At 36.8% G+C, this 252151-nt stretch overlaps 1 protein-coding gene across 2 annotated transcripts; it reads left to right on the plus strand.

The window, feature by feature from the left end:
* The first annotated feature begins 83771 nt into the window (after positions 1-83771).
* LOC128866739 (protein dead ringer) lies at positions 83772-240876 on the plus strand. Of its 2 annotated transcripts, none has more exons than XM_054107700.1 (11): positions 83772-83864; positions 143365-143648; positions 143764-143914; positions 147087-147495; positions 147723-147823; positions 187691-187763; positions 209877-210060; positions 236751-236898; positions 236963-237717; positions 237880-238562; positions 239462-240876. In XM_054107700.1, the coding sequence occupies exons 1-11, from the start codon at positions 83787-83789 to the stop codon at positions 239791-239793; spliced, it is 3198 nt and encodes a 1065-aa protein (XP_053963675.1). In that variant the 5' UTR covers positions 83772-83786; the 3' UTR covers positions 239794-240876. The 2 variants fall into 2 exon arrangements, with proteins under 2 accessions (XP_053963675.1, XP_053963676.1); XM_054107701.1 differs by having other exon boundaries at positions 239428-239616.
* Positions 240877-252151: the final 11275 nt, after the last annotated feature.

Below are 252151 nucleotides of genomic sequence, written 5' to 3' on the forward strand. Positions count from 1 at the left end.
GACGTATTTTCAAAAATACATTTTGCAGTAGTCAGCATATCTCAGCGTAGAATCATCTGAAATCAAAAAAATCGAATAATTTAGTTAAAGTATGAGTTAAACTCCCCCCCAACGTTTATTTTGACGATTTATTTTCATTTTCAGCCATTTGGTAGTCGTTTGAAGTAAAAAGTGATTTTTGACGAAAAAATGCCGCCATTTTGTAGGTGTAAATTCACCTTAATATAAAAAAAAAATGGCGAAAAAAAAACGTTGGGGGGAGGTTTTTTATATGTAAAATATGTGTGCAAAATTTCAAAAGGATCGGTTGAGTAGTTTTCAAATGCCAATGACTACGCACTTTAAAAAAAAAGGTTCGAGAAAACCGCGTTTAAAGTTTGTAACGGACTACGCGCGCAACTGCTGCGTCTCGGCAGATGTTTGAGGCGGCTCGGCTTTATGCTCTATAACTTAAAAAGTTTTGCTCGGATTGACTTAAAATTTTAACACGGTATTTTTGAAATGTTTTACTACAATAACATGCAAAAAAAAAAAAAATCGATCTGTCAGCATCCAAGGGTTCATCAAGGGTTTGACTTGCGTATTCATCCAAAAAGTGCTCAACTATCTTCGAATTTTTTCGGTGCCCCTTCGCGATCTTTATCACTCACGTCGAAATCGCCACTTTGGAAGCGTCGAAACCACTCTTTACCGTAAATATTGATCAAGACACGACACGTTTCAGCTGCATTTTTCTTTAAAAGGCAATCATGAAGCATGACTTCCCGCAAATGCTGTTTTTTCGGGACGAACGTAAACACTTTGACGTCAGATAATAGAGGATCTTTACGCTTCAAACGAATGTCAACTACTGCGATCGAGGCTCCACATATATACCTTCAAATCACCAGTGTATTACTAGAGCCAACACAAAAATAGTAAACCAGAAGTTTTATTAACGTGGGATTATGATGCTGCCTGAAAGATGGCAAAATTGTCTTTGATTTTATGAAAAAAATCCGCAATTACTTAGTTGCCAACCCAATAATTACTTGTTTTGTTTACCGCAATTTTCACTGACGAAATTTCCTGCAGAATTGGCAAAATGGGAATTGCCTCGTAACTTTTTTAGACAAAGTTTCCATTTCTATGCATCTGAGTAATTTTTCTTTAGAATTTGCTCTGAAATAAAAAGTAGCACAGCACTGATTTATTTACCTAGTTCATAGCTCAAAATGGCCGATACAGGGTGAACATAAGACATTTTACCATATAGTACATCACGTTAACACTTTGCGGTTGAAGTGTAGGCTTTCGCACGTTGTCGTAAAAGCTGGCGGCAAAATGTCATTAAGAGGAGCGAAAAAAATTTCGCGAACAAAGCTTGCAAATCATTGAATTTTATTATAAAAATGCGTGTTCTGTTAAGAAAGTTTAAGATCCACTTTTTTATCGAAAAATTGTGTTTAGCGACGAAGTTCATTTTTGGATCAATGGGTACATAAATAAGCAGAATTGTCAATTTTGGAGTGAAGATCAGCCAGAAGAATTGCAAGAGCTGCCTATGTATCCAGAAAAGGTCACAGTTTGGTGCGGTTTATGGGCTGGAGGAATCATTGGACCGTACTTCTTCAAAGATGCTGCGAATCGTAACGTAACTGTGAATGGTGAGCGCTACCGTGAAATGATATCCAACTTTTTTTTGCCTAAAATGCAAGAACTCGACTTGCATGACATGTGGTTTCAGCAAGACGGTGCCACATGCCACACAGTACGCGTAGCAATGGAGCTGTTCAGAGGCGAGTTCGGTGAACATTTTATTTCACGTTCGGGACCTGTCAATTGGCCACCCAGATCGTGCGATATAACGCCTTTAGAATATTTTTTGTGGGGCTATGTTAAAGCTCATGTCTATTCAGACAAGCCTGCTTGAATTAACGTATTGGAAGACAACATTAAAGCATTTATATGTGAGATACCGGCCGAAACATTGGAAAGAGTATGCCGAAATTGAACTAAGCGGATGAACCATTTGAAGCGCAGCCGCGGTCAACATTTGCATGAAATAATCTTCAAACATTAAATTATATGGACTGTACTATCAATTTAAATACAAATTTCATGCATTTTTCTGAATTTTATGTGTGTTTTTTTTTGAAAAACTTTTCTATAGCTCTTAAAAAATCACCCTTTAGTAGATGTGTATGAAAAATGTGCTGAATGCGCAATTAGAAGAATATTCAACATGCCTAACCCTTTGTTTACCGCAAAACAAAACTTGCGTTTGGAAGGTAGTTCAGCTAGAAAATTTGTTTTGGGAATACCAGTTATATAAAATAACAGTATTAGTGGATTATTACAGAGCACATAGAAATAAGCAAAATTAAATAGTTATAGAGTTTAGACGCAACAGATATTGAAATGACAAAGGGCTAAGCGCTCGTGCGCACATACACACGCACTCAATGGTAAAAGCTCTTGCTTGCTTGTCTTCGCTTTACGATTGCTAAAAACATACCATTAAGCACTAGCGGCTTAGTATTCGTACTTACTATAATTTTTGCATCGTTTGTGGCAGCTACAACATACTTTTGTTTCAGTAATGAATTACTAAAAATTGCTGGGAGCCCAAATTTAGCTAACGCCAATGGTTAAAAAGGAAAAATTGAGTGAAAAGTCAAAATACAACCACAACAAAAATTAAAAAAGAAAAAACAGCGGAAATTGTGTATGCAAATTGAAAATACCATTTTTACTGCATTTTTAGTGTGTGTATTTTTTTTGCACCTTTGCTGTTGTTGTCTTACACACATGCATACATACATATGTATATATTGTACATATATGTATGTATTTATTTTCCTGTGTTTCCTTTTTTAGGCTTTCGTTTTGTTTATTCACCAGTCCCCACTCGAATTGTCATCAAATTTAATTTTGTTTGCCTAATTTGCTATTCGATTTGGCCAGACTTGTCACAGATTCGTAAAGCATCAAATGTAAAAAAAGGAAATAGGTAGACAAAAAACAAAAAAGCACACACACTTCTATGCAAGTGGAAGAAAAAAAAAACAACGATACACGTCGCGGAAAACACCATAACCACTGGGCGCGCGATAATGCTTTCGAGCGAAAATAAATATTGATTTTTGGTGTAAATGACCGATGAGCCATAAACAACAGTTAAATGGTAAGTATTGTATTTATTTCGCCACGGTTCCACGGTTGGGATGACGAATTTCCACACATGGCAGAACCCAAACAAGCATACTCACACACACGTTTGGGCCCACAAATGCCCTGCAGAGAGAAGTTGATGTGTTGTTAGTGAGATAATATAACGTTTTCTAGTGAAGAAGTGAATTCAAATAATAAATGCTTCCATACAGTAGTCATTCCATAAAAGAAACTAATGATTACAGACCCTCATGCGCATTATTGAAATGTTCGTATTATTTGATTGTTGTCATTAAAGATGTGAAGCTATCGATAAAAGGCCCGCACAATAGTTGCGTATACATATATGCTTTCCATTTCAATTCAACCGGGCTATTCGGGTCATGTTCTTCGATTTCGATGTAACTCAAATATGTTGCTCTCTGGTCAAAATAATGAGACACGTATTTTTTTGTTCGCCCGAAAAAAATTTTTTTCAAGAGTTTTCGCAATTTTGTTTTTCGGCTCAAATTCGATTTTTTGTAATTATATAAGAAAATTTTTTTTTAAATGCCCATAACTTAGTCAAAAATGAACCGATTTTAATAATTCTGGGTTCAAAATGATCGTCATTACTTACACGAGCGACTTAATGTAGAAACAATTGCAGAAAAGTAGTTGAAAATTTTTTTTTTAGCAAAAAAGAAAAAAAATTTAAATTTTTTCGAAATTCAATATTTCAAAAAGTGTATTTTTTTTTATAACTTTTTCCAAATCAAAAGGACACCTCAAACTTCAATTAAGCTGAATGCCCAGTAGCTAAAATAAGTTGTTTTTGAGTAATGAATTTTTGAGTAAAAACCTGTTTCGCACTTTTTGTTTTTTGCAAAATAAAAAAATTTCAACTACTTTTTTGCAACTGTTTCTACATGAAATCGCTTGTGTAAGTAATGACGATCATTTTGAATTATTAAAATCGGTTCGTTTTTGACTAAGTTATGAGCATTTAAAAAAAAACTTTCTTATATTATTAAAAAAAAATCGATTTCGAGCCGAAAAACAAAATTGTCGATAAAGCTTGAAAAACAATTTTTTCGGGCGAACAAAAAAATACGTGTCTCATATTTTGACCAGAGAGCAACATATTTGAGTTACATCGAAATAGAAGAACATGACTCGAATAGCCCGGTTGAATTGAAATGGAAAGCATCTATAGCATTTGAAGTGCAAACGGTAAAGTATCGACAGTTGTCGGTTCTTTCGGCAAATTACAACAAAGGAAATAATAAAAGACTAGTCGGCCGAAATCTTTCGAATGCAGTACCGTGCATTTCAGTGAAAAGCCAGTATTGCTGTGTGGAATTTCATTTAAATTTTGGAGAAAAACGCTAATAAAACTTAGAAAGAAGAGAAAAACATGCCATTTCCATCGCATGCCGAAAGTTTGATGTCTTCAATATGACTGAGAAGTTGTTAAAAATGATTCACATCGGAGTCTCCTTTCCATACCAAAAACGGACGAGAATAAACAAAAGTTTGGTAACCTGATTCAGTCAGTTGGTTGGGAGTTAGAGAATAGAAAAAATGACGTCTTGCGAAAATTGCTACTTTATTGCTGACGGATGTGAAAATTGAGTAACGTTAGTAAAGAATTATTTATTTATTATATATTTTTGTGTGCAAATGCATACAGATGCACGACTAATTCTATATTCCTGCCTTTCCACTTTCTTTTTCTTCTTTTTATTTATTTATTTTCTGTACTGACGTCACGGCACTAGGGAAGACACAATGTTGTATTCTACCATTCATGGATTAGGATGTGGACGTACAAGTAACCAGGCATGTACCAAGTCAACGTAGGAAAAACACCGTCAAGATTAAGGGAAAGTTCTGGGTGCTAATGCGGATGTTCTAGGAATATGCGGCTGATATCCAATTTGGAGAGCTCCTCAAGCGTAGTTAAAAAGTCAAAGCTAAAATGGCGTATGCTGAGATGGTTCCTCCTCATCATCCCGCACCCAACTTTCGCTTAATTGTCGCAAAACTATAATGTGCGGCTAGGATTCTTACGACTAATGAGAGGTGTGACATTGCTAAGTTTTAAAATACTCCTCGACCAATTTCGATCAACCTGCAATAATGTTTTAGTTTTACGCCCAGCTCTCGCTGAATTGACTCGAATTCCACTGTCCAATCGCAAAACAAAACTCCAAGCATCTTTGAGGATGGAAAAGCCACCTAAGAAATTTACTTGTCTTGCCAGTTTATCGACCATACAGAGACTTTTAACGTCAGTGTGGTCTAGCATTCCTATAAGCTTTATTACCAAGTACCCGGATGGCAACAAAAGGGACTGTTTTCATTTCCGACCATAGCAACGACTCACTTGGAAAATGCTGTAGTGATTTGGAAACCTAACTTTACACTAAACTGAGGGTTCCTTACAGAAGAATCCCCCGCCAACTTTCTCATCCAACTTGGAACCTTCAGTGAACAGAATAATTGAATATTGCTTCTAGATGCCGCAGGCCGCTAGTATCTCTTTACCTAGAGAGAATGTGGGGGAGAAGGATCCGGTTAGACATATCTTGGGTATGCACTGGTCAATCTTAGCGGAATCGAATAGAAGATTTTTGAGAATATTCGGAAGTCCGTAGTTTTGACCAAACTTGTATGTAATGACAGCTTTTACTGCTTGCATAACCGCTCTGAATCCAATGACGACAGCACATTGCACCCTCTCCAGCTGCTCAACTAACGTACGTTCAGTGAGTTCTACTAGATAAGGGCTCCATGTAACAATATTGGTTTTACAATAGTTTCATAAAGTCAGTGAATTGGATTAGACGATGAACCTATCTATGAAATGCTAATTTACGCCTACCACTAAAAAAGACAGCTGTTGCTTTTTTTATGCCTTGCTCAATATTGGATCTCCGTGACAGCTTTATATATAGGATCGGGCCAAAAAGTAACCGATGGCAGCCTTTCTACAAAATATTCGTTGGAGAACTTGCATATTGGACTTTGAACATCGCAATAGTTCCATTATAGGCCTAACTTTTGAATAAAGTTACCCTTTAAGCAGCCATTCGAAAGTAAATTAAAGCATCCGTGAGCATCCTGTAAGTCACAATTTGTGTCGTTTGTCAAGCTGAAAATGGTAATTCTAAATAAGGAATTCATAGTACGAAGCTAGCGATAAAGTAATGCCAACTAGATCTACTATTTTGTAAGAAACGGAGCTATCAAAAAAGGTATGAGTCAGAGAAACAACTGACACTTCCTAGACCATAACCGTTTGAACAGTAGAGGTCTTTATAGAATGAAAAGAAATGCCCAGTACAGATGCAATGGATATCCCTGCAGGGCAACTATATGAGTGTGCAAACATATACTCTAATGCACACATACATTTATATATATAATTCGAGTATAAAACTGAGTATTTAGTTACCTTGTTTGTATGTACATATTTAGGTAAATTTGCTTCGATTTGCCTATTTTCCTAAAAATGTCAAATTGTACGCTTTCGGTTAAATTTACATAAATTCTCCATAGAAAAGAAAAAAAAACATGAAGACATCAGAATTGCAATTACAAAAAAATATGCAGAACTTTTTGTTCTCAAATTCATTTTTATGGGCCATAATTGCCATGGTTAAATCCACTAACCGATCACTTGACCCGTAAGTGGATGAGACTTTTCGGTCATAGTGTAATATTTTGCATGCATACATATGTACATATCTAATGAATTACCAAACCCGTATGTCTTATCGCCTGATATAATCGAGCTTTTCAAAACAAATTAATTTTTTGTTTTCCAAAATTTTGTATCTTTTGTTCTCAGAAAACTCACACACGTTACATCTTTCTCTAGTAAGTTTTTAAGGCGCATCTTTCTACTACTAAATTATTAATATTGGAAAGGTGATCACTTGAAAATTAGCAAGGGCTTCTATCCCTAAACCCTAAGAGACTAATTGGGAATCACATTTGATACTGGTAGCACATCTTAAAAAAAATCCATTTGTTTTAAACAACAGTGGGTACAAGTCATCCCGGCCCACAGTGCACCGAACGTAGAAAAATACAAATATCGGAAGTCTTGTATCATTTAAAATTTAAAATTTAAGTTAGGAAAAGTTTCTAACCTATTTTGTGATAAAATAGACCTTAAATCTTAAACATCACCTCAAATCACAGGTAATTTGTAGATACCATTTCATTTTCACGCTTGACATATAAAAGTAGTTGTGGTATAATATTTGTTAAAAATACATTTTTATAATTTATTATTATTATATAATTATTTTTAGATAATTATGGAGCTCATCAAAAATATATGCCTCATAAAAAAAATTAGAAACCAAAACTGTTTTTCAAGTATTAAGTAAATCCGTGTTGAAGATGCAAAACCCCCAGAATTAAGAAAATTTAGAGACATAAAAAAAGTTCTTAAATTTTTTAATATTTTCTTTGCAAGAAATCGTTGACATTTTAAAAATATATGCGTGATGTGCAGAATGTGTTCGGTTCACGCGATTGCAGGATTGACGAAACCACTCAACCACTTGCAGTTGTAGGTAGGTAGGTAGGTAGGGTGGTTGTCGTAAGACACACTTAGACCTTCAGCAGGTCCATTGTGATACCACTGGAGCTTATCCTTACTCTACGTGTTCCCTTTCAAACCATCCGGTTGCTTTAATAAACGAGCAGAGCTTCGTTAGTTTTAGATGGGCTATATCCGCTACATCGGTTAGAAATGCTGTATCGAGGGTGCGCAGCCTTCTCCTAGCTAGGCTTTCACACTCACATAAAAGGTGTCTGACTGTTTCCTCTTCTTTTGTATTTAGACAGCTTCTACAGAAATCGAAGTAAGGTAATCCTAACCTTCTAGCGTGGCTGCCTATTAAACAATGACCTCTTAATACACCTATAATTTTTCTTATAGATTCTCTGTTGAATCTCAGCAAGATCTTCGATCGGCCGCTGTTCCAGTTCGGCCATGTCTGTCTGCTTAGTTCGCATGTTGTGAGGTTTTGCCAGATTGTATTTACCTTTTTGATGGTTTCCCTGTCTATAAGTAATTTACAAGTGGCTATGGGCATGGGTATCAGCGCCTTATCCGGTTCGAGATCGAGCGTTGTACCGGTTCTTGCAAGTTCATCCGCCTTACAATTTCCTGCAATGTTCTTGCAGTTGTTACATGCTCAGTACTCGTATAGTTCGATAAGAAAGTGAAACCGGTACTCAATGATTATTTTTTGTTCAAAAAGTATATATATATATATAATTGCCGCGTACACCCTTTTGGTTGTTTGGCCGAGCTCCTCCTTCTATTTGTGGGGTGCGTCTTGATGTTGTTCCACAAATCGAGGGACCTACAGTTTCAAGTCAGCTCCGAACGGCAGATATTTTTATGAGGAGCTTTTTCTTGACAGAAATACACTCGGAGGTTTGCCATTACCTGCCGTTTCTTTTTGGCACAGAAGCTTGGACGATGGCAATATCCGAGGAGGCGTCCCTTGGAATGTTTGGAAGAAAGATTCTGTGCAAGGTTTTGGGACTTCTTGAGGTGCGTCCCCTATTAGATATAACAGTTTCTATCATTTTGGTAGTTCATGCACGGAGATTCGAATCTACTCACTTCCGACTGGTAGTCACGCACACACAAATTCGGCTACGTAAACCTTATATACAGCGTCCGGCACTCGAAGTATAACCAATTAAAAAGGTTATACATTTAGTTTGGAAATTACTTTTATTCAATTCAAAGTAAAAAATGTGTGAAAAAAAATACAAATTTAAAATCAATTTATTTTTGTTCGATATGACCACCTTTTGCCTTGACTATGGCTTTGAGACGGTCCAGAAACGAATGACACGCTACCCTAATGTGTAAGCTGAATTTGAGAGCCATTGTGTAGACGTTATGAACGTTGTGTTTTTAGCCCTTCTTAGTTCGCTCGAACTTTGTGAGACGGTGCCGAGTCCGGTTGAAACGTCCATGGTCTGCCACCGAAATGCTTATCTGCCCACGGCTTCAAAGCAACCTCCGGAATACTTTCCCTCGATGAAAACGATTGGAGACCGCCCATCTGCGATTACAGCGGCCAAAACCATTACCTGTGGCGGGTGCTGCCCCCTGGTGGTCAATCGATGACTCAAATTCTCGTACGAACGCGCGGTCAAATAAACCCTTTCGTTTTGGGAGTTTACGATTTTTCTCGTCAGAAAACACAATGTTCGGATATTGACCGCTTTCGGCCAAGCGAAGTAACTACTTCGCTCTCTCAAGTCTGATTTGTTGCTGCTTTGGTGTGAGATTATGCACCTTTTGAATCTTGTGAGGCTTGACTTTCAGATCATTTTTCAGTATGCGGCGGATGCTACGGTCAGATATTTTCAGTTCTTTCGCCATTTGATTGGCACTTCATCGGGTATTTCGCTCAAGTCACTTCTTCATTTTTTGAATGAATTCACGTGACGTTGCAGTCTTTTGATGACCACCTCCATGACGTTTCGCGATGATATTTACCAGTATCATTGTAACGAGTAATGATGCGATAATCAAAAACTTTATTTACTTTAAGGTGCTCGAGATCACGAAAATCGCTGGTTGTGATTTTCCAGCCCAATATAATTGAATCACACTTTTACGTTTGAAATCCATTACTGATTTCCTCTTTTCGCGTTTACTCTCGGCAAAATGCTTCCGCGCGCTTGTAAACAATACTGTAGGACAGCGGTGTGAAGTTGGTTACACTTTGGGTGCCGGACCCTGTATATTTATACATATATATACTACTATATAATTGATGTTGAGTGTTTCGCGGAGCTCTTCCTACAATTTGTGGATGTTTTCCATAAATGGGGGGACCTACACTTTGAGGTTTAATTACCAGCTACCACTATTAGAAAAAAAATGTTTCTCATCATTTGGAGTGCCAAACTCGCGAACTACCGAATGGTAGTCCCTCACCTTGCATATATTTCATTTCAGCTGTTGACTGCAGCACAAATTTAAAGCAATGCCCAGCTACAACTATAAACTCTCTTACAAATTGCTAAGAACCAAAAATATACACTCTTTATAAAACAACAACACATTCAAACAAACCAGTCGACTCGATGCAATTCAATTTACACTCTTTGATTGATTGCTTTCTTAAAATTCATGGCATTTTAAACATTTTAAAAATGGCCAAATGCAACTTTTGAAATTTTCTAAAATACTGATATGAAAAGCAGTTCACGTGAGAATCGGGATGTCAAAACGAAACAATAAAAGTGTCACTTTAGTAAAATGGAAATGAAATAAAAAAGAAATACATTGAATTACGAGTACAAATTGAAGGAGAACTCATAAATGTGCGTCCGATTATGAAGAAAATTATTTTAGTTCAGTCAAATGCCACAGACACAGCGCCCATCGCACTTTTCCCATTATTAATCAAAGGCAATATGGAAAACACATGTTCGGGCACACACTGAACCGAAGCACTAACCCATGCGTACATTTTCCATATCGCACGAAAATTGCTTAAATCGCGATAGACTACAACAATAAAATGTACAGACATATAGAGCGGATAAGTTAGAGAAAAGTAGGGAAATAAAGGAGCACAACTGACTAAGTATGAAAGTGGTAGGGTCGTCAGCAGACCCGGTCACAACTACAGCCATAAGATACACTCACAGTCATCTCACTGCACACGCATTCATCTACTTGGACTCTTATTAATGTACCGTATTTGATATGCTCGTACATATTTTCTTGTATTGGTAATATTTTTAGAAACGTCATTTGAAGCAGTACTCGTACACTCACTATCCCGAAGGGAAGCTGTCAGTGTCAGATTCGGTGAAAGCGTTGATTGACGTATTCAAATTAAAAAATGTTGATGTTGATGTTAATGCAATTGTTGTTATTGTTGTTGTTATTGTGGATGATGGTGATGATGATGAAATTCAAAATCATTTAAGTAAATGTGTATTGAAAATTTATTTGTAAATCATATGACAACTAAAAATAAATAATTCGAATGTAATTTGGGCACGCAAAATGGCATGCCGATGCTGATGTTTATGAGTATATTTTAGAATACTCTGTCGCTAAGGTAAAACTCGGAAACTGTTTAAAGTGAAGGCTGTTTTCTGATTTACTGAAAATGTTTGATATTATTTATTTCTGCTGGAAATTTGAAAGCTGGAACTTTGTTGATAATCTAAAACCAAGCTAATGAGAATGAGGTGAAAATGCTCTTAGAGCTGCTGTGCGTCAGAGCAGATGGGCCACCTGAGCCACCTCCATTAAAAAAAGTGTTCAGAGACCTTACTTTGCATTATATCAATAAACGAGTTCACCTCGAAACTTGAATTCCTCTCACAACTCTTAGTAAGCCGATCCTCACCAACTGGACGGCTAGAAGCTGCACTCGTTCTCGTTCGCCTGAAAATCAGGTGCGTTACCGAATCGGCTTAGATATACATACGAGGTGTGTTCAAAAAGTAATGCGAATTTTGAATTTTCGCAGGTTATGTTTATTCGAATTTCGATATTTTTGTGGCGATATGTTGGTACTCATGTCTCTCACTAATACCAACGAGTTCGCCCATTTTGATTGTTCAGTTAATTGTTGACAGCTGCTTTGCTTGCACGTGTTCAGCTCGTCTTCGATTTTTATCTATTCAAAAAGATGGATCAAAGAACTTTGGATACAATTTTGTGTAAAAAACGGAATTAAGTGCGCGGATGCATTCCGAATGTTGACTGTGTCATACGGAGAAGCTACTGTGGACCAAAGCAACATTTATCGGTGGTACGAAATGTTCTCAGAAGGCCGAGAAGATGTGAACGACGAAAAGCGTGCCGGACTTCAACAACAGACGAAAAAATTGATGAAGTGAAGAAAATGGTATTGGCCAATCGTCGAATCAATCGAAAGCAGCATCGCATGAACGTTGCTAATGAGATGTGGGACCCTGTCCGCGACGACCCAAATTTTCTCCAGATGATCAAAACTGCTAACGAATCGTGGGTTTATGGTTATGACGTGGAAACGAAAGCTCAGTCATCTCAATGGAAGCTGCCGCACGAAGCAAGACCGAAAAAAGTGCGCCAAGTTCGGTTGAATGTAAAAATTTTGCTTGCCGTTTTCTTCGATTGCAGGGGCCTTGTGCATCATGAGTTCTTGCCACGGGGTAAAACGGTCAATGAAGAATATTACGTGCAAGTTAAGCGCAATTCGCGCGAAGCAATCCACCAGAAACGCCCGGATTTGTGGAAGAACAAAAATTGGCTCTTGCATCACGATAACGCCCCTGCTCACACATCGTTGCTTGTGCGCGACTTTTTGGCCAAAAACAACACACTAATGATGCCACAGCCACCGTATTCCACAGATCTGGCCCCCTGTGACTTTTTCTTGTTCCCGAAACTGAAGGGGCTCATAAAGGACGACGCTATGCTACGATTGACGAGATAAAGACGGCATCGAAGGAGAAGCTGAACAAGAAAAAAAAAATGATTTTTTGCAGTGCTTCGAAGATTGGAAAAAACGTTGGCATAAGTGCATAATATCTTATGGGGATTACTTTGAAGGGGGCAAAATAGATATTAATGAATAAATATATAATTTTTGAAAAAACACAAAATGCGCGATACTTTTTGAACACACCTCGTATAAACACTTTTACTTCTGCAGGATTTCGTAAAGATTATAGGAAATATTTTTATACTAGGTTCATCAAAGATGTGTGTGGCCTAGCGTTGTCCTGATGGAAGGCGACGCCCTTTCTGCTGATCAGTTCTGGCCGTTTTTTTTTCGATTGCTTGCTTCAATCTCATCAGTTGTTGACAGTAAAGTGTAGAATCAATCGTTCGAGCAGGGTGGAGCAGCTCATAGTGGATGATTCCTTTCCAATCCCACCAAACACACAGCATAACCTTTCGAGGCGTCATCCCTGGCTTTGTTGAGCTACAGTGCCTTGGCGATGTCATGTCAGCTTATGTGACAGTCCTGGTCAATCTTTTCCATAATTTCATCGACTTTTTCAACGATAGGTGGACCGGAGCGAGGTGTATCTTTCACATCGAAATTTCCAGAACGGAAGCGAGCGAACCATTGTTGTGCTACACGAACTGATACAGCATCGTCTCCGTAAACAAATTTCATTGGTGGCTTGCGTGGCATTCTTCCCTTTTTTATACAAAAATTTCAAAATACAGCGAATTTCTTCATTATTTTCATTCATTTTTGAACAGCTATAACTTTTTTTTAACTTCTCCGAATTTAATTTTTTTTGGTTAAGGGGGTGGTAGGGTTTAGCGCTAAAAAAAAAACACTTTTTTTTTGAATTTTTTACAGAAATATGGCTTAAGATACTTTAATAAAATCAGTTGCATGTTATTGTACATCTTTTCAATAAGTTTTTAAAAAATATTAATAAAAAAATATTGACAAATAAGCCCGTGACAGAGTTTTTTTGGAGATATGTTTTTCGAGAGGTGCTCTGCGGTACCAATCGGCATTCGTCGTAGAATCATCTGAAACTAAAAAAGTCGAATTTTTCAGTTAAAGTATGACGTTTTTCATTTTTGTAGTTTTGGTGGCAAAAAAACGTAAAACGAGCGTTTTTGGAGAAAAATTTCGCCTTATTTGTAAGTGAAAAACAACCTTAAAAAAAAAAATAAAAAAAAAAACAGTGGGGGGGGGGGGGGAGGTATTTTTGATTTAGAAAACTTGTGCCAAATTGGAAAAGAATCGGTTGAATAGTTTCGGAGTTGTGATTGGCACCGACTTTTAAGAAGTCGTTTCGGGAAAAACGCGTTTGAAAAAATGACTCTGAGAAATTATCGATGCTCCGCATTCGAGGTAGAGTGCCTACAAAGGCTATAACTTTGAGAGTTCTGCTCCGATCCACTTAAAATTTTGACACAACATTCTTGAAATGATTTACTATAAGATGAGTGAAGAAAAAAAATTTCGATTTTGTGACCCTACCCCCCCTTAAATGAAGCTTAAAATGTCACCTTTCTAACATCATATGATATGACACAATGTGATTGGTAGCACTGGAGATAGATGACTCTAACGACATCTATTGACAAAATACGAAAAGACTTTTTCGACTACCCAATATAACATGGAACAATTTTCTTATGAAATAATTCAGAGAGCCCTTTAGAATATTAAAACTCATTGGGTTAATTTTGCATCACCTTGCATGGATATTCAAATTATGTATATTAGCTATTACTCTCAAGAGCACCGCTAATGCTTCGCTAAGCCAATACTCCGTTATTGCCTAAGCCGGCATGTTTAGATTCCTACAGAATAGTAAAGACAGAAGGTTAAGACCGCTTGTGGCACTAACTGAGAATAGCAGCTTGTTTAGTCTGAGACTATTCCGACTCATGCCTTACCTGAACAAGATTGTGGCTTCACAAGCTTGCCTGTATATCTACTTAATTGCAAAAGGTAGAGCAGGGGTCGAAGCTTCTCATCCGTACACCGATCAATATCAATTGGTGTGATACGCCAACATAAGCTAAATCGAATTGAAACCAATGAATGCAAATGGATCGTAACTTATTTTCAATTCACATAAGTTTTCAAGTTCCACAGTGCTTCGAATCGTATTTTTACATCACAATGACGGGGAACTGCCAAAACTGTTGTAAAATTTAATAAATTCAAATAAAATATAATCACTCCCAAGCACAGCGCAATATGTAAATGGTTAGTTATTTTAGCTAATTTAAGAGGACCGATACCTTTAAAATTTGGAAAAAAAAAATTTTTTTCATAAAATGTTAATATAATCCCTTAAGAATATGTCAAAAAAAATTTAGAACGTAAATTTAAGTATTTCTTATATTATAGATCGTCAACCGTGAGGACTCTATTCTTTGCGTTTGAGCGCTGGGAGAGGAATTTTCATGTATTCAAACTTTACGGGCGTTTTTCTCAAAACTAATATATATTTTTCGAGTTGCTGTACACGATATCTCGAAAAGTATTGACCGATCTCCCTGAAATTTTGCACACATCTTTTTTATGCTATTACTTTCTATTTGAATTTTGAAAAAAAAAATAACTTTTCAAAAAAATAATTCTTTCGAAGCAAAAATAGTAGGAAAATTCGCCTCCAAATTCATTTTTTTTGAAGTATTTTATTCCCCGAATTTTTTTTTTCATTTGTTTTTAATTCATATTGAAATAATGACACTAATAGACAAAAAAATTTTTGGTTTTCTGTATTCAGGTCACTGACGCCGATGCTATAATGCCCGCCGATTGAGAAGTCCCGCTGCGACCTTCCTGGAAGAATTGAGTCATTTTAAATGATTAAAATAAAAAAAAAATTTATATTATTTTAATGTAATATATAAATGAACTGTATACCAATTTTGAAAAAAATATATTGACTTCTGCATTTTAAATAATTTTAATGAAAATAAGGGAAAATATGGCCGTTTACAGGTATCAGTCCCCTTAAAAACGTTTCACTGCAGATACCTGAAACGATTTCGCCTGTCCAAAAATGCCTTTGAATTCGTTCTACAGAAAATAAGTTTTACAAAATCAGATGCCAAAGCGTTGTCTTCAGAGCTACAGGTTGCAGCTACACTTTCACTTATTATTAGCGGTGGGTACCAGCCAACCAGTGTTGGCAGCGACTATTTCATCAGTATGGGCTAGAGCACTGTTTCGAAGTTCTTTCCTGAAAGAAATGGAAACGACGTTAGGCCTGCAGTTAATACGGTTTGCGCCAGAAGATTCAGATCACGCAAGGAGTGATTTGTCTATTTGCGGTACCTTTACCTTGTGCGGCATTCGGCAGTTTATTTTTTGCCAAGCTAGGGTTGTTAGCCATATACTCCGCCATGACATCTTTTTGGGTGGGGTTGAGCTTATTAAAGTTCGTCTTTCAAGTTTTTACAAAAATTATGTTTAATTACATATTTTTACAATTTATTTACATTTTTGGTTAAATTCGATCTTTACGAGCGGCTGTCGGTGCTCAAATGACAGTACCCGTTCACATATCTCATAGTACAAAATAGGCATTTTTGAATGGTACGCAATGGTATTCGAAACTGATGTGATGATTCGAGCCCAGTTTTTTGCATTGATTTTTCTTTGCTTCGCTGCACGTATTTCAGTATATCTCGAAAATTTATGTGAATCCCACCAAGAAACTGTCGAGGATTTTATTGAGCATAGTCTCAAAGGTGAATGAAAAATTAAGAAAAATCTAAGTATTGCCAAAAGTTAAAAAGGAATAACTTTTTAAAAAGTATATTTTATCCCAAAAAATTAAAAAAAAATTATAAAAATACAAAAAGAAACGAAGATATTTCACTTCACTTCATTTCCACACATTCTACACCAAAGCTTTCGACATTGAATAAATTTTAATATTCTCAGGATTTTCAAATTTTTTTATTATTCCATTCCGTGTATTACCAATAAATAAATTTTCAGAAAAATTTACCGTAACGGCCATTATATATCTGTACCATTCACATCTGTGATGTTTTCGCAAGATTTCGTAAGAAACATCAGTCGAACGTTTGTAGTCTTTCCTTTTCAGTGCTGTGCAGTTGTAAATAATGCACTTTTTTCTTCTTCACATCTTCAGCTATGACAATGACAGTAAGAAAAAAGATTTTAGTTGGCTCTAAGGCCAAGAATCTCTTATCATAAGAGGGACAAGTAAGCCTATCGATTTCACGTAACGAACGGTTGGTTCCACACTTCACAACTATTCGGATCATATGACTCTTTATATAAGTGGCGCAAAATTAATCACTTTATCCCCAATCAATTTCAACACTTATGAACTAGACAACTGCAGTATACAAACAGGCAAGCAATGGAGCGGGGATAAAGATCAAAATAAAGATTTCTATCATTCAAAATACTTTTCTTCTATTTAGTAAAAGTTATTCAAAAACAAAATTCGATTATTAGTTTTGCGCCACCTTGTATTTAGTTTTAAGGTCGTCATTGGTATACCCATTATGGTACTTCCGTGGATGCTTTCGGATCCAATTCCTCAGCTTAATAGATTATTTTAATGACTTGGTGATCAGGAACCCTTGTGAATTGAACGCTACAAAGGTCGGCCTTCTCATTTAAAGATTCACGACATTCAGTAATTGTGCCATCGCATAAGTCTAAAGCTTTCAAGGCAGCTTCATAGTCTAAAGAAATATATCGTATACCTGCTTTTTCTCATTAGATCTTTAATCTAAAGGGTAACGGCGATGCCCAATATATCCAACTGGTATGAACAAAAAGTTCGAACCATCTCCAAATAAGTTCATCGAATTAAGGTTCCAAATATTAAGTCTCTCTTCCAGCGATAAGTGTCATCCAAAATCCCTTAGAAGCCGAGAAAGACGCACTCTGCTCCTTACTGGCCAAGTTGAGTTCAAATTACCTACATGAATCATATCTGAGACAATTTCAAAACTGAAGCCTTTTTATAAAACAGTAATTTTAACTATATTCATGCAGCTACAAACATCATACGGATGGTAGTTTTGCCAAAGGAGAATTAATTGTGGTTACGAATGATTCAGTAAAATAACTAAAACAAAAGTCGGAAAAACAATGAAATATGTTAGCTCACCTGTCAGAAGCACTCTGGATGCGCTCACGGAATATATGGTTTCACAAGCGTACAAGCATGCCAGAAACGGCTCTAAAGCTTAATACTTTCTAATGTTTTCAAAAACAATGCAAATTTCAAATTGCGCGTGGGAATTTTTACTGGCGCACCTACCAATACAACTAAGTAAGTAAACAACTAAGAAACTAAGGCAATTAAGGATCAAAGATTAATCAGCGATGCAAGAACAATTTAAGAGCAACAAAATCAGCCTCCTATTAAAATAGTTTCACCAACGCCTGGTGGGAACATTACACATAAAACTGCAAATAAATGCTAAAGAAACTTGGTCATACCTGAAAAGCCCACAAAAAGCACAAAGTAATCAGTTTCACTTTTTCACACCACTTCACTACAACCACCACCACACCCGTATATGGTGAGTACAAGAACAATTGTCTATACGTTGACTAAATATTGCTTACTTTAAGTTGTGCCTTTGGATAATTTGATGTTTCTGGTGTTTTCTGTTGCTTTTGTTGTTACTGCTGTTACTATTGTTGGTTCCGGTGCTACAATGGCACATTAGCAGACCGTAGCTGGAAAAAGATCAGTGCCAATGACAATAATGTTGATGGCAAGAAAGTGAACTCCCAATTGGAAATGTGGATAAGTTCGTATGTATAAGTAACGGGTGTTTTTTTTAAATATAAAAATATATTTGTCAAATGAAGTGCCCAAAAATTGTTTCGCTTTTGATATTAATTTCTAGGATGTTTTGCGTGTTGGTGAGGAGAAAATGGAAGAGTTCAAAGTGGTATTCGAAATCTAACGATCGTTAATCGCGGCTGGAGAAATACGTCGTGCTAATAAGAAAGTACTAGGAAGACTAATATCTAAGCCTGAGCGCTCCTCTGGCATTGATAAAAATGGGAGCCAGGAAGTCTGAATATTAATCACACGCAAGAGGAAGAAAGTTTAGTCTCAATACCGGGGTTATTTCTCTTAATATTCATCCTCTAACCGCAGAAAAGACATCATGTTATGTTTGGTCTCGCCGCTTGGACTCTTCTCAGGTAGTGTACGGGTTGCGCCGAGGGTAGCTCTAGAGTCCAAAAGCAAACCACACTTTGCACTGCCAGTTCGTCACACACACTCAATTCAATGCCCCTCTGAATTTATACCAAATTAAGCTTAGTCGTAAGGTATTCAGAGACAAATAAGGGTAAGACACGAAAGAGAAGTCCGGCATTCATGACTAATTTCGAATTCACCGTCAGTTAGCCTATGACACATGCCGAATGCTAATAAGAATATAAATGCTTAGATTCTCAAAGTGTATTACACTGGTCAGCAGCTAAGTGACGACTTCTTTAATGGTGGCTGCCGGCTACCTCCGCCCGAATAGCTCTGCTGAGATCCGAAAAGCTAAATTTACATTTAAAGTGGAGTTCTTGAAAGTGTTACTACCTCAAATACCGATACTTGCTCTGCACCCACGATTTACCAGTCATTCAGGAAACTATCGTCGGAAAGTTTACAGATGACACCGCTGTTCTCGCTATTGACTCTAACCCCCAGAAGGCTTCACTTAAACTCTAAATAGAATTTAATATTTTTGACTTCAACGACTTGACTTCAATGGATAAAAGATTGGCGAATAAAATCCAATGACACAAAATCAGTTCAAATAATGTTTACACTCAATCGAGGCATTTGCCCTCTCGTGAAACTCAATAATGCAATCATAACCCAAAATAGTGTTACGAAATATCTTTGTATACACATCAACAGCAAGCTTACATGGAAAACACATATTTTCACTAAACGTAAAGCACTTGGAATCAAATTCTGAAATCTATAAGTATACTGGTTACTAAATCAAAATTCTGAGGTTTCTGTCAAGAGCCAGCTCTCACTCGGCAGTGCCATATTAAAAGCGATATGGACCTACGGCACACAGCTCTGTGGAATTGCAGCCAATTTTAACATCGAAACACTCTAAGATTCCAATCAAAATAACTTAGAATGATTACAAACGCACCATTTTATTTCACGAATGCCCAAATCCATCGTGATCTCAAATTTCCCAAAAAACCTTAAGAAAAAAAAGCTTGCCACATCACACCGTAAAAGATTCCAATCGTACCCAAACCCTTTAATTGCAGAAATAACTCTCAATCCCATCTCCTTTAACAGTATTGTTAAATGTTAAAAAACAGATTGCAATAAATAAAAGGATAATAAAAAAATTTTAAGTTCTTGGTTTGCCCAGTTTTCATTCGTCAAGCGAATGAGAGAGGAGAACGATCAACTTGGACCCAATGTAAGTAAGAGTTGTTCAGTCCCATCAGCAATGAACTGAGTGGTTTTATTTGAAACTTACGCGTGCACACACGTCGTACAGTGCCAATCTGACAGCACCTCGACCAAATTACTTACGCTTAATCGTCTGCCTGAACAGCTTATTGTACGCTCACTCTTGTTCACTCACGAATAAACAAAAAAATGGAAGATTAGACCAACACTCATATAGGATCCAAATGGTGCAACAATTCAAGTCATTCGATCATCGTTTGAGTTCCACGTTCGGTGAAGAGGGTAACAATTAACGCCAGGTAGCAGAAAATTTTAATTTATAGCTGAATTAGGGAAATTAGTACATATTTGGGTTTCGAATCATCTCACGAGAATATAAAAAAGACGTCGTTCCTAGCGCACATGGCGGAGGCATTATTTGTTCAGAATGTTTTGAAACTTAAAATGAAGCTAATATTATCGTCACTTTTGAGCACCACAGCCAAATTGTTCACAACTCTTTGGATCACCACTAATCGTTCAAGTCTAAACGAATCCAGAAAATAGTACAATATGCCGTTCAGCATATGTAGTCATCACTTCATTAACCTCAACTCTTGGTAATTGAATCAACTCTTGAAATTTGTGTGTCAATTCGCCGCCTGCACCAAGTGAGTTAACTTGTTTGGCTCACCTGTTGAAAGCTTGTGAGAATCCTTTGCCTATTCTATTTGGAGAATTGTAAGCCAAAATTCAGAGTGTTCGGACCAGAGCTAACGTCGGTTATGCTGGAGAAAGTCCCGCAAAATCAGATCGACCTTAGTGGCATCACACGACGCAGTTTTTTATTTTTACAAAAAAAAAAACAAAATTCTAGACCTCAAAAAACACCCGTTTTATTATGTCAAAGCTTAACCTATTGTTACTTTATTTTATTATGTGAATATTTTACATACCTACATACATATTTTTACTGACGTTTGAGTGTTGAGCGATTCTGCTACTTGCAACTTATTAAAAAGTAATGACATTTACGCCGAAGAAAAAAATCATAAAATCTAAAGCGTTCCCAACACCTTTTGGTTCTTTTTTATTGCCTCTTTTTTATTTATCATATTTCTAATTTTGTTTTGTACCCCTAACTTATGGTGACTATAGAGTCAATCATGAACACGTCGTCTATCTAAGTAGAACGAATCACTGATGGTATACTTTTATTATTGTGTCCAATTTTGCCAACAACTTTGTCTTCCATATTGACTCTTCTAGGCTATAATTTTGTCTGTAGATAACACATGTGGGTACATATGTAAGCGGAAAAGTTAAAAATTTTCATGGTAAGGTTGTATCTTATTAGTTATTGATCGTTTTCGCACTAATTTTACTCTTCTCGATTCAAACCTTCACATTGAAATGTAGCGCGAAATGCTGAAAAAGACGCCAAAATGTCGATTCGTCGTCGTTACCAACTTGTTGTCCTCTGTATTTCGAATACGTACAAGAATTACGTAAACATCTTGGCTATGCCCTTATAAAATTCAGCTCTTGTAAGTATTGAAGTCAAATGACCATCGATTGCGTGCCATTTTTGCTGATTGGGCTCATTTAGATTTGGCATTCAGATTTATTGGAAAGAGTAGTAAAAAATTGGGCCATGTACTCGTAAGCGCCACAGAATGCGGAATGAGTTTTTGCATAGAAAATAAATTTACAATGCAACAGAAAATAATTTTACAATTTATTTATACGAGTAGTGAGTTGCGCGATTAACGTCGATTTACTGTTATCTCTGCTTTGCAATGATCACTTTCATTTTACTATTCAATGAAAAATTTTCGCTTTATTGAGCTTCAAATTGAAATATAGTTTGAGGGTAGAAAGGGGGCAGATTAGAGCAAAAGCATGCAGGAAGGGTCTAAAACTAAAACTACTGGACGTGCAGAGCGCTTGTTGCTCCGAAAATTAGATCAAAAACCCGAGAATTTCCTTGAGGAGGAGTCTGGAGTAACGAGGAGTCTGGTATTGTTGTCTCTCATCAATCAGTGCGTCAAGCCATACTACATTACAAATATCAGATCGATATCAGCGCGAAAGAAACCCGAAATGTACAAAATATAGGAAAATGCCTCTTTTGAAGAAGAGTCGCTAAAATACCTCGAAAGAATGCAGCAGCATTAAAAACTTCAATAATGGAGGAAAGGCAGAATATACCGAACGTATACGATATAAACAAATTGATCCATTCTATGAAAAAGCGCCTACAAAATGTTAAATATTAAATTAAACATAAAATGACGTATTCACATTATGTATGTATGTTGATAAAAAAGCCGGTATGAAAGTTTGTAAAAACAGTTCACTGACAGTGTCGAAATAGTTTTGTTGCTTCAGTTGTTGTTTATTTTATTAATTCCCTTTAAATGCTGTGAATAAATATTCATCAGTACAAAAAAGAAGTCAAAGCAGTCGAAAAATTGAATTTATTTTCTACAAGCGGACCCGACATACTTCGTTTTGTCAAATAGATTTTGAATGTAGCAGTTTACATTTAGGCCTTAAGACTTTTTACTCTGCTGACCCTCACACACCGCCCTATCATCATGGTGACAGTTCTGTTCAGGATAATTAAAGAAAAAGGTCAGCTCGGGTGACCTAAGTATCTTCGCATCCACGAACTTTGGCCACCCTTTTGGGACCCACTAAAAACCCCGACTGGGATGTTGCCAGAGGGCTTCAAACTAAGAGGGGAACTTAAAGTTCAAACCTGATTGAAAAATAAGCTAAAGGGATAGTGGGAACCTAAAGGTGACAAATATTTATAAAGTGGGTGCTTCAATGGCAAAACTTAGAGGTAATTCATTATTTATTATTATAATTATTAACATAGAGTTAATAACCGATATAATAAAGAATAATGAAATAAAACTTATTTAAGTATTTTCAGTAATCGCTTTATTGTAAATCAAATAAATCATAATTATTAACAAAAATCTGTTTTTTTTTATAGTAGTGCTGGTAAATATACAAAAAAATCTGATGGTTTTCCAATACTGGAACAGGCAACATTCCATGTGAGAAACATGGTTTTTCTAGATTAATTCATAAAGGTCATCTTTTGCTATTCTTAAAATATGTTTGGATTTGTTCAGCCCTGCATGATTATTCTTAGAATTTACTTAACTAGTTTTATTTATTATTTGTGAATATAATCATTCCTTAACTCGTTCTGAAAGTAAAACAAAAGAAAGAATATTGCGAGGCCAATCAAATCTATAGCTCTTACATTTTTTGATTTTCCAATTTGGTCGGGTTCACGATATTATCACTTTTGTGTGAACGCATTAGACCCTCCAACACGAACACGAACACGCACACACACACACGAACGCGCAATATTTGTATGGAAAAAAGAAAAGGGCTGTTTTAGGGGTTTCCCGGAGATTATTTGAATTTTTCTCGCCGTAAAAACCATCCTTGGACTTCAAGGAACATCTTAAAATAAGAATTGTTAAGATTGGTTCATGCGTTGTTGAGTTATGCGCTTACCAACACAGTTTGCAATTAATTTTTATATCATAGATGACAAAATTCCCTCCTAAATGTATGCCGGATATCATATTAAAAAAAAAAATGCCATGAAATTATCTACCAGATTATATATATACCCGATATTATACACGTAATGAGCTGTTGTAGACTTACCTCGCAAGCTACATGCATACATATTTACGTACTATGCCTACATATGAAATGAATCACAGAAATCTTTAGTAAAACTTTTCAAATTCATCTTCGTGCTGACCGAAATGCGTTGAAAGAGATGCGTGTGACAAAATCGTTGTTTCTTTGAATAAATCATTACTTTCAAATTACGATCACTTTTCAAAAAAATTCTCTTCAATTATATATTCATTTGTATGAATGTGTGAGTGTGCAACGTCAATGGAAAGCTAAATAATTGACATATTCATCACCGTCACAAATTCATAATAATCTCACCTTTTTCTCTCGAACAAACAAGCAAACAAGCATACATACATACGTACGTACATATTTTTAACACAATTTAAATTCATTTTGGTATTTTTTTGCCACATCAACTAAGCGGTGTAGTTGTGGTCGGTCAACAGCGACACAACACCCCAACACACAATACTAACAACAACGTTATTCACACCATATCACTCCCGCGATTGCAACAATACAATCTTTTGTGTAACAATATGAAATCTTAATAACAATTACAAACTACAGTATAATGAGCATCTATCAGCATTGTCATTTAAGCCACACATCGCATCGTCGTATTTATGATGAGATGAAAGGTAGAGCTCAGAGGTTTCCACCGAGACCCAGTTAAGCAGATGCTCTGACATTTATCATGACGATGTATTCATATCAATCAGACAAAGCGAATGAGTATATCGCAGATGGAATTTCAACATGCACAAATATGTTTTGTAGGTATGCCTGTATGATATGTATGTGTGTATGCGTGTATGAATAAATATACTAAATATGTACACTTACATTAACACATATTTTTTCATCCACATGCATACAAATGCCCACAAAAGCTTACTAATTTCACGCGTGTAATCCTGCCTAGTGCTACGTGATCGCAATCAATGAGATTTGTGTCCGAACATTTCATTTTGTCATTTGTTAATTGTGAATGAGTATGTTCGTAGCCGCGTAGATATACGGGTATGCTCGTATATACATATGTATGTGTGTATGCGCAGAATGAGTACTCGTAATATACTTACTGATATTTATATTGGTATAATTGACATTAAAGATTCTTCGGTGGAAGCTTTTAAAACTACTTAATAAAGCTAGAGATGCCTTTACCTCAGGTATTCGAAAGAGTGTGAATGCAGAGTTGCATTTTAGAAGGAAGAGTACTTAACAAACCTAGTTTGACCTTTATCTAAGAAACAATGCACAAATATGTTTATTTAAAACTACGGCAAGAAAATTTGCTTCAAGGTGCTAGAAAATTACAAATTGAAGATGACTTTCGCTTCTATAAAGATAGCACAAGTCACAAATAGTACAAACATGGCTAATATTGAGTTGGGGAAAAAGATCATAGCGTTTTTATATTTTCTTTTATTTTATAACGATTTGTTTGCTGTTTGGCACAGGGAAGTATTCATTCGATAGGACTCTTTCTGCTCCACAAAACTATGTTAATTGTAAAGGATGGTTAAATTTCAAGGGCCGATGTTGAATGTGAACCACACCTAAACGTCAAGTTTCTTTCTGCATTTCATTTGACATTTTCCAATTTCAGACTAACTCAATTTGAACTATGGAAAGATACACAATCGAGCAACGCGTTAAAGTTATTCAGGCTTATTATGAAAACGGGCGTTCAAATCAAAATGCATATCGCGCACTTCGAGATTTTTTCGGCCAATTTAATCGTCCAAATGTGCGTACAATCGGAAAAATTGTGCAAAAGTTTGAGCAAACCGGGTATGTAGGAGATGTGAAAACACCTGTGCATGCTGGTACAGCTCGTACTGCAGAAAATATTCCTGCTGTTCGCGATAGTGTGGTTGAAGAGCCGTCCACCTCAACTCGTCGTTGTGCCCAACAATTGCACCTCTTCGTTGATGAACATTATGAAAAAGACTTGCATTTACACGCTTACGAGGTGCAATTGACTCAAGAACTAAAGCCTCTTGACTATTTCAAGCGTCGTCAATGGTCAGAATGGTGGCAGGAAATGGTAACAGTGAATGGCCAATTTTCGAAGAAAATCATCTTCAGTGATGAGGCACATTTTCACCTCAGTGTGGGCGAATGGTAATCCAAGAGTGATTGCCGAAAAACCAATGCACCCACAAAGAGTTACTGTTTGGTGCGGTTTATGGGCTGGCGGCATCATTGGGCCGTATTTTTTTTCCAAAATAAGGCCGGCAGTTACTGTCTGATTGTCTGACTTAGACGTCAATAACATAACAAAGCACTTAAATCTGTGCGGTTAGATATAGTCATATAGTTGGACTGGATATAGTCATACTGCAAATGACCGTTAAACATGTTGGTAGTGAAGATGTGGCAATAAAAAAGTGCGGAAGCGGTAGCTGGATTCTGGATGAATCACCACTTCAACCAACCAACCAACTGCATTAGGGAGATGGAAAATTCCAATTTATTAAATGTGTTTTTTATGTAACTATTAAGTCACTCTGGTAAATAATTATACCGAAAACATACTAAACTGAGTTATAATCAAACAGTCATCGTTATGTGGTCGGGCTTCTTTCATAAGAGCTCCTTGAAGGCGAAGCGTTGGATATATAATTTAATAATTTTGTTTTATTTATTGAGTACTTACAGTAAAATACGGCACACATCTTACAGCAGTACCTACTAAATTACTCCATTCTTAATTTCTTGATTTCATTGAGCATAAAATCTATTAAGCTGTTTGCAATTTCAGAACTTACCAAATGCCATCGATACACCGAAAGCTTTTAATTTAAAACCACCACAGATAGACGTGTTAATCCCTAATCCTATATGAATGGTATTCACACAAATCAAGTGTAATAGTAGGAACACAAAGAATAATGCGAATAACGAAGCAGAAAAAAAAGTAAACCCGAAGGTATCACAAAGAAATCTGTTTTCAAACGAAAGGAAATAATCAATATTAGTGCAGGAGTAAATTGAAAAGAAGACAAACGGTTAGGACATAAAATTAAGTGCTCTAATACGAAACCACAGAGTTGAGGGATTTATAATAGTCAAAGGACGCAAAGCTGGAAGGACGCCAAGTTGGTTGGTAATTCACTCCTACGTTTGAAGAAGCCGTACAAAGTCTGAAGAACCGAACAAATGTGATACATATTTATGATATCTGGTATGCAATCGACATGTGTGGAGTAGTAAAGACCTAGCAGAAAGTATAAAAACAAAGAAACTATAATATAACAAATTCAGAAGGGAGAATTTAAACCCATAATTGTTGGAGACACGACAGGGATAATGTTGTAATATCAAAAAGATAATAAGTAGACAAATGAAGGGGAGTTATTATTACAATAAGTAAAATATTTACAAATTATCACCGAAGCCAAGGAATGACTTCGATCAGACAGAAATGTAACCCGATAATTGAATATTTGTAAAGCAAATATGAGCAATATTAATACGTCTACCGGACAAAAAGGGAAGTCATGTTCATACATACATACATACATATGTATTGAAGCAGAAAAATTATAAACAGTCGTTAAACAGGAAAAATGTAGCTACCTTCGGTGGCTCAAATTGTCTTTATTACACACAAGCCGCCGCTCATACATGCAGGCATGCAAGTACTAAGTACAAAAACATCACATCCCTGTAAGGAAGTCCACTGGCAACGAAGTGGTGCACCTCTAATAAATTTAGAGCGCTTGCTGAATTTTATATCGTGACATAGCAGACATCATGCCTCAAAAATTCAACGATTTGCGGTCGAATTTAGTAAGAACAGGATCAGGTGAAACTTTAAACACATTTGTTTGATTTTTTCACATAAACCGATTTTTATGTTTTTCACATTTTTATAAAGTTTAACGCCTTCTTAATTTTTGTCAAAATTTCACGTAAATCAATGTAAAACTGAGGGAGATATAGAACTTTGACTGAAGGAATTTATGATAGTAAGGGAAACTTAGAACTACTGCCATTTTATTAGCCTCAGGTGTTACTGAAAAAGAGCAGATCATAGTTTAATAGCAGGTAATCATTCTCAAGCTACACAAGGATTATTTTTTATAGTATTATTAGTTTTTTTTTTTACTATTCTACCATCCTATGAATCTATTGAAGCACTTTTATAAATTGCTGATTCAATTTGAATCTGCCTTTTTTATAGCTGCATTTAAGCATATTTGACCAATTTCGATAGTTCTGAGCCTGCGACCTTAGCGACCGTTCTGTAGAGCCCACAATTCGTCGTTTCATACATAAATTTGAGAATGGTGTCTGACGAAGTATTGCCTTTATGTTGCAGAAATGCAGGGTCGTTGGGGAATATTGGTGAAGTTCGGCACAGTGTTTGGTGAACAGAGCACTGATTTTGATGGGATCATTAAAATCATGTAGCATTGCATGGATTATTGTCAAGAGTTGGTAAGTATTCTGGCTAAAATTAAGAGCTTCAAACCAGATAGTCACTTTACACTGTTAAAGTTCGAGCGCTCTCAATGGAAAACACTTTACATATGTACACATACACATCTATGAGAAATCGTTGTCATAGTAGTCTCTCCGTAGATATACCATAAATACATAGGTACCATTCAAGAGAACCTAAGCTCGTTTCTTTACGCAGCTAAAAACAGTTTCAAATATGAAATTTTCAATTAAAAATTAAATATAATCATTATTTTTTAAAAGCTTGTATTTGAATTTATAAATTTGATAACTCATCCTAAACGAACCAATGCCGCCATATAAGTGGCCTGACAATGTTACTTACTGAATCCAGTGCCGAGTATATGCAGGAATTATCATTTTAGTATTTTTGTATTATATTAAGGTTGTATTATATTTACGATTAGCGGGTTAAGCATTTCCAAGTCACTTCTGTAAATTTGATTTCGAATTGTCATTTTTGTACTGTAATCTTTTGCCGTTTTGTCTACACCAAGCACCGTGAAATGTTGAAAAAGGCGACTACATGAAGCACTCCACATTATTCGCAGTAGAATAAAGAAAGGCCGCCTGGAATGTTTGTATCAAAAATTTTCGAACAGACGAGAAACGAGATTTTTGGTGTGTTTTCTCTCTCAAGCCAGAGAAAGGTATATATCCGAAGCGCATCATTCCCTAAAAGGATATAAAATACTGTAAATATGTAATACCGACTGTGTCAGAAGATATTTATTTAAAATTTGTTTACATAAAAGTATGTACAGAACTACCAGTCGCGAATTCGCAATAAACCGAGTAGTCTTCATCGTCGTCGAGTACAGCCTGGCATCTTCTTCATACTTTGAACCAGCTTTTCTGCGTAGCTCGTCGACAAACAGGACTTGATTTTGCGAACTTGAGGCACGAGTTGCTTTAAAGCATGGACTGCCCTCCCGATGCGTGTTCATAGTTCCCCACACATCTTCAATGAGGTTGGAGTGTGGGTACTGGGAAGGCCAGTACTGTTCTGTTGTTTTTCAATGCATTTTTCTGAGAGCAGTGGATATGTTCGCCCCTTTCAGTCGACGTTCGATGGTGTCAATACTCACTACGCAAGAATTGATTGTGCTTGGCGCAATCACAAAGAAGGGTCCCGCTTAAAATGTTGGACGATCTTTTCATCCTGCTTTTTTGTCGACACTCGCTTCAAGCCGCGCTCGGAAAAGTTATCAACGTTTTTGTACACCTTATACCGCTGATTCCATATCACAACAAACTTTTTTGATTTTGTAATCACTTTTGCAGCTTCGGCATAAGATAATTTCGGCCCTTTCAAATACGTGCATAAAAATACCGGCTCAAAAGCCTTCGCGTACTTCTCACTCATTTTTGTTTGGTTGCGTTTACATGAAAGCTTCGAACGATACTAACCTGAATTAGCACTGGCGTCGTAGCCCTTGAGTGGGAGTATTACGCAGCAAAAAGCAGAACGAAATATATCTTGAAGTTACAAGAAAAAAACCGTTTCTTTTCTTCTTCTGCGTGTATTTCTGCCATGAAAAAGCTCCTCATAAAAATATCTGCCGTTCGGAGTCGGCCACAAATAGGAGGAGGAGCTCGGCCAAACACCTATCAGAAGTGTACGCGCCAATTATTTATTTTTTTTTATTTTTTCTTCTTCTATTCATCAGATACTTTACTTGCAACTTGCTTCTTCGTCGTAAATTATATTTTATTTTTCCTGCAGGGATACCCACTGATATCCTTGCTTGCGCAACTGCTTATCATCACAACGCAGTCATTCACCACTCTGAAATGTATATGTGATTGTGTAAATTGCTGGCATTGGGGTCAGCTTTGAAGGTCACATTTCGACAGTTGTCACAACAACATATCCCCCGTTTAATAAATTTTATACAAGTATAGCACACGGATGTCTGAATTTATCAGTCTGCATGCATTTACTAAATGTATAAGTGTGTGTACAAGTATGCCTAGAAGATTATCACCAGCTTATGGCTTCAATTCTACACACACACACATAAATTGAGTAATGTCGATTTGGTCAATATTCAACTGAGGAAATCGATATTGCACACACAAATTGAAAAAATTATATTTATTCAAAATTAGTTACTTCAATTACTACCAGTGCAATAAAATCACGTACTTGTTGCGGTGAAATAATTTATAGCCATTCCAAATGGATTGAACGTGATAACCGCTGGTGTAGAGCAATTAGAATATCATCTCAATGTTTGGTGTGTGTATGGAATAGTTTTAATACGATTTTCTGATTCGTATGAATGGAGTACAGTCAATAGTGGATAGGGCCCGGTCAGCAAAGTTAACAAACAGTTGCGTATATGCCTTGGCGCAATGAAAAGATAAAACTATATTTTTAATTACTAGGGGTGCCCTTTATTTGGCAGGATTTGGCAACCCTGGTGTTGCAATCTGGCAACTGACAGCTGTATCGCAAAGTTTGACATTTTTTGGCTTTTACGTACTCAGAACGTTTTGAAATACCAGCGCTATTTGTGTTGTTTCCAGTAACTTAAAAGATTCATCTCGGTCCAAAAATGCAATTAAATCGTGAACATTTTCGTGCGACTATTTTTTACAACTTTCGATGTGGATTAACTCAGCAATATTGCATGGATGAACTTAATTCATTTTTTGGCGATGAAGCTCCATCAGGACCAGTGTTTATCGATGGTATGGTGAATTCAATCGTGGTCGTAGTTCACTCCAAGACGAATTTCGTGAAGGTCGTCCAAAATCAGTTGTTGTTCCAAAAACCATTGACGCTGTGCGCGAAGTGATATTGCAAGATCGTCATGTGACCTATCGTGAGATTAAGACAATATTAGGCATTTCGAAGGAAATGCTCAAAAAATACGATCGCGGGGCTTCGAAACACGTCTATGACATCGTGACAGGTGATGAATCATGGATTTACGCGTATGAGCCCGAAAGTAAACAGCAGTCGACTGTATGGGTGTTTCAAGATGAGCGAAATCGAACAAAAGTTGTTCGCGCACGAAGCACTTCCAAGCAAATGGTCGCCTTTTTTTTCGGAAAAACTGGACATGTCGCAACCGTATCACTAGAACAGCGCAGAACAGTAAATTCTGAGTGGTACACAACCATTTGTTTGCCAGTTGTCTTCCAAGAAATTAGGAAAACCAATCGCTAAAGACGGATCACTCTTCACCAGGACAATTCGAGCTCTCACACATCGGCTCAAACAACTGCATTTTTGAGCACCCAAAACATCGAATTAATGGGTCATCCGCCGTATAGTCCTGACTTGGCACCGAATGACCCATACGTAAAAAACAAACTGAGAGGTCAACGTTTTTTGACACCTGAAGAAGCGGTTGCGGCATTCAGAATGCATGTTACCTCAGGTACCTCATTCAGAGTGGCAAAAGTACTTCGACAATTGATTCAAACGCATGCAAAAGTGTATAGATCTTCATGGAGAATATTTTGAAAAACAATAAAGTGACTTTCGATGATTAAAATTTGTTTTTGTTCTCTAATCCCGAAATATAAAAGGCACCCCTCGTATTTATTCATTTTTTTTTTTTATTCCTTGCAATTACATACTTTCAGATTACATTTTTAGGCAGAACTTTCTATATAAAAAATCTATCTTTCTGCACGTATTATCGCTCTTAGTGGGAGCATACAGCGGAAACAAAGGCTCTCCAATGATTTCTGTCAAGCGCTATATGTCTAATTTCGTTCCAGGTTGCGGTGGAAGAGCTCTCATTTAGGGTTGTGCGCATCCAAGTGTGTAATGGGCTTCCTTTGCAACGGCTTTGGTGGGTCTTCTTTACGGAGAGTAGGTCCAATCCAGTTCCATTTTCGCCTTTTAATTTCTAGATTGATTGGGTAGCTATCAGTGAGCGAAAGAAAGTCAGCATTGCAGCCTGTTCTTGGTCAAAAAATGCGGCATAAAATTCTACCGCCGTAGCTGAATGTACGGAGTACGTAGGTTTTAGATCAATATAGGAGGATCGATTGGTGGATTATTGGTGCCTTCCGGGTTAATAGAGGCAGCCCCCAACGCGGTGTACTGTCTCTACTTTACATGATAGAAAATGCGTTAAAATTATTGAGACTTATTGTAAAAATGGTTGATATTTAAGAACAACATATCACAAAATTCATGATTTTTTGGTATAAAAATAATCGTCCGAATGAGTGGACAATTCAAAGGTTGGTGAAAAACTTCAAGCAACTGATTTTGTTGAGGATGGAAGAAGAACTGGTATTCACTGTTTTACCTTAGCGGTCGGCGTACTTATGTTGGATATTTAAATTATTTCGTTTTTCATAATAATTGTTAAGAGCCGTATTTTAAATAAAAATAGTGAAGAATGTACATTTTTACATGTTTTATTTTAAAATGACATCAGCGCGTCTTGACCTAAAAATGTATACCGCCTGCGAACGGCAGATAGTTATGGATCGTTTTTACGGCAGAAATTTACTTAGGGCTTATCGAGGTGACCGCTTTTCTATCATTTAAAGTTTCATGCCGACTTTGTGTTTTCAACCCAAGGCAAACGAATGGCCGTCAAGCACGACGCAGAATAGCTTACAATAGCCAAAAAATACGATTTTTTGCCAATATTTAATTTTTATTTTAGGTATTTTAAAGGTCGTAGAGCTATAACTGAAAGCTCTACGACCTTTAAATAAAATAAAAATTAAATATTGGCAAAAAATCGTATTTTTGTTTTTTACTATTTTAAGCTATTCTGCGTCGTGCTGTGAAGTTCGTTATTTAGCTCTTGGTTCTTCAAAACGTTTTATTTTTTAATTTATTAATTTGATTGTATACTAAGCAGTATAACATTTTATACTTATATATATATATATATATATGTATAACATTTTGCCTCAATGTCTTGTGTGTCAAAAGTTTGATTATTTTTATGAGGAAAACATATATTTAAATAATTTAGTTCCTTCTCTCTACTTAACATATTGTACCTTAACTAATTATGAGGCCTCAAACGCCATGAAATTTATTGCTTTAGAATCCATAATCACTCTACTAAACTTTCGAGAAATACAATTTATTACATTGAAAGTGCAAAGCCAAGTTGAATTGTACAATAAAATATTTCCTCCTCAAGGTATTTAGTATAGACAACAACTTGTTTCACGCCCACATTCTATGTCAACACGCATCACAATTTACAACATTTTTTAATCTATGGGTGTAAAACGAAAAGCTTCCAAAAAAAGAACGAAACACCTCAGCACTAACAACAACTACCATTACTAAATACATCAGAACAGTTGCTGCTGTCCATTTGCTTATAAAAAAAATTGGGAAAATAAAGAATCAAATCGTGTTGTTCTTAATCGACAACGCGCATTGTGACAAATTAAATGAACAGTGGCGTTCAGGAATTGATGCAATTTAAACTTTAGTTATTTATAAAGCAGCAGCAGTTGTAGCTGCCTATACGGAAATAATGAAGGGTATTTCAAAAGACGCGCCTAAATGATATTTAAAAAAAATTTGTAACATTTAGATTTTAGGTTTCACTATTTTTATTCCAAGTACGGCTTTTAACAATTATATAGGAAAACTCACATAATTTGAATGTCCACCATGAGTCTACAGGGGAGGTAAAATCCGCCAAACAGTCGATTTATAAATGCCTAATTGTTGACAGCGTCGAGATATCGATGTTGAATGTTGTTCAGCAATACCTTGCGCTACAGCAGCCATGTTATCAACAGAACTTTCAGTTTTTTGTCTACCAGTCCTTCTTCTTTTCTCGACAGAACCAGTTTCTTGAAATATGTTCACCTACCTGTGAATTGTCGACTCATTCGGATGAGTATTTCAACCAAAAAAATCACAAATTTTGCGATATGTTCTTCTTAAAGAATGTAAATTTTTCCATTTCATATTAAGTTTCAATAATTTTAACACACTTTTCTATAGTGTAAAATTGTATATCTGTTTACTTGACAAATGTCAAAGATGACATACAAAAACGGTACCGTTTAGGAATTGTTTACTACTGCTATCTAGGCGTGACTATTGCAATACCCTTTATAAGCGGGCACCGGCGCACAAAGTATCAAAATTGTGCAAAGTTTATTTTCTTTAAGCATTTTTTTAGTTTTTCTGATTAGATGACGATTTCTGTTTTTTTTTTTTTTGAGTTCTCGTACCAGAAATATCCCATTGTAAAGTAATAATATACTTATACATACATTCTGATGAAAAAAGTGAGATTAAAAAAGTGGTCTGATAGATATTAAGAATAGTTGCCACTATAAACTCATACTCCTACGATTTTTGTTTATAAACACCCCGTTGCAAAATGATAAATCAGCTACTATATTTTTTTACAAATGCAATTCGTACTGCAACAAAAACCATATAACGCAAACTTTTATCAAGACCCTCAACTTTGTATAAAAAATTTTACAAATTTTCTGGATGTACAGTTTTATGTAAGTATGACCCCTATTATGAGTTGTATTCGATCTTCGATGTTCGCTGGTTGTCGAAGATCGAGTGTCAATTTAGTATTATGAGCGGAAAATTTCGTTGTTATCAAATTGAGAGTCGAATGCAATTTTGCTTTCGATTGTCTAGCGTATTGTGGGAAAATTTGTTAAAATGTAAGTTGTTTGCGATTATTTATTGTTTTATAGTAACCAAATAATAAACATAGACTAATTTTGTTCATTTTATGCAGTTCGAAAGTCGTGAGTATCAAACAGCAATTATAGGGTTTTTCGATAAGGGCGAGTAGAGTGTGAGTTATTGACAAAATTATTTTTTTATTTGAAAGGCGCATACATGCCATTAAGTGTGGAATATGATATCATTCAAATACCCCCCTCGGCTCCTTACGGTGGAACGGATCCGAGTGGTCCAATTTTCAATGACTCTTCCTCATAGATCCGGCTGAATTTGAGCGATGGCCTGTGTTATGTTCTCCTTTAGAGCATCGGTCGATTGTATATTAGTTTATTTGCATAGACCTGAGACTTCAAAAAACCCCACAAGAAAAAGTCTAGCGGGGTCAAATCGTATGACCTTGGTGGCCAATTCACGTCACCCCTTACCCACAAATCGTTCATGCAGAATGCCAATCTTGGCGTTTGCTGTATGGTACGTAGCGCCGTCCTGCTGGAACCACATGTCGTCTAGGTCCATATGGTTCAATATGGGCCATAAGAAATTGGTTATCATCGTTATGTAGCGCTCGCTGTTGACGGTGAACGCCTCTCTAACGTCGTTTTCAAAAAAGTACGGACGCCGCCGGCCCAAAATCCACACCAAACGGTAACTTTTTGAGGATGCATTATCACCTGATGAACCTCGTGTGGATTGGTGTCGTCCCATATATGGCAATTTTGTTTGTTAACACAGCCATTCATCCAAAAATGCGCCTCGTCACTAAAGATGATTTTTCGCCCAAAACTGGGGTTATCTTCCAAACGATTCGAAGCCCAGTCAGCGAACAAACGGCGTTGTCTATGGTCATCAACTTTGAGCTCCTGAGTCAGTTGGCCCAAGTCTCGACGCAAAATTCGCCAAGTTGAAGCGAAAGGTCAAGTTCTTGTGCACGGCAGGAATAGACTTCCTCGGGTTCTGCTGTACACTTTCACGGACCGCGGCAATGTTCTCGGCTGATCTTGCGTTCCTTGAACGTATGGGTGTTGGCTGATTGTTTACTGACCCGATCGTCTCAAATTTGACCACCAAACGTTGAAGAGTCGACTTTGAAGGGACACCACGTCTACCGAAAAATGGGCGCAATCCGCTAATGAACACTCATTTTGATAATAAAGTTTTATCATTTGATAGTGCTGTTCAATCGTGTAACTTGCCATGATGATTTGGCATAAACAACTGAATAATAAACAAAAGATTTGGCAGATGTCACCAAAACAAAATGGCTGTCACAGGGCGCCAAAATCGACCCGCGCCAATTGTTAAACCCTTTAGAAAGGCTGGTTGCATTAATGGAAGAGAATCCACAATTCGCAAAAGGGATTTGCACCAGAGTTCAAGCAGCAAAAAAATGGGAGCAGCTTACAACGGAGTTGAATTGCTTGGGACCACCAGTTAGAATACAAATGCTGAACTTCTTTCCTGGAAGCGACAATTTTAATATGCGTGCCATCAACGCAACCAATTATTCCTGGAATCCGGCATTTGCTATAAAAATGTGCTTTTGTTTGTTGCAGATCAGTCTCTGTACTACTAAATTGTATCCATCTTTGGCAAATATAATTTTCCAGGACATCTATTACTTCCGATAGCACAACAGACATTGTGGGTTGAGCAAGTCCTAGCATACCTTCATTACCAATGCTCAATTCGTACGATCCCTGAGCACAAAATCGCATAACTGTTGCTAGCTTTAAAATATTTGGAATGGATTTGGCTCGGGTGCACTGCTGCGACTGGTTTTCTGTACTGGACAATAGGTTCCTCTTTAGATAATCTAAAGTTCTCTAAAAATCTGTAAGGAAATTTCTGTAATACTAAGTACGTCAACACATTTTAAAAATTCTAAACTTACTTAGTGGAAACCATTTCTAGGGGGCTGGATGCGTCCTTCAACCGTTTTTCACTTTAAGCTAATTCGACTAATCTTTTATCGTCCGATGAATCGTCGAACGACAACTCCGGTTTTACTCTTTCACAAAAAATACTTTTTTTTAACTTTTAAAAATGTTGTTAACCAAGAATTTCAATACAGTCGCTTTTTCTTTTATTTTGATTGGATGTAATCAGCTGAGAAAAAATTTTCTATTGTAAATTCGTCGAGCGATCGAAATTCACAATAGTCCTATTCTTCAGCGAATGAGCTCCATAATACCAAATGAAAATTCGTTCGATCAGCACTTTTGACTACAGTCGAAGATTGAATGTTGCTCATAATGAAGGCCTATATATACATTCTGTCCAAAAAGTAACGGGAATTATTCAATAAAACGGAAAATAATTGTTTAATCACCGAAAATATATTTTGTTGCCTTCAAAATAGGCTCCGTTCGAAGCAAAACACATACATAAGCTAACGATTAGTTCAGTCATCAAAGCACCTTTTAAACGCGTTTGAAGAGATCTTCCTCAGCTCCTTCAGCGAATTGTCCTTAATGGCCTCTATCGACTCAAAGCGGCATCCGCGGAGTGGCTATTTAAGTTTTGGGAAAAGAAAAAAGTCTCAGGAGACTAAATCCGGTGGTTGTTCGATGATATTTGTCGAGTGTTTGGTCAAAAAAGTGTTCACAAAATGAGCCTTGTGAGACGGTGCGTTGTCATGGTGCAAGATCCATGAGTTTTATTTCCACAAATTTGGCCGTTTCGTACGCACATTCTCTCTCAAACGTCACATAGCTTTCAAGTAATATTCAAAATATTTACCGTATAACCATTTGGAACGAGTCCCGAGTGTACAACAGCATGATAATCAAAGAAATCGAGTAGCATGACTTTCACTTTTGACCGATTTTGAGGTGGTTTTTTTTTGGGTTTCGGTTCATGTGGTTTCAAAAAGTTGTTTTGAATTCAGCCTCCTGTAGACTGGTTTGCACGTTAAACTCATATACCCACGTTTTATCACCTGTTATGATGCACTGGATGAACGTTGGGTCCGAACTCACTTGCTCAAGCATGTCTTCAGCAACCTTCTTCCGATGAATTTTTTTAAAGAAATTCAACTCTCTCAACTCTCTTGAGGTCACGAGCTACCTCCCTCAAACTTAAATGATGGTTTTCCAGCACCATTTCCTTGACTTTATCAACGATTTCATCCATTGAGAAATATATGAGCAGTGATGGTTGTTAAAATTCGGCTAAAAAAAAAACTAACACTTGAAAGAACCTTTATCTACATTATCATGTGTGTAGCCTCTGGAAGAGACAACGGTTTTTAATAAAATGCAGCGGCAAAGCACTTAAAAACTTAACTCCAGGTGCTTTGAAATAGAAGTTTCTAAAAAATTTGAATTTCTTTATGGTCACTTTTTTACGTGTACTCTGCCTCTTTATGTGGGTACCAAGGAACTCTTTCTGTTCTTTACAAGGCGAGGAAAACGCAAATAATCTTTATCATTATTGCTTTCGATTTCCGTGCTTTTTTCTCATTTTATTGTTTTGTACAATATTAAATTGCTAAAGAAACTCGCTTCGATTTATTTGCTTCGATTATATGTGAATTAGTCATAATATAAATGTGCCTTGGGGCTTATTCCCCCTCCTAAAATATATTTTCACAAAACTCTTTCTGCTTCTACAGCTAACAGTCAGTCCAATTGGTGAACGCCGCATTCCGCACCGCTGATGTTGATTTTCTTAAAAGCTCCATTGAAAATGTATAAAATTCGCTTTTGATATCTCAAATAAACAACATTTCGATTAATTTATTTGGCACAATAATCTGTTATATCTTTTGTGTTCACCATATACTACTTTAGACTAATGTTGTTATTGTTGCTTTGCGTTGAGTGTGTTGCAGTGTACAGTATGTAGCTATTGTTGCTGTTGTTGTCGTTACGAGATTCAACTAATGCCACCACTAAGAAAATAAACAATCTTGTCACAAGACAGCCACACAAAGGTAGCGGCGTAGGGGCAACACATTCACACACACACACATATGTACATAAGCAATGGAAGAGATTGAAGTGAGGTGGCGAGGGCTTCAATTCAAACGGTACTATTGCGTCAGGCGCCACGACGTTTGTGCGTCAAGCAATTCATTACTAAGTATTCGATTTAAATGCTATAAATAAAATTAGAAAAAAAAGGAAATTGCGTTAGATTATCTAACAGCTATGCTTGATGGAGATTATAGTTTTGTGGTTAATCGAACTGAGAATTATATAAATTGCGAAAATATATGTATGTACATATATACATGCACGTATAAGATACTCGACAAACACCAAATAAAGGGTGTTGTTGTTGAGGTGGTTGAACATTTCCACTGAAATGCTCCTAATTAGTGACCAGCACCGTTTTACTACCACTATCTCGTGTGATAATGTTTTGTTTTTTTTCTTCCAAGTCAGATCCATTTAATGAGGTCCAAGTATAGCAGCAAATCCTTTATCTCGATGTCTGAGATCTCCTTAATTTGCTGTAGGAAAGGATTACCGAAGGATCGGAGTCGTACCCTGGCTAGTCCCGGACATTCACATAAATAGTGGAAAAGACTTTCCTTCGCCCCTTCCGCTTGACAGCTTCTACAGACAGGATTGAAGGGTAGATTGAGTCTAGCTGCATGTTCCCCTACTTCTCAATGTCCTGTAAGGGTTGCAGTGATACGTGAAATGTTTGGCCGAGAACATCCTAGCTGGTCATTCGTCCTTTGGATTTTGTATGACGGCCATGTGTTTTTTGTTGTAATACATGTAGGTATTTGCTTCCATCTTCTTTCGGCTAAAGCATGATAGTGTAAAGCAATGGATGCTTTTAATGTGTTCAGTGGGGTGGAGACTGCCACCGCCTCTGCTATGGCTAGTGTCGAACTTTTTCTTGCTAACTCATCCGCTATCTCATTGCCCCGTATGTTCCTATGACCGGGAACCCATATCAGAGTAATTTCAAGCCAATGGCTGAGCAGTTTCAGCTCCTCTCTACACTGTAGGAGCAGTTTGGATGAAATGTAGTTGGAGTCTAAGGCCTTAATAGCTGCTTGACTGTCTGCGAAAATAGCTACTCTTGCACCAACTTCCTTGTAGAGTTCTAGGGATTTGCATGCTTCTCTGATTGCTAAAAGTTCTGCCTGGAACACGGTAGCATAATCAGGAAGACGAATTTATTGAGATAGGTTGAGTGGCTCCGAATGGAAGCCAGCTTCCACACCCCAGTTCATCTTAGAACCATCGGTATAAATTTCGATATCGTGTCTTCCAATCACCTCTCCTTTGCTCCACTCGGTTCTCGGTGGAAAACGTACCGTAAAGCCTTTCTTGAAGTTGAGGTCGGGGACTGTGTAGTCTGATCCGTTTTTGAGCAGCGAGGGTCCCTGTAGGAGGATCTTACTATGACCGTACGACCTTGTTGTCCAGCTTCCTATGTCTCTGAGTCTCACCGCGCTACAAGTAGCTATTGTTCTTTGTATCTTGTTCAGCTTAGTTTTGTTGTATTTCCTTTCTGTTGCAGGCCACCAAACTAATGCCGCATATGTTAGTATAGGCCTTACAATGGCTGTGTAGGACCAGTTGGATAGTTTTGGTTGGAGCCCCCATTTTTCCCCAACATTCTCTTACACGTGTAAAGTGCTATATTCGCTTTCTTTACCCTGTACTCTACGTTGGAGTTCCAGCTGAGTTTAGGGTCCAGGATAACCCCTAGGTGTTTTGCCTGTTTGGTTAGCGTGAGGCTGACGCCGTTTAGTTTTTTGAGATTAAAGTTTGGTTTGGGCACCTTGGTTTTCTTGGTGAATAGCATCAGTTCAGTTTTTCTCGGGTTTACACTTAAACCACAGTCCGTGGCCCAATTGCTGAGTAATACCAGAGCTCCTTCCATAATCTCACTGATTGTGGTTGGAAACATTCCTGAAACCATAAGCACTATGTCGTCCGCGTACGCCACTACTTTAATTCCCTTTAGGTTGAATTTGGTAAGGATATTGTTGGCGACTAGTAACCACAGCAGAGGGGATAAGACTCCTCCCTGAGGGGTTCCTCTGTTGACAGAGCGTTTTATCGTGCTGCTGCCTACCTCACCGATGATTATTCTAGTTTTGAGCATGTTCTCTATCCATTCGTTGAGACCTATGTCTGTGCCTAACATGTTAAGAGCCTAAATTATAGATATTGTGGTAACATTGTTGAAGGCCCCCTCTATGTCGAGAAAAGCGACTAGTGAGTATTGCTTGTATTCTATGCTCCTCTCAATCGCACTTACAACCTCATGAAGAGCTGTCTCTGTGGATTTTCCTTTGAGATAGGCATGTTGAGATGGTGAAACCGTTGTGTCTGTAATCTTTTCGCTAAGATATACATCCAACAATCGCTCGAGAGTTTTGAGGATGAAGGAGGATAGGCTGATGGGTCTGAAATCTTTCGCTGTATCATGACCGCGTCTACCAGCTTTAGGGATAAAGATCACCTTAACCCTCCTCCAGCTCTTTGGTATATGCCCTAGCAAAAGGCTTTTTCTGAAAAAAAACCTCCAGCCAAGGAATCGTCGTTCCACAGCATGGCTGGGAATATCCCATCTGGACCGGTTCAAAGTTTTTTATCGCCCATAATATTCTATCTTGGGATACGATGTGGTTGATTATAATGGGTGATAGTTTGGATGTTTGAACACTGTCAGTATTGTTCTCAATATATTCCGTGTTGCCTGGAAAGTGTGTATTTACATGATGTTCTAGTGTGTTGGCCGAGGATTTTGTCCACTCTCCGTTATCTTTCTTCAAGAAGGAAGGGCAGGAGTGTTCTTTGGCAAATAAAGGGTGTAAGCGCCAATTGTAAAAATGTACATATGCACGTACATATGTAGAAAATATTTTCATCAAAAATATATACTTCAACGGGCATTTAAAGGATTTACTAAGTATACAATTTCGTCACATTAAAGTTTCGTTTCTCTTACAACTACAAACATACACGTATACGAAAAATATTTTTATGCGCGTATATGTACATATATTTATACATTACACGCCCAGCAATACCCGCCACTGGCATTTAATACTTTTCCACAGTATTTACATTTTTTTTTCTACTTGTAGTCTTGCATTACCTTGCCTCTACCATTGGCCGTGTATTGATGCACGTAACTATGGTCTGTTGCCACTTTTACTACTGCTGGCAACTCTACTACGTTTTGGTTAACTAACTATTGTACTAACCAACAACAGTTTTATTGACGTAAATTTATCAGGTGCAACGGCAGTAAACTGAAGAAATGCGAAAAAATGGAGAAAAGTTCAACCGTGGAAATTCGTTCCACTTGTCGAAGAAGTTAGCAGAAACAAACAAAAAGCTAGATAAGGTTTCAAAAGGTAAGTACAATAGTTAAAATGAACTTGTGCATATGCATACATACATACATACATGCATATATATTTTTAAAATACATTGAAATGCATAATTTTGCTTGCAATAAATATAGTGACACCAAATTTTATTTGCATAAATGTGTAGCAGTATGGGTGCTATCGTTAAAAAAAAAGAGTGGTTTTAATGTAGGTATGGCTACTAAGTTTTCAACAAATCGATTTATTTTTTTACAGATTATTATTCTTTATAGTTTTAGGCGTATTTCTGTGGAAGTCGATTGTAAAAATTCTCCATAGATACAAAGTTATGGTAGGAAATGTCACTGTCTGACGAGAGTTTGATGCGCACAGGTAGCTGTCCTTCGTTTGCGGCGCGCGACCTCGAGCGAAATGCACTTGAAAGCTTAAGAGGGGAGCCTGGTTTATAAGGTCAAAAATATCAATTTTTTTTTTTTTCGTTTTAAGCGATTCCTAATATATTTCAGAATATTCACACAAAGTTACAGAGCCTAATTCTCAATATTTCCGTAGATACAAAGCCAAAGGTAGGCGAGCGTTAGGTAGTTACGCTGTGACCGGACAGCTATAGAACAAACTTTATCATCTTTTCTCGTCTTTTAATTTTTATGATTTCTCTGAAATGGCGTACATGAATGAAAAAAAACGAATGAACCTTTTGAAATGAATCATAGCTTGTTCCTTTCAGCATTAAATTCTCTTCTACTTGAACTACAATAACAAAATAGATAAAAAAAATTTCAAGATTTTTATACCAAGTTGAAGTGAATTTTTTTTATAGAAAGGCAATTTTTTCTTTAAAACCTCCAAAAAGTTGAAATTTTGGAATTTCTCTCAGTTTTCTTGGTTCATCTAGAATAAAAAATTATGATAATTAGAAATCCATTTGAATTTTTTGCTTTAGATAATAATTACGAGCTGTATCTTGTACGCCAGTTGGAAACTCCAGCGTTGCAGCGCTCTACTAATTTCTATGTTAAACATTTTTTTAAACTTATTTTAACCAGTACAAAAATTGTTTATACTTTTTAAATGTTCATTAAAAGATAGAAAAAACTTTGCAGTGCTAAATTAATTTTTTCCTTAAAAGAGATGCAAAGAGATGCAATTTTAGACCTCTTAAACCAGGCTCCCCCCTTAAACCCGTTTTTCTCGAAACTACTTTTTCCGGCACGGTCTGCATGATAACTCATACAGTTTTTAATATTTTTTGATATTTTGATTTAAATATTTCAAAATGTTTTCTCTATAGTCTGTCGAGCCCAATTTTTGATATTTTATTACAAAATTTTATAAACATAATAAAAGTCTGACATTTATGACGTAAAACGCATACTTTTTTTTAAAATGCTGTAAATTGCAAAATTTTTCGAAATTCAAAAATCCGGCGCGACAGACTATAACTACAACTTTATTTCACAAGATTTTTTTTTTACTTTTTACAGATCCATCCACATTTCAAGGAGAAATGCTGCAGATCGTGAATCAACTTTTTTTTCATTTTACTTTGGGTCACGTAATTTTTTATATACTACTTTTTGTAAAGAAAAATTAAAATCAATTTTTTCATACAGTTAAAGTACTAATAAACAAAGCATCAAATTTTTTTATATTTATTTCTATTGTTATCCCTTCTAAAAACAGTTTTTCGTTTAGCACATTTTTAAATGTTTGGTGCTGCTGGACGTATGTAAACCCTCAAATAATGAGGAAACATTTTATTAAAAAAAAAAAAAAAACATATTTTGATAAACACGCAGAAATTACCACTAGTTTTTTTTTTACATTATATAAAAAATTCATGGCGATATAAATTAACTGCATCTAATTATTATTATTTTTTCTTTTTTTATTCCTTAATAATTAATTAATTAATTTAGAGATATCGGATTTTAAATTGCAATAGAGCAAGGAAAATTCAAAATGATTGGGCAATATTTATTACTTTTGTATAAAACCAATCATGATATTTATTTAATGATTTATGTATTTATTAAAAACTAGCAAACCCGGCCCGCTTCGCTGGGCACACTAAAATAGAATAGATATGGTTTAGAACAGAAAAGATATGGTTTTCATATTATTTATTTCTTTATTCTCATACTATTTATTTATTTATTCAATACCACGTTTTGGTCTCTATCTCGAGACCCTAGTCACGGAGCGGCATGAAAAATACTCTGAACTAAAGCATTCACCAACAGCTTCGAATTGATATCCATATTGTACAAACACATTCTAGGGTCCACGTGTTGGTCTCTATCTCGAGGCCCTAGTCTCGGAGCGGCATGAAAAATACTCTGTACTAAAGCATTCACCAACAGCTTCAATTTGATATTCATATTGTACAAACACATTCTAGGGTCCACGTTTTGGTCTCTATCTCGAGACCCTAGTCACGGAGCGGCATGAAAAATACTCTGAACTAAAGCATTCACCAACAGCTTTCATTTGATACCCATATTGTATATACACATCCGAAGGTTACCCGGGTCCACGTTTTGACCATTTTCCCGGCAATTATTCGAATTTTTCTCACCTTTTAAACCTTCCCTAGACCTCCACGAATAATTCAAGACCAAGATAAGATAAATTCGTTCAGCCATTCCCGAGTTATAAGCGAACATAGGGACAGATTTTCACATTTATATATATAGATAATCCCTTTCAAATATTGGCCGCAACTGCGCCGTAATTCGGTTAACCGTGAACACCAATTTTGAATGACTCACTGGAGAACTTCGGTCGGTATCTCGTGAATAACTTTAGTAATATTGGCTGCCAACTCCTCAATCAAAGCTGATTTATCCACAAAGCATTTAGACTTTACATACCTCCACAAATAAAAGTCCAAAGGTGTGATATCAGACAATTTTAGTGGCCAAAGCACTGGCCCGAGACGAGAGATGCATTACACATTGCAATGACGATGCATTTTTTCACGGGCTGTATGGCAAGTAGCGCCGTCTTGTTGGAACCAAATGTTTTGGAGATCACGGGCCTGAATTTCCGGCGTCAAAAGGCGCGATAGCGTTCGCCATTCACTGTTACATTGCCGCCAGTCTCATCTTTGAAGAAATATGGGCCGATAATTTCTCCAACTCAAATGCCGCATCAAACGATTGCTTTTAATGGATGTATGGCCTCTTTGCCATACACTGTAAGTTGGCCTGAGCGCGCCAATTGTACGGTTTGTAAACGTTGTTGAGATGTAAGTTTTTCCATGATGAAATGTCAATGAATACTGAAAAAAAAATGTATTTAGTTTGACAGTGATCACGCGGGATGTGTCAAAAAACCCTATTGGAAAAAGTATATGCAATCTGATCACCCTTTTCATACTTTTAGATGCCATCTTATTAGGTAAAAATAACTGCGGCTTCACCAAATTGAAAACGTCGAAATAGTTTTGCTCAACATTAGGGGGTTTTGACACTCTTGAGGGCAAATAAGCAATATGAATCTACTTCAATACACACACTTTTTTATCCCAACAAAACTGCATGAAAATCATACCTTGTTTCAAACAGTGCTGAAAGTCTTCTGCTGGCAGCTACTATAGGACGTGTGTCGATTGCTCTTTCGCAGCCTCAAAGCCAAAAGGAGTCAAATATTGTACCTTTCAATGTAGATTTCATCTTAGGAAGCAGATAGAAATCGCACGATGCAAATTCCGGAAAATAAGATGGATGGTCTAACACTAGTAGCTATGCTTGGCTAAAAAACTCTTAATCAGATAGTGCGGAACGAGTCTACGACTTGCTTAATATTATACTTATGAATATTCAAGTACACATTAAGCCAGATATGGGGCTCATCGCTAAATTTGGTTTGCCGTTCAATTTCCAATTGAACTTCAGCTCCTTGGTCGAAAGTAGTGTCGCTAATGATGGTGCGCTGGCTGCAATTTAAGCGCCAGAGAGAAGAAATGATGGCTGTCAAAGGCTTGCATTTGCTCAAGCAGTGGATTGTGCTAGAAATTTTTTTCAATGCCCTATTTTATAAATCTAATTTTTATAATTCCTTCCTTTAAGCGATTTCAATCGGGTATAGAAACGCCAAGTGACGAGTCGTTCATAGAGTGCATTAGAAAATAGAAAAATTCCGCGATTTTATTAAAAATGATTAGTAACCATCTGAGCATAGTATTTGAACCGATTTTCTTATTCTTCATACGCCTAAATATCTAAAAAATTGACAGTTGATCAGTTTTGCAGGATAAGTGAGCATTTTATCAAGAGTCATGAGTGGAATTCATGAGCTGAGAGTGAACTTCTGACAAAAATTAAAATTATTTCGTTGCATCACTCATCTTTCTTACCTAATTTGGCACCCTTTAGGGATAAAGGGAAAGTGTTATGAAGTGGTTGTAATCATCATCAGCGCAATAGGAGGTGGATATGTTGATTTACTTATAAACTTTTTTTTTTTCAAAATACACACTTTGTAAACAGTTTTATTCAAGAAATAGGGCGTACCTGTAGCAACAATAGAATATCCAAGCTCAACGAGTGCTTTTTGGTGCAACAGTTTCCCTTTAACACATCAGATTTTGCTTGGAACGAGTTCCAATGTTCCTCACCCATCATCACTCACCCAAATAGTTTGCAAAATTCTTCTTAAATAGGCAATGCAAGCTGAAGCTCAATAGATTGTTTCAATAAGTCGTACAGATAAAGATAAAGAATGTTCGCTATTGGCCTGTCAAATTTGCTTTCAAAGCTAAATTTTGTGGGACTCTCAGCACCTCCATAGGCTCATAGCAATCGCGACATTGAGGGTAACTGTAGAGCCGATGAACTAGCAAGACTCGGCACTAAATTGTCTGACGAGCACATAGATAATGACATAGGGATACCCTTATAAACATGGAAGCTACTCATCCTTAAAGAAATTGTAAAGAAAGCAAACGAAAGATGGCGCAATGAAGCCACCTGCAAAATCGCCCGTCAACTGTGGCCGACTCTAAATGCTAAACGCACAGTCTTAGCACATTGATCTCAGTCATACGCGGGGCACAGCCTAATAGGTAGGCACGCCCAAAGGATGGGTGTGCAAACACATGACTTCTGTAGAACGACTGTAGAGGACAAGGAAGAGACAAACTCGCACCTATTGTGCCACTGTCCTGCTCTATCCAGACGCAGGTTTACTATTCTGGGTGAAGAATTTTTTGATGATTTGGAAGATCTCCGTTTTACAGAAATCAGAGATATTTAAAAATTTTTGAAAAGCACACACTGGTTTTAGGAGAGATAGGGAAAAGCTCCCCACGCGGCATCACAGTGGGCTATGAGCCTGAGTGTGTCCCACAGGACAAACGCTTCAACCTAACCTAACCTCAGCACCTCCGCTCACCGAAAGTCCGACTACGACTATGGTTGAGAAGGCAAGTTTCTGAATACATATGAAAATTAATTCATGATTAATACAAAATTTCATGAACTCCCTCTGTTTGACGTATTTATGTACTGTACTATATTACATGCATGTAGGTGTCATGAGGCTCAAACCACCATGCGCTTGAGCGCCATAATTAAGTCAAATGTTGACAAGTTAAATTCTTTGTTTTATACACTTATTTTTCAACTCATTTAATTGGGCACATATTTTATTAATATATATATGTGAATGTGCAAATAATTCGCTTAACTAAATATGTAGTAGTTGAAAAAATAAATATTTATTTAAAAAAAAAATATATATCTAAAAACAGCAACTTATATTCTCTTAAATATCGCACACTAAGCCAGTACGTTTGGTAGATTTCATAAATTATTTCTTAGTACGCATGAAAAAAATCAACTAATTTATTTAGATGTCACCAAGCATTCCAAGTTCAACGCGAAACAAATTAATCAATCTTTTAAAGAGATTTGTGGATTTTCGTCAATTCCGTTGCCAACACCGTAAAATGTAGTTGGATAATATTATTATTCGAAATTTGTATGCTATTTTATAATATGAATTTTTATCTAAAAATGCTCACATGTACATACTGCATACTTGCATACATACACTCTTAATATTCGAAATTTTCAATACAAATTCAAGGCATTATCGAAAGAGTTGAATAATCACCTCATCCTGCGTATGTTCCCAACAAAAATACTCAAGGCTAATCTACCTCACGACTGAAGGGAACATTGCCTATAGCTTAGATGAACTGCCACTAAAGTCACACATGCATACACACATACATATAACTAAATAAATACGAAGAATAGCTATAAAGGAGCGCGTGAGGTGCTGCTGCTGCGAGCGATGGCCAAATAAAAGATATTTGGTGGTGGTGAGGGCGTCGGATTAATTAATCAAAGTGTGTGTGTGTGCATTTGTCTCCTCAAAATGATTTCGTCCGCATTGTTTTTCATTCCAACATCGATCAGTCATTGCAGTTGCTGTTGTTGTAGGTGTTGGTGTTCTTGCAGTTGTTGGTCGTAATGTTAGTTTGTATAATAAATAAATTTCAGATCAACCTTTCCGCGCCTGAAGACCTCTTTCGCGTTCCTTCTCTCGCTCTCGCGCGCTCTCGGTTGGCTAATTTCAAATGGACGCGAACAACTGCGTTTGTTATTTTAAAGATTTAATTTTCTATTTCTATTTTTTCTACACTTGATCTCGTTTATCGTCTTATTATTGTGCTTGCATTTTTGGTTGGTTCTTTTTTTCTTTTGTATGTGCCTTTGTATCAAATTAATAAAGATTTTCATCCTTCTCGCTTAGGTTAACCCAAAATTCGAGGAGTAAATAGATTTCTATAAACAAAAACAAAACACAAAAAAATGGTACGAAATTTATATTCTGAGCAACAAAATTGTCGCAACGCCAAATACAAACATTTATATTCTTCTAAGTAACATTGTTGTTGCCGATTGCTGGTTGTAGATGTTGGTGTTGCTATTGCTATTGTTTGTAATGCTTTGCTCCACATTCTCCCGTTCAAGTTGCACAAAACTTTCTCCATTCGGCGGTTTGAGGTAATGAATTGCCGAGAGGATGGTTTGTGGTGTTTCATTTAATCACACCGGATACATGGATACATGGACGTCAATTAGCTTAAGTTTATTGTATAATTGTCTATGATATTTTGTGGCCCAAGTACAATTACGATATTTTGAGTAAAATATAATTATAAATATAAGTGAATCAAATCTACAGCTTAGATTCGCTTAGTTGGCACGTAGGGTCCTCCCTGATACAGATATGTATGAGAAATCGTTTGCACGAAGTGTCGAATTTTCATGATTAACCTATTTGGAGGCAGTGAAATTTCTGAAAAGGGAAATGAAAAAATAGTTATTTTATTTTATTTTTTTAATATAAAAAACAAAAATGTTGCTTCCATACGGGGAGCATACGGGGAGCCCTTTGGCATCAGTCTTTTCCGTTGCAGCGCATACTTATATGTTAGAGTATATGTACAAGGTGGCACAAAACTAATCATTCAATTTTATTTTTCAATTCTTATATTGTACTTTCTTACTAAATAAAAAAAATTATACTGAATGATAGAAATCTGTATTTCGACCTTGACTAGCTCCATTGTTAGTCGGTTTGTATACGGCAGCTGTCTAATTCACAAGTGTTAAACATAATTGACGTATGGTGCCATTAGCAAGAATTATAAATATTCCGATTGGGTGAGTAATTGTGCGCTATCTTTGGAATCGCAGATATTCACGACGCTGATAGTTTCCCAGATTCCGATGGAAGCAAAAATGAAGGTGATGTGCTTTCCACTACTTATATAGCTGATGCTGCAAATGAGGTTAAGCAAGAGGAAGCAACAAATTGTTTAGAGAAATGATTGACCTATTCAATATCAAATAATGTTGAACTCTAATAACTTTTGGTACTTAGGGATTTGCAAGAAATCGGAGTGCAGAAAAGCTGGGAAACTGACACGAAAGCAGATACGAATTGAAGACTTTTTCCGTAAAAAATAAATAGAAAGTTAAATTTTTGTTGTCGTTGAACTAAAAACTACATAAACTTTTTTAAATTTATGCAGTTGAAAAATGTTGTTTTTCCAAAGTTTTTTTAACAAGAAAATATAACTGATTTTTCGAAATTTTATTTTTTATGTAGTATTAAATATGAAAAAAAAAGTTAAGAGTGCTGAAAAAAGCGAGCAAATAAATTATATTTTTTAACTTTGAATAAAATAATAAAAAAATGTCTCTAAAAATTGTTTGTAAATATGATAGTATATATATTTTAGCACAACAAAAATAAAAAAATATGCACAAGCTAAAAAGTCCAGCAACAAACATTTTGAATAAAATAAATAACAAAAAGAATGTTTCCACTAATTTTTTATATTATATATATATAGGTAGATAAAGGTTATTTTATGCTAAAACTTTGAAAACAAAAAAATTTAAAAAGAAACCAATAAATAAAATAAAAAAAAATGTTCTCTAATAATTTTTTATAATCAGTATATTTTATCCCTAAAAAATAAAAACATATAAAAATTTAAAAACAAACCGACCAAAAATGTCTTTAGTAACTTTTCACTAATTAATATTATTATTATTTGTGTAATAGTAAATAAAAAACAAAAATGTATTTTTTAATTCTGAATAAAATAAGAGAAAAATGTTCTCTAAGAATTTTTCATGGTTGTATAGGGGTTTTCAGTAAGAGCGCTTCAACTTTTGAACTTTTTTGAATAAAACACAAACGGTTTGACTTTTTTAACTAATTTTTGTTTTATTATCGAGTTTGAACATATACATTTAAGTATGAAATTCGGTTTCTTTTGCATGACCACCGCGTGCACGTTTTACGAAGTCCAATCGTTGAACCCAATTTTCGACCACTCTTTTGCATAAATCGGCCGAAATTCCAGCAATTTCGCGTTCAATATTGGCTCTGAGCTCACAAATCGTCGCCGGCTTGTTACTGTAGACCAATGACTTCACATAACCCCAAAACGGGACGGCTTGTTAAATGGGCCGTAAAATGGCCGTAATGCTCTTAAAGTAGCAGCAACAGAACGATTATTTTCATAAAAAATTTGCAATCGGTGCTCAAGTGTGTAGCGTTCCAGATGAAATGTATACTAATGAAGTTTACAAATGACAAGCGAAAAATAAAAAATATTGCGTCGTTCGCCCTCCCAGCGGAAAAAAGTTGAAGCGCACGTATTGAAGAACCCCATAGTTAGTATGTTTTATCTTAAAAAGAAAATATAAAAATTAAAAGCAAGCCGACCCAACAGCATTGTTATGTTTTTAATTTTGAATACAATAATAAAAAAAAATATTTTAGCATTTTTTTAAAAAGTAAGTTTCATCCTAAAAAAAAAGGAATTATGAAAACAAAAATACAAGCTCACCAAAAAAATTTTATTTTGAATAAAATAATAAAAAATATCTCCACTAAGTTTTTATATTTTTTATTGAAAGTATAAAAATTTGAAAAGAAAATTACCAAACAAAATTTTTATTTTTCATATTTAGAATAAGATAGTAAAAAAATTGCCTCTATTGATTTTTAAATAGAAAAAATAATAAATAATTGTAATACAAAAATTGCCTCTAATAATTATTTAAAAAGTATATTTGTACTAAAAATAATAAAAAAATATTAAAAAATATTAAGTTTGAATACAGGGTAGCAAAAAATAACTGTATACAAACTTCTCTGTGCAATTAGATGAATGTGAAATTTTTTTAGCGGATGCTCTTATTTTGTGTTTGTTGTGTGTGTTCTGAAGTACAAAAAAAAGTATTCGTTTCTGTTCCAGCTCTTTTTAATTACTTTGTGTAACGATGTCAAGTAGTCGCTCAGCTATTATTAGCCCTGCATCAGCTAGGAGCACGCAACTGCGAGATAGCACGGAAGCTTGGAATTGCACGTCCATTGGTTTCTCGTACACGCAAACGATTTAAGGAGCTTGGTAATGAAGGTGACCGTCCAGGAAGAGGAAGAAAACGAACTGTTAACACTTCCAACAACCGACAAATCATCAAAAAAAGAGTTCAACGAAAATCTATGGTCTCGATGAGAAAAATTGCTAGTGAGACAGGCATCAATCGTGAATCATTTCGCCCTATAGCAAAAAAAGAACTTGAACTTAAGCTTTATAAACTACAAAAATGCCAGCTGCTCACGGAGGAAAACAAGAAAGTAAGACTCGAAAGACGCGCCAACGTCGGGCCGAAGGTACGGGCTGGGAAAAAATCGTCTTTGCGGATGAGAAGCTGTTTACCGTTGAACAAGCTCACAATCAGACGGAAATTGGTCTACAGAAGCCCCTGGACCTTCGTCCATTGCTGAACAGCGTCAAAATCCGCGATCTGTCATGGTATGGGGTGGAATTTGCGCCAATGGCAAGACTTCTCTGATTTTCATAGACCAAGGAGTCAAAATCAATAAAAAAGCTTACCGTCAAGACATAATAGAAGGTAGGGGTTTCAGCGGAAAAAACACTATTTTTGGGAATTTTTTTCTTAAATACGGGTTGAGCAAATTAAAATTAAATTAAAACCTTTTGTACATTATTAAGCATACTTTTAACAATATTCTGTAATTTTTTCATGCGGAAATACTTAAAAATAAGCCGGTGACAGACCATGTCCTGGAACGTCTGGAAAAAAAAACCTTTTGCAGTGATCACTGTATCTCGGTCGGAAATTATGTGAAACGAAACCAATTCAAATTTAGTCAAAGTATCATTAAATTTTCCCCACAAAGTTGTTCGCTTACTTTTTTCTAAATTTAAATGCTTTTGGCGGCGGTCTAAAGAGAAAACTTCTATTTTCAACGAAAATTTACGCCATTTTGTGCGCGGGAAACCCCCTTCATGCCAAAAAAACAATACAAACTAAACTTTGGAGGAGGGCATTTTATATGAAAAAAATGTGTGCCAAATTTGGAATGAATCGGTCAAGTAGTTTTTAAATGGCAGTGATCACCGACTTTGAAAAAGTAGTTTTGAGAAAAACGCGTTTAAAAGTTAAAGTTAAAAAAAGCTAAGGCACGAAACTAATTGGACAATAACTCCAAAAGTTTTGCTCAGATCGGCTTAAAATTTTGGGAATACATTCTTGAAATGTTAAACAATAAGATAAGGCAAAACAAATCGATTTTTTGAGAGTGCAAACCCTTACCACCCCTGAATATAATGTTACTCAAACATTGTCTACTAAAATTTCACAATTTGTTTTGAGCTACTATCAATGATAAATTTTTTTCATTAAAGAATGTTGTTTACACTTATTTTTTGTCACCCTGTAAACTATGAAAAAAAAAATGTTCTCTACTAATTCTTTTATATTTTATTCCAAAAAAATTTAAAATGTAAGAATTTGAAAAAAGAGCCAAAAATATTGCACTTCGAAAAACTCGGTACCATAATTTTCGACTTAGCAAAATATATTTATTTGTTTTTTTTTCAGAGTTTTTGTTGATATGTAAAACAAATTTTTAGAAAAATTTCCGACCATTACCAAAATTCTTGAATCACTTGATATGCTTACTCGTATATGGGTGCCTAGTGTAATGTCATAAAGCGCATAAAAGTGAAAACAATCTAAGGGTGTATTCTAGTGTAGAGGCATGCATTTGAGGGGTTTTTGCGTGTTTGTTATAAATATAAAACGAAAAATATTTTTACCATCAATTTTTTTACCAGATATTTATTAATCTTTTAACAATATATCAGACATTATGTCAAACGTTTTGCAAAATGTAGTTTTGAGAAAAACGCGTTCAAAGTTTTCAGACAAGACCGATCGGTACCGATGCCATGTCACCAAAAAGACTATAACTCATAATAGGAATTTAAAATTTAATAATACGAATTAAAAAAAATTCTCTTAATGACATACTCTTAAATTCCTAAACTTTGAAAATATGCAAAAAAAATTTAGATTTTTTCAATATTCTACGCTGGAATACCTCCTTAACTCTTTGTAATTATCTACCCCTGTAATACTCACCGCAGGATGTCTATTTCCAAGTATATTTAAACTTAAAGTCGTATATCGAGTCCCACATTTTATGCTCCCCAATAAAATTATATGTCTGCATTTTATTTTTTGACCCCATCAACCGCCTACTAGCGTAGCGTTCCACCCTGACCCCAGCCGCAGCAAATAGTATTGAGCTGAGTATGCCAATTGATTTTGTAATTTTAGAATTATTAAAGTGGATTATTTTTCATTGCAATACAATGAAAGAAACCACCTAAGTGCACAGAAAAAGACTACTTAGTGTATTTTTCATAACAAACATAACATAACATACATACCTACACATGTATGCACATATACTCGTATACACCTATAAAGCATACACATAAATGTCAATAGTATTATTTTTATACACTGTTCGGCATTTAACTTAAATACTTTCGTATGTTCACAACTGTCAACAGAATGACAATATAATACTGTATTTATTGTATTTTTATTTTATTGCATTATAAGTGTGTATGTGTGCACTGTATGTGCATACATATGTACATACAACAAGTGCTATGACAACCTGTACTTGCAGTGCACTCGTGCGATTGGGGCGCTATAATGTTTTAGTATTTGCTATTTAGTTTTCTTGATTTTTGTTTTTTGCACTTTTCTACTTTATGTTTTTTTTCCGAATGTGAAATGATATTACGCAAATGCGATACCTCAATGTCATTATTTGTGTCATGTGGCAGCTACAAGCACCCATCTACATTTGTAGGTACATTAGTAGATAAGTGTACTTGTGCATGTACATACACATACATACATGCATGCATGCAAATAGGTTTGTATGCGCAGAGGTAAAATGTAGTCGCAAGTATGAAAATATACAATAGTAATTATTTGTAGTTATGAATAACGACATTTTTAGATTTAATTTAATTTAGTAGTTGCAGTATTTCGTTCAACACGTGTACCATATAAATTAATTAAAAAAACAATGAATTAATGGGCTAATAACATGAATACATATAACATAACATATATTATACATAGTTACATATATATACAGCTGTTGATAGCTAATTAGAAACGACACTCATTTCAAAATAAATATTCCATTTTCCTTTTAAACACATATTTTCATAACTTTTTGCCAATTTTATTTAAACATATGATAAACTTAAAAACTAGTGGAAAACAATTTAATCGCAATTCTTTATTAAATATATTTATATTTTTTTAAAGCATGTGAAATGCACGATTTGGATAGCGCAACTAATTAGAAACAGTAATGTATTATATTATCAGATCAACATAAAGATTATGTTAGTATTCGGTTCCATAACCCTTTTGCTTTAACACTGCCTCACATCGATTGCGCATTGATGTAATGAGATTCTGACAGCGCGCCACAGGTATTGCTTGCCATGCCGTTTTTACTTCGGCAAAAAGGACATCCATATTTGGGATATTTTTGGCACTCACGGCTTTTTTAACGTCACCCCAGAGATGCTCTATTGGGTTTAAGTCCGGACTGGATGATGGCCATTCCAAAACATTGATGGAATTTTCGTCGAAAAACTGTTTCGTCAACTTTGCCGTGTGCTTTGGATCATGATCCTGTTGAAACTTCCATATAACAGGCAAATTTTCCTCAGCCCACGGCAACATTACATTTTTTAGTATGTCGACGTATTTCTCCTTATTTAAAATTCCATCAATCCTATGGATTAAGCGAACAAAATTCCACCAGAAACATCCCCACACCATGATTGACCCTCCACAATGCTTCACTACCCGTGAAACGTAGCGAGGATTGAATTCTTGGTTGATTGGCCGTCGAACATACCTTTTACCATCTGGGCCTATGCGATTTATCTTGGTTTCATCGCTCCAAATGATATATTTCCATTGATTTGGGGTCCATGACCAATAGGATCTCGCAAAGACTACTCGCCGTCTCCTTTGTATCTTGGTTAGAAGGGGCTTCTTGCGTGCTGCTCTGCCATGCAGTCCAGATTCGACCAGACGCCGAGTAATTGTCCTCTTGGATATTTCGAAATTATATTGATCCTGAATTTCCCGTTGGATGTCAGTGGAAGTTTTCTTCGGGTCTCTTTTGGAGATGATTGCTATCTTGCGGTCAATTTTTGCTGAAGTTTTCCGGGGCCTTTTCTTACGTGGAACATTGTCAACAGTCTTAAAAAGTTCGATATGCTTTAAGGCGTTAAAAACCATTTTTTTTGAGCATTTGACTTGCTTAGAAATTTCACTGTACGACTTTCCAGCTTTACGAAGGTCAAAAATGGAGCTCCGCAGGGCAGGTGTACAGCTGCTGCTTTTTCCCATTACACATCTTGAAGACGAATATTTTAGTTGCTTTTAAACAACCAATTTAAAATATATACATATCAAAAAGTCGATTATATTACTATTAAAATAACACAACTTGCCGAATATGCTTCCATTGAACAACTGTTTCTAATTACTCGTCTCAGTTTATTTACCTTGAACTAAGTAACCCATGCACTGCGTTGGATAATATTAACGGTACTTCAATTTCACAACTACAAAACTAGGCGCATTGGGTAGTAAATAGAGTAACAAAAGCAATGCAAATGATTTTAAGAGAAAAAATAACGGTAAATTTAAACAGTTTAATATTATGCTCATCAAGCGTTTATCAAAAGAGAGCGTTTCTAATTAGCTGACAACAGCTGTACATATGTATATAATTTACGCTTATATCATTTTTTGGGTGTTTTTGGCCGAGCTTCTTCTCCTATTTGTAGTGTGCGTTTCGATGTTGTTTCAAAAATGGAGGGACCTACAGCTTTAAGCCAACTCCGAACGGCAGACATTTTTTATGAGAAGCTTTTTCCATGGCAGAAATACACTCTTAGGATTGCCATTGCCTGCCGAGTGGCGGTCGCTATTAGAGAAAAAACTTTTTCTAAAATTTTCGTGTTTCATGCACAGAGATTCGATCCTACGCGCTTCCGAATGGTAGTCACGCACCAACTATTCGGTCACTGTGCATACATAAATGTAAATGTCAGTGGAGATTAGTTTATCTGATGCACGCAAAAACAAATTGTGAAAACCCATTAACTTTGAAACAAATAAAATATTAAAAGCTATTTTTCTTCAAAATAAAAACTACACTTACGCATACATATGCACATATTTATTGGAGAAATATGGAAAAGAAAACATTGAAAAAGTAGAATATTCTGTGCTTTTGCTTTATTTCGGCGATGAAATTAGCAAAAATATAATTATTCGTCTATAAAAAATATGCGCTTCGGTCCGTTTTCAAGTCAGTTTCATAATTCCGCGATTGCGGAAGTTCTAGTCGCTATTGACAAAAAATTCTCTTGCAAATGGAATTTTTGCAAATACTTGAAAAGGTGATAATCTCTCGGTGCCAGGTCGGGACTATACAGCGATTGCGATAAAACCTCCTTCTAAACTCCCTAAGCTCTTCGGGTCACTTGGGCGACGTTAAAGCTGCTTTGTGTTGATGGATCACATAAAACACTTCCTAGTTGCCAACTCTGGCCGCTTTTGCTTGTTTTATTTCCCTCAGTTGCTGGCATTAGAAATCCAAGAAACTGTCTGTTAATTTGAGCTTGGCGATGCTTCGAGCCGGCTCCGAATGACATGTACAAAATCCTTTGCGGTTGTTTTTCTCGTATGAGACCAATTTTCCATCACCAGGAACCATAAGCTTCGGTTTCGTTATGTTTCAGAAAATAATATCAGATCTCAATTCAGTTCGAAGGGTTATTTTGCGCCAATAGTTGTGACAACAACCCATACAACGAAATTCTTTTTGGAACCAGACTTATTCAAATGGTTTCAAATGGTTTTCGGGCGATTCTTTAGTGCCTGGTCAATGCAATAAGTTCTCACTTGCTGGTCTAACTCCACGCTTTTCATGATTTTATCGATACCTATAACCAATATAGATATATAACCGGAACGCAGTCATTGCAACTAAAGCTTTGGTGTTGTATTTTTATAATCGTGGAGTTCCTTCATATTTGTTTTTATTCAATACCCATATCCGTTAATATCTTTCACCAACATAGAAATTTTACACTTCTATAAAAAATCTGACTACATGTCACCGAGAGGATATTGACGTACTTCTGCGTTGGTGTTGTTGTTGTTGTTGTTGCAGTCGTTGAGTATTTCTACTTGAATAATCTTAATTAGTGACTAAAAACGGCACTTATTGCCACTGTTCTCATGTGATGTCTTGTTTTTATTTTTAAGTCAGAGATCCAGAAATAACAGCAAATTTTTGAGGAGGAATGAACGAAGTCTTGTTCTGGCTAAGCCTGGACATACGCATAAATAATGGAACAGGCTTATTTTCACCCTTTCCGCCTGATGGCGTCTGCAGATGGGATTGAAATGAAGGTTGAGTCTGGCTTCAGTGACCTGTAAGGGTTGCAGTAATACGTGAAAGGTTTAAGAAAAAGCATCCTAACAGGTAACTTGTCCTCCGGATGTTGTATGACGACCATGTTTTTGTTGTTGTAGTACATGTAGTTCATTAATTACACTATCTTTCCGCTTAAGCATATTAGTGTGATGCAGTGGATGTTCTTATCGTATTGAATGCGATAGCAACTGTCACCGCCTCTGGTGTGTCTAATGCCGCACCTTTTCTTGCTAACTCGTCTGCTTTCTCATTACCCTCTATATTCCTGTGTGCGGGAACCCATATCAGTGTAATTTGAAGCCAATGACCAAGCAGTTTTAGTTCCTCTGTACGCTGTGAAACAACATAGTTTAGATGAAATGGAGTTGGCGTCTAAGGCCTTGATAGCTGCTTGACTATCTGAAGAGATAGTTACTCATGCACCAATTTCTTTTTAGTGTTTCGGAGATTTGCAAGATTTTCTGATTGCTAATAGTTCTGCCTGAATCACGCTGGCATAGTCAAGAAGTCGAATTGATTTGGATAAGTTGAGCTGTTCCGAATAGAGGCCAGCTCCTACACCACAGTTCATCTTAGAACCGTCAGGGTAGATTTCGAAATCGAGTCTACCAATCACTTTCCTTTTCCTCCAATCGGCACTCGGTGGAAAACATACCGTAAAATTTTTCTTCAAGCTGAGGTCGGGGATTGTAAAGTGTGATTTGTTTTTGAGCAGTTCGGGTCCCTGTAGGACGATCCTGCAGTGACCGTACAAACTTGTTGTCCAGCTTCCTATATCTCTGAGTCTCACCGCACTACATCTGGCGGTTGTTTTTTTTTGTTGTTACTATCGGTCTTACAATGGCTGTGTGGGATAACTTTGGTTGAAGACCCCATTTTTTATCCTACATTCTCTTAAACATATAATGCTCTGTACTAACTTTCTTCACCCTGTTTTCTACACTGAACCTCCAGCTGAGTTTGGGATCAAGGATAACTCCTAAATATTTTGTTTGTTGGGCTAGCGTAAGACTAACTCCTTTAACTTTGGGAGTTTCAAGTCTGGTATCTTGGTTTTCTTAGTGAAGAGCATCAGTTCTGTTTGGCTTATACTGCAATTAGGACACCACAGAGTAGTGGGCTGGTCGTGCTCCTCCTGCAGGTCTTCACCTAATATTAATCACCTATGCAAAGATATCCTCCCTTTGGGAATTTGAGCAATTTTCTTTGACATTTTATATGACAAATCGATTAAACCCAGTCCGACTTCTGTTAGCGAACACATTCTTCTGATTTGCAGACACATCTGCATCTATTTTACACTAAATACGAGTGTTCGAATTTATGATTCTGGTTTTGTTGTCTGGCGCCATCCGACACTTGCATTGGAAATTATGATATATTTTTCAGAAATTTTTATGTGTGAACCATATATTAGTTTTGCTTACAGTGCCTTTAAAAATTAATCTCAACCACGAACATTTTCGTGCCAGACAAGAATGCATCATTGGACTACAGCGAGCGAGCACCATCCTTTTCGCACCATAAAAACTGGTACAATGAATATTCTTATAGACGTTGTTCGCTCACCGACAAGTTCCAGGAATCACGCCCAAAATCAGTTGTTGTGCCAGAAAATATCGGTGTTGAGCGCGAAGTAATTGAGGAGCGTGAGAGTATGAGATTGAGACATCCTTATACAATAATATAACGAGCATCAATAAGATTTTGCGGGATCATCTTGTGGATCACAAACAATTTAAAAGATGTCCTTAAACGGGACTGGGCAAACTGCTTCAAAAATTGCAAAACTGTATATATCACGAAACACCATAAAACCGTTTTCAGCAACCAATGTTCATTTTCTTATTGTTAGGCCAGAAATATAAATAGCAACCCTCGTATAGCGAAGTAAGACCATCAAAGTTATCCATTTTTTAGTTGTGCCGCAAGAATCTGTAAGTAGGTAACACGGCTGAAATGTTCAGAGCATTAAAAGTAAAAATAAACAAAAACATAATAACCTCTTTAACTTATCCTAACGGTCACCTCTATTAGCCGGACAACTTCTTTGAGCGGACATTTTTTTTGTATACCAAATCTTATGTATCGGAAGACGTTACCTTTTGTTTAAGGGACACATCTCTTAGACGGCCAAAATCGAACTGGCGGTGAGTGCCCGCTTAAGAGAAGTTTCACTGTAGTAGAAAAACTCAAAACAAAAGAGTCCAGAGTCTTTCGATTTCTTGCTGCTCCTATTATACTCGACTAATTTTATGATGCACCTGACTTATAAAACCTTTATTACTGTTCTCTTCACTCATGAAACTTAATTTTATATTAAAATATTATTTAATAACAAATTAATATAGTTTAATGTAAGGGAAAATACAGAAAAAATGTCAAATTTTTTACTTTAATACTTATTAGACTTTTTGACAACTGAACTTGCTCGATCTTCATCAATTTTTCCCCCAGGCGCTTAAACATTGTTTTATCGCCGCTCACATGTCACTCATGCTCAGACAAACAGCCAAGCATATACTATAGTCAACAACTATGTACCCAGTGACAAGTTTATGTTACTCCAATTTCACTGAATTCTCCTTCCCCCATCACAAGCAGCACCAGCAGTCTTAGGGTGCTGCTACTTCCTCTCTCAGCATGGCATTTGTTGTATCCTCCTGATCTCATTTTAATATTTGATTTTCAATATTCCTCACTATTGTTTGTTATTATATGTAATTCGTTTATTTTTCAACTGTTTGTCACTTAATCAATCACACACCAACACATCGTATGATTGACAGAAAGCCATTAAGCGCGAAAATAAGTTTTATACGAATGCGAGGAGCAGAGCAAGAAATTTCTGCTGAAAATTAATAATAACGCAGATAGAAATAAGTACATACGAACGTACATGCACATATGTGTGTATCCATATACGGCACACACATACATTCAGGTACACGCATTAAATCATGCATCCAGCCATCCATACATTCAATCAACCAAACGTTGACTTTTCGGTGGCATCAAAACTAAAACGAGCAGACAACAAAATAAAAAATAACAAACGGCATCGAACGTTGAATGATTTGTGCTAAAAATATAAGATAATACATACGCGTACAGTGAAGAAAACCTGCGGGTATATAAAAAGTTTAATACAAATGAGAAAAATATGACTTTTGTATTGCAGTGAAATTGAATTTTGAATTATTTTACACATACATGCATACCACTGCAGTTCCTTATATGTATGTGGAATATATTTATACAGTATTGCGCAGAAAAGCAGCACTTTCATACGTACCATCTCTTCCTAGAGCGTTAGAGGGCGTACGAAGCATTGAAGCTTCAGATGTTTTTTACAAAATCTAGTAAGAGTCAGCTTTAAATTAAATGAGATTTTGATACAAAAATCAATTGACTCGAACTATATAACTTCGGCAACTTTTTATTCTTATTTTTTTATTAAGGAATTTTAAAATTTCATAATTTTTCTAATCGAAAAATATAAATACCTATATACCATATATCCAAGAATAATAGAAGGAAGATTGCCCCCATCAGCGAGTGCGTGACGTCACGTTTTTCCGAGTTGTGCAGTATGGCCAACCATTTGCTCTTCGTAATGAATTTAGTGCTCTTTTATACCGAAAATGCGAAAATTTTACAGTTTCGTGTTTGTTTCTTTTTTTTTAAATTTAAAGCTACCGAAACTCTAAGTTAAAAAAACTGTATTATTATACAAAAAAAAGGTTAAAAAAGGCCACATAATACCGGAAATTACTAAAGAAACCATACTGACATTTTTACAAAAAGAGTACCTTATCTAGTTGCATAACCTCAAATATAGCCAATAAGTCGTTCCCTTAACAAAAGAGTCTCGCTTAACAAAAAAAAAAAAAAAACTCATAAATTAAATTGTATATAAGCATAACACATTTATGAAAAAAAAACGCACATTCTAAACACAATTTGTCACGCATACAAAGTTCTTTAAGTGATTCAATAAAAATTTGGTGTTTTGTTTTCTTTAAATGGGCATTTTAGTGCGTTTTTATATCTAAAGCAAAGCAGCACTGCAGTAGCGAGAGAGAGATTTGACTGCCGAAAGCAGAAGGACACCAACAACACCTGCAATCACAGACAATGCCGCCAGATGTTAAAAAAAAGTAAAGCTAAATACAACTGAGTGAATTATTTAACTAATTATTAAAAAATGTATATTTTACAAAGTTATAAACATTACATTTTAATTGGAACAGGCTAGAAAAATGTCATGAAGAAAGAACTAAAACTCCGAGACTAAATAACAAAAAAAATGCAAAATCAAGTTACGAAAATGGTAATCTGGCTGTACTGGTGCTAAAATCACGTAATTCGTTGTCAAAGTCGCTGAAAGCAAAGTAACGGGACCACGATAGGCGCCATCTCATTATTCTTTCCATCATGCCATATATGTATCTATATATGTTTTTCAAAAATAATAAAAAAATTTTTCAAAAATAATGAAATATCTATGAATGTGTCAATGAAGCGGAAATGGTTGATTTCAGAGATTTTTAATTTTTTTTTTTCATTATATGGAATTTTAAATTTTATCACTTTTAAGGGGTTATACGCAGTTATGAAGCAAATAAAAGACGGGTTGTCAAGGATTTATCCTGAAGAAACTTCAGAATATTTTAATTTGAAAATTTTTTGGCGGTTATAAAAGCATCCTTCAAGAACGTAACAAAATTTTTTATTTATGAAAATGTTGATTATAGAACGCGCTGCAGGCGATTTCTGGAACCTCCTTTAAAAAAAGACGATTTACGGTGTACATCGTAACTCAGGATTGGGTTATCTGAAATCAAAAAACCAAACAAATTTTGTTAATATATTAGATTATCTAGTAATTAATCGTTCGGCTAATCAAAATAGTGAATTTTCACAAAATGGCAGCTTTTAAAAGAAATGATTTCGGTTTTTACGTTAAAATTTGGCCGTAAATTGATTATAAAATGGAAAATAAGTATCAGATTTACAAAAGGAACGATTAATTACTAGAAAATGTATCTTTAAAGATTGAGTTAAAACGGTTGACCGATCAAACAAGCTGTTTTCGAGATATCGTGTACACCGACTTGAAAAATGCCGTTTTGAAAAAAACACGTTTAAAGTTTCAATACCTACCTTAAAACGTGCCGAGGCATCTCTACATATTTAGGTATAACTCCGAAAGTATTGTTTAGATCTACTTCAAATTTCGTGCGTATACTTTTGAATATATGTACATTACAAAAATGCAATAAAAAAATCGATTTTTTTGAAAGTCATAACTGCGTATAACCCCTTAAATTTCTAAATAGTGAACAACTAACCCGAAAAAAATCATTGTTCAAATTTTATATGGTGCAAAAAATGGTGCTTGCTCGCCGTATAATGATTTCAGTTCATCGATGCATTTTTTGCCAGTTAATCCACGTCGAAAATGGTGGAAATAATCGGACGAAAATGTTCACGGTTTAGTCTAATTTTTTGCCGAGATCAATTTTTAAAGCCACTTCCCACTAATATGGCTCACACATCAAAACTTTCTGAATGCGTTTATGATAAAATATGTTACAGTTTCCATTGGAAATGTCAGATGGTGCCTGACAACACCAGAAGTGTGCAAGGCCAGAACTATTATCATGGGAACTGCAAGGCTAAGAATTTAATGCAGTTAGGCAAACTCATGATGCATGTTTTAATGATTTATTTATTTATTTTATTTTATTTTATAAAGGTTTACATAACAATAAAATTATTATACAAACTGAAAGTAATGCAGCGCTAGCATCGGAGGCTTTCGGCTGATTTATTTCGTATTTCTAGACAAAAAAGCGAATATAAAACACGTAGTCAAAGTTGTTTATACTTATATACATTTCGTAAATATCAAAAAAAAAAAAAATGAAATGCATTATGATGAAAAAGTTGCAATGTTTTTGCACTATACTGTACAGTTTTTAATTATTAAAAGTTATACTTCTGCTTCTTCTGCAAGTGCACACCCCCTAAATGCAGCAAATAATTCTGCGCATAAGATTTTGCTTGTATGTACAGTATGAGTGCGTGAGTTGGTGGCGTTTTTGCCCCCGCAGCAATGTCATAAATCAAAACGGATTCTCTTCTCCCCTATCAATCTCCTGTCTCTCCCTCTCTCTCTCTCGACTACACATGCACCCCCAAGCATTGCAGTCGTCATTATGAGCCTTCCAGATCGCCAACATCGAAGTCGCACTCGTAGCCTTTTTTTCAGCCGCTGCAGTTGCAGATCTAAATTTAATGATCCACAACTGATCGCGCTTCGTTTGACCGTTCACACAACAACTCAGCAGCCGTGGCTAAGGCTATTAAAAATGAAATTAAATTGAAGACTTGATATATTTGGCGCGCATTCAATCAAAATTTTTATGGCAGAGATTAACGATTAAGGTCATTAGCCGCACTGCGGTTGAGGATCGCTCAAAGAAAAGTAAAAGGTTTTATAGCAGCATTGAAATGATATTTTCAAGATGTTATTCATTTCTTGATTTTTTATAATTCTTTTTCCATTTACTTGGAATTAAGGGTTATTATATGTAGAGCGTTACTGCAGTATTGATCAGCGATTCTGGTGTAATCAGAGTGGATTAATCAAATTGCAACATTGTTGAAGTTTTTCGATTCAGGAATTTTTGGTTCACTTTATTTGCATGAATTGTGGGCAAACAGTTAAATGAAATCTCCTAAAAAGAGGAGAAACAAATAAAAATGGCAATTTAATTAGCACTCACACCGAACTTTTGTGGAATTATGGGAAGTTTTTTAACATTTTAACTACGAGGATGGCGCATTTGATTCATATGAAGAGAAGAAGAGAAAAAGCCTAGCGGTGAGCACCTGCACTACAGATGCTCGAGCTGATTCCGCTTCACACAGTTAGTCAGCAATCAGTCAAGCGCACCCTGTTTAATATGACTAGGGAATGTTTTGATAAAGGAAAAGTGCTCTCATTCAAGAACAAAGGATCGTTGAGCCTGCAGCTCCCACTTGGCCAGCTACCCAAGGATGATATCACTAAAGTTAGTAAATTTAAGAAAACAAAAACAAATTCTTCATCGATATGGACAATAAAGTACACCTGCCCTCGAAAGGAAACTTCAAGAGCACTCAGATGGCTCGAAGAAAGCATAGGCGCTGGAATATGGGGTCTCAAAACAAAGCCTTCTGTGCCGATGGGTGGTTTTCCCAGCATCTTCCAGGTGGAAGTGTATGCCATCTGTCTATATGCAGAGATCAATTTAGATTGAAACCTCGAGCGTGAGTGGATTGCCATTCTGAGCGACGGTTAGGCGGGACTCAAGACGTTCCATACTTTGAAGTTAAGCCCTCATTAGTCCTTGAGTGCATAAAAAAATTGAATTTGCCAGCAATACACAATCGCAATCCATATGCACAATCAAAATCAAAAAAGGTTCAAGCAACTCATAACCCTGCCTAAGGACAAATTGAGAATGCCCAGAGACATTTGCCAAAAAAGACAAATTGAGAATGCCCACAGACATTTGCCTAAAGACAAATTGACAATACTTTTAGACATTCTCACAGGTCACTGTAGATTGCGCAGCCAGCTGCACAAGCTTGGGACATGGTCCACTGACGCCTGTCGCTTCTGCGACCAATAGAGGGTTAGACCTCTTTGGCGGAAGAAGAGCTCACACGCTCAGCCCAACTCAGCTTCATCTTCGCTCTTTTGGGAAAACCAGATTTGGATGAGCTGTTGTGATGAGTAGAGGGCACAAAATGCCGTACGTCGAAGTGCAAACCTCCTTTTCAATCATTCATTCATATCTCAATGAACAAACTGCGCGTAGCGTAAAGTTCGCTAATTTTCTTGAATGAATTTTTCCGCGCCTATTTCACATATTTAGTTCATAAAAAACAAAAACAAGTATTAAAATATTTTATTTTTTATACAAAAATTCATATGTATATGTTAGTATACATGTACATATATGCAAAAATGCTATTAATATTTTTATTTTATTTTAACATTTCAGATACATTCATGGATATTATTTTGTGACTATTAGCGCTCAAATTAATGAATATATTCTTTTTATAGCCTTAATTGTTTTATTTACCAAGTTATATGCTTGAGGTTATGACTCCATTCAGCGTTGTTATGACTGCGAGTTTGCAGACCCTCCAACATCATCAACTCCACGCGTTCGGATGGTGTTGGCTTAAGTTTGCGTTTAGTAGGTAAAGTGAGAGAAACAGGCACACGAAATCAATTACTAAAACACACAGAAATGCAGAAGAATAACAATAAAAACTAAAGCAAAAACTGCATTAAAAATACTCGTAGAGAAACCTTGTGGGTATATTTATTGCAGCATTCAATTCTTTCACTTCATTTTTTACCCCTCAAATTAGTTAATTATAGCTCTAATCTATATTCATAATTTTCTCATGTTCTCACATATCGTCTTAGAAACGAGGTATGAATACTTGTACATTATTAATGACTATTTAAAGGGCCTTTTATCGATTACAACGCAGTTGTGAAGTGAGCTACAAATTTATTTCCCACGAAAAAATTGAGAAAAGGGAATAAAATGAAAATAATCACAAGATCAGTCATCAATAATTAAGGTGAACATGACTGCCTTCCATTTTTGTTGTTCTTATCAAAATTATATTTGTCCATTAGGCCGGGTCGATTTGTGGGGAGGCAAAAAAATCGCCCATTGCTCTGTGAAAATCATATTCTAGGGATCAAAATAAGAATCTTTGCCGAAAGAACCATACCTCTAAAACGAATTCTGATGTCCCCCAATTTGGGTTGAACTTTTTAGTTTCTTTTCCAAAAATGGTGATATTTTGAAATGATTGTATGGGGAACCCCCCAGGGGAGTTCCAGGGGGTGTACCACTGGCATGGGTGGGGGGTTAGTGGGGGCCGGTCATACATTTGGACTCGATTGGAGCACTCTAAATGGGTCAAAGTGAGATTTTTCAAAATTTTCCCCTACCCAAAAGCTCGACCCAAATTGGGGGACATCAGAATTCGTTTTAGAGGTATGGTTCCTTCGGCAAAGTTTCTTATTTTGCTCCCTAGAACTCGATTTTCACAGAGCAATGAGCGATTTTTAAATCGACCCGCCCTACTGTCTATAATAAGCGCGGCTTGTGCCAACCTTCAAACCTTTTATGCGAAGGAAGCCGCCCAAATGAGAGTTCAATTGAAGATTCAAATGCAGATTAATTTTGCATAAATACACTGAAACCTATTTGCTTATTCAAAGACTACCTTACATTACCTACAATTTTGAGTATTTTAGTTTCGGAAAAATTACTACTATTCGATCAATCCTAACAAATAAATTTGAAAATTCTTCGAAAATAGTGCCAAATGGTCACTTTGGCCCGTGTGGATAGCTTTGGGGTTAGCTAGCAGCGCAAAATTAATTAACCCATTTTGTTTTTGAATACATTTTTACTAGCTCAAAGAAAATAATTTTGAGTAAGGGATTCTTTTTTTGAACCTTTGCATTTTTACTGCTAAGTTGAAAATATGATATCTGTCAAGTTGCTGCCCCCAGTGTTGATGCACGTTTGTGTACGTTTTATCGCATTTTTCATAACTTTCCACAAGATTCCGGGTAATAACAATTCGCATTTCTGTCGAATATTCTCCTTAAGGTTTGCGCTTGTCTGAGGCTTGTGGGCATGAGGCCGCGACTTCTAGTAGCCCTAAAGAGAGAAGCCTGAAATGGTTAAATCGGGCGATCTTGCTGGCCATAACAAATCGCCAAAACGAGAGATTACGCTTCCTTTACAATATCTATTGTGGTCCGTATTGTGTGCACTCTCACATCGTCTTGTTGAAGCCACATGCTCACCAAGCTCCACTCATCCAATTCCGGCAATAAGAAGTTGTTTATTATGGCCCTGTAGCGTTCGTCGATGACGGCCGCCAAATTTACGTTCCAATTACTTCTCCGGCCGAAACCCCGTAACACGCCGTGCCTTTAAGTGGACATAATGCCTCTGCATGCATCGCAGGCGCATTTTCAGTGCCCCAAAAACGAAGATTTTGCTTATCGACTAACCGCTTAAGTTGAAATGCAACTCGTCGTTCATGATGATTTTCGACGCCAAATCGTTCTCTTCTCTTGTTGAGGTTGACAGTAATTGCACTGTTACACTGGGTGCACTTTGTACGGGAGCGTGTGTAAGACCTTGACTAAGATTCACTGTATGTATGGTGATGCCCAATTCCTTAGCCCGTCGTATGTTTGATGTTTCTTCGTTCTCAGCGACATCGGCATCCACAGCAGCGATACTCTCGGCCGAACGAACAGTTCGGCGGCGACCATGCTCTGCAAAGCATCCGGTGTTTCAATCTTTTCGAGTCAAATCCAGCTCAGTATTTTCGACTAAGCGCCGGAATATTGGCCCAGTTGGCGTGACATAATTAGGAAATGAGCTTCGATAATTTACACTGCGCCCACACCACCGACAAAAAAGTCGACACAGTTACTCCGCGCTCTTGCGGAGTATAGCGCTCTATTGCGCTGTCTGTTTGTATACCCAAGTTGTCTAGTTCACATGTATGATTGACGTATCATACGACGCCATTAGCAAAAATTAATTATCTTCCGGTAGGGTAATTAATTTTGCGCTTATATAAAAGTCTTCGATTATATTAAAAAAAAACTGTGTACGTTATTCACTTGAGTATTTTACATAAGGTTAGGCATCTGTTTTTTCTTGTGCAAGATGAATGTTTTTTTCCATATAAGGATCTAAATCTATTGTAAAACATTATTTTGGATAGCGATTTACGGAGTAGCTTATTTAGTTTTTGCTTTATTGAATTTGTTTCCCTTTGTTTGGTTTTTGGCCTCCTATTTTCATATTCTGCTATCGCAGTGACGATCTTAAAACATTAGCAAAGAACAAAGGCATCTAAACTACATAAGAAGTTTTCACCCATTATACTATTTGAAGAAAGTTTTGCATTAATTTCAAATTCTCAGCACCAAATTCACGTGAACCACGTCCTTCACTCAAATATGAGCTACGATATCGAATGCAGGTGATTGTAAAGTTCGAAAGTAATATCTCAGTCTCCATGTCACTATAAGTGTAGGTGGAAGTTTAAAATGGCACAAACGAAATTCTCAATATTGAACCAGAACGGAACCAAACAGAAAAAAAGCAATATGTAAGAGAGGTTTCCATTCTACCAGGAAGTGACTGTCATTTATATTCAGGAAAGAGTTACTTTTTGATCCAGATGGGATACTATGTTATAGACTGAAGGAGTATGTAACCAGTTTGTCCGTTTGATAAAACGAAGAAGTTTATGAATGCCCGTTGAACGCAGGTGTGTCAGACACTCGAAGAAATGCTGGTACTAATAGGATCTTCGTTCCGGTCACATGAAGACGAATGGGGCGCTTACGTTCTGTTCCACATTTGTGTGTCTTCATCCCATCTTGTTCTTGTGTCTACCTTTTCGGAGTAACCAGAATTTATTATTAATATTTATATTGGTTTCAGAGAAAGAACTCCTTAGTTGGGAATTCAGCAGCTACGCATTTACCTGACATATGTATGTGTCTCTATGGCCGGGCACACGTACTACCTGTTAATATGTGGTACAATAATTATTGACTTCAGCTTGAAAACACCACGTTAGTTTTGTGGTGCCAATACTGTATATAGCTGCAGTATTTCCATCAGAGTGACGATCTCTGCCGGATTGACTTTTAAATCGCACTGCTAAAAACAGCTTCGCACAGTACCAAAACTGTCTGAAGTATGAAATAAATGAACAGCCCTTGCCATCCAGATACAGAAGTAGAATGCTTACCGTGTTATTTCTAAAAAGTGAGAGGAAGACATGTTTTTTAAGGTGTTTCACTTCCTCTCGAGACGGTATCGCATTCGGCGAGCAGGTGCTTTGGTGCCTCTGGGGACGAGTCGCAAAAGCGAACTGAATGGCGCGAACAAGTGCCGGACCTGGGAAAATGAATTCGCAGACTGCAATTATCCAAAAGGTTGTCTCAAAGCGTTTCCGAGCTTTATAAGGTAGTTAAACATTCTAAGGTTCGTTCAAGATGCAGTCGTACAGTCGTGTGGTAATAGCATAATGTTCTCACCAACAACAGCTCACCAATCCCCCTGGCCGTGCTCCAGAGGAGCACCCTTAAGAGGTTTAGGTTCTCTATGCATATGTATGCATTCGCTAATGATTTTACTTTAAAATATGAAAATGCCTTGAGTGCAGTTAGGCTGTAAATTAGATTTGTTCATTGCAATAATTTTTCTGTAAGTATATCTCTGCGGCAGGCTAATCATCTACCCTGTCAGAAATCAAAAACAGATTAACGAAACCAACGCAAGACTGAGTCTTGTCGAGACCCTATGCTCCCGAAAGGAGTGAACAAGGAAAAAAAAATCTTTGCGCACACGCTGAAAAATTATGTTTTACGTGTAAAAATTTTCGTGGAGTTGCCGTTCTTATGGATGGCGTTGCTATACGGCCGCAGATCCCCAATCTTATGGCTTCTGACGCTTTGGGCAATCCGTTCACCATTGCAGCTCCATGTTGCGTGGCTATTTCACTTTACCTTTTCCATGTTTACACGAGTTCGTTTGGCTCATTGTTCTACTTGGTGTAACCCAAGAATGCATTTCCTTCTAGCCCTGGCGATGATCCAGCTCGATGTTCATGCGGTGTGCAAACAGCATGGCAGCAATACACTCGGAGATGACCTCTCGTGGGGTGACCTCTATGAGAAATAACTTTTTTTATCATTTCTGTGTTTCAGACACGAAAATTCGAATCTACGCACTTCGGAATGGTAGTCACCTACTTGACTACGGCGCACAGTGGTTTCTGGGCGGAAAAAATTCCAAATGATGAAAATTAACAAAAATATTTTAAAAAATTTTTTCTGAATAGCTAATTTAATGAGGTTTCTGAAAAAAAGAAATTCATTTATTTATATGATATGTGCTGCGCAGGAAAAATCGCCAAAGTTGTACTATTGCTGGCAGCAGGTTTTTCTGAATATTTTTCATAAAAGGTTGATTAATAAGTTCCTTAGCTGGATGAACAATATTTAAAATCTTTTATGATTTTTATATTAGGTATGGATAGTACCTTAGATAGAATATATAATATCGTTCCTCCAGTTATCATGGTCTTAGTAGAACATAAATCAGTTAATCGAAAGAAAATATGTAAAAGAGTATGCGATTAGGAGGTCTATAAAAAAAGCTCCACTCTTCTCCAAGCTGAGTACTATATTTTAGTATTAAGTACATTCTGCGCAATCAGATAGATGTAAAATCAGCTGCCACCAGCTGCCACCTTGGCCGTTTGAGATCTTTAAATGTTCGTATTAGCTCAAAATCTTGATGAAATCAATTGTGTTATGTACTGTGTAAAAGCACTTGTTGATGAAATACAAATACTGGTCGAAGTAGCATTTGGAATAATAAAAAAATGTTTTTGAGAATAAAGTCAAGGAGTTGAAATAAATGTCATTAAAAAGTGTAGCCACCGGCGAATCGCAGCGTTATCTTGGAGAGTTCGACAAATTTAATTTAGCTGCCTTTATTCGAAATTAGCAAGAAAACATTCTTCTAATTGCATTTTGCTTAATTTTATATTTTATTTAAATAATTTGTTTTACAAGTATATTGTGTACTGGTTAATGAATAAATATTTTCTATCTTATCAAAGTTTCAACCCTGACATTAATTTTTAGCTTTTTAGACAACATTTTGTAATGGGTTCAGTCTCTGATTAATGCAGTTGGATTTACTTTGATGCCATCTTTTTTTGTGTAAGTTCATTGACATACTGCACTTACTAGGAAAATACTCGCTCCTTCTTACAAACCAAACATTCCGTAGATTCTATACGAGTATACTTATTTAAATAATTAGAATTTATTGAATTACTTTATTGAAATGGAAAATTTTTCGATTTCCTATAAAATTTTGTATAAAAAGATCATTGATAATAATCGCGATCTTTATAAATTAAAATACTTACCCTAACGTCAGCGATTCTCAAATTCAAAAAGTTTTATTTCAAATAAAACAGCGATTTTTACCACACTTCAATAAAAAATGGAATACTTGTAGCAGGACAAAAGCCAAATTTGAAGCTAAGTATAGTAGTTGGCTTGAAGGAGTTTTTCACTTCAATTTAGATGTAGAGTGTGCTTCTGTTTCAAAAAAAAATTACAAAAAGAGTCGGTAGACCTCAAAAAAAGTTTGAGAATTGCTGTACGCGTGCTAAACGATATAAAATAAGTCAAGTTCGTTCATTATATTCCGATGAGCAAATTAAAAGTGCTGCTAAATCACGCACAAAGGCTCCAAAAATGCACCATATCGACGCTGACAAAGCACTTGCTATATTTATACAAACGGAAATGTCGAAATACCAATACCAAGTTTTGAGACAAGGTTTAAAAAAAGAGGGCCACGACATTCTTCCTCCTTATAGTAAGATTTTGGATGCGAAGAAAAGGTGTTATCCTGAAAGCATGACAATTACGGATACTTCAGCGTCTATTGATTTACAAGAACTTATAGACCACACAGCAAAGCGGCTGCTTCATTCGATGACTGAGGATGAAATCGCTGAAATTGACGATGAATCATTAATAATGTTTTCTAAATGGGGTTGTGATGGTGCGTCTGGACAATGCGAATACAGCCAAAAACTTGGTGATAAAGAGTTATGTGATTCTAATCTATTTATGACATCAATAGTGCCATTAAATTTGTCCTGTCGAATAAACAACAACGTAGTATGGAAAAACGAACGTCCTTCTTCTACGAGATATTGTCGATGTATCCAATTTCAATTCGCAAAGGAAACCCCTGAAAAGATTCGAGCTGAAAAAAATAGAGTAGATGCGGAAATCGCACAAATACAAGATTCAGTTGTTGATATACGAAATCGAGTTTTTAAAGTTCGGCATGAGTTTTTCTTTACAATGTTGGATGGCAAAATGGCTCAAGCTGTAACCGAAACTCCTGCATCTTCTTCTTGCTTCATATGTCTCGCAACCACATCTCAAATGAATTGCTTAGAAAAAATTAAAGCTCGGCCTATAAATCCTGAAGCTATCAAATTTGGTATGTCTCCTTTACACGCGCGTATCAAATTTATGGAATACATTTTACATATAGCATATAACTTACCAATAATGTGCTGGAAAACGAATGCCGAAACGCGTCCAATAAAAGAAAAGCGAAAAGCACAAATTCAGAATGAATTTGCGGAGAAAACTGGACTTAGATTAGATATGGTAAATCAAGGTAAGGGAACTACCAATGATGGCAACACATCCAGGAGATTTTTTGCCAATCCTGCGTTAGCTTCTGAAATAACAGGTGTTAAAGAAGAAATAATTAATAGATGTGCTGTGATTTTAGAAGCAATAACCTGCACAGAACCGGTGGATAGTTGTAAATTTGATAATTATGCATATGATACTGCAAAAATGTTAGCCGCCAACTATGGATGGTATAACATGCCATCATCAGTACATAAAGTATTATTGCATGGTAAGCAAATAATTGAAAACTGTACATTTTCTGTTGGCGCGCTTTCTGAAGAAGCTCAAGAATGTAGAAACAAGGATTATAAACGCTATCGGAATCTGCATACAAGAAAGTGTGATAGGGTTTCAACAAATGAAGATGTTATGCACATGATGCTGCTATCATCTGACCCTTTTATCAACAAATTAAGACCGACTCCAAAAACGAAATTTCTTATTTTAAGTGATGAGGCAAAAAACTTGTTACGCGATATTAACAATAACGAATAAAGTAATAATATTCGTTTTTTTTCTTAAGGAATAATAATAACTTTTCATAATGATTTTTTATTATCTTTATAAAAAAATCTTTTTAAAATAAAACACAAAAACAAAAAAATATTAGTAGTGCTAATTAACGCCATATTTACTAAAACCATTTGAAATTAAACTTAATTTTTGAAATTATGATTTTCTTTAAACTTTTCTACTGCGACTAGATTTAGTACATAAGTTAAAACATAAAAAACAATAATGCAATTGAGTTTTATTTATTTTTAGCAATTAAACGACCTTTGGGTCACTTCAACCCTGACAAATAAGCAGTTAGAAGGGTTAACAATTTATTTTTACGAGTTTGAAATCCGTTTTTATTCTTATTCATAATAGAAAAAGGACAAGTTTTTGTAAAATATTATTTTCAATTCCGTAGTTTTTCAAAACTATTTAGAATTTCCAAAATTTTTTCAAGTTTTAGCTTAGACATTTTATGAATTTTCAGTGTACCAATTTTCAGCTCATTCGGACTATCCGTTTGCAAGATATTGAATTGTTTCCGCTTTTCGTCGATTTAGAACCACTGTGCGGCGGTCGCAAGGATTGGATTGAAATATTTATATAAAATATTTTATAGTTAACGGTAGGTAGTATTTAACCTGCCTACATCCGCTCTTTGTGATACCATTGCAAGAGGGGGAAAAGAGGTGAAGGAAAAAAGAGGACAAAAGGGAAAGGGATGGGGAAAGTTGAGTGTTTGTGGACTACGAACGGTGACTAGTCTGCGGTTGTGTTAACCTCATTATGTTGCTGATGAGGCTCACCAGATTTTTGTTTTCAATACCTGCTATATCAGCAGGGGCAGAAAAGAAATGAGAACCAAGATGCTAGAATTTTAGTCCCGCGAGAGCTGGGCAGCTGAGGAGCAGGTACTGAGATGATTCCACCTCATCCTCCATACAGCTGACGCAAAAAGGACTCGAAGTAATTCCGAGTCTCACGGCATGTATACCCCGCGGACAGTGCCCCGTGACAATGCCCACGAAATTTGAGCGATGCGATTTTGTTATCCTCAGAATATCTCTCGAACGCCTCCTATCCAAACGTGGCAAGAAGGACTTCGCGACCTTACACGTTCGTGTACTTGCCCAGCGCTCCCTGAGTTGGTGCAAAGCCCATCCTTCCAGGAGTAGAGCGCAGGTTGTCAAGGGGATCCCGATTCTCTCCTTTCGCGGGCACGCCGCCTCACAGGTCCCTTGTCTGGCCAGCTCGTCGGCTTCGCAGTTTCCAGTAGTGTCACTGTGACCAGGTTCCCAAATTATCTTTATATCGAAGAATTCTGATGCAATCGAGAGAGAGACCAGGCATTCCCTGACCAGTTTCGAATGCACTATCATAGAGCCTAGGGCCCCAATTGCCGCTTGGCTATCGGAGTAAATATTTACCTTCTTAACAGTTATTACGCAAGTAAGTAGCCAGTCAGCTGCGTCTTTAATTGCGGCCACCTCTGCTTGGAACACACTGCAGTGATCCGTTAGCCTGAATTTGAGTTTGAAAGCGAGCTCTTTGCAGAATACTCCTCCTCCAATCCTACCGCCCAACTTCGAGTCATACGTGAACAGGTTAACTAGGCGCTGTCCCCAAGTGTTGCCCCCGGTCCACTTCTCCTTTGTTGGAATGTGGGTGGAGAAAGTTATGCAATATTAAGAAAAAATAAATAAAAATTTGGGATGAGAAATAAATGCGGCGGTTTACTATTTGTATCCGTAACAAAATGTACATGGCGTATAATACGAGGGGTGCCTTTTATATGTCGGGATTTGGCAACGCTGGTGTTGCAATCTGGCAACTGACAGCTGTATCGCAAAGTTTGACACTTTTTGGCTTTTACGTACTCAAAACGTTTTGAAATACCAGCGCTATTTGTGTTGTTTCCAGTAACTTAAAAGATTCATCTCGGTCCAAAAATGGAATTAAATCGTGAACATTTTCGTGCGACTATTTTTTACAACTCTCATCGTGGATTAACTCAGCAACATTGCATGGATGAACTTAATTCATTTTTTGGCGATGAAGCTCCATCAAGGACCAGTGTTTATCGATGGTATGGTGAATTCAATCGTGGTCGTAGTTCACTCCAAGACGAATTTCGTGAAGGTCGTCCAAAATCAGTTGTTGTTCCGAAAACCATTGATGCTGTGCGCGAAGTGATATTGCAAGATCGTCATGTGACCTATCGTGAGATTGAGACAATCTTAGGCATTAGTGGGACCAGCATACATTCAATATTGCATAAACATTTGACAGTACAAAAAAAGGCGCGTGTCGATTGGTTGAAGGAAATGCTCAAAAAATACGATCGCGGGTTCCGAAACACGTCTATGACATCGTGACAGGTGATGAATCATGGATTTACACGTATGAGCCCGAAAGTAAACAGCAGTCGACTGTATGGGTGTTTCAAGATGAGCCAAATCCAACAAAAGTTGTTCGCGCACGAAGCACTTCCAAGCAAATGGTCGCCTGTTTTTTCGGAAACACTGGTCATGTCGCAACCGTATCACTAGAACAGCGCAGAACAGTAAATTCTGAGTGGTACACAACCATTTGTTTGCCAGTTGTCTTCCAAGAAATTAGGAAAACCAATCGCCAAAGACGGATCACTCTTCACCAGGACAATGCGAGCTCTCATACATCGGCTCAAACAACTGCATTTTTGAGCACCCAAAACATCGAATTAATGGGTCATCCGCCGTATAGTCCTGACTTGGCACCGAATGACTTCTTTTCATTCCCGTACGTAAAAAACAAACTGCGAGGTTAACGTTTTTCGAAACCTGAAGAAGCGGTTGCGGCATTCAGAATGCATGTTTTGGAGGTACCTCATTCAGAGTAGCAAAAGTGCTTCGACAATTGGTTCAAACGCATGCAAAAAGTATAGATCTTCATCGAGAATATTTTGGAAAACAATAAAGTGATTTTCGATGATTAAAATTTGTTTTTGTTCTCTAATCCCGACATATAAAAGGCACCCCTCGTATTACATTTTTAGTTCAAAAGCGATACAAATTATTGTAGCATTCACTCCAAACTGTTGGTCGGCCGATATAAAAGTAGTTAAATAAAATTAGTACATTTTATTTTTTTTTTGTTATTTTGTGAGCTTTTTCAGCAATCAAGTAAAACAACGAAAACCATGCAACGGATGTGAATAATAAATGCTTTTGTGTTATTTTCTTGTTCCGACCGTCGCATCGCGCCACTTTGAAAACGAAGAGGTGAAAAAACCTACAAAATTCAAATCTAAAGTTAAATATGTTATGTTCACTTCTAATTTCATTGTTAATCTATGAGCATATGGATAACTCAAAAGCTAGTTTGTAAGTGCATATGTATGTATGTATGTCTGCATGTATGTATGTATGTGTGTATCTATGTGTACTCATTCAAACCAATTTGGCATATTAATTCCTAGTAACGAACGAACGCTTTTGGTAATAATAAATACTTGTACATACTTATGACACTATTTGACAGGAAATTTGTAGAGTTAAGTCAATAGCGATGACAGTTTTTTTGTAGTTGCATTCTTTTTTTAAATAATAATTGTGGTAAATTTCAACGAAAATAACGCATTTGTAAAGTGACAAGCGATTTCACTAAATATAAGTACCTACATACATACACGAGTGTACGTTGTTGTTGCTTTACGTGTGTGTAAATCGTAATGCGCAAAAAAGCGAATGATTATATAGGAAAGTACAAGGAAAAAAGAATTCTCAACAATTTGATTTTTCACTTTATTTACGAAGGTGCAAGCGTATGTACAGATATATGTATTTTGTTGTTGTGTAAAATAATACCTAAATGTATGTTGGTAAGTATGGTACAAATGGAGCGAAATAAGAATACTGGGCTGCCCATATTCGACGGACCCATTTGATTTTTTTTTAATCAAAGAAAAGCACAATTGTTTTGATGTTGACGATAATAATCATTTTATTTGGTTCAAGTAGATTTGTTGACATCACTTTTTGAATATAATATCTCTCAAACGGCCGCCTTGAGCCTGTACGGCGTATTGTGCCCGTTTTGCAGCATTCTCCATAGTTTTAGCTAACATTTCGGCTGGAATAGCGGCTATTTCCTCACGGATGTTGTTCTTGAGCTCTTCTATGGTCTTTGGCTTATTAATATAAACCTTTGATTTTAAATATCCCCACAATACGAATTTAGGTGGCGTTAAATCGGGCGAACGCGGTGGCCAGTCAAAATCGCCATTTTTCGACATCAAACGACGAGGAAACAATTTCTTCAAAAAATCGATTGTGGTGCGAGCTGTGTGTGGTGAAGCGCCGTCTTGATGAAACCAGAACTGCCTCATACGCGTTCGACGAATAATTGGCATCACACAAGTGGTTATCATATCGCGATAACGCTTCTGATTGACGGTAAAAGCTTGACCATCTTCATTTTCGAAGAAAAACGGCCTAATAATCGTTTTCGCACTAACGCCGCACCAAACAGTGACTTTTTCGTCGTAAAGAGGTACCTATTTAATTTTGTGAGGATTTTCAGTGGCGTAAATACGACAATTTTGCTTGTTTACCGTTCCATTCGATAAGGAATGAGCCTCATCGGACATGATGATTTTGTTCTTCTTCTTCTTTTGTTGAATGTAAATTTCAACAATTTGGGAGCGCTCGCGAGGCGTGTACTGTACCATGGTAAAAATCCGCTTGAACCGACGCTTCCAACTAGGTATGTCATTAAGCGTATGGCATTATATTTGGGCTGGAAAATCACTATCAACGATTGTTCGTGAGCTCGATCACCTTAAAGTAAATAAAGTTTTTGATTATCGCATCATTACTCGTTACAATGATACTGGTATCATCGCGAAACGCCATGGAGGTGGTCAGCAAAAGACTGCAACGTCACGTATACTGAAAAATGATCTCAAAGTAGAGACTTACAAGATTCAAGAGGTGCATGATCTCACACCAAATCAGCAACAAGCTACAAGTCAGACTTAAGAGAGCATAGGAGTTGCTTCGCTTGGCCGAAAGCGGTCAATTTCCGAACATTGTGTTTTCCAGCGAAAAAATTTTTCAAATTGAGCAATTCGTCAACCTCCAAAACGATAGAGTTTATTTGACCGATCGTTCATACAAGAATTTGTCATCGATTGGCCACCAGGAGACAGCAGCCGCCACAGGTAACGGTTTGGGCCGCTCCAATCGTTTTCATCGAGTCTGGCGTCAAGGTAAATGCGAAATATTATCGGGAAAGTATTCTGAAAGTTGCTTCGAAGCCCTGAGCAGATAAGCATTTCGGTGGCAGACCATGGACGTTTCAACAGGACTCGTCACCGTCTCACAAAGCTCGAGTGAACCAAAAATGGCTAAAAAACAACGTTCCAAACTCCATGACGTCCACACAACGGTTCTCAAATTCACCAGACACGAATACGATGGATTATTCTCTTTGGACCATTTTGGAGAGCAAGATCCGAACTAAAAGATTCAACAGTCGCGAGGCGCCGAATAAAACCGTTGACCGCAAGAGAGCCAAAATACCTGCAAGTCACATTCGGGCAGCTTGCGATTCGCTTCTGGACCGTCTCAAGGTTATAGGAGGCAGGAAAAGCAAAAGGTGGTTATATGGAGCAAAAGTGAATTCAATCTTAATTTTGTATTATTTTCCTACAGTACAGTACAGTACAGTACTGTAAATATATTAATTTACCATTTTAATAAATAAATAAATAATAATAATAATTAGAGGTGCGGTAATTTTAATTAGTTACCTTAGAGTTAATAGAACGAATACAATTATATTACAGGCAAGCAAAACTATTTGTGATTTATAGCACGAACAACGAATCATCATCCCGCGCACATTTGTACTTCGCAATTATACACTAGCAGGCCTTCACAGCAATATCCATAAGCAAAATGTGTGTAATCGCAATGTTACGACCGATACATGCGAACAAATATGGAGTAAATTTCAATCACCAGCAATCACATAAGCAACAAAAACAAAAACAATGGCAAAGCCCCGAACCTACCACCACAAAAAAACTCAACAATTCGAATTGAACACGCCCCTGATGATGAAGAAGACGTTGAGCGTGAGCAGCAACAAATATGTGAAAGGGCGTATTTTAATATAAAGATACGAATAAGGTAAATGAGAAATAAATAACATATATAAATGGTTGCACACACACGCGCATACGTGGCGCATGTGATTATTCTGATTGAGACGACGGCAATGCCGGCCATATATCGACGACTTCCACTCAGACGACAGCAATAACGATGATAACTACCGCGCGCATATACTGGCCTCCTAGGTAAGACAAGGATAGCGTCCCATGGGCTGAGCCGAGAGTAAAAGAGAGAGAGCTCGCGCCAACGATATCAATGCTGCAATATACCATATGTTCGTATCAAGAGAGAGCCCGTTTTTTTCTTGATATTGAAACGATACGATTGTAATTCCACCACCTGCCAGGCGGCAACAGTAGCAGCAGAAAACAACCAACCAACAAGCCAACACCCGACGGTCGGATACCCAAAACAAGTTCGACGATGACGAGCAGCGCTCCAATAGCAGAGAAAATGTAATAAGAAGAAGAGACAGCAACAAGCAAGCAATACAGCCAACAGTAATAATAAAACAAAACATTTATTCATCCTGAGGTTGTTCTTGTTGTTGCTTTGGTGGTGGTACAGCTGTTAGAAGTATATTGGAACGACAGACGGGCAGCTGAGCGTCGCATACTGCACGGGGATTGGCTGCGCCTCTAAACAATAAGCCAACAACAAAATGCAATAAAAAACCCCTTAATGATTGCGCTGTGTGCGCGAGTGTGTGTTATGATAGTCGTGTGTTGGTGTTGTTGTGGTGGTTTGTTGGATGATTGCTCGGTGGTGGCGACACGAGGCGCAAATCATATATATAAAGAGCAGCTGCTGACTGTGCAGTTAACGCGCATGCAAGCAGTTAAGGGCATGTGGAGATCTAATAAAACGAGTGAGTCTCCATGCCAAAGACTAATTGGAACATTCGAAACAGCAATGATATATTGGTTGCTGCAGAGAGTGCAAGAGAAGAGCGAATAAACCAGCAACATCTTAGGAACAACTATTGTTCCGCTGCGCGGCGCAGTTAAATGATTGGAATTGGCACATTGATGGCATCGGCACGTGAATGGGAGAAGTGGTTAAGGTAAAGGCAGCGAACATTTATGAAATCAACGTTCTCTGGTAAAGGTGGTAAAAAATTTAATAATAATTCATGCTCTGACTTCTTTTTTGTGTGTTTTTGACTAGCGTGCATTTTTATTGTTGTTTGCTATAGCGCTATAGATTTCAACGCGCTCTCTCTCTCTCATTCTCTCTGCTCTATCGTGTGACTTGTGCATGTGCTCCTTCACACTCATGCGTTTGCTTTTATTACTGGTGGTGGTGGGGCAATCAACATTTTCATCAATTAATGCAGCCGCTGTGATGAGCCAACCGCAACCTCAAGCGATCTAGCTGAGCGGCTGAGCAGCCGTTTTCCGTTTTGATTGCTATGCATGTATGGTGTTTACTTTGTCATTGTTTTTGTCATTGGGTGGCTTGTTTTTCATTGAGCTATCGTTTGACTCCTTCTCGCCGTTTGTTGCGTGCGCTCTTTTTTTTACATTTATTTCGCTCGTGTATCCGCATTTCTATCCCTACTCAATTTCAATTCGAATCGAGTGCTGCCGCGTCACGCCATCATCGTCAAACCAATTCGAATTGAAACGTATCAACATCGTCGCGGCCGCGGTCTTCGTCGTCGTTGCCGCTCTTCCAATTGGATTTTCTAAAGTTGCTTCGCTGTTTCATTGTTTTGTTGGCCATTCTCATTCGTGTCTGGATCTTAGCTGCTCAAGCAACGGTGTGTGGTTTGTTTTTTAGCCAGCGGGTTAATTTGATTTGCGTCCCTGTCGATTGAATAGATTTCAAACTTTTGAAAATCGCACGGAAAACAGTTATCATCCGATCTGTATGGAGACAATGAATATAGAAAATATAAATTAAAAAAAAATGCAAACGTGGTTTATAAATTGAAAAAAATAACAATGTTATGAAAACTTTGTGAAAGAAAGTGAACAAAAAACCAACAAACGTTTTTTTCAAGAATTTCAACAAAGTCGTGAAAAGTGCGGATAGACATAACGGCACGCAACAGCTGATCGGCATAACAGCAGCTGACTTATAAAATTGCTATATTTTCTCTGGTGATAGTAAATGAAAGAAAAATGCAAATAAACAGCGGCATACATAGTGATTATTCAAGCATAAACATCAATGAAAACTTCCCGATAAATGGAGAAATAAATAATTAGAAAAGGTGATTGGCTACAAGAGAAGTAAAATTCAGCATTCAAAGAAGAAAATCCAAGGAAATCCATACTTGTTAAAAGGAATAAAACTATTTTGAAACTTATAAAAATATTTGATAAATCGGGAAGTGATATTAAACAGTTACAAAAATTGCTCAAAACGCGAGAAGAAATAGTGTGCAATATAAAACAACAATAAAAGCAGACGCTGCCAGCCGTCAAATTTAGCACATGCGGTGATAGCTGCATAACTACAGTGGATCAGCCACACCGGTGGCAGTGACGTTTACGAGGCGCAGCTTCGTTGTTTCCGTAATCACAGGGCGATGCTTTTGTAACGGTACACTGTCGCGCAGTCTTCTTATTGCTCACTGCTATTGAAACTAATGAATGACAGCAGTCGCTCGCCAACAATAACAAGCGCGGAAGCCAATACAACATTACCATTTTTACCTGTGTGTGTGCGTGTATGTTCTGCATAGTTCAAAAGTTGGCTTTCGCAAAAATTAACAGTTCAACACAACAAATCGCCAATTATAAAATTTTAATTCATATACACTTACAAACAAACACGCACCGAAGAACGATCAGCTTTCGCGGTGTATCGATCAAAATAACATCAGATTTCAAGTAATTTCGAGTGAATGAAAACATTAAAAAACAATTAAACTGCTTATATGCAACTGCAAATATGTACGTTTGTGTGTACACGTGTGCCTATGCAAGTTTTTAAATAAACTTTGAGTGATTTGCATAATTCATAATTCATTTGAATTTCCATACACAAATATTATGCGAGAGTGTAGGAAAAATATTTTTATGCGCGCGTGTGTGTGTGCGTAAAATTATGGTGTAAAAGTGAGCCTCAAAGTTCAGAAAAACATAAAGAAGGAAAAAATTCCTTAAGTAAATGCAAATATATAATATGGATTGTACTAACCGCCGTTCAAATCAAACTGAAGGTGACTCGGAGTTAGGCGACAATTTGGTAAGTACGGTTTTTGTATTTCTATGTTACCGGAATAGGGATTTACAAGTATATAAAATGGAAAATATCACATAATAAAACGGCTCAATGAGTAATGCCTACCATTGGTTTGCCAAAACAAAACATGGGATGGAATATCGTTGATTTCGTTTCGGGTGTTTGGCCGAGCTCCTCCCCCTATTTGCGGTAACAAATGGAGGGACCTACAGTTTTAAGTCGACTCTGAACCGCAGATGTTTTTTTATTGTTTGAGAAGCTTTTTCATAACAGAAAAACACTCGGAGGTTTGCCATTGCCTGCCGGGGGGCGACTGCTGTTAAAAAAACTTGTTCTATAGGGTGGGCCATGTAAAATTTGCTTTTTGAATCGCCTATAAAAAAAAACTAATCAATATTTTTGCAAACTTTTTTTTCATTTTGAAGATTGAACATTGTCATTTATGAATGAAAAATAATATCGTTCAAATGACTGCCACGACTGGCTTTACAGTAGGCCATTCGATCAACCCAATTTTTAAGCACATTTTCGATTGTTTGGACTCGAATTTCATGAATGGCAACTTCGATTTCGTGTTTTAAAGCATCAATCGTCTCTGGATGGTTCGCATAGCATTTGTCCTTAACGGCTCCCCACAAAAAATAGTCCAACGGGCTTAAATCACAGCTCCGAGGCGGCCAATTGATATCGGAATTTCGGCTGATTATTCGGTTTTCAAAAACGGTAGCCAAAAGTTCGAGTGTATCTTTGGTAGTGTGACAAGTTGCACCGTCCTGTTGAAACCAAATGTCGTCCATGTCATCCTCTTCAATTTTTGGAAACAAAAACTCGTTGAGCATGTCACGGTAACGCTCGCCATTTTCGAAAAAAATGGTCCGATGATGCCGCCAGACCAAAAACCGCACCAATCAGTGACCCGTTGTGGATGCATTTGCTTCTCTACAGTAACGTGTGGATTTTCGGAGCCCCAAATCCGACAATTTTGCTTATTGACGTAGCCACCGATGTGAAAATGAGCTTCATCAGAAAATATGATTTTTCGGTAAAAATGTTCATCTTCGGTCAAACGATTTTCTGCCCATTGAGCGAACCGAAAACGCATTGGATGGTCATTAGGCTTCAGTTCTTGCACCAATTGAACTGTGTAAGCCTTCATACCGAGGTCTTTATGCAAAATTCTCCTCAAAGAAGTGCGTGAAATGTTCAATTCTTGAGAACGATGATGAGTTGAGGTTGTTGGATGTTCACGCACATTTTCGGCTACAGCAGCAATGTTTTCGGGTGTACGCACTGTAGGAGCACGTTCACGTGTTGTTTTATCCATTACCGATCAATTTTCATGAACACGGTCATCCACAAACTGTCTTGTTGGCAAATCTTTTTTGTGGATTTTTTTTTTTTAAATTTCACACAGTTTTAGTAGAAGACTCACCACTTTGGAAATAGGTTTTCAATATTTCCCAATTTTGTTCAAGCATATAGCGTCCCATTTCGTAAATGTCAAACCTTTAAGTAAATTATGAACATATTTGACATTTCATTTGTGTTATCATTGTCGAAAAAAAAGGTGGTTCAAAAAGCAAACGCTATGTGGCCCACCCTGTATTAATTGGTGTTTCATTCCCGGGGCTACGAACCCTCGCAAGTCCGCGTGGTAGTCACGCGCTAACCCATTCAGCCACTGTGGCCGTCGTAAGCTACAACTGCATATAATTTAATGGTTGCCGTTAGACGAATTGAAGCGGAATCTGTACTCAATTGTACGTAGAAGTGTCTTGTCCAGAAAGGGTCAGTTCTTCAAATACGTTACCGCTTCGTTATTCGGGCCAAGCAGGAAAAAAGATGATTTTGCCATGAAGGGTCAGGTGAAGGGACTGGTATACCATTGGTAGAAAACGACTTAGCTAGACGATTAGACCTCAAAGGACGTACAATGGCGTGGTCACACGTGCGCGACAGAAAAGTCTTCGAAAGTTGAACTTAAAGTAAGAAGTAGAGATATGCCGTCAACTGACAGGTCTTCAAGACGTTTGCACACCTCACAAACTTGATTTACCCACACAGTCTACAAACTTACTTTGAACTTCTGGCTATGAACTACTTTGTACCATCACTGCTGTTGGATAACTTTAAGTCGCCATCTACAACTATAACAACAAACAGCCAAGGTCCAGTAGCCATTAATACCAAATTGAGGTAGTTGGATAGCATACGGTCCAATTAGCTTGCGAGCGCCAGCACCAATAGTAATCCATGTCCGAGGAGCCAAAGGTCTTTCGCTGAAGATAACTTTGTAGACAGATGTTGGAGAACAATACACCCTGCGTTGATAAACGAGAGAGGTCTTCTATGGCGACGTGTGTCACCAGTACTCCCTGATAGTTATGACGTGGGTTACAAGTTACTTTTAAGTAAAGATCAACGAATGTGTCTTTATTTGGCATTTGAATCCAAGTATGTGGAGGAAATGCGCAAATATCTGCCAACTGTTTACGCAAAGAAACCGCCCGAAACAAATCTTAAATGGTATTTACCGCATTCCGCGGCGCAAAGTCTTCATAAACTTGGTAAAATGAAAATTAGATTTAATGGAGCCACCAAAGTGAATTTTCTTGCTTTGAATAGCGCATTGTTAAAGGTACTAATACTAGGCATCTTATTCAGATTCCCTGATGGAGCAGTCGTTATGTTAATGACGTTGTTGTAAAATAACAAAAAAGCAAGACGCGGAACGAATTTGCGAGTGGTCGTTTCCATCCGCACATAAAAAGGTTCCCAGCTTCGATCATTTGTTTCGAATGTAAAGGGAATACAAGCGAGGCTGAATGAAGAGTCTTTAGGAAAGAATTTCAATTCAACTTTCCGCTCAACATCGTCATTGAAACCAGCATTCTCGTCGGTTTCCAACTGTTTACCGAAATCCTAGCCGAAGAAGTGTGGAAGAATTCTATCAAGCTGGACGAAGTAATTCCAGATAGCCTTCATTTTAAATGGTTCACACGGTGGGATGAATTCAAGCGTGTCGACGAGATTTCAATCAAGCGTTTGTACTCGTCTAAACTACAAGCACTTACCTCAAGCTGCACGTAGTAGAGCGCGCCAGTCAAGTGACATTCACCGCCGTCTCTTACTTTTGAGTAACCAGTGCCGAAATTTATGGTGTTATCTTTGTGACAGGTAAAACCAGAGGCGCACCTCGTAAGTTTTTATCCGTGCAGATAAACAAATATCGTCACACGTCCATGGTTATGTGGTCTAGATTTCCCACAGAATTCTGTCGAGAAATGGCCAATTACACTTTGCATCCACATGCCATATCTGTCTTGTCCATAAGGACTGAGGTAAATTTTTACTTTTAATAATGAATCGCTTTTCGTCGTACTTAAACCTCAAAGTGGGTGATGGCCTGGGTTCAACGAGCTGTCAATAAGTTCTTTTAGAATTACATCACCGCTAAGAGAACGACGAGCTGACAACAATACTAACCGCATTGCAACTCGGCAAAGCGGAGAAATAGCAGTCCAAAAAAAGAGCAAGAATCCAGGTATACATTGATTAAATTTTAGTCTTGCTGATAGAGTCCAGGAAACCAATTTGGATGTCGTCCAAGCACGTAGCTTGCAAGCTCATAATGCGCCAGTATCACTAACAGCTTCACCACCAGAACTTCTCGGTCACTATAAATTAATGCAAAATTTTACAAATTGCATTAGTCTGTAAGACATCTTTCTGTAGGCTGGAGTAAATAATTAAAAAAAGTCGTTGTTGAGCAACGAAATTGCTTCAGATGCCACATCGAGTAAAACCAACATCGCCGCAAATGATACAGTTGCCCGAGGATCGGGTCACTCTTTATGTCAGTTCACTTGCATATACAGGCGTCAATCTTTTTTGCCCATTTAATGTAAATATTGGTTGTCATCAAGAGATATGTTTGGCAGCTGTATTCACGTGCCTTGCCACACGAGCAGCTCATTTTGTGCCCGCGAAAAGAGAGGATCGGGACCCCTTGACAACCTGCGCTCTACTCCTGAAAGGATGGGCTTTGCATCAACTCAGCGAGCGCTGGGCAAGTACACGAACGTGTAAGGTCCCGAAGTCCATCTGGCCACGTTTGGATAGGAGGCGTTCGAGGGATATTCTGACGCTGACAAAATCTTATCGCTCAAATTTCGTGGGCATCCTAACGGGGCACAATCCGTATACATGCCGTGAGACTCGGAATTATTTCGAGTCCTTTTTGCGACAACTGTATGGAGGATGAGATGGAATCATCTCAGCACCTGCTTCTTAGCTGCCCAGCTCTCGCAGGGCTAAGATTCAAGCATCTTGGTTCTCACTTCTTTTCTGCACCTGCTGATATAGCAGGTCTTGATATCAGAAATCTGATGAACTTCATCAGCAGCATAAAGAGGCTAACACAACCGCAAATTAGTCACTCCTTTCCATCCTATCGTTTTTTTCCTTTCATAAAGGATGAACCAAACTTCTTTCGTCCAAGTGGGCCCACTCTCTGAGCAACCATTACTAGCTAACCTGACATGGAAAGAAAATACAGCAGCAACAGAAAAGTGGGCATACGTCGACTTCGCTCATTGCAAATGGAAACGTTCGATAAAGTCAAATCCAACTAAGTTTGCTTAGACAGCAAATGGATATGCGTAGGCACGTAAGCGATGCCCGAAATGTTCCAATGTATGCGAACCCCTACACTGAAAGCTCTACTTTTTTCAATTAGAGAATCATTTAAGCGGATTCTAGCATTGCATACTTATTTTCCACTCTTCTCCTTAAGGACTCTTATTTATATTTTAAGTAATTCCAGTAACATTAAGTAACATTAAGAATGCTTTTGAAAAATGTTGCTATATTCTTGAAATCAGTGTTTTTTAAGTAAAGTTGTTGGTTTGTTTGAGTGACTATATTTTCTAGGCTGGGAGACACTTAATTAGCGCCTGACACCATTCTAATATCAGAATCACATGTAGCTTTGGAAGTTGAGTATGGAGCTATTTGTTATAATCAGGAAAAAGACCGTAACTCTAATCCTGAAATTTCTTCAATGTTGTAGATGAAAAGGTTGCACAATCTCGGACAATTGCAAAGATAATGAAAAGTAGTTTATTTCTCACTCACTTCTCTACAACTACGGCACATGTTATTGTGTGGTATGTTTAACCTCGCCGTGTATTTTCCTATCTTCCAGGGTCCTGTAAGAAGCTTAATCTTCAAGTTGTTTGGATTTGTTCCGTTATAGTCATTTCTTCCTGGACATCGAACAGAATGGTAGGACTTTTCACCGTCTACTTGCAATGCAATAGTGAGACCTTAATCTGGTTAAAAGGAACTTCTAATGACTCCGTCTCGATTGAGCTTAAGAAAAATCCTAGCCTTGCAAGCTCAACCGCTCGTTACACAAAATGTTTCTGTGATCTGGAACCCATCGCAGAGTGATGTCGAACCGTTGAATAAGCGAGCTGAGCTGCATTAAAAATTTGGTAGTTATGTTTTTGTTATTGAATTTTATGCTTGTATAGCAGCCTGAATATTCGTGAAGATGGCTCCAATTCTGCCTGAAATGACGCTAGAGAAATTACGCTCTGAGTAGAATCTTGTTCCCACGCCGCAGTGTATTTGCATCAACAAATCTGAAGAGTTGGCTTATTTTCTAATCTACACTAGATGGGAATACCACAGATAAACCTTTTGTGAAGTGAGAACTCGGTAATAGGTAGTCATCGGTGGTGATGCTTACAATAGGATCTTGCTGTGACCATACGTTTTAGTCCAACTCGCCATTTCTTTGAGCCTGACCGCCTGATTTTGAAAAGTTTTCAATACGGTACCAACTGCTGGTAGCAGAGGAAGAGGAAGACTTCCTCTACGTTGGATACATCAGGTGAAGAAGGTCTTGGCTTCAATTGGTGCGTTCAACTGGCGCCGGTTAGCACGAGACAGAAACGGTCGGCGCGCTTTGCTAAACTCGGCCAAAATCGCGAAAGTGGTTATCGCGCCAATAGAGAAGAAGAATACCACGCTAGTGGCAGTTGTGTGCATCGCCTGGATTAGAACAAAATACAGCCATTATTATAATAGAACCTTAACTTTGTATTCTCTAGAGTTTGGTTTGGTTGTAGCTTTTTGCTAGTGCAGGTCACCAAAGGAGCGACGCACAATTGCAGTGTAAGACGAGAGGGAGATTTGTGTTAGACACCTCACTTCTATGCGCTTTCTTTTGCTTTTCTAGCTCTATACTCGATATTGAATTTCTCACTGAGTTTGGTGTCGAAAATCACGCCAAGATATTTGGGTAATTCTTTGAGTAAATTTATTAGTAAGAATATTTTATAGGCATTAATTTCCACCATCCAATTCTTGTGGGTTACTTGTGACCCTAATTATTAATGTTTTAAGAATTTTTCAAATTTTTTTGCATACGAAATAAAATGGAAAACAGACTTTTGTTTACATAATTAAGTATTTATCAAGTAATTGAAATATTCTACACATTTCATGCCGTGTCTGCCTTTAGCTTTGACTCTAATTAGTTGAGCGAATTGGGAGAAACATTTGAATGTTTGCTTAACATCCTTTAATCATTTACGAATAAAACACACTCGAAATTTCCAATTGACACGATATTAAATTTCGCGCCTCATAACACCAGCTACCCGCTCTGCTATTCAACGAATTCGCCTTCAAAAGCATTGACTCACTAACGGCCAAGCAGTAAGATTCTATAGAAAAGTGTGAAATAGAATTGAAAGTAATAAGCAAAAAGCGAATAATAATAATAATAAAATCAATAAACCATAACTGCCGTTTTTTTGAGTTAGCGTGAGTGTAAATTATACGATAAATAAATTCAATTAACTTTTCTCATTAATTGCGATTAGTTGGGCGAGGAGCAAGTGTTGGCACAAATGCTGCGCTATAAAATTGAAAACACGTCAATGGATTGAGATGACTTTGATGTGTTCGTTTGCATGTATGGTATGTATGTATGTATGCACATACAGTGCGTTAAATAACTGCAGCACAGAGACTTGATGACAAGTTTTGAAAATTTATTGCTTATACAAAATTTATGAAACCATGTAAATCCGAGTTTCAAGCAAGGCGCAAATTTACAAAACAGTTCAAGAAATTTTCATCACAATTTCAATCAGCGTTTTTAGAAAAAATTCGAGTATGCAGTTTTGTAGTCCATTAACGGGGGAACACCACTGTGGTTTTTCCATAAATCGATTTTTTTTGCATTTTCTTAAAGTAGATATGTATATTCGAAAATATGTAAAAAAAATTGTAACTTAAAATCTTGAAAATGTACGAAGTTATACTTTACATATCATTGCAATTATCGCTACTTAATACTGAGCGCTCTCACTGAGCGCCGCCAATAAAAACTTTAAACGCGTTTTTCTCAAAACGACTTTTCTGAACACGGAGGCCTCGATTTCTAGAAGACTTATGAGCCGATTTAAACATTTTTTTTTAATTCCAAACAATTTTTTTTGTTGTTTTTTATTTTTTATGGAAACGTTATAAATATTTAAATACATTTCATTCTATTACACCTAGTTCACAACTATCAAGTAATATTATTTTTCGACAGTATTTACAGGAAATACAGAAATTTACATATATTTGTCAGTCATCAAAATTTCTTGAACAAGATCATTTGGTTTTTTTCGTTTAAGTCCCCGGCATTGGTGATCTAAATTGGCAAGTCGCCGAGCCTCCGGGTTAGTATGTATTCCAGAAATTAATATTTTTTGAAGCCTTTCGAAAATAAAAAAAGGGTAAAAATACGAACTCATTCTTCAAACCATTTTCTCAAAAAAAAAAAAAAAATAATAATAATAATTATAAAAAAACGGCCCCGTATGACGATAGCCATTGATGTATAGATGAAGAATTTGGTTTTGTGCTTTCAAATGATTTTGCACCGCTGTATCGTGGCCACCAGGATGCATCAGTTTTTTTATGACGTCATTGCATTAATATTAATAACAATTGTAATTTTTAATATTTTTTAATAAAAATTTGTGTCAGTAAAGTTGAATATATGCTAAATAAATTATAATTTGTCCGATCCTGAAATATTCATCCCTACTTATAAAAAAAGTTCATGAAAATCACTTAATTTTCACGCGTTCACAGTGGTGCTCCCCTTTGAAGTTTACTATGTGCCAGTTTTAAATGGCTCAGAAATCGCGTTGATTTTTGACTATTTTTTTGGTGGCATGAAATAGAAAACAATTCCTGCAGATTTTGCAAAGAGTCACAAGAACCGGCAGAACATGTTCTATGCGACTGCCCAACACTGCCACGATGCAGACTAAATTACCTGGGAAATGGAGCTATAGATCCTACCCTCGTCGCTGTGCACAAACTACCAATCATAATAATAATAAAAATGGTGGCGGTCTTGTTTGTATTTGGTCCATATAACGAAAGCTCGATATTTTTTCAATACCATCAGTAAAAAAAATTGTCAAAACTCAACGCGATTTTTGTGCCACTTGAAACTTGGACTTTATTATACTAAAGTTCAATGGGCTCTAAAACTGTGTACTAATTTTTTTAGGTTTTATTAAAACGTGTGAGATTTTGATGAAAATTTGTTGATTTTTTTTAATTTACGTAAAGTTGGAAACTTGTATGATATTTATATGATTTTTATAAAAGAAATAAATTTTTTTCATAAAAATTTTTTTATTAAATTAACATACATTTTTTACATTAAAATTTTAATTTTTTTAATTAAACAACTTTAATTAAATTAAATTTTAATAAAATCAGCATATATTTCTTATATTAAAATTAAATAAGACGCAAAAAAATTGTCAAAAGATGTCAAAAAGTCTTGGTGCTATAGCTTTTTAACGCACTGTGTACTGTGATAGACAAAAGTAGCGGTGACACGTCGGCTTCAAGTGGTTATTGAATGCTGAATGATCAACTAAATACTAAAAATCAAAAATATCTAGTTGAGTAAAGTTTTCGCACTAAAGTAAGTTAGTTTTGTACTGCATGCAGACTTTTATCAACGCTGGAAAATACTGCTGTAGTCTGGCAGATTGATATGCTGCCTTATCGCTACTTTTGAGCAGTAAATACCCGCTCCCACTCCATCTGAAGTTTTAGAGCCGTATGTATAGATGTGAAAAGTCCTATGGCCAGGCTTCATGCCTTTGTGCCATCCCTCCTCTTCAATTGTAGTGCGAAACCTTCTCTCCCAACCAATGTACGGAGTCATGTAGTCTGTTCAACCTGAACTCCACTTTCCTATTGAGCTGTGCCCGAAGGTTCTACAGGTGAATACACCAACAGCCACTAATCTCCTCGCAGGTGGCAAGCTGAGTATCATTTCCAGCGCCGCCGTTGAAGTGGTTTCATCGCTCCTGTTATGCACAGAGCAGCGAGTCGTTGAATCCTTTCCAGTGGCATTAAGTATGCCAGTTTTCTTGTCGCAGTCCACCATACTAGGGCCCTATACAACAAAATCGATCTAACTGCTGCCGTGTAGCACCAATGCATCAGAGAGCGTGATAGACTCCAAGAAACGCCCAGCATTCTTTTACATGCGTACAACGCATTACTGGCCTTTTTCATCCTTTCCTCAATATTGTGCTTCCACAGCAATTCTCCACTGAATTTGTTAAAAAATAATTTTTTGCGCACTTATTTTTTCATTTACTGTGATTAAAAAAAGGCTTCAAATAAAACTGTTACAACACATTTTTCAATCAACTGTTTGGACTTTCAAACCAACGAAAATAGGGGTGTATGTAGACTTTTGTTCTTCACTGTATATTGGAGCTGCATATATTTGTATTCAATTAAAGTTTGTCAATGACTAAGTGTTCTCGAAAGTCATAAAAGAGGCCCCACACAGGTATACATAGGTAAGTAAATGTGAGAAATCAAAAACTCGTCATTTTATTAAGTCAATATCTGCATATATCTGCATACATAACTACATAAATAAATGCTTATAAATGTGTATATGTCTGCGAGTATATGTTGGTATGTAAATACAAAACAATGCCGTCAATGTGATGCCGGCAACAATGAATGATTTGCTGTTGTTTTTTTTGTGCCACTTACTGAGATGATATCAACACATCAGTAATAAGTCGAGTTGACGTTGCTGAACAATTTTTTGTGCCTCTAAATACCATGGAAATGGATAGAAAGGGGTAGGTGGTATGTGTGACAGGTAACTTCACACAGCGTTGCATGCTGCTGTGGGATCATTCTGGAGTCAACTTGACCCGCGCATTCCTGTCAGCGCAATACTGTGTGTGTGAATGTGTACATCCTCACCTTGTTTGCACTACGTTTCGTCTGTCCGATTTCCAAGATTTCTTTTGATTTAAAATCACACTTGTTTTTTGATCGCATATGTGAATTAATTGTTTAAATATTTACATTATTTGTTAGTGAACTAAATGAATATTAAATGGTATATCTTTCTTTATACTCTGCCACTCTGCCATTCGAATGATGTCTCCAACACTTTGCGACTTAACAGCTTTTGGTGTGCTGAAGGGGTTTTTGTTTTGTTCCCTGTTTTTATTGTACTTCGTTTTTTATTATTATTGCTATGGTTGAGCTCGCTGGTATTTTTATTTATTTTTTGTCTTCTTTCGGGCAGCAGTAACAAAAACGGCCACGAAGAGTTCTAAGTGCGATCACTAAACGTTGATTGTTGCACGAATTGATCAGCTGCCAGTTGTGCTGGAACAAGTGAAATTCTGCTGCTGCTGCTTCTTCTTCATTTACTTCGTTACACTACATTTTGCAGGTGCCAACAACAATCTACTCAAATCAATAGATTTTATTCAAGAATTAGTATTTTTACTCTATGCTTTATTGTCACATTGTTGGAGTTGTGCGAGTACGTGTATGTATGTATTGTATGTTCGTATGTGTGCAGCTAAGTTGCTTTGCATGCTGACGTACAGTTGATGGAAAAGGGTACTTGTTGCCACATTTGTTTACACACTATTGATAGCAACAACAACAACAACGTCAATTCCTACTGAGAAATATCTTCCATGTAAATACTCGTAATATTAAAACGTAATTTTATTGCCATTGTTTATTGATACACGTGTTAGTTATTGTATTGTTTGTAGGCATGAGCTTTTAATAGGCATGCGCATACATACATACGTACATACTTCCCTACTTACTTACGAAGTTTGTTTTTGTAATTTACACAAGTACTATGTATGCATTTTCATGGTGATTTTGTGATTTAATTGAAAAGTACTTAATTAAATCTGTCCATACAAATGTATGCATGTATGTAAGTGTATAGGACTGCCATTAGAGTTAACGTTTGGGTAAAATTTACAAAAATGTTGACCAATTTATTCGTTACTTGCTAATAACTTAAAAAGGTGTTAATTTTCAATCTCTTTGCTGTAAGCCTGGGAATCTCGCGCATTTTTCGATAGCTGGGAAAGTGTAGAGAAATTATAAAGAAAGCGTTGGACAGAAGCTTGTTTAGATTTCTCAGTGATTTGTGCAATATGTAAATACTGTGATCACATTGAACGATGAGTTTCGGGCATACCGATACTGACAATTTCTTTTACATTGGTAGTACACCGACATTTCTAATGCCTGTGTCAAACTTCAAACTTCTTTGATTATGCCCACTGGTTGGCATAGTTGGGCCGGTGCGTATTTTGTAAATAACAAAAAGTGAACTTGATGACTTGGTCTACTTTGCTGTAGAAAAGTTGACCAAATTTTTGAAGTGAAAACTTCTTTAGAATCGTTGGGAGTGATTTGAGACTTGATGAAACGAAAAAGCGACACTAAAAAGAGACATACATATAGATCTTATAGTATATAGCTTGCGAGAGAATGAGATAGAACACAGTTATACAGCGTTTCCTATTCTCCGTCTCCTCTTTGTACGGTGTTTCGTAGCCTCCCCACTCTTGGCTACGAAGCGTTATATGTTGATATACGTATACGTATGTGTGTGGCTGCGTACTGCTGAGCCACGCTAGTATAGTGAGTATTCTCGGCCTTATGGCTAAGATCAAAGCGATCGCATAAGATCGCTGCAACCTTAGCTAAGGAGCAGCATGATCTTTTATTATATCTTATATCTAGCGAACCGTCACTCTCGAAAAGAGTGCGGGAATTTTTTTTTTTTATGTATACTACACTGCCTATTACTTGCTTTGGTGTTTAGTTCAAGCGTCATACGTATGTATGTTTGTATGTATGCTAGTACGTTTGTATGTATGCTAGAATCACTATCTGTTCAGCTCTCTAAAGTGGGAGAAATATGTGCATGCGAAACCAGATTGAGCAATGGAAAAACTGTTTTAATTGTGGCAATTTATATTTCACCGAATCAATCAATAAATAGCATCACGGAATTCATTCACGAAAATTTAATAAAGTATACACCAGAAGTATCGCGGATACTTAGAAAAGATTACGATAAAGTTCCAATGATTTTAAGTGGCGATTTTAACGTAAATTTTGCATTGGACACAGCGGTTCCTTTAATTGACTTTCTCAATACAACATTCAATTTAAAAATGTGTAACAATCGCACTGAATCGACAACACGATCAAAAACAACAATTGACGCGGTATTTCAAAGATATGTTGACAACATCGAAACCAAAGCATTTGTATCATATTTTAGCTATCATAAGCCACTCGTATCATTTGTTGAAATTGAAAATATTGAGGATGAATAATAATAAAATGAAGAAAATAAAATATGAACTTTATAGCAATATTATAATGAACCTATAATTATCCCGCTCCTAATGCTGCTTTCGTCTCATTCTCTCTCAGTTTGTTTTACGGAAGGTTTCACTTCTATCGCGTCTAACCGTTAGACTGGTATTTTTTTCCTTAAAAAATTATGCACAAACGACTGCAATATGCCAGAAAAGTGTTGAAAAAATGTTGTGTGCAATCGGTCAAAAGCCTTTGACACTCAAATATTGTTTCAGCTTTATTGCTGTTATATCGTATAAATTGGGTATGGGAATAAATTTCAGTCCTCTTAACAGAGGTGTCGCTGCTGTTACCATTTTTGTGTTCGCTCTAGTAATATACTGATGATTTCAAGGTATATATGGGAGGTCTCGATCGCAGTAGTTGGCATTCGTTTGAAGTGTAAAGAAACTTTTTTAACTGACGTAAAGAAATGACTACGTTCGTCCCCAAAAAACAGCATTTGCGGGAAGTCATGCTTTAGTATTTCCTTTTAAAGAAAAGTGCAGCTGAAATCTGTCGTATATTGAGCAATATTTTCGGTAATCACGCTCCACCAAATAAAACTTGTAAAGAACACGACACAGACACGAAGGACCACCGAAAAAATTCGAAGATACTCAACTACAACAATTATTGGATGAAATATCTTTAACACTGAGACTTATTGACAAATTTTGACTACTTATTTGTTTCTCATTTAATTTGAATAATTTTTGTTTATGAAAATATAGTAAAATCTCCTACGAATATAAATCTTACCAAATAAATCGAAGCTTCACGCTTTGTGGAAATTAGAAAACACTAAATTGAAGAAGCGGCGTAGATTTTTGACTATTTTTTTTGTGATGCTGTCAATTCTGCGGCTTAAAAAACCAAGGTTTGAAGAGTCTACTATTCCAATTGAAAAATTGCTCGAAAGAATTAATTACAGGATTATCCTCGTTGGCTGAGTTTACCTCTCATAATTAGCAGTTTCAGTATAAAAGTAAATTTTTCGCTCAAAAAAGTTCCACATTGACTTTATCTTGAAATGAGTTTTTTTCAGAAACAGTTTTGTTTTTTTTTTTTGAACGTAGAAAACCATTTTTATTTTTTATTTTTTGATCATGTTAAATTCTGTAAACTTACACATTTTTTTGGTTATAAAATCATAACCGTTCCTCCTCATTCTAACTAACATCACAGCTAATTTCCCCCACTTCAAAGTGAGTTTTACAAAATTTCATGTAGAAGTTAAAAACTCTTTTGATAAAATCTCAACTCAGCAAGATTTAATGTGGGAACACTGCGCTCACTCACACGAACAGATAGCCAATAGCCAAATGCCGAAGAAGACGAATGGACTGGTACGCATACATACATACATACATACAAACATACATATGCCACTGTGAATGTGCCGTCAGACATGCAGCACGTGTTGCTGTTTCCGTTTTACAAAATTGGCATAGAACAACTGAGACAGCGAACGACAAGCGGGTGTCGAAGAGCTGTAAATATGAACTGTACATTGAAAACATTGTTGGCATGATTGAGATGAAGAGTACACACATTCATTTATTAAAATGTGCATACACACACACATACACCTTGTCATTAGCAGTTGAAGAAATGATGGAGAAGTGACAGTGTAGCACCGTTATGGTATAAGCACAAATACTTACATATGTACATATGTATACACAAACGCGGTTTGTGAGCCCAAAAGCAAATATCTACGCAAAGATGCCAATAATGAATATGAAATGCAGAAAATTTAGCTACATGTGTAGATAAATTGTTTGTAAAAAGGTTCTTCTTCTTCTTTCATAGCGTTACAATGCGGGGTGCGTCAAAGCTTCCTTCAAAATGCTCCTCCAAAGCGGTCTATCTGGAGCTGTTGCTTCGTAGTTACGTATTCCCAGCTTCTTAAGATCGTATTCCACTGCGTCTATCCAACGGTTTCTCGGTCTGCCTTTGGCCTTCACGCCCATTAGCTTTCCTGTCAAGGCTTTCTTCACGGTACAGTCAAACGGGCATACGGATTACATGACCTAGCCATCTTATGCGCTGCGCTTTAACAAAACGCACAGCTGTCTCGTTCTGAGTTAGATCGTTCAGTTACGAGTTCAATCGAATTCTATAGGTACCATCATCCGTTCTTATTGGACCAAAGATTTTCTAAAATTTTTCTTTCCATACGAACAATCTGCGCACAATCATCAATCTTAAGAGTCCATACCTCACAAACTATATGTTAGGATTGGGCGAATAAGAGTCTTGTACATAGTGAACTTTGTAGCTTTAGACAAAAGTCGGGAATTGAACAAGTTAAGGTGGGCGTAATACGCTTTGTTGGCAGCGTTGATGCGATCCTTGACGGCGGAAGTTGAATCACCGCTACATGCGAACATAACTCCTAGGTACTTAAAATGCTGCACTGCTTCAAAAGTATAAGCTCCCACATGGAAATTTGGCCTCTGTGCAGGCCGCCTCGATATTGGTTTTGCCCTCGTTTACAAAAAGGCCAATATCGTTCGGAATCGTGTTAATTTTTAAGAAAATTTCTTTTAAGTCATTCCTATTTCTTGAGAGAATAGCGATGTCATCTGCATAGGCACATATTTGGGTTGTTTTAGTTATCAAGGTACCACCTTTGTTGACTTCCCCTACGACAAAGTGCAGCATCAAATTGAATGTGACTGTTGATAAGGCATCACCTTGTTTTACACCTCTTTCAATAGGGAACGACTCTGTGAGCTTCCCTTGAATGTTCACTTTTGCTTGTGTATTTGTGAGCGTTGCGCTAACGAGCCTTATTAGTTTGGCAGGTATTCCAAGAATAAGCAATATGTGCTGGATCCTATCTCTTTGAACACTGTCGAAGGCTTGTTTGAAGCCAATCAACAGGCAGTGAACATCTAGAACGTATTCATAGTGTTTTTCAAACATTTGGCTAAGAACAAAACATTGGTCGATTGTAGACTAGCCTCTACGAAAACCGCATTGGTAGCCTTCAATTATTCTTTCAGCATATTCGTTGATTCGTTCAAAGAGAACATTTGTAAAGAGCTTGTAGGCCGTGTTAAGCAGTGAGAAACCACGATAATAATCGCGTACTCTCTTATCAGCTTTTTTGTGTACTGGAAAGATTATGCATCCTAGCTAATCAGATGGTATGGCTTCTTTTTCCCACAAAAAGGTTAATAAGAAGAATAGTTGAGCGAGTTAAAATGCCAACAACCATTTACGTTTGAGTTTTGAGTATTGGAACTAGCAATTTTTTCTCGGTATATGGCAGTGAAGAAAACGAAAACTGTTAAAGTACATTTTAAGCTAAGAAATAATTTATTGACTCTGTTAGTAAAGCTCAATTTATTGATTCAAAGAGAAAAGGGCTCTTAAGCTTTTATAAATAACGGGACTAGGCAGGTACAACTTGAAAGTCAAGGTTGCTGATTAATGTAGTTATGAAACGGAGTGCATATGAATTCAAATGATGAAAGGGAACACGAGGCCAAGTAATGGCCAAATGTTTGGTAAATAACAGAGCAAGCAATCAACTCGCCATAAACCGTTTAAAGACAAGTCATAAGTCAATGGTCAATGGTTAATGGAAAATAACATAATTAAATATGCATAAATGTATTTAGTTAGCAGCGTCAAAATTCTGGCATATTAATGAAATAAAATTAAAATATTTTCAATTTATAACTTTAAATATAATGCCACAGGGTAGCAAGCACAGCAACCACTTATCGCTTGTCTCACACACACACGCACATACATCACTCATTAACACCAGTTTTCCACTATTCAACGCTACAACCACAATGACCTGCCATTCCTCTTCAGGCGCCACTCTTAATCGCTCTTCCCCTCATCCCATTTTTTTGTATTTGTCCCCCTTAGCTGTTGCGCTGCGCTCTAAAATCACTTGGCCCGCACGGATCTGCAGTTCATTTATTCAATTAAATTAGTAGCCGTTTAAATGCGCATTCAACGCTTCATAATCGCCCGATGATCGGCATAATTGGCGGCCGCTGTACAATTCTCTCATGTTCATTCAACGCTTGGTGGCATGTGATTAAATCTAAATTATAGTCATATGTGGCACGAAATTTCATCAATTCCTAATGGGATTTCATTAATTTTGAAAATATCTCGCTAACTTTTTAGCAAATGTGTAAATAGGCAGAGTGCTCTGATCAAGCGATCGTTTGAATTTAAGTGTCCGCCAACACTGTTGCTTATTATTTAAATGACTTTCTAGATTTTTGATTATTAAATTTTTCAATTTCCTCGCTTTGATCTGTTGTGATTTTTCGTGATTTACACATCATTCGCTTAATAGTTGCGGTCGGTTTAATTAGATTAAAGCGTTGAGAAATAACACCAAAGGAACATACAGTGAGTGTGACAAAAAATCGGACGCTATTTATTGTAATGTTTCTATGTTAACTTTCCTTTGTTAATTTATTTAAAAAAATATAGTTCATATTCTAACAAAAGCAGTGTAAATTAGACTTTTGAACTGTTTGTAACACAAATTTTAATTTCGTTAAAATCTTAAATTTTTTTTATTGAGATTTCTAAAATCTTGTTTAGTATTTATTTAAAAATTAGTTTAATATAATGAAAAAAATCAATTCAAATGTCGGTATGTATGCTTTAATATTGGTACAAAACTAGAGAAACGAGCTAAGCACAGGTTAAGGATAAGAAATAAAGATTGGTAAAGATAAGGACAAGGGTGAAGGTAAATTTAAATACTGAATATAAGGAGAAAACGTCTAAGACAGAGATGGGGCAATTCATGTACTAAAACTCGAAAGAGAAATTCACCATGGTAAAATCTTGTTAGAACCAATTGTATTTTATAATGGTGAATGTCGTTCGTGAGTTTTAAAGATAAAGAAACTGATAGGGATAATGATAATGATAAGGATAAGGATAAGGATAAGGATAAGGATAAGGATAAGGATAAGGATAAGGACAAGGACAAGGACAAGGATAAGGATAAGGATAAGGATAAGGTTAAGGATACATAAAATGTTCTTAAGCTTTATAAAATTCTGACAATACTTAGTAAGCTTTTTTAAAAGTGTGGAAGTTTGCTTCATAGTGCTTTTATAAAGATGTAAATTTTGAAAACATTGCGTTCACTATGAAAAGTAGCTGTACGATTTTCAGTGACACTCACTGTACGAGTGCATTCATTTTAGCATTTCCTGTTAATGAGGGTTACCCGTTAATTCTTGTTGATGAGGGTTAATCACTATATTTTTCAAAATATTATCAAAATTTTGCAAATCATTTGGAGGGTGAAAATTTAAAATATTAAATATTAAGTAACTAATCTAATCGGAGGGAAGAGAAGTATTAATTAAGCGAATTAAAATCTAGCTGAAGGAATTAATTTTATAATAATGCTGGAGACTAAGTAGTTTTTAGTCAAAGAAATATAACAGTTCTCGAATGGTCTGCTCCCAGTTCAAACTTAAACTCCATTGTGAATTGTTGGAGGCCATTTCAATTCTCATAAAGCAATCCTTAAAGCATTAAAAAGAAAAAGCTGGAAAATGCTTGATTTTTGCTTGCTGATTTTGCTTAGTTAATAGTAAGTAATATTAGTTTTGTCCATACTTCGTTCTAACTTAAAACTGAATATAAGGATTAAAAGAAAAACAAGTGAATTTATGTGAATTCCAGGTATTTCAGTAAGTAGTGACTGTTAGCGCTTTTGGAAGTATTCATTGACCGGTGATAATGTGCTTTGTTTTATAAAAGGGTATTACAACAAATTTCCTCCGAGAGGTAGTTTTTATTTGCATTGGTAGTTTCTTTTTTAAGTGGTCCTGAACCCAGCGCACCCCCAGATACCCTGAGATGTTAGCCTTTGCACGTTAGCTCGCTTGCAAATGAGTGTTCGGAAGCTACCCATAGGATACTTGGATGAAGCCCGGAAGTTGTGAGCTGCTGAACCGTATTATAAAGAATCGTTCTGGGCACTCCCAAGTGAATGGAGATCAGAGAAATTCCTCACTTGTGTGGCCTCAGCACACGGAACCATCCAATAGGGTTACACTCCGCCGTGTGTGTTTAAGCTGATGCTGGAAAAAATAAGCATACCAGATCGCTAACTAAATAAAATATCCCAGAAGGATGGTAGATGGCATGAAAGAAAATAAAATGAGACCTCTTCGATTCAACACTTTTCTGCATACTATCTCTCTACTCTGTTCACTTGACGAAACATTTGTCTTTGAAAGCAACAACAAAGTTATCATAAAACTGGTATAACTCACTAATTTTACAAACAAATGGAGTTTTTATCAGCTCTACCAATGCATGTTTTTACCAGTTGCTTCATCTTTTCGCCACTTAGCTGGGAAAAAGGAGAGGCCCCACTCGGCAAACACACAAGACAGATGGCCAATTTGAAATCTCTCGCTCCTATGTTTTCTGTTAGGTAAACCACTCCAGGTATATGAGGCCAAATTGGGCATCGAGTTGCACTGTTTCACGAAAATTTGTAAATTGCAAATAGGGTGATCTGAAATATTTTTCAATGAAAGATTTTAACTCGATGCAGGGTGCACATCGGCGGCATTGTGTTGGTTATGAAAGTTTTATCATACTTTCAACAGGGCTACATAGTTTTGCCAAGGAAATTGTGTTACCTCAAGGTTGATTTTGGTAGTACTACTGCAAGATGCAAATGCAACGCACATTTATGTAGTATATATTAGCTTTCGATACCATTCATATCTGAATGTAAAAAAAAATAAATAAAAAAAATATAAAAACTCTTGGCGTGCACATTTTTGTTAAGCGTTTGGGCGAGCTCCTCCCCTATTTGTAGTGTGCGTCTTGACGTAGTTCCACAAATGGAGGAACCTGCAGGTTTAAGCTTTTTCGTGGCAGAACTACACTAGGAGATTTGTCATTGCCCGCCCAAGGGTGGCCGCTATTAAAAGAAATGTTTTTCACATTGGTGTTTCATGCACGAAGATTCGAACTTACGCACTCCCGAATGTTAGTCACGCACCAACCCATTCGGCTACGGTGGCCGCCATGGAGGTCGCATACATTTTCCTCCTTTTACCGTATAGTGACCGCCCGGTATTTGTATGCGAAGGAAATTTGCACTCAATGGAGGTCGTATTGATACACCTCCGTTATATTTAAACACCATCAATATTACCGTTACGGTTGCAAACTTTAATATACATATGTATGTATGTAGCAACTATGAAGTAGCGGCGGCAATGGCGATGCAAAGCGACTGCTGATAATAATACTAGTATTCTACACGTATGTGTGGTGTTTATATGGTTGTGTGCGTGCGTGAGTTTGGATTAAAAGTAGTTTGCCGCTGTGTGATGAGTGTCAACAATGGTGCTCAGAGCTGTGGTGCGTGAAACGCAGCAGGGAGGTTATACTGACCGGTTTCCGCGTTAAAATGCGCTGATGTTATTATTTTAATTGTTGTTGTTGTTGTTGTTATTAATACTCGTTGCTTGCGGCATATTTGTTTCAGAAAGTGTTGGCAACGAATGCCATGTGCAAATACCTATGTATGTATATGTATAAGATAAGTACACACATTCACACAACCATGCATATCTACATTTACACGCATGCCTGAGCGTTTGGCTGCATATTCACGTACATATGAACGAGCTGTATCTGTATGATTGTGTTGGTTTACCCGCGTGCGCCATTGCAATGCTTTGTCTTCTTTTTGTTTTTGCTTTATTTCTATTTGCAAGAATTTTACTCTTTTTCGCTTCATCGCCTTGGGGTTAACCTAATCGCACACACTACAGCGCGGCGTTTGCTGTACGTGAGTATGAGTGGATGTGTGGCTGCACTGCTGCAAGCCACATTCGCGGAGTAGCCATTGCTTGGAATTGAAGACTTTATTTTTACCTCTTTTTTATATTTGGTATAAACTGTATCTTAATGTTTTGTTTTCATTTTTGTTTTATTTTTCGCTTTGAACCAAATAAACAAACTTTTTTCCGTTGTTGCGGCAACCTAAGCGAAAATTAGTATGCATGATTACACACACACACACACATTATCACGTGCAGCTGGGCTCATATGTAAATTGGTGCACTTAAATATTGAATTTTTACTTTTGCATGTATGTACATTAGTATGTATGTGTGTATGTTAAAATTTATTTGCAACACAGCGTGTGCTTTGTACATACTTATATTTGTACATATGTGTGTATGTACTTGCTCATAACTATAAACTTTTGTATCGCTTTTTTTGCTTTTGATTTGTTCCACTTTTTGTGGATTGGTGGTACTCTGCGGTTTTGCATTCGCTAAAAAGCAACTCCGTGGGGCGCATCCGGAAATGAGCGATTGAAGAGAGCGGGCTGCCCATTTTATTTACTATACATATGTATGTATGTACATATGTGTGGGCATGTGTGTGTGTATGTATAGGGATGTCTTCTTCTTCTTAAATGGCGCTATGAACACCTAAGCAAATTTGGCTCGCTTCGAAAATGCGCGCCAGAAGTTTTTGGTTTTTAATTTTTGGTTCTAATTTTTTGTGTTTTTCGCTATAGGCGAAGGGTCTAGCAGTTAGTATTGCTTTTTTAATTCATGCTGTAATTATAATAATTACGGAAGCGACCCTAAATTCTACATTACAATATTCTTTTGGGTAAAAAACTGCGTAAAACGGAAGAAAAATATTAACGTGGGTAAAAAATGTGAAGCAAATTCTAAACAGCTTAAATTCCTTTGGGTTATAGTTCAGTAATTCGAAATTTTCCAAAGATAAAATAATGTAAAATTAATATTCTGGGTATTAAAATTAAATTTTTCAAAGATAAAATAATGTAAAATTAATATTCTGGGTATGGAAATTTTCTATGGGTATGAAAATTTATTTTGGGCCATAATTCTGTGTTGTTTTAAATGTTGTAAAGAAAAAAAGGTATGGTGTGCTTTCAAAAAAAAAATTTTTTTTAATATATCGAAGAAAAAACATATAAAACATGCATACATATGTACATTAGGGCAGGCCAATTTGTGTGGAACTCTTTTTTTCGACCATCGTAGCCAAATGGGTTGCTGCATGAGTACCTTTCGAAAATGCGTAGGTTTGGATCTCCGCGCATGAAACACAAAATGGTAGAAAAAGTTTTTTCTAACGGCAGCCGCCCATCGGCAAGCATCCAAGTGTATTTCTGCCATGAAAAAGCTTCTCATAAAATACATCTGTCGTTCGGAGTCAGCTTTAAACTGTAGTACAATGCAATGCTTCCCTGCAGTGCTTCCCTTGATGAATCAACAACAAAACGCACACCTCCAATAGGAGGAGAAGTTAAGGTATATACAATATATAGATATTTTTTCGACACCGTACCTAACCCGAATCTGTTTTGCATCAAATTATGAGAAAAAGTCTCTTAGAGCATAGCTCTAAAATAAACTTCGAGCCCCTCAAATTAAAATAAAACGAAATCTGAGGGGCTGTTACGGCAAAGAAGACACTTAGATGGTAGAAAAACCATACGTCCTGGACCGAAAAAAGATCTGAAACGAAAATGACTGTTAGGACAAAAGTGTTCAAAATAAATTTTTCAAATAATGTAAATATTTATTGATTTCGGGGTTTCTGCAAGTTCCAGTTTGATTTATACAAAATTAAATGCCGTCACTTCTCCTTCACGGTATTATACTATTCCTTTTCTTTCAAAAAAAATGTCACTTCATTGCATATACTCTGTGGGCAAAAAGTAAGGTGAATTTATTTGTCAAACTTCGCGAGATTAAAATTTCGCTCTAGTTATTTTTTTCATGAGTTGGCAGCACTGTTGATAACATCTGGGCAAACTTTCATGTGAATGTCATTATCAGTAATATATTTACGCTTGTGTTTACCAAACGGCCAAGAGTGCATTTTTCGGTTTTTACAATGTCTGATTTGATTGAGCAGAGGAGTGCCATCAAATTTTGTTTGCGGAATGAAGTTTCGGCTGCGGAAACGTTTAGTATGTTGCAGAAGGCATTGGGTGATTCGACCATGTCGCAGAAAAATGTTTATAAGTGGTACAAAGACTTCAAAGAGGGTCGAGAACGTGTTGATGACTTGGAGCGCTCCGGACGACCATCGACGTCAACAGATGACCAACACGTCAATAAAGTGAAGGAGTTAGTGCTCAAAAATAGTCGGTTGACTGTTAAAGACCTTACTGATATGATCGGAATATCAGAAGAATCTGTGAAAACCATTTTGAAAGACCATTTGGGCCTACGAAAAGTCAAATCTCGTTTGGTACCGAAAACTCTCAATTTCTTGGAAAAAAGTCGTCGCGTTGATGTGTGTGAAACAATACTTTCAGACTATCAGGACAAGCTCAAATGCATCATTACGGGAGATGAACTTGGATTTATGCTTACGACCCTGAAACAACCGACCAATCAAGCGAATATCGCGATAAAGGCGAGGCCAGACCGAAAAGAGCACGTCAAAGTCGTTCAAAAATAAAGGTCGTGATGACAGTTTTTTGCGATTTTCGTGGTGTGGTGCACTATGAATTCCTTCCACCTGGCCAAACTGTTAATAAGGAATATTATTTGAGCGTTATGCGTTGTTTACGTGAAGCAATTCATCTAAAAAGACCAGAATTATGGGCCAACAACTCTTGGTTTTTGCATCACGACAATGCACCGTCTCACACTGCACTCGTTCTTCGTGACCATTTCGCCAAAAATTCCACGCATATCGTTCCGCAACCACCGTATTCACCTGATTTGGCTCCGTGTGACTTCTGGCTATTCCCAAAACTCAAGAGACCACTCCGGGGAACGCGTTTCGAGTCGATTGAGGAGATAAAAGCTGAATCGAAGAAGGTGCTGATGGCTATACCGGAAATGGACTATTTGACATGTTTCGGGGATTGGAAAAATCGTTGGCATAAGTGTATTTCATCGAGAGGGGATTGTTTTGAAGGCGATGAAATTGATTTACAAGAATAAATAAAGATTTTTCATTTTACAACCAAATTCACCTTACTTTTTGCGAAAATATTAGGTCTTTACTTTTCGCCAAGCGTTAGCAATATAAATGCACATATGTACATGCCTAAAATTACATGTGTAAGTGAAACTAGTGATTTATACCAGTTTTATATGGCATAACCATACTCGCTAGTGGCAAATCTTGTTCTATAACTTTGTTGTTGCCTGCACATATAAGTTTTTCGTCGAGTGAGCCTAGCAGCATGATAGCGATCAGAAAAGTGGCGAACAGAAAAGGCTTATATTTTATACTCCTATATCAGCAGTAACCTATCTGCGCGTCACGTTTGGATTCAGCAGTCAAAGAGTGATAGTTTAGATACAAATGTGCGTTTAGTGCATGCGCAGGTCTCTTCTATTGCTACTTCTCTGCTCGACTAACTTAACGAAAAATTTGCTTGTGAAAGCAACAAGCAAGTTATCGATTAAGTTCGCCGGTAGCGAGTATGGCTATAGCTCATTAGACTGGTATGCTGCACTGCCTTACCAACACATGTATGTAATTTAAGGCAGCTCTCTTCCTGCGTTGCCAACATACATATGTGCATTTATACCAGTTGTTTTATCTATTCACCACTTTCTAACGCTTGGCGAAAAGAATAGGCCTGGGAATGGTTGTCTGTGAATACACGTGACAAATACATTGAAGCGAGTGAGTTCGTATATACTATACATACATATCTGTACTGTGATGTTTGCTGACTGTACGAGTACTTGTTGATATTGCCAATAAAGAAGTATAACATGCAGGCGCGCAGGACACTTGCCCTTCGTTGAGATCAAACCATTTTGCATACTTTCCGGCGCGAAATAATGCAGTGCTGCCAAATGATATGCAACGTTAGAGCCAAGGGAACGTTTTTGTTCTTTTCACTACTCGCTAGATGGTTGGTAATTCGAAAGCTGTTAATGTGGATTATCAAGGACCTAAACCTTGATTAATCAAGGCATAGATATAATTTTACTTAACTTAGTGCAGCCTACCATAACTCAACTGGACTTAGAAAACTCACAGAAGGCTTTGAAGCTGTATTATACAAGATCCGATATTCAGCAAGCAGTTTTTAGTTTCAAACAACAGTCTCTATTTTGTCAGTGAATTTTTAACAGATCACAAAAAGAAAATATGCAGCAAGAAATTGTTACATGTTGTTTGATTAAAACGAAAATGCGAAAATAAAGCAAAATAATATTGCCTTGAATATTAAGAGAATGAAAAAAAAGTAAATTTACCTTCCAGAAATGCCTATAGAAAATTTGACTGCCTTGCCAAGTATCGAAGAAAATTTTTTCAGGGGTTGTTTTTTAGATTTCCGAATTCATTGTGATTGTGCTTTATCCACTAATTAGAACCGCGCAATAGCTACACTCGGAAATCTAGAGTTCTATTTAAACTTCGGGTTAGCTAAATATTCATACATATGTACATACTTAGAAACATACACTTTGCCATTTTAGTTTATTTCAGGCGTAAACACATGGAATTCCTTTCAATGATGAGTCTGAGTCACCGCAGCTGGGTAGAAAATGGCCCTTCCTTGAGCTTCAGAATAGCAAAATCAGTTTTTCGAACGCAGCTCATCATAACAACAGTATTAAGGAGGGAGTGGTCGTTGCTATTAGCCACTCTTTTTTATGTTGACACACTCGTGATATGAATGTATGGGCAATCTTTGTGTACACGCCATTTAGAGGCGCCATCAATTGGATCAGTAGAAAGATGGGCTGCTGAACCTAAACGTGGTCGTACAAACCTTGAAGACGATTCACGTCAAGGACATCCAAAACCAGCAACACCGGAAATCGTAAAAAAATACAGAATATCGTATTGGAAAATCGTCGAGTGACTGAAAGAGTCATCACAATTCTAAATCAAAACAAGAAACTAAGGAGTGGTGCGAGCCTGGTTCTTCGGCTCCAAAGCGAGTTCGTGTACAGAAATCGGCGAAGAAGATGTTAGCACTAGGTTTTTGGTATGTGAAATAATTGTGGATTACTTGCGAACTGGTAAAACAATCAATGCTGAATAGCACTTATGTAATCTTTTAGACCAGCTGTAGGAACAATTCCTGAAAAAGACTCAGTTTTCAAAAGAAAAAAATATTTTTTACAGGACAATGCACCGTATCGCAGGAGCATTTCGACAAATGCTAAAATCCACGAATTAAAGTTCGAATTGTTGGAGCATGCACCAAATTCACCCGATTTTGCCCCTAGCGACTTCCATCTGTTTCTAGACCTATAATAAAAAATGCATGCGCGGAAAACGGTTTTCCTCAACTGATGAGGTCATAATAGCTGTACAATAGGCCGAGTCGATTTGTGGGGAGGCAAAAAAATCGCCTATTGCTCTGTGAAAATCATATTCTAGGGATCAAAATAACCAATTGGGTCGAACGAAAAATCCCACTTTGACCCATTTAGAGAGCTCCAATCGAGTCCAAATGTATGACCGACCCCCACTAACTTTGGACGGCCGATCCACCCATGTCACTGGCACACCCCCTGGAACTCCCCTGGGGGGTTCCCCATACAATCATTTCAAAATATCCCCATTTTTGGCCTTTACATGAGAAAAGAAACAAAAAAGTTCGACCCAAATTGGGGGACATCAGAATTTGTTTTAGCTTTCATAACGAATTCGGTATTAAAGGAATTGGCTGCACCCGCAACAGGAGTTGTGCCCTAAGAGTACATGCACCGCAAGAATACAATTTTTAAATTCTAGTTCGCTTCGCTTGCGCGCATAGGGCTTCGACAAGACTCTTCCATCATACACGGTTCCGGGCTGTTCTTTTTGCGCCGTCCCATGCGATGTCGGCAACTGCTAGCTCGCGCAATATCGACCTTCTCCAAGTAATCTTTGGCCGAGCACGACCTCTGTTCCTTTCTGGTTTCCAGCCCTGTGCCATTCTCGTGATGCTATTCGGTGGTTTTCTAAGCATGTGACCTATCCATCGCAACTTGCTGCATATGATTTGCCATAGGATAGGTTACTCATTCGTTGATCCCTACGATGCGTCGCTGTTCATGGTGTTCGGCCAGTGTATACTACAAATGATGCGAAAAATTGTAGCCTATGTCTGGTGGTTTGGAGCCATGCTTCACTTCCGTAGAACAATACAGATTTCACAAATGAACTGAATATTCGCAGTTTAGTGCGCCTGGAGATTTGCGAGCTTGCCCATACTGTATGCCTTAGCCCGAACGCCGCCATTGCTTTGTTTAGCCTGCAGTTGACATCTTCATCTGCTCCGCCGCCTCGTCGTGATGATGCAGCCGAGTTAGCAGAAGCTTTTGACAAATTCTACCCGAAACCCGTCAACTATTATAGGTCTTGCTTTGTTGTGGTTGACTCTCATAGCCTTTCTCTCGGCGATGTTGACCTCCAGCGCAACAGTGCGTGCCAGTGTGACTAGTCTGTCCGCCTTCGCTTGCATGTCAGTGAGTTTATGAGAGAAGAGGTGGCAAATATCATTGGCGAAGTCAAGGTCTTTATTATTGTTTTTGTAGTATATTTAACCCTGTCAGTGTAGTGTAGATCGTATTCGTCTAGCTCATGTAACGGTAGATCCAGAAAACTTGCTGTTACGACAGGTTGGGTCCAGAGGCAGAGTGTGTTAGATGAGTGGTTTTGATGGGCATGTGAAAAGATGGTTAGTGTCGTGCAGGGTGCCTTCACATGCCGGGCATCTGTTTAGTATGTCGGGGTCAAGTTTGAATTGGTAGAAGTTTAACCTGCTACAGTATCCAGTCCAGGTCCTCCAGCTGTTTGGTGAAACTCCATACGATGGCTCTTTTGTGCAGAGTCAGTTGGGAAGAACACCATAGTATTAATAAATTGCTGAATTTTTACGCACATTTGCAATAGTCGATTCATATGAAACACTTATGAAACAAAATTACCAAATATGTTCATAAAAGTTTCGGCTACGGCGATCATCTTATAAAACACACAAAAGTGATTTTTCCTACAAATAGGCGAACTGTCGAATATAAAGACGAAGTAAACAGCCAAGGCGAATCTATTAAAGGTGGTGTTGGTAAATCAGCTGTTTTTTTTTTCTTTCGCTGTGTCCCGGTGAATGTCAGCACAGAATAAAACAAGGCGAATTAATTTTTTGTTTTCCACTTTTCCAATACTTTACCGTGACAATCAAATGCACAAAGCCTTGTTGTTGGTTAATAAATGCGCCTTGAAACAAGCCAACAAAACCAAATAGGTATTGAAAACGTGAACGATGAGATATTGCAACCGGGATGACATGTCGAGTAGCAAATTCTAAATTTCTACGAAAACTAAATTAAGCCCTGGTCTTGGCTCACACAGCTCTTAGACTTACATACATATGTATGTATGTACATACACACTTAATGAAAATTTAACTACTAAAAATTTAACTACTCAAAAATAGGTATCCCAATTGTTTGATATACACAATATTTTAATATAAATATAAGAGCATATGTATGTATACAAGTATTATTCAGCACATATTTCATTTATTTTCTTAAAGCATGGCATCAAGCGTGTTAAATTTCCAATATTCTAAAACTCACAAAATGCTTATTTTTGAGAAAATTTACGACTAATCCAATGCACATTAAAAGAAAAAAATCATAAAATAACATGAAAAACTCAAGATGTTGTCGATAGGCCTCAAAATAATGCCGGCAGGCAACGGAAAATACATTTGTGATAGGCTATGCATTTGATGGTTTTAAGTAGTTACTCTAGTGTGCGTGGGTGTGTGTGTGAAGTTTATCCTTGGGACCGACTAGTGTATTAATTTATTATTGTTGCAACTCCTTGTGTTGCATTTCCCAGAAATTCAAAGAATCCTTAGCTGCGCAATAATATGCATACATATTAGTACACACACACATGCAGGCAAACAGGCACACCGATGCAGACAAAGGAAGATGTTTTGCAGCAGCAACTCGTGTACATAATCTCTCTGCTTCAGTCATACTGCGATGATCCTGTTTTCACGTTGCGCCTGCGTGACCAATCAAACTTGTTTGCAGAGTTTAAATAGTGCCATAGATATGTACGTTTATATGTTAATATTTTTATATGGATAGATGTACGGATAGATGTATGTATGTATGCATGTGTGCACGTGCTTATGTATGTATGTATGTTTATCCAGCTATTTAAACTTGAAGTGAGATCTGCCCAAACGATGAAGCGAGTACTTCCTTGATGATGATTTTCAAGCAAACGAAGAGATTTCTTCGTTATTTTACCTTTTTAATTCAACAGTGGAAAATAGTTTCGTTTATTATAAAAACGATTGATACTTTAAAGTTTAAAGTTAAAACCAAAAAAGCGTTCTACTCTTAGTATCTTTTCGAAATAAAAAATTTTGCTGCTTTGTTTAAGTAAATTCTTATAGCTCTTTTATGTGGTTTTTATGAGTACTTTTTAATTGCTTATCTATGTATGTACATACATATGTATGTACAGCAATCAAACAATCTAGCTAACTTCCCACTGCATCGACTTCGATTTGCCTATCAACAGGGAAAATCCACTGAGACTGCAATACACAGCCTGGTAACAGTTAATGAAAAGGCTATTGAGTCCAAACAGATAGTTCTATGTGCATTTATTGACATATCAGGGGCTTTCGATAACACTTCCTATGAGGCAATCTATAATGCCCTATATCTAAAGGAGGTACCTGAACCCATCACTAGATGGATAATATTCATGCTGAAATCTAGGACGATCAGCGCCGAACTAGGAGGAACAATCAAATCTAATAAAGCCACAAGAGGTTGCCCTCAAGGAGGCGTACTCTCTCCTCTTTTGTGGACTCTAGTCATTAATGAACTTCTTCACAAACTGAATAACCTAGCATTTTACACTCAGGGCTACCATTTCGGAATGAACTTCTTCACAAACTGAATAACCTAGCATTTTACACTCAGGGCTACGCTGATGACCTAGTAGTTTATGTATTAGGCTGGCATGAGGAAACCATTTCGGATCGCATGCAGCAAGCCCTTCCAATAATAAACAAATGGTGCACGGAAAAAGGGCTCTCCATTAACCCATCCAAAACAGCACTTGTACCGTTTACTAGGAGAAGGAACATAAATCTCAAATGTCCGACCCTTAATGGAACAACACTTCAACTCTCGACAGAAGCGAACTATCTTGGCGTCAGTCTAACAAAACACTTACGTGGAATTCCCATATTGAGAAGTTACTTCAAAAGCCACAAGGACATTCTTTGCCTGCACAAGGCTTTTTGGTAAGACATCGGGACTAAACCCTAGAATGACCTTCTGGACATTCACCACAGTTGTGAAACCCTGAAACTTATGCATCCTTAGCATGGTGGCCTAAGGTCAAGCAAAGAAAAGCAGTAAACGAATTAAACAAACTACATCGCCTGATATGTGTTGGTATTACAGGGGCTATGAAAACATGTCCCACGGATGCATTGGGTGTGCTCCTGAACATACCACAGCTTCCAACCTTGATTGAAAGGGAAGCTCGCTCGAGTACCTTAAGATTAAAAGGTATATCTGAACTTAAAAGTGGAGATATGAAAGGACGTTTAAAGATCTTAGAAGACTTCCTACATAGTGCCATTCTTCATAGGGATGATATACTCTCACCCAAGCCAATACTCTTCAGGAACTTCCAAGTTATAATTAATGAACGAACAGACTGGAGAACTAACTCTATCACTTTCAAACCTGGCTCCCAGCTATGGTTTACTGATGGGTCTAAATTGGAATATGGTGGAACAGGGGCAGGAACCAATGGGCCTAAATTCAAAAAATCGATTCCGATGGGACTATACCCAACAATATTCCAGGCAGAAATACATGCCATTGAAATATGTGTGAGAGAATGCCTTAGCAGGAAAATGAGAGGTACTCTCATCTACGTACTTTCAGATAGCCAAGCGGCTCTAAAAGCCCTTCTATCAACAACTATCATCTCTAATTTGGTGAATGATTGCTTAATCCTTCTCAACACGTTAGGAAACCTCAACATAGTAACACTAGGCTGGATTCCGGGACATAAAGGACATGAGGGAAATGAAATGGCTGATGACCTTGCAAAACAAGGAGCAAATATGCAACTTACTGTGGTCTCACAAAAGGCCACATTAATGAATTCCTTAGGAAATGGGAAGAGAGAAAATTTGCTGCACACTGGCTAAACTGTGCCGGTCAGCGTCAAGCCAAACTATTCCTAAGTGCCAACAAAGGAATATCTGACAAGCTTCTCTCACTAAGCAGAGTAGATCAACAAACCCAAAATTGTGCTAAAATTTTCAAAAAGCCTAAAACTCTAGGGTTACAAAAATAAGCCTTTCACAATAGATCAGCTCTGGTCGCAGTGCGTAATGGCCTTCTAATAATAATAATGTACAGCGGTCAAAAAAAACGATTCGACATTAGAGTAATTTTTTAAAATTGATTTCAAAATGCTAGTATTCTTTAAAAATGTTTAAGTTTCTGATTAAGACAACATTGTGTAGTAGGTATTTCAGAATATACCGTTATAAAATTAACCAATATTTCACATTTTAACACTCAGTCATCTTTTTGGATAAACCGCACAAATTCCAAAGCAAAAAAGTATTCGACAACCGTTGTTGTTCTCTTATAGTGAATATGTATTTTGTATTATTTGTTGTTGTTGTTGATAAAAATGCCGTTAAAATTTTTGTTTATTATTTACAATCATTTTTTACTAATTTTTGTAAAAGTGATCACGAAGATGGGACGTAAACGCAAAGAAACTTCTCTAGATGTAAGAAATTTAATAATACATCATTACAAATTAGGAAACACCGAAAAAAGCATAGCAGAAATTGTTCAGAAACCAAGAACTACTGGTTAATATATTATATCATAAAAAAATTCAAGACAGAAAACACTTTGATAAACAAGGAAAGGACTGGTCGACCTCGCAAGCTTACGGAAATAGATGAACGGCGAATCGTGCGGGAAGTGAGAAAAGATCCGAAAAGTAATGCCACGGTTCCCAAACAATAAGAAATGTGCTAAGAAAATATGACTTCCATGCGCGATCAGCCAGAAAGAAACCACACATTTCGAGGAAAACTAGGAAAATAAGATTAGACTTTGCGAAGGAACACGTAAATAAGCCCATTGAGTTATGGATGGATGTAATTTTTGCCGACGAAAGTAAATAAAACCCTTTTAGATGTGATGGCAAAGTTCTGGTGTATCGTAAGCCTAACACAGAATTGGAGGAAAAAAATATGGTACCAACGGTGAGACATGGTGGAGGTGGTGTTATGGTATGGGGATACATGGCGGCATCAGGTGTTGGCAATTTAGCATTTATTGATGCGATCATGGACCACCGAAAATATATTGATCTCCTAAAGCAAAATTTACAGCCAAGCGCAGAAAAATTGGGTGTGTTAAATAGATTTAAATTCTATCAGGCCAATGACCCCAAACATAGCGCGATTAATACAAAGCTTTGGCTGCTCTATAATTGTCCAAAAGTAATAAAAACGCCGCCACAGTCCCCTGATCGTAACCCAATTGAACATCTTTGGAGCCATTTGAAAGAAAAAATCCGAAATCGCAAGTTCTCAAACCAGAACCAGATGAAAGTTATCCTGCAGGAGGAATGGGCCAAATTGACCCAGAATATACCCAAACATTGTTCAAATCTATGCCAGATCGGTTGAGAGAGGTCATACGCCGACAAGGAAAAGCAACTCGCTACTAAAGTTGTATAGGGTGGGCCATGTAAAATTTCCTTTTTGAATCGGCTATAAAAAAAAAACTAATCAATATTTCAATATTTTCAAACTTTTTTTTTATTTTGAAGATTGAACATTGTCATTTATGAATGAAAAATTATATCTTTCAAATGACTGCCGCGACTGGCTTTACAGTAGGCCATTCGATCAACCCAATTTCTAAGCACATTTTCGATTGTTTGGGCTCCAATTTCATGAATGGCAACTTCGATTTCGTGTTTTAAAGCATCAATCGTCTCTGGATGGTTCGCATAGCATTTGTCCTTAACGGCTTCCCACAAAAAATAGTCCAACGGGCTTAAATCACAGCTCCGAGGCGGCCAATTGATATCGGAATTTCGGCTGATTATTCGGAATTCAAAAACGGTAGCCAAAAGTTTGAGTGTAACTTTGGCAGTGTGACAAGTTGCACCATCCTGTTGAAACCAAATGTCGTCCATGTCATCCTCTTCAATTTTTGGAAACAAAAACTCGTTGAGCATGTCACGGTAACGCTCGCCATTTACTGTAACCGCGGCCCCTCGCTCATTTTGGAAAAAAAAATGGCCCGATGATGCCACCAGACCAAAAACCGCACCAAACAGTGACTCGTTGTGGATGTATTTGCCTCTCTACAGTAACGTGTGGATTTTCTGAGCCCCAAATCCGACAATTTTGCTTATTGACGTAGCCACCGATGTGAAAATCAGAAAAAAAGAAGAATACTCACCACTTTGGAAATAGTTTATTAATATTTCCCAATTTTGTTCAAGCGTATAGCGTCCCATTTCGTAAATGTCAAACATTTAAGTAAATTATGAGCACATTTGACATGTCATTTGTGTTACCATTCTCAAAAAAATAGGTGGTTCGAAAAGCAAACGCTATATGGCCCACCCTGTATATGAGGTACGAGTATACAAGCTAGCAAAGAGGTAAACAATATCACATCACTATGCGATAGCAGCTTTCTCTTCCTCGTAAATAAGTAAACTAGTCCTGATACATTTTTATCTACAAAACATCTACTCGGCGCAGACGAGGTTGAAGTAACTCTTCACGTCACTTTAATCTCCATCAAGGGCACGATTTGCACCCCCTTCATCTGCCATCTTCCTGATGATGAAATAGTCGCTGGCCTCAAAGACTAAGGTGTATCCGCAGTTGACAAATTTACGAAATTGGAGAAAGGATGCGTGTAAACACTGATGCTATTTTACTAACATTTGAAAAGTACGCACTACCTAACCGTATTGAAGTCGCTTGGCGAACCCTTGACGTCCATCCTTACTACCCCAATCCTATGCGCTGCAAAACTTGTAATCTGTTGGGGCACACACTTAGCACACTTATTGCGAGATCAAGCATTGAAACGTATTTGCCAGGCAAGCGTTCATTCATTGCCCAGCATTGCTGGTAGACGTTCTGTGGTCATTACGCAAAAAATAAGCTAAACATTTTTCGATTCAAACAAGATAACTTTCGGTTTGTCTTCACTGACAGTTCAAAAGCAGCGCACACGATTTTTGCTGCCGTAAGGGAGAAAAACAAACCAATTTCATACGGCCTACTTTTCCTTTCTATTCCATCTTTACAGCTGAAGCTACTGCAGTATTGCACGCTGAACAACACGCTACTAACACCTGTTTTCAAACCATCAATAATTGTAATAACTTCAAAAACATCATCAGCTACATTAGAAACTGTTAAAGGATAATGTGGGCACCAAGCCATACCGGCATCGGTGGCATTGCCTACGCGAACAAAATGGCCAAAGACACAATTTTCATCCCCACAGTTACATCTAGCCCCCTCATCAAGAGCGACGTATGTACATACATACATATGTATATCGCGTAGTTAATCAAAAAAGGCGCACCAAATTGGACCTCGTTTGAATAGATTTCAAGAATCTTTATGCCAGAATAAACTCAACATGGATCAAAACCTCGCTATTCTTCATCCATATTAATAAACACACCTTATACAGGGTGGCTGATGAAAGCCGCTACCAAAAAAAAAAAATTGAATAACTTTTTTTCTTTTTAAGTTATCTGTTCCATTTTTGTTTTAATTTGCAGATTGATCTTTAAAATTTATTAAAATGGATAACTGGGACACGCAAACAAGAATTTGGATAGTCCGCCGCTATCACGCACTGGAGTCCGTAGTTTTGGTACAGAGAGAGTACAGGCGGATGTTTGGCGGCGATCCCCCGAGCAGATGGACCATAATGAGACTGGTGAATAATTTTGCTGAGCAAGGAACAGTCGCAAGAAGGCCTTATCATCGAAACCCACCAGTTCGGACGGAGGAAACGATCGCTGCTGTAGCTGCAGCTATACAAAGCAATCCAAGGGTTTCAACAAGAAGCTTATCTGCTCAACTTGGTGTCAGCCGACAGTCTTTGCAAACAATAATGCACAAAGATTTAGACTTATTTCCCTACAAAATTCGAATGGTTAACAAACTGAATGCAGCAGACTTGCCGATTCGCTTGGAATTTTGCCAGAAGATCCTGCAAATGGTGGAAGAAGACCAAAACATGTTAAACTGCCTTTTCATGTCTGATGAGGCCCATTTCGATTTAAACGGCAATGTGAACAAACAAAATTGTCGAATATGGAGTACTTCTAACCCACAGATACTCCACGAGACGGAATTGCATCCTCTTCGCGTGACAGTGGGGTGTGCGGTTTCTTCACGCTGTATTGTCGGGCCTTATTTTTTTGAAGAAAATGGTCACACCGTTACGGTTACTGGAGACCGTTATTTGAAAATGCTGAAAGAATTTTTCTATCCAGAACTACGCCGAAAGAGAATTCCTTTCAACTTTGTGTGGTTTCAGCAAGATGGGGCAACGTCTCACATAGCCCAGACTGTTATGACAGAGTTGCGACGAAAATTTCCCAATAAACTGATTTCAAGAAACTCCGAATTTCGTTGGCCCCCCAGGTCGCCTGACCTTACTGCACCTGACTTTTTCTTGTGGGGTTTATGTAAATAAGAAGTTTATAAAACAAAGCCAACAAATTTGGATGAACTAAAACAATCCATTCTGGCAACAATTGCGGCTATTCCTGTCGCAACTCTCAAATCAGCAATGCACAACTATTTACTAAGATGCCGCACTTGTGTCAACGAGCATGGGGGGCATTTAAATTCAATTATTTTTAAAACTAGTTAAGCTACATTTAATAAAATTGAATGACCTTCAACTTGAAAAAAAAATAAATGAATTCCATACACTAAAAAAAAAGTTATTTGAGTTTCTTAATGTAGCAAAATTCATCAGCCACCCTGTACCTTTCATATGCCACCGACCACAAGAAAGTCGCCGCATGAGCCTATGCCTCTTCTGTGATGCTTCAACAACCTTTCTCCATCTAATTGCTTTTGCCCAGGGCTCGTTATCAAAAGGCAACATAGTTTCGTTGGAATTGACCCTGTCTCACTTTTTATGAATCCATCTGAAGAAAACATAAGAACAATGTATGAATTCCTAAAGTTGCCGACCTACTCAGAAGGGCTTAGAAGCGTTGATACCTGCCGGAAACTGATAGCCCCATGCTAGTACTGCATGACAATTTCAGTTTACATATGTACATACATATGTACTATATATAATCGTTATTAACATTGTTTGATACAAGCTTACAAAGTAATAAGAAAAATTAAAAAAAAAAAATATATATATGTATATACATATGTATATACATATACCACTCGTCCTCACATAAATACATACATACATATCTACGACCTTAGAATTATTGTAAGTCAATGCCAGTTGATATAAACATCGTTGGAATGTGATTAGTTCTGCCTGTGTATGTCGCCTAGTGAAATCTAGTCAACAATAGGGTATGGAAAAATTAGGAAGACGCGCGCCGGAACTGACTGAAATGCAGTAAATCGAAAGACTAAGATTTGTTTGTGCTACGAACAGAAATGCATGCATACATACATACATACCTATGTATATTTTATACTATTTTTAATCTGCTGGCCTGTGGCTGCATGTACAATCCTGTTTTGTTCCGAATCTTGATATCTTACTTATAAGGAATTTTATGGTTCACCTTAATCCTAGGCATTATATTTAGCAATTACTTTGGGTTGTGAGGGATTCGTATTTCGATATAATGGAGACAATAGTTGAATAGGAACTTGTTTTTTCCATTTATGTATGTATGTATTTTGTTAGTCCTAGTTTTTGTCGACACCGTCGTGTCAAATATTTACGTATCTACATGTGTATATACATGTGAATATATGTATAGTATGTCTGCGCTCATCTGCAACTAATTATAAAAGTGCCTAGATATTTTATGGTCTGCTACACGATTTTCCATTAGCACTTTAGACGAAAATACAAATACTTACATTTTTCTGAGATAAATTATTGATGGATGGATTGATTAGAAACAGATTTATTTGAATAGTCATTACAAAAGACATACAAATTTGTGTTAGTATTTTGCTTTGTAATATAAATAGTGTCTATCGACAGACGCCATTGGTTAAAGTATTTCCAAGTATCGTTAAATACACATACATATGTATGTACATATGTATGTATGTAAGTAGTTATCGTTTTTCTGTAATATGTGCACCTACATACATATGTACATATATTTAATTTAATCTTCCGATCCAAGCTTAACAAGCGCTGCAGTATGCTATGCCAAGGTACTTTTGATATGTAAACTCTCATCGTACTGCTATACAAATAGGTACGTAAGTATGTGCATTGTGCACTGATTATATGTAGCTGCTAAGCGATATCTACATACATACATACACACACACATATCTACTAGGAATACCAATACTAGCTAGTGGAAAATTTTGATCTCGAGGTATCAGGATATTTTCAAAGTAATTACAGTACAAAGGACTTTTCAATAAGAGGTGTTATTTTGATATTCAAAGAAAAATGCTATTTTTTATTATAAATGATCGGATGTTTATTTCATTATAAAGCGGCAGGTATGCCGTTAATAGTGGAAACTCACATCAGGCGACCACGCTTGCAGATTAGGTTAGGTTGGTATGGTTGCCCAGGGAATGGGAACACTTGGACGAAGAAAGATTCGTCTTTTGTGATACCATTATGAAGGGGTGAGGCGGGGAGAGGGCGTGAAGAGGTGGTGCTGGGATGGTTAGGAGCGTGCGGATTACGAATGATGACTATGTTGGCGTCGACCGCTTTATGCTGCTGATGAAATTCATCAGATTTTTAATGTCTGCGCCAGCTATATCAGCAGGCGTGGCAAAGAAGTAGGAGCCAAGATGCCTAGATCTTAGCCCCGCCAGAGCAGGGCAGCTAAGGAGAAGGTGCTGAGATGATTCCACCTCATCTTCCATACATCCAGCGCAAAAAGGATTCGAGGTGATTCCAAGTCTCACAGCATGCATTCCTCGCGCATTGTGTCCTGTGAGAGAACCCACGAGATTAGATAGCTGATATTTTGTCAGCCTCAGAAGCTCGCCCGAGCGCCTCCGGTCCACACATGGCCAGAAGGATTTCGCGACCTTACACGTTTGTGTACTCAGCGCTCGCTAAGTTGGTGCGATGCCCATCTTTCCAGGAGCAGACCACAGGTAGTCAGGGGGATCCCAATTCTCTCCCTTCGCGGTGAAATCACCTCACATGTCCCTTGTCTGGCCAGCTCATCCGCCTCACAGTTTCCAGCAATGTCGCTGTGACCAGGAACCCAGATGAGGCTGAAGTCAAAGAATTCGGACGCAGTCGAAAGCGAGGTCAAGCATTCCTTGACTAGTTCCGAATGCACCGTCATAGACCCGAGGGCCCTTATTGCCGCTTGGCTGTCGGAGTAAATACTTACTCTCTTGAATAAATACTTACTCTCTTGATCCCTAGAATACGATTTTCACAGAGTAATGAGCGATTTTTAAATCGACCCGCTCTAATACATATACATTTAATTTAAGATTTTGGTTAATAAACATTTTTTTTGGCTGGGGTTGTGTTATGCTAACTAAAAACACTTTGTTGACAGAGCCGCTGGTAACTTTTAGTACATAAATAATTATTTTTATTTATTTTTCTAATTAAAATGAAATAACAAAATATTTATCGTTCGCGTGTACTGTTATTAAATTTTTATGTAACATATTTTTTGCAATTAGTACAAAATAGTAAATTATTTTATTTGAGTCGTCGTGCATTTGGTGATAAAACAGCAACGCGTCAATGTGCACATCGCCTCAAGTACACTCACATACTCATCCAACCATCCACCTAACGCATACACACATATGCATAGAATATTGCTTATTTGAATGCCGCGAGCAACATCCCTGCCAGAAAAACTTAAAATACTAGAAGAAATATTTGTGTTAGCGAGAAAACATTCTGAAAATGTGCACCAGCCTGGAAGTCAACTGGTTATCACAAGTGACAAAAAAGCCAAATAGAGTTCGGTTTTAATAAAAAAAATGCTTGATATGCGTCTATATTCTTAGCTAGAGTGAGTATTTTTTTTTAATTGCAGTTCAAAACAATTCCCTGGGTCGATAGTTCCACATTCATCCGTACTACACCAGTTTGGGACTAGTGTATTTCGCCAAAGCAACGTGCAGTATTGCACACATACTTATGTATATATATTATACAGAATGTCGATAAAATTTAAATAAATTTTCATTAATATTAAAAGTCATTAAACTGTTGCCTTATCGCATATAGGTATGTATGTACATATGTATGTATGTACATATGTACGAGCAATGCCGCCGGCCGTTGAATAGCCCTAAAAGTATACGCGAGTGTACGAGTACCCATAGGATATAGGCAAAAATAAATACACATCTTCAGTCAAATACATGTGTACATATGTAAGTGTCTGTATTTTATGGCATAGCTTTTGGTACAAATGATAATTAAAGTTTCATGTAAATTAAATTTTTCACGTTGCGAGCTGTAGGTATCCGTCCGTGAGTGAGTAGCTACGAGTATTTTAAGTTTTACATTTGCTTGAAGGTATTTTTTCTAAATAAAATAAAATAAAATAAGAAATCAATTCATGTCATAGAAATGTATACGCTTGTCTTCAGATGTGTGTATGTATGTATGTAGGTATGCGTACAACGGGAATCGTGCATTCATATAGCGCGTTGACATTTTCTACAAGTACCAATATGAACGTTGGTATATGTAAGCACCTACTGTACCAGTGCTGTGCAGTGCAAAAAGTGCGGCACTAAGCCAATAATTGCATAGCGATAAAATAAAATTAAAACGTATAGGTATGCAATTTCGTGTGTAGGTAAATAATTCATTATAATTTTCCGGCTCCAGTCACACAATCGCCTGATACAAAGTAATGTAATATTTGTTGGTATTGTGTGTAGCAGGTAAAAAGGTTCGTAACAAATTTATTTCTTAAATTGTTTGATTTTTCTAGATACATATTATTAGACACTGTTGGAAAATATAATAAGAAGAATTATTTTCATGTTATTTTTGACTATATTTTTTTTGTTTTCTTAGTTTTTGGAAAACTCCATATATTTTGCGCCTTACAAGTTTAAAGAATTTAGGGCGTATTCTGGTCTAGAAATTTGAAAAAAAAATTTTTTATTTTTTTTTTGCATATTTTCAAAGTTTAGATCTTCAAAAATATGCCCTTCAACGGATTTTTCAAAATTCGAATTATTTTCGGAGATACAGCGGATTTTGTGGCGTGGCGTCTAAGCCGGCCGAGCGGAGCGAATCGCACAATGAACGGCAAATGTTACCGGACGACTTGAGGACTCGTTTTTTCCAGAAAATCTTTTGTATCCCACACAACCTTTATTTATTCTATATATATATATATATATTAGGGCGGGTCGATTTAAAAATCGCTCAATCGCTCTGCTCGTATTCTAGGGATCCAATAAGAAACTTTTCCGAAGGAACCATACTTCTAAAACGAATTCTGATGTCCCTCAATTTGGGTCGAACGAAAAATCCCACTTTGACCCATTTAGAGTGCTCCAATCGAGTCCAAATGTATAACCGACCCCCACTAACTTTGGACTGCCGATCCACCAATGCCAGTGACACACCCCCTGGAACTCCCCTGGGGGTTCCCCATACAATCATTTCAAAATATCACCATTTTTGGCCTTTACATGAGAAAAGAAACTAAAAAGTTCGACCCAAATTGGGGGACATCAGAATTCGTTTTAGAGGTATGATTCCTTTGGCGAAGCTTCTTATTTTGATCCCTAGAATATGATTTTCACAGAGGAATGGGCGATTTTTTTGCCTCCCCACAACTCGACCCGGCCTAATATATACACATCTATAATAAAGGGTGGTTAAGTTTCAAGGGCCGGTCTTGATTTTGAATAAAATAGAATTTGTTTAGGAAATTATTGTCATTTCTCTTTATTATGGTAATATTGATATGGCTCAATTACGTATAGAACAAAATATTGGTCAAATGGCCGCCGCGGTCTCGGCGGCACACCTCCATCCGATGGTTCAAATTTTCGATGACGCTGAGGCATAATTGAGGTTCTATTGTTGCTGACTTGTTGACGTACACTTTTTCTTTCAATAAACCCCAAAGAAAGAAGTCCAACGGTGTCGTTGACGTTTAGGTTTGGTTCACATTCAACATCGGCCCTTGAAATTTAACTACCCTTATATACCTGCAAATATATCGCCGATTAATACAGAGTGAGTACCAAATATTATGATCTAAGTTATTCTATTGGAATTGTTGCTCAAACTTCAAACGCGATTTCCTCAAAACTGCTTTTTTTGAGATGCTCGTCATGATATCTCAAGTTCTACTTGACCGATTGCTTTGAAGTTTAATAAGAATTTTTTATTATACATCTGTCTATTGCGCCTGCCTTGGATTTTCAAAAATTTAAATTTGAAGTACTTTTAAAAAAATTGAAAAGGTAAAATTTTTATTTTTTCGCCAAGTTGACGCCATTTTGTGAATTTTTTTTCTTTGATTTGGCGTAAGCCGAAAGCGACATCCTAACTAATGAAGAATTTTTTTTGATTTGTTTGTTTTAGCTCACTACAAGGGTTGGAATCATGTTAAGCACGGAGCACCTTTATTTATGTAGCCCCCGCCGGCCTATAATTCCACAATTTTTTTATTTTTGTTTACTAATTTTTTCTTATATTTTTCCAATATTAACAAAAACCATAAAAAAATGGATAGTAAAAATGTTTTGCATTTTTTTATCTGAGTTTTAAAAATACCTCAAATTAAGGCGTCTAGACCAGAATACCCCCTTAATGCAAATTAATCAAATAGAAAGCATTCTTTTTTCAAATATTTTACAACATAATAAAATTTCATCGAATTTAAGAAACAAAATGCTTACATATGGATAATTAAATTGGCATTTCGTAGCACTTCCTATTTGTTTTATGACTTCTCCACATTTTTGATATATGAATTCATTAAATTTGCTCCTTTATCTGAAGAAATATAGTACCAAGGCTTTGCAAGGCCCGATTATCTTTTTCATTTCTACCCATAGGTGCCCAATTATATTTAAATCACGAGGCTGTGATGGCTATTCTAAAACATGCAAAATGGGAGCGAGGAAGATATCAAAATTTTTCCGATAGTCAAACCGCGATCAAGACATAGTGTCGGCAGATCCCAACTAGTCAATTCCTGTAAAGAGGAGATCATATTTTGGGTGTGCAGGTTAACATTTCTCTTATCTGAAATTGCTGATGAGCTTTTTTTTACACAGTCATAATCATTCTCATGGCTGTTATTAAAGGGGAATTGCACAACTTATTTCTCAGGGAAGCGCAGAAGAAATGGAGCTCCATTTTTTCATGTGCTATTTCGAAAACCCTGTGGCCCCAGTACAAGATACGGAGGTCTCAGAAAGTCCTGGGAACTCAACGCCAATCAATTTCCAAACTCGTAGCTGTGATTTGACGATGGGCATACTCGCGGAAAAACTCGGTTTACGTACCATTTAACCCTCATTGCAGAAGCTGTGGGAATCTTTCAGAGAAGGGGACTGTTGAGTACTTTTTCTTTAAATGTCCGGGTTTGGCAGCTAGAGGATGATCATTTCTTCGACAGCCTCGTGCAGTGCGCCAACCTAAATCCCATCAACCTTCTCCATTATATCAACAGCTCTAGCTGATCGTACATATCTGCCTGGTGTAGATCTCATATATATATATAATTGGCGCGTATACCCTTTTTGGGTGTTTGGCCGAGCTCCTCCTCTTATTTGTGGTGTTCGTCTTAATGTTGTTCCACAAATGGAGGGACCTACAGTTATAAGCCGACTCCGAACGGCAGATTTTTTTTTTTATGAGGAGCTTTTTCATGGCAGAAATACACTCGGAGGTTTGCCATTGCCTGCCGAGGGGCGACCGATATTAGAAAATTGTTTTTCTTAATTTTGGTGTTTCACCGAGATTCGAACCGACGTTCTCTCTGTGAATTGCGAATGGTAGTCACGCACCAACCCATTCGGCTACGACGGCCACCGTGTATATATAGTGGTATCAAAACAGCGCTTTATTGCTACTTGGAAAGTGCCATAGTGGTACTTCAACAATTTCACCTACCTACCTACTGCTTTCGGGAAGTATAACCATATCCCATATTCTCACATGGTCCACCGTACATATATTATATTTACCCAAATTACTAGCGCACCCGACAGACTTCGTTCTGTCAAATAGATTTTGAATGTGGCAGTTTATATTTCGACCTTATGACGTTTTTACTCTGCTGACCTTCACACACCGCCCTATCATCGTGGTGACGGTTCTGTTCAGGAGAATTAAAGAAAAGGGTCAGCTCGGGTGACCTAAGTATTTTCGCTTCCACGAGCTTTGGCCACCCTTTTGGGACCCACTAAAAACCCCGACTGGGATGTTGGCCAGAGGGCTTCAAACTAAGAGGGGAACTTAAAGTTCAAACCTGATTGAAAAATAATCTAAAGGGATAGTGGGAATCTAAAGGTGACAAATATTTATAAAGTGGGTGCTTCAATGGCAAAAGATAATTGATTATTTATTATTATAATCATTAACATAGAGTTAATTACCGATATAATAAAGAATAATGAAATAAAACGTATATAAGTATTTTCAGTAATCGCTTTATTGTAAATCAAGTAAATCATAATTATTAACAAAAATCTATTTTTTTTTATAGCAGTGCTTTATGATATACAACGTTTTTCGTTTGATTACCTAGTGAATATACAAACAAATCTGATGATTTTCCAATACTGGAACAGGCAACAGACAATTGACCATGTGAGAAACATGGTTTTTCTAGATTAATTGGTCGGGTTCACGATATTATCACTTTTTTGTGAACGCATTAGATTCTCCAACGCGAACACGAACGCGCAATATTTGTATGGGAAAAAGAAAAGGGCTGTTTTAGAGGTTTCCCGGAAATTATTCGAATTTTTCTCACCGTAAAAACCATCCTTGGAATTCAAGGAACATTTAAAAAAATTGTTAAGATTGGTTCATCCGTTGTTGAGTTATGCGCTTACTAACACATTTTGCGATTCATTTTTATATTATAGAAGATAATATCGTTATTTAAGGGGGGGGGGGGGGGGGGGGGGGTAGGGTTTTTAGGGTAAATGAATGTACATAATCAGAAAATGAATGTACATAATCTCAAGAATGTTGTGTCCAAATTTTAAGTCAATCGGTGCAAAACTCACAAAGTTAGGGCATTATAACCGTTGGCCGCTCCGACTCGGCGACTTGCTATGGTCGAACTTTAAATCGATTTTCTGGAAAACGACGTTTTTCAAGTCGGTGGACACTTTTTCTCTGAATCTACTCGGCCGATCTTCCTGAAATTTTGTACACACTTTCTCTACATAATTACCGAGGTAACCCTGTGAGGTTTTTTTGTTTTTTCAATTTTTATTTATTTTACAATAAACAATATTATGCGATTTATCATCTAAAAATCGAACTTCTACTTCAAATGTTAAAAAAAATTGAAAAAAAAATTTTTTTTTAATAAAAGCTCGACAGGGTTACCTCGGACAATTAATTACCTAATGAAAACTCTTTGATTTTTTGATTTCATATGATCCAATGCTGAGAAAAACTGTCCACGGCAAATTGCCTTTTTTTCGAGACGTCTGCGTAGATCTGCTGTCAACGGCGCAATTTTGTATATTTTCTTGTGAAACTTTTTGAAAATATTTTTGAAATATGAGTTTACAGTATACTAATTGGACAAATAAATTTACATGAATCATCTTTCCAAAAAAAATTCTTAAATAAGTGCATATTTTTAGTGGAATTAACCCTACCCCCCCCTTGAGCTCTTATTTTGTTTTGGCGGCCGCCGTAGCCGAATGGGTTGGTGCGTGACTACCATTCGCAATTCACAGAGAGAACGTTGGTTCGAATCTCGGTGAAACACCAAAATTAAGAAAAGCATTTTTCTAATATCGGTCGCCCCTCGGCAGGCAATGGCAAACCTCCGAGTGTATTTCTGCGATGAAAAAGCTCCTCATAAAAATATCTGCCGTTCGGAATCGGCTTGAACCTGTAGGTCCCTCCATTTGTGGAACAACATCAAGACGCACGCCACAAATAGGAGAAGGAGCTCGGCCAAATACCCAAAAAGGGTGTACGCGCCAATTATATACATATATATAGTTTGTAAGTAATTCTTCCATGGACTAAATAAATAAACGAATAAATAAATATGATGTCCCCTACAGGCATAATAACTTCCTTTTATTCAATACGATTTTGGGAAATTTTTGGTGGTAAATTAAGAAAGTATCGAACTCATCAAAGCATGTAAGGATATGCCTCACAAGAGGTACCTACTTTCAAAATTACCAACAATTGAAAAACCTGAAATATCTGGCTGTGATAAATGCATACTTGTACATACATATGTACATATTTACATCCATATTCAAATGAATATTTAGGCCTTTGTGATCAACTACGAATGTTTGCATACATACATACATATGTACATACATGCACATATTGCCCTGCAACTATTTTGTTCTTTGATATACATACCTTAACATATTTCTACAAAAATAAAAACAAAAAACGTCCTACTACCTGAATGTTCATACATTCTAAGGTTTTTCTATTCAATGGAATTAGTTACACCTCTGAATGATTATAAACATACGTATGTACATGCATAAACATGTTTTTACTAAATATTTCTATGACTCACAAATTCATTTCAATCCGAAGTCGTTTGCATTTACATTTGGCCAATGGTTTGCCAAGTGCTGGCAATATATTAAAATGAAAGAGGGATGCATTGTTGTTTGATGTTGTTAGTCGGATGTATATGCAGGAAGTTATAGATGTGTTAGCATAGTACAGGACAATATGTACTAATATATTTCACCAAAGACTAGAAAATGCTAAGCAAAAATAATGGTGGGAAAACAAAGTCCTGAGAAGATTGAAGCAAAGAGAGATCGAGTACATAGATTTGTGTATAATTTATCTACATTTCTTAGTTTAAATAATGCATATATGTACAAGTATATGTCATATACGAGGTTGTGCAAAATTAATCATTCAATTTTGATTTTGAATAACTTGTTTACCAAATAAAAACAAAAATTATTTTGAGTTATGGAAATCAGAGTTGGGCATTTTGCACTATCACTAAATTGCACTATCACTAATTTTTTAGTGGTAGTTAAAATAATCTAATAAATAAATATCCTAAATCTTTAATTCACCAAATCCGCTTATTTCACTCATTTTTTTTTTTTTTGCACTATGCCCAACACTGATGAAAATCTTTCTTTGGACTTTTATAGCCTAGACAGACGGTGGCGCTGTTCGTAATTACCGGCGCGGTCAGTTCTGATTTAAATTATAGTGTGACAGACGGTTGTTACGTGGATTAGTGAGTAGCTGATTTGCTTATTTAATAGTTTTGTCAGTAAAAGATGGACCGCAGGCAACAAAAACGGGTATTAGCTGCTGAAAACGGTGACCGACGTACGTAGTCCCTTACCGCAGCCCTTAATGAGCACAAAACTGAGCAAAACTCATCCCGTAGAGAACAACTGCGTTCTTTTAGTTACATATTTACACAATACATCGGTTTGTTTGTGTATGTGATTGGTTGTATCTACACAATGCTGCCATTGATATTTTTGCTTACACACTTTTTCACACATCCGCGTTATCAGTTACAATTTTTCATTGCATAATATGCCAAAGTCAAAAATCACTAAATGCAAATAGTTCATTTATCTATAAATAACATTATTCAACAGTGTTTTTAAGTTATTTTACTACAAATTATAATTTTTTATAGTTTATTTTGTAAATGATTTCGAAATGTACTGTTTGGCAACACTGTACGGTGAGAGAGTAATCAGCTGTCAGGGTTCTACGGGATTTTTCAAAAATCGTGAAATAAAATCTACGAAACTACGATACGGAAGGAAGTAATTTTTCATTTACATTGGGTTGTCATTAGTTTGATCGTAACAGCTGACAGGGGACTGCGTTTACGTCGGCCACTGTTTTCAGCATAAGAAATAATTATTTATTTTAAAAATTCACCAATTGCAATTTCTCAAACTACGCCGAAAAATCAAATCAAGTACTGTAATTTCGAACGTTTTCGTGCAAATTAACATTGCATCCACTTTTTTTGTACTTCTCTTTAAAAGTTTCATTATTTTTCATTCACAATAGATATTAACTGTCATTTTTCCGCAATGTCGCCATCGAAAGTTTCTTAATCCGCTTATAGTATGAGAATTAATTCTAGTTGTCAATCCGCATTATACGCACTTAATTTCTGATATAATGTGAAATATGATTGACCTACGACGCCATTTGTAAAAATTATAGATTTTCCGATAAGTTGATTAATTTTGCTCCACCTGGTATATACATATGAATGTACATATGTATGTATGTTTCAAGGCTCAATATTTAGTAGCCAAAGCCTTCGTGCTCGGGTAAACTCTGAGCATGCGCTGTTTTGTTTTTTTGTAGCCCTTTTTATTTTAATAGTGGATTTTTTTTGCCTTTTTTACTACATATATACTACGCTACAATTTGTATCTGAATTTCTTTCGTGCCTAAGAGTAATACTCGTGCTTCTACCAACAACGCGTCAGTTCTTAACCAGTTAATCAGTTAAGCATTCGAGCAGTACTCGTCTTTTTCTTCTTCTCTTAGCAACTTAGCTTATTGTTCTTATTTTAGCTTTTGCTGTAGATTTGATTTTGAAGGGCAATTTGCTATTGTCGTCTCGTTACGTCTGTCTGGTTTCGCTCTCGCGATCTACCGCATATATTGCGATTTGTTAATAATATCAGCAAGCAAGCAGTTAACAGCCAACGGCCAAGTGCCAGCCGACTGTCGGGTATGTAAGGCCAACTAAACAATAACTGGACAACCAGTCAACCGGTCAGTCGGACTGCTATTCAGCCGTCAACTTACCACTGTTGCACTTGTTCTTCACGTCCACCAGAATGCGATTGGTAGCTATCACGGCAGCGTTGTTGCTGTTGGTGGCTATTCGGCTTGATACTTTGTCTGCTATCGTTCGCAAAAACGAACGATTTACCAACAATTGCGCACAACTTCAAAGAATTCGCAGGAATATTCGAAAACTATTCAAAAGCTGCAAAGCTGCGATTTCAGCAGCCGGTAAACCACATTTCGTTAGGTGCCGATATCGGCCCGAGTACTTAGCATACATATGTATGTATGTATGTATGTATGTATGTGTGTAGAAACAGAAGCAAAGTCGTATTCGTATGTGTGGTGATAGTATGGCAATGGTTGGAAATGAAGCAGCTGCTGCTGCTGCCATGTTGGCCAAGCGCAAAAGGCGGTGTTGATCTGACCAACAGGCTCTAAATGCCAAATGCCATTAATGCAATGACTGCCTGTTGGCTTGGCCATTGGATGTTTTCTTCTGCATTTTCAGTATTTAAATTGAAAATTCCCAATTTGCAATAGTCACAGTTGCGCTTAATTTGCACCTCTCTGCACTTCATGCATAAACAGAAATAGTGTAAGGAGCAATGACAACAACAATAAAAATGAAAACTGCGGCAACCATGTCGACTGGTCAACTGGTCAACCAACCTGTCGACAGAGCGTAAGCGCAAGCGCAACAACTTGCAACATGCAAACATTAACCAAACGAGTCATAGAATGAGTGCGAAATATGAAGCATATTTTATTGGATGAAAAATTAAATTAAATAAAATGAAATGTATTTAAAATAAAGAAAGTAAAAAAAAGAAAATAAAATGCAATAATAAAATAAAATACAATATAAAGAAAAATATAGCAACAGAAACAAATTTTTGTCAACAAATACAAAAAAAAATATCTTTGAATGAACCACAAAAAATAAAAAATACAATGAATAAAAAAATAAATAAGTAAGTAAATTAAAAAAAAATAAAATAGATAATAAAAAATAAAACAAAACGAAATCAACTACATTAAAACAAAGAAAAATTAAAATATAATAAAACGGAGTTAAATGAAATAAAATAAAAGAAAACTATTTCAAATTAAAAAAATATTAAATAACATGAGATAAAAGAAATGAAATCTAATAATAAAGCACAAAAATACTAAAATTATATAAATCCAAGATAATATAATATATTTATATAAGAAAGATTAAAGTAAATTAAAAAGTTAAATAAAATGATAAAATATAAAAAACAAGAAACAAAAAAAAACCAAAACAAGTCAAGAGTTCCTGATTTGATCTCAAAAAATAAAATGCAATAAAGAAATAAAATTCAGTAAAACAATAAAACAAAAAAATTTAAGCAAATGAAAAAAATATGTCTAATAATAAAACATAAAAAGTAGAAAAAAAAAATTTTTGTTAAGTAAAAGAAATAATTACAAATTAATTAATATTAATTTAGGAAAATTAAATAACAAAAAAATATCAAAATTACAGTAAAAAAAAAATAAAATTTAAATAAAATGGAGTTAAATGAAATAAATTTAAGTAAAAAATAAATAAATAAGGCAAATGAAAAATATGTAAAATAGCACGAGATAATAAAATTAAATCTAATGATAAAGCACAAAAAAAAAACAAAATAATATTTTATGATGCAAAATAATATATTAAAAATAAACTAAAAACAAATTAAATAAAATTTTAAAACATAAAATAAAAAATTAATAAATAAGGTAAATTAAAAATATATAAAAAAGCACGGAATAATAAAATTAAGTCTAAAAATAATAAACAAAAAAAAAATAAAATAAAATAAAATAAAATTATATAAAGCAAAATAATATATATAAAAAAATAAAGTAAAATAAAAAAAAAAACAAAGAAAAAATCAATAAAAATAAAATGAAATTCAATAAAATAACAGGTACAGCCAGAGTTCCTGATTTGAGGTGAAATAAATAACAGCAATAATTTATTTTGCTTTGTTTATTGTTAAACCTGCATTGAGCTCACTAAATAAAAATGCGAGAACTAAATATTTGGAGGTCATTAACCGTTTGAGTGCGATTCGTCGATATAGCGACGATAACTAATTACTCCAAATTTGCGGCGCGTTGCTATAGCGACGATTGCATCACTGTGCATTTGGCGTTCGGCTAGGAACGTGTTGAATATTATTTTGCGATATTTATAAAAAATTTATGTCATATAAAAGTATAAATTAGTTGAGACCGTTAAAAACAATTTTTATTTTTCGTTCAATATCGATATTTTGAAAATAAATTGCGCAAATGTGTAGTATGTAGTGTAAAAGGATCTAAATATCCAAAGCGTTCCCGGCTAATATGCAACATTTGCAAAAAAGGTGTGCATGGTACATGTGTGGGGAACCACAAATGTGCCAAAATTTGAATAATAATGCCGGAACTCGTTGTAAAAAAAAAAAAAAAAGATGATATTAAAAAAATGTAAATAAGTTTTTCTTATAATCATAACTAATAGTTTAGTCTACAAAATAAAAATAAAATTATTGAAATATGTAATTTTTTGTGTTCTCTATGCTTATATTTGTAAAGCCATCATATTTCAGTTTTCTTAGACCAAATTTTGCTTCGCAATTTTCGTATGTATTAAAGAAAATCGCTTAGCACTCAAACGGTTAAAGCAGTTTAAAATATGTAAAAAAATAAAAAAATATGGAAATTACTTTAAATAAAAGGAAAATTTAAATCTGCTATGCCCAATATATTCCCGATCCCAAAATCATAGACTAATGTTTTCTTTTTTATATCCTCATACTCGCACTGTGCACTTGTCATGGATATCTTACTAACCAGTTGTCCAATTTAATTCACTTCTTCTCTTCGGCAAACTCTCATATAAAAACACTCAAACATCTAATGAATGTTTAGAAATAGTGAATAGTTATCCGCAAAATCAATGCTGTGTAGAAAATTACTAAACAGTTGAATTAGGTTCAATCACTCAGTGCTCTGTGAATAAGTAAAATTATTCGATTCGGAGTGATTCAGTAGTAGCCGCCCAATAACCGCGAACGGGACAAACTGTTACTCAACTCAAGAAATAGGCCTATCCCAAACCTTCTTGCAAAGGATATAAAGACTATCTATGGCGGTTTATACTCAGACCGACCATCAGGTACTGCCCGATCGGTAAAATATTAAATATCGATATCGTGCATTGGCATTTGGGCAGTAACTTCAGAACCGTCAATGCTTTAAGTGTGCTGACAACGGTCTTTTAGTCGGTAGTCTATGCAATACTTAAAGTAGCAGACTGGATAATTTGCGAAAGGTGCCGAGGAACTAAATACATTTTGAATAAATTTATGTTTCTTTGAAAGCCTTTATATACCAAATTATAACAAGTACCAAATAATCTCAATTTTTGATCGAATTTTCAATTGCCCTATATGCCGTTGCAAATTTAAAAAAATATATATTTATTTTTTTTTTTGAAATATTGACAAAAAAATGTCGAATTTTTACAAATCTTATACTAAGTTTGAAAATTAGATTAATCCAAATTTCCGCCATAATTTTCAAATTTTTAATCAGAATTGGAAAAAAAATTCTCGTACGCAGTTTTTTATGCCTTAAATTCTAGTATAACAAAGTGTAAGTCTGAAGTAGCTCAAGATTTTTGTATATAAAAATAAGTGCACATAAGAAGTTATTGGCACTACAACAAATTTGCACTTTTGGCTTACTGGCTTATCTAGCTTTAAGGTACCATACGCGCTCCGACCGTTCCGACTTCACACATTGCCATATGAATGCGCTCATAAATCAGTATATACCTACATATACTTGTATACGAGTATGTATGATATTTGTGTATAAGTAAGAGTATACACTTTTTGAGATTATCAAACAGTCGTAAGGATGGGTAGAGATGCTAAGTGGTTGCGATGTGATCAACAAATTTGAGCTATCAACACTATTGGGCACTTACATACATACACATGGACATACATACGAGGGGAGATCAAAAAGTTTGTCTAATGGAAGGTTGCAAGGAAGACGAACAATGTGTTTTATGTATCACTACATTAAGGCTCACTGCAATTACAAGTGCGAAGATTCAATTGGGATACTACCGGATTAAAACTACTATATAAATAAACTTCAGTTTGGTGCCGTGATTAAGTTTCTCAATATGCAAGGAAATGCACCATGGGTAATTATGCAGAAGAAGCGATCTTACTAAAGAGACTATTGGCCCGGAAAAATAATGGTTTATGTGTGATACACAACGTTTACTCAACCAAAGTAGATAATCAAGTGAAGATATTTAAAGCTCAGGCCGATTGATTAAGGGAACGTACACAGGTATTGTTGAAAAAGTCAGCAAACTTTTTCTGGAAGAAGCACACGTGAAAAAGGAACAAATCGCAGAATTGGTTAGGGTATCATCCACGACCACTATGAATTGACTCAATGCTCAATGATAATTGAATCTCTTTAGCGAGAACAGGAATGAATTTGTAAATCGGATTATTACCTTAAACGATCGTGGAATTCGGTATGAACCTGACTCGAAGTTGGAGTTGATGAAGTAATACAACAAGGAGAAACAAGGGATTTTTAAGACACACGTTGCGATGGCTAACCTTTGCCAATTCGGTCTCGAAACATCTAATCACGCGCGCTACAGTCCAGATTCAAATGATTTATTTTTAAAAGTGAAAAAAAATGTTATTCCAGTACAAAAAATTTACTAATGATGAAGTAAGGGCATGAGCATAGAAATGCCAGAAGATACATATCTATTGGGATATGCGGACGATATAGTGGCGGTCATACCAGCTCGGGACACTGAGGACGCTAGAAGGAAGCTGAACCAAGTGTTGATAAGGACGCAAATATGGCTTGAGGCCTCGCCAAACATAAAACCGAAGTCATCCTTATGACACGAGGTCACATGCCACTCGAGGTCAGCATGCAAATAAGCGACACGTCCCTAGTGACCCAAAAAGTAGTGAAATACTTAGGTATTCATCTTGACTGCAGGCTTACTTTCGGGGCCCAGATACGACATGCGGCTACCAAAACAGCAAAGGTCACGGGTATGCTAAGTAGAATAATGGCAAACATCGGTGGGCCAACACAGAGCAAAAGAAAGCTAACTATGGCGGCCACAAACTCAATTCTCCTGTACGGCAGCGAAGTATGAGGAATTGTGCTAAACTGTTAAGCGAAGTGCAAATCACTAGAGGCTGTGCAACGAACAACTGCACTTAGAGTTGCCTCAGCCTACCGCACTGTCTCAGGCGTAGCAATTTTCGTGATCAGCGGGCAGATACCCGTCGACCTCATGGTCCGGGAACGAATGGATGCGTGAGACTCCAAGAAGAAACACGTCATCACTAGCTTTTCAGAACGGAGACGCCAAACCATGCTGCGATGGCAAAGCCGATGGGGCACTGAACCGAGTGGCAGATGTACGGCGAAACTTATTCCATCAATTGACAAACGGATCCAAAGGAACTTCGGAGAAGTGAACTACTTCTTAACTCAGTTTCTCTCGGGCCACGGATACTTCCAGAGATATCTATACCGCATGGGCAAGGTAACCGATTCCAAGTGCATATACTGCGAAGCGCTGAGCGATGACGTTGAACACACATTTTTTGGTTGTAATAGATGGCTCGCGGAAAGAAACGCTCTCAGGGAGCAGATTGGCGACATCGCACCGAGCAACAAAATCAGCAAATTCCTCGAACGCGAAGACAGCTGGAATGCGGTAAATAAATACATCGAGAACCTACTACGGAAAAAAAAAAGATCGACCTCGATACAGTGCAACAAAGTGAATCCGCACAGATAGAGGCACAAGAAGACGAGCCTATAGCATGAAAGTTGGCTACAATGGTGGACCCAGACGTGGGTGAATAGAATTGGTACTTTATGGATGCCGTTCTGGGCCCTCCCGAAGTAATAGGTATAGAAAGCAGTTCCGGGAAGCGTGTCTCCCCAGAAGGAGAGGAGGGATCGTTTTAGTGGCCACACCACACGACGCAGTAGACGACGGTCGCTGTAAGTGCGAAGGCATTTTGAACCCTACCTCACCCACCAAAAAAAAAAAAAAAAAAAAAATTGCTCCCTATTTTAAAGCTCTACACCATACTTTTTTATGGTTGAACAAACTGTTTGAAATATTCTTTAAGAATGTTCATTAGGCTTAAAGGAAAATATGTCGAAAAGGAACAAACAATTTTATATAAAATTTTATACCCCCTCTGGTTCATTCCACGAATTTTTTGAACTCTCTTCGTATTAGCAAATTACTTCACAGCTAAGATGGTTATGTAGCATTGAACAAAATTTCGTAAACGCGAAAGTGTTAAGCGCTTCAATTGACGACTGCCGGCTGCCACTTGGCCACCAGTGTTTAGCAATGCATAGGTCTACGTATACTTAGAATCTGCAGCGAAGGTGATGTCGATCATTTGGATAGCACTGGGTGTAAAGAAGTTGGTGGAGCTGGAGCTGCAGCTGCAACTGACGTGAGCGTGGTAGGTGGCGGTATTAAGCTTATAAGGCAATTTGCCGCCTAGCAGTGTGATGACTTGCTGCTCAGTGTTGGCGTAGCAAATTTTTACATGACACTACTAGTCTCGCTCCAGGCAAAATGAAATAAATATTACTGATTTATTTTTTAATTCAATTTAGCAACAAATAAAATAAATTTTGTAATATTTTATGAGCCAAAAATTTGCTGAAACGAATAAATGTGTTTATGCTTTTTATTTACTAGTTATATTGAACGACTTGTTGTTGATGCCATTTAACGATCTTTGCTATAAAACTGCATGCTTGACATACTTCAAATTCATTGCTTTGCAATATTCAGGTAGGTTAGACGGCAAGGGTACCACGGCTACACTACAAGTAGCACTAGCCGCCAAAGTACCCTTTCCAAGGGCCAAATTTGAAAGACCCAAAACTCGAAAATTTGTGGCATCATATTGAAATAAAAAAAATGCTGTTACATATTTTCGATCGAAGTACAGAAAGAAACAAAAAAACGCGGGAAAATATTTTTGAGATGTAAACTTTATATGGAAACACGCTTATGCACATACTCGTATAAGAATAAGTGTAATGGTTGGTTAAAGTGACAACTAACTGATTACCTAAATGTAATCCCAAGTGATTATTATATTCTTATAAAAACAGTAACATACTTTTTATACAATGGGCACTTGCAGTTCCAACTTCCAACAATTTTCCAACTTCCCAGCCATAGTTTCAACAGCTTCTTGTATATCTTCCTGAAACGTGAATACTTTGCTCAATATCTAGACGTATTCTATATTTGAGTTACCTTAAAATATGTATGTATTAATAAGAATTTTTGTTCGCTAAAAAAAGTAAATACAAAAATGGCACATTTTGTATCAGTAAATTTTCTTGATTTCATCGCTAATGTTTCACATTAGTTTTGCTCTTAATGGCTCACCGCTAAAAATTTAGTAACCTCCTCTTATTTTTAATGCAGATACTTTTCCATGAACCACCGGGGAGCGTTTATGCCTACCTGCAAATGTTTTGATTTTTACTATACCCCCTAAAGTAATTATTGCAAGCATAGTTGATTGTAGAGGCTATCCCGGTTGACCACAATTCTATGTTGGACCTGAGATATGTAGTGGTTGCAGTAGTAGTTCATATTCTGGGATAATAGAAATGTCAATTCCGAGACCAGATCCGAGAATTTCGGTGTTTCTTACGAATCGAAAATAGCAGAATAAGTTAATATGCATCGTAGGGTACTTTTTTCTAATTCTTTTACAAGTTTGGCAAGGCTTAAAACTGTAGGTCCCTCCATTTGTGGAACAACATCAAGACGAACACCACATATAGGAGGAGGAGCTCGGCTAAATACCCAAAAAGGGTGAACGCGCCAGTTATAAATATATATTTACAAGTTTGCATGAATCAAAAATTTTGATTAAAATCTTATTGAAAGAAAGTTTTCATTAATCTGCATAATTTCGCTCTATGACGTGCAAAGAAAACAGCAATAGCAAAAAATGACGCAAAATTGACCACCCCCTATCGAAAGATCTATAATTTTTGCAATGATGTCGCACGTCAATCATATTTGACACAACTGAGAACTAGACAGTTGCGGTATTCAAACAGACAAGTGGTGGAGCGCGCAAAGGGCAAAATAAAGATTTCCATCAGTCGAAATCATTTTTTCGATTTACTAGAAACGTTATTCAAAAACAAAGTTGGATGATTAATTTTGTGCCTCCTTGTATACAACATTCCTACTTCGAGAATATATTGGGTTGGGGAAAAGTAATGTCGTGTTTTGTCAATTGAGCGCGATATTTAAACATATCTTGCGTTGTACTTACTGCATCGGGTCACACTAAACGGCGATTTGAAGACGACAATTTGTACTACAAGTGTCTCTTTGACAAAGTTGTGATCGTACGTTTCAATCTTAAGTTATAGCGCATCAAAGATGGAGTCCACCAAGCAAGAAATTCGTCATATTTTACGTTTTTACTACCTTAGAGGTAAAAATGCATCGAAGGCGGCGGCAAAAATTTGTGAAGTTTATGGGCGTGATACTGTAATGATTCGCACAGCACAGCGTTGGTTCGATCGATTTCGTTCTGGTGTAATAGAGTTCGAAGATGCGCCCCGTACTGGTAGGCCAATCGTCGTAGAGACTGATAAAATCGTTGAAATTATCCAAAGAGACCGGCATGTGAGCATTCGCTCGATTAGTCAGCAACTAGGTGTAGACCACAAAACCGTTTGGAACCATTTGCAGAAGATTGGATTCCAAAAAAAGCTGGAGCTCTTGGACCGAATCAACGCTTGCGATTCTCTACTAAAACGGAACGAACTTGACCCATTTTTGAAGCGGATGGTGACTGGCGATGAAAAGTGGATCACGTACGACAACGCAAAGCAAAAAAGATCGTGGTCGAGAAGCGGCGAGCCGGCCCAAACCATCGCCAAGCCCGGATTGACCGCCAGGAAGGTTTTGCTGTGTGTTTGGTGGGATTGGAAGGGAATTATCCACTATGAGCTGCTCAACTATGGCCAGACCCTTACTTCGGTTCTCTACTGTGAGCAACTTGACCGTTTGAAGCAGGCGATTGACCAGAAGCGGCCAGAATTGGTCAATAGGAATGGTGTTGTGTTCCACCAGGACAACGCTCGTCTTCACACATCTTTGATGACCCGCCAGAAGCTACGGGAATTCGGATGGGATGTCCTATTGCACCCACCATATAGTCCGGACCTGGCACCAAGTGACTATCATCTCTTCCGGTCCATGCAAAACGCCCTTGGTGATACCAAGTTGGCCTCAAAAGAGGCTTGCGAAAACTGGTTTTCTGAGTTTTTTGCAAATAAGGAGGGGGCGTTTTATAAAGGGGGGATAATGAAGTCGCCTTCTAAATGGCAACAAGTTTGCGAACAAAACGGTGCATATTTGACTTGAATTGGATAATTCTAAGTACGTTAAATAAAGCGTCACATTTCGATCACAAATACGACATTTCTTTTTCCCCAACCAATATGTAAAGCTTAGGTAGATATCTACAACAGGCAGATATTTACAAGCAGCCAGAGCTGGTTATGTAATGGAGAACTGGTTGACGGAAACTAGGCTGGAGCACTGCTCCAGCGCGTCGAAGAAAGGAGCACTCATTGACTTTAATCGTCTAGCTGCCAGGCCGGCAGATAAAGTGCCCAACAATCTCCTTCTCTGAAAGGTCCTCACAACTTCTGCAATGGAGATTACATGGTAAATCTAGCATTTCTGCGTGTGTGCCGATCATCCAATGACCGCAGGCTCCCACTTTCAGATTTTTTTAAATTTTCTGAATATTATTCAGAACCTATTTATCTATAATTTTCAACAAAAAATGATTACGATCATAACATGGTGTGTTAAAATACTAACCTTTTTTGTAATTTTTTTTTATTGAATTTAAGAAGTTTATATTGCCGTACAAGTCCCGAGATTCCGGGATTATATTAAAAATATTCAAAATGAAGATATCAATAGTTACCGTTATTCTTGTCTTCCCTAGTATGCATATCAGTTGACATTCTAGTTGCTGCTTAATTTGATATTTAACGCTGAGTCAAGTATTGAAGTCATTAAAAATTGGAATATGTGGCGCTGTCAATTACATAAATATTGATGACTTTATTAATGGAGAGGAGATCAGCAAATACTTAACTCCACTATTCACACTTGCTTTACCAAAATAAACAAGAAAATTTAACTATACGAATTATACTAGTCTCGAAATAATGGAATGCTTTCAAATAGAAAATATCAAGAAAAGGGGAGAAAGCCTCAATGCGTTACTTATCGCACCAGTTCAAAAGCATTATGATTTTCATAGTGGGACAAATTTAGTAGTGGCGAATTATGTTTAGGAGGAAGCTCGTTTGAGGGTTCAATGCACGCTAAATGAATTTGGCACAAGTTCTTGAAATATGAAGAAACAAAAACAAATTGAAAGAAAAAAAAAATCAGAAAAAACATAGCCGCGTCACAAAAAAGGCGAACTCATTAAGCGCCGTTGTTTGTAAGAAAGTTCATTCTCCTCATTCAAAATCCATTCATATTCGTGTTGCAAGCATAGTTATACACACAAATTGCACACTCACTCAATCGTTGGTACAAAAACCAGCAAGAAAAAAAGAAAAAAAAATACTGCAAATGTCGATCATAATTCATTAAGAGTGTGCGCATAGGCGCACAAATCCCGCAGACCAACCATTCAACGCTCCAGCAATCCAGCAATCCAACGCGTTCTTAGCGGTTCCTACGACTGTTGCTCGCTTTTAATGATGAGGCTGCGCGACAATCTAAAATTGTTGGCAATTTATGCAAAAATCACGTTTGAATTCGATTATGCAGCAAATGAATGTAGAAATAAAAATTGTTTTCACCGAAGAGGAATAACGAAATTTTGCTAGACTCATACGTACGTACGTACGTACGTTCGCTTGTCGCATCCATGCCGCATACTCGTCTAGTGGTTAGGTATGTCATGTCGCCTGTTGTTTTTGCATTTTAAACATTACATCTGCACTCGACTTGTCGCAGTGGGTTGCAATGTTGATCGATCGTTTGTTGCAATCCGCGCGACCTCAGCACGCTTTGTGTGCCCCACCAGCGACACTACCGGCACTGTTTCTCATGCCCTGTTCAGCCCCTTAGTACGATAGTGTCGTTCGATTTGTTTGCCAGTCTAAGTGGTTCATTTGTTTTGCTGCTAGAAGATGTTTGTTTCTTTTTATGCGCGCGTCTCTTATGGATGTGTTTGGCCTTTAATGTGTTTTCATGTTGCACCAAATCGTTGCAATAAATTTAATAATCACTTTATGCCATTTGTTCTTAACAGTTTGTGCTAAGTTTACTCAATTCATTCGTTTTCTTTTCATTCCTTTTCTATTTCCAGAGTCGCGACGCCGCTTCTGATGATGAAGTGCGTGATTGTGATTCGATCGATGGTGATCATCATGTAATTCGTGCAAAGCGTTTAAAGGTCGCAACGCTGAAACGCAGCAATAGCAGTGGCAATAACAATAGCAATAGCCACAGCAATAGCAATAAAAACAATCATAACAACAAAATTATTGGTGGTGATATGAGTTTTGGTGGTAGCAGCGGCAGTGCAAGTATTGCTGTGGCCAGCGGCATGGTTGTGCGTAGTCCCGATCATCACGCTGATCTTCAAATAAGGTAAATTATTTACTTTGCTCGCCATTGGCGGTTATTGATTGAAATAGTGTTAAAAAGCAACTTTATGAATTAATATGTGTGTTTTTTGTTTTACTTTTCGTGTGTGTATTTCCAGTCATCATCATCAGTTTCCCTCAAGTCATCCGCTAAATACGCTCGGTAATTTCATGGGCATTGGCGGTTTACATGGCATTCCAAGTCTACAACACAACGATGTGCTAGAAAAGTTAAAAATGCAAGTGCGTGATATGAAAGTGGGTCTAATGGTAAGTATGGCACCTAAACAACACCAGCTGTGATCCACTGATGAATGGATCCGAATCCGCATAAAAATTTTGCACATAAATGCAAAACCTGATAAAAATCTCATTCAATTTATGATCTGTTCTGCTCGTTTTGGTTCTAAGCACTAGTTTGGAAACACTGCCTTTTGTGATTGGTAGCACTGGCAAGTGAATGTACTTATAAACACAAATACTAGGTCGTTTTAAAAGATTTGTGTTTCGAGAAGAAAAACACAATTTTATGGTTTATTATTCAGTTTAGTCTCCCTGAACATCAATGCACTGGTTCAACGAGATTCCTCTTTATGAATTCCATTTCAGAGGTGAAAATTTGGAAGAGCTGCATAATAGTCATTCACAGCTTTTATGACCTTATCATATGTAAATTTATATGAACTATATTAGAAAAGAAGTGTAAATTTCATGTTGAATCCGGTTTTTTGTCAAAAATTGTAATGCCACACCATTAGAGGCCCAATCTACTATAACAAATTGATAACATTTGAATTCAAAAGCGCCATTTTCAATTGAAATATCATTTTCTTAAATATCTATATTATTCCCTGGTGTTTTATCTTCTATTAATGTTTCATCTTCAATGCTGTCATATAATTTTTTAACGAATAAGTCCAAGTCTATATTTTCTTTGAAATGAAGTCAGCGTCTGAATCTTGTTTGAAGTAGCCCCAAAGCTTCGACAACAATTCTTGTGGCAAAATATAATAAATTGCTTGTACTTTTTCTTCTTCATACTACCAAACAGAAGTCTTAAGGGGTCCCGGTGGTATAGAGCTCAAAAATTTAGGGTATTTTCAGGAATTTTTTTTTTTCAGTAAAAAAAAATTAAAATCGATATTTAAATTTTTTACGCTTTTTATTTCACTTTTTTACATACAACAACGAAAAAAAAATTGTATTTTAATAATTTAAAAAATGGCGTTGAAGTTGACCCTCCCGAAAAATTGGACCTGGACGGGGTCGTCCATTTTGGCTCTTCTATTTATCTGAAACATAAGAACCAAAAAAATATTAATCAGTATGACTGTAGCTATGTCCCGTATTAAAATACAAAAAATAAAAAAAAATTTCCAAAATGCCGCGGCTTTGAATTTGACTCTCTAAAAATCGAGGTTTTTTAGTTTTTGAATAAAAAAAAAATACGAAATAATTGAAATAATAATATGATTCTAGTACGGCCGATAGGCATTGATGTTGTGCACAACATATTAATATTTCAGACAACACCAGCCCGAAAAAAGTCGTTTCGAGATAAATGAGTTTTCGAGGTACAGGTAGTTAGGATCTACCTAGTTAGTGGGCTGTAGAAGCTATAATGCTGAAAATTTCCGCATGAAAATTTCACAATATATCTATTCGAAATATCGAAAAAATCAAAAATCGAGTTTTTGAAATTTCTAGACCACCAGATCCCCGTAAATCAGTGTTGGCAACACATATACATACAAATGATCTGGATCGTTCTAGTGAGAAGTGATCGCGATACTGAGCTGGTTCGTCCAAGAATATACGCTAAGTGTGTTGTTGTTTTAGTTATTGTTTGAGCGGCTGGGAGAGCATGATTTGTTGCTTTGGTAGCTGAGTTCAAAAGTGCTGTGCCACTGTGTTCTGTCTAGAAGGAGAAGAGATACCTAAATTTGAAGCCTGAAATTTCGCCAATGCTGTTGAGTAATGGTTTGCCAAAAACTTCTAATCTGGCTCTTGACTGCAGCAAATATTTTAATCTCGTCGCGTGCAACCCTGCCTTCTAGTGTGCTGGGTTAGCCGCGGTTGGTCTTGAGATGTTGGATCCTCCGTAGCTTAGAAGTGTAATAGAATCTCACTATGAAAGTTTTAGGAAGTACTAAGCTATTAATGAGAAAGATACAAAAAATCTGAGAGGAGATGTTTTTCCTAAATGATAAAAACGTTTCACCAAAAAATTTTAACAAAAAATAATTTGTTTGCCAAACTATATTTTATGCTACGAAAAAACAATTAAAATTTATAAAGACGTTGAAAAGAGCAAAACAAAATTATTCAATTTTTTTTTTTCAAAATTCTTTCAGTTCTATTTTTAGTATACTCAAGACCACGAAAAAACCAATTATCAGAAAAAAGAGGTTGTCTGTAAAGTCGGTTTACTGACGATAGTTTAACGTGACAACGTCACAAGAAAATAGTGATGGAATGGGTGTATTTTTCAAACGAAAATTTTAATTTTATTTGTTTGATAGATATTTTGTATGGATATAGAGAAGGAGGTAAATGGAATAGTAATGAAATAGGTCAAGTTACATTTACACAAACGTGAACAATTAAGAAACATTTATCAAATTCATGAAAGATATGTTCAATTTCGATTGTGCATCGGACGTTAATAAGTCAACAACACTAAGAGGCAACATCATCGATTTGCCTTTTTCAAGACACTTTACACTCGAAACACTCCCTTTCATTTCCTACTTTTCCTATCATCGTCCTATTATCAACAGAGAAATGGTTCATTACCATGCACACAGGAAGAAGGTATATGCAAATACAAATATGTGAATTTATATACAAATGCGCATATACATACATATATATGCTCACTCAAGTAGGCGAGAGCCAGATGTCGAACATTGTCGAACACGGGGGCCGATTGTGCCTCTTTGTCGTTCGTTTCGCGCTCTCGCTTGCAGTTCAAGCAAGGTAACGCCGCTTGAGAAAGGTAACGACACATTTTTTGGTGCGTGCAGCCAGCTACATTGAATTATAAGACGTTATTACGTCAAAAATTACGACAATGTCCAAAATGTCCAACGCTGGGTGCATGTAAAACATCTGAATTGATATGAAAAGTGAAATATCAAATCCCGATCGCCTAATATCGTTCTCAAGTGGGTAGTAGGGCTGTAGAAATTTTAGGTCTAAGCGGATGTTATATAAATTTCAATTCGTGTTATATACTTTGAATCTTGAGTGTCAGAATTCATGTCATAGTCTGTGGATGTCTTGTCAATTCAATCTAATAGAATGGTTAATTTATTCTATTACCTCGATTCGATTGGTTACTCTATCATATAGCTTATGGCAATATCTACAATCGTTTCCTTAACTCAAACACCCAGATTATCATACACGCAACTCAATAATTCACTTATCTCCTCCACAGGAAAAAGATTACGCCGTTGCACATGCGGCCTCCTTCGCGCCAAGTCTTTTACCCACCAGCTTGAATTCTGCATTCCCACTGCCGCCCACATCAATTGGTCAGTTCGAGCATCGGGCACAGAGTCTAGCTGTGGTGGCTGGTGGTGGCAGTGGCAACGCGGGCGTCGTCAATGGCAATTCACCGACTTCACACAACAGCGCCGGTAGCAATACGAGCGCGAGTGGTGCGCCCTCGTGTCTGAAGAATAGTGGCGCCGGGCTACTTGGTGGTGGGGGTACTAGCAGTGGAAGCGCTGCCATGGGTGGTGGTGTCGGCGGCGTTGGTGAAGGTGGAGGTGTGGGTGGTGGCGTAGGCAGTAGCAATAGTGCCTTCTCATTCACCTCGCCAACGGCGCCCAGCTCAAAAGACGGTAAATATTTAAAAAATTTCAAAATAATTTAGATTTTAGATTCATATTTGCATTCAACTCGTAATTTGAGTTTAGAATAAGTTTTTATAAATGAGAACGCGTATTTCGGTATATTTTTATGAAGCCTTTTTTCATTTTGGTTTCAGAAATAACTATCTTTTGTTCATTACAAATTAATAGATATTAATTTCTTCTTGTAATTTTATTTTAAATCCCTTTTTCTCAAGTTAATCCCGCATCGAATTCTTCAACATCCAGTGAGGCTTCCAATTCGTCGCAACAGAATAATGGCTGGAGCTTCGAGGAGCAATATAAGCAAGTAAGACAGGTGAGTTGCAAATAAAAATCCTTTTTAGAATATTCAAACTAAATATAGGTACTCCAAGAAAACAAATAACAACAGGAAATACTTGGAAAAGTCTAGGAAAAAAGCGAGTGTAGTCGAAGAAAAAGTTACAATATCATTCTTCTGCTCCTTCTGTGCTGTGTTGGCACACGAGGAAAAAAAGTATCACCCCCGTTAATAATTATAAAATTAAATTAAGCAACAAACTATGCCATAAAAGAGTTTTATTTTTCAATAAATTTAATATTCAAATTTTTTCCCTTACACTTATCAACGGTTTTCCAAATTTTCTTGATGACCTCCAAATCGCTTCTTGAATAAGTAACAACTTGGTGTGCTAGGATTCGTTTGCATCTAAATGCAAGTATTAAAAAATTCGTTTTTTAGCATTTTCGAGGTATCGATCTCCTTTCTATACATATCGCACCCTAAATACAAAAGGGTCACAACTCAAAATGTACCTTTTGCTCAAATATGAACGAGACGTTATCAATAAAACGGTCCGCGGATGACATAGGGCAAAAATAAATTTTTTGTTTTTTTGGTAGGTCTATGATAAGCTTACAAGGCAATTTTCAGCGTGATATGTCACATAGTTTGTTTTCTGTGCTACTGTAAACAAGTCAAGCTCGAGTGTGGAAAATTTTGAGTTGTGACCCTTTTGTATTTAGGGTGCGATATATGTATATACGGTGAAGAATCCAAGTCTATATATAACAGCATATTTTCATATTTCCCAGAAGGTATAAATAATTGGAAAAACTGTTAATGAATTTACAAAAAATTTAATTATTTTCCTTGCTTTATAACAAAAAAAAAAGCAACAAAACATAAAAAAGTCTACATACAATTCAATTAAATAAAAAAAAAACCAATTCATTCATTTTAAAACTAGCTTTTTTGAATACTTTTAGTATTTAGTAGGTCCACCACCCTTTTCAATCACTGCTTGAAGGAGTCGTGGGTTTATCCAACTAGTTGGGTAAACATCAATGCGTTATTTGGTTCCATACCTCCATCAACTCTTTCTTTGTCGATTTTGCGTCAGTTACTATACTTAGTCGAAATTTTCTTTCTAAATGCTCCAAATGCTTCCAAACATGCTTTATTGGATTTAGATTCGGGCTCTATTGCGGTGTATTTAGTTATCTGTGTGCGTAATGTATGGGCCATTCTTTGACACTTAGTTGAAAATTGTCATTGTTGAAGAATCTAACCTTGCCCAAGACCCAAACGCTCTACTGATGGCTTCCAATGTTATTCCAACATGGTTTTATATTTATATCGGTTCATAGTGCTTTGAATAAAAATCATCTTTCCAACGGCAGATGCAGCTATAGCTCCCGAAACCATTACACTACTACCGCCGTGCTTCTCTTCTCCTCGTCAGTTAATAAAACTTTAAACCAGAAGTCCATTCCCTTGCCAATATGTGCCCGTGCAAACTCAAGCCGAAGGCGTGTGCGTCTTGCTGTTTTTCCATAAATAGAAGAACTTTTTATGCAATTTTTTAATAGGATGTTTATTTCATAATAAAGACGAAGGTATGCCATTAGTAATGGAAAATAACATCAGGCAAATGACCGACTACGCTTACAGGAAAATATCCTTTTCGTGAAATTTTCCATAACCGAATTGCAAGTGGCTGCCCTATGTCCTCGATAGCTTCCCGAATTCCATCTGTGAGGTCTTGAAACGACCCTGGGCTGTTGGCGTCGACCTTCTCTTCCATGTGACCTCTAAGAAAAAAGTCATAAGGTGTTAAATCACAAGATCTCGCTGGCCAATTTTGATCACCTCTTCGAGAGATAAGACGGTCCGGAAACTTTTCCCGTAAAATATCACTGGTTTCGTTGCTTGTGTGCCATGTAGCGTTGTCTTGTTGAAAATAAACGTTGTCCAGATCAATACCACCCAATTCCGGCCATAAAAAATCGTTAATCATCTCTCGATAGCGATATATTGCACCTGTTATGGGAAAACCCTTTATTTATATCAGTCCAAACTCAAGCTGAAGGCGTGTGCGTCTTGCTGTTTTTCCACAAATAAAAGTACTTTTTATGAGGAGCTTCTACACTCGGAAGTTTGACATTGCCTGCCGACGGCAAATGCTTTTATAAAAAACATTTTCCATTATTAGGTTTTTTCAAATCATTCGGCTACGGCCACCGATGCTTGTTATTATATTAGTGACCTTTCCCTGAAATGAGATATCGACCTTTGAGTAGTTTTTGATGCCAAGTTTATTTTCATAGTCAATTTAATTACGTTATCGAAAATTCTTAGTCCATGCTTGCATTCATTCGTCGCTTTAGCTCAGATTTCGCCGATTTGTATGCGCTTAAGCTGCTGTTTTCATCTCGGGTACGAGCCAAATTTGAATATGCAGTCTTTCTATGGGGGAATCATATGGATTTAGATGAAAGCGCTTGAAACTTGTATGTCTTTTGTCGTTACGATTTCTTCATGCGATACTTTCTTATCAGTCTAAGTATCTGTTAATTAACTTAAAATCCCTATACAGTGAGATTTTGGGACGATTAATTCGCCATTCTAACTTGAATGTATGCATTTTAGTATAACCTTAGGAGCCTCCGAAATGATGATGTTTTTGTATTAGATCGAGTAAGAGCAATATATGCATCTAATTCAGCAACTGCTATCGTGTTGAAGGGATAACATGCATTTTGCTCTATCTAAATCTGGATTTACGCAGTTACTGAATGAAATGTACTGACAGGAAATTTTTATATTTTCTAGATTATAACTAAATAAAAATAATACGATTTTGTAGACGCTCAAAATAGATGCTTGTTGCCTTGAATACCTCTTCATATGACTCAAATATGGATTCATTTCTTAATGTTCACAGTAAATTTTCTCAGGTGTTTAAGTCTATGGAATATGCTGTAAGAGGAATAAATTCGTAACCTAATTATTAAATCTTGCCTTGTCTTGTCGATGCCAATCAGGTTAAAGAGAACTTTTTCCTCGCCAAATGCAGTCGGTTTCTACTTCGAAAAAGCGTCTAATCGATAATCGATCTGTAATTAAGTAATCGATGTGAATGACGTGCATCATCGAAACCTATATTCTTTGTAGTCTTTCCTCGATTTCGTTTCATGAGAAGTCTACTGTGCCAACTAATCATTAGTCTCCGCTTGTAATAAATCTATGTTTCGCCCAGCGCTCCGATTGAACGTCGTCATACACTTTTGTGTTTATGGTACCAATTTTAAATCAGGAATCTTTGATTTATTTATTTTTATTTTGCTAAAGTGATCCAACTTTATATTTTTTATAAAAATGTGTGGTAACTAATATTTACTTTATATAGAAAATTGATGCCGCGAACCTCATGAAATTAACTATTTTTTCCAGTTTTACTTATTGAACGAATACGAAACAGTCGCTTTTTAACCCCTTCAAGCCTTTAAAAAGACACTTGGATAACCGAATTACTTTTTATGTTAGACTATAAATAACAACAGCTAGAGATTCACGTAAGATTTTTTAATAAATAGATTTTTGTCCAATTGAGAAGTGCGCCCTTAAGTAAGAAATGAAAATAATTAGCATTTTCGAACTTCTATAGACAATACACAATGCACTCAACTCATTGAGTCTCATCTTTCTACAATATTCGCAAATTATTTCGTTCATTCTTTATAAAAATAGAAATCATTGTGTGGCACAAAATCTTACTCGTATAAATCAAACTTCTAAACTTTGTATAAAATTCAGAAAAAATTTCGTCAATTCAACTTTTGTACCAGGATTTCCATAATATTTCTGCGTATCAGTTTTATAGCCCATTGAATTTTTGCACAAAATGAAAGTTTAAAGTCGCTTAAAAATTGTGTTGATATTTTACAAGTTTTTTTGCACGCGATGTTGAAAATTTTCTTCCACATAAAGCTGGCTCGGCCAACTGGAAGAAGTCGTTTGAAGTCACAGAAGGAGCTCACTGCGCACCATCTGGTCTAGCACAAAAGCTTATAAATCGAATGCTTTAATATTTTTCCCTGACATATTCTTTTGGAGTATCACAAATATCACGAATGTGGCAGTAAAGCGAGAAGAAGTTTCAGATATCTCGGCCGGAGGAAAGGCACATACACGCTCAGCCCAACCCAGCTCTATCATAGGTTTATTAAGGGAACTGGGTTTGGCTGGGATACTGAGATGAGTAGAGCGCACAAAAGACCAAGAGATGGAAGAGCCAACTTCATTTTCATTCATTAATTCATTCATCAAGGAAGCAAGGATATCTAGCGAATATCTAAAAACACGTTTTTGTGATAAACTAAAGAAGCCCAATCTGTTATGTTAGCACGATACAGTCATCGCTCATACTTCAGTGGTTAAGGACTGTGCATTGTTCTCACATGAAAACGCTGGTACATTTTGAGCGCGCATTTTGCAACATGGCCTAAAAATAGTTCCTGCCACCAAGCTTTTAACTTTAAAATTGGTCAGTAAAAGCTTCCAATTGTTTTCTATATATATATATATTTTTTTTTATTATAAAAATTTACATATCAACGTGTTTCCTCTGTACGTATGCAGGTAGTGTTAGGTACAAAGCCTAAACCGAACTAGGTTTCTACTTTACACTAAATGGAAAATCACGAATTTAAAATGCAAAAGATTTATTTTGTAAACCATCTACCCAAGAAAAACTACGCAGCAGTTTATAACCTGTGAAAGGATAATACCAAGTTGAAACCGATATTACCTACCTGTATAAAATATTTGCGCATTGGTGATTGCAGTAATACCAACGACAGTAAGGAATAAGAAAAACCTTAACCAACCGATGTGTAATCGATAATCCACTTAATCCACCTACAGTAACACAACCAGCATATAATAGATGTACAATGCAAAGACCAACCAAACAACAAAGATCAAATACCAGCAACACTACATTGTAATAAATGAATATATGTATTATACATACATATGTATATATACTCGTAAATATATGCATGCGGAGGGGAAGAAGTGTTGCGGAAGTGGTGGTGAAGAATAACCATCAAATCAAGCATACCAAAACTGGTTACATCTCTTGTAAATAACTAATTCATCGCACTTTAGTATTAAGTATACGAAAAATGCATAAAATAAATGATAGAGCGCGTCGAGTGGGGAAAGAAAGAAGAAAGGAGCAAAGGATAGAGAGGAGATTTCATGATTTTCATGCACACATATGTACATATGTGTGTATGACTGAGTATAGTGGTGTTTCGTGTAACGAATTTGAGTTTATGGCAAATAAAATATACCATTCGGGCGCAACGGTAATCACATGAACTAACAACGCTTAACGTACAGTGTCGGACAAAACATATGGAACTGAAGCCTATTATTGAGACTATCATTTCCTGCACTGCCAAATATTAGTTTGAATATAGTAAAATAATTAAAAAATAAAGATGAAATATGTTTGTAGTTATATTAAGAAAAAATATGCAATCGTAGAACTTATTCCGCCTTATATATATTGGCGCGTACACCCTTTTTGAGTGTTTTTCCGACTTCCTCCTCTTATTTGTGGCATATGTCTTGATGTTGTTCCACAAATGGAGGGACCTACAGTTTTAAGCCGACCCCGACAGGCAGATATTTTTTAGGAGGAGCTTTTTCATGGCAGAAATACACTCGGAGAAAAAAGAAAGAAAAAAAATAACTAGAGAAAAACTTTGTTTTCATTTTGGTCTTTCACTGAGATTCGAACCCACGATCTCTCCCTAAATTCCAAATGGTAGTCACGCACCAACCTATTCGGCTACGGTTCATGAAAAAAATTGCACATATTCAAAATTAAGTACGACAAAACACATTGGACTAATTATTATTATTTAATAATATAATAAAAAAAAATAGTTACAGTACATTATTTTTAATCAGATAAGCATTTCGATAGAAGCATAGAGGCATATATGATATAAGGTTGTTAATGATTTCTAAAGAAATATTTTGCTATCATTATTTTTGTCGCTATTTACACTTTCTTCTCTATCTATCTTCCTGCTTAACACATCCCAGAGAGCTTTTATGGGATTAAGGTCCGGCGACTGAGCTGCCCATTTAAGGACATTAATTTTTTCAGTTACAATGCATTTTCTTACGTGGTTTGAGGTGTGGTTTGTGTCGTTATCATGCTGGAACGACTATAATAGTAGCATACTCCACTCTTTAAAGGGAAGCATTACGGGACATTTTTAAATATACCTAAATCGATCTACTATGATATTTATTCGGTGCAGAGGTTCAATGCCAAATCCAGTAAAACATCCTCAAACCATGATTCCCTTCCGCCTTGCTTAAGAATATGATGGATCTTGAAAATATGGCGGGTGTAAGCGCTTATTTCGTGGTTGCCGAACTCTGCATATTCCGTCTGAGTATTGAAAACCAAATTTGGATTCATGTATTCTGGAGCAATTTAAAAACGTTTTAATTGTTTTTTTTTTCTGAAACAAATGGTTTTTTATTGACTTACAACTTCTTAGTTTACCTTCACATGCTCTTTCTTGCACTGTCCTGGTACTTACTTTTACGATTAGAGCTTTAAATATGCTTGGCCGCTTCATTTGCACGCTATATTTTCGAGTATACACCTTCTTGTCGCTTTGTAACTTTAAGACGTCTTTCTCGATAATGAGATTCCACGGCTTCATCTAGCCTTAACTTGCTTATTATGAAACATAGGTACTGTTTTTTTTTAATGAACACTTTTTGATATAATATCTTGCTGAGTTAAGTCTTTCTTGTAATCGTTAATAAATCATTTTTCCAATTGAACTGAATGCTTGTTACAAATTTTACAAAATTACACTAGATTTTGGCGAACATATTAAACAATTTAAACGGGCCACAACTTTTACACTCACTTGAGCTTCGACAAATATTTTCTTTTTATTTATTATTTCATTGAATTATTATTATTTCATCAAATAAAATATTATTATGCCTGGGAATGCCTAAACTACACATCACATGTAGAACCGTGTACAAGTAACGGTCTTTTTGTCAAGCACGACGAGTGTATGGTAATATGATTTTTCGCAAGGTGATCTATTAAAGATGGTGGCACTAGACCAACCACAACGTTTTGTATATTATAATGTCACGACAAAAGCAAGTAGAGTAGTGTAAAATAGAACGGGGTTTCTTCCTTTCATTTTGTGCTAACATCGCAATGTACAAGGCGAAAGAAACCAAAAAACAAATCAGCTGGTATACTGCTATAACTTGCCTTGCTTTATCGCGGCATTTCTGTATGATTGTTGCAAATTTGTAAAAAAAATTTTGATAATAATTCAAATTGAATACGATTATGAAAAAAATGTATAGCAATTAATCTTAAGGGCTTTTTTAATTTTATTTGCCAATTTTTTAAAGTTATATGGTAATAAGTTTATGCAATTCTTAGTTCAATATATTTTGTCTAACACTGTACATATTGCAAGACAATGTACTTACGAGTATAATTGCAAATAACCTCAAACAACAACAACAATAGATAAATTTGCACTGATATACACTCAAGTATTTGATTAACAAAGCAGGCTCTCTCTCGGACAGATAATTATCTAGCCGCTTATTTATAGGATTTTTATGTTAAAAATCTGTTCAAGTTCTCACACGTCAACGAGTTAGTAAGTGAGCGAGTGGAGCTCAATTAAAATCACCCCACTGCGCTCAACGGCACACCTCAACCATCTCTTCCAGAGCGCCAATTGTACTAATAATGTGTGGGTGGAGATGTGAGTGTTGAGAGTGGAAGGGAGGGCAATTCAACTCTAAACACGCGTTGACTTGTATGCACATATGCATGTGTTTGTATGTATGTGTGAATGCATGCTAAATTCATTGCTTAATTAAGCTCGATGCAAACATTAAAAGCAATGGTGATTAATAGCAACTCATCAATAGACAATTTAATTGAAAGTGTGAGTTTGAGCATAAGCTAGTTTGCGTGTGAGGGGAACGTATGGCTGAAGAGAGATTGCAATCAGCAAATATTTATAGAGTAAATTGTTGTTGAGAATACTAACCGCATCCAATTTTCTGCAACGCAATTCTCAGCATCGTGGAAAAAGACAGCTTTTGAGTTTGAATTTACTTGTTTTTTTTTTTTTTTTTTTTTTTTTTTTTGTTGTTTTTGGTTGGCACTGCTGCAAAAACCTGATTGATTTCCCACAATAAACGAGTGTTGAAAAATGCGCACGCAATTTATTGCCACCCAAATTAGTTGTAAACTTTCTTCTTTTCAGTACTCAATTCGATAATTAATGTGCATACGTAGAGCATGATTGTGCTATCTACGCTATACTTTGTAAGCATCTCTCTATAAATGTGATGTCCACTTGAGATGCACGCCCTTTGGCATGGCACATACTATATGTATGTTGATACCACCCGGCGCTCATATCCGGTCCCACAGCGCAGCATCCCTTTAGTGCCATTTAACATATCGACTAGCAGATGTGTGCCCTCATATGTAGCGTAGGTATGTATGTATAAAAGTGCGTATTGGACATGCGAGCGCATCTTGTAAGTTAGAATTTCGAGTTTTTTTATTAAGATTTTTTGTGCCATAAAAATTGGAACATAATTTCGGGGTTTATTGAGTTGGAAGAAAATAGTCGCCAGATTTGGTTAAAAAATAACAAATTAAACTGAATTGTGACGTTATTAGAGCAAACTGGTTTTATGTAATAGGACTATGAATAAGTTCGTGCGGGTTTTTTTCGTAATTTGAAACTTTATTGACGTAAAATGGTTACAAATTTAATATTCAAAATATTGTCCATCGCTTACTACTACTTTTTCCCATCTTTCTGGCAATTCACGGATTCCCTTTGTGAAAAATTCGGTCGGTTTTGCCGCAATCCACGAATCGATCCATTTTTTGACTTCATCGTAATTACGGAAGTGCTGGTCAGCCAGGCCATGTTGCATCGATCGGAAGAGATAGTAATCGGATGGCGCAAGGTCTGGACTATACGGCGGGTGGGGTAGGACATCCCATTTGAGCGTTTCTAAGTATGTTTTGACCACTTGTGCAACATGTGGCCGAGCATTGTCATGTTGCAAAATAACTTTGTCGTGTCTATCGGCGTATTGCGGCCGTTTTTCTCGCAGTGCTCGGCTCAAACGCATCAATTGTCGTCGGTAGACATCCCCCGTAATCGTTTCATTCGGTTTCAGTAGCTCATAATACACAACACCCAGCTGGTCCCACCAGATACACAGCATAACCTTCAGGCCATGAATATTCTGCGCCGACGTCGATGTTGAAGCATGGCCAGGGTATCCATACGTTGCCCGACGTTTTGGATTGTCGTAATGGACCCACTTTTCATCGCCAGTCACAATTCGATGCAAAAAACCCTTTCTTTTGTGCCGTTGAAGCAGTTGTTCGCATGCCATAAAACGGCGTTCAACGTCTCTTGGCTTCAATTCATACGGCACCCAATGGCCTACCTTTCGGATCATTCCCATGGCTTTTAAACGTTTGGAAATGGTTGATTGATCAACTCCCAAAGTTTTTGCAACCTCTTCTTGCGTTTGAGCCGGATCTTGATCGAGCAATTCCTCCAATTCGGTATCCATGAACTTTGGCGGCGCACCCTCGCGTTCTTCGTCTTCCAAGCCAAAATCACCACTTTTAAAGCGTGCAAACCACTTCTGGCACGTTCGCTCAGATAGAGCATGCTCACCATAAACTTCTACCAAGATACGATGACTTTCGGCTGCTTTTTTCTTCATATTAAAATAATGAAGAAGAATTCCCCGCAAAAACACATTATTTGGCACGAAATTCGACATTTTCAAGTGTGGTAAAAATATTGTTGTTTACGCTTCAAATAAAAAACTTATACTGACGTTTGTGCCTTACGACAGTAGCTCTCCAATGAATGTTTGGAAATGTGGATCGATGGAATAATAATCAAGTTACGCCATCTGTTGTAAAACCGAAACGAACTTATTCATAGTCCTATTATTTCAATATTCCAAGGCTTCAAGCAAATTTTTTGAGACGTATGCAACTGTATGACGTTTAGAATGCTTTTGAATTATAGTTTTTGAGCGATAGTTTATTAGAAATACAAAATTTATTTCAGGCCGTGATTTAGCCGAACTAAATTCGATATGATGGAGCTCGCTAGATGCACCAAGCGATCACTCCTCGTAAGTTTATCGGTAAAGATCAAATGAAATATATCGTTCGTCATATTTCAAGAATAAGAAAGCTAAAAAGCACGTCTTCAAAGTTTTCAATTTACTATGCGTCTTAAGTAAAAGTAAGGATACAGGAAGATTATTATAGGTTGGCGATATTATATTTCCCAAACAACATAAAAGAACAGCAGGTTATAATTTCTACATATTTGTCTTAATTTTTTTAATTTTTGGGTTATAACATTCTTCCAGCAAGCGAGCAATTTTATTCGAATTTCGATCTACCCAGTGTAATTTGAATTTTGAATACAAATTAATGGGTACGGGACCTGCGTTCTCTTATGTAAATGATGGTTAAGCGTCATGTTAGCTAAATTTTTATAGCCTGCTCCTTCGATTCACAGCAATGGAATGGACAAGAGATTTTATGACGCGATCGCCCATATATTTTGTACTTTTAAGTGTACCGAAAATTTGTGACCTAAATAGAATTAAATCTGTTCCTGAGTGAAATGAGATGGGTCGATTGACGCAGTCTACCATAAGTACATATGACCAAATGAAAAATTGATATTCGAATGCAATTGCTATATTCATACTTATAAATAATACTTGCATTAAGGTGGGCCAACTTGCATGGAACTATTTTTCTCGACGTCGTGCTTAGCACATTCTAAAGTCAAATTTTAAAAGAAGAATATAGAAAGTAGAAAAATGCTCCTCCTACTGTAATTAAGAAAAGTATCTAAAACCAAAATAATTGTTAGTACGTTTTTAAGTGTGAAAAAAAATTATGATTAGAAAAAAATATTAGCTCCTTACCGCGTATGGGCCCATATATGGTATTGCAGTTTTGATTCAATTTTTTTTTTTAATTAAGTATTATTAAATATTATAGGTATATAAAACAGTTTGGAATCTTTAGTGATAGTCAGGCGCCGCTAAAGGCTCTGGAGAACGCAAAGCAAACCTCAAAGATTGTTCTAGAATGTAAGAAGAAGCTTAATTCCGTTGTAAGACAGAATAAACTCGTACTTAGTTATATAGTTCCAGGACACTGCGGGGATCAAGCGAATGAAATTGCCGATGAATTGGCCAACTGTGGATCAACGGTTTCCCCACATGTACCAGATTATGTATACAACTTACATAAAGAGCGATCGTCCGGTCTGGAACGCTGCAGGACTGCAAAGTTTTTTGTGGCAAGCCCGAACTGAAAACTGTCGGACTTTCTTCTAAGACCTGAAAGAAAAGACGTTCGGTTGATGGTAGGTATTATTACAGGACACAATCCATGGGATCAACATATGACCACCCTTGGAATCTTTGAAGATCCGATTTGCCTGTCTTGCTTAGAGGAGGCGGATGGTACTGAGCATTTCCTGTGAGTGTCTCGCATTTGCTAGAGCGAGGTGACGAATTTTGGGTTCCGATGTCATGAGAATGAGTAATATTCGTTCTTTCAAACTGGAGGGTATTTTCAGATTTATTAAATAATCTGGAAAATTCTCACAGTTCTAACTAAGTCTATTCCTCTATTCTATCCTTTTCCTTCTGTTAATATACTTCGCTCCTTTCCTCCTTGACTATCTACCCTTACACTTTTCAGAGCTTTAAATACAATGAGCTTTTTAGCCTGAGTGTTTTAGTAGTTACCAAATTTCTCGGTGCTTCTTGGCTCGAACTTTTAAATTAAAAAAAAAAATTAATGATTATAAAATAATTCACACTGTTACCCATCAAATATATGATTAGCCATAGTTAAACGTTAAAAATTGTCTACGATCTTAGGACTTTTCGAAATAACCTCACTTTTGTGCAAGTGAATGAAAAAGTAGGATTGAAGTGTGAGTGAGTCATTATCAAAAAATTATAACCGAGTAAAACGCACATACTTTCTGACAAAAACAAATATTTTCATGGAGTCGGAATACTCATGGATAATAATTTTTCTACATTTCAACTGTGAAGTATGGACAATTAGGTTTTATACATCGTTCCGTAAAACAAAAATATACATTTTATTTATTTATTTTTTTTAATGTGTCTTATTAATAATTAAATAAAGCTATTTCCTCCGTTTCCCAAGTTTTTTTCGACGTTTTATTAATTCGTGCTTTAAAGGGTTAAAATAAATTTTTAAAATATGGTAAAATTCAATTATTTTTAATTTTCTTGCAAGTTTTAGTTGGATTTACATATAAAAAAAAAATTACATGGAGTCACTTTTTCTATTACAATATTGTTTCATTTCATTTCATTTCATTTCATTTATTGCCCAAACTCATTTTAACATAGGAGTTTACAAAGTTATGATAAAATTAGATTGTTTAGCGTTATCCTAACGTACATTTGTATTTATCTAGGAGTTTAAAACTTATTTTTCTTTTGATTATACAATAGGTTATCATTATTATTTGGAATGTCTTTGGCATAATTTTAAAACTTATTTATATTCTCCCAAAAAGGGCTTAAAAAGGAGATAACATATATTAAACTTCTATAATTTATTTGGCTATAAATTGATCAATGTTATAAACTAAATTTTCATCGTTGAAGTTGTAAGTATTGTATCGCCTATGATAATAGATTGCTTTACCATTTTTATGTAACATATTATTATTTTTTAGTATTTTTAAATATATTGGTGATAAATGTTTTTCTGTTAGAGGTAATGATATTTCCCTTGCCTTTGACGGATATTTGTTTATCAGTTCATTTTCTATGAATGTCAGTTTATCAACAAATCTTACTGACGATTTCATTAAGAAAAAGTCTATATGCGTGATATTTTACATTTTTCATATAAACTTTTATTAGAAACTCTTTTCCGAAAAGTACCACTTCTGTAAGGTTGGCGGTTAAGACCGCTACAAATTCTTAAAACATATCGTTCAAACCGTCTGAGTCTCTCCATTTGGCTCGACGAAATGTTCAACCATATCGGATGAGCATAAGATATGATTGGTCTAATTATTTGTTTGTAAATATTTATTTTAATACAGTTCGATAGTCCACCCTGCCTTCTTAATAAATTACAATAGCTAAAGAACATTTTTTTTGCTTTTGTCAAAATGAAATCTATATGTCTTACAAAGGTGAATTTGCTATCCAAAATTTTACCCAAGTATTTGATTTGTTCTTTGTATTTATTGCAATATTAAAAAGTTTTAAAAATTAGCTTTGTAGCTTTATCAAAAATTTTTTTAAATAAAAAATAGTTATAAATTATTGGCACCAAAAAAAACATTCATAATACTTTGGTCAATATTAATCTTCATATTGTCTACGTATTAATTAATCGTACTAATGAAAAAACAATCCATTTTTTTTTCGATATTTTGAAAGTATAGTATCTTAGGAATATACCGTGCAATTTTCATGCGGCAATTCCTAATATTATAGCTTCTATAGCCCATTAACTATGTAGAGAGCGGTCCGCGCGCTCCTGTACTTCAAACTTTAAACTCATTTATCTCGAAACTGTATTTTTAAAAACTGCTCGTATTGTAACTCAAAAAGTTAACAACCGATTTGTTTGATGTTTGGTGAGGCCTCTCTGTACATTACTATCAGAAGGATAAACCTAAAGTTTCAGATATTTCGCGTTGATAAATTACTTTTTTGGGGTTAAAAATTTGAATAAAATAGCCCTAAATTCTGACTTCTGTTCAAAGGCTTATTTTATACTTGTTTTTTTAATTTTATAGGTTCATTCTTTCCGCTAATATGTTATAAAAAAAACAAATTTAATTTTTTTGTTTCAGATCGATAGATTAAGAGTAATAAATAGAGCAGTGTGGGACCTCGCGTCGTAGGCAGCCGACAAGAAATATTCCAGTGCCGCCATTTAAAAAAAAAAATTTTTAATTTTTTTTGTACTCTCGAAAGGTTAAAAGAAGTTGTGTTAAAGCTTCAAAATAATATAAATATTTTATCACCTTTAAAAATATGTTTAAAAAATGACCGATTTTGCGGCTTCTACATACATGGACTTCCCCCCTTAAAAGTAGCTTCTTTTAAAATTTGGCAGGTTCGAAATTGTTCTTAGAGCTATGCACTAGTGGACTTTTTTTCTTAAAATTGCATGCATCTGCGAGAAACGATTTCGACAAAAATTGCCCCGCCCTAACTTACATGCATACATACGTACATATGTATATGTACATATAATTTCACAATCTCAGATTTACTTTCTATTAATAAATTTACACGCATATACTCGTACTCGTATTATTTCGAAGAAAATATCTTTAAGTGGCCGCAACTGATTAGTTAGTTTCTCCGAGAAAATGTCCGCAATGGGTGTGAATAAAAAATTGGAACTGAATGATATTCATGGTTCCCCATGCACTTTCGGCTCTATTGTGAGCTACCGTATGGTGCACACATGCCAAAGAGGCACTATCGCTTATAGATACAAAGATAATCAATCGCCTTTCTAGCACCTTCGGTGGTCAGATAGAAAGATGTATGAAAAATTTGCGTTACATATGTAAATACAGTGGCGGTGAATTTCATAGACTAACTTACATATATTTTTATTGAGGGATCGCGACTGAATTTGAGTTTTCGTATTATGTATGTAAAATGAGCCAGTCCTAAGAATTTTTTAAAAAATAAAAGATAGTTGAGAATTACTGTATAGATGTAACGATAAATATGTAATTATGTTTGCGAGAATGTCGGGGAGATGTCAGGCAAAAATGTCACCAGAGAAAATGTGAAGCATTAAGGCTTTTGACTCATAACTGTTTACAAGGGGATTCGCCAATAAATTGAAGAAATTTTAAAACTTAATCTGCGGTTATGGGAAATCAGATGATTCCTTTGATGTAAACGTTTGTAAAAATATAACTTTTTTTTGTGCTGCGTCAAATCTTGTTAGAATACTGATAGAGGGACAGATACTTTACACAAAATATTGCATTCTAACCGGGTAACATTTTTGAAAAATGTGTGGATGAGCGTTGTCAAGTTGATTTTGAATTATCCGTGTTCAAGTTCGTAAAAATGACGAGAAAAATGGAAGTAAATCAATCAGTTTTATTATATTCCACATACAGTGTACGATCTTCTAATGAACACCTCCCATATGCGGACACTTTTTCCCGTGCATACCACAAAACCTTAAGAATTAAAAAAAAAAAAAATTCTCCCTTGAGCGGACAACGCTTCTGTACCACGTTAATCTTTCCATAACATATTATTAACGTATTTTACACTTTTCTCATAAGCGAACATCTCCCATTAGTGCACAAATTTTCAGTCCCTTTTTATAGCTTCTTTTGAGGAGTACTTCTTGTTGCCCATATGGGATTGAAGTCGACGGAAAAGGTGATAATCACAAGGTGCAATATCCGGAGAGTATGGTGGATGCGGCATTAGCTCGGATGCCTAATGTTTGCCTTGCGGTATGAGATCTTGCGTTGTCGTAGTGAAACAAAACTTTGCGTCTATTCATTAAAGACGGTCGATTTTTTTAAGTGCCTCATTCAGGTTTTATAGCTGATGGGAATGATAATCAGCAGTTATAGTCTGGTTTGGTTCCAGAAGTTCATAATAAACAATACCGGCCATTTCCCACCAAATAGGCAGGACAATCTTCTTGGGGTGAAAGCCATCTCTAGGGGTCGGTTCTGGTGTTTCAACTTTATCTAACTATTGGCGTTTGCGAGCAGGATTATTGTAAAGGACCCACTTTTCATCACCAGTAACGATACGGTTCAAAAAACTTTCATTTTCAAGCCGTTGCAACAGCTGAGAACACACATTCACTCTCTGCTGAAGGTTGGCGGCGGAAAGTCTATGCGGAACCCATTTTCCCAGCTTTGAAACCTTTCCGAACTGAGCCAGAGGCCTGTGAACTGTTCCATGCGATGAATTTAACCTCTCAGCTATCATATCGACTGTCAAATTTGGCTCAGCTTCTATGAGTTCGAGCAAGACGTCGGTGTTAAAGACTTCAGGACGACCACTGCAGTATCTTTCAAGCAGAAGTTTTTGCTTTAGGTAAGGCTGCGAAAATATCATTCGCAAAGGCATCAAACAACGCCAGCCAAGCTGCGATAAAAGCAATAAACTCACATGAAATTTCATCTAAAAATGTTCTAAAAAGCAGGGAAGCAGGGGCATAAGGGCATTGTATGAAATGAAATTGTAGATGAGATTGCCAAAAGCGCTGCTTACAGACAATTCGAAAAAGAAAACGACATACTAAAACCTTTAAATACGGTATTCAAAGGCATCGCTGCGGACAAGAAAATACGGGTAGATAGGAGGTGAAATAATCTAGCCACTCGCAAAACCGCGAAAATCATGTGCACGGAATGCAGTTAAATACGTCCGATCCGTACCAGCTCTGCCTAGAAAAGAAAGCAAAACTATCGTAGGTATGCTGACAGGCCACAATTTGCTAGCGGCGCACGCATACAAGTTGGGAATTACAAACAACGATAACTGCAGATTTTGCAATGAACTAGAAGAGAGGGAAACGCTAGAACACCTTCTATGTTGTGCCCCTGCATTAGCTAGAACCAGATTAAAATGCTTAGGAGCTTTACAATATGAGAAGTTAGAGTACCTCTCGGGGATGGATCTCCAAAGTTTACTTAGATTCGCAAAAGACGCAGACGTAAATGTTACAAGATGTCTACTACAAAGAAACGTAAGGGTCTAGCTCCATCTGGTAACACTAAGGATCAATAGGTCTATGTGATGGCTTTCAGCCAGCCAGGTCAAACTAACCTAACCTAGAGCATTTTCTTGCATCTAAAAGACTTTCGAACACGTGCTTTGTATGGAAGAAAATTCTCAACAACGTCCACAGAAAACTTGTCAAAAATGCACGACATTTTTGAGTGACTTCAAACTTGCCTTTATATACTAAACTGGAATTGGTATTAAGCTGCTAAAAATTCTGATTAAAAAGTTGAAAAGTTGGATGAAAATTTTTTGAAATTTATTAAATTCTTGTGAATCGCTCGTTAAATTTGGGACATTAATTTATAAGTTTTTTATTATACAATGAATAATAAATGTATACGAAATCAACGAAAAGGGTGTTGAAAAATCTTGCGAATATTGTAAAAATATGAAGCAGCTTAATTGTGTGAGCACAAGTGTATTATGTTCCTATAGAAAGCTGTCAAGTGATTATTATACACACAGATGTACAGGGTGGCGCACGAATCGTGCTACAAAAACAAAACGTAATAACTTTTTTTCTAATCAATGTATTTAACTTTTTGTTTTTTTATTGTATAGATAATTCAATTTTATTTTATGTAACTAATTAGTTTTGAAAATAATAGAACGTAAATGACCTCCATGCTCATTCACGCATATGCGACACCTGATGAGAAAATTGTTCATTGCGCACTGAAGGGTTGAAGTCGGGATCGCCTCAATTATTGTTGTGATGGACTGCTTCAATTCAGTCAAATTACTTGGTTTTGCTTTATACACCTCTTGTTTGAGATAACCCCATAAAAAAAAATCTGGTGCAGTGAGGTCAGGTGACCTTGGGGGCCAACGGAAAGTGGAATTTCTGGATATCAATTTATTTCTAAATTTTCGTTGGAGCTCCTCCATAACCGGTCTGGCTATATGTGCAGTTGCTCCATCTTGCTGGAACCAAATGCTGTTAAAAGGGATACGTCTTCGCCGCAGTTCTGGATAAAAAAACTCCTTCAACATGTTTAAATAACGATCCCCATTTACAGTCGCTGTTACACCGTTTTCTTCGAAGAAGTATGGCCCGACAATGCACCTTGATGAAACTGCGCACCACACTGTGACTCGTTCTGGGTGCAGTTCCATCTCATGGAGTATTTGCGGATTTGATTGACTCCATATACGGCAATTTTGCTTGTTTACATTGCCGTTTAGATCAAAATGGGCCTCATCAGACATAAACAAGCAATTTATGAAGTTGTTGTCTTCTTCGGCCATTTCAATAATTTTTTGGCAAAATTCCAGGCGAATAGTCAAATCCAGAGGGTTTAATTTGCTTGTGATTTGAACTTTGTACGGAAACAAGTTTAAGTCATCATGAACTATCCGCTGCAATGACCGTCTGCTAACTCCAATTTGCGCCGACAAGTTACGAGTCGACACTCTTGGATTTGCCTGAATTGACGATGCTACAGCCGCGATTGTGGCTTCGACCCGAACATGGGGATCTCGATGGTACGGTCTGCGTGCGATGCTTCCAGATTCAGCAAACATGTTCACCAGCCTCATAATGGTCCATCTGCTCGGGGGAGTGCCGCCAAACTCCCGCCTAAATTCCCTTTGGACGGAAATGATGGACTGCAAAGCATGGTACCGCTGCACTATCCAAATCCTCTTTTCGGTATCCCAAGCCTCCATTTTTTGTAAATGTAAATACTAATCTGCAAAATAAAAAAATAAAAAAGCCGATTACTCACACAGAAAAAAAGTTATTACGTTTTGTTTTAGTAGCACGATTCGTGCGCCACCCTGTAGTTCGTAACTGAAAAGTAATCTTAAAAATGCTAAAAAGAAATAGGTGTGCCTATGGAAGTAGCCATCGTTGTACTTATGAACACACTTACATGTATGCACATACATATATACATATGTATGTATTTATTTGATGCAGCCCGCTGCAGCTGAAAACCTGATACCCTCAATAATTCACAGCAGGCATGCACCAAGCAGATGACAAATCTCATTAAATAAATATAAAAAGAAGTTTTTCTTTAAAATCAATATAAAATACAAATTTATCTTCAAGTGTCATTTTATTATTTGTCTAAAATACTCTTATTACTCATCTACGACGCCATTATGTATTTATGTAGTGGCACACATTCGCCTGCAACAGATTGGTGGTGGGTCTTGCCAAAATTGTGTACACAAATTATGAATTCCAAATGTTCGGAGTAGATATTTTCGAGCGCATTGCAAGCATAATTGAGATAATTGCGCGCCGACTACCAGTGCGCTTACATTTTAATAGTTTATGTGCTCTGCATACTGCATACTTGTACATAACAACAAAAACTTTGTCTAAGAAAAACAAATGACTTATCAATCAAACTATTTTTAAGCAAATTAATGTAGGCATTTCCTGCCTTTATTACAAAAATGTGCGGCTGCCACTCGAAAATGCCGAATTGTCGCTGCAAACATTCATATGCGGGCAAGCAAGCCAGTACATACAGAATATGTGCAGCACACACTTATATGCATGTGTGTGTGTGTGTATAATTTATTTCAGCGCCTCTGTGTTTGTGCGTGTGTGTGTGTGTGTTGTGCTCGCTTATAAATACGTATAACGAAATTGCCACTGTCTGCCACATTGTCTGTCTGCTTTGTTGTAGGCTGTCGCTGTGGCGGTTGCCGCTGCGACTCTGGCTCTGGCTGTTCACTGTTGCCGAACGTTTCACATTCACTTTATGCTGCCCGCCATATTTGCGACCATTTTTTGTTTTTGTTTTTTACTGTTTTGCGATATTTTTTTTTTTTCTTTTCCTATATCTCCTTAGCGCTTTTTCCGCTTCAGCACCCTGAAATGAATGTTTTATATGTTTGTATGCAAAAATATGCTGATGAAGAAGTAAAATTTATTTTTGGTTGCCGCCTCTTAATTTAACAGCCAATATGGGCATGCATACATACATACATACATTTTTTTTTTGCTTTGACGGGCGATAAGATAAAGGAGTGCCGATCGGGTTAGGAGAAAATGTAGTAAAGAAGGAATGTATAAACAAAAGCACCTGAGTTATTAAATTCGAATATTATCTAGTAGTTACTTGTGAGTTTATGTTCATAAAAAATGTATATAAAAAATACGATATGCGGAATTTTCGATTGTTTAGTTGAACTTCACCCAATCCTCAAGAGTGGCTGTTATTTAAGTGATGCATAAGTAAATCTAATTGTTTAGGTTAGGGAGAGTGAGCGCTGCTTGTAGGAGGTAAAAGCGAGGAGGTCAGAGACTAGGAGGTAAAAGTGAGGGGGTCATAGAATAGGAGGTAAAATTGAGAAGGTCATATCGATGGTTTTCAAGAAAAGCGACACAACTCAAAATTCGGAGTTTTGCCGTTAAAAGCAAAAATCAACTACAGAGTTTATATATTTTTATCTGGAAAAGCGTCATAAGCGAATCTTGAAGCAATTCTGAGAGATGGCGTTAGAGTCGTTTTGTCAGGTGATCGAATTGGCGCGTCACTTATCTAGAAAACTGACCCTACTCAGAAGTGGTGTCGCATTTTTATTTTTGAATTATGCCACTTTTCTTGAAAACCATCGATATAATAGGGGTGTGTGGTGAATTATTAGTTTGTGGAGTAATGAGATTCCGAAAATGATTTATTTTAGCTACATATGTAGATAGTTCGTTTGGACTAAGTTGGGGTCTTTCCCCATCTATCGTATATTGGCTTTACACAGCAATTGTCAGACCAATCCTAACATACGGCATACTAGTATGGTGGCAGCCTTTTGATAAGTTATACATTAAAAGAACCATGGTACATGTACAAAGAATGGCCAGTCTTTGCATCTGCGGAGCGCTTAGAACCACACCCATTGAGGCACTAAATATTATGCTTAACCTTTTACCAATAGAGCAATTCGGTAAGCAAACAGCTGCCAAAGCAGCTCTCAGACTAAGAGAAATAGGCCTACTCAAAACGAACCAAAGAGGACACTCTTCAATTCATTCCTGGCACAACGGATTTCTGTAAGACCAAAACTATCAACTTAAATAAATCCTTCGTCACAGTATTTCCTTCCAAAGAAGAATGGGATAGCGGGCTTATTGTTACGAAAAATGATATAAACATCTACACAGATGGCTCAAAACTAGACAACAAAAAAACAAAAGATAAACTCGGAGTATGCCAATCATTTCGCCTAACTCATCATTGTAGTGTATTTCCCTCTCCATAAAAGAGGGACTTACGGTAATAAAAACGCGAGTATTATCCACAAATGAAGTCTTCATTTACTCGAACAGTCAAACGGCAATAAAAGCGCTTGAATCTAAAACACACTCGTCAAAAACAGTTCTAGAATGTTTTAAACTTCTAAATGACGTATCTACATAAGTGCTACAAAGTGCACCTTATCTGGGTGCCAGGCCACAGGAATATAGCAGAAAACTGTAAGGCGGATGAACTTGCTCGAACCGGTACAACGCTCGATCTCAAACCGGATAAGGCGCTGATACCCATGCCGATAGCCACTTGTAAATTAATTATAGACAGGGAAACCATCAAAAAGGTATGGCCGAACTGGAACAGCAGTCGATCGAAGATCTTGCTAAGATTTAGCAGAGAAGCTATAAGAGAAATGATAGGGGTATTAACTGGTCATAGTTTAATAGGCAGCCACGCTAGAAGGGAGTGTGAAAGCTTAGCTATGAGAAGGCTGCGCTCTCTTGATACAGCTTTTTTAACCGATGTAGCGAACATACCCCATCTAAAACTAACGAAGCTCTGCTCGTTTATTAAAGTTACCGAATGGTTTGAAAAGGAGCACGTAGGGTAAGGATAAGCTCCAGTGGTATTACAAGGGACCTGCGAAAGGTGTAGGTGTGTCTTTATGACAACCACCTACCTACCTACCTTGGCCAAATTTGTTCCCTACATTTGCTCATGTTTTACTCACATGAAAATATTTATCAAATATCTACAGCGCTACCGTTAAAAATACGTTTTACCACTATGCTCACACAAAAATTATAGAGCTCAACGCACTTCATTTGATTTAATTAATTCAACTATGTGAAAAAGCATATAAAAGGCCAGCGTCCTACTCGCCACCACAAATCGCTGATTACATTGCTTTTGAAACCATCCTATATGAAAATATGCATTGAAAAATTATTATACACTCTTCCTATTTTGTTTTACACGTTCTATTATGTGCACTTCACCATGCATCCTATATTTTCCCCGCCACAAATTAGGAGTTTCATATGGAATTTCAAAAAATATGTATTATTTTCTCTATTTAACACTCATAACGAAACATCGGTCAAAATGACCGATAGTGAATTTCATGCTGGAATAGTGGCTAAACTGCTTGACCTTGACAGCTGCCCCTCCTCCTACCTTCCTCCCTCCCCCTACCATCGCCACTGAACAGGTTTTCATTTAGTTGGCGTGACGCTATTGTCTTGTGCACATCCCAAGTTCGATTTCGGTCGGTCAGATTTACCGTGTGTTTCGCTTACCCGCTGGTGACTATACTTTTTTAGTTATAAACTGTAACATTTCACACTTTTATCATAAAATGGCTAGTCGTGATTTCAGTAGAAGTGTACGGCCTACTGACCCGGACTTTGGTGATCGGATTCAAAGGTTGATGGCTAATGCAGACAGTGATAACGATAGTGATTTCAGCGTGATCGACGATTCAGATGCCGATCCGGACTTTGTCATCTCAGACCACGAGGACCAAGTCATACCAGGAACACCTAGTTCTTCAGAAAGTGAAGAAGATGATATTGTGAATCTACATAATAATGTGGACAACATAATAAATGCAGTTGCTGAAGGAATTGATCATCTTCCTGAGTACTTTTTGGAGCGAATGAAAAAATATGAAACCGGGCCTCCAAATGCATGGAAAAGTGACCGACCTCCAAGAAATGTACGAACTCCAGCCAGAAATATTATTTTGACTAGACTACCAGCAATGAGACCAACTGCAAGATCTTTAGGCAACAATCCTGAAAAGAAAGAAGTCTGGAAACTATTTTTTGATGACGATATCATTTCGAAAATAGTTACACATACTAACATCAAGTTGGCAAGTGTTCGGTTGAATCTTTCAGCAAATACTAATCAAAGCAACTACCGAGACACTGACATGGAAGAAATTCAAGCTCTCATTGGCTTGTTACTACTGGCATCGGTTCTTAGATCAAATGATGAGAAAATGAAATCCCTTTTCACTAAAGATGAATGCAGTCGCCCAATATTTCGTGCGACGATGTCTGAAAAACGCTATGAGATACTCATGGGATCGTTGCGATTTGATGATGCACAAACACGTGCCCAAAGAAGAAATGATGATAAAGCTGCTGCTATTTCCGAAATATTTTACAAAATCATTTCAAATAGCCAGGCAGCTTACAGCCCATCTGAGTTTGTAACAGTAGATGAGATGTTGGTTCCCTTCCGAGGGCGTTGTGCATTCCGAGTCTACATGCCTAAAAAACCTAAAAAATATGGCATAAAGGTGATGTGTCGCCAAGGCTTCATATCTAGTGAATGCCTACATCTATACTGGTAAAAACAGCGATGGCGAAGGATTGAGTGAAAAGGAACAAGAGATGCCGGTAGCTGTTCAATCTCTTACAAGATTATGTAAAGTTATTGAAGGCAGCAAACGCAATGTTACCGCCGATAATTGGTTTACCTCGTTGGATGGTGTGGAGCAACTTGGAAAAATGAAACTGACATACGTGGGCACTGTCAGAAAGGACAAAAGAACTATCCCTGAAGAGTTTCAAGCCTGTCGAAGACGGCCTGTTGCCTCTACACTGTATGGCTTTCGAGGAGAAATGACACTCTTATCTTTTGTGCCAAAACAGAACAGATCAGTTTGTCTCATATCTACGTTTCACCATTCCATTGAAACAAATCAGAACAAGAAGAAACCTGAGGTGATTAGTTTCTACAATGAAACAAAGTCAGGGGTAGATGTACTGGACATGAAGTGTGCAGTGTTTACTACCAGCCGAAAAACTAGAAGATGGCCGCTTGCAATGTTTTATCGCCTAGTGAACATTGCCAATGTCAACAGTTTCATTGTGTATATGAGCTACTCCGGCACTCAGATGACAACCAGATTTGAGTTCACAAAGCGTTTAGCCCATGAGCTGATTGTTCCGCATCTTCAGAAGAGGCTTGAAGGTGTGGTAAATCTTCCACGGGACTTGACTGTTGACATCAAGAAGATCCTCGGTGATAATCCAGATCCTCTACCAGCTGCAGGTGCTCTTACCGACCGATTGGAGAAGCGGAAAACCTGTGGGAAATGTCCGCCAAGCAGTGACAGGAAGACACAACATAAGTGATTCAGATGCAATGTGCCAATCTGCGGTAGCTGTCAAATCCGGTCCTGCTTTGAATGTGCCGCTTTGTGAAAGATTTGTTGAAAAGTGAGTAAAGTACAGTAATATGTAAAAATGTTATGTCGTTCACATGATTAAACTGAGTTTCTATAATATGCTTCAATTTATAATTTGTATTCAAGCTTTATAGGTTTCGTTAATTTCAGTTTCATGTTTTTTTTAATGATTGACATGTCAATTATGTAAAATAAAAACTTTTTTTGATTGTAAATGCTTAATAATTATTGTAGTACCTTATTATTTACCTCATTTTAACTGAAAAAAAAACATAACAATAAAAAAAACATAAAAAGTAACGATTTCGGTCAAAATTACCTTATGTTTCGCTTAGTGTCACAAAAATCATGTTTCGTTATAAGTGTTAATCATTTTTAAAAGAAATGTTTGGCCAACATTGTTTGATCCTGTCGTATATTTTTTATAAGCCTCGGTGAAATCTGAAACAAACTGCTAAATACTAAATTTCAGCTGGTGCTTGAGCTAAGTACATATATTCGTATGTATGTATGTACATACATATGCTTTCAAAGTTCTAAGTCTCCAGCTCATCGGTGAATTTCTTCACTGCAATCTGAGATAAACACGAAACCAAATTGATACTCTTATAAAAGTGGTAAAATAGCAATTAGTTTTGGAACATATGTACATATGTACATATGTCGTGCTGCCACTAACATGTAATTAATTGCCATACGAGATGAAATATTTGCATTTGATTCGATTCTATGATCACTGTTCTCCGCTGCAGCCGAATGGAAGCCGCCTTGAACTTGCAGGTCCCTCCCATTGGAGAACGTCACCAAGCCACACACACACACCACAAATTGGAGGAGAAGTTCGAGAAAATATCCAACAAAGGGATGCAAGCGCGATTTGTATATATGTTTATATATGTATGTATATGTATGACCTTTTTCTTCTTTTTTGGCTCTCTTTCCTTCCCCGCCAAAGTCATATGCACACAATATGTGCGAGTGAATAAAGCAAATCTTCACTATTAAATTATACATACATACATACATTTTATAGGCATTATTAAGAATGCTGGAATGTGTTCGAGAATTCGTCATGGAATTTTTGCAGGATACTTTATATAACTATTGATTCTCTTTCAACACATACACACGGAGGAGAAGTTACTAAGTGACATTCGTACTCGTATACGTGTGTCGTTCTAATGCTTGTTGCTTATACCTCAGTAGGTATATGCATAACTATGGTATGGTATGCATAAGTATGTATTAGTGTAAAATATCAAAAGATAAGTTTTGCTCAACTGCATTTATGTTCATCCTAGACATATACAAATATTCGTGAATGCAATACGGTATGGATTTGAAATTTTTAAAGCCATCGCACACTGCAGAGTGCAGGATTTGTAGTTTGTTAATTATTTGATCAGGTTGGTCGCACACTGACCCAACTATTGTAAATAATAGAGTATGTGGTGCGTGGGCGTACTGGGTGGGTAATTGCTTTCGCTGGCTTGCATGCGTACTAAATACATACATATGTAACTAAGGCTTTCGTTATGCATTATGCCTATGGCATTTCTAGATTGGTATCGAATAATTTTGAAATTTTCAGGTCTGCCAGATGATCGGCAAAATGTTGCCCAAAGATTTTATTAGTACAATTATTGAAAGAAGAATTCCGAAGAAGAATTAAAAAAGGAAGGAAGAAATGATTGACTTCTTCCTCCGAGTGTACATATGTCTGCCGTGAAAAAACAGCTCATAAAAATCCATTTGCCGTTCGGAATCGGCTTAAAATTGTAGGTCTCTCCATTTGTGGGGCAATATCAAGACGTACACCACAAATAGGAGAAGGAGCTCGGCCAAACACCTAACGGAGCTACAGTACGCGACAATTATTTATTTATTTATTTATTTATTTTTAATACTTGCTGACGAAACGCTATTGATAAGGGGTCAGCACATGTCATCCCGTTTCTTTTCTCCTCAAGGCTCCGTTGCATTTCAATGTGATTAAGTTTTACCCATTTTTTGTGAGCATTCGTTTGAATATATTTTAAAACGAAAGAAAAAATGGTTCAGCAGTAACAAACGATTGAAAAGTAATTTACACACAATTTTTTATAATGTATTTTACATCCAACAGTTACTTTTTTTTGTAATTGCATTTTTATATGGCATCAGCCTTAGCTGAAACAGTTGGTGCCTAACCACCATACGGTAGTGTCCAAGTTTTAAACTCCAAGTACGAAACGACAAATGATAGAAAAAGTATTTTCTAATATCGATCGGTCGTCGACATACGAGAGTATTTCTGCCAGGAAAAATCTATAAATGAAAAACCATCTGCTATTCGTAAGAGGCATAAAATAGCAAGTCTCTCCATTTGTGGTGCAATATCAACACGCTTGGGTAATAAAGGGTGCAAGACACAATTATGCATGTGTGGGAATGTATGTGATATAACTAAAATCGATGCGACGACTTAAAAGTCTACAGTGTGTGCAAATCGAGGAGCGATTTGCTGATCAAGCCGTCGGCCGATAGTTTTGATTTCATTGCAGTAGCGTTGCATATCCAATTATTTAATCGGCGAATATTAAGTTGTTTCTTGCTGCAAGAGTCGGCAGATAAAATTAGAAAGTATGCGGCCGAAGTTAGTGATCGACCGAACTAACTTTTGTAGCCGAATACAGGCGAGGCCAGAGTTCGTCTGTTTTCGTATTGTATGTATGTATATGTGTGTGAACTACGATTGCCACTTCCAGGACTTAAAAGATTAAATTGCTTATATATTTATAAGGACAAATAGCCAGACAATCGATCGGGTCGACGCCTGCTATTTCACTCACTCAAAAAGAGATGTTACTCTCACACTCGCTACCTTCTTGACCTTATGCAGCACTTATGTATGTATGTTTGTCTGTATATAGGTGAGAGATCAAACTAATATATTAAAAGATATGTGGGATTTTTATGTGTACAATTGAGATCTAAGCGTATTTAACTATACGTTTCTTTGCTCGCCTCGTGGCAAAGAGATTTTATGATTGGCCTATCGCTTGGTTTTTATTACCCCTATTTGTGGTATAAAATCTAGCATACACATACATATGTACATATATACACATAATTCTTCGGACACGCCTTTCGGCGCTCACTCTCGAACGCACTCGATTAAAATCAAATATTATAATTTGAATTGAATACCATATATCTTCGGCTCTGCCGCAGTCATATCCACACATACACACGCACATAGCCGTAGATGAGCATATGATGCAAACAGGTTTCACCCTATCCATACGATACAGACTTGATTTGTTGTCGCATTGGCGCTGCAGCAGCGACAGCATAATTGTTTTGTTGCCTTTGATGGGATTCTGTGTTGGCCTTACTTAATTTTGATAGCCATCCCCTGTTTGCTGCATTATCAGGTCATTTTACAGAAGTGTCTCTCTTTACCGCCACTGTTGGTATGCGTACATACATACATACTTATGTACATACATTCATTCAACCTTTTTGTGCTGTGCCTGCGTTCGATGAATGGAAGGTGCCATGCCAACCTTCGTTTCCGATCGTCCACTATCCTGCCTTCTCCTTCTTGTGCATGTGTATATTTATGCATTATTTTATTAGTGTTGGTTTCTGCCAACCACTTGCGTATGTATTTGTGTATATGAGTGATTGGCATTTAATTACTTGCATCCAGCAGGAAATTTAGTTGATTGAAGACCTCTGATATCACAACATCGACAGCTCTATGGTTTATGCCCTGTTAGAAATCACAATTCAATCGCCGCTTTAATTCTATTCGGTAGCGGCAATACATAGAAAGTGTAGCTGACGTGGACTTGATCGAGTCTCGTGGTGTTTAATTGTATTTTAAGTGTAAACATAAATGTTTGGTGAACTGTTTTAAGTGTTTAGAAGTGGTGACAGTGACAATTACAAAAAAGGCCAGAGAACTTTGTGTTATAAAAAACTGAAGGAAAAAAAAAACAATTTTAAAAGTGTAATAAGCTATTCGCTCGCAAAAAAAATTAATTGAGACTTAGCGAACCAAGTATTTTTGAGGTGAACGCTTAGAATATATTATTTGACTGGAATAAAACTAGCAAGGACAATGCAAGTTTCTGAGGATCAACTGCGACAGGTATACTTGTTGAAAATTTTATGATATTTTTCCCAAAATAAACACCACAGTGAGCGTCACTGAAAAGCATATATTTTGAAGTTTGCAAACTGAGGTTTTTAAGGATCGTCTATAAACTAGCAATGGGTTTGATTGTATTGAATTTGTTAGGTAATCTTTCTGTATTTCGAATTGACCCCACGATGCCATACAGAAATGCAAAATAGATCATTGTTTTTAAGAGCGGATAAAAAAAGCTCTTGACTTTTTTTCAGGGAGAACCCGTTTCCGCAAATTTAAAGATATTTAATACATATAGATATAAAGAGGAAATAAAAATAATAGGAAATAATCTGAGAGAACCTGCAAATTAGGAATATCTTAAAATTTATTTTTAGGCAGCCATTTATTTTATCAACAAAATATAGCCGTATTAGCATATTTCGCTTTTAACCCTGTTTATCTGTCCGTTACTATTCTCTCAGCCATTCTAAAAATTCACTTCAACTAAACAAATGTGGTCGGCACGCGTTGATTTTTACTACTAAATGCATTGCAAAGTTAGCTTAAAATAAATATAATTTAAAAGTAACATCACTGGAAAAAATTATGTTACATAAAAATCGCCAATATTTCAACTAAATTTAGAATTTTCCAAATTTTTTCGTGATTGTAGTTTCTTTCGCTCATTAAATTATAGCGAGGATAGGTGGCGTAGTTTCATGAGTCTATATTTATGTGATCATGTAAATTTCCGTTAATTGTTTATTTTGAATTTGTGATTTTATTTTAATTTCTTTTCGTTATTCCTAATCAATTCACAAAGTTTTTAAAATTCGATAAAAAAATAAAAAAAATCTTGCACACTAGAGTTAATTCGTGCAACCTGAGATTTTTAATTTGTCAAGAGCTTTTCGTTTTCTTGTTTAGTACTTTTCAAAGAGATATTTAGGTGTAGCCATATGTTCACTGCGAAAAAGTTGATGGTTAGATTTGTTTATGTGTGATTTTGCATCTTCTTCTAACTTATGGATTTTGTCAACAAATTAAACATATATCTGTACTACTCACTCTAATTTTTAGTTGTAGTAATTATTCATCAAATTTGACAAATCGCTAAAGTTGTAGTTTTTAGTGACAGTTGACAGATCAAACTTGTTTTTTCTTAGCATTTTATAAATTAATATCAATAGTTTTCATATTTTTACTATTATTCGAAGCTTTGTAGCGCGGTATATATGTAGCACTGCAAGAGGATTATGTTAACTATTTAGTGTTGGGCGGAATCACGAAATTTCTCCGGCAGCCAATGAACTGAGTGCTCCACATTAATTTATTCTTGCCCTTCAATTCATTCATAGTTTGGTTTTAATACTACTAGTGTCCCCACCCTCCACGAATCAAAGCGCTGCAGCCATCCTGATAGTCAGCAGCAGCTGCGGCAATGGCAGAATAATTGTTTCGTTGCCATTACAGAGGCCTTGTTGTTGATCTTACTTAATTTTGATTGCCTTCCCCTGTCAGCTGCATTATCAAGTCATTTTACAGAAGTGTCTCTCTTTACCGCCACTGTTGGTATGGATACATACATACATATATGCATTTATACATATGTTCATTTAAACTTTTTTGTGTTCTCCCTGCGCTCGATGAATGGAAGGTGGCATGCCTTCGTCTCCGATCTTCCACGATCTTGCCTTCTCCTTCTTGTGCATGTGTATATTTATCCATTATTTTATTAGTGTTGGTTTCTGCTAACCACTTGTGTTTACATGTAGATATGTGCATGATTGGTATTTAATTGCGTGCTTCTAGCAGGGAATTTAGTATAGAATGAAGGCCGCTGATATCACCGCATTGTCAGATCGATCGCTTACGCCATGTTAGTAATCACAACTCCACAACACCCAACTTCAATTCTATCGATTCGGAATATTTTTCCATAGCGGCAATTCATGGCAAGTGTACCTGACGCGCTCTTGATCGAGTTTTGTGGTGTTTAATTGTATTTTAAGTGTAAACATGAATGTTTTGTGAAAAGTTTAAATTGTTTAGAAGTGATTACAGTGGCAATTACGAAAAGTGGCAGAGAACTTTGTGGTATAAAAAGTTAATATACAAAAAAAAAAAAAAAAAAACAATTTGAAAAGCGAATAACGTATGCGCAACAAAATTAAGTGCCATTTAGCGAGCCAAGTGTTTTTGAAGTGAACGTTCAGAATCTTTTACTTTACTGGATTAAAAACAGCAACAACAATGTCTGGTACAGAGGAACTAATGCGACAGGTAATAATTGTTGAAAATTTTATGCTATTTTTCTGAAAATAAACACCACAGTGAGTGTCACTGAAAAATTCCGTATAATTTGAAGTTATTTAACACATGCGAGTATGAGGAGGAAATAGAAAATAAAGAAAGTAATTTCAGCGAATCCTAGAATTATTTTTAAGCCAACCATTGATTTTTGTTACGGAATTTAGCCATATTAGCATATTTTGCCCTTAACTCTGCTCATCTGTCCGTTACTATTCGCACGGACTCAACAGATGTAGCCGGAATACATAAATATTTGGGTTCTTACCATTAAAGTCGTCAGTTTCAATCTAAAAAATATATTTATTACTTCGATTTTGCGCTGTTACAAATTAGTTTAATCGGTCTATAACTATTATGTGATAAATTTGCATTAACTGTTCATTTTGGGGTTTGAATTTTTTTGTTGTAATTTTTAATTTTTTGCTATTTTTAAAAATAGGCTGTTAAAATTCAATAAATTGTGTTATATAAAAAAGTCATGCATAAATGGGTTAATTCGATAAAGATAAAGTTCATATTTGTGAAGAGCATTTGTTTTCATTGTTTTAGAATTTTCATGCCTGGCCACACTAGTGAACATAACGGTTGTATGAAACAGCTTAACAGAGGTAGGCATTGCCATACATAAGCTGCAAGTACAGTAGCTGACTGACAGTAACTGACCGCTCATATGGTGGTTGGTTGGTTGGTTGGTTTAAGGGTGACCCCGCATCGGAGTGTCACATAGACCGCAAGTTGGGTCCGTTGTGTTGCCCTAGAGCTCATTATATTGTATGATTTCCCCACCTAACCGAGATTTTTTATTATAGATTTTGGTCAAAGATATTAATTCGTTTCGAGAATTTGATGAGAGATTCGATTTTCAGGTCCGAGAGTACTGAAAGATTGTCAATTGTTGGAGAGCCTAGAAGAGCGAGTCGACTTCTGGCTAGACCAGGACAACTGCACAGCATATGCCTGCTCGATACTTCCTCATCTTCGTCCTCGCCGTATCTGCACAGGTCGTTTTGAGGAACCCCGTGCCCAAAAGGCAGTGGCCGGTGACAAGAGATATTACGTTAGTTCGTGTTTCGAAGGACTTATAAGGGTTTTTGTCTATTTCAGATTGTAGGATGGCCGGATTTGTCTGGTCGTAACGCAAGTAGTTTCCACTCGCCATCTCCGATCAGCAATGCTGTGAAATTCTCGATCAATGATCATATGGTACTCACTGTTGATGCGAATATTAAAAAAATGCTCTAAATAGAGTTTCTTCACATTCTTAATACCAATGCGAAAATGTTGATGCACAGATTTTTTTACGTGTGATTTTGCATCTTCTTCTAACTTATGGAATTTGACGACAAATTAGGTATATAGCTATACTACTCGCTCAAATTCCACGTTGTAGTCAATGATGGAATAAATATTCATCACATGTGACAAATTGTAAATGCTGTGAGCTTTTTGTCACAGACTAATAATAAAATGAAAATCGTCTTGGGGGGCTATCACGAATTTCGCCTGGCATTCGGCGTAGTGAGTGCTCACTTTTAGGATGGCCACCTTGCTTTCACTCATTAGTTTGTTCTGCGTCGTTATTTCCAACTTATCAACGGTATGAAAAATATAGTTTTTAATATCATAATTTTTCTTGAATTTCTTACATCAACTCCCAATGCACGTGCCCCACACAAAACAATTATCAATTTAGCGTTGCTCTCTCATGAGAAATGCATTTTTGTCGAGTGCATTATTTGTTTCACTTTTGCATATGTATGTATGTATATATGGTTGGAATGTAAAAGCAAGGTGTGTATCTTAAAGGAGTATAGTCTCTTCTCACTGACTCTATTAGGGTAGCTTCAATTTCTATTCATCACACAGGCCTTTCTGCACAATCCTCAATGCACTTGTAGCGCTTGTAGGCGAGAAGGACGAGGAGAGCCGAAGAGCCAGTGCAGAGAATTTGTTTTTGCACAGTTTCGCTTTGATCTGACGCATCTTCCAAACGAAACTTTTTCTCAAAACTTCTAATACATGTGAACGAGCTCGCGCGTATGCGTCCATTATACATTAAACTATATTAGTTTTTCCCCGCCCGCAACAACCAAAGCTTTTGCTATGCTCCCATGACATTTTATTTGCTCTCGCATTCGTAATTCGCTCTCTCATTCGTAATTTGCTCTCGCATTCGTAATTCGCTCTCTCATTCGTAATTCGCCCTCTCATTCGTAATTCACACTCTTATCGAAATTCACTTCTCAAATACCCTTCGAATCACATAATTCGCCATACAAAATTTGAGAGTAAATTACCTCATTTGTGAGCAATTTAGTCAAAATTACCCTGCAAATTTGAAAGAAATCGTTATATTCTCAATTCTCTTAGCGGAATTTTATCGAAATACTTTGTCAAGCCAAAACGAAAGAATAAACCAAAATAAAGAAAAAAGTGAACCACCCTTGCATAATAGCAAGAAAAAAGTTATTTTACAACAGTGAAAGCTAAAAAAAAGAGGTTTGTTAAATAAAAAAATTTAATTGCATATGTCGAAGAGTTATGGGAGCAGTCCAATTTGATTTCACCGCAGCTTTTGTAGTAATTGAATATTTTAAATACTGTGAAGGTATCGCTAACCTTTGAGATTTGACCTGAAAGTCCTTTGAAAAATCTACATGAACTTGGGAATATTTTCATAAAATATCTTCTTATGCCTATATTGGGATCGAACACTCAATCCGTTTGCGAGACGGACTGTCAGCGCGCTGATGAACCTCCTTGAAATAAAAAGTATAGAATAAGAATAACAAGCAGACGTTCCCACGACAGTCGGTTCTACGTTACCGGAACGTCCCGGGTTTATATCCGGCCAAAGACTGCCACTGCAGCAGCATTCCTCATATATGTAAGGGGAATGTTTATGCTGCTACAAGAAGAACTACAACAACAAGAAACAGAGTCGAAAAAGTGAATTATGGAAACAGGTTCATTCGTGAATTACTTAGCAAATTACGAGCTTTTATTCCAAAGAACGCAATCCTCTTAACAAATGCGAGCAGACATTTCTGATGAATTAATAATTTAAATAGGTTCTTCGTTTATGTTATTAATTATATAAATTTAAATAATATTTAGATACATTCATATAAATTTTGTTTCGATATTTTATGAAATTTAAAGCATAAATTGCGAATTTAAATTTTTTAGTATTTGCACAACCCTTATGTTTATACATATAATACATACATACATATATGATATGTGTGCATATTAAAATTAAATATTAGCTGTACCTTAAAACAAATACCAGACCTGTTTCAATATACTCAATGCTATTTGGTGGTCGTTGACCCATTTTCGTGTTCAGTTACATATTACGAAGGACCAAACAAAAAATTTTATTTGCGCTTCCTTGCATACCTCGTTACTTAATACATACCTACATATAATTTGAATGCTCCTAGATCCATATGCGCAAGTGATGATACAAATAATTGTCGGTAATGCAGTTTTCCCACCTAGCTTAATTTACCTGCTCGCTCTTTTATTGTTTGTTTAAATCAACATCATTCTTATAACCGATTCGAGCGTGTGAAAAATATATCCCTCTCATATCACTCTCTCGACAAAAAAATGTTTCTTGCACTCTCTGTTTTCTCTCGACATATGTGAATTTGTTGGTAATTTTAGCCGTTAGCTATTAATTATCTATTTAGCATTTTTTTGAACAGTGCTAACGATAATATATTCCTTATTTATGGGCATTTTTGCTGTTGTTGTTTGCTTTTTGTTCTCCAGGTGTATACACATTCTTGCACTCATTTGCTTCTCTTTCATATCCTCTTTATTATTTTAGCAAACTTTCAATAAAAGTTTGCATAATCAAGGCGAATCTGGACAAAATGATTGCAGTGTTAAAAAAAAACTCATTTACATGCACTTTGTTTTCGTAATTTCGTATTTAGAATGCCAAAATTTTTATCAGAATGTAGCCAAAGAAGCAAGCAAAAAGTAAATAAAAGACAACTACAATAAAAACAGATAACTGCAAACCACCAAAAAGCAAGAAAACCAAGAAAAGAATTCAGCTACTCTAATAAATTCACCTTTTATGAATTTGCCTGGCATCGTAAATTAGAAATGGGCGAACTCTAGAATATTTAGTCGCTAATCTCGCTTGTTGAAAGATACCTACGCTGTCTCTCGTAGACGCATTTCCAGCTGCAAGTAGTCAAGAATAAGAATAAGAAACAAGATTGTGCCCATCAAGAGTGCGTGACGCCCCGTTTTTCCGAGTTTTGTAGTATTGCCAACCATTTGCTCTTCGCAATAAACTTAGTGCTTTTTTATACCGAAAATGCGAAAATTTTGAAGTTTCGTGTTTGTTCCTTTTTTTTTAATTTAAAGCTACCGAAACTTTAAGTTAAAAAAAACTGTATTTTTATACAAAAGAAGGTTAAAAAGGCCACTCCGCGAAGATTTTAGTGCTAATGAAAATTTCTTGGTCCTTATAAAATTAGATATTTTGAAAGTGTGAATTTAATTTTTTGCTCCTTTTAAGGTTATGCAAGAATATTAAATCTTCTTCTCTCAACTCTTCTTAAGATTGAAAACCTTTTTACGCATTTTAAAAAGCGTTTGAACTTACTGAATGCGAATTAAAAACCATAGAGGTGTAATCGTTTCTTCCGGTCATCAATTCTTAGTGGGACATAGGGCATTAAGCAAAAAAAAAACCAGAAAATACTAACAAAACCATAATGACATTTTTATAAAAATAGTAGGTACCTTATCTAGTTACATAACCTCAAATATAGCAAAAAAGTCGTTCCCTTAACAAAAGAGTTTCGCTTAACAAAAAAAAAAAAAACTAATAAATTAAATTGTACATACCCATAACACATTTATTAAAAAAACGCACATTTTAAAGACAATTTGTCACGCATACAAAGTTCTTTAAGTGATTCAATAAAAATTTGGTGTTTTATTTTCTTTAAATGGGCATTTTAGTGCGTTTTTATATCCAAAGCTAGGCAACTCAGCAGTGGCGAGAGAGAGATTTGACTGCCGAAAGCAGAAGAACACCAACAACACCTGCAATCACGGTCAATGCCACCAGATGTTAAAAAAAAAGTAAAGCTAAAAATAAAACTGAGTGAATTATTTAACTAATTACTAAAAAATTTATATTTTACAAAATTATAAACATTACTTTTAATTAGAACAGGCTAGAAAAATGTCATGAAGAAAGAACTAAAACTCCGAACCTAAATAACAAAAAAAAATGCTAAATCAAGTTACGAAAATGGTAATCTGGCCATACTGGAGCTAAAATCACGTAACTCGTTGCCAAATTCGCTGAGAGCAAAGTAACGGGACCACGATAGGTGCCATCTCATTATTCTTTCCATCATGGAGGGTAGTCATATTTAAGTTAGAGTAAAATATTAGCCTACATTCGAGCACTACATCTCAGATTCGCTCCTGGCCAGCGACTATTAAAACATCTCCATGGTTCTCTCTTGTCAAAAATATCTGAGACTAGTTTTGTGACCCATGAAAACTTTATTTCCCTCAACTTTTAAAAATAAAAAGTGAAATCGTTGCTAGTAAAACTTGTAATTATTGAAAATAAACAAATCACATTTATCTTTTCGGTTGGTAAACAATTAAATAAGATCAATGATCGTAATTATTATATTAGATACACGGACTTCTACGAAATTTTGTTTTTCATTTCTTTCTATAAAGGCGTGTTTAAATGTTACGATTATTAATTAAACAGGCAAACGATATTTTCAGCAGATTTCATTACCGAAATTACCATACATAAAGTCGGGCGACTCAAAACAATCGAAAAACATTTCGACGGTACAGTTGGGTAGCGAGTTGATTGTTGACGCGATTGTAATTTTGCAATGATAACAATTCTCTCGATTGCTTAAAAATCTTGGATTTTAGAGCTGTGATATTACAGGCCCATTTTTCTTTGAAAATGTTGCGGGAAACACCATTCCGGTAAACGATGAGCCTTACAGAGCATAATAAACAATTTTTTGTGACCGGCAATTGAAGACATGAACTTGGACGATTTTTCGTTCTGCAAGATGGCAAGCCATGTCACACAGCTCATGATGCCACTAACCGATATCTTGCCATACAAATTCGGTAATCGTACGAGTATTATTAACCGTCTCTGCGATGTAAATTGTATGTACACCTCGGAGATGCGATTTGTGCCATTAGACTTTTTTTTTTTGGGAAGTCATATGGAACTATTGTTTTGCGAACGTTTATTCGGGCTCTTAAACTGAATATCGAACAAGCCATTTATAAGTTGAGGCCGGAAACTGTCACCAAGGCCTTGGAAAATTGGCTTAACTGTATGCGCTATTGCGAAGCCATGCGAGGCAGCCACATTAAGGGGGGGTAGGGTCACAAAATCGAAATTTTTTTTCTTCACTCATCTTACAGTAAATCATTTCAAGAATGTTGTGTCAAAATTTTAAGTGGATCGGAGCAGAACTCTCAAAGTTATAGCCTTTGTAGGCACTCTACCTCGAATGCGGAGCATCGATAATTTCTCAGAGTCATTTTTTCAAACGCGTTTTTCCCGAAACGACTTCTTAAAAGTCGGTGCCAATCACAACTCCGAAACTATTCAACCGATTCTTTTCAAATTTGGCACACGTTTTCTAAATCAAAAATACCTCCCCCCTACACTGTTTTTTTTTATTATTGGTTTTTAAGGTTGTTTTTCACTTACAAATATGGCGAAATTTTTCGCCAAAAATGCTCGTTTTACGTTTTTTTTGCCACCAAAACTACAAAAATGAAAAAAAAAAAAATTTTATTAATGTAGGGGGGAGCATTACGTCATACTTTAACTGAAAAATTCGACTTTTTTAGTTTCAGATGATTCTACGACGAATGCCGATTGGCACCGCAGAGCACCTCTCGAAAAACATATCTCCAAAAAAACTCTGTCATGGGCTTATTTGTCAATATTTTATTATTAATATTTTTTAAAAACTTATTGAAAAGATGTACAATAACATGCAACTGATTTTATTAAAGTATCTTAAGCCATATTTCTGTAAAAAATTAAAAAAAAAGTGTTTTTTTTTTAGCGCTAAACCCTACCCCCCCCTTAATGAACTCTCATGTGCCATAAATAATAGAAATGTTTGCTCTTGTGTTTTAAACATAAATAACCATATGGACCACCCTGTACTTTGAATGTGATGAAACATGTACATGTGTAGATTTGAAATAATAGAACTTATAATTTTAAATATTTTATTATCTACCTTACTTTGTAATCACAAAACGAAATGCCGTCGGTAAAATTTGCGATTTCTCTTCTCAAAGTAATCTGATATGCCGACGGTAATTTTAAAGGCAATACACATATGTTTTAATTTCTATTTATTGTTATATTTTCTTGTTTTAATACTCTTCTATATTCAAAATTATTATTTATAAAACCATTGTTTACAATAAAAAAAAATTAATTATTGGCGCGCACACTTCTGTTAGATGTTTGGCCCAGCTCCTCCTCCTATTTGTGGCGTGTGTCTTGATGTTACTACACAAATTTTTAGAATACTCTACTTAATTTTATTCTATCGACTATATAAATTGTTTTCAATGATAAATAATTATGTTAACTCACTTGTTTTTCTACTAATTTTCTCTCAATGGATATCATTTATTATGCCTCCTTTACGCCAAAGAAAATGTCAAACTAATAGTGATTACCAGATTATCACCACTTGAATGCTGTCATTGCCATAGCAATTACATCCCCAGACAGAATCGATAACATACTTCCAATGCATGTTCGCAACGTACCCCTCCGGAAGAGAAATGCAGCACCGCATAGAATTAGTGCAGCAATCAGCACACTTTTGTTTGTTCACACTTTTTTTTCCAATTCACTCCAAATTGTATGAAAATATTTAGCATCCACTGAATTATGTACATAGATACCTCTGTGTGTACAATACAAACAAAGGTGATAGGTGAGTGGTCGAGTTTGGTATCATGTCGTGTGCTTATCTATCTCAAAGGACTTTGAAAACAGAGGGGAACATTGAGAGAATGAATGAGGAAATACGAGTATGTATATGAGGGGCGCCCGTGTGGAAAAAATGAAAATGAAAATACGATCCAATCAATGCTAGGGGTTTACGCATTTGAAGGGATGTTAGGGATATAAAGGATACAAGGGATATGGCGCATAGGCGCACAACCAAAACATTTGCCGCAATTGTGTGAAAGATAAGGTAGGCGGTCGGTCGGTATTTTTTGATTTCAGTGCTGCTGCTGGCACTGCTGCTGCGGCCGCAACCTTTTTCCACACACTGCTTTAAATGCTACCACACATATTTTTATTGCATTTTTTCCATACATTTTTTTTTTGTTTGCTTGTGCCAGGGTTAGCTGATTGGTTGTTTGCCAGTTGTTTTGTTGTTTCGCTTGTTTGCTTGTTTACTATGCGCTCATGAAACGCCGTTTGTTACTTGCAAGACTAAGGTGCGCCTGCAAAGGTGAAGGACCCAGCCAAACTACTACAAAAAATAGAAGACACATTTCTTTCAATGAAAATTTGGTAGTTACTCGTACATTGCCGTATTGTCGTATTGTCGAATTTTTCATAGCAATAGCGCATGCCAAACGAGGCGTGAATGTTGTTGTTAATGTTGTTAGCCCGGTTACTCAGCTTATCTCGGGAGTCAGTGAGTTCAAATAGGGGTAGCGCACAGCCACCGCACCCTCAAATTATTGTAACTTTTTTCTCTTCCTACCTCGTGGTGGTGTATGTTGATTGTTGATCAAATGAGCGTCGTATTGGCTGTGGCTGCGATTGTAGCTAAGGCTACAGTTGAGGCTGATGTGAGGTGCCAAAATAGATGTTCGTTCTCTTGCTGTGCTAATTTTGACCCAGAAGTCAAGACGCTGTTAACGCTTGTTTTGTGTGTAATCATTCACTGGCCTTTGTGGTTTTGTTAGGTGGTATCTTTTTTTATTTTTTGTTTCTTCTTAGCTGCCTTTTATTCCTTTCGTTAAAGAATGTAATTAATTTACAACTTATTTTTTCCCTTATCTTTTTTCAGCTTTACGAGATCACCGATGATCCGAGGCGGAAAGAATTTCTTGACGACTTGTTTTCCTTTATGCAGAAAATCGGTGAGTACAATATGTGGATTTCTGGCTTAATTTTGCTATGAAATAAATATGTATATAAATTAGATATCTCATTAGTGCACATATAAATGGAAGAAGAGAAAGAAAGATGTCCTTAATTATATATTTACATACAAATATTTAGTTAGTTTTTTTGACAGTTTTGTCTTTGTCGAAGCCAGTTCTCCACACAGCTGCAACAGGAAATAACTCAAAGGCTTTTGTGAACTTTATAATCTCCTCCGAGCGTGTTCGATCCACACCTAACAGATTTGTGCACTTATCTAGCGCTTGCTGAGTTTATGCGAAACCCATTTTCCCAGTAGTAGACCACATAGCAGTTAAAGAGGGATCCCAATTCCCTCACGGGCAAACTACCTCACAGGTTCTCTGTATAGCCCAGCAATTTCCTGCAATGTCCCCGTGCCCAGGTACCCCGATAAGCCTAACATAAAAGAATTCAGAGAAACCAAGCATCCCCTGACTAGCTTTTGATGCACCATTTTCGGCGCAGGGCCATTTTTGCTGCTTGGCTGTCGGAGTAGATATTTGCAGATGACTCGTACATTGCTTATGGCTCGGTTCAGGACATTGTACTAGTTACTGATTTGGGCTTGCGCCGTGTTGCTGCATAGTATGAATTTCATCCAGGAAAGGGACCGCGTTGATATCGCAAAATACATCATTTCCAGGGCTAAATCCGAACCAACATTCATCAAAAGCATCATTACTTGAATGGAGACGTTGAGTTTACAGGGTTTGATTGAAAAGTAAAGAGCCTTCCCGCGCGGAGCGTCTGCCAAGCGATCAACCGAATCGGCTGGTGTGGGAAAATGATCGTTGGACCTTCCCCTTCCACTTGAAACCGGTCCCAGTTCGCTGGCAACAGCGGTGCAGTCAACATCGCTCCGCGCGTGAAAGCTGTTTTAAAAGTGTGTTAGGATTTTGCAGTGACGAAAATGCAGCGATCGTTGGAGCAACGTTACTCGATCAAATTTTGCGTAAAGCTAAACAAAACGAGTACCGAAACCATTGGGCTACTCAAGGAGCCTTAAGGGGACCAACCTCTGTCCGGTGCCCAGGTAAAACGGTGGCACAAGTCGTTCAAGGAAGGCCGGGAGGACGTCGAAGACGAGCAGCGATCTGGAAGGCCTTCGACGACGCAAACAGACGCCTTCCTCTGCACCTCTGCATTGGCCCAGATGGGGGTTCCGGTGCTTCCACACCCTCCCTACAGCCCAGACCTGTCCGCTCCGGACTTCTTCTTGTTCCCGCGCCTGAAAAGAAAGCTGAAGGAGAGGCGTTTCGACTCCAACGAGGCAATTCAAAAAACTGTGACAGCCGAATTGAATAAAAAGTGAGTTTAAAGATGAGTTTAAAAAATGTTTCCTGCAGTAGAAGGACCTCTACCAGCAGTGTATTGACGCTCAAGGCTCTCATTTTGAAGAATATTAGTTGTATAAGCCAAAAGGTTTAATAAAACTGCTTAAAAAAATAGGGCTCATTATTTTTCAATCAAACCCGGTATGAGTAGGACATGCAATCCAGATATAAGGCGAGTGAGTGGAAAGCTCCAAATATTCGTTTTCAGTGAAAAAAAATCGATGCTCACTATATTTATGGATTACAACGGTATTGTACACCACGAAATTTTTACTGGAAAGTCAAACAGTTAATAAAGACAATTATTTGGGCGTTATGAGTTGCTTACGTGAAGCGAATGGTCAAAAAAGAAAAGATTTGTGAGAAAACAACTCGTGGTTTTTGCACTATGATAACGCACCGTCGCACAGTGCCATTACAACTGTAAATTTGTTTACCAGGAACGAAACGAATACCATGCAATGGCCAGCGAATTCACCTGATATGCCTTCCTACTCCTTTTTCTGTTTGATCGAGTCAAAAAACCAATACAAAGGACCCGTTTTAACAGCCAAAAGGAAGTGAAGGAAAAATCGAAGTCGTCAGAGCTATACGAAAAATAAAACTCCAGAAATGTTTGTAGAGCTGGATTAAACGCTGGCATAAGTGCGTTGCAACTGATGCGCTTTACAGGTACTTTGAAGGCGACAATATTACTTTTGAGGAATACACGTGTATTTTGAATGTTATGAATATATTCGGGGTACTTTTTGATCAAGGTGGTATTCTACAAAGATGTACACTACGTCTTTAATTTTTTCAAAAAATTTGTATTTTCACAAATAAACAAAAATTAATTAAAAATATGTCCTACAAATTACAAAATTAAATTTGAAAAATAAATGAAAGCAGTAGTTCTCGTAGAGTACACCAACGCGCGCGTTGCATGATGTCGTTCACAACCAATGATTGGCATATTTCAATTAAAAACTCACACCGCAAAGGTGATTTTTTTTTATTATAATTTCTATTTTCTGAAAATATCAAATTGATTTCTTTTTCACAAGATACCAAATGTAGCAAAGCTAAAACTTTTGTGCACACCCGCCCATGCCATCCTTGTTAGATATACATACATACATACACACATCCCCAATGTGCATACAGCACCTACATATCATATGTATGCATGTGTGTAATACCCTTGTTTGTTATTTTAGTAGAATTTTCCCGTGAATTCTCGCGCTCATAATCAATCAACGCAAAATGTGTGGCTGTGCCATCGTGAGCATGAGCATGATCTTTCAACCACGACATTCCGACTGACTGTCTGGTACTCACTTACCCCCTCCCCCTCACTAGGCGTTGTGTCGTATGCCAACCTCCCTATCGCATTTGCATTATAGTTATATGATTTGTCCGCGCTTATTTAGGGTGTTACGTGTGTTCGGTTTCGAATGGCAATCGCCGAAGCAGATTTTCCACGTCACGGAATTCAATTACGGAAAGTATGTCGGATTGCTGCTCCCTAGTCAACCATTAAAACTATGTATTGGCGAAAGAATATACAAATAAATTTTCTTGATTTTCTGTTCATTTCTTTGCTGCTGCAACAACTTGCTCGCGCACCGTACACGCACACACACACACATATGTATGTAGTTGAGCACTTAGCCACTAACTTGGAACTCTGCTTATTACTTTCCTGTTGCTGGCTAGAAACTGTTGCCGCCATCACACAGTCGTCAAAATAGCGTCAAGTTGCCGCCAGTGAACTTTGTGACAGATTAAAATCCATTAAGTTGTCATGTCAAAAAAAATGAAAAATTCAATTTCGAATGTGCGCGGCTTAGGGCCGATGGCGGGTCTATGAGTTGAATGCAATTGGACAAAAGGATGTGTGGGGTACTTGCAAATACACGCATATGTTTGTATGTATGTATTAATGTGGTTTGGCTGTACTATCATACTTTTTGGTGAAAAGATACTATTTGCGAATATGTAGTGAATTATATTCAATTACCTATATTTTAATTGACTTTGTGTAATTTTATTTTACACACACAAAATACACACTCTTCCGGTAGACTTACTCTAATTTAATTTAGTATTATATTTATTATATTTTAATGTTATTTCATTTTACCTTTTACTTGATTTCATTTAAAGCTTATGTTATTTTTTTAAATTTATATTAATATTCTTTTATTTTTTATTTAACTTGTTTATGTTATTTTATTTCATTTAATTTTATCAATTTTACTGTATTTTCATTTCTTTAACTTTATTTTATTAAATTTTATATTATTTTTAAATTTTTGACGTGATAACATCTTATCATTCGATGTAGCCGGCTGCACGCACTAAAAAATGCGGCGTTACCTTGCTCATACGGCGTTGTCTTGCTCCTGCGGCGTTACCTTGCTTGAACTGCAAGCGAGAGCGCGGAACAAACGACAAAGAGGCACAATCGGCCCCCGTATTCGACAATGTTCGACATCTGGCTCTCGCCTACTTGAGTTAGCATATATATGTATGTATATGCGCATTTGTATATATATTCACATACTTGTATTTGCATATGCCTTCTTCCTTTGTGGATGGTAATGAACCATTTCTCTGTTGAGAATAGGACGATGATAGAAAAAGTAGGAAATGAAAGGGAGTGTTTCGAGTGGAAAGCGTCTTGAAAAAGGCAAATCGATGATGGTGCCTCTTAGTGTTGTTGACTTATTAACGTCTGATGTACAATCGAAATTGAACATATCTTTCATGAATTTGATAAATGTTTCGTAATTTTTCACGTTTGTGTAAATGTAACTTGACCTATTCCATTGCGATTCCATTTACCTCCTCCTCTATATCCATACAAAGTATCCATCAAACAAATAAAATTAAAATTTTCTTTTGAAAAATGCAACCATTCCATCAGTATTTTCTTATGACGTTGTCACGTTAAACTATTTTCAGTAAACCGACTTTAGAGACAACCTCTTTTTTAATCTTATTTTATTTAATATTACTTGATCGGATCTTATGTAACCTTATGTTACGTTGTAGTATAGTATACAATATTATATTGTCTTATAGTATTTTGCTTCTCTTCGTTTATTTAGTGTTTAAATTTTATTTTGCTAAATATAATTTAATATTAGTTTGTTGGTTTAAATTAATTCTATTTAATTTTATTTACTTTTGTGTATTATTTACCTTATTTTGTTTAATTCCTGCTTATCCTGTCTTACTTTGTCTTATCTTATGTTACCTTATGTTATGTTATGTTATGCTATGTTATGTTATGTTATGTTATGTTATGTTAAGTTATGTTATGTTATGTTATGTTATGTTATGTTATGTTATGTTATGTTGTGTTATGTTATGTTATGTTATGTTATGTTATGTTATGTTATGTTATGTTGTGTTATGTTATGTTATGTTATGTTATGTTATGTTATGTTATGTTATGTTATGTTATGTTATGTTATGTTATGTTATGTTATGTTATGTTATGTTATGTTATGTTATGTTATGTTATGTTATGTTATGTTATGTTATGTTATGTTATGTTATGTTATGATATGCCATGTTATGTTATGTTATGATATGCCATGTTATGGTATGGTATGGTATGGTATGGTATGTTATGTTATGTTATGATATGCCATGTTATGGTATGGTATGGTATGGTATGGTATGTTATGTTATGTTATGTTATGTTATGTTATGTTATGTTATGTTATGTTATGTTATGTTATGTTATGTTATGTTATGTTATGTTATGTTATGTTATGTTATGTTATGTTATGTTATGTTATGTTATGTTATGTTATGTTATGTTATGTTATGTTATGTTATGTTATGTTATGTTATGTTATGTTATGTTATGTTATGTTATGTTATGTTATGTTATGTTATGTTATGTTATGTTATGTTATGTTATGTTATGTTATGTTATGTTATGTTATGTTATGTTATGTTATGTTATGTTATGTTATGTTATGTTATGTTATGTTATGTTATGTTATGTTATGTTATGTTATGTTATGTTATGTTATGTTATGTTATGTTATGTTATGTTATGTTATGTTATGTTATGTTATGTTATGTTATGTTATGTTATGTTATGTTATGTTATGTTATGTTATGTTATGTTATGTTATGTTATGTTATGTTATGTTATGTTATGTTATGTTATGTTATGTTATGTTATGTTAAGTTATGTTATGTTATGTTATGTTATGTTATGTTGTGTTGTGTTGTGTTATGTTATGTTATGTTATGTTATGTTATGTTGTGTTGTGTTGTGTTGTGTTGTGTTGTGTTGTGTTGTGTTGTGTTGTGTTGTGTTGTGTTGTGTTGTGTTGTGTTGTGTTGTGTTGTGTTGTGTTGTGTTGTGTTGTGTTGTGTTGTGTTGTGTTGTGTTGTGTTGTGTTGTGTTGTGTTGTGTTGTGTTGTGTTGTGTTATGTTATGTTATGTTATGTTATGTTATGTTATGTTATGTTACATAGCATTTTATTTAATTTAGCTGTACATACTTAATTTAATATTAATTTATTTGTTTAATTTAATGTAATCTTATTTTACTCAACTTCCTTTAATTTATCTTACTTCACTCTTTGCTTATCTTATCTTTTCTTCATATCTTCCCTTATATTATGTTAAGTTATGTTATGTTATGCTATGTTATTGAAACTTTATTTTACGTACGTCGATTTAACTTTTTAAATAAATTTTGCTTTAATTTCATATTAATTGGTTAAACTTAATTTAATATTATTTTATTTGTTTAATTTAACTTTATTTAGTTTTACTCAATTTGATTTAATTTCGCCTTATTTTAATATATGTATGTATCTTAACATATCTTACTTACACGTTATATTATGCTGTGCCATGTTATCTTATCTTTTCTTTTGGTATTTTATAATAGGATAAATTCAACCTTATTTTATGCTATAGTATGTTATGTTACGTGTGATTACGTTATGTTATGTACCTTAGTCTTATGTTAGATAAATTCTGTTATGCTATACTATCTTGCCCTTTCTCATCTTATCCAATCTTATCTCACCTTATCTTAACTTACCTCAGCTCATTGTATTTTATATTATTTTACTTAAATTTTATTTCGTTATTATTTTTTGGTTTTAAAGTTATTAAATGCCTACTCCTCCATTCGCTAGTCTCCTGAAATTGATTTGGTAACCGCATGAACTCATGTCGAGTTATTAGCATGCTTACCTACTTTCATAAAAACCTGCATGTCCACATATAGGTATATGCACATATTTACATTCATACTTTCGCATGTGCAATGTACCCAGCGCATATTTGTTCAAGAGTCGGTAGAATATGTAGCACACACGAAAATATGTAATTAAGTTTTAATAATAAACTTTATCGCTTTTGTTCTCACTTTGTTTGCTTGCAAGGGCCCCCTCTTCTCGTATAAGTATTCACATATGCACACTTAGGCCACTTTAACCGATATGCACCGGTACCGATACCTCACCAGAAATGCTACTCTTATTAATATATTCAAGTTGTTTGTGTTTCTGTTGTTCTTATTGTTGTTGTTGCTGCTATTCTTGCGGTTAAAGCGTTTAATATCCGTACGAAATACATTAACGTTTTCGATTAATGTCGATACAAGAGCACATTTGCATGCACTTGCATACGCTCATATACAAAGATACATGCGCATTTATGAGTACGTATGTATGCGTTAAAGTGCATACACATGCGATGCAACGACAAAAAGTCACACAATCCATCCATCCATCGTTCCTTCAAACCAAGCAACCAAGCAGCCAAGCAGCCATCCGTCGTCCAGCACGTCACCGTAATGTCGAATGCAATTTTTTATCGACTGTGACGGAGTGCAAACACATAAAATTCCGCATTTAAATTCCCCACAGACAGACTTGCCACATATTTACGCAGTCATGTACATATGTACTTTTATATATATGTATGTATGTAATACATGCATGCATATGCAGAAATATACTATATACTTACATATGTATATTTTTATTTTCATGGCAGTTGCGCCCCTTATCAGGTAAGTAAGCTGCTGGCGCACTCACACCTGTGTCTATGTAAATATGCCTATTAAATATATATGTACACATATTTGTACATATGATATATACATGCGTATGTTTGTGTAAATATTTTGTTGTGGTCAAAAATGCAACCAACAAAACCAACTCCTCGCTGGCCAACCAATTAACCAACTCAAGCGAATTGAAGTTAAAAAAAAATCTAAAACAAATCGCGACGACAGCTATAACATTAAATAGCAAGCATTAAAACGCTAAACACCGTAGTGCTGTGAAGCGCATTCAGCCCGAGTCAAGCAGCACGCTCCATCATGGTCTCCACACGCAACACACACACACACTCATACTCGTCGTCGCTGCGGTCTTGCAAATCCTGTGGGCAGATGGCGTACTGTTGTTGTTGGGCAAGTAGGCGTTCAAATGCTCACAAGTTGTTGTTGGTGATGGCAATCTGGTCTACTGTTGCTCTTGGCTTTCCGCTCTTGGCCAACCCATCTTTATTGCCCATCAAGAACTCCGTACCTGGCAAATAGGAAAAGCTGCCTGACTTTATTTGTTAACATACATACATATGTGGCTAGGTGTATATGTATGCATGTGCGTGTGACTAATATGCAAGCGTAAAACGTAACCAAATGCCTTTTTACGATATTAATGAAATAAATGCCGGTACTGTTGGAGCGCCTTTCGGCCCTCGGGGGGTGATTGTACCCAACGCGTATATACATATGTACATACATATGTGTCAATGTATGCATTTGTTTGTCGCCGCAGCAGGTAAATTCATTTGCAATATAATATTCCTGGATTTACTTCTCGTTTTCATGTTTCACTTTTCAGTTTTTTGTTTGCCTTTATGTGTGGACGTGGTGACTTTCCTAAGAGGTTTTCGTGCTTCCCGCAACACGAAAACACTTGCTTTTGTTTTTGTTATTGTTATTGTTGATGTTGCTGTCGTAGTTCTCGTTGCCTTTGCAATGTAAACACAAACAAATTAAATGCATTCTTCAAAATAGTCAAGTAATATGCGTACATATATACTAATATGTACGTATGTATGAGCAGAAATGTGCATGTAATCGAGCACAAAAAAAAAGCATAGCAAACAACCAGATGACGAAAGCATGGAAATGGCAAAATTATTAAATAAATACACGTTCAGACGTACCTAGGAAATACACAGATTATAAACTAAAATGAAATATATTTTTGTTTTTGGTTTTTATACTTATGTGTTTTGTTGTATTTTTTTGTTGCTGAGTTGTGTTTATTACTCATTCCATTTGCAACAACAACAACAACAGTGCCAAGTTATATGTTTTGCTTGCTATTTTGTACTTGAGGAGGTGTTGGCTAATATTTGTATGCATTTGCATACAGTGACGTACAAAATTTCAGTATTCATTTATAAACACTGAATGTTGTATTTCTTCGCTTAACCGCTAAATATGGGATTGTACGCGTAAATTAGTTATTTAGCCCAGAATAAATAAAAGGTGTCTGCGATTCGCCAAGCATTAGCAAGAGGTGAATAGATGAATCAACTGGCATAAATAAGCTTATGTTAGTGGCGCTGGAAAAGAGTTGCAAAAAATTACATTTGTTTAGAAGCACTTAATGAGTATTCCTTAAAAGGCGTTCATACAGGGAAACATTTGGTTATTCAACTCGTTACTTATGATGCTCGTGCTCTATCAACACCCTTTGTGTTCTCCTAAGAACTGCGACAATTGCAAGCAACGGAGATGCCAACGGGCAACACCAAAAGGGAATGCGCAATTTTGAAGCAACAAGATTTGCTCGGTATGAACGCGGCTTAATAAAACCTGCCTTATATAAGAAGAGAGATTTAGGAGCACTGACAATAGTGAGTCATACCAGTTTTATCAGGTATAACCTTACTCGCTACCAGCGAATCTTGTATGTAGCTTTTTTCAATAGTTTTTCAGTAGCTCAAAAATCCTTAGAGATTTTTTGAAGTTTTCTCCCTTGAGCAAATAACTTCCCCATAACAGAGCGCGTACGCTTTTTTCCCTCAGCAAAGGCATTTTAGTTCCCTCATAAGCGGACAGCTTACAAACACTGCTTTGGAATTGTCAAAATCAATAAAGTTTTTAGATGCTGTTTATTTCATACACAAAGCGTGGGAGCAAGTGAGTCCACAGAGTGAAAAATTGTTTCAGAAAAGCTGCTTTTGGGAAAAATTGTTTGACTTTATTAAATCTATTTGAATACCTCGCAAAATAATTAAAATTAAATAATTTCTCTAGATATATATTAGTGAAAATTCTGTTTATTTTGTAGAATATTTATATATATTCTGGTTTTGAAAATTAAACTGAGTTGATAAGAGATTAAAGATCTAGAAAACAGACTCCATATCGAAAATTGTTCAAATTTTGCTTTACACTGTGCATACACAATTTCGTTGCTGTAGTGCGCCAATGGTTGGCTGCGCTGTTGGGGTGCGGGTGCATTGACTAAATGACGGAAACTTAAACCTGCTCAGTGGCCGTGTGCTGCGAACGCACTTGTACGCTTTCATTTCAATGTATGGTTTTTATATGTTGCCCATAGAACCTGTAAATGCCGAGACGTTCATGAAAAATATTATTTTATTATTTTAATATTATTTTTAAGAATACATAGCATGTATGTTATATACATATGTATGTATGTAGTGGCATGAGTACAAATGTTGAGGAAGAAAATTATACAATACAGTTACATTTATAAGCATTTAGGGAAGACTCGTGTCTTGAACATTATTAAATTAGTAGTTTTGTGTAGCTGTTGTGTTGAGGTTTCGTGTTGCCAAGCGAGAAAAGACACGTTATTGAAATATTTTTTAATTAAATTAATTTGACTTATGGGGAAACACGTACATATGCAGAAATAGTAATGTTATTTAATTGAAAATATCTTCTATTCGGTAAGTAAAAGAAATTAAAATAAAATTAAACTGAATTAATTGTAACGAAAAGAAATTAAATACAATAAAATTAAAAACTTGACATAACAAAACATAACATAACATAACATAACATAACATAACATAACATAACATAACATAACATGACATAACATAACATAACATAACATAACATAACATAACATAACATAACATAACATAACATAACATAACATAACATAACATAACATAACATAACATAACATAACATACCATAACATAACATAACATAACATAACATAACTAATCATATAATAGAATTGATATCAATCATAACATAACATAACATAGGACGTCATTGCATAACAGCCCATGACATAAGAAAATGAGTAATGAAAAATATTCCAAGTAATTTTAGCACTAACCATACGAAATGGAAAGCTTTCAACAGAAATATCTTATAAAATAACACAGCGCAACAGACCATAATACAACATAGCACAGCATAGCATGCTGCCACAAGTATACAATTTTTCACATAACATCTCTGCTGTATTCAGTCGATTTTCATTGTTGCCCAGAACACATTTCTGACATCTATTTCTATAAGTCTACCATCAGCAGCAGTTACTAGTTGCTATGAGAAAACCGTTGGCAAGTTCCAGATATTGGTCCTCAGATAGATGAGGGATTTTCCGCAAACGTGATAGGACAGGCCGCAGCCGATGCAATGTGGACCTGTATCGAAAATGGTTGCAAAGAAAAAGTCAGATATTTTCTACATTAGATAAATCAGGTAGCGAAAAACTTGGTTTTACTTAATTCCTTTAAGTAATTTGTGCACTCATAATAATGTTGTTGTCATTGTTGTTGTTGTTGTTGTAGCAGCATAAACATTCCCCATACTTACATACGGGGAATGCTGCTGGAGTGACAGTCCTTGGCCGGATATAAATCCAGGTCGTTTCGGTAACGTAGAACCGACTGTCCTGGGAACGCACTCATAGTCACATTCTCTTTTGCTTGTTAGAAATCATTTACATTGTAGAGGCTATAGGCCCGTTTTGTCAGGTCAGCATTCGTTTTCGAAGGCAGAGTTTTTTTAGAATAGACATAAATTTATTCAGCCTAACAGAAAACAGAGATCGAATTATAGTCGCCATCCACCCAATCCCGAAGAAAGGAGTATTCTAAAGATGAATTGGAACAGTAAAAGACCATCACTTCTGTTGTACGAACCAAAACTGTATGTATATGGAAGGTTTTTCCTGTTACAACTTCAATAAAATACCTTTCCGGTTATCGCTTCATTGTCATCACACTCAATATTCCATCGTATACAGAATTTCGCTCCAGTAGTGAGCAATTACGTGGCACAATTTCTCTGCAACCTAATTTGATTAACAATTCAATTTCGAGTTCCACTTGTGCGGCGAATAAAAACAAAATAATGAATTAATTAATTTTTGATTAACATAATTTTATCACCTACCAATTTGGCCGTAAACAAAGAATGGCGATGTGATGACTCAATTGCCGCTGAAGATGATTACACAGCAAATTTGTATTGCTTGGCAACTGAAGTGATTTTCTTAAAATTGTGCATTATTGTTATTATTTTTATTTGTATGAATGAGTGAGCTTACACATACATATATACATACATAAATAATTTAATTGAACGCATACCTGCATTTATGCAGAGCAACATTAGTGGGGGCCCTGAGAAAAGTACCAAACCGAATTGCAACCAACTGCGGCAATGCACTACAGCTGGCTCATACTTCCCGCTTGGCATTTGACAAATATGTGTGTGTATGTATGTATGTATGCATTTACACTGCGTTGTGTTGCTTTGAGTGTGTTGATTGTATTATTAGTGATAATTAAGCTGATGATGGGGCAGCAGGCTGTTGGGCACCTACTTGCCTGGGACGGCTTTTAGGCACTCCACAATTGCGGATAGTCATCATTGCCACTATTTTTGCTTCTACCTCTGTACATACATATATGGAATTTTTGCTGCACTTTTACTGCATTCGATAGTCTGTCGCCGCCACTCAATCAGCGCGTATGTCTCTCACTTAGAGATTATTTATTGTTGTTTGTGCTTGTGTTGCTTGTCTACTACCGACTTTTATTGCATTATTCACGCGCAATGTTAGCCATACTTATACAAATTTTTAATGCGGTTCCAAATAATTTTTATGGTACTCTACATTTTTATGTAGTTTTAACTCCGCTCCCCTCTGCCATGCGTATGTGTGCTACAATAATTTTCTTACGAAAGCAAAGATGCAATAAGTGGCACGATGGGTACTCGTTTGTGGTTTGGCGCCAGCGATCATAAGCTACGGTGTCAACGACGATCGCGCTGTTATACAATCTTTGATTTAATTTCTTTTGTATGCACTTAAATTTTGACAAATGTCTTAAACAAAAACAAAAAAATGCTATTTGGTAATTATTTTTATTTCGTCGAAACAAAAAACAAAGTTTGCGTTCATTAAAATTCTTTATTTGGCGCACTTTCTTCACCGCTTGCTTTGCAGTCCATCTGACATGCAATTAATTTTTTTCCAGCTGCTTTACTTATTATTAACTATGCATGTGTGTATGTATGTATGTATGTAGATTCAGCGCTTGTTTTTGTGCGCATCATTAAATCGGACTCCAGCGTTGGATCGTGCATTTAGGCGATTGTTCATATGCTTGAGTATTAAGTACTTTGAACTTGCATCGATCACTCGATCATTTCGATCGTTTGGCCACCACCTTCATCTCCTGCCTCCATTGCATGCAAGCAACGTTCAATCGTTGGGTAATTTCTCACTTTTTATTTCTCAACATTATTTCCAATTTTTATTTGAATTTGAATTCTTCACTGATCTGCACTGATCGATCTGCCGCCCGTTGCCGTTGCCTAGAGGCGTATTTTTTTTACTCGTGTTTACGCATTCAAGTCGTATAATACATCACAACACAACAACGTTTTCATTCAATCAACATGTCGATCATTTGTAGTTTGATTGATTCCTCTGGGGCGAAGTCGTAAAAAACGATTGAGATAGAAAAAATACGAAGCAAAACGCGTGTGTACAAATTACTTTTTTATTAAACTGAATTTTATGACCATTAACTGAACGCCTTTTATTTAATTTCACTGCACACCGTTTATTTATTGTATGAAGTACTTGCTATGTATGCACTAATTTACATACATATCTATGTATATACGCATACAGGGTGTTTGTGTAGCCTGCCATGATTGATTGAACCAATTGCAATGGCAGGCGTTTCGTAAAAACAGAAAAAAATCGCTAGTAAGTAACTGCTATTCAAAAAATACTCGGAGTTTCACATTCATACGAATCGCGTGTGAGATGTTTTCAGATTCATATTTTTCTATGTCTTCACTTCTGAGCGCAACTTATCATATAGCCTTGTCCACTGCATCCAAGAAATGCTTACGGATATCATTATCGGTGACGGGACATGGATCTACAAATAACGAGGCGAGTCCAAAATCAACGGAATCCATAGCAAGCAAAAATAAAAACACACCAAAAAGAAAATGAAAAAAAAAATAAAAAAACCAAAATAATAAAAAAGCAAAAAAAAAGAAAAAAAACAGAAAAACCAAAAATACGAAAAAAAACCAAATAAAAAAACAGAAAAACATAAAATAAGAAAAAAAAAAAACAGAAAAAATAAAAAAAAATTTAAAAATTAAAACAAAAAAATTAAAAAAAACATTAAACTAAAAAAAAATTATAAAATTAAATAAAAAATTATAAAATTAAATAAAAAAATTTTTTTTTAGTTAGAAAAAAAAAAATTAAAAAAAAAAATTTAAAAAAACATTTAATTACAACAAAATTATAAAATTAAAAAAAAACAATTTTTTTTAATTAGAAAAAAAAAATTAAAAAAAACACCACAAAACAAAAACACAAACGACAATTTCGATCTAGGTTAAAAAAAAAAAATTAAAAAAAAAAAACACCGAAAAAAAAATTTAAAAAAACATTTAATTACAACAAAATTATAAAATTAAAAAAAAACAATTTTTTTTAATTAGAAAAAAAAAATTAAAAAAAACACCACAAAACAAAAACACAAACGACAATTTCGATCTAGGTTAAAAAAAAAAAATTAAAAAAAAAAAAACACCGAAAAGCCAAAACACAAACGACAATTTCAATCTAGGTTGGTTGGTTGGTTTAAGGGTGACCCCGCATCGGAGTGCCACATAGACCGCAAGTTGGGTCCGTTGTGTTGCCCTAGAGCTCATTATGTTGTATGATTTCCCTCCCTTACCGAGATTTTTTATTATACTCGTAGATTTTGGTGAAAGATATTAATTCATTTCGAGAATTTGGTAAGAGATTCGATTTTCAGGTCCGATAGTACTGAAAGATTGTCAATTGTTGGAGAGCCTAGAAGAGCGAGTCGACTTCTGGCTAGACCGGGACAACTGCACAGCAAATGCCTGCTCGATACTTCCTCATCTTCGTCCTCGCAGTATCTGCACAGGTCGTTTTGAGGAACCCCGAGCCGACGTGCGTGAGTGCCCAAATGGCAGTGGCCGGTGACAAGAGATATTACGTTAGTTCGTGTTTCGAAAGACTTATAAGGGGTTTTGTCTGTTTCAGATTGTAGGATGACCAGATTTGTCTGGTCGTAACGCAAGTAGTTTCCACTCGCCACCTCCGATCAGTAATGCTGTGAAATTCTCGATCAATGGTCATTTTACATGTTTCGACCTAAATTCAGTGTTTTGTCGAACATTGTTTTGAATTGCCATTGCTTGCTTAACTATGATCAATCAGTAAATAAGGAGTATTATGTGAGCTTACTAAAACGTTTCAGAGAGAATATTCGTCGCAAAACGTCCACGCCGTAATTGTGGAGCAACAATTCGTACTTCACCATGAGAATGCACTGGCCCAAAAATATATCGCTCTGAATGCATCTATTTGATCAAGTAAAGCAGTTTAAGGCGATTTCAAAATCGGCAATTGAAAAGTGTAAAGATGGGTGATAAAGTTTAGAAAAAGTGCTGTTATATATGTATGTATACATTCGGATGGGTCAATAATGCGCATGAAATAATTTTTCTCGACATTGTTCATAGCAGATTCGGATTCTACATTGAATTCTATAAATGTAAGTCCTAAAATCAATTTCGAGCACCCAAAATCTTATAAAAAGCTATCTTTAATTAATATGACAATTGAGAGGACGCCCGAATGCTGTAATCGCATATTGTAAACTTCTTCTTCTTCTTCTTAATTGGCGCGATAACCGCTTACGCGATTTTGGCCGAGTTTAACAAAGCACGCCAGTCGTTTCTTTCTCGTGCTAACCGGCGCCAAATGGACACACCAAGTGAAGCCAAGTCCTTCTCCACCTGATCTTTCCAACGCAGAGGAGGCCTTCCTCTTCCTCTACTACCACCAGCTGGTACCGCATCGAATACTTTCAAAGCCGGAGCGTTTGTATCCATTCGGACGACATGACCCAGCCAACGAAGCCGCTGGATCTTTATTCGCTGCGCTATGTCTATGTCGTCGTAAAGCTCATACAGCTCATCGTTCCATCGTCTGCGATATTCGTTGCCAACGTGCAAAGGTCCAAAAATCTTACGCAGAATCTTTCTCTCGAACACTCCAACCGTCGCTTCATCGGATGTTGTCATCGTCCAAGCTTCTGCGCCATACGTTAGGACGGGCATGATGAGAGTCTTGTAGAGTGTTAGTTTTGTTCGTCGAGAGAGGACTTTACTGCTCAGTTGCCTACTTAGTCCAAAGTAGCACTTGTTGGCAAGAGAGATTCTACGTTGGATTTCAAGGCTGACATTGTTATCGGTGTTAATGCTGGTTCCTAAATAAACGAAGCCTTTTACAACCTCAAAATTATAACTGTCAACAGTGACGTGAGTGCCGATACGCGAGTGCGCCGACTGTTTGTTTGAAGACAGGAGGTACTTCGTTTTGTCCTCGTTCACCACCAAACCCATTCGCTTTGCCTCTTTATCCAGTTTGGAGAAGGCAGAACTCACAGCGCGGTTGTTAAGGCCGATGATGTCAATATCATCGGCATACGCCAACAATTGTACGCTCTTATAAAATATTGTGCCTGAGCGATTAAGTTCTGCGGCTCGTACTATGCTCTCCAACATCAGGTTAAAGAAGTCACACGACAGCGAGTCACCCTGTCTGAAACCTCGTTTGGTATCAAACGGCTCGGAGAGGTCCTTCCCAATTCTGACGGTGCTGCTGGTATTGAGCAACGTCATCTTACATAGCCGTATTAGTTTTGCGGGGATACCAAATTCAGACATAGCGGCATACAGGTAACTCCTTTCCGTACTGTCGAATGCAGCTTTGAAGTCGACGAAAAGATGGTGTGTGTCGATTCTCCTTTCATGGGTCTTTTCCAAGATTTGGCGTATTGTGAATATTTGGTCGATGGTAGACTTTCCAGGTCTGAAGCCACACTGATAAGGTCCAATCAGTTGGTTGACGGTGGGCTTCAGCCTTTCACACAATACGCTCGCTAGGACCTTATAGGCGATATTTAGAAGACTAATCCCGCGGTAATTGGCACAAATTGCAGGATCGCCCTTCTTATGGATTGGGCAGAGCACACTTAAATTCCAATCGGCAGGCATGCTTTCATCCGACCATATTTTGCATAGGAGCTGATGCATGCACCTTACCAGCTCCTCGCCGCCATGTTTGAATAGCTCAGCCGGCAGTCCGTCGGCGCCCGCGGCTTTGTTGTTCTTTAGCCGTGATATTGCTATTCTCACCTCGTCATGGTCGGGTAACGGAACGACAATTCCGTCGTCAACGATTGGGGTATCGGGATCTTCACATTCTCTATGACATGCGCAGCTGTCCCCGTTTAACAGGTTCGAGAAGTGTTCCCTCCATAATTTAAGATTGCTCTGTACGTCAGTCACCAGATCACCGTCTTTGTTCTTACAGGAAAACGCCCCGGTCTTAAAACCTTCTGTAAGCCGCCGAACTTTCTGGTAGAATTTTCGGGCGTTGTTCCTATTGGCCAGCATCTCAAGCTCCTCGCACTCACGTATTTCGGCCTGTCGTTTCTTCTGTCGGATAATATGTTACGTCTCTCTTCCTTTTTCAGCTCTCTGTAGCGATCCCACATGGCTCGCGTTGCGCAAGATCGCAGCGTGGCTCTATAGGCAGCATCCTTTCTTTCTGCGGCAGCATGACATTCCTCGTCGTACCAATTGTTTTTTCGGGCTCGCCGGAATCCGATTTCTTCTTCGGCGGCGGTACGTAGGGAGCGAGAAATGTTGCTCCATTGCTCGCGCATGCCGGTTTGTTGGGCAGTACTCTCTGAGAGCAGGAGTGAGAGTCGAGTGGCGAATCTTCTGGCTGTCTGTTGTGATTGCAGCTTTTCGAGGTCGAACATTCTTTGCGTAGGTAGATGCACGTTTTTTGCTGCACAGAGGCGGGTGCGCAGTTTGGCTGCAACAAGGTAATGATCCGAGTCGATGTTGGGTCCTCGGATCGTACGTACATCTAATACACTAGAAGCGTGTCTTCCATCTATCACAACATGATCGATCTGGTTTCGCGTTTTTCGATCAGGAGACAGCCAGGTAGCTTGGTGGATTTTTTTATGCTGGAATCTGGTGCTGCAGACTACCATGTTTCGGGCCCCGGCGAAGTCGACCAGCCTCTGTCCGTTACCGGATGTTTCGTTGTGCAGGCTGAATTTTCCGACTGTGGGACCAAAAATTCCCTCCTTGCCCACCCTGGCGTTGAAGTCGCCAAGCACGATTTTTATGTCGTGGCGGGGGCAGCGCTCATAGGAACGTTCCAAGCGCTCATAGAAAGAATCTTTGGTCGCATCGTCCTTCTCTTCCGTCGGGGCGTGGGCGCAAATTAGCGATATGTTAAAAAAACGCTCTTTGATGCGGATTGTTGCGAGACGCTCGTCCACCGGAGTGAACGACAGTACTTGGCGACGAAGTCTCTCTCCCACAACAAATCCGACACCGAATTTGCGCTCCTTTACATGGCAGCTGTAGTAGACGTCGCAAGGTCCTATGTTTTTCTTACCTTGCCCCGTCCATCGCATCTCTTGGATGGCAGTGATGTCAGCCTTTACTGTCACGAGGACATCAACCAGCCGGGCGGAGGCACCTTCCCCATTAAGGGACCGGACATTCCAGGTGCATGCCCTCAAATCATTGTAAACTTCTACCTATTCAGAATTGACGCCGACATACTAAACATATGTCCAGCATGTGACGGCACCCTGCACGACTCTACCCATTGCTTCATATGCCCCATCAAACCCACGCATCTAACACCCCTCTCCTTCTGGACCCAACCTCCTGGGCCTACCGTTAGATGAGCTAGACGAAGACCAACGGTGGTCTACACTAAACTAGCAGGGTTAAGTGCACTGCTACAACAACAACAAGGAGTTAAAGCAATGTAGATAGAAATCGAAAAAAATAGAAACGTTGTCCCAGAAATGGGCATATGTGTATATATGTATGTATATGTGCTGCTTTTGGTTGCCATGAATATTACTTTGTAGGAAATGCCTATCAACAAGGTGAATCTATTACAAGTTGGTGATATGCTTCTTTTCTTTTGTCGTATAAGTCCGGATGTCAGTATAAAATGAAATGACGAAAAACCGTTTCATTCGCACCATCGTCATTTGCTTCTACCTCCAGCTAGATGGCCTCTGTGCAACATAGTTCGCCCTAAACCTAATATACTTCTACTTCTTTTCTCGTGACATTGTTGCTGGCCTAGTGCTACCATCTTTAATATGAATAATATCAACAGTTTTAATTTTATTCACATATTCCGAGTACTTTTTGAACAGAAGGCGAGAAAACATTGATTAGATTCTGCGATACATAATCACCTTCTGTATCGTTCATGCCATTCATTTATATGCCTTCAATTTCTGTTTTACTTTTTTCACCGCTTATTTTATTTCACCATCAAATGCGGCAGCTATCAATTGCAACAATCATTCGCTCGTACACGCCTGCTTCCAAGGCTTTCCATATCTATCTATGTACATCTGATTTGTTGCATCGTTTCCCATTCGCTTCAAATGCAAAACGTTTCGCCGCAATCTTAGCCTCGTTACACCGACAAACGATCGCGATCTTCTTCACTTGAGTGTTGGCTGTTGCTTTCTTGTTGCCCCCTCCAATCGTCAATTGGTCAATCTATTGTGGCCAAAATTGAATGAGTGAATTGAATTGACCGACTGAGCGAACGTACCAACTGTCTGTCGAACTTTGATTTCATGAATGTAGCTGAGGGCAGCGTTGTGTTTTGTCGATTTGTTGTTTGTTGCTTGTTGCTGCCGGCTTTACAGATAAATCTGTTTTATTAATTTTGCTGTTGTTCTGCCTAGTTGAGCATTTAACACTTTCGTTTCCAGTAATTAAACTCGTCGATATGCTGCGCGGTGCTCATCATCAGCCTGATCGTTTGATAATCGATACATACATACTTACGATCAGATCGATTTGTATGTTGCATACTTTTGTGTTGAACTGTAGAAAGACGACTGGTCGACTGATCAACTGATCGACTGATCGTTTAACGCCAGTCATCCAGTTAGCTCGGTACTATACTTGTAGAGGTTTTTCGGTTGACTACTTAGCCGTTCGTTCGTCCGTCTGGTCGCTGTAGTTCATCATTTAGTGCCATTTCGTTTTTTCGTTCTTTTTTCCGCTTTTTCTCTTTAGTTTTACGATGAGTGTGATTCGAAGCATGTTGTTTGCTATTGGTGTTTTTATTGTTGCTGATGTTCTTAGTGATCATTTGATGATAATTGAACTGTAATTAAATTGATTGCCGGCAATTAAAATTTCATTTTTCATTTGTCTGTGTTTGTGTTAACTGATTTTCATTGGTTTTATTGTTGTTGGTATCTTTTGAGTTGTTGTTTCTATTTCTCTAAATGTTTTGTGATTCGCTACGATTTGTTGTTGTTGTTTGTACATTTTGTTAGCTCCGCTACTTGTATGATATCTACAGACATGATGCAGTATTTACGGCCTGTGTGTCTATGCTGCTTGGCTATAAAAGAATTTATTACAGTTTTTTTATTGCAACAACAAAGTATGCACAGAATAAATATAAATTGTGTTTTTTCTATTTTTTTATTTACTGTTAGGATTTCTCACTTATTCATAAAATATATATATGTAAATGCAATAGTATTTTATAGATAAATATCTTCGACCCGTAGTTAACTACTTATCAGAGAATTAGCTGTGGAAAAAAATAATAATTAATTGTGAAAATAATTAGTATTTACTATTAGGACGCGTCTTTATTTTCTAATGTTTTAAGGTTATACAGGTAGAATAGCCAAAAAGCAACTCCAGCGTCGGGTGATACTGTTCACTAGACAAGGCTAGTTTACTTGGGCGGCAGCCCTTTGGTCGGGAAAAACCCGAGTCATTCCACTAAAGTAAAATCGGCTGCCATGGGAATGTGAAGGCATCCCGCGCGATACTAACCATCTTTTCACATGCCCTTTAAAACCTACTCATCTAAACCCCTCTCACTCTGGACCCAACCTGTCGAAACAGCATGTTTCCTGGGCCAACTTTTTGATGAGCCAGATGAAAACGACCGGTGATATACCCCACAACAACAACTACAACCAGCGTCGGGGTTGCATACGTTTTCATTGGTTCTTATAATCTTTGGTTGGTGATTAAGGGAAGGATAACACTTTGAGTATAGCTGACAAGTCGCACCAATAAGATTTTCTGCAGAATCATTTGTTTTTTTCTAAACTTCATATCCTGTGGTTTGTTTTGTGCTAATGTAAATGAAAAAAAAAAACGTTTTCGGTCTTTGGTTTGGTCAGTGCTGTTATAATTTTTCTTCAATGATGTTTGCTAGTTGCATAGCCTGCCAACTGCCAGCCGTATGTGCCATCACCGGCATCTGCCCGCTGAAAAATATTCTCATAAAGGAACGGCTTGTAGCTTGGAAGTGTGTCAAAAGTGTAGGCTCTTTCACCACCAACAACAAGACGCATACGACGAATTGGTAAAGAAACTCGACAAATACTTTTTTAGGATATGCACTATGCGCCCGTTCTACAATTATTCCAAGCTTCGATAGTATTTTATTTTTCCTGTCCCGTTATGAAATTTGCAAAAACGCCCGAGAAACGCAGAACTATGTTATTACTTGAAGGTCTACAATGAAGAAGTTATAACTCGTGATTAAACGATGCACCTCAACATTTGGACCAGTTTTGACAATTTTTTTTTACTCTTTTTTATTTATTTATTGGACGTTCATTATTTTTTTTTTTATTCCCATTATTGTTTTTCTTTTATAAAAGTAACAGAAACCACGTGTGTATGTAAATCCAAAATAAAAATAAAAAAATCATGCATTTGTTTTATGAAAAAAATGCGTAACACCAACACCGTCAAGCAAAAAAATTACAAAAGTCCACAGGATTTTTTAGCAACTTGGAACTTGAATTTGGTTATATTAAAATTGTGCAAGCCACAATACTTCATAATAAAATTTTTTCTAGAAAACTGTGTTAAAAAATGTTTGCTATTTCTCTAATTTTTCTAAACAATTTGCAATTTGGATTTTCATATATGGATTTTGTTAGACAATGAATTTTTATAAAAAGATAGTTCGCTGGTTAGATAGTTATAAACTTTTATATTTTTAATAATTGTTTTATCGTTTTTTTCTTGCTTACATTTGCAGGTTCACCCATCAACCGTTTACCAATAATGGCAAAATCCGTGTTGGATTTGTATGAGCTATATAATTTAGTAATAGCGCGTGGCGGCCTAGTCGAAGTCATCAATAAGAAACTATGGCAGGAAATTATTAAAGGACTACATTTGCCGTCGAGTATAACAAGCGCCGCATTTACACTAAGAACACAGTAAGTAGCTACTTATTTGTAACATATGTACATACGCGTTGTTTTAAGCCTAGATCACTAAACATTCGTCTAATAGACTACGTGCGCCTGCAGGCTTGCAAATTCGACATATTCCCGTCACATCACTTCACTAGAAAAACTTTCATAAATAGTTAAATAGAAATATTATAATAAAGGGTGGTTAAGTTTCAAGGGCCGGTGTGGCACCGTCCTGTTGAAACCACATATCGTCCACATCCATATCTTCCAATTCGGGCCATAAAAAGCTCGTTACCATCTCACGATAGCGAACACTATTCACAGTAACTGCCTGACCGGCCTCCTTTTGGGAAAAAAGGTCCAATGATGCTGATGATTTTCTTCGAAAATTAGTAATTTCCTGCTACCATTCTGACCATTGACGACGCTTGAAATGGTCAAGAGGCTTTAGTTCTTGAATCAGTTGCACCTTGTAAGCCTGTACATGCAAGTCTTTATGCATAATGTTCATCAACGACGACGAGTTGAGGTGGACGGCTCTTCAACCACACTATCGCGGACAGCAGCAATATTTTCGACAGTACGAGCTGTACGAGCATGCACTGGTGTTTTCACATCTCCTACAGACCCGGTTCGCTCAAACTTTTGCACAATTTTTCCGATTGTAGGCACACTTGGACGATTAAATTGAACGAAAAAACCACGAAGTGCGCGATATGCATTTTGATTTGAACGCCCGTTTTCATAATAAGCCTTAATAACTTTAACGCGTCGCTCGATTGTATATCTTTCCATGGTTAGAAGTGAGTTAGTCAGAAATTAAAAAATATCAAATGAAATGCAGAAAAAGCTCAACATTTAGGTGTGGTTCACATTCAACATCGGCCCTTGAATTTTAACCACCCTTTACTTCTCTTAATTTACATTCATTTGTTTGAAATGAAAAAAAGAAATATAAAAATATGCTTGTTTTTAATTTGTAGTCTGTGAGACGAATGATTAGTGACAGGGTAACACTGATTTAGGTTTAGTGATCTAGGGTGAATTTTTCATTCATCACAAAATTCTTACGGTGCTTTCTCTACGCAAAGAGGCTGGCCGTTTCCTTTACTATCTGTACTCTGCTGCCTTCGAGACAACTCATCCGAGTGCTTAGTGAGAGCACTGGCATTGTATGCAGTGAAAGTATGAAGAGGTCTTAGAGCCACTCCAATTTAGGTGTATGAGAAAACATGTCAAGAAACCTTCCAAGGCTATTAAAGTCGCAACTCTTGTTAATTTTGGGTGCCTTAATTGGCCACTATTCATTTCAAATCCACCAAATGTCTTTTGCGCCAGTTGTACTAACGATAAAGAGGTGAAATCACCTCAGTTGACTAGTCTTCGCAAGGCTAAGAATCAGACGTTTGCGTTTTTACCTCAACAGACTTGGATGTTGGTTTTCAATTGGAATCTCTTTGACTAGCTGTGATCTGCTGCTGGAAAGGTGGGTTTCACATCAACTCAGTGAGTACATGCGCGATCCTTCTCGAGTGGATCGCAGGCGCTCGAGGTAGCTTCTACAATTAACAAAGCCTCAGCTCTCGAAATTTGTAAATGTCCCTTCTGAGCATTGCTTGCAGGGAGGCATGCATGCTGTGAGACTCGATATTACTTCGAATCCTTTTCGCATCAGATGTATAGAGGATGATATGTCGTTGCCACGACAGTAGGTTCTACGTTACCGGAACGACCCGGATTTATATCCGGCCAAGGACTGTCACTTCAGCAGCATTTCTCATATACACAGGGCCCGCCGATCTATCGTTACGGATTTGAACTAGGTATTATTTGAAGAATGGTAACACTTAGCTGTCATCTGATTTGACAGAAAATTAGTTTTATTCTTCCGCTGAACGAAAATGGTGGTGTATACGCTCAAAGAACGCTGGCAAATATTGCGACATTACTTTGAAAATCATGGTAATGTTGCAGAATGTTACGTACGGCAATGGGAAGAAGAAAAGCGCCGAATGAAGCGTATGTGCGTTACTTTGCGAAAAAAGTAAGAGAAACTGGGTTGCTTATTGACAAACCAACGCGTGACCGACCAAAAACCGTGCGTACACCCGTATGCCAACAAACCAGCAACAATTGATGCACTGATGACCAACATACGCGATGTCATAGCTGAAATACAGCCGCATACAATCGAAAATGTGTTGAAAAATTAGACCGATCGTATGGGATGGTGCATGGCTAGCCGAGGCAGCCATATGAATGAAGTTGTGCTCCATCATTAACCGGAAGGATTGTACTTCAAAATAAAAAAAACAGTTTGGAAAAATATTGAGCAGTTTCTTTTTTATAGCATTTTTAATTCCGTGAAGTTAAATGGCGGACCTATATATGGGGAATATTTATGCTGCTACAACAACCGGATGATATGGAATCATCTTAGCACATTCTCCTTGGCCGTCCTATTCTCGGGGGTCTAAAATTTGGCCACTCACTTCGGTGCGACGGCTGCTGATATGATAGTCCTTAATATTAGCCACCTGATGAATTTCATTCGTGGCATGACGTGGTTAATTCATTCATCGTGCGGTCGTCATCAACACTCCCTTCTTATTCTCGCTGTCCTGTTCTTTATCCTCCTTTTTCCCACTGTAATGATATCCCAAAGTACGAATTTAATTTCTTTATCCATGCCTTCGCGCAACCATTTACCTAACCGCTACCTTTTGTCCCTTCCTCTTTCGCCCTCTTCCTTCGTGAGCTATCATGAAACCTAACTTATTAAAAAAAACGTTTAAGGAAGAGCAAATGGCTAACCGTTTTTTATGCGTCCAAAGTGCAACACATTCATGCATGAAATTTGTTAGCGCATGTGTCTGAATTTATGCAGAAATAATCGTATGTAAAAGAGCAAAAGAAAAGCGCCAGCCACCTATGTATCTTCAATGGTAATGCTCGCATTGACAGCAATGTGAAGCCGTTGTTGTCCCGAGTTAGGCATTGTTATTGTATTGATGACACATTTTATGTGGCAGACGTTGGCCGCGCACTTTTCACCGCACGCAGAAACCAAGCATTGGAAACTAGAGACACCAATTGTCTAACGAACGAACTAACTAATAAACTATTATGCAGTTGCATGCCCCAAATGTTGAAAAGATGTTGCTTGCAACCAACCGCAAAGATATTTGCAACAACGATTTCTATTGCATTTTATTTATTTTGTTTTTAAATATTTTTTGCTGCCACAAAAGGCGGTTGTGGCTTCTTGCTAACTGGCTAACTAACTAACTGTCTAGACGGCAGGCGGCGGGCAGCAGGCAGCAGGCAGCATCAGCAAATTATAAAATAAGTTATGTTTTGGTTAAAACTGTACATACATATTGTGGCAGACAACAAAGTGGCATGAGTAGTTTATAATTAGAAAACAAAAACAACAAAAAAATAACCAACGGGAAACGATTTTCTTTAACTGTATAAAATAATAGTATGCGTATACGCCATGGTGGTCGCGCGTGTATGGTGAAACACAGTGGTGCACAGTCGCCAACGCCCCAAGTAACAGTTACTTTCAGTCTATGTGTTTTTTGGAATCATTTTAGGTAAATTTTACGCGCATAATTTGCATCGAATGTCTACGTCTGTCATTTTTTCTTCACAATAAAAAATTATTAATGCTTAAATATTTCTGTACATTACTGCGGCCGAGTGTGAGTGTAGGTTAAAAAAAAAAAATGGAAAACTCTTAACTACCAATTTATCGTCTAACCAGCTTCACATTGTTGCCAGCAGTCGCCTCCACATTTGTTGGCTTGAATTTGCACATTCATTCACATTCACGCATTCATACATATTTAGAGAGAGGTAGAGAGTATCCATCTGCACTTCGACTAGTTGTCTAACTTACTTACATATGTACACACATACATGCACGCGTACATACATATTACGTTCAACTGCAGCAGTGCGTCGGCCAGACAGACAATGGCTCGCAATTTTTAGTGCTCATGCAATAATTTACAATTGCTAATAACAGATCATAAAAATGTTGGCTTTATTTGTTGCCATTCGCATTTATGTCTGCTGCCATGGTGGAAATAAATATAAACAACATTTGCGATTTCTATGTACATTTGTACATATTACTACTGCTGTGCACTAATACTGACGCAGAAACGCTCATTCACACACACACATCGGAAGGCACAAAAAAGTCTTTACGTGAAAGCTTTTGACAGCCATAAAGCACCCAGTAGTACATAAAAAGCACACGAAAATTAGCTGAAATATGATTTGGGTTTTTTTTTGCGTTTCTACTGCACACAATTTTATTTTCACACATCTAAAACACACACACATATACACATAAAGATGTACGTGTATGATATAGAAAAATTTTTATATGGGTAAGTTGTACAGTTTTGTACGTAAGTAAATGATGTCTACTTCCCTCGTGTTGCTGTTTTTTTCTCACCCGGCTACGCCTCACACAAAGCATGTTTGTAATACTCATTTATGGCTGCTGCTGCTCTGCGGTTTTTGGTGCAGAGATTTTAATTAAATTTCAATTTTTACTTAAATTATTACACCGCATAAAGACGCCTCATTGAAGCAAATAGTTGTGGTGGCGAGTCGGTGGGAAACTTTTCTCATACTTAAAAACAGTTTTAGTTTTTATAACCATACGCCATTTGTTGGATGATTTTGTATAAGATGGCGATGGTGGACAGTGTCATTGAAAAATCTTGAAATATAATATAGCATATATATATGTACATATATATAAGTATATGTTTTCCTTTAAGTCCTTGAGGAGCATAGGGCGTCAGAGAATACCAACTCCGGATTCGTGATTACTTCCATTAACTTCTCCAGAATAAAATTCTCCTGATCGGTCTATCCGATTTCGTTTAAGCACTGGATAGAAATGTTATAGCGTTGTTGTTGTTGTTGTTGTTGCGTCGTATTTCACGCTCAACTCGAAAAAGGCGTGCGTTCATATTAGGGTTGTTCTTGTTGTTGTTGTAGCAGTACCTTTTCCCTGTCAGTGTAGCGTAATCACCGGTCGTCTTCCTCTAGCTCATCTAACGGTAGGCCCAGGAAACTAGCTGTTTCGACGGGTTAGGTCCAGAGGGAGAGGGGTGTTAGAAGAGTGGGTTTAATGGGGCATGTGAAAAGGTGGTTAGTGTCGTGCTGGGTGCCTTCACTTGCTGGACATATGTTTAGTATGTCGGGGTCGATTCTGGATAAGTAGGAATTTAACCTGCTGCAGTATCCACAACGTAATTGTGCCAGTGTTACACGTGTCTCACGAGGAAGCTGGAGCTCTTCATCTGCTATGGGGATTGGTTGGACTCCGACCACGGCATTCGGGGATCGGGAGCTTTAAGAAGGTGGTGAGAGTCTCACGATGAATGTCGTTTATGGCCTGTCTGTACACTGTCCGATCCAGTAGCTGTCTGTCTGTTTTGTCTAGGATCTCGTCCACGCAGTTGAGGAAATGCCTCCTGATGTGCCTGGGAGGTGGCTCAGGCTGAAGCAGATGTCTGCATGGCTGAGGCCTACGGAAACACCTTAGCAGAAACTGTTTACTGAGCAATTTGTTATGCTCCTTAACAGGCAGCATAAGGGCCTCATCGTGTAGGTGTTGTATTGGTGACATCAAAAGACATCCTGTCGCGGTCCTTAATGCAGTGTTTTGGCAGGTCTGAAGCTTCGTCCACTGCGAATCACTGATACCAGGCGGACAAACGGACAAACGGGCGCGGCATAGTTTAGAACCGGTCGGCCTATAGCTTTAAAAGTCGACAGCAACATTTCCTTGTCTTTGCCCCAAGTGCTGCCGCCAAGCGTCTTGAAAACCTTGTTGCGATTCTTTACTTTAGTTGCAATGCGGTTGTATGCGCTCAGAAGGAGAGCAAGCTGTCAAAGGGGTCGACAATCGTTGTCTCTAAGAGTTTTTACGTTCCAAATCTTAGTCTTTATTCGATAGCCAAAAGTTGTCAACGAGGGTTTCCGATTATTCATCAGAGACTGTGAATTTGACGATTCGTTAGGAAGATACGAATAAGTAGGTTGCTAGCCCGCCTATCCTAGCTTGGTGATAGTCAAACAAACCGCGAGTGGTATTTTGTTCCCACCTACCGGGCATATCTGCTGAGCGTTCCCCTATCCGCCACCTGGAGACGCGGCCGATGGGAGACAGGCAACTCCATACGGCAGCAAAGCTGTCACTTTATTTATCACGGTGGTGTGTCTGCTGTGAAAATAAACTTCAGCTCTGTCTGCTTTCGCGCTTATAAGTTCGCACTTTACTTGCAAACTTTTCGAAAATCTCAAATTATGAATATGCTAATACATGGGAGAATGCTTTAAGGATGGCTTTTTACAGACTTATACACTTATTTTTTTTTTTTACAGAGCCTTAGAGATCCATACGACTGGCCTAGAGTGCTGATTCTTCCAAAACGGGAGGAGTTGTTTTTATTTATTCGATTTTGATCGCATGCGCAAAAAATAATTAATGAAACAAATTTCATTTCGTAACAAAAGTTTCAAAACGAAAAATGAAATTCTAATTATACAATTTTATGAGAGCTGAGTCGAGTTTTCTTTCTTAAGAGTGCTAGTATTAAATTTTTTTGATTAACAAATCTGTTGTTTCTTTCAAATGAAACTTTAAGCAGCTTTGTTCCAAATTACAGTCACTCACACCTTATTTGAACCAAATTAGTCCAGAATACACAAACGAATTGGTTGACTTCATGCCATGTAGGCTTCCAGCTATCTATATATATAAAAAGAAGTTACATTTCCTTGGTAATCTTATAACTCAAGAACGGGCTCACCTATCCAAACCAAATTTTTAGGCTTTGTTTGGACTATTCAGTAGATGGTTTGTGTTTTAAAATTTTAAGAATCGGATACTAGGGTCTCGAGAAATAGGCCAAAACGTGAACACGGGTAACCCTAGGATGTGTTTGTACAATATGGGTAGCAAATGGAAGCTGCTGATGATTCTATAGTATAGAGTATTTTTCATACCGTTGATGCCGCTCCGTGACTAGGGTCTCGAGATATCGCCCAAAATGTTGACCCCGATAACTTAAGGGTGTGTTCGTACAATATGGGTAGCAAATGGAAGCTGCTGATGATTCTATAGTATATAGTATTTTTGATGCCGCTCCGTGACTAGGGTCTCGAGATATCGCCCAAAATGTGGACCCCGATAACTTAAGGATGTGTTCGTACAATATGGGTAGTTGATGATTTCTATAGTATAGAGTATTTTTCATACCGTTCCGTGGCTAGGGTCTCGAGATATAATCCAAAACGTGGACCTGGGTAACCCTAGGATGTGTTTGTACAATATGGGTAGCAAATGGAAGCTGCTGATGATTCTATAGTATAGAGTATTTTTGATGCCGCTCCGTGACTAGGGTCTCGAGATATCGCCCAAAATGTGGACCCCGATAACTTAAGAATGTGTTCGTACAATATGGGTAGCAAATGGGAGCTGTTGATGATTTCTATAGTATAGAGTATTTTTGATGCCGTTCCGTGACTAGGGTCTCGAGATATACTCCTAAACGTGGACCCGGGTAACCCTAGGATGTGTTTGTACAATTTGGGTAGCAAATGGAAGCTGCTGATGATTCTATAGTATAGAGTATTTTTCATACCGTTGATGCCGCTCCGTGACTAGGGTCGCGAGATATCGCCCAAAATGTGGACCCCGATAACTTAAGGGTGTGTTCGTACAATATGGGTAGCAAATGGGAGCTGTTGATGATTTCTATAGTATAGAGTATTTTTGATGCCGTTCCGTGACTAGGGTCTCGAGATATCGCCCAAAATGTGGACCCCGATAACTTAAGAATGTGTTCGTACAATATGGGTAGCAAATGGGAGCTGTTGATGATTTCTATAGTATAGAGTATTTTTCATACCGTTCCGTGACTAGGGTCTCGAGATATAATCCTAAACGTGGACCCGGGTAACCCTAGGATGTGTTTGTACAATATGGGTAGCAAATGGAAGCTGCTGATGATTCTATAGTATAGAGTATTTTTGATGCCGTTCCGTGACTAGGGTCTCGAGATATCGCCCAAAATGTGGACCCCGATAACTTAAGGGTGTCTTCGTACAATATGGGTAGCAAATGGAAGCTGCTGATGATTCTATAGTATATAGTATTTTTGATGCCGCTCCGTGACTAGGGTCTCGAGATATCGCCCAAAATGTGGGCCCCGATAACTTAAGGATGTGTTCGTACAATATGGGTAGTTGATGATTTCCATAGTATAGAGTATTTTTCATACCGTTCCGTGACTAGGGTCTCGAGATATAATCCAAAACGTGGACCTGGGTAACCCTAGGATGTGTTTGTACAATATGGGTAGGAAATGGAAGCTGCTGATGATTCTATAGTATAGAGTATTTTTGATGCCGCTCCGTGACTAGGGTCTCGAGATATCGCCCAAAATGTGGACCCCGATAACTTAAGAATGTGTTCGTACAATATGGGTAGCAAATGGGAGCTGTTGATGATTTCTATAGTATAGAGTATTTTTCATACCGTTCCGTGACTAGGGTTTCGAGATATAATCCAAAACGTGGGCCCGGGTAAGCCTAGGATGTGTTTGTACAATATGGGTAGCAAATGGAAGCTGCTGATGATTCTATAGTATAGAGTATTTTTAATGCCCCTCCGTAACTAGGGTCTCGAGATATAGACCAAAACGTGGACCTGGATAACCCTAGGATGTGTTTGAACCACATGAGTATCCATTTCGGCAAAAATGTAAAGCACTTATGGATTTAATTGTGAAATTATATTATATGTATTTGGGGAGGTGCGTTGCCATATGTGCTCCATCGAATGGCAGAAAAGGGGATTGCCGCACGCACATATACTAATTTGGCTGGTACATAAAATAACTCCGGATCAAATCGATAGCCTTATATCAGCTGAAATTCCTAACCACACTGCTGATCCTATGTTATTTCAAGTTGTCGTTATATATTACATTTCCTTGGTAATCTTATAACTCAAGAACCGCAGAACCGATTGACACAAAAATTTTAGAGTTCTTTTCTATCTTTGAGAAGGTGGTTTGTGTGAAGTTTGATTGAAATCGGTGCAGCCGTTCCTGAGTTATGATATTTTATGTGAGTAATGGTTTCCTCTCATACGAAATGCCTGTATGGGAAAAACAATAACAAATACACAGCCGCTTATGAGCGTTTCTGTTGTACTGTTGTGGTTGTAAGTGTATTATGTTAATATTAATTTTGGGCGAAAATATAATAAAAACTGGAGCATTCAAGGAACTGGAAAAACATTTTTAACTTTATTTATTTTAGCATAATTTATTTAGCGTAAAAAATTGAAATGGAAATTAAAGAATCAAAGTTTAATTACAAGTTTTATCGGCTCTTTCACCTTACCTGTATATAGGTGACCACCACAATCAAATTTTAAAAAAGTACAGAAAAGGCTATTGTGACATCTTTAGAAAGTATGTTGAATGAAAAAAATCAACTAATTCAACTGTTTAAACATTTTACGAGTTTTATAAAGAAAACTTAATATGAAAAATTTCTTGCGATATAAAAAAACATTTTATGTATGGTGGTGCGAAGCCCACTGGGTGATGCTAGTAACTTATAATAAAGGATACCCGACAAAGTACTAAATACCTTAAATTTTTTAAAATTAGAAATAAAACGCTGCTCAGTTTTTAAGCCGCGCTTTGTTGTTTTTTTTTTTTTTTGTGTTTTTGTTGTTGTTGTTTTTGTGCAATGAATTGAGGGAACACTTTATTTGTTATAAAATTAAATAAAAAAATATCTGCCTACTCTATTTTTCCATTTTCGCAAAATATTACGACATATAGAACACTTTCCACCAAACAAACTCGTATCTGTATCAAACTAGGTGTTAGTTTTGTGCATTTTGATTTTAAGCTGGTTTTCTGGCCATTCCAAATACTTTTAATTGCCGAAAAAACTCGTTCGACTGACCCTGGTAGAGGAAAAGTCTATTCAATGAGAGCCTTGAATTCTGTAATTCAAAAGATGTATTTGAAACACTGAACCCAGCTTTCGTCAGTTGAATTGCCTCTCTGTTCCATTAATCCCTCTTCGGAAGTCCAAATGGGGTTATGGTGGTTTGGTACTCGTTGGTTGAAACTGAAACTAGCAAGGCGAAGAAGTTAACTTCGTAAGCCTTATTTCAAATAAGCTCCTCCTTATTTGGATTCACTCATCATCTACTCAAATCGCCAATTGTTAGTGTATTAAAAAATGTATTAAAAAATTAGTTGGTTAGTCGCCGGCCATCGTAATCGAATGGGTAGGTGCGTGACATTCGGCAGTGCGTAGGTTCGAGACAGCAAAATAATAGAAAAAGTTTTTTCGGCAGGCAATGGCAAACCTCCAATAGTATTTCTCCCGTGAAACAGTTCCTCTTAAGTAAACCATTTGCCATACGAAGGCGGCTTGAGACTGTAGGTCTCTCCATTTATAGGCCCCTCCATCAAGACGCACGCCACAAATAGGAGAGGAGGAGTTCGGCCAAACATCTAACAGAAGTGTACGCGTCAATTATTTTTTTTATTTATTTTAAAATATTAATTTGCGTTACCCGTTCGCGACCTGCATGCTAAATGAGTTTCAGATGTCTTAGTAGGTACGTATAGAGACGGAAAAAACTTATCCAAAAAGTGACGGCCAAAATAAAAAAAAGTTACAAAAAGCGAAGCGTGAGAATTAGTGCCTCAAATACATTCACGAACTATTTCATGAAGTACAAAAATAGGTTTGTACCCACATGCAAATTTTAAATTTTAATTATGCAAGCAACAATTAATATTATCGCCTAACTAATGAAAGAAAGTGAAGTGGCAACAATTACTCGTACGCGGCCACGGTTAGAAGAAGCAGGGTGAGAAGAAAAAAAAGCTAAATGAAAAAAGTGATTTAAAATATGAAATTGAGTTTAAATTTTATCGCCTACAAGGAAAGAAAAAAATAAAATAAAATAAAATAAATCAGAATGACCCAAATGTGTGACTTTGAAGGTGGGCGAATGAAGCTTAAGCTTAATGGCGTCAACAGCGGCACGGCATCTGCGCATTAGCAAATGAATGGCGTACATTTATTTGAGAATCGAGAAAATTACCACCAATCAGCGTGAGAAACGCTTAATAACAAGTTCATTTGGCAATAATACGAAACAATAAATGTGGCAGTCAAACCGCTGAGGCGGTGGTGGCAGAGGCAGGGGCAGCGAAACAACAATCGAATAGTATTGAAGTACAATATGTGATAGTATCTACTTATGCGCATATGTATGTATGTATGTGAATGTAGGAAACTTGGCTAATTGAATATACAAATGTATTGAATTGTTTTTACATTTTATTGTGTTTGCGATATTGGAGTCAAATTCTTCGCCGGTTATTATCACGCTGATCCTCTGCGACGTTTCAAATCTGTACTTCATAAGGCAATAAAATTCATAAATGTTATTCAATCATTGCATTAAAATTCCTTTAGAAATCTTCAAGTACAAATTGCAAATAAGTATTGACGAGGAATTTCGCTGGCACTTATAATTTTTTTTTTTTACTTTTTTGCTCAATTACTTGCTAATGATTGGCTTCTTGGCTTTACAAAGTGCAAATGTTGCAAAACCAGTGTTCGAAAAAACGCTAAAAAATTATTGCATTTAAAAAATGATAAGCAGCTTCTTTTACTTTCCTTTGTTGTTTATGTTTTTCTTGTTTTTTTTTTGTTTATGCTAAATTTTTGGCACGCACCAGGCACATATTTTTTTGCGAATTTGTTTTACCACTCCGTCACTTGTAATGACTTTAATATTTTTGCAATGCATTCTTTTCTTCATCGCATTTTTTCTGCTGTAATTTCTTGAATAAAATTATTGTACTGCCCATTTGATAGGAGGGTTTCTTCTCAATTTAAACTTTTTGTATCTCATTTTTTTATTTCTCGACTTATTCCTTCTCTTTGGGGAATTTAGCATACCTTTGCATCACTTCCTATCCTCTTACTCACACTTTTCACACGCAATGTGCGCTTGATATTGAAAAAAAAAAATCGTTTGCTCGTAGCCTGCAATTCAGTTTTTATTTAGATTCACCTTCTGCAATAAATAGTACGTAGTTATTTGATCGAAGTATGCGTGAATTTATACACCAACACTACAGAGGTTACTCTTAAAGTGCACAAATAGTTCAAATAGTTTGTATTTGTATTTCATGAAACTGAATTTTAAGATTTAATTTTTCTAATTGAAGTTTTAAGTGAGCTGCTATTAAAAGAGGGCATACGAGGCTTAAAAGTTTCATGAAGTCGCATATGGGGAAACATGCTGTCTTTCCACCTCCATTTGTCGCTGAGTTATCCTGCTGTTTTGGCAAATCTACAGGGTGAACGATATCCAAAACACCATAACTTTTTTGTGTGAAATTATTTATTTATTGATTTCAAAGACAAAATTGTTCAAAAATAATTACAATTTTAACATATATTCACTTTAGCTCGATGTGACCACCCTTTGCCTTGACTATAGCCCTCAAACGGTCAAAAAATGAGTTGCATGCTGCACGAATGTGATCTAGAGGTATTTTGGCCCATTATCATATAATCGCTTTTTTCAGCGCATCCATACTGGCATATTTTTTAGTCCTCACCTTGCTCTCCAAAATGCTCCAGATGGAATAGACCATCGGATTTGCATCTGGCGAATTCGAAAGCCATTGTGTGGATGAAATGAAGTGCGGAACATGATTTTTTAACCATTCTTGGTTAACACGAGCTTTATGAGACGGTGCCGAGTTCTGTTGGAACGTCCATGGTCTACGACCGAAATGTTTTCGTGTCCACGGCTCTAAAGCAGCTTCTAAAACATTTTCCCAGGCTCGATAAAAACGATTGGAGAGCGTCCATCAGCGGTCACTGCGGCCCAAACCATTACTTGCGATGGGGAATTGCTTCGAGTGGCCATACGTAGGCTCAAATTCTCGTATGAGTGTTCGGTCAAGTAAACACGATCGTTTTGAGTGTTTATGAACTGCTCAATTGGGAAATTTTTATCCATCAGAAAACACAATGTTGGCAAATTCGCCACGTTCGTGCAAGCGCAACAACTCCTTTGCTCTTTCGCACCGAACTTTTCTTTGCTGGGATGAAAGATCGTGTGCTTTTTGGAACTTGTAAGCCTTGATCTTCATTTTTCAATATGCGTCGAATGCTGTCTTGCGATATTTTCAGTTCTTTGGCCATTTTTCTTCCACTTCGACGTGGATTTTGTTCCAGTCGAGCCTTCACCTCCGAACCATTTCTGGCGTTGTTGCGGTTTTTTTTGGTCCACCTCCATAGCGTTTTGCAATGCTACCAGTATCATTGTAACGTTTTATAGTGCGATACACAAACATTTTATTCACTTTGAAGTGACTGAGCTCACGAACAATGGCTGGTTGTGATTTTCCAGCCAAGTATAACGCAATCACACTATTACGTTTGAATTCCATCACAGAAAAAAAAACTCAACAAAACTAAGACGCAAATGCTTTTGATGACTTATAAACAATATATTGAACTGTCATTAGAACAATTTTGACGTTGATGTCATGAGCTTTTTTAACAGATACAAGCAGTATAAGGTTGGTAACACTTCATATCGTTCACGCTGTAATAGTGAGGAGGTTTTACACAATCCAATTCCATTCTCTAGAATCTAGAGTGCATTTTTCGCAGTCACTCATTCACAGCTTTATGGTCAATGAGCCAGTGAGCCGATAACGCTTCCATAACCATAAGGGAGACCTCTTCTCAGTCGGCTTCGATTTTTTTTTACTGCAATCGATAGATATATTGTAGGAGAATATGCCCTCAAAATTGTATAGCGGAATTCAAAGTGATCATGCCTTCAAATAAATGCAAAAGATTATTCTTGTGTGTCGCTTGTTTCGCCTCGAAAAAAAAATTGAGAAAAAAACACCTTTTTTTTAAGCACTCATAAGAGGCCCCCCCTTAAATCAATGATTCTATATGTTTGGAGGAAGTGTGGCATTATTTTAATATATATGTCATATTTTCCTAGTTTAAGTGTTTTCACTGAAGTCTGAAGCTTCGTCCACTGCGAATCGCCGCACTTGCTTACGTCCATGGTGCTGAATGAAACACTCCTCACACCAGAGCATCAATGCCTATACGAGTGACTTAACGAAGCTAAGGCAATCATATTTTACAATGTCGGTAATTTTGAAGTACGCTCCGCTTTTCATTTTTTCAGTAAAGGTAGAAAAGTGCTCTCGAATGCTCCTCTTAATGTCTGCCCATCTTTTTTTTAATCACTCATGTTTCTGCATCTTATAATAGGGCAGATATAATGAAAGACTTGTAAGACGTAGTCTATGTTCACCAAGAGAAAACCAAACATTACTATTCTATTACCTACGCAGCTCAAAATTGCACATTCTCATTATTGCAGAATTATCCATCGCTTCATCTTAAAACTTGAATTCTTGGTAGCTTTTATGTCGATTCCTAAGTAGGCAACTTGGCAAAAGTGATAACCGCCATTAAGCGGGCGTTTTTTGTGTTGTCCGGTATATTTTGTTCTATTCTCTTTTATTGCTCGAACAGCCTCTTTTGTCTGCTTTGCTAAGCCCCAGAAAGCCGCTCTAACAACTCTGCAAGAAGTCCCTCGTCTTCGTACCTTAGTCGCACGAAAGAAATCACCTTATCTGAAACTTCATTTGGTTCAAACGGAGCTGATGGTAGTGATACCAAATTTAGCGAAGACGTCGTGTGTATAGACAGCTTCTGCTTATGCTATCAAATGCAGCAAATAGGCCCGCGCCCAGTGGCCATCGTGATAGAAAAGGCACTGGTGAAACCTCCAAGTGCATAAAACTGCACACCACAAATTAAAAGAGGAGATCAAACACCCAATAAATAGAGTAAGGGCCAATTATATATATGCATACGTTACGTCGCCTTCCATGTCCATATGTATATACAGCCAAGGTCATATAATAGCACATTTAGGCTTTGAAAGCAAAGAGTTAAATATGTTTTTAAATAAGTATTTTTTATTGGGGAAAAAGCAACATAAAAAATAAAAAAAATTATTTACTTCCTCTTTAAAACAAAAAAATGGTCAAAAGGAATTTCAGTTTTGATTTAATTTACGAGAACGTTGATAACTCACGAAACCTCCTGGACACATAAATAGCACATCCTAAAAAAATCCAATTAAAAGCAAAAATAGTAAACAAATCAGATAGTTAAGTAATAATATTGTTTTACCAGATTCGATTTTGTACTATATCTACCTTTTTTGATTACTTCTTCAAGCCGTCCCTCCATGCTTTCTACAAGCTTCCTCAACTGCGACCCACAAATCATCAAAATTTTTAAAATTTTGTTAGCGTTTTTGTCCATAACTTCATTCCACAAATTTTCTATTGGATTGAGATCAGGGCTCTGCGCGGGCCAATCCAGTAAATTAATTGTTTCTCTTCTGAGCCACTGGCCTTGCAGTATGCTTTGCATCATTGTCCTGCATAAATGTTCAATTTAATGGCATAAACTAAAACACAAATTGCTCCATTTTATTCTGGAGTATATCCAGATACTGAAATCTATCCATTTTACCAACCACGCGAACAATCGGCCCAACACCATGCCAGGAAAAAGCTCCACCGCCGTGTTTCATCGACTTTTTTGTGAACCTAGGATTTAGCGCTTGATTTTTTGGACGACGTAGAATAGTTTTCCCATCTGGTCCCATCCTATTTATTATGGTTTCGCCGGTCCAAAGTACGTTTTTCCAAAACTGAATAGATTTGTCTGTGTGGGCTTTTGCAAAGGCAAGTCGGTGTTTGATACGTCTTTTTGAGAGGAGTGGGTTTTTTCTGCTTATTAGGCCACACAGCTGGGCTGCGTTACGTCGCCTTCCTACAAGCTTTCTGGACACCTGTAGACCATAATTCTTGGTTTATTTCAAGCATTATTTGTCGTGCCCACTTAAAAGGATCTGCTTTGCTCTTGCGTATTATGGTTCTATCCACATTAACATCAGTTTTTCGCGGCTTTGGTTTTCTTTCCGTTTTGGTTTTTTTTTTGCTGAGGTAGGATGAATCTTTCTTAACTAAATTAAATGCATTATAAACCATTTTCCCAGAGCACATCATCATTTCAGCTATTTCTGCATAGCTTTTTTCCGTGCAATGTTTTCCACGTCCCATTTTTAATAATTACTTTAAAATTTTATTTAAGAAACAAAAAATTATACTTAAAATCGCAGAAACAATATTAAAGTTTTACTCTCCGCTGCACGAGTTAAAATGTGCTATTTTTGTGTCCAACTATTTCATAGGCGCAGACACAACTAATCATTTCAATGTACAGAACCGACGGTCCTATAAATTTATGAAAAAATTAGATATTTTTCATAAAACAGTACCCGTAATCTCCAATTAGCCATCATTACATCATCTGCCTTCATGCTTTCCTTTGATTTGTGCACACCTTCCGCTTCACATACCGTTTCTCTCCACCAGTAAGCACTGCTTAGTAGCCGTGTCGCATATTCTCCGCGAGCTCGAGAGTTCCGCCGAGTGAATTCCATATTTTGCATTTAATTAATAAACACTACAAAAATCAGTCAATAGTAAACAATAAAGATGGTACCACACACACACACACACACACATATGTATATGCTATACATGCATACATACACCTATTTGCCTATTTGCCAACGTCCACATCTGACGTGGCGTGATGTTACAAAAAAGCGCGAAAAGAAGCGTAAAACTGAATATGGCAATGAGCAACAACAACGATCTTGGGAAACTAAAACAAACGTGCAATTAGAGTAAAGAGCCAAAAGTAACAAAGAAAAGAGTGCAGTATCGGAAAATGGACATTGGGCGCGGATAAGCTAACAATTAGCCATGAATGTCTCACGACCAGTAAGTGGATCCCTCTCAGCGAGTGAAGGATTGGTTGGTTGGTTGGTTGGTTGGTTGGTTGGTTGGTTGGTTGGTTGGTTGAATGTTGATCAACTTGGTGGTTGCTCGCGTTGCTTAACTTGTATGCATGTTGCATGCATCATCCTTGCACTAGCTGTGGCCCATTGCTTGTAGTTTTGTTGTTTTTGCTCAAATGGATGCTTCACATGAATTACCGTGTAAATATTAAATAAAAATGTAAAGGAGGCAATAGGCCACGTACGCGATTGCCTACAGCAAGCAAGTAGGAATGAATATGCATACACATGCACATACATATACATTTACATATACATACATACATATGTGTACATCCGTGTGATTGCGAGTGTATAAAGGGTTCGTTCGAGTGGCTGGTATGTACTCAGCTGCGAGGGTATAGAGTCGACAGGAAGATTTTTTATATCAACACTGGTGGCTGGAGGACAAGAGTGCATCGTGCACGAGGCAAATACATATATATGTATGTATGTATATGTATGTACATGTGTGCGCCTGTTAATCATAAGTTTTGCTGTTTGTTGCCTATTCGATTTCTTCACCTGCTCGGCCAAGCTAAGTTCTGCGGAATGATAGTGGTAATAATTATTGCTTTTAACGCTAATAATGTTATTGTTTTTGTTCTTGCTTTTTGCCGCACTGTTGATCATGTCTGTTGGAAATGTTAATTTGAAGATACCTGCTTAAAATAACAACAACAATAATAGCATCAATAACCAGCCTGCATAGCTGCATTGCCATTATGCATGTTGACGTATGTCCACATATGTATGTATGTATGTATATGCACGTATGTACCATATGAATGTGCGCCTCTGTGTGACTATGACCGTGTGGTGGATGGGCACACATTTGATGTGGGTAAACACCTGAATCGGTAATGGTGCAATTACCACCAGCCGATGTCGGCAAAAAGAAACATCTATATGTATACAGTATATATGCATGTACATATGTATGTGCGAGCATCTTCATCGCATTCAAGCCGCTTTAGATGCCGACAAACTGGAGACAAAAGCCTTGGCATGGGCGTGCTTTGTTTTCGGATACCTAAACAAATATAGCTGAACACTTAATTGACTTATTTCTATATCTTCGATGGGCTTTACATATGAACAAATGTAAGTAGAAGACTATAATCACAAATCGTCAAACCTTCCCTGGAAGCACTTGGCCGCTATCTCATGAACGAAGGCCAACTTAGTTTAAGACCAGCTCGAGTTAAGTTCAGCTGCTAGTCTACCATAGGCTAGATTACAATTCCTGCTAGTCTGCCATAGGCTGATCTGAATAGATCTCACATAGACCACAAGGGTCCGTAGTGTTAGCAGTGTTTTTGGAGTCGGGATAAACATAGTTTGTATACATGTTTTGGCTAGTTTCAATAAACAGTTTAAACTTTTATCAGCAATATACTTGAGAGATAAAGTGTGTACCGATCCCAGGCAGTTGCAACGAGTTCTGCTTAGAGCAGAAAAGTGGGAAAGGAAGTTTTCTAACACACCTCTTTTTCTTCTTCGCATAGGTTACACGCGTCGTCGTTCTGTACCAATCCCACTTTAGCTGCCTAATATGAAGTAAGAAAATGCCCCGTCTGTAATCCAACCAATATTTTACATTCCTTCCTTGGGAGTGTTCAAATAAAGTTGGTTGTTTAGTCTCCCATATGTCAGCTATTTTATTGCATGGAAGCAGTTCAAATATATCTATTAATCATATCAGCGAAGTGGTGAAGTTCAAGGACTATCATAACTAGACTGACCCTCCGTTGGGTACCCGGACAGACTTTTTCGACTTTGGACGCTAATTTTACATATTTCTATTATAGCTAACGACTTAAGCTTCCAGGTACTTGCCTAAAATTGATTTTTCTATCGCTTTATGGATATAACCTTTTAAAAAGGAGCCTCGAACAGGACGAAAAAGGCCAGATCCCGACCGAAGCTCAACTAAAGGTTTTGTAAAAGGTGTCCAACGAAGGGCTAATTGCTATTTCTACCAGATCGTATGTCAATTAGATAAATGTAAATAACGAACTAAAATAACGAGCTGCTATCCCCATCAAATGATTGTACAAGAAGCGGTAGTTTTCCTATAATGATTAACATTTTTCACAATGACTTGAAATTATAACTAAGGCGAACCTTGTTTCAAATGTTGTTTTCTAAGAATGAGTTTCTTAAGCCCATTTTCAATAGCCATTTTCGAGCATTGCTCAAACTATAAAGCCATGGTACAGATCCATAAGTAAAAACACTCTCAGCTGGTTATCAAAAAATGCCATAGCTGTGATCACCTGACGCCAAAACGCTCTTTTACATTAGATGGTTAAAATGATTAAATTACATAGAAAACCGTATAAAGAAGTTTAAAAAATTCAGTAAAAATTCAGAAAAATTTCTCAATAAAAAGCACTATTATAGTTAAAAAATATTTGTTATTGTACATTTTCCAAGCCAAAGATAGTATTTTATATTTTTTTGTTGCCCATATTCTATTATTTTTAATTTTGCCATTAAAAACCTTAATTTGGCATAGCAACCTCGCAAATACGCTTAAGCCCTTGACGACTGCCTCTCAAACTCACACCAAGGGTGTCTGTCAAAAAATAGGAAGAAGAAGAAGAGTGTTTTTACTTGTATTTTGTACCAATAGAAAGAAGATTGCGCCCATCAGAGAGTACGTGACGTCACGTTTGCTGAGTTGTGCAGTATTGCCAACCATTTGCTCTGTTTTTGTACAATGTCTCTAGCACACATGATGGAAAGAATAATGAGATGGGGCCTATCGTGGTCCCGTTGCTTTGCTCTCAGCGAAGTTGACAACGAGTTACGTGATTTCAGCTCCAGTATGGCCAGATTACCATTTTCGTAACTTGATTTAGCATTTTTTTTGTTATTTAATCTCGGAGTTTTAGTTCTTTCTTCATTACATTTTTCTAGCCTGTTCGAATTAAAAAGAAATGTTTATAATTTTGTAAAATATAAATTTTTTAAAAATTAGTTCAATAATTCACTCAGTTTTATTTAGCTTTACTTTTTTTAACATCTGTTTGCATTGCCAGCGATTGCAGTTGTTGTTGGTGTTCTTCTGCTTTCAGCAGTCAAATCTCTCTCTCGCTACTGCAGTGTTGCCTAGTTTTGGATATAAAAACGCACTAAAACGCCCATTTACAGAAAATAAAATACCAAATTTTAATTGAAATACTTAAAGAGCTTTGTATGCGTGACAAATTATTTTTGAAATGTGCGTTTTTTTTTAAATAAATGTGTTATGGATATGTACAATTTAATTTATTAGTTTTTTTGTTAAAAGAAACTCTTTTGTTAAGGGAACGACTTATTTGTTATGTTTCAGGTTATGTAACAAAATAAGGTAGTCTGTTTGTAAAAATATCGTTATAGTTTTTTTAATATATTCTGGTATTTTTTTTATACACCTCTTGATACCCTATGCCCCACTAAGGATTGCGGACAGGACGAAACGATTACACCTCTATGGTTTTAATTCGCATTCAGTAAATTTAAACGCTTTTTAAAACGTGTAAAAAGGTTTCCAATGTTAAGAAGAGTTGAGAGAAGAAGATTTAATATATGTACTTGCATAACCTTAAAAGGAGCAAAAAAATAAATTTACCCCTTCAAAATATCAAACTTTATAAGAGTCAACAAATTAGCATTAGCACTAAAATCTTCTCAGATTGAGCTTTTTTAACCTTCTTTTGTTTAATAATACAATTTTTTTTAACTCACAGTTTCGGTAGCTTTAAATTAAAAACAAAAAGAAACAAACACCAAACTTAAAAATTTTCACATTTTGGGTTTAAAAAAGCACTAAATTTATTGTGAAGAGCAAATGGTTGGCAATACTGCACAACTCGGAAAAACGTGCCGTCACGCACTCTCTGATGGGCGCAATCTTCTTTCTATCATTCTTGTTTAGCACATATGTAGGTCGGCAAAGCATACTCGCGCAAGTAGTACACCCAACTCATGTATTCTTATGCTATTAAAATCTTTGCGGAGAGATACATAATTTTTTTTTAAAACTCTTCTCTCTCTCTTGGAAACTCGTTTCTTTAATTTTGAGAACAGTTTTGAAGGCACTAAGAGAATTCAGAACAAATCCAACTCAACGAGTTGTCTTCCGCATACTTTTTCGAACAAACTATTTCTGATTTAAAATTTATTTGTTCCAAGCAAAGAAATATATTTAAAAAATATACTTCTAACCAGAAACTGCCCCAAAAGTATAAATATTAATATTGAATCAACTTTGTTTTGAAGGATATGGTTTCTTTGTCGTCAATTTAATTTCTTCTAAAGTAAACTGGAATTAAGTGCAATTTAAATGCTATGAAGTAATTCAATTGCTAAATTTTTTGGTGAAGTTAGTTGCACAATCGATGTTTTTTTATTTTTTGCACATATAAAATATATAAACTATAATTTTAGGCGTAAATATAATACGAGTATATCCTAGTGGAGTGCAAAAGTATTATTTTTCATTGTTGGTACATTTGGTGGTTTACTGTTTTCACTTCTGTGCAGTTCGATTACTCTGTGCACACCAACACTCTCGCAAAGTCAATTTTGCCGACCTCTGCGCCAGCGCAACCCTTTTTAAAGTGATATTTTATGATGATCTTTCAAGATTTTGTACACAAACCTTAGATTCTACCCGCTCATTTCGCACGTTTCTTAGGCTTTCCAATCAGTCGTCGTTTAGACGGCAATAAAGTAGCATTGGTTGGGTGGGTGCTGCGCTGAGTTTATTTTAGTGATATCACAATTTTTTATTTTATTGTTTTTTGATTTCACCAAGCCTGTGTGCATATGTATGTACCTATGCCATATAATTCTATAGAATTTTTTTTTTTTTTAATCCTGTGTATTAACTAAAACTTTGTGGTCCTTTAAAACAAAAATACTTACATATGCATGTAAGTGATGCTGAAAAACTGAGGAGTTTGTTTGTGTAAGAAAGTAAGCCTATAATAAAATTGAACTGGAGTAAATCCCTTTGAATAAATCGATTTTGAATACGCATAGAAAGCTTTGATTGACCCCTTAACGCGAAAATATTGCTTATGCTTCCATCAATTTTGTATCAGAGCGACCGATGCTGGAGTTATTGTTGTAGCAGCTTACTAAACCCTGTCTGTGCGATGTAATCAACTGTCGTCTTCATCTAATGGTAGACCCAGAAAGCGTGCTATTTCATAGGGTGGACCCAAAAGAGGGAGCGGGGTATGAGGTGAGTAGGTTTGATAGGGTATGTGAATAGCTGCTTTGTGTCAAGCCGTGTGCCTTCACATGCTGGACATTTCGTTCTGAGCTACTCTAAATACCAGCACTCTTGCGAGCAGCCTACGTTTTCGACAAGGATTCTGATGGCTCAGCTTCTACTTTTTACTTGGACTACTTTCCTTTGAAGATTCATGTATCATACATGTCAATAATATCCTTTTCCCCCCACCTCAAATTTCTACGCCACTGTCCTTCATGCAAACACCTGCTTTTGCACCATCGCTTGCCCATGCGTGTTGCATTTCATTTGCATATTGCAATTTGCAATACTGTAGCTCACATAGTCGGCGTGGCTGTAGCGCATAGCATTGCCGCCGCCGTGCCTTACCAAACACGTCGATGCAAACAATTGCTGATTGTCTCATCTTCGTTCGCTCGTTGTGTTTGTATTGCCTTCCATTAGCATTCTTTTAATTTAATTAACACAATCAAAGGCTGCACATTTCCATATCCCCTCCTCCTTCTACCACTCAAAAGCGGCTGCATCATTTAGACCCGTTGAAGTCAAACCGTCAACAAATGGACTATCGACAGCTAAAGATCATTTTGTCTTTTTCATATCATCCGCATTTTGTTTGTTGTTGCTGTCGTTCGTTCAATCGCGTTAGTACTCTATTATTTAAATATTTAATAAACATTTCTTTCATTCTCTGCAGCCGCCTGCACGTTCGTGTACTGCGCATGGCTTCGTCGGCTGACGGTATCTTAACCTGCCGGTCTGTGTTTACTCATTGGAGATTTTGCATTTGCATTTTGTCATGTCACCACCGGAGTTTGTCTTATTTCTATTCCTTCCTCGGTGCATCTCGTGCAGCTCGTTGTCGTTCTCCATTAATTCCATTTTTTTTTTTACCTTCATCCAAGTCGTCAAGTGCAACAATTGAAATATTTTGTTGATTTAGATCCATCGTAACGATCGTTGATAATCATCAGTCATAATGACGACATTTCTGGATGGATGCGCTTTAGGCCATCATATTTTTATTTGTTTTTTTTTTCAATTAATGTATTAGCTTGTGGACATACATATGTACATATGTACAAATATTTTGGAAAATGTCTATGACTAATAATAAATGAGAGGACATTCCGCTATTTTTGTCTAGTATCGGCCGTGGTTGAAAATTCGGTAAATAACAATTCTTACTGTAAGAAGTAGCCTTTATCCAATTTCTATTGCACTACATGCATATATAATGTAACTTAATAATCATTATAATGATTAATTTGGCAAATACCAAGAAACTCTGTATAGGAGAGTGTTTGCTTGGGACATTTTTCTTGTGATAAAATATGGCAATTTTTTTCTGACATCCTGATAGCGATCCCAAAAATGGTGAGGATTTTTCCCTTTCATTTATTTCGTGCCGCGCTCCCTTTTCCAACACCTACCACTTTTCACCATAAGACAGGTATTGATTTCTGTAACTGTATATAATTTCATTAACTTAACTTCTGTGATTCCGGAGAAAGACGATTTGGAAATTTCAGATTATATAGCAAGTGCCAGGGCTCCTCTTCCAATACCTACTAGTCCAGTCATTTAAGCTTAAATTAGGTAAGAATCTCAGAATTCGAGATACCCAGCTGTAAGTCTGTAAATATTTGTATACTGACACCCTAAAACTTGTCTCAAAACCTACATTTGGTAGGGTGAACGCAACAATTAAATTTCAAGGGCAAAAGTCACAAAAATCGGTGTTTTTGCGCTTATTTTGAAAATATCTCATTTCGCAAGGAAATTTTGCTATTTTTATTTATTATCAATATTGTAGAATACAAAATTCTTTACAAATTTTGTTGAACAAAATTTGTTATACGGTGAACCGTTTTCGTGATAGAGGGCGGAGAGCGCGCGGCCACCGGATCACTTCAGGTTAACCGGTGCCTCCGGTGGAAAACGCGCCATATATATAGGGTTTTTTAATAGGTGCGCTTCAACTTTTTTCCGATAGGGAGGGCGAATGACGCAATATTTTTTATTTTTCGCTTGTCATTTGTAAACTTCATTAGTATACATTTCATCATGGAACGCTACACACTTAAGTAACGATTGCAAATCGTGCAAATTTTTTTTGAAAATAATCGTTCTGTTGCTGCTACTTTAAGAGCATTACGGCCATTTTACGGTCCATTTAACAAGCCGTCCCGTTTTGGGGTTATGTGAAGTCATTGGTCTACAGTAACAAGCCGGCGACGATTTGTGAGCTCAGAGCCAATATTGAACGCGAAATTGCTGAATTGCGAAATTTCATACTTAAATGTATATGTTCAAACTCGATAATAAAAAAAAAACTAGTTAAAAAAGTCAAACCGTTTGTGTTTTATTCAAAAAAGTTCAAAAGTTGAAGCGCTCTTACTGAAAAACCCTATAGTTGATGAACTATCGATAAATCAGTAATTATAAATATTCGTCAATTTTTATAAACTATCGTATTATATTTTATCAAATCATTTTATCATTTTCTCTATGCATTAAATCTATATCTATTCAATAATATTGATAACCGTTTCCTAAAATTGAAAAATAATTAGGGGAAAAACTTAAATCATAATATAATTATATTCCCATTTACACTAATGACATTTTAAATAAAAAATAATTAAGTGCATCTTCTTTAAAATCTGTAAATTTTAAAATCATTCCACTACGTCAAAATGGGCAAGCTTGTCTCAATGCTCTACCATATCAGAGCGACATTAACGAAGATGGAATGACCCCGAAATCATGGAAGAATTTGAGACAAATGTCGTTGAAGACGATAATGAAGATAAATTCATAATTTATTTGTTTCTTTTCATCATGTAAGAAGTTATTAATATTAATTAGGTTAAAATTCAAAAATAATTCCTATATTTTCATTAACCATTCTGCAATTACATGAACAGGTAAGTGTTATTAAGTAAATTAATACTGAATAAAAAGTGGATAGGTTAAGAAAAAATCATAAAATATAGCATAATAGTTAATAAAAATTGACAAATATTTATAATCATTGATTTATCGATAGTTCATCAACTATATAGTATATGCCGCGTTTTTGACCGGAGGCACCGGTTGACCTGAAGTGATCCGGAGACCGCACGCTCTCCGCCCTCTATCTCGAAAGCGGTTCACTGTATAAAAAATTTTTTCCAACAAAATTTGTAGAGAATTTTGTATTCTACCATATTGATAATAAATAAAAATAGCAAAATTTCTTTGGGAAATGAGATATTTTCAAAATAAGCGCAAAAACACCGATTTTTGTGACCTTTGCCCTTGAAATTTAATAGTTGCGTTCACCCTACCAAATGTAGGTTTTGAGACAAGTTTTAGGATGTCAATATACAAATATAATATTTACAGACTTACAGCTGGGTATCTCGAATTTCGAGGTGAACTTACTATAATGACTGGACTATACCACTTTTCACCATAAGACAATTATTGACAATTTGGGTAACTTTATCAAATTTTATTAACCTAATTTTAGGGGCATAGGTTGTTACGTGACTACCATTCGGAAGACGTAGATTCGAATCTCCGTCAAACACCAAAATAACGAAAATTGGTAAACCCCGAGTGTGTTTCTATAATTTCTCTTAATACGTATTTCACGTTTGTTATTATTTTCTTACATATTTTTAAATATTAAATATTCAAAATATTCATGACCACCCTCTATTTGTGCTGTACAAAGCTACGTATGGTAACTGTTAACGAATTTCTTGTATGTACATAAATGATGGAAATGTACAGTTTGGTATTTCTGGTTCATGCGATTCTTTATGTTTGTTATAGCAAATTCTCCGTGATGCAATAGTCACATTTATTCTCTATGCGTAAGACCAAGGCAGTTGAACTCACATTTGTTGGTAGTTATTTTGTACATTTATGTACATACATATGTACATGTTAACGGTATGCATTCGAACATTTAATTATTCTCATCTTTGTTGCCGTTTGGCTCGGTAGTTTATTTACCAGCCGCAGTGTGTTGTTCCCGCGAATTTGCCTATCAGCAATTGTAGTGGAAGGACATACTGCGGTAAGTGAAATTCCTCATTTTGTTGTTTTTGTATTTTGTCAGAAATATTCTGCTCCACCGGTTCGGCGACCGTTATTAATTTTTGTAAATTAATATTTATCGCCCCCAGTGAGATCCACCAAGTTATGGTCATGCACAAATTTATTTGGTCTAGGCTGATGATTTATGCATTAATTAAAAAATGTCTAATTATGGTTCTGCCTAAGAATTGCACAAATTTTTAACACAAACATCGAGGATTAGATTTTTTGATTGTTCTGCTATTTAATTTAATATAATTTTACCACTTTTTATTAATAATCCACCTCTGCCTTCGCTTCCAGGTATATGAAATATCTCTATAAATACGAATGCAAAAAGAAGAATCTTAGCACACTTGCTGAATTACAGGCGGCTATTGACGGCAATCGTCGCGAGGGCCGTCGCTCCGGTTATGGCCAATATGAGGCAATGCGCAGTCAGTTGCAAATGGTAAGGCAAAATAATGCAATCGAAATTATTGAATTACAATATGATTTTTAAAATGTCGTTGTAGCCCCAAACCAGTCGTCAGTCATTGCCAGCAGGAATTCCACAATTATATACGCAAGTCAGTAGCAATCACCAAGCACAAGCGGCGGCCGCTGCTGCAGCAGTAGCACAGCAGAGATTGATAGGACAGATAGGACAGAATATAGTAGCGCACGGCATTGAACAACGCATGATGGAGTATTTCAATTTTCTGCAGGCGAATAGTGAGCAGCAGAATAGCGCTGCAGCAGCTGGAGAAGAGGGCGCTGGCGCCAATTCTGCCAACACTGGTGCAGGCGATGCAGCAGCAGCCGGATCAACGGGAAGGGTGGGTGTGAGTCCGGCTAGTGCAAGTGGTCCAAATGGTGGACCAAATGGTTCAGGTGGTGCAGGTGGCACAAGTGGTACGGTTAGTATCAGGCATCAGCGTCAACATTCATTGAGTCCAGAGATGTTTGGAAACGGGGGACTAAATCCGTTCGATATGTCTCATCTCGCTTTCTTGCAAATCTACAACAATGGCAATGGCAATTCAGCGGCGATGAGTGCATCCCCTCAGGGGAGTTTTGTTGGTGCAGGCGGCATCAGTGGAGCAACACCTGGTGTCAGTGGGGTAGCATCTGGCGTCAGTGGGATAACAACTGGCGTCAGCGGTGGAGTACCTGGCTTTAGTGGTGGAGCACCTAGTTTTATTGGAGCAGCAGCTGGTGTTAGTGGTGCAGCACCTGGCTTTAGTGGACGAGCATCTGGCGCTAATGGGGGAACGCCAAACGAGCAGAAGTGAGTAATGAATTAATTTGGCCGCTATTCGCACTTAGTGGTTAGAGCGCCATCTGTTGGTCACGTGCTGTGATTTGTCAACACAGCGCTTCTAACACTTTGTAATTGCGGTTTGTGTCTATACTAAACGCTAAACTTTGTTTTTCATTATTTTTCTCGCAGTGAGGCATTAAATCTTTCGGATTCGCTTCCGAATATCAATATCGTCAAACGCGAACGGGCAGAGCAACGGTCATCACCGTATGCCACCAACGATTTTCAAAATCGATCGCAGTCGTCGCAACGTGGTGCCAATGGCAACGTCAATGGCGGCTCTATGAATTTTCCAGGCAACATGTATATGCCACCCAACATGGCTGCAGCGGCAGCAGCAGCAGCCGCAGCTGCGGCGGCGGCCAATTTTCGGCAACAGACGGGCAATCTGCCGCCGTACACTGATGATGAAGATGAAGAAGATGACGGGGATGTACACAGCATCATCAATTCATTGGCACGTCGCGAAGAGAACAACCGGGCAGCATCAACGAATGTTCATCAACAACGCCAACATTTGGCGCATAATCGATATGGCGGCACCAGAATAAATGGCAATAACGACAGGTCTAGAGATTCGGCCATTGCCAATTCACCCCCGACCAGTGGGGTGTCGTCTGGTGGTAGTGTCAACAACAATAGCGATGGCCACAGAAATGTACACATGTCAAAGCGGCATAACGTTTATGGCACGCCGGCAATGAGCTGTGCCACCGATGCTAGGCGCACACAGTCTGTGGAACCGGGTTTTGGTGATGTAGAGAATGCATTGAACCTGTTGTCCAGCCTCGCGTTCCAGCTGTCACGAAATGGTGAGTAGAAAAAAGAGGGGCAAGCGATCGCCTTCGGTCACTTATCTTTCATACTGGTAAAGAGAAAGTAGTTGGTGCTTCTAAATGCAAGAGTGTCATAATCCAAAAGTGTTCAATTGAGTAAGTGTCCCTAAGTGAAATGAAAGACTTAATTGCAGCTTATGATGCACTGTGCGTTGATATCGTTATGCTTGCGCTCATTTCCACATATTTATCTAAAATTTTTAATTTTCTGTTTTTGACTATGACACTCTTGCAGATAGTGAACGATATGTGTGTGCATTAGGGCGGGTCGATTTAAAAATCGCTCATTGCTCTGTGAAAATCGTATTCTAGGGATCAAAATAAGAAACTTTGCCAAAGGAACCATACCTCTAAAACGAATTCTGATGTCCCCCAATTTGGGTCGAGCGAAAAATCCTACTTTGACCCATTTAGAGTGCTCCAATCGAGTCCAAATGTATGACCGACCCCCACTAACTTTGGACTGCCGATCCACCAATGCCAGTGGCACACCCCGTGGAACTCCCCTGGGGGTTCCCCATACAATCATTTCAAAATATCACCATTTTTGACCTTTACATGAGAAAAGAAACTAAAAAGTTCGACCCAAATTGGGGGACATCAGAATTCGTTTTAGAGGTATGGTTCCTTCGGCAAAGTTTCTTATTTTGATCCCTAGAATACGATTTTCACAGAGCAATGGGCGATTTTTTTGCCTCCCCACTAATCGACCCGGCCTAATGTGCATGCATAGCAAAAACTGCCATAGGCGAGCATTCACAACAAATGATTTAGGTCTCCTTGTCAGCATTTGAAATTATAAGACTTTTTGTACAATAAAATCTTATAACATATTTTTCAGCTACTCCCTTTTTTCTTACTCCCTTTCAAAAAAGGTTACTACAGCAATGGTCATCCGCAGCTAGTTGTAAATCTGAACATAAATAACGTTAAATATTCGGGTATGCTAGTGGCCGAGTCTACCGGTAGTGCCAGCTCACCCGGTGCCGTAAGCCCCAATACGCCGGGAAGTAATAATATGAGAGATATGCTGCCAGAAGAACCAAATGCAAATGGTATGAACGGCGGTGCAAATGGCACGAATGGTGGCCACGAAAATGACAGCATTGGCGATGGCGACCACTCGATTAGTATGGAAGAAGAAATGAGGGATGAGCTAAACGAGTCTGGAGTCAATAGGAATAGGATGGATCAATCGCCTCAGTAGGCGAGTTGGTTAAGGAAGGATTGACTCGATTGGCGGCTAGTGGAACACAGGAATTACTATTATACGAGAACATTATTCTTATACGGCATTCAAGCACTTCACCCGCTGAAGTTGGTTCTTCAATTAATTTCAGTTAAATAAGGTTAGGTTAGGATACTTTTGGAGTACATTTGAAATTCACCTACACATTTGTGCAAAAAAAAAATTTATATATTTTATACAACAACCTATAATTTTAAGTCACGATTATTACGCCATTGAAGTTTAATGTTAAATCACTGAAGTAATTAATGTAGCCAACAAAAAAAAAAAAAAAAACATTGTAGAAGAATGTACATATTTAAATGTAAAACGAAAACAAAAAAAAACACTGGTAGTGTGTAAATTCATGTCCTCCATATTGATTAGATTTTAAAAGAATTTTATTATTATTAAATTTTTTTTTTTATTTTCTCTCGTTACGCGTTTTCGATCACGCCTTCATTCATACATTTGTACATATTTATTTTACAACTCTTAAATTTATGTATTGTTTTGAAATTCTAATGAGACGTTTGATGCTACGGAGCCACGCTCATGCATTTGCTGTCCAACAGCTTATATGTGTGTGTGCGTGTCGGGTGACACACGTACTTGCTTCGTGTCATACTTGGCCGACTTGTTGTCGGCTTTTGCATGATAAAAATCAAAAATCTTAGATTTTTTTGCGGACAAGCGTCATGCACCCGACACGCACACATATACGCCGCTGGACAGAAAATGCATGAGCGTGTCCCCGTAGCATGAGACCACCTTTCAAACAAGCTACAGTGGCAATTCGATAATCTGAACTAATGCGTGTAGATCATTGTTAAATAAATATATAAGTTTATTGAATTATATTAAAAGAGTTCATGAAAATTAAGTTATTTCAAATAAAAGGAAGCTTTCGAGTGATATAATATGCAATATAAAAATACCAAATTTAGAAACGAAATAGTTTTAAAAAATATTTTGTGTTTACTACAATATTTTTTTACATTGCCTCATTTTATGTTATATTTTAATTTACAGTTACGAACAATTGATCTATTTCAATCATTACTTTTTCACATGAAGTTACTTACTTACTTGACACATGAGAACTATGAATAATTATTGAGTAATGCAACCATTTCGACTTACTTGATATATTAGGTTAGGTTGAAATGGTTGCTCAGCGACAGAGCGCACACTTGGACGAGCCCCAAATTTGTCCTTTGCCATTGCGTATTTGATAAATTGCAATGAGCGTAAACAATATCGAGAAGATGGCTATAATTTCCACATTTTTCATAACATTTCTAGGATTATAGCGACGATTTCCTCTGGAGTATTGATCTTCAGAGTGTCATATGGCTGAGGATTATTATTAATGTACACTTTTCCCTTTGAGTAGCCCCGTAGCGAAAAGTTCGATGCTGTTTAATTGGGCGAGTGCGGAGGCCACCCAAAATCGCTATTTTTGACAAGGAGCGGTCGAGAGGGCATTGTCTTGCGAAAATTCATCGTCTACTACGCCATTCTACTGAAACTAATTCAAACCTCGCGGCTGATTTTTCTCAATGAAACGCTGCAAAAATTCGGTGATCAATGGCCGGTATCGCTCACCATTGACGGTTACGTACCGTCATCCCCGATAATTTTCATAGTGCACACACCAAACTGGCACTTGCAACACCATGCAGAGACTGCTACTGCACGAAGCGAAGATTTTCAGTGCGTCAGAACCGACAATTTCGTCAATTTCGTCTATTTCGCCCTCCGCAGAGGCTGCTACTGCACGAAGCGCAGATTTTCAGTGCGTCAGAACCGACAATTTCGTCTATTTCACCCACCGCTGAGAGTGAAATTTGCCTCATCACTCATATTCAATATTCGAAGAGTTATTTTCAAAATTAAATTTCACGATCTCTCTGCGCGTTCCATGTAAAATTGTGCTGCACCGACGTTTCTTGAAAAGTTTCCAGAGGAGAAGCAAGTCGTGCGCAAAGCAACTGTCAAAGTTATTCAAAGTTCTCATATGTAAAGTATACATACATATGTAGATGAAACGCTCTATATATTCAGCGATCGGCCGTAAAACTATGATTGTATGAAAATTAAAATTTATTAGACCAGCAAATATGCTAATGTGCATTTATTTATTATAAAAAGTTATAGTTAAAAGCTGCTTTTGCAAACTGTACTCACTGCCTGAGTAACATCCCGCCATTGTCTTGCGCTGTTGTCAATTTCCTATGCCATTAAGGGGGGAGTCTGGTTTATGAGGTCTAAAAATTGCATCTCTTAGCGATTTTTGTTTAAGGAAAAAATTAATTTAGCACTGCAAAGTTTTTTCTATCTTTTAATGAACATTTAAATGGTATAAACAATTTTTGTACTGGTTAAAATAAGTTGAAAAAAATGTTTAACATAGAAATTAGTAGAGCGCTGCAACGCTGGAGTTTCCAACTGGCGTACAAGATACAGCTCGTAATTATTATCTAAAGCAGAAAATTCAAACGGATTTCTAATTATGATTTTTTATTCTACATGAACTAAGAAAACTGAGAGAAATTCCAAAGTTTCAACTTTTTGGAGGTTTTAAAGAAAAAATTGCCTTTCTATAAAAAAAAAATTCACTTCAACTTGGTATAAAAATCCTGAAAATTTTTTTTTATCTATTTTGTTAGTTCAAATAGAAGAGAATTTAATGCTGAAAGGAACAAGCAATGATTCATTTCAAAAGGTTCATTAGTTTTTTTTCATTCATGTACGCCATTTCAGAGAAATCATAAAAATGAAAAGTCGAGAAAAGAAGATAAAGGGTATATTCAGAAACGCATTATAAATGCGCAGTAATTGCAGCGCTGGCAGCACTGCCAATGTGACAAGTGATGCAATTGATAGATTTGTTAACGATTTGCAAAAAGATTTGTTGCATTTATGAACGCGTTTTACACTAAAATGGAAGTATTATTGAGTTTAGTTGTTGACGATATATTTGAAGTAAAAAGTGATAGTTTTTTGCTAAATTAAAAAAAAAAGACGTGTAAAGCTAAAAAGAAGATCAGATATAGTAAGATGTTCATTAAAACGAAAAATTCCCAAAAATAAATCTTTTTTGCTAGTCGCTAATGCTTTTTAATTTATTGTGATTGTAATCCATTACTTTTCCAATTTTCAAAAAAAAAAAAAAAAAAAAATCGTTTTTGAAACAATTAGAAAATTTTCGCCGCGCGATTTGCCCGTCTATTTTCAAATCTTTATTCACTTTTTTTTATTTCTTCCGCCACCTTATTCCACAAAACACTCTTTTTCCTCCTCCCTGAAGCAAATTCACTTTCCATGCTCAGTCGGACTCTGAGAAGCAACTTTACTTCCGATGTACTTAGATAATCGCTAAAATCAAGAAAAATGTAATAAAATATTGTTTTAATAACGTATATTTAATATATCTTTGCATTAAAAGCTAAAAAAATTAGTTTTATACTCAGTTTTCATCAGACATCATATTAGCGTAATCAGCGGCAGTATTAAAATTTTTCCTGCAAATAATGCGTGACGTTTGTACAAAAATGGCGTTTTGGAACGCGATGCATTTGCAGTACTGCCATATTTGCATTTCTGAACGCATTGCCAACACTGCAAAAGTACGTTGCGCATTATAATGCGTTTCTGAATATACCCAAAGTTTTACTATAGCTGTCCGGTCACAGCGTAACTACCTAACGCTCGCCTACCTTTGGCTTTGTATCTACGGAAATACTGAGAATTAGGCTCTATAACTTTGTGTGAATATTCTGAAATATATTAGGAATCGCTTAAAACGAAAAAAAAAAAGATTTTTTTTGACCTTATAAACCAGGCTCCCCCCTTAAATAGTCTTTAATCAAGCCAAATTCATATTTAAAAATTAATACTTTAGGAAGTATTAGAAAAAAAAGCATTGACCGAAATTTTGTGCACTAATTTTAATTGTATATTGGGCCACTTGCAATAAAATAGGAATAATGATTGTAGAAAATCATCCCTTTTGAATTACAGCAGAGGAAAAGCTATAAAAATCGCATACTTTTCGGGTTACTCTATTTATTGTCTACAGGGTGGGGTAGTCGCGTTATCGAATTGCCGCTGTATAGAAAATTTTTCAAAGAAAAATTAGTTTTAGATATCGTTTTTTGAGTAAGATTGTAGCATTTCGAAATTAAAAGTCGCATAAAGCTTTTTTTTAAAATAGTTTAAGACTAAAACTAAGTTGAAGAATATGTTTCTCCCCGAAATTCAATATGACGCTGATATGCGTTTTAGAATACATTCAACTGGCTGGTTGAAAACTTTACATAATACCTCCTATTTTAGTTAAAGTTAAAAATCTCTAAATCCTTGTGCAGATTTTTGATGGCATAACAATTAATTAGAATTATCTCAGACATTCAGTTTACATTATCTATACCGAATTACGGATGAGGGAATCCAAAAAATGGATGAACAATCTCGTATATACTCCTACGTATGAATGTACATACATATACATATATAAATTAAGTATACAAATTAAACTTTGCTATTTGTAAGAAATTATTTACGTGATGAATTTCATCAGATAAATGCATATAGTTTAATTAAACAATAACTTATGAAGACTTATACGCAAAAGGGTCATTTGAGTTGTAAGTAAAATGAATGAAAGGTTAAGTTAGTATACATATATAAATATACTGTACACACATACCCATATATATATAAGCAATGACCGTACACATACACTGATGAGTAGGAAAAAATGTATAAAGATTTGTAGTTTATGTAGAAAAACTATTACAAATGTTAACTATAATTATTAGCCGCGAATGCTACGTCATTTAAGTTTAATGTTAAGTCACTAAAGTAAGTAAACAAAAATGTTAACGAATACATACTTATTTATATTTAAAAAACAAAAGCAAAAACACTTGTATGTTTAATTTATGTTCTCGATTTTGATTTCATTTGAAAATAATGTTATTGGTATCATACAAATATTTCTTCTTACCTCTTTTCAATCACGCCTGCATTCATACGCATACTACACATTCACAGGTACATATTTATTTTAATATTTTATTATTTGTTTTTCATTTCAAAAGAGACCTTTGTGTTTACATTCTATTAGTTTAATTACTATTAGTTTGATTGCTGTTTTCGAATTGTTGTAAAAAAGAAAGCTACATACCACAAAACATGCTTATACATGCACACTGCATATTTATGGTAATCAAGTAGTTTGTGTAGTGTTAACTATAACATTTTTATTAATCGTAATCCGCCACTTAAGATATATATCAATGTCAAAATATTTTAGTATATACATACATACAGATATCCATATACTTATATGAAATTTTCTTACTTTAATTAGTTGTAGCGCATCCAACTATAATGTTTAAAAGAGAGAGACAAAAAAAAAATTACTGAATAAATATTATACATACAATCTAAATGATTTATGTGCAGTTTGTGTAAACTTATTTTTATATGCAGGTTTTCAGACAAGGCACAAATTTAGGAAAAAAAGAGGTTGTCTGTAAAGTCGGTTTACTGACGATAGTTTAACGTGATAACGTCATAAGAAAATACTGATTGAATGGTTGCATTTTTCAAAAGAAAATTTTAATTTTATTTGTTTGATAGATATTTTGTATGGATATAGAGAATGAGGTAACATTAGCATAACATAACATAACATAACATAACATAACATAACATAACATAACATAACATAACATAACATAACATAACATAACATAACATAACATAACATAACATAACATAACATAACATAACATAACATAACATAACATAACATAACATAACATAACATAACATAACATAACATAACATAACATAACATAACATAACATAACATAACATAACATAACATAACATAACATAACATAACATAACATAACATAACATAACATAACATAACATAACATAACATAACATAACATAACATAACATAACATAACATAACATAACATAACATAACATAACATAACATAACATAACATAACATAACATAACATAACATAACATATCATGCTGTTCAGGCAAGGTAACGACGCATTTTTTGGTGCGTGCAGCCGGCTACGTAGAATTATTAGACGTTATCACGTCAAAAAATAATAATAACATTAAAACAACAGGTATTATTAACAAACTTGGTTTTATTTTAAATTCTTCAAGTAAATCAAATTAATAATAATCAATAAGAAGGCATATGCAAATACAAATACGTGAATTTATATATGTACATATGCGCATATAAATACATATATACGCTCACTTAAGTAGGAGAGAGCAAGATGTCGAACGTTGCCGTTCGTTTGCTTTGTTCGTTCCGCGCTTTCGCTTGCAGTTCATCCAAGGTAACGGCAATGAGCAAGGTAACGACAAATGAGCAAGGTAACACTAATGAGCAAGGTAACGACACATTTTTTCGTGCGTGCAGCCGGCTAAATCGAATTATAAGACGTTATCACGTCAAAAGAAAAATTGCAGTACATGGGGAAAAAAATCTTCTATTTTTCTTTGTGAACCATTGCTTCATTCACAACCTTTCGCTATCCGTCTCTATCTAAGGCTCCCTCTTTGCACCGCCGCACGTTCAGCTTTGCGAGGTCATCTTCAACGTCTTCGTGCCATCTCTTTCTGGGTCGTCCTCTTCTTCGGCCTGCAACGGGGCGCAATTCAACTACCTATCGAGTTGCTCTCTCCTTGGGCATTCTAAACATGTGTCCAAGCCATCTTATTCTCTGAGATTTTATAAATCTTCTCACTGTTTCGTTTTTTGCTAAAAGTTCCAACTCATTACTATATGTTATTCGAAAAAAACCGTCCTGCAGCATTATTGGCCCATAAATTTTTCGCAAAGTTTTTCTTTCAAAGACCATTAATGTCAAGCTGATTAATGTCAGTTGTTTTTAGCGTCTACAGTTCGCAACCATAGGTGAGCACAGGACGGATAAGAGTTTTGTACCAGGTAGATACCTATGAAATGAGACTTTTTTTTTCAATTTCAAACGTTTATTAACAAAAATTGGTTACAAATTTAATCTTCAAAATAATAGCCATCGCTAGAGACACATTTTTCCCATCTCTCAGGCAATTTGTGGATGCACAACAAATTGGCCGTCTTTGGCCGCAAATCAACCATCGCGCCATTTTTTGGCTTCTTCGTGAGAATTGAAGCGCTGCTTGGAAAGTGCGTGGCCCATCGATGCAAACAAATAATGATCGGAAGGCGCCAAGTCTGGTGAGTAAGCCGCATGCACCAGCGGTTCCTAATCGTACGTCTACACCAATTCCCGGTGTCAATTACCGGGTCGCTCTTGTTCGATGTGGCGGTGCATTGCCATCTAGAAAAATTACTTTGGGACTCCGATCGGCATATTCTGGGCGTTTCGGTGTATAGCGCTGTTAAAATCGGCCAATTGTCGTTGGTAGCGTGCACCGTCAACAGTTTCACCTGGTTTTTATAGCTCGTACCAAATCTTACCACGCTAATCCCAGAAAACACACAGCATTACCTTGCGGCCGAAGCGATTTGGTTTGGCCGTTGTTTTTCGCTTGTGGCCGGGCGGACCATACGATCGTTTACGCTTGGGATTAGAGAAATAAACCCATTTTTCATCACCCGTAACAATTCGATGCAAAAAAGAAAAAATAAATATTATGAATACATCTATACACAAATAGTAAAGATTGCCCAATCAATTTCATACTTCGTTGTTTTATTTCCATTTAAAATCCGATACCACTAAATTGATCACCTTTTATACTAAACTTTGACTCTTCTGTGAACAAATTTTGTTGCCAAAAATACATCTCCTTTTCCTTGTGTGCTTTGCCGAATTCCAAAAAAGAGGGGTTTTGCGTGATAATTTAGACCAAACATAAATTTACTGTTTACCGAATCCCGAATCACTAAAAATTATGTAATCACATTTCAAATAACTACTAGTAGATACATTTTACAATAAAGGGTGGTTAAATTTTAAGGGCCGATGTTGAATGTGAACCACACCTCAACGTCAAGTTTTTTTCTGCAATTCAATTGACATTTTTCAATTTCAGACTAATTCAATTTGAGCCATGGAACAATCGAGCAACGCGTTAAAGTTATTCAGGCTTATTATGAAAACGGGCGTTCAAATCAAAATGCATATCGCGCACTTCGTGATTTTTTCGGTCAATTTAATCGTCCAAATGTGCGTAAAATCGGAAAAATTGTGCAAAAGTTTGAGCAAACCGGGTCTGTAGGAGATGTGAAAACACCAGTGCATGCTCGTATATCTCGTACTGCAGAAATTTTTGCTGCTGTTCGAAATAGTGTGGTTGAAGAGCCGTCCACCTCGACTCGTCGTCGTGCCCAACAATTGCACCTCTCACGCTCGTCGTTGATGAACACTATGCATAAAGACTTGCATTTACACGCTTGCAAGGTGCAACTGATTCAAGAACTAAAGCCTCTTGACCATTTCAAGCGTCGTCAATGGTCAGAATAGAGGCAGGAACAGTGAATGACCAATTTTCGAAGAAAGGGTATATTCAGAAACGCATTATAAATGTGCAGTAATTGCAGCGCTGGCAGCACTGCCAATGTGACAAGTGTTGCAATTGATAGATTGGCAGTATTAAAATTTTTCCTGCAAATAATGCGCGACGTTTGATACAAAAATGGCGTTTTCGAACGCTATGCATTTGCAGTACTGCCATATTTGCATTTCTGAACGCATTGCCAACACTGCAAAAGTACGTTGTGCATTATAATGCGTTATTGAATATACCCAAAATTATCTTCAGTGATGAGGCACATTTTCATCTCAGTGGATTCGTCAATAAGCAGAATTGCCGCATTTGGGCGAATGATAATCCAAGAGTAATTGCCGAAAAACCTATGCACCCACAAAGAGTGACTGTTTGGTGCGGTTTATGGGCCGTATTTTTTCCAGAATGAGGCTAGTCAGGCAGTTACTGTGAATACTGTTCGCTATCGTGAGATGATAACGAACTTTTCATGGCCCGAGTTGGAAGATATGGATGTGGACGATATGTGGTTTCAACAGGACGGTGCCATTTGTCACACAGCTAACGAAACAATAGCTCTGTTGAGCGAAAAAATTGATGGCCGAATAATCTCACGTCGCGGCGATGCCAATTGGCCGCCAAGATCATGTGATTTGACACCGTTGGACTTCTTTCTTTGGGGTTATTTGAAAGAAAAGGTGTACGTCGATAAGCCAGCAACAATTCAAGAGCTAAAGGATTAAATAATTCGGCACATAAACGGCATAGAACCTCAATTATGCCTCAGCGTCATCGAAAATTTGGACCATCGGATAGAGGTGCGCCGTCGAGGCCGCGGCGGTCATTTGGCCGATATTTTGTTCCATACGTAATTGAGGCATACCAGTATTGTCATAATAAAGAGGAATGACAATAATTTCCCAAAAAAATTGTATTTTATTCAAAATTAACACCACCCCTTACAAGTAAATTCTTGCAAGGTGGCACAAAATTAAACACCCTATCGGAAGATCTAATATTTCACCCTTGTGAACTAGACAGCTGCAGTATACAAACATAAAAACAATGGAACGCGTAAAGATTAAACAAAAAATTTCCAGTACTCAAAATCATTTTATTTTTATTTAGTAAAAAATTTATTCAAAAACCAAAATTGGATGATTATTTTTGCGCCATTATTATTACATCGAGTTGAGCTTAATTTTTCTGATTCCAAAGTTAAAGTACTTGAAGCTGCCTTGTCTGCAAATTTCTACTTCTTAATTCTTACTGCTCTATAAAATTTTTCGCTTTAACACTTCAGCGTTTTTCTCTTCTTGCCTTGCTTATATTATATTTTCTCAAACTAACTTAAGCACTTTTCCACTTTGGCTCACAACAAAGTTAAGACCGCAAACTCTGCTCTGCCAACCAATCATTTCACCCATCTACATGGTGCTGTGTAGCGGCATTTAGCGCCTGTTTTCCTGTTGCAGAGCTTGCTGGTTGACATTGTCATTTAACTGCTCAACCACCAGCATGTTGCCTATTGGCCTTGTTGCACCTGTCACACAGCAAAACTGTGCACTCCATGTACACCTGCTGCAGCCGGATGCCATGACAACCCAGCGTAATCTGGCAGCCATCCAACCAGACAGGGAGTCACTCAGCCAGGCAGACAAGCAGTTGGCCACCATGCCGCCAGGTTGCTAGTGATTTTTTTCTTCAATGGTATATCGTACAAGTTTCGTTTTCATCCATCGCATCTCTTTGCATCGTATCCTTTCGTTGGCAGTTAAATTCAGTTCAGATGTGTCGAGCAACAAATTGCTGCAATTTGCAGTCAACTTATTGGCTCTGGCAGAAAGTGAGCTATATAGCAAAATATTATTATGTTAAATTTGTTGCAATGAAAGTTTTATGTTGCTCACCTGTTGTGAGGCAACAGATGTTCAAGGGCAGGGAAAGCGGTGTCATATTGTCGACAAGGCTGTTGCTTGCTGGAAAAGTATGTAAGTAAAGTGCAGTATGCATGTGTATATGTATATAAAGGGTGGTTAAGTTGTCAGGGCCGGTGTTGATTTTGAATAAAATAAATTTTTTTTAAGAAATTATTGTAATTTCTCTTTATTATGATAATATTGGTACAGCTTAATTACGTATGGAACAAAATATCGGCCAAATGACCGCCGCGGCCTCGGCAGCACACCTCCAACCGATGGTCCAAATTTTCGATGACGCTGAGGCATAATCGAGGTTCTATGCCGTTAATGTGCCGAATTATCTCATCCTTTAGCTCTTGAATTTTTGCTGGCTTATCGACGTACACCTTTTCTTTCAAATAACCCCAAAGAAAGAAGTCCAACGGTGTCGTTGACGTTTAGGTGTGGTTCACATTCAACATCGGCCTTTGAAATTTAACCACCCTTTATAATTCAAACTTGGTGCTTGGTACGTGCAACTTTACTTTATTATATGTACTTGTATGTAGTCCTGTAGCGCTCGAATTAAGTGCTGCATTTAATGGTTCTAGGATGTCTGTCGTCATGGTGCCGCTTTATCTGTGTTGATGTGTCAGTAGCCTGTTGTCTGTTTTCATTGCAGAGTTGGCTTATATGAATTATAACCTATTGAGTGGCCACCGATGTTAGCTGTATTTGATCTTTTTAAAAGCAGACATTAAAACTGATAAGCGTGTGTTGCTGGGGCAATCGAAGGTAGTCACGCACAAGCTTCCTTGGCTATGGCTGCTATGTGATTTCTTATTTTTTCCTTCTTGCTAGTGGCGTATTTTATGCGTCTAGAAAGGTGGTTATAGAAAATTTCTCACATAAATCATTTAAATAAGCATTGAAAATTTGATTAACTTTAATATTCTATTTAATTTTTCCCACGCTAGCGGAAAGCATTTTTTTATATCTAATTTTCTTGCATAAATGATTTATCAACACGCTTCATTCCACTTGTTCAAAGATGGCGAGGAAAAATGAAAAATGTGGCTTTCATGGTCACCCCAATGATTTTTGATTTGGAATTATAAAAAGAATGTTATCAGCACTTATATACACCTAATTCTGTTTTTACACGGTAGATTGGTTCCAGAAAAAACCGTGTAAAAAAAGACATTGATCGTATGCAAAATAGGTCATTGGTTCCTAATTTCTAAAACCTATTAAAATGAGTGAAAAACAAGGATTTTTTAAGAACAAGTATTCATGTCTATTTAAATAAATCACATATACAATGTTTATTTTTACAAGCATAGTTATTAAAGATAAAAAAGATATGCACTCTAATCTTAAAAATAATATGAATTAAATGTATGGAAAGTTCAGGAACTAAAAATAGTTGTGTTGAACAGCGATGTTGTTAATAAAAAATAAAAATCAGTGATGGCCCAGTCGCTAATGCTTTTTAATTCATACAATCACAATTCATTACTTTTCCAATTTTCAAATAAAAAAATAAAAAAAATAAGTGATAATCATAAATACAGGAACATAAATTTAATTGCTGTCATCATCAGTTACTCGCATTCGCTTGTTCCGAACGCGTATACAATCACTACCATCGCTCGAATAATTTTGAACTGGACTTTTTCTTGCTTGTTCAGCATTCTTGCTACGCTTTGTATAGAATCGGCTATAAAAAAAAAACTAATCAATATTTTTTCAAACTTTTTTTTTATTTTGAAGATTGAACATTGTCATTATGAATGAAAAATAATATCGTTCAAATGACTGCCACGACTGGCTTTGCAGTAGGCCATTCGATCAATCCAATTTTTAAGCACATTTTCGATTGTTTG

The sequence above is a fragment of the Anastrepha ludens genome, chromosome 6 (assembly GCF_028408465.1).
Source record: "Anastrepha ludens isolate Willacy chromosome 6, idAnaLude1.1, whole genome shotgun sequence".
NCBI lineage: Eukaryota > Metazoa > Arthropoda > Insecta > Diptera > Tephritidae > Anastrepha > Anastrepha ludens.

Coding starts and splice junctions, on each gene's coding strand:
- LOC128866739 (XM_054107700.1), top strand. CDS start 83,787: ATGCAAATATATAATATGGATTGTACTAACCGCCGTTCAAATCAAACT. Junction 236,899..236,962: donor TGCGCAGTCAGTTGCAAATG/GTAAGGCAAAAT, acceptor ATGTCGTTGTAG/CCCCAAACCAGTCGTCAGTC. Junction 237,718..237,879: donor GGAACGCCAAACGAGCAGAA/GTGAGTAATGAA, acceptor TTTTTCTCGCAG/TGAGGCATTAAATCTTTCGG.